This window comes from Heloderma suspectum, chromosome 1, assembly GCF_057233095.1.
Source record: "Heloderma suspectum isolate Gila_16-S chromosome 1, 16-S_ref, whole genome shotgun sequence".
Classification (NCBI taxonomy): Eukaryota; Metazoa; Chordata; class Lepidosauria; order Squamata; family Helodermatidae; genus Heloderma; species Heloderma suspectum.
The window spans coordinates 182,374,476-182,662,833 of record NC_139458.1 but is presented as its reverse complement, the minus strand read 5'-3'; the positions used below and the strand labels follow the sequence as shown (position 1 = coordinate 182,662,833).

At 43.0% G+C, this 288,358-nt stretch overlaps 2 protein-coding genes across 8 annotated transcripts; both read left to right on the top strand.

Annotated features, from left to right (window-relative positions):
• Nucleotides 1-47,488: 47,488 nt before the first annotated feature.
• Nucleotides 47,489-161,990, top strand: COBLL1 (cordon-bleu WH2 repeat protein like 1). Of its 4 annotated transcripts, none has more exons than XM_084811871.1 (15): nucleotides 47,489-47,795; nucleotides 116,725-116,907; nucleotides 123,295-123,496; nucleotides 125,396-125,624; nucleotides 126,704-126,745; nucleotides 128,942-129,039; nucleotides 130,065-130,304; nucleotides 139,883-140,033; nucleotides 140,393-140,458; nucleotides 146,680-146,838; nucleotides 147,808-148,048; nucleotides 149,328-149,413; nucleotides 149,857-151,442; nucleotides 152,708-152,887; nucleotides 158,981-161,990. In XM_084811871.1, exons 2-15 carry the CDS (start codon nucleotides 116,816-116,818, stop codon nucleotides 159,068-159,070), a joined length of 3,462 nt encoding a protein of 1,153 aa, XP_084667997.1. In that variant the 5' UTR covers nucleotides 47,489-47,795; nucleotides 116,725-116,815; the 3' UTR covers nucleotides 159,071-161,990. The 4 variants fall into 4 exon arrangements, with proteins under 4 accessions (XP_084667997.1, XP_084668005.1, XP_084667993.1 ...); XM_084811879.1 differs by lacking the exon at nucleotides 47,489-47,795 and adding an exon at nucleotides 47,866-48,063; XM_084811867.1 differs by lacking the exon at nucleotides 47,489-47,795 and adding an exon at nucleotides 47,866-48,246 and having other exon boundaries at nucleotides 146,680-146,784.
• A 15,534-nt stretch (nucleotides 161,991-177,524) lies between these two features.
• GRB14 (growth factor receptor bound protein 14) lies at nucleotides 177,525-248,088 on the top strand. 4 transcript variants are annotated; one of them, XM_084811831.1, is made up of 14 exons: nucleotides 177,525-177,879; nucleotides 180,521-180,653; nucleotides 207,302-207,458; nucleotides 224,727-224,848; nucleotides 227,228-227,302; nucleotides 229,139-229,276; nucleotides 232,415-232,525; nucleotides 232,744-232,839; nucleotides 235,837-235,914; nucleotides 237,664-237,780; nucleotides 237,864-237,933; nucleotides 238,030-238,117; nucleotides 242,960-243,053; nucleotides 247,364-248,088. In XM_084811831.1, exons 1-14 carry the CDS (start codon nucleotides 177,704-177,706, stop codon nucleotides 247,496-247,498), a joined length of 1,590 nt encoding a protein of 529 aa, XP_084667957.1. In that variant the 5' UTR covers nucleotides 177,525-177,703; the 3' UTR covers nucleotides 247,499-248,088. The 4 variants fall into 4 exon arrangements, with proteins under 4 accessions (XP_084667957.1, XP_084667963.1, XP_084667969.1 ...); XM_084811837.1 differs by lacking the exon at nucleotides 229,139-229,276 and having other exon boundaries at nucleotides 177,616-177,879; XM_084811843.1 differs by lacking the exons at nucleotides 177,525-177,879; nucleotides 180,521-180,653 and adding an exon at nucleotides 197,869-198,111.
• Nucleotides 248,089-288,358: the final 40,270 nt, after the last annotated feature.

Genomic DNA, 288,358 nt, shown 5'->3' with positions numbered 1-288,358 from the left:
GTCTTTCCAGAATCCAGACCAGGGGTGCTACCAGACAAGGCTTTTGTGCCATTGCCCAAAAAAACTGTCTCGTTCACGGAATGTTATGGGGGGACCAGACATTGTCATCTTCATGGTGTAGCCCTCCTGTGTTTTCCTACTACTTCTTCTGTCTGTTTTTTTTCTTACCAGAAAAAAATATGCTAACAAAAAGAAATATAGAATTCCTGCACCATGCCATGCGCAAGGAAGTCTGGGAGCACTCCAAGTCTGGTTCTTCTACTAAAAATACTTGTGATTTTCTTTTATTAGAAAACTATCACAAGAAATTTGATTTAAATTGACTTCTTCCAATTTGAAAGTGTCAGGGTCCTGTCCGACCCAGACCCTGGAGAAACCTCTTCAGAGGAAGATGCTTTGGTGTCTATGGAAAATCCCTCCCCAACTAAAGACTGGGATGAACCTGCAGTAGCCCAAGGCGGCCTGAAGGGGGTTGCCTCATCTAGGCCCCCAAATGCAGGGATGCCTCATCTAGGCCCCCCAACCCAACTCCTCTGACTGTAATACATTGTACATGGGGCTGCCCCTGAAAATGGTCTGGAAGCTTCAACTAGTACAGAATACAGCTGCTAGAATTCTGGGTGGCTTGCCAAGGTGGAGCCATGTTGCATCAGTTCTGAAGGAGCTACATTGGCTGCTTATTTGCTACTGAGCCCAATTCAAGGTGCTGGTGCTTGCCTTTAAAGCCCTAAACAGCTTGGGGTCCAAATACCTGAAGGAGCACCTCCTCCATTATCAACCTGCCTGTGCATTAAGATAATCAGGGGAGGCCATTCTCTGCACTCCTTCCAAAAGAGAAGTACATTTAACAGCTCCAAAAGACAGGACCTTCTCTGTGGTGGCACCACAACTCTGGAGTGCCTTCCCATGGGAGATCTGCCTGGCACCAATGCTGCACTTTTTTCAGCACCAGGTGAAATGCTTTTTATCTGCACAGGCATTTTAAAACAGAGTTTCAATTAAAAATATTTTTAGATTTCAGTTGTATCTTTTTAACTGGTTGAAATAGTTTTGTGCCCCTTGATTTTTTGATGTTTAAATTTTGCATTGTATTGTATTGTATTGTATTGAAGTCATTTTCTGTACATCGCCCTGAAATCCTTTTGGGGGGTGTAGCTGCAGTTTATAATTTTTTCCAAATAGATAAGCCTTGGTCCCCAGTTTTTCCCCTTTGCCTTCTCCCCGGCCCTCAGGAGCGAGGCAACAGACCCAATGGGAAGCACAGAGTTGCCATAGGGCTCTACTCAGGAGAAAGAGTCTACTTGGGTGGAGGGAGAAGATCCAGCTGCAAGCAATGACCCAGCTGAAGTCCAGGAAGAGGAGGGACTGGCAATGAGTACATAAGGCTCTCTTTGTGGGGTTAACAGCTTGCTTTGAGCCATTATCGCCAGCTCATGGACACTAGGCTGCAGTCCTATGCACAATGAATACACTGGGACTTATGCCTGAGAAAATGGGTAGATATGTATTGCATGTAACTTTTATGGTTCAGGTCAGGCCTTGCACCTTTACTGAAAATTGTCCTCATCCCCAACTTTTGGGATGAACCTTTAGAAAATTAGGTAACTTCTAGCTTCTTTTCTTCTTAAAAGCCAACAAAGCAGGAATTGTCTATTGCTGAACTACAGCTGTGTTGTTGTCATTGCCATTGTCATATATAATTGATGTGCCTGGCACTTTGTAGTGTACGATCCCTGCCCTAAAGAGTTTGCCGTCTAAAATTTCTCACAGGGGAGACAATAGAAAAGGGATGGGGAATATGTGGCCCTACAGATGATGTTGGACTGCAAGTCCCATCTTCCCTCACCATTGGCTATGCTGTCTAAGTCTGATAGGCATTGCAGTCCAACAACCTCGGGGGGGGGGCACATGTTGCCCACCCCTGAAATAGAAGGAAGGAAAGAAGATGGAAATAAAGGAAAAGAGATATACACGTAAGAATGTGTATTCAGGCTTTGTTTCAGCCTTTGTCTTTAAGGCCATGGGCATGTTTCCTCGATCTACCATTTCTTTATTTAAAATCATATGATGGGAGCCCTTGTATATTTATTTATATTATTTACAACATTTATGTACTGCTTCCTATCTAAATCAGATTCCGGAGCAGTGAACGTGAGAGGTACAATTGTAAAAAAGATAAAAAATTAAAATACCATATTAAAATTATTAAAAACAGAATGCCAGTAAAGACTGTGGCTGCTCATTTAAGGAATGCTTCCTGTAACAGAACTGTGAGGCACCAGAAACAATACAGTGTTGATGACTGCCTGACTTCCAGGGGCAGGGAGTTCCAAAGAAAAGGGGCCACCACACTAAAGGCTCTTCTCCAGGTAGACTCTAAGGCTGTCATGGGTCCATGTAGAACCACCGAGAGCATGCCCTCTGATGACTTCAGTGACCAGGCAGTTTGGTAAGAGAGAAGGCACTCTCTCAGGTAGCCTGGTCCCAAGTTGTTTAGGGCTTTGTGCACTAGTACCAAAACCTTAAACGTGGCTCAGTTGTGAATGGGCATACATAAAAACATTCTTATTTATAAGACAGCTGCAGGTATGTTGAAAAGTAGGAACTAGCTCAGCATACCAAAACCTTTTTTATAGGCAGACATGAAAAAAACCAAAACACCTTGTCCCATGTTACCATTCCCACAAATGTTACTATTTTAGTCACAGGTATAACTTCTTTGGATGAGACACAACCCTCAAATTTCCTTCTCCTCATGCAAGAGTAGCCTATTTATTTATTGTATTTTGCTTTTTAAAGTTCTCTTTTATTAGCCATTAGTAGAGATTTGGAGAATTAACTCTGTCTGAAACTAACCTACCTAGGGCACAATCCTATGCATGTTTAGACAAAAAACTCCTATGACTCCCAGCATTCCATAGCCAGCATGATTTAAAAATAAGGGAAGTACATGGAAAGGTCAATTCAGAACATAAGAATATGAGAATTACCTTGCTAGATAGTCTTCCGCAATGGCTAGCCAGATGCCCCATGATGCTCCAAGGCATAATGATGCTATGGCAGCCATTTTATTAGATTATTTATTCCTAACCTCTGGTAAGAATATTCCTTGAAATGTGACTCATTTTTTTCCTCTGTAGGGAAAAGGAGGGCCTACTGGCCTCCTTCAGACCACATGATTGTGAAGCAACAACTGGCCAGTTGGCTGGAACCAGGGACAATCTCTATTGGAGCTGGCAGGAGAGGGAAGGAAGAGATTGCACCCTTGCTGTTTCCTGACTTATGAGGTAGGCAGGGTATAACGTTTGACAGAAGATGGAGGAGTGGGAAGTAGCACCGATGGCAGGGAGAAGAAAAGAGAAGAACATGTCTCTGGTGCTGGAGGAAGAAATATTTCATTTGATATGAATGCTCAACACATTTCGGACAGCAATTTTCTCCTTCATCAAGAGCAATAGTCTTCTACAGTTATCCATCCTTTGTTTTTTGGTAAGTGTTAGCAAAACACTCCACATTCATAGACTGACATAGACTGACTGGGTATAAAGGTTGCCCGAGGAGCTAACAGTAGATCTCCAGAAAAAGGATTTGCAGGTAACTTGTGCCTGCAGCCTCTGAGGGACCAAGGTGAAGCAACTCCTGCTTCTTACCACTGAATCTGTATCCTTTTCTGGCCTTAGCCACTGGATTGGTAAGAGAGGTAGAGACTTGAAGTCCACAGAGTAATTATTCCTCAGGAACATGTATTTCTGGACATGAAGAATTTAATGGGCCCATGTGCTAGGTATGCATGTCTAAGTCCAAAGATCCCTTTGCTTTAAAACAACTGGGTTGGGGAAGGGGAAGCGATGGTAGACTGCCAAATCTGAAGTCTTGCTGGGCTTGTTAGGGCTGGTTGGAAAGTGTGGTGAGGCTGCAGTTTCCCACTCTTTTTTGGCCCCTTTTGGCCTTTTAAAACATTTTGCTCCTATTGCTCTTGGTGGGAAGGAAATGAACTACACTACCCCCAGGCCTGGTGCAGTCCCCCTCACCCCATTCTAGGCCAATACACCTCCAGAATGACCCCTTTTTGCCCTCTCTGCCATTGGAGCATCAACAACAGAGGAGAAATGGGGTGGACCTGTCTGCTGCTACTGCTGTGAGGAGGCTTCCAAGGGCAGACTTCCCTCTGCCCACAGAGAAGGGGAGCCACAAAATTCTATGGTCACTGAGATGCCCTCCCAAGGACCATAGAATTGAGTCCTAAAAGGTTTTTTAAAAGTGTTTGTTTTATAACAAGGTATTTAAAAAGTAACCACAAAAAATGTTCTTCAAATACACTGCTTGTGTGCGGGGAAAGACTGGTGCTTCAAATATTGTTCAGATTATTTTGAATAACAGTGGTGCATACACGTTAAAATGGGCTTCTCAGCATTACTGGAAATGAAATGGACACAAAAGCATTTAAGGCGTAGCACACAAAGGATTAGCATATTTCCCCAGGGATTTTTTTTTCTTTTTCTTTTCATAACCTGGGGTATGAGCACTTGGGGGGGCGGGCAATGGAACTCTTTAAGTTACAGCTAAAGTCTAAAAAGCAGGATATCCTAATGAAAGAAAATGACACAGGATGTATTCAAAAGCTGCTGCATTGTCTGTAATGACTTCCAGAGAGACTAATCAGTTAATTTAAAACAGCATCCTTGCAGATCATATGGTGCCTGATGAAAGCCTGGTTTCTGGCTTCCCTGCTCATCACACACCAGTTCACTCTAAACTATAATTTCCACAGACAAGCTGGCAAATAGCTTCAGTTATAATGAGCTAAAGCTTACAGGATGAATGAGATTACAATTCTGGGCTGTGTTTTTTTTAATGGCTTCAGTGGCAAGTTGAATTGGGGAGGATCCAGATGGTCAGCAGGTGTAAAATGTTTTCAGTGTTATTATACATCACACATCTAATCTTGCAACACTTAACATTTAAATACTTAACTTTGACCAGAGACTTATACTGAAGTCACTGTAGGAGTATTTGTGAAGACTTCGCAGGACTCTTGCTTGGCTATGTGTCCACTAAAATTTATAGACTACTACTTCCTGTCATCATTGTGAGCACAATCCCCTCCATCTGCTTTAAGCAATTTATTGCCTGTCAGTACATCCGCCACTATTCTTGCAGCTTTTCATAGTATAATTGGTTGAACAATGTCTTTCTGTGTCTCATTGTGCTTCTTTAATGCCCTTCCTCTTCCCAAAATTATCTAGCCTTCCTGCTGTTGACTTTCCAGAAACATCTGGCTTGCCATTATTGGGATACAGGATGCTGGACTTTAAATGGACCTGTGGTCTGATTTTGGACTACTCTTTGGGATAGTTTAATTCTGCCTTTCCCAGCTTGGTGCCATTGGCCATGCTGGCTGGAAATGATAGGGGTTGCAGTCCAACACATCTGGAAGGACCTGGTTGGGGAAAGCTGGTTTAATCATTACCTTTATGTGGGTGACGTTGAAGGCTAAGGGGCTGTTCACACAACATGCTAACCTACACTCAGTGGTTGAGTGTGGGTTGTTGTTGAACCAGGGGTTGTTGAACCATAGGTTAGCGTGTTGTCTGAACCCAGGACATTTTCTGCAGGGTGGCTTGTTAACCGCTCCAAACAACCCAAGAACAAACCATGGGTTTTCGAGGTAGCTTGTTTGAGAAAAATAAGCCACACTGCATGGTTAACAAGCCACCCTGTGGAAAATGTCCTGGGTCCAGACAACACACTAACCCACAGTTCAACAACAACCCAGACTCAACCACTGAATGTGGGTTAGCATGTTGTGTGAACCCAGTCTAAGTGTGTACGCGTGTGTGAGAGAGCACGGGGCAGACAGTAAGAGAGGTAGAGGTTTCCTACCTTTGTAGGTAAACATAGGTTGGAATGACCCTGTCCCTCCACCAACCCAAAAAGACTGCATATGTGCTTTGCCCTCATACTGTTAGGGAATCCTTGCAGCAGAAATGTGTGTAAATCTCACCCCCTTAACCAGCCAGGGCCCTCAGGGTCTTTTTCAGAGGCTGAACATAATTAGGCAACCATTTACGGAGTGGTAGTGAATCTGGAGCTCATTGCTTGCCACTGTTATCTGGCAGAAAGACTGTAAGTGTAACTGTAACCCCACTCTTACTGTACTCTAAATCACCAGGGGTGCTTGGAGAACTCTTAGCACTCCCAGTCAAAAGGCCTTGTGCAGCTATTCCAACTTCTCTCTTTAACGGATTTTCTGTGGTAAAAAAGAAAGACAAAATAGATGAAGCGGTGGGAAAACACAGGAGGGTTACAAGCAGAAGATGACAACATCTAGATCCTCCCCCCTGGTAGAATTCTGTGAATGAGGTAAGGTGACTGTACAATAAAAGCCTCATCGAAAAGCACTGCAAGTAGACATCAGGCAAGAAGAAAAAGAAGCAGTTCTCCTTAAAGCGGCTTGTTAAGGTGGCAGGGAGACCAAATGTGTAGTGCTATAATCCTAAGAATAGGGCATGGGGAACTGTTATCACCATGCTCACACCTTTTATTTTACAGTTTCTTTTTACAGTTTTACTAGCATTACTTTAAAATCTTCATGGACTGGTGAATTTATGAGCTCTTCCAAAACATGTAAGCATGTGTCTTAGACATGCTGCTAGATCTCCCTAAGTTTCTCCAGCTACATACCAATGCTCTTTGCCCTGGAAAATGCTGGCAATGGCTTTCTCATTTATAATCCATTTCAATCAATTGGTCCTAGAAACATGATTAGCATGTCTGGATTAGATCATCATAACTCCTCCGTTGGCTGGACTGAGTCCCAGGTTTGGGATGTTTGTTCAATTTACTCACCACTATGAGGAGGATGTAAAAAATAATGATTGTGTAATGGCAGAGTGAGGTCATGGCCCTTTAAATAGATGCAAGGATTTATTACAGCAAACTTTTCCAAATTAACGTAGATCTCTGCCAAGCACATTGTAACCAAAGAACGTGGTGGACAAGGGCAGCAAGGGGCACTTGGCAATATGATGTAATGATGGGTTTAGTCACCTGTGATCTCATGTGTTCTGAGCAGCTGCAGTCCACCCAGCTATACATGCAGATCTGATCCACTGAGTCTGCAAAGTCAGCATACAGCAGGGATGGGCAATTTGTGTCCCTCCAGACAGGGTTGCAGCTAGGACTGGATCTTGTAGGATGGCCACTTATGAATAACCAAAAAAGATGAAATGCATCACTAAAAAAAAGAGGGCACCGATTTGCATAAAGTCTGTATATGCTAATTTATATGTATAGATGCAAATATAGACATTGTTATTGTTATTTCAATTTATGAGTTGCCCAATAGCCAAAGCACTCAGGGTGACATACATAATAAAAACAAATACCATAAAACCAGTGATACAGTAGAAAATGCAGCACATCTCACCATACTATGGAATGCTGTGACCAGGTATACCTGCTCAGTCTGTGGTCCAGGTTCTAACTGTTGATTGGCAACTTCAAGGCCCAGCTCTTCCTTCTGATGGCTCTTTATCCTTGGACTGGATAGCCCATGAAATAGAGGGGAGTTTTCTGGCAGACCTTTAAATAGAGGACTCTCTTTAAAGGAGGACACATGGCCACCCCAGGACCTTGAGACCAAAGTCCAGGCCCTCTGCAGACCAGCCCCACCCCAAGTGACCATCCAGAGAGCATGTATGTTCCCAGGTGATGGGAGCAGTGGTGAACAGGCTAGTGGCAAACAGATGCTGTAGCATCTTTTCTTGTTTTTAAACATTTTGAGCTAGGGAGCAGCCAACTGAGAATGTACATTGTTACAGATGCTGATTTTATTATCTTTACTTTAAATATATATTATCCTTTTCTATTAAAAAAAATGGAGCTTATTCCCAAGTAAATGCAGTTAGGATCAGGACAACACAACCAAACTCCATTTTATTCTTGTACTCATGGTCGTGCTATGAATGGAGTTTAAAATATAAAACTGCACATGCTCAGAATATTTCTTTTTTTTTATTAGGGTTGGAAAACAGGTTTTTGTTTTGTTTGCTCGAACGTATCAGGAATATAGAACCAGTTGTGAAGTAGGTAATGGTGGGGAGAGGAATAATGTTTGTTATGTGCTTCACAATGGAAGTACATGGCCGTCTAAAGGGGAGGGCCCCATAAGATTATTAAGTCCAGGATCTAAAATGACCTAGCTGAACCAGATGCTTTGGCCTACAACTCCCATCAGCTCTAGCCAGCTTGGCCAATGGAAAGGGATGATACGAGTTGTAGGCCAAAACATCTGGAGGCCGCAAGTTGCCCACCCCGGGTATAGAGATTCATGAGGTGCTAGCTGAAAAGTTTTAATTTTTATCTTTTTCCTTATGTGAGTTCAATTTAGACAGATAGGATTAAAGCGACATCCGTTTCAAGTTAGCCAAGGGAAAGTTTATTGTGTTAAGGCATAACTGGCAGTATGTTCCATCTGCAAACCATATTATGGCCCCATTTTACAATGACTGTGGGGATAAGGCTTTCAGATCTTATGCTTCTGAAGAAACATCTACATTGGGTTGCCTTTAAAGGGTGAGGAACAGATGGGAGGGGACGTGAGAATTACTTTTTGGAACTAGAAGATGAGGGGAAGAATGAAGTGGAGGGGTCTCCTGTTTCATTTGATCAAATTAATTACTGTTTCTGACCTACCTAATAAATATGTAAAGATGAAATTTATGAGCTTCCTGGCAAACCATTCAATAGTATTTATGTATACTATAAATAAAGGGAGTGGTGATTGTCTGGTGAACCACATTTACAAGACTGCAGTGATGTCAGGGCTGAGCTGCTGTCAGAGGTGAGCTAAGGAGACCTTGTTTCTCAGGCTGTCCTACCCCAAACAGGAAGCCCTTTATAGGTCTTCCTGTCCACAAGGGCCTAATGACCAACCTGGGTAAGAGAGGCCAGTCCAAAGCCTTGGAGTACTTCATTGCCAGGACAGTATTTCAAGCTGCATTTCTGATAGTTCCCAACTGAGGATAGCCACACAGAGAGGAGAAAATTCTCAGTTGTAGTTCTGGTTGCCCTTAACCAGTCTGGTCACCAATTTATGGAAATGGAAATACTTGTTTTTTTAAAGGGTGGATCAAATGTCTAAAATAAATAAAATAAAATAGAAGGTTTCCTTTTTCAAAATATAAGGTTTGCCTTTCTGGATTAGATCGCAATCTAGTCTAGCATTTTGATTACAGCTGTGGCTATGCACAAAACTCTAGAGGTGTACAAAATTATACATGGTGCAGAGAAAGTGGATAGGGAGACATTTTTCTCCCTCACTCAAAACACTAGAACCTGGGGTCATCCTATGGAGCTGATTGGTGGGATATTCAGGACAGATAAAAGGAAGTCCTTCACCCAGCACATAGTTAAACTATGGAATTCGCTACCACAGGGTATAGTGATGGCCACCAGTTTGGATGGCTTTAAAAGGGGGTTGGACAAATTCATGGAGGAAAAGGCTATCGATGGCTATGTGCTACCTCTAGGGGTGGATGAAAGTCCCTTACCTGTCCTCGAAGGATGTTCGCGGTGGGGGGGAGGCGCTTCGCTGCTCCCCCCGTGAAGTTCAGGCTGGGGGGGCGGAGACTTCCCGCCTTGCCCCGGCCGAAATTCAGGCCGGGGGGGAGACTTCCCGCTTTGCCCGGCCGCGAACTCGAAAGTTTTAAAAAAAACAACACGCCCCCTGATAGGCTACGTGACGATTAACGTAGCCTATCACGGCTAGATCTGCAAAGTCAGCCGTGATAGGCTATGTCAATCGTCACGTAGCCTATCACAGGTGACTTAAAAAAAAAAAAGCACGTACGCTAATGGCGGCCCCCATAGGGAGCCGCCATTCGCGTTCCTTATTTGGTTGCTGTAGTCTACGTAAAGATTTACGTAGACTACGGCGAAAATAAGGGCAACGCTATTTGCGTTGCCCTTATTTTCATCATAGTCTACGTAAACCTTTACGTAGACTACAGCGACCAAATAAGGAATGGGAATGGCGGCTCCCTATGGGGGCCGCCATTATCCGTACGCGCTTTTTTTTTAAAGTCACCCGTGATAGGCTACGTGACGATTGACGTAGCCTATCACGGCTGACTTTGCAAATCTAGCCGTGATAGGCTACGTTAATCGTCATGTAGCCTATCAGGGGGCGGTTTTTTTTTCTTCTTTTATTGGAATGGCAGCGGCGGCAGCCGGTCGAAAGACCGGCTGCCGCTCCCGCCCCACACGAACACCCGCCGAACCGCCGGCTGGACCCGCCGCCAGGAGGGACATTCGGCGAAGGTAAGTCCCGTCCCGGGGGGGGCGTGCGGGGGGTGGGGGGGCGGGGGATTTCTCCCCAAAACTTGTTCGGGGGGCCGAACACGTTGGCGCTCGGCCCCCCGAAGTTTCGGGGAGAAATTCTCCGCCATCCCTAGCTACCTCCAGAACTAGAGGCAGTGAGCCTATGTACACCAGTTTCTGGGGAACGTGGGTTGGAGGGTGCTTTTGTGCTCATGTCCTGCTTGTGGGTTTCCCATGGACAGCTGGTTGGCCACTGTGTGAACAGAATGCTGGACTAGATGGACCCTTGGTCTCATCCAGCAGGGCTCTTCTTGTATTCTTAGATGGGCAATGGCAGGGAGTCTTGGGGGGGGGGCAATTTCTACCTGGAACCTATCAGGGGGCTCTACCCCCCCACCAAACTTGCTGCTGTGGTGGCAGCCTCCACACCAAGTATTTTGCATGGAAACAAGGCTCCCAGGGGGCTTCTGAGAGTGAGGTTCTGTTCCTGCACAAGGCACATGCACCTTGCATGCCTTATTTTGTTGAAAAATTGAGGGCTTTTTTTTGCCACTGCCCTACTGATCCTGCTGCAAATTCATCCATCCCTTGCTGTGTGTTCTAAAATCTGGAAATCAGGTATACTGCTGCTAAACATGGAGGTTCCCCTTTGAATTACACTAGTAGTGTTGGTAAGAATCACAAAGTGAAGCAGTAACCATTTTATTGATATTTATTCTTGAAGGAGCTGGCTTCAATAATCTCACTCAACACTCTGAGAGAGGAGTCGTGCTCTGGTGAGTGAGATGAGCCTGAGGTTTCCTCTGAACCTGGAGCGAAAGACGGGACGGGGTGAATCCTGTCCCAGTCCCAAACTTCAGCTGAAGCCTTGGGGTTGTTTGGGTTCTGCACTTGCCAAATGTGAGTGCACAGCCATAACCAGCCTCTTTCTCCAGCTCAGTAGGGATGGGGGAAAAATCTGTGCAGTTTGCATTTTAATGTGAACTTGCCTAATTTCTCACTTTCTAACCAATACGTGAACTGGAACTCAGTGATCCTTCACAATTCACACTCCTCAAAATTTTGCAATGGAGTTCACCAATCCAAAAATGTGTACAGAAATGTATGTATCAGGGGAACATGCATATAAAAATGCATGTTATTAGGAAAATTGCTTGCAAAATGCATGCTTTAGGAGAAATGAATACAAAAATGCACACAAATTTTTCACATGAACCTTAAAAGAAAAATCTCAAAGTTAGGGACAAAAAAAGGTCAGACTGGAAAAATGAGAGCCTGAGAGAATCCAAAATTTACAGATTCATCCATCCTTACCATCCAGAGCTGGAGGAGGAAGATGGGGTCATGTGGATTTGCCTCTGTGCCTAATGGATGCTCTGAGTTTGAGGCATTCATCAGGGACAGAGGCAGAGAAAGCAACATGGCTCCAGCTGTCCCTTGTTTTCTGCCCACCCACTCCCAGCTACCCTTCTACACAACTATTACACACGGAGGAGCCCTGTTCTCTCTTGCACATGGCCACCCGACCTAGTGGGCCCATTCTCATGTCCGTAAAATAACTTTGAAGCAGAGATACAGAAAGCCCAAGATCTGAGTGCAATGGTAACTTACTAATGATGGAGGAATTATATTGGATGAGATGTGCTTACTTGAGATTTCATTCTGTTGACACCCTGTGACTTGAAAGCAATACATTAGCAGGGGATATGTTTCAGAGATTCAGCGTATTAGAGGTTTTGATGTATTATAATTAGGCCTTGAGGGGCTGTATATTTAATTTCTTTAATAGCTTGGTATTGGATTTATGAAGTGTTGAGCCAAATTCATAAATGTGGCCGATGCTGCCTGTCTACCATGGTAGGGGAGGAGCTTCAAAATGATGACCCTTTCACTTTGAATCACCTTGGAATTAACAGCCCCTTGGAAACGGAGACTGCTGCAAGGATAAAAAGTAGCCACCAGGTGGTGCTCTATCCTTAACCACAGCAAGCGAACAACAACTTCAAAGTATGTTCCTTGGTTTATGCTAGAGCTGTGCACAAACGGCCTCTCAAAATTCTCCAGCCTATTTATGGGCAGAGAAATGGGGGGGGGGGGATTTCACCAAATTCCTCCTAGGGGAGGAGAAATTCTCCAACAGTTCTCACAGATAGGGCTCACTACTGGCGGGGGTTGTAGCACAGCTTCTTTCCTTTTTCCTGCGGGTTTTGGGTTTACTGCACTGCTTCTGTAGGTGGCAACAGCATCACCTGTGTTGAGGCTTCCACTTTTCTGAGGCAGAATTTTGAATTTCTTTTGATGTCATTTTTAAGCTTACCTCGCACTGCGAGGCGGCTGAAGGTGGCGTGTGTGTTTTCTCTCTCTATCACACATCTTCCCGTTGCTCTGCAGCCTCCCAGGCCGCCTGCACTTCCTGAACTGAAAAAGCCCCATGGGAGGAATTGCCTCATGACGTCTTCCTCGTGGTGGCTTTAACTGAAGCGCGGGAAGCCAAGGAGGCTACAGGCTGCCACAGAGATTACTGTACAATGACAGACAGGACACTCATGCACACTTCTCAGCCACCTCACAAGCTAGGTAAGCACAAGAAACCCAGACCATGAGAATTTCTCCAAAATTTCTCCTCCTTTGAATTTCTTTTCAAAAGCAATTACTTTTCTATCAAACTGAATTAGAATGGATGAAAAAAATGTGAGAGAAATTTTCAGCACAGCACTAGTTTATAACTCTGTTCATATTGTATGCTCATTTTCATTATTCTAGTGAGGATTTTGGACTTTCCTTTTTTTTGCTTCTTTGCTTCCTTATTAATTTAATAGTGGATTTTTAATGTCTATACATTCATAATGTCTATATAAAGTAATAGTTTATTGCAAGCCTCCTAAACTCTCTGGAATAAGCAGGATATTATATAAAAAAGAAGGTGAAGTGGGAATGTACAGTCAGGGCCAGAAATATTGGAACAAAGATAACTGTTTTGGCAGTTGGCCTCTGCACACCACCACTTTGAAGTTGAAAGGAAACACAGCCAGATGGGAGCGAAGTCAGGACTTTCAGCTGTAATTCAAGGGGTTTGACAAAAGTGGGGCACTAACCATTCAGGAAGTACAGCCAGTGGCATACACACACACACCCATCATTGGTGGCTCATAAGTAATGGAACGAATGGCTGACAAGCAGCTGCATGGCCAGATGTGGCCTGTTTCCTGGGTACCCCATGACCAATCAAGCAGAGAAAAGGCCTGGAGGTGGTTCTGAGTGTTACATTTGCATTTGGTAGCTGCTCACTGGAACCCCCAACATGAGGTCCAAAGAGGTGTCCATGCGAGTGAAGGAGGCCATCATTAGGCTGAGGAAGCAACATAAACCCATCAGAGAGATAGCAAAAACAGTGGGAGTGGCCAACACAATAGTCTGGAACATCCTGAAAAAGAAGGAATTAACTGGCAAGCTCAGCAACAGCCAAAGGCCTGGAAGACCACAGAAGACAACTACAGGGAATGACCACAGAATTCTGATCAGGGTGAAGAGGAACCCTTTCACAACATCTAGCCAGGTCAAGAACGCTCTTGAGGAGGTAGGCATGTAATTGTCAACATCTACAGTCAAGAGACGCCTTTATGAATGTAAATACAGAGGCTTCACAACAACGTGCAAACCACTGGTAATGCTCAAGAACAGAAAGGCTAGATCAGCCTTTGCCAGCAAACACCTAAAAAAGCCTGCCCAGCTCTGGAATAAGATTCTTTGGACTGACGAAACCAAGATTAACCCAGAATGATGGGAAGAGAAAAGTATGGAAAAGGAAAGGAACAGCTCATGATCCAAAGCATACCACATCATCTGTCAAACATGGTGGAGGCAGTGTTATGGCATGGGCATGTATGGCTGCCAATGGAACTGGGTCACTGGTGTTTATTGATGACCTGACTGCTGATAAAAGCAGCAGGATGAATTCTGAAGTGTATAGGGCTTTCTGCTCAGATTTAGCCAAATGCTGCCAAACTGATAGGACGCCGCTTCATATTGCAGATTTAAATGACCCAAAACATACAGCAAAAGCTACCCAAGAGTTTCTCAAGGCAAAGAAGTGGGATGTTCCTCAATGGCCAAGTCAGTCACCTGATCTCAACCCAATAGAGCATTCTTCTCACTTACTGAAGACCAGACTGAAGGCAGAAAGACCCACAAACAAGCAGCAGCTGAAGGTAGCTGCAGTAAAGGCCTGGCAAAGCATCTCGAGGGAGGAAACTCAGCATTTGGTCATGTCCATGGGTTCCAGACTTCAGGCAGCCATTGACTGCAAAGGATTTTCATCCAGTTATTAAAGGCGATCCTTAAGACTGAAATGATGTTGGTTTGTTCCATTGCTTATGAACCACCAACGGTGTGTGTGTGTGTGTGTATGCCACTGGCTCTCCTTCCTGAATGGTTAACGCTCCACTTTTGTCAAACCCCTTGAATTACAGCTGGAAGTCCTGACTTCGCTCCCATCTGGGTGTGGTTCCTTTCAACGTCAATGTGGTGGTGTACAGAGGCCAACTGCCAAAACAGTTATCCTTGTTCCATTATTTCTGGCCCTGACTGTATATGCTCTCAGATCCTGCTTTGGTTTACAGTGGTAATCAGAATTTTTTTATAAATATAAATTCTTATTTTATTTACAATTTTGGGGTGGGGGAGGGAGACCACTGCCTTGAATGCTGCTGCTTACAAACCTGGAGGTGCTGGGGGATCATGCAGCTGAGTTTTGAAACTCCCATGGAGACAGAGATGAAGGGAAATAGATGTGAGAAAGTTTAGGCTGGCCCAAAGCTCCAGACCGTAAAGCTGAAATCCAATACTGGATTCCAAAACCCACTTACTGGGTAAGAACCATTGATGTCAATGGCACTTCTAATTAGATGTGTTTAGGACTGCGCTGTAAAAGCAACACCATCTTACCTGAAATCCTAAGCATGTGTACTCAGAAGTAAGCCTCACAGTATTTGATGGGGCTAATTCCCAGGGTTAAGTATGCCTAGGATTCCACCCCTAGGCTATTTTCAGACAAGGCTAAAAAACAATTCATTGTGTATTGCAAAGTTACAACCTATGTTGACCAGAATGTTCATCTGAATTATGAATGTGTGTCTCTCTCCCATGCTTTTTATTCTGCATTAACTATGATGTACCAGTAGTATATAAGAAAGGCCCAAAGGCGATTTAAGCCCTATTGGGAATGGCCTTCAACTGTCAAGTTCCTCAAGACCACTACTAGAGTTATCTTGCACTAGAACCTCTTCTCAATGTCTGAGCTCAGCTCTACAGCAGCTGAAATAAGAATAAAGACGTGAGCAACTTTGAGCATACGTACAGGGCTGCTGCTGCTTCACCACAAAGAGTTGTTGATTCAGATACTTAGAAAAAGCACTTAGTACAGACCTCCCATATCTGTACCACTTCAGATTCGCAGAGGAGGAAGAGGCCAGTCATATGTTTAAATTAAAAGCTTTGCTTTATGAAGCAGCAACTTGGCTTCCCCTCCCCTCACAGAGGCCGTTCCAAACAACTGTCCTCTGAGCAGGAGAGGGAGAAGAAGTGAACTGTCTCCATCTCTTCAGAAAGGCTCTCAAAACCACCACCACCACCACAACCACCACTCATATAAATCCTCCTTCTCTTATTCCTTGTGTGTCATGTCTTAAATTTAGATTGTAAGCCCAAGGGCACGGACTGTCATACTACTTGTGTTCGTAAGCCGCTCTTGGAACCTCTTTAGCTAAAGCGAGGCATATACATGCTGTAAATCCATAAATCTGTACATATTAAATAAATAAATGAATAAATAAATAAACGGTCCCCCAAGCGAGAGAAGAAAATAAAAGAAAGAAAACATTTTTGCATGTGGACTGCTGGCATGTAAAGAAGAAGGCTATGTCAGAAACGTTTAGAGAAGTTTAGACCTACCGAAGTGTTGAAACAAACATATGATTCCCATGTTGGACTGCTGGAGTGATACAGACCCAGACGATTTTAGTGTAAGAAGTAGGGTCGGTGGTGAATTTGAAGCAGAAAATCCATGGCCTTCCTGGTTGGAGTTTTCCTCTCAACTGGTTCACTGTGAAACTTGCTCATATCCTAAACACATTGACAAAATATCCATACAGTGTTGAGAGGCCAGCAGACATTAAGTAGTCTTTCTGTCCCACTGGCTTTTTTGGTCTCTTTCTATTGTAGCTCCCTTTCCCTTCTCCATCCTAGCACATCTCTCCCTAGAAGAGAGAGTTTAATAACTACATAAATTTGGGCCTGTAAAACCATTAAAGGTCTTGGATCAGTATGCTGAATAAACGGCCCATTTATTAAGACCTTCCAGTGAAGCTCTGATCTGAGTGACACTCATTCAGAGCTTAGTGGGGGCAGGGACTTCTCTGTGGTGGCACCAAAGAGCATCTGCTAGGTGGCAACATTGCTATTGAAACCTTTTGTGCTTCTCCAAGCTTTAAGTGGCATCTAATTTTAAGTGGTTTTGACCTACGATTAATCAGCTGCATGTTTAATCTGCACCTTCTGTTTTATTTTATTGTAAAATATTCTTCTGGCTGTGGTGTTTTTCTTAGTAAATGTACAGTTTAAGCTTCCCTCCACCCAAGCAGTCACTTGTATTCTTAGTTTTGCAGTAAGCTGTTTTTATTTTAATTTTTTTTAATGTGCCTGAAAAAAACTTCCATTATCCCCCGCCACACACACACACACATTTTAGCTACAAATAATGGATGAGATCTGTTGCTCTGTACACAGAGTGGGCAGCTACTAAGAGCTTTAAAAACAGGAAAGTTGCTCAAAATAAAATTCTTACGGCATTAGACTTTTTAAAAAAGTGTCCTTAACTGACCCTAGTGCTTTCAACACTGTTATCAGATAGCTGGATGCATTGCAGGATGACCAGCAGAATAATAAGAATGCAGATCCCCAGTGAACAGGCCACAAATAAAACAATGGACTGATTCTTTCATGATTCTTTTTTAAAAAATATTTATTTATATTGCTACCCTTCAAATAAAAATTTCCCAGGGTGGCCTACACAAAGGTTAACAATCAGCATTATATTGCACGCACACACGCACTACAAGCCTGAACGTCATCTTAAGAGTAGCCAGTTTCAAGAGAAATGGGTGCAGAGAGTTATGTTAAACATTGGTTTCAGAGCACATAAAACTCAATACATGTATCCCAAATCCAGCTCCACCTTTCCCACTCTGAAAGTACTGGAGGAATTCTAGCATGCAGAGATCTAGCAGTTAGTAAGAAGAGAGGCTGTTCCATTCTTGGACAGCATCTCACAAGTGCTCTTCCACCCAAATGTTGCCATCCTCTACCTGTTCCTAAAAATGTTTTAACTCTGGAAGTTCATTCTCCTCCTTGGGGGAAGGGGGGCATGTAATATTCCTCAAGAAACAGCCTGCAAATTCCACAAACAGCAGTTTCTTCATGCATTTTTTCATGACGGAACTCTAGTCTTCCGCTTAGTTGATACTTAGAAACTCTGTCTGAGGTGTGAGTTGAGGAGGGTGCCTTTTAGTTCATCCAATTATCCTAAGAACTGAAGTTTCTGTAGAAGCACCTTATTGTCCTGTCGTCTTCTAACAAAATGTCATCCATCACTGACCGAGGGCTTCCTTCAGTGTCTTAACAGTTTCTCCGCTTGAATTCCCTGGAAAGCATCTGTACTTGGAGACTCTGGGTCATTCTTTGTGTTCCTTGTAGCAGGCCCTGAACTATGTTTTGCCTTGTAGCCTGGCCAGCTGTACTTGTCAGCGTTCCAGCCACCATTCTTGCTGCACATGCTACAGCCACTCTTGGATGGGCACCTTCTTGTTTCCTCTTTCCCATGTTAGTTCCTTTGCCCAAGACATTTTGCTGCCTGAGGCAAAGGACAAGATGGCATGCCCTGCCCTTGCCATGTACAGAAGCCATCTGGATCAGCAGTTGTATCTTTCTTCACACTGGTGATGGGATAGTGTTCTCCACTGCATTGGACACAGCAGAGCATGTGGCATACACAGCTCTTTCTTCCACCGAAGGGGAATGGCTGGGGGGGGGGGCCCTCAGGACGAACATGGCACTGCTGCCCTCAGCATCTGCTGCCTGAAGTAATTGCCTCACTCTGTCTAATGGTAGGGCCGGCCCTGGCAACATCTATGCCACAAAGAGGTATTTCAGTCAACTCCATTCCTCCGTAATTGGCCCAAAAATAACAGTGGGTTATTGTTAGTGGCTGCTAAGCATTTTGGGACCAAAGATTCCAGACTGATCTCTGCTCTGCTGCTCCTAGAATGAAGGTAGTCACTGGAGGCCCAGCTCAGTCATGTTCTGATTGGCCTGAACTTCCCAACAGTTCCTGTCAGAGGAAGCAGGAAGTGGCTGCTGGTACACTGGCCAACAAACGACAATACCTTTCAAACCTTCCTCCGCTAGCCTGCCCAGCACATTGGCCTTTGAATCTGTCTGTGCCGCCGTACCCATGTTGTACTTTCCCTAGGTCTGTTTTGATCTTCCCAGAGTTAGTCCAAGACATTTTGTCTTGATGTGAAGCAGAAGAGGCCGCCTCCCTCGCCCCACATTCCATGTGCAAGAGCTGACCAGACAAACTGGCGTTTAAGTCTTACTTCAGCACTGGCAAGGGGAAATTTCCTCCAGCACATGTGAGGGCAGCAGGTTAATTTGGGGGGCCCAGGGCAGCCCCAGTATCTGCTACCTAAGGTGTCTGCATCGCCATGGTAGATGATGGCCATCAAAGGCCATGGTAGGACTGGCCTTTGATCCTCTTGCCTGGACTCAAGGCTAGCATAGATGTATTTCCTCCAAATATCTCACTGGGTCATAATCTGGGAAAGTTCCTGGGCCGCCTCCTCTAAGTCTGCTTACAACTGGCACTGGCTATCCACTTCATCATCTGAACGCAGCATTCTTGGTGCTTGGTAAATGTCAAACATTTGCAAAAGTGGCATTACACTACCTACAAACAGAACCAAGGTTCCTAGTCCATTTGCTAAACCACAGCCACTCCCTTTGTAGGGAGGCCCATCTACCAGCCCCCTTTCTAATGGTCCTCTGCCAGTGGTTAAGGAATTTAAAATTTTAAAATTTTAAATTAAAAAAAATCTAAAATTAGACCATTTCTAATGGTCCTCCGCCAGTGGTTAAGGAATTTAAAATTTTTGTTTAGACATGCCCTTGACCTGTTGGATGGACATTATCATCCTAGTTTTACGTTTTTAGTCCAATTGTTGCTGTTTATCTACGTTCTCACTTTTTATCTGCTCATTAGGGATGTGAGAAAATTTCATTTCTTTTTGCAGATCATGCAGATGTGTCCCCTTCACAATCCTGAATGCAAATGTGAGGAGGAGCACCTTTTTTTTTTAAGAAGTGTTTGCAAATTCCTGAATTTGTGATTGTGCTTGAAAAATGTGTGTCTGTGTGTGTTTAATGCACACTTTGAAATGCACATTTTCCAAAAGTACACATTTTCACACTTTAGTCAATGGAAGAAAAGGGCACACTTTTGAAAAATACCCACATAAATGCACGACTTTCCTGTTTGAATGAGACAAAAATAGGTAAAATCAAAACGGGAGTGAGCCGAAACGAGCTTCAACGTGATTTTTGGAGAATTTAGGTGAGCTCAGAAATAGCTGGTTCTCCCATCCCTACTCCTCATGTTTAAGTTCCAATATATTTGTTTTCAGACTGTATTGTATTGCACTGTATTTGTACTTTTTATTCTTGTGAGCTGCCTTGGGGTCCTAGCGTGAATAAAGGTGGAATATAATTTTTAAAAAATCAGCCAACTAACCCAGCTGATTGTAATTGCTTTCTGCTGTTCTCAGAAAGTTGGTTGAATTCTGTAAGTTCCTTGACCTGTCTTTTAAAATGTTCTCCAAAACATCAGATTTGTGCGTATGTTGGGGAAGGAAGGGGAAGAGAGGTGAAATGCAGGAATTAGCCATCTGTTACATTCTTGAGCATCTAATCAAGCATGTCATGGGAGTGGCATAGTTCTACATTCCAACTAGGAAATGCTTGACAGCTCCCCACCACAGATGCATTTTTTTCTTCTCTTTTTTGTAGTCTCTGTTTTCTCGGAGCTGTCACTAACTGCTTGACAGACCATCTTCCCTGCAGGACTCTAGGCAAACGTTGCTGATTACTCCCTTAGTAAAACTGAACACAGTAAATGTTTGAGTGCAGCTGATGCAGATTTTCTTCTCCAAATCCCATTGATATGTTTTGGGGACCTACTGATTACTCATCCCTCTTGTTGGTTAAAACTACTGTGAGGCAATGATGGCTGTATATTTGAATCCTGTTCTAATCACTTGGTCTCTGTTTGACTCGGCTAGTATATTTTGCTCAGCCTAAAGCCATCCCGGGATTATACTCCAACGACTTTTCAAAAACATACATAAAATACTTCATTTTGCAAAATGCAGCTAATTGAGTGACAGGTGTTTAATAATAGGCAACAACACAGTGTATTTCACTAGTTGTTGTTGTTGTTGTTCAGTCGTTCAGTCGTGTCCGACTCTTCGTGACCCCATGGACCATAGCACGCCAGGCCTTCCTGTCCTGCGCTCTCTCCCGGAGCGTGCTCAAGTTCATATTCATTGCATCCGTGATGCTATCTAGCCATCTCATCCTCTGCCGTCCCCTTCTCCTTTGGCCTTCAGTCTTTCCCAGCATCAGGGTCTTTTCCAGGGAGTTTTCTCTTCGCATTAGGTGGCCAAAATATTGGAGCTTCAGCTTCATTATCTGTCCTTCCAATGAGCACTCAGGGTTGATTTCCTTTAGGATGGACTGATTTGACCTCCTTGCAGTCCAGGGGACTCGTAAGAGTCTTCTCCAGCACCACAGTTCGAAAGCATCAATTCTTCGGCGCTCAGCCTTCCTTATAGTCCAGCTCTCACAGCCATACATTACTACTGGGAAAACCATAGCTTTGATTTCACTAGTACCTCCTTTTTAATTGTGTGTCCTGATAACACATTAAGGCTGCAGTGCTATGCACACTTGCCTGGGAGTAACTCCTGTTGAACTCAATGGGGCTTACTTCTGAGTAGGTAAGACACTTATAAGATTGCACTGTAAATAATGTAACCAGATGCATATGATTTATCACACTATGGATAGTATACAATGTTAGCCCTATGTAGAGGAGACCCATTGAATAGGACTTTAGTCATGACTATCTTAAGTCTCATTCATTTCAATGGATCTACTCTATGTAGGACTAATATTGGATACTACCCATAGAACATAATTGGTGGTGTGGTGGAATAAATATACTCACACTGTATAGCCTGTTTTGACTGTTGAAACCACATAAATTTGCTCAGCACTAATTCACAGTGCAGACAGGATGTTGAAACTTAGGGGGCAACCCTATGGCTGCTAGTCAGTGGCTAGATGGCCATAGGATGGGTCATTTCCCTGAGAACCGACCTCCACCCCCTCCCATGCTGCCTCGTAAGAAGCGCGGATTGGTCCTGCGCTCCATGCTCATAAGAGCAGTGCAGAGCAGTGAAAACAGGGCATTCCTTGGGCCAGGCTGGGGCAGGGAGGGCGGAAGTGCCTTTCTGACATTTCCTATGCGTCCCCCCCCCCCCCGCCACTCCAATGTCCCACAGCGAGACAGCTGAAATTGGCTGTCCAGCCACGAATACAGGGCGGCTTGAAGAATAGAGGGGACGATCCCCTCTGCGCTGCTCCTACCCTGCATTGGATAGGTGGTCGCCTCCGAGTTCAGAGGCGGCCGCCTATCCTGATAGGATTGCACCCTTAGAATATGTTACTTTACCCAAGACCACCTACTGAGTTCGTGGCTGATGTGAGATTTGAACTGGGGACTTCTCAATACAGAATACTAATCAGGGCCAGCCCTACCATTAGGTAGAGTGAGGTAACTACTGCAGGCAGCTGATTTGGGGTGTCATGAAAGGGCAGCAATTGGTTACTAATTATCTTCATTATTGTTATTATGAGGAGGAGGACTTGTGGAATTTTGTGGCCTTGGGGGCTATGAACCTTGATTTGAGTAGGGAGCACCATTTGCTACTCTGCCTCAGACAGCAAGATCTCTTGGGCCGCCCCTGACAATATTACACCAGCTCTCTTATGTCTATTGTTTTTTTTTAATCTCCTGCTATGTTGTGTAGCCAACTGGAAACTCATTCCAATAAAATGCATTATTTATTTAATGATGGCGGTCCAGTTCACACAGCTACCACGTATGCAGGTATAGTTTCATTTCAAGGGTTGTAGCCTGCTCTTCCTTCCCAAAGAAAGTCCAAAGCAGCTAACAGCAACCTACCCCAAATATATGAAATAATATCACAATGACCGAATAAAGCAATATGAAAAAATGATCTAACAAAAATGCTACAATAGTCAGTAAACATAATACAAAATCCATAAACATTAGTGGTTGGATCCAGATTTAGTCACTGAAATAAATGACTTAAGTCCCACTGATTTCTGTAACTATGACTAAATCTGGATCCAATCCAATATCAATGAGTTCCTATAATACAAACATCTCAATAAAAAAGTATCTGGATTGCAGAGACCTTTAATAGGTGTCTGCCTGCTTAATATGGTAAAGATACTGCAAGATACCATGAACCTCTACACCAGCAACTCCTCCAGTAGTGGCTGCAACTTGATAGCATGAACCAACTTTAAAAGGACTGTTGTGATAACAGCACTTTGTTGCATCTGCACATACAATGATTATCTGTAGGGCCAAGCCACATGAAACTGCCCATATATGAGGCTGGCATCAAGGGTAAGCATAGTCAGGCACCTGCCAAGGGCTCACACCCCAGCAGGGGCCTACTCTGGGTGTGCGCCTCCTCTTCACCATGGCAACCTGCTGCTTCACCTGCTTCTTGCTCTGGCCCAGGCGATGGGAGGTGGTGAGAAGGAGGAGCTGTAGGTGCCACGGCCTCCTTGCTCCCTGGCTCTCTGCTTGTCAAGTGAGCAAGCAGTAGCAATGATGAGAAGGAAGATGAGCAAGACCAGCTGGTGACAATGGTGGTGAGGAAGTAGACTCACCAAGGGAGGGGCCCCATTGGGGGTGTCTCGTCCAAGGACCCTCAAAAACCTGGAGTTGCCACTGCCTACATGTGATCTGCAGGTTTGCACAGCTGAACTGGGGATAGGAGCCAAGTGCCTCTGTAACCCGCACATACCATTTCTGCCATCTGTGTGAAGTGGCCCTAAAATAAATGCTTCCCCGTTTCTGAGATAATACATGTATGTTCTGAAAGAAAACACCTAAATTGCATACGTTCGCTGGATTTAACTGGAACTGTGTAGTACTTTACAGAGAACAGTCCTCTGTTTGATGAGATGACGAGAGTGGGAGATGAGGAGGGAAGTAAGGACCAGTCCAGCTGAAAGACCACTCCCAGGAAGGCTCCTCCTTTCAGCTATCACCATCAGCAGCCTTTCCATCAGGCTGTAACAGAGAGGGATGAGAGGGAAAGCTGGGCCTTTTCACCAGCCCTGCTGAAAGGCTACTTGTTTCCTCTTCCCTCCCCATCCCCTTTTCCTTGTGTGTTGCGTTGTTTCAGATTGTAAGCCTGTGGACAGGGACTGCCTTATTTAACTGATAGCATGTAAGCTACTTCAGGAGCCTTTTTGGCTGAGGAGCAGGATAAAAATACTATAAATAAATAAATAAAATATTTGAAGGTGTCCTCTATTTGAAGGGCTGTCCAGTTTAAATCAATCAATCAACCTTTATTTACAGTCAAGAGATGTTTAGTACAACAAATTAAATTTACACATATTAATAAAATACATATAAGTAAGATAGAGAGAAACAAAATCAGTAAAGAACTGAATAGTAAATTTGTCTCCACAAGGAGTATAATCAAACAAGCATAAGTGGTCTAGTGAAGATAACCAGGTTGTCCAGTTTAAAGACATAAGAAGGGAGAGCAGGGATCTTGAAGTTGCCCATCAACAGTTAATACCTTGACACCAGACTGAACAGGTACACTGGTCATCTGGTCACAGTCTTCTCATGAAGGTGAGAAGTATTGTATTTCTGTTTAAATTATAGTAGGCATTCTAAATATGCATGTATACATACCAATTTTCACATGCAAATTTTATGGAAATCTGTGTCCTCTTTTGCGTGCGCTCTCTCTCTGGTGATTCTTAAGTGGCCACCTGAACAGGAGCATGCTTTCACTAAAGTGAAGTCCCCTTCTAAAGCATATTTTGATGTTCCACACCATATGAGTTTTACCTGGGCATATTATAACTGCTTTCCCTTTCATCTTCTGAATGTATCTTCTGTCCCCACTGACCAGAATGTGGTGAAATTGATTTTCCACATCCTGTAAAATTGTAGTTTTAATGATGCTCTGGCCATGACATATCTGCACAGAGAAGCAACTGTGTTATCTCTAATGTAGTAATTTAATGGAAATGGTTTCAAATGGTTATTTCAGAGAAGGGCAGTTTGGGACGGGAATAGCTTTGGGTTATTTTCTGTAACTTCATTTGAAATGAGTTATAGCAGTTTGGTCATTTAGGATACCACAGTTTCAGTATCTATCTGGCTTCTGTCTTTGCTGCAGGCTTCAAGTTTCGAAAGAGGCAGCAGCCTAACCACTTAGCAAATCTGATTCATTGTGCCTTTGTTCTCCTTCCTGTGCTTGAAGCTGGCTGCAAATTAGGCTTCTTGAGAAGTGCCTCAGACAGATGATCAAAGCATCTATCAGTTAATGCCTTATGGGGAATACTTGGTACTCTAGTGAGTCCCTGTGAGTCTAGGCATGGGTGGAGTAGCTGCCAAATTCGTTGCTCTGTCTGCAGGTTTTTTTGTTGTTGTCATCATTTTTGTCACCGGCACCTGAAGCATAGGATGGGTGCTTCTGTGAAGTTATTTATAAAGCCACACAAATGAACTCAAACAAAAGCAGCAGAGGTGTGGAAAGGCAGCAGCTGTGGTAGGATGAGAAAGAGGTGTGTGAAGCACAATGTAACTTTGTTGTAACATCCCAGCCAGCAGACATTCTGTTCTGGCCTGGGAAGGGCATGTCTGCAGTACTGCCACTCAGCTTTGTAGGAAGTATGTAACCATTCCATGCAAATGGTTGTTAGAAATCCAGAATAGCCATTAACCCGTGGAGGCTGGTGGCTCTGATTTCAGTGGGACTGTGAATCCACTCTGGGTTTCAGTCAGAACTCTAAAGGGGCTGTCCAACGCGCTGAAGCCACCAAATGGGTTCAGCACCTTGGATAGCTCCTTTAGAGTTTTGGCTGGTTCTGACTGAAACCCAGAGTGGATTCACAGCCCCACTGAAATTGGAGCCACCAGCTTCCATCGTTATTCACTTAACAATGTCCTACATACAACTGACAGCCAATCAGACTCTTTCCTAAGAGAAGCAGCAGGAACATCCAGAGTATAGAGGAAGGGACTAAACATCACACCCTTGTCTCTGTTGGAGCTTTAAGAACTGCACCAGAATGAGAGAGTGAAGCATGGGAGAGATCAGTGGCGGCAGGTTGTAAGAAACCTGGTCACTGTTTCCTGCATTTGGCACTTTGCGGGGAAGTGATTATTGGTTGTGTTTGCAAATGTCTCAGTGCAGGGCATCATTAAAAGAGGCCCACCTGGGCATGGGACCTGGATCTTTTTTGAGCTGTGCCCCAGATCTTTTGAGCTGTCCTAATTGCCTTTTTTTTTTTTACATTTTCCCATTGACTTGCATTGGAAAACAGAAACGGCCATAACTTTTTTATTTTGTATGATAAATACATGAAATTTGGAGACCTGGTAGCCCCTATAGAGATGACTGAATCTGCCAAATGTCAGACAAGTCTAGTGGCTTTTGTGCTAGCCACAGGTAAAATTTGCTTTTTTCAAGAAAATGTGTCAAAGCAAAGAGCTATAATGTTTATGATCTTCCACACAAGTGCATGGAATTTGGGGGCCTAGTAGCCCCTATGGAGCTGAATGAACATGCCAAATGTCAGACAGTTAGGTCCAGTGGCTTTTGTGCTAGCCATGCATAATGTTTCCTTTTCTCAAAGACTAAAACAAAAAGTAAAAATTGCAAAGTCACACAGGGGATAAGAGATCCTAATCAGATGGTATTTAAGGTGACCATTAGGAGGACACTATCCTCAATCTCTGGTGTAGGGTTTTTTTTGAGGTGCAAAAAACCTCTGTCCCCCTGCTTTTCTGCCCTAACATGCCCACTGTTGGGAGCTTGCTTGCAATGAAATTTTGAAGAGGGAGAAGGAAGGGAAGAAAGAGCTTCATGTGAAATACTGGTATTTCACACAGCACCTGCTTTTACTGCCCCAAAGTGGAAAGTTTGGCTTCTGCAGAAGTTTAGTAGCTTCAGTACAGCAAAGGATCCAGTCAGCCTCCACAAACTTCTTTCTCCCCCTCCACTTAAATTTCTCCAAAATAGCTGTAGGACTCAAATTATTTCAAAAGGAGGGTTAGGACTATGTGGCATCATGACTGAGGAACTGCTGAGGCTTTTGAATAGGTTCCACAGTTTAAAAAAAGCTAGAAAACGCCCTCCACCGCCTCACCTTATAAAGTTAATTTAAATATGTGCAATCCTTACAAACCCTCCACAGCATCCTAAATTCCTCTGAAGTACTACCTCTCTGAAAGGAGCCACTTGGCTTAGGGAATTCTCTCTCCCCCCCCCCCGCATTTCCAATCACCATTCTTCTTTTCTTCTTCCTTCCCCTATCTTGTTCTTTCTTTATTCCACCAAGAACATATCCTGGGGAATTCTTAAAGAGAATTCTCTTCAGTGGGCAAGAGAAGTTCTGAACAGTATTTGACTTTATACAAACAAAGGGTTTTTTTTCCCCCCTCTCCTTCTCACTCAAGTCTTTGAGAAAAGTGGGTTCACATGGTTGCAGAGAAACAAATCTGGGGCTGTTTGGTTTGTCATTTGCCATTCTCCAGCAATAGGAAGGGCTGTGGCTCAGTGGCAGAGCACATGCTTGGCATGCAGAAGGTCCCAGGTTCAATCCCCAGCATCTCCAGGTAGGGCTAGGAAAGAATCTGGCCTGAAACCTTGGAAAGCCACTGCTGCCAGTCAGTGTCGACAATACTGGGCTAGATGGACCAAGGATCTGACTCAGTACAAGGCAGCTTCCTATGTTCCTATGAACAGAAAGCTTTAATAAAAATAGGAGTTTTTGGTTTGTTTTTTAAGTGGAGGGGAGATAAATACTGCTCATTTATACACTCTTATGTATGCCCCTTAATATTCTGCATGTTTACTCAGAAATAAGTCCTGAGTTGTGAGGATGGTATTGCAGGCTTAATACAGTGCCTACCCAATTCCATCTAATGAACTGACTACCCTTTCAGCTCAGTCCTATGCATGTTTTGTGATGTGTGTTTTTTTTCCATTTTGCATGAACTCGAGCTTCAGTGGTGAGGGAAAGGTGCTTAGTACATGCTCTGAGTTTCTCCATAAATTAGCTCTAGTTTTAAAAACAGACCCATTAGCTGAAACCTGGTTAAGTCTTGGCACAAATGAAGTTATGGTGAGGAAGATACAATGAGAGCTTGTGCATAACAAGGAGGAAGTAGAGAGGAGTTGCACAAAATAAGACATCTGTTTTGATGAAGAGTTGCTGGAGGATGGTAGGATGAGGAGGGATGGTTGCATGGAAGGGAATAGAATTGGTAGGGGGAGAATGTAAGTGCTCAGTGGTGAAAGAAAAGCATTCTGTTTATGTTCAGAGGCACTCTGTATTTAAGAACATAAGAGCTGTGCTGCATCAGACCAAGGTCCATCTAGTCCAGCATTCTGTTCACACAGTGGCCAACCCACAAGCAGGACATGAGTGCAATAGCACCTTCCCACCCATGTTCCCCTGCTGCTAATATTGGTGAAATGTAAATACATTCTAGTCATTCTAAATTTGCCTGCATGTATATCCTTCAGAAACTTTGCAGGTTTCTTGCCTGGGGGACACCTCTAATGACCTGTGCATTTTCATACAAATTTACCCAAAAACTATTGGGGAAGGGGTGAATAGAAGGGAAAGCAAATCACCCCCTCCCCCAAATTGGAAAACTCCCCTCCCACATGAACTGCTGCACCTATCCTTCTGAAACTTTGCTGGTTTCTTATTTAGGGACACCTCTAGGCAGTCTGTAATTTTCAGAACAATGGTCCACAAGGAAAATAGGGAGATAACTATGTCCTCTTTTGGAGACCTCAAAATGTCAAGGCTACCCTTGCACAAAAACCCTTGTGGCTACCATTCTGAAATTTGGCAGACACGATCTCCTCTGATGGGGCAATGAATCCTGAAATGTGTATCTAATTCTTCCAAGGAATTAAAACATTATTGGAAGTTCCCTTTAAAAGAAAATCAAAATATAAACCCTGCACCTATTTTTCTGACATTGGGTAGGTGTAATCCCCTTCTAGGGGACTACTATGCCTGAAATGATTATCCAGTTCTGACCAAGAGAAAAAAAGTTAGTTTTTTAAAAAAATATTCCAGTGGTAGTCAACAGGAAGCATAAAGACTCATTTTTCCAAACCTTGACTCAGGTTTGGTGCTGAGCTGAAGTAGACAGACTACAAATTGGCCCAAGCAGAAGCAGGATGTTTTCCAAAATGCTGAATTGGGGTCTGTTGAAGTGGGGTGGGGGTTCAGTGCATACTTCTTATGTATGTATGTAATCTATACACACACACACAAGCACACCACATGCACACACACACATTTGTGTTATGGGCCTGTGCCCTGGATCTTTTAAGAACCCAGCAATGCCCCTGCCTCAATGCATTGGAAAGGTCTGGCATATTTGTCTTTGGCTTATGCATTACTGGTTCATATAAACTGATATAATTCTTAATGGCTGATACTGCCTATTTTGTAATTAACTTAAATTGTTATGTTAGTATTGGTGCAATGCATTTTTGGTTTGTTGTGGTAACGATGCATCATTGTAATAGATATATGATATGCATTCTTGTTTCCATATTGCTGTTCCTGTGTTGTGAGCTGCTTTGGGCACATTGTGTAGGAAAGCAGCATACAAATTAAAAGTGACGATGATGAAGCTAAGACCAGTGGCATCATAAGTATGGCGAAATGGGGGCCAAAAACCAGCACAGAGTGCATTGCCCACAGGGTAGCATCCAATTGTCCCCCAGCGCTAGCACTATTGACATTATGCTAGCATAAACCAGCATTTGTGCAACATCACTAGCTCTTGCTAGGGCAATGGGGAAATGGTCCCATGACACCTCCCCCTTTGGGTGGCCCTGGTTCCATTTCAGGTACCTGTCAGTGCAGTGCTTTTGTTTTCTAGGACTATTGATTCTGATGTAGTCCTTGCCCTTTCATTCTTTCTGCACATTTCTATTAACAACCATGGGTGGACTTCTGTAATGGAAAGGACTTCAGACACAAAATGGCTCAAGATATTGATGTACATTTTGTGAGAAGATCAAGGCATTGGATAATACTGAGCTCAAAATGGTCCCACAATTCATCACCCATTCAATTGTGTGTGTGTGTGTGAGGGGGGGGGGGCATTTTGGTGATAATTTGCAGGGGATGGGCAAAAAAATATTAATTTGCAGGGGATGGGGCTTACCTGGAAAAGCAGCAGCAGTGACATTTTGTTTTTCTTAAACAGAGTTTTCCCACCATTGCAAGTGATGTCAAAGCAACCTGGAAGCATCCATGAGCCTTACAAGGAATGTATGGCTGTGAGAGCTGGACTATAAGGAAGGCTGAGTGCCGAAGAATTGATGCTTTTGAACTGTGGTGCTGGAGAAGACTCTTACGAGTCCCCTGGACTGCAAGGAGGTCCCATCAGTCCATCATAAAGGAAATCAACCCTGAGTGCTCATTGGAAGGACAGATACTGAAGCTGAAGCTCCAATATTTTCGCCACCTAATGCGAAGAGAAAACTCCCTGGAAAAGACCCTGATGCTGGGAAAGACTGAAGGCAAAAGGAGAAGGGGACGGCAGAGGATGAGATGGCTAGATAGCATCACTGATGCAATGAATATGAACTTGAGCACGCTCCGGGAGAGAGCGCAGGACAGGAAGGCCTGGCGTGCTATGGTCCATGGGGTCACGAAGAGTCGGACACGACTGAACGACTGAACAACAACAACTCTTCTAGGAGCATTGTTGAGGGAAAAGAAAACTGTGTTTAAGCAAGGGAAAAAAGCAGGTGCACCATCGCTTTTCTAAGTAAGTCTCTGCCCCTTGGAAATTTATAGAATTTGTCCTGCTCCCCTGAAAAATACTAGATTTCCCCCCTCCGCCCTTTCATCCACCACCCAGTCACCCTGATTTTCACTGAAAATGCTATGTGAGGAACCTTTGGCTCAATGCTAGCATCAGCTGCATCTTTCATGCATTCACTGGTTGTGAATGGAAATGAGAAAATCACAGCTTCAAACATTTGGTCAGCTTTCCCAGGTTCCACTGACACACTCAACTAATGTCTGGTGCTGGGAGGCACAGAGGTTGAGTTGTGTTTTGGCAACATCAAAAGACACACCGTATTGATATATGAATATTAGCGAGTCAAGAGATGGAAAGTTGTTCTCAGGGTAGATTAGAGGTAGGCAACCGATGTGGTCCACGTGTTTGGGATTATAACTCCCATCAGCCCCAGCCAGTATATGCGGGGGCCAGGGATTGGGGTAGATCAACCAAACACATTCCACCAATGGCAGATGCTTCACAACTGCATCTCATCACAGCCATCTACCAGGCTTCTCGTGTGTGGGCACAATCACAGGTACTTCCACTGGCATGGGGTTGCCATCAAAGTAACAGATGCAACCACCCTGGATTAGTGTTTCACAGATTTCTGATGTGACTTATTTACTGTGGATGTAAAACAGCCTGTTCTAGAAACTGTTCTTGTCAGAAGAATTAACTGCAATGAGCAATGTCTGTGGTCATGTACATGTCAACATCACTGATAAAATTGTGGTATGGAGTGCGCTTGTTTTAAAAAAATGAATAGAATGTGTTGTTTTACATTTAATACAGCTGTTCAGGCTGGCATAACATTAGGACTGTTCACTTTATTTCTGTTTTTGGCAGTTTCCACAGCAAATGCTTCAAAATCCATCCATCACTCAAGTGGCCATTTTGGAAAATGACCGTCAGCATGGCCAAATTCACACAGGCCCCCACATCCTGTTTTGATCATCTTGAAAAACAAGTATGCCTTTGAACCAAATGTCATGCCTCTGCTTGTTATGTGAGCAATTCTGGTCAAATCTGACACTTAGCAGCTATATAATTGTACTTATGTATTTATTTACTACATTTGTATCCCCGCTTTCCTCCAAAAAGCTCACTATGGCATACATTCTCTCTCTCTCTTGCCCCAGGTTATATCTTCACAGGTGAGAGAGAGAGAGAGAGAGAGAGAGAGAGAGAGAGAGAGAGACTGGCCCAGTGTCATCCAGTGAGCTTCATAGCTGAGTGGAGATTTTAAACTGGGTCCTCCATAGTCCAGCAGTCTGAGCAGGGCTTCCCCAGCCTGGTGCCCTCAAAATGGGTTGGACTGCAATTCCCATCATTTCCAGACAGCAGGGCCACTGGCTTTTTCTGCAGGCTTTGCCTCTTTCCCCTCCAGCCCTGTCAAGAGATCCCCACTCTTATCTCTGATCACTGATTGGAGATAGGAGATGGAATTTCCCTGCTGAACTCTGAAGGAAGATAGCCTTCCTTCTAGATCAGAGATAAGAGGGGATTCAAAGGCATTTGAACTTGAAATACCCTATTCTTTAAAGACCTTTAAAATATAAAGTTAGTTAAATAGCAAGGTATTTCAACTAGTCCTGTAAGGAGAAGGTGTGGGAACTGACTTGTATTTTACAAAGTCTGTTTCTGTGGACTACTTTTGAGTAGATATGCAGAGAATTGACCCCGAGACCCTTCCCAGTTGGAATTTGGCCATTGGGCCAAAAAGCTTCCCCACTACGCAAAGGGAGTTAAGAAGGGTTGGTCAGACTCACCGGGTGCCTTGTCTCTGAGGTCACTACCACCCCTCTACACATTCTGCCAGCCAAAAGCTGTTGTAGGAGTATTTCCCCATATATTTAAAAATAAGGAAGGCAAGAAGTAAGATGCTATTTTAACTGATGCAAATGGAAGCAGAGGTGTGATGAGCAGTGGCTAGATTTTTGGATAAGACAGAGTTGCTCAAGTGTTGATAGTGCAATATCAATGGGAAGGAACAGAAGGGTTCAATAGTTCTTGTTGCATTTCTGTTTGCTTAGACTAGGAATGAGAAACAAAAAAAAGTAACTAAGGGCACAATTCTATGCATGTTTAGAGAAAGGGAAAAGTCCTACAACTCCCAGCATTCCCCAGCCAGACTTTTTCTGTCTAAACATGCATAGGATTGTGCCCTAAGATTACAGCGATCAGGGACTTACTCATAGGTACACAGACCTTTTCTGTGGGGCTGCCATTTTCTGTTTACTCACTTTTTATGAAGAATCTGAATGACATCGATGTAAAGCTGATGGAGTCCAGCAGTTTCAATTTGTTCTCCTGTGTTTTTTCAAATCTAATTGTTTTTTGTGGGGGGAAGGGGGACCGCAATAAAACACAATTACAACCAAGGCTGGCCTCAGGTATGGTCAGGCACTTACCGAGGGCCCTCAACTCATCAGGGGCCCACTGACAAGAGCCCCCTAGAGCTGCTGCTCCTCGTCACCATGGCAACCTGCTTGTTCACCTGCCTCTCTCTCTGGCCCAGACAATGGAGAAGGAAGGTGGTAGATGCCACTGCCTGCTTGCTCACTGGCTGTCTGCCTGTCAAGTGAGCAAGTGGTAGCAAAGAGGAGGAGGGGCAATAGCAGCTGGTAACCACAGTGGTGGAGAGAAACTCACATGGAGGAAGGGGACACCATTGATTGGTGTTTCGCCCAAGGGCCCTCCAAAATCTGGAGGTGGCACTAACTGAGACTCTAGCCTGCCCAATATGCACAGGCAAAGGGCTGCTAAGACTTTTCAGGGCTCCTGTGTATAAAATGTTAATAAAAACTTAACATTTGTAGAACCTGCCTGTTTTTTTTGTTGTTTTTTTTGCTTTTTGTTTATTGGGGCTGAGGGTTTAATGATGAGTATCCTCTTATTTGCCCCTTATTGCCAGTTTCTGTTCTTGGATGGGGATGAAGACAGACTTTATGGTGTAATCCTAAACCTGCCTACTCAGACGTAAATCCTATTGATTTCGATAGAACTTATTCCCAGGTAAATATGTATACTATAGATCTACAACCTTAAGTACTGATTTTCCTCCCTTTTTTTCCTCCACATTTTTGTAGCAAACTAGCACGTTTTGCTATATAAAAAAGAAAAGAGGAAATCAGTAATGGAAAGCTCTCCCCACAGGGAGCTGACACTAGCAATAAAAGGCAATCAAGAGAAGCTATTGCAGAGGCAAATCAGAGGATATTAATCTATAATCTGGCAAGGAAGCAATAAAATAGACTGAGGATGCAATCCTATATTCACTTACCTAGGAGTAAGGCCCACTGAACTCTATGGGACTTACTTTTATAGGCATATATAGGATTGCACTGTCAGCCTGCAAGCAGGAAGCTTTTAATTAACACAGGAAGGGACCTTTGATGAATGGGGCTAACACATGAGTAAACATTATAGAAGGAGCTTGGCTACAGTGAAGGGCATTGCTGAATACTATAGCCTAGTAGAGTTTAGTATAACATGGCTTCTGTGGGCACCAGCGCATTCCCAGACACCTTTCTTGGTGCCCACTGAGGTGGCCTACCTCTCCCACTTTAAAAAAAATCAGCAAAGTTTCTTACTGGAAGCTAGGATTGCCTCCAAGCAAAGTGATCCCATCTTCTTTTCCCATGAATGCCTCTGGGCCACACATGGGGTTCAGAGACATTCTTATGAAATCAAGATGGCAGGCGAGGTGGCTGCAGGCTGATGCTTTTGTCTGCAGCACACCCATTTTGTGGTGGTGCCCTGGACAGTTTCTCAAATTGCCAAATGTACCCACAGGCCCCAAAAGGTTGCTGACTCTTGCTGTAGCTCTATATTAAGTGCTGCATGGAGTCTTCCTTTCAATTCTGCTTCTAGCTGATTGTGCAAAAGCTGCCTCACACCAAACACCGCTAAAGGGTTTTGAGTAGGAAGCCAAGTTTGCTTCCACTGTAGTACAGCTAGTATAGAATAAAATGGTGAGGAACTTAAAAGCTTGCAACAAAATAAGAACTGTAGGCTGCTGTTTTTCTTTATAGCCTCCTTCATACATTACTTGCGTGAAGAGGCATAGTGTGTAGAAAGCCTCTGGCAACATGCAGCTCACCCAACCCTGAGATCTACACATGTGGGATTCTCCAGGTCCAGGGAACCCTCTGTGAGCCTAAATGATGGTTAAGGCCCCTTATCTTTTGGCACTGGTTCTTGGGGAGACTGTTGTTGCAAAAGGCTAAGGGCATGCATTATTTAGGAACAGCAGGAAAATCTCCAGTTCCATTGATCACTTCTCTTGCATGGGGTGGGGGAGTTTTGAGGATAACTTGTGTTAAGAAAAGAAGGATAAAAATGCAAAGATTGCTCAGAGATTTTCAGAATTATTTGGAAAGTTATCGTTTTACTCTTTGTGAATAGCTTGTGCATAAATTATTCTTCAAGAACCAAGTCAGGCTTTTGTACAATATAGGGCATAGCACAATGTTGTGCTGTGTTTATATCTTCTTTAGTTGCACTCTCAGAGGCAATGCAGTCAATCATTTACCCCAAAGTACTTATCTACGGCATGTATCTTGGCCCACTGTACTTAGTTAATGTATTTGTTGGCACCTTTATATTTCATTGTGGTGAGCAGTACAGAATACTTGTGGTTTATCAAATTCGACTCTTTGTTAGCATAACTTGCAAGTACCAGGGACGGCTTGCTGCAATTTATATATGAATCAAGTATTAATCAGATCCTAGAAGAGTTGCCAGGTTAGGCTTGTGTAGCGAAACCAGCAACAAGTCCCATGGTCCCTTAAAGACAAACTCTGTGTGTGCGCGCCATTCATTTCTACATTCTGTGTGTCTTAAACTTTAGTACAATGGACTTTTGAATATCATTGTGCAAGGTGGGTGCGGATTATGAAAGAGATGGGCGTTTTCCTTGTTAGATTCATGTTATGACTCATGCAGCTAATTAGGGTGAAAATAGAGGTGTCTTATTCTATTAACAAAGTATAGATGGACAGCATTACAATTTTGCTATTCCATCACAATGATGAAAGAAACGCAGAACAATTAACTGTGCTCTTCTAGGATATTCCTCTCCCAAACAGAGTTATGTTATTTTGTCAAGTGGTTTATGTAGCATTCCATTCAGTCATTGCCTTCTATCACATTTCTCTCCCAGTATCTCTTTCAACGAACATGCAGAGACAGGTATGTGCCACAGGGAAGTATTGCTATGAGCCAATAGTTGTTTTTGGTGGAGTACTTTCTTCATTTTAATCATTCATCCATGTGTAATCTACCCATTTAATTAAGCCTTGAAAGTACTTCATGGTGGTGGTGTGCTTCTGCTTATTACTTTGTGTACTCTTACTCAAGGAGCACTTTGGAAAGGAAAGGGGGATGATGATGAACACTGCTCCCCAGGCAACTCACCTCTGTGTACTGAGCCATTCCTTTGCAGTGACAGCCACGCCATGAGGTTCTCTTACACCCCATTTTAGTAGCTGTGCCATGGTGTGGCATTTTCATGTAGCAAACCACTGCAAACAGCTCAGTGTGTGGAGACAGCTGCTGCCATAGAGAGCAATTGAAACTAGCTTCTGTGCGATGGCTGTCTCCCCGTATTAGTCCCGTGTTTTAGCTATTTACAGGATTATGTATTACAGCCAAATATTGTTTCCTTGCATGGGGAGGGATTGAAATTCCACTGAAATCACTGGTAAGCACAGGCTAATCTTTCCATGGGCTCAGTGCTGGCTCCAGGCTTTGGAGGGCCCTTGGACAACATACCCTCAGCGGGCCTCCTCTGTTGGTGAGTTTACCTTCTCACCACCATTGTCCCTGACTGCTATTGCTCTTCATCCTCATTCTCATCATTGTTACCGCTTGCTTGCTTGACAGGCAGAGAGTCAGTGTGCAAGTAGGCAGCGGCATCTACTGCTCCTTGTCAGAGCAAGAGGCAAATGAACAATCAGATTGCAGTGGTGAAGAGGAGGAGCAAGTCCGGAGGAGTTAGGAGTTAGCAAGTCTTGTTAGTGGGCCACTGCTGGGGTGTGGGTCTTCAGCAGGTGCCAGCCATGCCCAACTTTGATGCCAGCCTTGCATGAGCATATCATCCCCATGCAGAGTTCTACACACACACACACACCCCTATAAAATTTAGATGTGCTCATCAGCTTCCCCACACAGTGAGTTACTATGTCACTGGCAGTAATCCCTGGGAACATGGAACAGGGGCATAGCTAGTGGTAGGGTGATGCACATAATCTAGAAAGTTCATCAGAATCAAAGATTTTGACTGGGAATGTGAAGTGGGCAGGGTAATAACATTTTCTGTGCCCCCCCCCCCCCCGGTGGCAGAGCAGCATGTGCAACTGCTTCAACCTTCAAGTAAGGGCACAATCCTATGCATGTTTAGACAGAGAAAAGGCCTACAATTCCCAGCATTGCTGGCTGGGGAATGCTGGGAATTGTAGGCCTTTTCTCTGTTTAAACATGCATAGGATTGCACCCTAAATGTGTTTAGGCCTGAGGTGTTAATGTAATGTCTTTCCCTTTACTTCTTACTGTTTGTCAACACCAAACAAAAACTCATTACCTGAGAAAGAATGTATAGATTAGAGACATGTCTGTGTTTTGACTGTTACCTTGTTAGGACGTGGTCAGGATCAGTGTAATGATTTCCATAATGATTAATGGAGGTTTTCTTACCCATAAAATTATAATTGCTACCATTACAGATTACCAGTAGGTCTAAGAATGGGTTAAATAAAATATTTTTAGAGACATTACCAGAAGCACTTACTTAAGAAACATTTTAAAAGTTTGGGTACTCATAGGTGAGTGATTTATAAATTAGTATATGCCCCGAGGTCACCAACTACAAATAATTGTTTCTTTAACTGTTCTGTATGTGCTTCAAAAGTGTAACATGGGTAGCAAAATGTAGCAACCACTTACTCTGTTTTGAAAGATGAGACTTCGTGGAGATCTCAGCTCTGTCAGCAAGGTTATGCTGAAGTTTCTGTGGTGAATAATTGGCATGAACCTGAGCACAAATAAAACATTTGCATAAACTCACCTCAGTTATTTTCAGATAGGGAAGTAAATGACTGATTTAAAATGTTTGAGGAAAATAACAACAAACGGCTTCCCACTGGGCTACACAATGCCTACACCTATTAGGCAATGCCTGTTGCTACACACAAGCATTGCTCCCTTTTTTCCTGTAACTATTCCTACTCAAATGTCACACCCAATCCCAGGAACAGCTTTTACTTCATGCAAATTACTCCTCAAAAAACTCACTGGTGGTTATTATCCTTCCTCAAAGTTGCCTGGGGCAGTGCTCACTGTCCTTGCCTTTATACCAAGGATGGGAAAACTGTGGCCCTCCAAATGTTGTTGGACAACAAGTCCACCCCACCCCATCAATGGCCATGCTGACTGTTTTCTCCTAGTTAATCTTTCACAGTCATTTATCCATTACCAGCTTCTCTGACCTGTCACAGGTGTTATATTTATCAGGGCAGATTCACACATGAATATTCATCAGCCAGGATCGGTATCATACCACTTGAGGAGTTGCAGCTGTGAACTATCTCTGTCTCTGCTGCTTGGCTTGTTATGGCTGCTGTGCACACAGACATTATGACTTGATATTGTCATCACTGCATCATGAACACAATCACCCATCTGTATGACTACATGTAAACCCCCTTCATATGTGATGTGTTGGGGGTAAAATTTGTAGAAAGGGCTTGCAGGGCTGCACCTCTAGCCCTCATGATGTCTGGCAGATCCTCCCAACCTCACCCTCACCGTTACTGTGGATGTCTGAGATGGAGAAACCTACACGTGTACTGTATGGTGTGTATGCTTCCCCAAGTCCTGGAGGCAACCATCATTTAGGAGTAATGGTTCTTTGGTCACACAAAGAAAACAAAATTGTATTTTCGTACTTTGGGAGAAGGGGCAGCAATAATCCCAGAACTGCTGTGCTGCTCTTAAAAAGTATTATAATGGCAAGGGTTGTAAACTGGGTGGGAGCATTTTCTCAAATGACTTGTGCAATTTTATTTTGCACACACATTTCTGGGATGAACACAGGTGTGGTATCCTGTCTTTCTGTAATGGCAATTCTGGATAGTCAGGAAGTCCTTCCCTCACATCTCTGCTATGTTAACTGCAGGGTTTTGGTGTGGGCCCCTCCATGGTTCCTGTTCATCCAGCGGTACAGGTGCTGACTTACATCTTCAGCATTTCTGCCTGTTCTCCCATTGAGGGCTTAGGATTTCATTCAGACAGAGCATTCCCCTCCTGATCTAAACAGGGACAAATCAGCCAAAGTGGAGATTAAAGGCCTTTAACATCTGTAATGAATGAACTTTGAGCAAAAGTAGAGAATGCCATTCCCTGACTTTCCTGGATGCAATTAATACCCAAAGAAGGATGTACAACATTTTCTATGCACTTTAATTAGTACAATTAATTCTTCCATCCATGACCATGAGGCAAAATCATAAACAAATAAATGCTGGTGCCGTGTTGCCCTTAATGTTGCTACAGCCATTGTAGTAACCGGTATTAATAAATGACTCGGTAGGTGGTAGGACTTTCTACCCTGAGTCAGCTTGCAATAGTAGTGTTTTTATGGGAAAAAAAGCAGTCTCTTTGCAAAGATGAGCAAGGGAGGGCATGTGTGCTCTTTTGAAAATCCTGTGACTTATTGCCATTATAGAGATCATGGGATAAACTTTCATAACAGCAGAGATGTTAACAGTGTCCTTCAGACATTTGTTTTAAATTAAAACAAATGTGGATAAAAGGTGTGCCTCGTTACCATACAATGCAAAACATTGTCTTTTTAAATAAGTACCTCTTCATCACTATTGATTAAGGGTTGCACCCCATGTTAGTCCAACTTAAGTCCCATTAATTTCAATGGGTGTACTCTAAGTAGGACCAACTTTGGCTACAACCCTAAGTCCTGAAAGAATTATGTAGCCCTGGAACCAACAACTTAAGGTGTATCCAGACAAGGCTTTTATTCTGCAATCACACCATCCCATTCACAGAATTTTATGGGGAGTCCAAGACATTGTTGACTTTAATTTGTAGGCATCCCATGTTTTCTCACCATTTCTTCCTCCTCCTTTTTTTAACCAGAAAAAGTCTGTTAAGGAAGAAAAGACAGAACAGTTGCACAAGGCCTTATGATTGTTGGTGATAGGAGCCCTCCATCTAGAAGCATCCCAAATGACCAACCAGTATTGCGAACAGAGGTGCCCTTTAGGGGGCGGCTGAGTTTCATCGCCTGCAATTTAGACTGCAGGCTATTATTCCTAAGGCCCACTTGCATATCTGACTATTATGAGGTATAAAAAGTAACTGCTTGCAACAAATGCTGTATAACACACTGGCCACTTGTTTTGTTTTTGCTATGTAATCTTGAATAAACCCAAGATTGGGCCTTTGAAACTCACTGTGGACTTTGCCCCCTTTACTGAAATTGAAAAAGATGTCTTTACCAGGATCTCCAATTGCACATTTTCTGGATAAATGCTGAATTCTAGGGTTTTCTGAGCAAACAACGGGCAGTTCAGTTAAAATAAAAATGCTTAATGGGCAATCAATTGGCATGGATTACTAAGCCTTTAATATGGCATGAAACAACAAAGAGACCAAAACAAAACTGAGTTAATTCAGCTGCCAACAAAAGTCATGAATGATCAGAGGAGTCAATTGAGAAGCCAGCACCAGGCTAAAGGTGACCTATGTAGAACCATATTTTGAACAGAAAATATCTCAGTCCATTTTCTAATTTGCATGTGTATGTATACACACACATGCACACACAGAATGAGAAATGCAAAATACTTCATGAGTGGTATAGGAAATACCTCTGCTCTGCACCTGAAATCTGCTGTAGTAAAGAGAGCATGGCAATTCGGCTCTTCCTTATGAGGAGCCCATGGGCGTTTTCTAGCATGAGGCCCAAGACATTAAAAATAAAATCCTGTATCTCTCATTTAAACATAAAACTTAAAATGGCTAACACTGGGAGTTCTTCACACTTTCAAACTCGTATGTGAACCACAGTTCAGTTATTCTTTGAAATCTGAATTTCTTCAAATTTTGTGATGGAGTTTTCCAATCAAAACATGCATATACGAATGTGTGTATAAGGGGAAAGTGTGCCCCACCAAAAAACAGGGGATAGATTACTCAAAATAATGTTTAAAATGCAAGCCCAGCCCAACTTAACTTGAAGCCTGAGTCAAGCTGCTGAAGCTGCCCTGCCTTTCCTTCCTGGCTGCAGGAAGCTTGCCTGAAGTCTCACGAGACATGGCTGAAATCTCGCAAGACATCGGGCAAGCTCCCCACACCTGGGAAGAAAGGTGATGGCAGGGGGTCATTGTGCTACTCTTGCTCATCTGCCAGCTGAGCAAGAGCTTCACCTTGCCTAATGGAAGGATCAGCCCTGTTAACATGCACGCTGTTAGAGAAAACTGATTACAAAAATGTGTACGTTCGGCAAAATTGTGTACAAAAATTCATGCATTTTAGGAGAAATGCACACAAAAACGAGTATGAATTTCATGCAAAATATAAAGTCCACAAACTGATGTGGAAACAGGATGAACTGAAGACTGGAAGAAACTGAAACCAAAATGGACAGATTCATCCATCCCTAGCACAGCTCAACACCGGATCTCTTCCTCTTGCTGCCCTGCATTTACAAATTGGTCATATGTGCTCTACTCCCCACTAAACAACATGAGAGAGCTCAGTGCACTTTAGGAACGTTTTAACATATAGAAATGCTGCAGTCCAGAAGTCTTCAAGTGCATGGGGGTTTGGAAAGAAAGTGCTGCGTAAACAGAAAGAGCTTTCACTTATAGCTGACAATGATACTTTCCTGGTTGCAGCTACGGCCTATGGGTATTTTGAATTTCCTTGCAGCTGGGAATATGGGCACTGCTCCATTATCATGTGATAAAGGAATAAAGCCAATGTGTCCTCTGCTGCTGTGAATTTAAAGTAGCAGGACAGGTACACTCATGATACTGGAAGTTTCCCTACTGGCTCCTCCTCTGTACTTATAGTTTATGCTTATTCCAGTGCTTAACCTAGCACTGAGAGAGAAGAGCCCAAACACCTGAGAGCAGCCTGTAGCACAATTCCACTTTTGATTTCAATACAGCCAGTGTTCAACAATACAGCCAAAACAACGGAGTCTTGTGGCACCTCAAAAACCAACACCTTTATTTTGGCCTAAGTATTTGTGGACTGCAGATGAAGTGGACTGCAGTCCACAAAAGCATATACCATAATAAATGTGTTAGTTCTTAAGGTTCCTCAAGATTGTTGTTCTTGCTGCACCAGGCTAACATGGCTACTCCCTCTGGAAATTATTATAATATAGCCAGTATTCACTCCTACCCTTCCCACTGAGTATTTCCAGGATTATAGATTTATAGCAGAGGCGCAGAACCTCAGCCCGGTTCTGGCCCTCCAGGTTTCCCCAGATGGGCACTCCCTTTCCCCTGGCTTTCCCCTGTATCCCCCTTTCATCCAGGTTTTCCCCATTCTAAAAGGCTAAAACACCTCTCCTAAGGCTTAGTTACTGGCAGTAACAGCTTTAAGCTAAGGCTGGTATTTTTTTGGTATTTTGTCCCTGCCGCTTTGCCTTTGGCCTCACCCATCAATGGAATGCAGCCCGAGTGGTTCTCCAAAATGGAATTTGGCCCTTGGGCTACAAGCCGTTCAACACCCTTGATTTATAGAGACTGCTTCCTTCTAAGGAGATCAGGCAACAAAGCACTGATGGGAATCCATCTTGTTCACCAGCAGTTTTGTCTTGGGTCTGGGAACTAGGACAGCTTAGCTAGGTGTGTCCAGAGGCAACATGTGATTGGGATGTAGATACCCAGCACCTGTGAGTATGCAGAAAGCAAAATGGGGAGCATCCATACTGGGTAATCTCAAACAAAATAAAAAATTATATAAGGGGAAAAATACTGCATAATCTCTTAATTGAGAGCTCCAGAGGAAATGTAACAATTTAAAATGGGAACGCTTAATGACACGTAGTTTTTCCTTATGCCAGCATTACCTTGAGTTATTCTGCGCAGTGGAAGATTCCAGTGTGTGCGTTTGTTACTGAAAGAGCAGGCAGGAAAATCAACAAAAGATATAAAAACCATTGTTTGCCAATTTCCTTTTATTATGCAACTCACATGTGGTTCACACTGTAAACGTAACTTGAACAAAGACTTATCCATGTATGTAACGTGCTGTGCTTTTGACGTGGGACTGAGCACTATTAAGATCTCTTGCAAGGAGTAATGTAAACACTTAGACAATCAGTCATTTAAATTTAGGATATCCTTGCTGGGCCAAGATGTGCATTGCATACACTAAATACAAGTCCAATGTAAAGACCAATTTGGTCATCTGTGTTTGAAAAATGAACAGCAGTCATGTGTTTTGATGGTGAATGGATATCAGTCGAGGAGAATTTTTGCAAGGCAGACCTGTGTATTTGGAAATTTTAACAACAAAAATCTTTTGTTTCACCCATGACTAGGGACGTTTGGATTGTGTAAAGTCCATTCTGTCTGTGTTTCATGGATTGTCAAGTTCCTTTCGTTCTGCAGTCTGCCTGTCAACAGAATCAGATTTTTTTTAGTTCCTCAGATTTGCACAAAATGCACATTTGCACAAATCTGCATCTGCAAAAATGTGCAAACTCCCCCCAAATGCACAAAATCCTCCCAAATGTGCATTTTCATGTTTTAGCCTATGGGGAAATGCACATTTCTGGCCATTTTTAAAATTTTGTGGCGTATTTTCCCATGCCAAAATTTGCACAAAATTGGGAAAGTTAGAAAAACTGTCCATAAGTCAGCAGAATCTGCCCAACAGAGGAAAAGCTGGTCCGTGGTGCAATCTACTAGCCAGATTCATCAAAATCCAAATTCATTTCATTCAATTGGGGATTTCTCCTAGTGCCTACCCATGACCCATCACAGGCACTGGGATAAAAGTTTGGCAACCCTACAATAATCTTGTGAGGCAGATTAGGCAAAGAGTGATTGGTCCAAGGCCACCCAGTGAGTTTCATGACGAAGCAAGGACCTGAACCCAGATGTCTTCTGTCCATTACTCCATGTTGGCCTGGTGTTAGAAGTACATTAGCTATTTTAAAGTAGGTCCTCTGAAATTATGAGACTACTATTTGTGTCTTGCTGCCGAAGGTTTCATGTGTGTGCACTTGGGGGAGGGGGTTGAGAGAGTGTGCGCGCTGCAATAACAACATTTTAAAAAATTAAAAGTGAGGGGAAAGGAGTGGAAGTCTCAAAAATTAAAGCAGAGTTTTGGAAGTGAAAACACACACACCAAACAGTAACAATTGTTGTTGTTCACTCATTAAGTCGTGTCCGACTCTTCATGACCCCATGGACTATAGCATGCCAGGCCTTCCTGTCCTCCGCTCTCTCCCGGAGCGTGCTCAAGTTCATATTCATTGCATCGGTGATGCTGTCTAGCCATCTCATTCTCTGCCGTCCCCTTCTCCTTTTGCCTTCAGTCTTTCCCAGCATCAGGGTCTTTTCCAGGGAGTTTTCACATTAGGTGGCCAAAATATTGGAGCTTCAGCTTCAGTATCTGTCCTTCCAATGAGCAGTCTGCGTTGATTTCCTGTAGGATTGACTGATTTGACCTCCTTGCAGTCCAGGGGACTCGTAAGAGTCTTCTCCAGCACCACAGTTTGAAAGCATCAATTATTCTGCGCTCAGCCTTCCTTATAGTCCAGCTCTCACAGCCATACGTTACTACTGGGAAAACCATAGCTTTGATTATATGGACCTTTGCCAGCAAGGTGATGTCTCTGCTTCTTACTATGCTGTCTAGGTTTGCCATAGCTTTCCTCCCAAGGAGCAAGCATCTTTTAATTTCATGGCTATAGTCACCGTCTGTGGTGCTCTTGGAGCCCAAGAAAATAAAATCTGTCACTGCTACCATTTCTTCCCCTTCTATATGCCAGGAAGTGATGGGGCCAGATGCCATGATCTTAGTTTTTTTAATGTTGAGTTTCAAACCAGCTTTTGCACTCTCCACTTTCACCCTCAACAAGAGGCTCTTGAGATCCTCTTCGCTTTCTGCCATTAGGGTGGCATCATCTGCATATCTGAGGTTGTTGATAATTCTCCCAGCAATCTTAATTCCGACCTGTGATTCATCCAGCCCTGCGTTTCTCATGATGTACTCTGCATATAAGTTAAATAAGCAGGGCAACAATATGCAGTCTTGTCGTACTCCTTTCCCAATTTGGAACCAATCGGTTGTTCCATATCCGGTTCTTACTGTTGCTTCTTGACCCTCGTACAGGTTTCTCAGGAGACAGGTAAGGTGGTCTGGTACTCCCATCTCTTTCAGAATTTGCCACAGTTTGTTGTGATCCACACAATCAAAGGCTTTAGCGTAGTCAATGGAGCAGAAATCGACGTTTTTCTGGAATTCTCTTGCTTTCTCCATGATGCAGCGAATGTTGGCGATTTGATCTCTAGTTCCGCTGCCTCTTCGAAACCCAGCGTGTACTTCCAGTAGTTCTCGGTTCACATACTGCTGAAGCCTAGCTTGTAGGATTTTGAGCATCACCTTGCTGGCATGTGAAATGAGCGCAACTGTACGGTAGTTTGAGCACTCTTTGGCATTGCCCTTCTTTGGAACTGAAATGTAAACTGACCTTTTCCAGTCTTGTGGCCACTGTTGAGTGTTCCAAATTTGTTGGCATATTGAATGCAGCACTTTAACAGCATCATCTTTTAGGATTTTAAATAGCTCAGCTGGAATACTGTCATCTCCACTAGCTTTGTTGTTACTAATGCTTCCTAAGGCCCACTTGACTTCACTCTCTAGGATGTCCGGCTCAAGTTCAGTGACCACACTATCATGGCTATCAGGGACATTCAGATCTTTCCTGTATAGTTCTTCTGTGTATTCTTGCCACCTCTTCTTAATCTCATCTGCTTCTGTTAGGTCCCTGCCTTCTTTGTCCTTTATCATGCCCATGTTTGCACAAAACATTCCCTTGATATCTCTGATTTTCTTGAAGAGATTTCTAGTCTTTCTCATTCTATTGTTTTCCTTGATTTCTTTGCATTGTTCATTTAAGAAGGCCTTCTTGTCTCTCCTTGCTATTCTCTGGAACTCTGCATTCAGTTGGATATATCTTCTCCTTTCTCCCTTCCTTTTCACTTCCCTTCTTTCCTCAGCTACTTGTAAAGCCTCATCAGACAGCCACTTTGCTTTCTTGCATTTCTTTTTCTTTGGGATGGATTTCGTTGCTGCCTCCTGAACAATGTTACAGACCTCCGTCCATAGTTCCTCAGGCACTCTGTCTATCAGGTCTAATCCCTTAAATCTATTCGTCACCTCCACTGTATATTCATAAGGGATATGATTGAGGTCATACCTGAATGGTTTAGTGGTTTTCCCTACGTTCTTCAATTTCAGCCGAAATTTTGCAACAAGAAGCTCATGATCTGAGCCACAGTCAGCTCCAGGTCTTGTTTTTACTGGCTGTATAGAGCTTCTCCATCTTTGGCTGCAAAGTACATAATCAATCTGATAAACAGTAACAATAACAGCCATCATTTAGACAGTGGCTCAACACTAGGCCCTACTATATAGCAAAGAGAGAAATTTCGAGGGTGTGTGTGTGTGTTACCCCTGTTAATCCTTTGGTGCAAAAAGAACAAGGAGCCCTGTGGAGTCCTCAGTGATATCAAAGTTATTGTGGCATACATTTTTGTGGACTTGAGCCTGCTTCATCAGAAGCAATCTGATCAAGTTGTCCATAAAAATTAATGCCACAATAGATCTGTCAGGCCTTAAGGTGCCACAAGGCTCCTCTTTGGACTTCTGAGTTTAAACGAACGAGCCCCGCCTCCAGGATTTCAGCCTAGTAAACAAGGCCATTTAGGCTGCAGTCCTATACATACTTATCTGGGGGTCCTCGGGGTCACTGAAACCAGAGACCATCATATCACCCAGCAGAGCCCCATTTGAACGTCTCCATAGGGCCGTTCTCCATATTGACTTAAGACTCTGACTATACAGATATCCAGATTACAACATCCAGTCAGCCTTTCCCCCCTACATCCCCCCCGCCCGCCAACCTGCTGTTTGTACCATCTTGCCTGATGAAGAGAACTAGAGATCTGAAAAGCTTGCCCATTTTTTTTTTGGTGATCTTTGAGATGGCCTAAGAAAGCTATTACACTAATATGGATTTTGGATTTTATTTTTTTTAATCTTATGGCCAACATGGCTGCCTTTGTTTTTTGTATTACCTGGTAGTAAGTCCCATCGAACACAATAGGTCTTACTTCAGAGTAGATATAGGTAGGGTCGCACTGGAAGAAAGGGAAATGGGCACAAAAGAAAAGGGCAACGTACTTCCAGACGGGGTAGCCATGCGAAGTCTGTTGCAGCAAAAAACAACAACAGAGGATTCCTTCAGCAGGACCTTCAAGACCAACACATGGCACGCTAAGCGTTCATGGACTAGAGTCGTCGGCTTCATCAGACCGATGTAGCATCGTCACCAGAGAAAAGGGAAAAGCAGGAGAGGAGAGAAACAACGACGACGCGCCTCTGCGTCCCGAGGTGGCCTTGGAGAGTGCAGGACGAAACGTGGCAGCAGGATTAACCCTTTCCGATGCCCGAAGCTCTCCCTCCAGGCTTTTTCCTCGCCGCCGCCACCTGTAAGGCTCTCTCGCCCGCCTGGCTTTCAGACCCTAGCGGCGGGAATGGGAGACAGCCGCTTGGCGGCGTCGGTAGCAGTAACGCAGCTGCTCCGGCAGTTTGCTGGGCGAAAGGAGGGGGGAGAACAAATTCCAGCGCCGAGGCGAGGTGGAGGAAGCGGGACAGATTCCTCCTGCCGGGGGAAACTGGGAAAAGGCTGGCAAGCCTGCCGCTCCCTCCGCCCCCCAGGTGTAGTGCGAGTCTTGGGGGGCTGGTAGGCGGGGAGCCGCTGGGCCGGGAGAAGCGGCGGCGGCAGGAGCAGCAGAACTGGCCGTGCGTACTGTGGAGAAACAGGCAGGCTCTGTTTCCCTCTGGCGTTGGCGGCCAGGAAGGCTCCGCGCTGCCAGTTTCTTTCTCTCTGGCGAAGTTTTCCAAGGTGTGGTTCCGAAGCAGCCTCCCATCCCGCTGGCGCTCCGTGCCCTCCTCCCCACCCGCCGGCTCCCGCTGAGTCCAGGGGAGGGAGGTGGGTGAGCGTATAGCACGAGTAGGCGCGGGCAGCCGGAGCCGAGGAGCGCCCCACGACTGCGCGGCTCGGGCGTGCGGAGGAGGGAGAATGCGGTGCCTGCCTCGCGGGGCGCGCGGGCGGCGGGCGGCGGGCGGCGGCGGCGTGTAAGCCCTCCGCCGCCACCGGGAGCTCCACACAGGTGAGGGAGGAAGAGGGCGGGCGGGCGGCCGCCTGGCGGCTGCGGCCGAGGCGGCTTCCTTCACGCCACAGGGTCAGCTCGGAGCCCGCCCCCCGCGGCAGTTTCCACCTGGAGCTTCCAGCCGCCTCAAAGAGGAATGGACGGGCAGACTTGCACGATAGCGACCCGCCTGCCTCTCCCCGGGTAAGCGCCGCCGTCTTTTTTCCTCCCCCTCTCGCTACACCTCCCCCCCCCCTGTGTATTTAAACGCATGTGTGAGCCAGGCCTCATACCCCGCTCACTAACTCAAAGTTTGCAAGCCTCCGCAGGCGCAAATTGATCAAGCGAGTTGGCCGAGTCACAAGTTGCCGCTGTCTCTCTCTCTTTCTCTCTCTCTCTCTCTCTCCCGCCCCCCCCTCGTCGCTCGCTATCCACTCCTTCCCTCCTATTTTTTTTCCCTTCAAGAATTTTTAGTTTATTACCTGCATTGGTAATAAATGTCGAGAGTTTTATGGAGAGCAGAGTTGGGGCGGGGGGAGCGTTTGACTTTTACACAGATGTCACGTAGCTGCTGGAGTGACTGGTCCGAAGAGCTGCTGTTCTCGGGGGGGGGGGGGGCAGGAGGAGGAATCCCTTAGTATTTCGTGGCGCGTTCTGATTTTGTCCCACTGTTCTCGGTGTTCTAAATGGGGATTTCAGTTTAGCTAAGCAAACACGCTTAGAATCGCACTGTAAGACGCGTGTATAACATTATTATTATTAATATTAAGAGGATATCGGTTAAACAGTAGGTAATATCCTACTGTTTAACTTGGGGCTGGGAGTTAAGACCATCTGAAGTCAGTGGAGCATCTACTTCCGAGTAAACATGTATAGAATTGGGCGGTACAGGTCACTGAAAGGTATAAAACGTGAAGCCTGAATGCACATACGTTGGTTTGGAAGTAAGCCCAACTGGGTTCAGCGGCGCCTACTCCTTAGTAGGTATGTATAGGATTTTTTTAGTCAAGTTCTGTAAGTCCTGAAATAATGGGTATCTGTTCTGGTGTAAAATGTTATTCCCCCCACTGGGAAAAGGAACAATGTCTTTTAAAAGTGAGGAGGGGAAGCCCACCTTTCAAAGTAAATACAATCTGGTAACACTTGCAGTGGAGGAGGGGAGGCATGTGGATTGAATGTGCTGGTGAGTATCGCACCTTACAAGGTGTCTTGTTCAACTTCAGTAAAATAATATACCATGGCTCTGGAAAGGGAGGTCAGGTTGGCTCAGCTTGATAAAGGGTGATGTGTTGTGCTGGAGTATTTGAAAGACAACACCTAGGGATGCTTAGGATTCTGCGCAGGGGCTGAAAATCGTCTTGGCTGTATTGCAAACAATGGTGTGTGTCTCTTGGTCCTAGTGTGTGTGTGTGTGTGTGTGAGAGAGAGAGAGAGAGAGAGATAGAGAGAGAGATGTGATAATAGTACACAAAGTAGTTAAGGGGAAATATGACTTTCTGTCTCAACAGGAAAGTATGCTGGATGTTAGTGGGAACAGAAGTTCTTCTAATGAAAATGGCATAATTATAATAAAATACATTTTTTTTGTTTATGCAAACATTCCAGTAGTGCCAGGCAGTGCATATGAAAAATACATCAATATATATTTTATCTTTCTCTTATCATTCTTTGGTTACTGAAAGCAAAAAGAGACAAACTGCTAAATTAAAATTTAAACATTGCCTCTGTGCCATAAGAGAAGTTGTGGTTAAACAGGCTTCCAAGGAAAGTGAGCCCCATAACTTTGGAGTGCCATCTTACATGCCCTTGATCTTCCAACACACACATGTGATACCTCCAGGAAAATAGGCTCTGGGACCATGGAAGTGCATATCTAAAAATAATAAAATGCAGAGATTGGAGATCAAATCCCTTTAGCTGTAAGCCTTTCTCGATGGTTTATGTGTGTGCGCATGCATGCGTGCAAAAAAATGTACAGTTATTACACATTTACATGGGCTCCAATAATCTTTCCTCCAGATAGCCCTTTGGTTGCAAATTTCAACTGGGCTACATTTCTCAGTTTAACTTGCAATATTTTACCACCAGGGACACACGTTTCTCACTTCCATTCCCCTGACTATTGCAAAAGTGAGTACTTTGTAGTATGTGGTTCCACAAGCATCATAGGATCTTATTGGATTGTATATGTGACACCACACTATTGTGCATTCCATTTTGAAAACATCTCTCAGATTGTTTAACTTCTCTAGAGGGCGAGTGTTCACTTGCTGTACTGAAGTGTGGAAAAATGATGTTTTAACAGCAAAATCTTATGCATGCTTACTCAGAAGTAATTTCTGCTGTGTTCAGTAGCATGGCATACTCCAAAGTAAGTGTGTATAGGATTACAACTTTAAAAAATGGTTGCCACTCAGGCGTCTTGCGCTCATATCTGGTCTTGCTGCTTCTAAGTGTCTCTGAAGTCCAGTAAGAGGTCAAGGATAAGCCCATTTACCTCTGAAGTTCCTGAATGACAGGGTCTCATCATCATGCTAAGCTACAGAGACACCTGAAAGCAGTTACACTTCTTGCTGCTTCTGAGTGCCTCCAAAGCCCAGTGTGAAATAAGAGATGAGTCCCTGTGTATCTCTCTTTGTGCATTCACCAGATTAAAAGATACAGTTACCAGCTGTGATCAGGTGAGCACATGTGTGGATCTCTGGTCCTACAAAGTCATTAGGCTTCTATTCTCTCTCTCCATTAAATCTCCCTGTATTTTTTTAAAAAGACAAATGCAAGTCTATCCATTCCACCTTGCAACAAGGTACTTTCCTTTCTTATTATGCAGGAATGTGATGTACCACTATTGGCACCTGATTTGGGGGTATGCTGCAGAGGCTGAAGCGGTTGAGGCATGCGTCATTGGCCTGGAGAAGTCCTGTGTCTCCAGTCTCTTTCACTTCCTCTTCAGGAGCTATAACTGAAGGGTTAACAAGTGCACTGATTATACTAAGCATTTGTGTACACAAAATAAAGAACAGGTAGTTCAGCACATGACAGCCAGACAATCTGGAAACATTGTATGACATACTCAGGTGTTGGCCTTGTTACTCAGAGTTCTGAACCCAGGAAACCAGAGACAATGTAGCCAGGCTAAGCAGCTCCACATCCCTTTCCCCTATGCATTGTACTGGTCATTAAGCCATTTTGTACAGGTATAAACAACGAACGTGTCTGAGATAGAGTATACTGTTCTAGAAATAATCTAACCAGTCTTTTGTGTGGTGTTTGTGTGTAAGTATAGTGGGAGCACAAAAGAAGTTGTACTTGCAGATTTCATTTTCTTGTAGATTATGATAGGATTTTTTTTTTTAAACAACAGGCCAGAACCTGTTTGTTCATATCATTGTACGTTAATATGTTTTGGTAACAGGCAGGAAATCTGTCAGGACACTGAGTCTATTTAAAAAGTTTATTTATGTAGAAGAAATATTTCTCAGTAGTCTGGATTAGCTGAAGTATTGCAGGATAATTCTTGTAATGTATGAGAGCCAGGAAGAGAAGATGGGAAGAGAAAAAAATGAGTCTGCTTCTTGTCAGTTGTTCATGCCAAAGCACGGTAAGTAGACAAACTGTAATAGAAGGAGAACAAATTAGACTGGCTACCCAGCTCATTTTATGGAAAAATGGAGTAGAAGTGTTTGAAATAAAACAAATAAACAAACCAGGGCAGAATAAAGGTTACTTGGCTTGTAGCTGACTTTTCTGTGCAAGACATAATCCCTGAGGTATAAGCTTAAGAATCCTATGAAAAACCAGGGTTTACCGCTTGATTTCCTGCCATTCCCAGGAACAAGTTTCATACAAAGGAGGGGGACTTACACATATCTAAATTTAGGTTTACGGCACCAGGCATCTTCAGCTATTGGGTGGTACAGAAATGCAATAAAACAAACAAATAAACAAATTTCACTAAATAATCCATGAACTACCTACATGTTATATGTATACCCTATTCTTCCTCCAAGGAGCTCAGAGTGGCCTTTCATATGGTTCACAGGAGGTCTACCATCCAGGCACTGTTTAGGGCCATTAGACTGCGCTTCAGTGTAGGTATATCCTTGGAGTGCAATCCTATTTAATTTATCTGAGGGTTCAGTCCTATACATGTAGGACTGGTTGGGGAATGCTAGGAGTTGTAGAACCTTTTTCTGTCTAAACATGCATAGGATTGTGCTCTTCAGAGCAATTTACCAAAAATAATAAAATACAAAAAATCAATATATAACAACATATTTATTAAAACTATACGGATCTACTAAAAGTGTCCATCCAAAAGACCACCAAAAACACAGGGATGGACAACAACAAATATGTTTACTTGGAAGTTAAGTCTGACTTTGTTTAATAAAACTTACTCCCTGGTAAGTGTAAATAGGATTGTACTATCACAGGTGTTTGATGAACAATGCCAACTCATCACTGCCTCTCCTCGTACAACCTCAGCATAGACATAGACGTAGAGTCATAGGGTTGAAAGGGGCCTGTCAGGAGCTCCCTGGCGGCCTCTTTCAGTAGACTCCAATAGCCAACTCAAGACACAGATGAAAGGATTCTTTTCAAAGCTTTAATCCTGTTACAACTTAATGACTCTTTCAGATGCTAATCACCAACGACTAAAGCAAGGAACAGCAGAGTGGCCTAAGCTTCGAATAGGCAGTTGATCCCTGTTTGAAAGAGAGTCACTTGAAGACCCAGAACTTATGGGCTAGGGAGAGATCCTTCCTCTTTCCCTTGGGTCCATGGGAGGTGGCCGTTGCTTGCGCGCCAAACGGGTGCTACACCTCTTTTCCACGCCCTCCATCGCTCGTCGCTCTCTGCGTCTGCGTCGAGCATCCAGCAAGCCTCGTTCCCGCACTTTCTCATTGCTAGGATCACTATCTAACTCAGGACTGCCGGCAGGAGGAATCTCTGCCAGCTGCTGTGCCTGTGAGGGATGAGCTGGCTCCTCTCCCACGGATTGCTGTTCCTCCTCAGAATCAGAACTGCTCTGGGGCTCTATGGGCTCAGTTTCCACCCTGACAGGGCCTACAAGACCATCAAGTCCAACCCTCCTCAATACAGGAAGCCTGATTCCCAGGCAGTCTCCCATCCAAGTACTAACCAGGGCTGAACCTGCTTAACTTCCGAGATCAGGCAAGATCAGGTGCATCCAGCCCTTTGCTTGCCATCACCTCTAGTTGTTGTTCAGTTGTTAAGTCGTGTCCGACTCTTCATGACCCCATGGACCATAGCATGCCAGGCCTTCCTGTCCTCCGCTCTCTCCCGGAGTGTGCTCAAGTTATGTGTATATTTATGCTTGTGCAGAGCCAGAAGCCTTGGGTCTGCATGGGATAGTCATCTCCATGGGAGAATTCCACGGCTCTAGAGTAGCTGCCAAGTTTGTCACTCTTTGTGCTCCTATTACACAGGCCACATGAATAGAACCAAAGTCAAGGCTTTGCTTCAGGGAAGGGCTGTTATTCAGCAGAAGAGCACCTGCGTTGCAGGCAGGAGGCCCCATGTTCAATTCCCAGCATCACCAGTTAGGGCTGGAAAAGATTCCTATCTGAAACCCTGGAGAGCTGCTGTTAGTAAGCTAGATGGTCCAATGGTCTGACTCAATATAAAGTAGCTTCATATGTAGTGTACAAACAGTACACTACATGGATACTGATGTGGGAAAGGGTGCATAGGAATTAGTGCTACACTTCTGCATGGCACAGCTCACGCTTGACCCATGTCAGTGATTGTCAGGTGCCTGGACTGGGTAGGACACAATGTGAACTGAAGCTTCCTCTAGTTATGAGTGTCCTTTAGGTACAGTACGCTCAGTCCCCTAGTGCTTTTAGGGATGTGCCCTTAGGGAGGCTTGCATTCGGAGTCAGAAAACCTTCACTGAGTGTACCTGTTGGCTTTTACTGATGAACAACATGGTTTTTAAGAATGGTGATGTTTTCTTCCCTTTAATGATGTTGAAAGGAAACTATTTGTTAACTTCAGTGAACATGTGGCCCTCAGCTCAGTTTGTGTGTGTGTGTGTGTATGTGTTTGGCTGTCATAGCGACTGTAAAAAATATTGTGCATATAGAAAAAGGAGAGACCATCAGTATGTAAGATCAAATGATTCAGCACTGTCTTCTTGTTAAATCATAGATGACTAATGTATGTGTTTTTCTGGTCTCATGTCAACCTACTGGTATTTATTTTAGCCCTAGTTTGTGCTAGATTAGTAGCCACTAATCTTTTAAAAAATGTGTTTTTTGAATTTAGGAATTTAGCTAGTAAACATGATCCACTGAAACATTTTATTACAGCACAGCAGTTCCCATGCCTCCCTATCTGACTGAAGGTATTGGAAAGATTGTGTAATCCCCCAAACGGACAGTGTTTGTAACAGTAATTTCCTCTGAATGAATTAGTAAATAACACAGTAAAGGCAGTCATTCCCATGCTCTGATGTTCAGATGGTTTTAAAATAGATGTGGCTTTTAAGCCCCACACTAGCTGAAAGCAATTGACTTTAAATAAAATATGGATGTGCTTTTTTTTTTTTTACTGCAAGACATTAAAAAGCAGATGCTCTGATTGTAAACATTCACTGAGGCAGACATTATGAAGATCATACGGCCGACAAAAGCAGCAGCCCATCATCTTCTCCTTTTTTGTCCACCCTAGCATCTGGTGAACCAAAATTCATGACATTATGGGTTGTATCCAGTGTAAGTCCTATTTAGAGTAGGCCCCTTGAAATGAATCAGACTTAAGCTAGACTGAAGTTGGATACAACCTGATTTCATGGCATTACAATTTTCTTCATTTCATTAGCTGCTGGGTTTGGGGCTCTGGTGAAAGTTGGAGTGTGCTGAAATCATATTACGCAGTTTAGTTTATTGGACATTACTGGAGAGAGAGAGGGGGAAGAAACACAGGAGTGCTACTCTACTGGTAGCTACCTGATCTCCATTACATTTGGATTCACTGTTATGTTGCTGAAGCAGCCTTCCCACACAGCTAATCTAGTTTTATGTTTCATAGCAGTCCGTACACCCCACCATGAGGCTGCAGCAATGCCTAGGATTGGGCTTGGAAGTGTGAGAATTTAGAGAATAATTCTGTGTTACCCTTGACATTTCTCTGTTCATAACAGTCAAAAATACAATAGGATTTTATTTTAAAGGAGAGTATTCTTTGCACTTTAGTTAATAGTTAATGTTTGCATGCCAATAACCCATGGAGCTGTAACCATCTCTTATATTTCAAACAAAGTTCTGAGCACATTTCACAGGGTCATGTCTTGAGAGGTCACTCTTTGCATATAGCCTTATCTGGTGACAGTGAATAATATTGTAGCAGTGATCACAAATAATATGGTAGAGGTGATCATATATACAAAGCAGAATAAAAAGATCGGGAAAGCATACTCAGTGATGTGTAAGACCTCTTTCTCTTTTTGCAAGAGATGTTGGGATAAGAGCAATAATATTGTCAATACGGTTGGCATCTCTATAGCAGCCTCCCCTCACCTGGTGCCCTCCAGATGTTTTGTACTGGAATTCTCAACATTCCCAGTCTGTGCGGCCATGTTAGGTGGGAATTATGAGAGTTGCAGGCCAATACATCTGGGGGGAACCAGGTTTGGAAGGCTGCTTTAAAGGGAATGGGAGAGGTTGGGCAGAAGATCACATGACCTCACATAAGGCACTCCCATTGGAGTCTAGCCAGAGACCAAACCTGACCTCTTTTAGAAGACGGACCTGTTTGAGCTAGCTTTTGAGGCACAGGCTTATGCCAGTGTAAAATGTGAAATCTGTAATGGATTTCTGTGTGTGTCAGAATTTAATTCTGTTTTGCTAAGCTTTGGGGGTTTGTTGTGTTTGGTTGTGTTACTCACCCTGAGCTTTTCAGATAGGACAGGCTATAAACAAACTTAACCCTGGCTTAACCCTGAACACAAAAGCCAATCCCAATAAAAAGGTGTTAGGAGGCTACTGAAATTTACTTGAGCTTTGGCCTGTCCTCATGGGGAAGGATGCAGCTGTAAGGCACCCACTAGGAATATTTCTCTAGGTGTCCTTTCTATGTAAATGTTGCTCAGAGATTGGTCCCTGCTTTGAAAAGCTTATGCAAAAAGAAATAATTGGGGTGTATAACATTGAGAGCCAGTGTAGTAGTTAAAGTGTTCGACACAGGATGCTTGGGTTCAAATCCTCAATAAGCTATGAAGCTCACTGGGTGACTTCACTGGCTGGGTTTGCATGACACAATAAGCCACGATGGTTTGTTTTTCTGAATTAGCCATGATAGTTTATCATGTCATCTGTGACAGGTTGTCCCCAACCACAGTGGTTTATTTAGCCAAAATAATCCAGCCTGATAAGCCATGGTCTGCAGTGAGGTTTATTTTAACCAACATGGCTTATCGTGTTGTCTGGCACTCCAGAGTGGTTTAAACAGATAGCTTACAGAGTTGCATGGCAAAAGCAGTCAAAACCACTGCCGCTGCTCTGCTCCTGTTGGGTGATGTCTGTTTCCTAGATCTGCCTAGCAACAGATTGCACTCCCTGCCCATCTGTGCCCTCACCCTTCCCTTGGTAGTGCTCTCTGCAAACTTCCAAAGTGTCAAACCCTCATGTTGCCCACGGAGAGGCAGAGCCATGCAGGATTTAAATTCTGCCTTGGGTGCCTTCCCATGATGGAAAGCTGTATATGAAATTTTGTCCTGCAAACTTCCAAGGGTTTAGATCTTCCACCCCCTTATCTGCTGGATATAAGAGAAGGTTTGGAAATCCTGCTTGGGAAGCATGGTGGCGGTACGAGGAATGGTGGGATATGACTTCCACCACAAAGGAAGCTGGGATACCATCCTGGCAGAGCGGGAGAACTATAGAGGAAGGAAGGGTGGTGGTGGGGGGGATAAATCATGCTGCATAGCGTAATTGTCCGATCATGTGAGGATTACAGTAGCTTATTTTCAAAATAAGCTACTGTGAGTAGTTTATAAACCACGGGGTCACGAAGAGTCGGACACGACTGAACGACTGAACGACTGAACAACAACAACAACAACAAATGATGGGTGAACTATCTCCTTTCCTAACCCACTCCACAAGGTTGTCAGGAGGAGAAACTATTAGTGGGAGAATCTTGTACACCACCCTGAACTTTTTGAAGGAAGGGCAGAATAAAAAAGTAGTAGTAATAATTATAGAAAGGAATACAGAACTATATGGAACAAATATTGTGAATGGAGTTGAACATGGAGACAGAGAGTGTGTAAGTAGGTCCTCTCTACTTCAGCTAAATGTCTATTAGAATTTTTTGTCTTAAAACGACTTCTGGATCATCCCAGGAAAGGCTGGCCTAGCTGTTGCTGCACCTTAATCTCATAATTTACCTATCTGCCTGCAGAGAGGTGAGACAACATAATAGTGCAAAATAAAAACCTCCACTTAACCTGAGAACACACATTACCATAACATTTAAGTTCACTGCTAGCAGTCTCCCCATATTTCAAGATTAAACCCTTTCCTGACTCCTTAAAAATTGTTAACCACAGCAGTCTGTTAAAATTGAAAACTGCACATTGTAATGTGCACATATCTGCTATAAAACTATGGATAGTATCCAAAGTTAGTTCTACTTAGAGTAGACCCATTGAAATGAATGAGTCTTAGGTTAGTCACAACTACCTTGATTCATTTCAATGGCACAAAATATAGTGTTATGTTTTCTTCTCTTCAATTATTATGGAGGGTGCTGAGATGATTGCATGTAGCAATGCAGAAAATATCTCTGGTAGTACCTCTTATTGGTTCTAAAACTATGCTAGCACTAAGTAGCCTTATAACACAGTATTGTGCTTTTACTCCTGCTGTATCCTGGTCTGGTTCCTAGTAAAACTTCCCAGAAATCATCGTCGCATGTTTGAAATATCTTCGGTGCTGCTCGTACAGCCTTTCACCACTGGAGAGTGTTGCTGTGGAAAGCAGATCAAGGGAGCTTTAGGGGGTTGGGGAATGTGACTACTAGAGCGAAGAAGAAAAATGTGTGGGAGGATAATGTGCAGCACGGATGGAGAAACAGGATGGGCAATTCAGAACTTTGCCCAAGATGAATGCTATCCTCTAGAAGTCTGTTGGAGATACGTTTGAAGAAAAAAGATCTAGAACCAAAGGATATAACTGAATACTTCATTGTAGCCTTCCCCAAGCTGGTGTCCTCCAGATGTGTCATACTATAACTCCCGTCATTCCCAGCCAACATGGCCAGACCATATTGTTATGTAATAAAATAATACCTTCAGTGCCTTCTAAAGCAAACCTCCCACCCCCACCACTCTTTGCTGGTTCTGATGCCTTTTATACTTGAAACACTTTTAACTCCCAGTGTGGTTCTTTTGTTTTTAAGTGTGAATACAGTTATGGAATAGAATCAGTAAAGAGCAGCTGTTCTTGAAGATAAAGCAAGAATACCACTATTAGAGAAGGCACCCTTCATGCATCTATATACAATAAAGCAGTTAGTAATATGCAAATCATCTTCAAAGTTATTTTGAAAGTGATCACAAAGATAAATGGTAGGCACAGAAAAGCTTCCTGGGGTAGGGATAATTCAACAAGATCCAGTAGAAAATTCATTGCCCACCCAATGTACAGCTAATTCCTACTCCACAGAGATATACACTCAGCATAGCTATGTCTGGCGTTCTGTTTTCTTTACTGTGCTTTGGCTAGCTTACCAAATTGCAGACTTGGTTTTCCTGCCGAGAAATTCCTTCTTGGTTTAGATATTGCTGCTGTTGCATACACTCTGACAAAAGTAACTGAGGATTATTGCTATTTGATGATGAAGCTATACATTGATGAAGAGAAACCCAAGTATTATTGATTTCTGGCTTCCTGCAGGGTTCTGTAACTCTCATAGAGTTTTACTATAATGGAGAGAAAATCTCTCTGGCTGTACAGCAGGCAGCAGTGGAGACATGAGGAAGAATAATGGTTTTGTTGAGCTGACTCTCAGAGGTTCTAAAGTTGAATCCATCCCATTTAAGGTATACTGCCACAGTCAGTGTCAAATCAATGCTCGCTGTGAATGGTAGGCTGGTGATTTTCCTCATGCAGTGTGCTGAAGTCTCAAAAGTTGGATATTTGTAGCATAAATTTGTATGTTGAAGATTTATGACTTTCTCGCACATATGAATATGCCTGCCTTAAAAACAACAACTGCAGTAAAACATTAGAATGCATTCCCAGTAGGAGACTAAGGGCTTTTCTGCATGAGGCATATATCCTGTAGGGCTGAGCACCGCTTCAGCCCGAAGCCCAAACTCAAAGCTGAAGTGGGCCGCTTTGTGCTGCTTCTGAGGTGGGGTGGAGGGGGCATGAAGCAGCACGAAGCGGGTTGGGTCGTTCTGAGGCGCTTCGGAGCGATCTGGAAGCCCAACCATGCCACTGCTGCCCAGCTGCCTAGCCCCCAGCTCCTTACTTGGGTCCTCAGGACACGCGCTGGGCGCCCTCTTCTTCCAGGGGGTTGCCATTTTTAAAATGACGACTTCCTGTATTTCTGGAAATAGATCCTGCATAAATGGCAGCTGTCAAGCCGTGAAGTATGCACCATTAATGTAGCGTACTTAATGGCCACCATTTTTGCAGGATATAGTTCAAGAATACAGAGAGTTGCTATGTCCTGAGGGCCCAGGTAGGGATCTGGCAGCAGCGGTGGTGGCCTCCCTGGAAGAAGATGGCTGACAGCGCGTGTCCTGAGGGCCCAGGTAAGGAGCTGGGGTCTGGTGCAGTGGGGCATCCGAAGCGGGATTTGGACATCAGAATCCTGCTTCAGTTTCAGAGGCTGAAGCAGATCAGGTCAGACCCACCTTGGAAGCCTCAAAGCTGCCTCCAAGTCCTGTCGGGGTCCCTGCACAGCCCTCATATCCTGTGCTCATCACTCCCTACTCACAGTTGTTTACATGTTCTCTAGATGATATTGCAACCCTCCAGTTTTGCTTCCGTGTCTAACCAGCACTTTTGGAGAGGCTTTTTTTTTTTTTTAGAGCAGGGAAAATACGGCATTTAATTGTGAAAATGAAAGAAAGCATGCTATCCTCTTGTGTATTTGCACTATTCCTCTACACCACAGTACTACCTAGCAGTTATGTAGCGAAAAAGCAGGAAAGGAAATGCTCATGTAGTGCTTGGATCTAAATTCTACAATAAAACAGAAAGTAGGTGCAATGGATTAACAGCCTCGTGTAGAAAAGCACACAGGTTAAAGTATTTGGTGTAAAGTAATTTTATGTTATGCTTATAGGAACAGCTATATGCCAGCTGTTTTTACAGAAATGCTACTATATGTGCGCTCTCTCTCTCTCTCTCTCTGTGGGTGATCTGAAGCATCTTCAGAGATTAAGAGAAGGATCATTAATTGTTTGGGAGGTGTTGCCCCAGGGAGCCTGAATGTGTGTCAGCTGCTGAGTGTGATGAAAAATTGTTTGCAAAAGGACTCTCATGAGCCTTTTTTACTCAGAACTATGAGAAAACAGTTCTTCAGCAAATTCTTAAGTTGTGCAAAAGACTGCTGAGTAATATCTGCATTATCTCTCCCCCTCCCCAGCATAAATTAAAATAGAGCAGACAATTGTGAATAATGTTAAGCGTATTTGGCTCTTGTGTGTAGGTACCAGAGAGGGATATGTGGTATCATGAAGGTGGGTGAAATCTGGCAGAAGGTGAGGCTTTTGACAGGAGCCCTGCATGGGTTGCTTACATCTGCATCCCACAGCAGTATAAATCCAGCACCAGTCTTGGATGCTATAGTATTGCCTGGAATGTGCCCCTTGCTGTAGTAGCATTTTTCACACCCTTCTCTTCCCCCTTCCCACTGTGAATGGCACCCTCAATGTCAATGTTATTTATGCTACTATTTTCCATATATTATGCTCAAGGCAGTTCTACAATAATCACAAAAAAAATTAGAAACAATTACATAGGAGCATAGGAATCTGCTTTATATACTGAGTCAGACTATTGGTCCATTTGGCCCAGCAGTATTGTCTGCCCTGACTGGCAGCGGCTCTCCAGTTCTTTCCCCACCCCTATCTGGAGATGCCAGGATTGAACCAGCACCTTCTGCATGCAAAGCAGGTGCTCCACTGCTGAGCTATGGCCTCTCCCTGGTCTGTATAAAATGTAATTCGTGATTAATGCAATTAAGCAATGAATAACTATCAAAGTTTTGGATGATAATAAATTAAACAAAAGCATATCAAAGCATAATTAAGGATGAGACCAATTGTGTAGTAAGTAAATTCATAACAGCACCATTTCCAAATTATTCAAAGCATAAAAACACACACAGTAATACCTTTGAATGGGCCCAGAAATGCCCAATTAATACAATACAAATTGATTACAATAAAATCAATAACCATTAGCAAATCCATAAGCCTGAAAAATGCACGATGAATAGCTAGGTAGATAATATAAGCCATATGGCAGGGATATAGGGGGAAACCTTTTGAAGCAGTGCTGTGGATGTAAAGAGAGAGAATAATCTTTGCCCACTGCAATCCTCAGAATATAATTACTTTACTTTAGCATGGGAAATGTGGCACAATCTTATTTTAAAAGACTTCTTTGAACAGCCCCCAGAACAGTCTGAACAATGCTTGTTCTGTGTTAGACCAAGAGCAGTCATGCCATGACATTCCTTAAAATACCAGTGATTAAATAATTTCTGCTCCAGCCTGATGATTTAACCAAATTCTGTCTTGAGTAAATTAGAAACGTGAACAGTTACTTTAAGATGAAGGTCAATTTTGTTTGTGTACTTATGAGATAGACTTTGAGACTCTTTTCCTTTCTTTCTGGTAACCTCTTAAGAACACTTACAATAGTAACAAGAGGCCACTGAAAGCTCTGAATCCCACCCAGCCATTTGAGACCTTTATTTTGTCTTCTAAACACAAGCAGATTTGACTTTGGAATCCCCCCCCCCCAGTAAAATGAAATATTAGCTCACTGCATAGAATAAGGCATAGTAAGCTGAGCCTAGTTCACACATGCATGGCCATTACCTGATGATCTGAATGCATGAAATAGCTTCTGCAGATCATCATGACAGTCAGTGGTTCGACATCAGATCACCTCTAACACATTTTTCAGTGGGAGCAGTTCACAGATTCAGCTGTGAGTCACTGAGTGATGCAAGATGAGCCATGTATATGCATGTGTTGAATTACCACATAGACCTTGCCAAAAAGAAATTGAATGATGAGCATGGAAGTGGATCCCAAAGCTTCCTTTTATATATGGTGTTAATTTATATGTTTTTGTTGCTTAGTTTTAATAAGTATATTATTTCTGTGTGTATGTATACTTACTGGAGTATTTAAAGCTATATGAAAACTGTTACCAGCCTGGTTCACATATAACGACAACCCAGTGTATGGGTTGAGTACGGGTTGTTGAATCCTGAGTTGTTGTTACATGTGAATCCAGAACTATGGGTTAATTATGGGTTGTTAACCACAAACAACCCAGGAAGAGAACCCATGGTTTGTTGTTGGATAGTGAGTTAGGAGGTCTAACTATGAGTTGTTGTTGTTACATTTGAACCCAGAACCATGGATTGTTCATGGCTTGTTTCACCAGGCTACAGAGATAGTAGGCAAAAGTGGTAAAAACAAAACAAAATCTGGCCACTCTATATGCCGGTACTACAGTGCTACAAAGGCATTTGAGATAAAGCGGGGAGCAGGCAAAGGAAGAAGGAATCAAACAACTCAGGAATTGAAAAAACAACCTGAACTTTGTGTGATTGGCTGGCAGATAAATGATAGGTAAGGCAACAATCCATATTCTGGGTTATTGTTACGTGCAAACTAGGAACCTGACTCTTTCCCTTTCTAACTCAGTTATTAAAATCAAAATTGCTTCCCTAACACAACCTCCCTCTCTAAATTAAATGGAGAGAAATAAATATAAGACCCAAACTATTTCTTAATAGCTCCATAGAGATCTCTGAAATCAGGGTTGCAGATGTTCTCTTACCTTGATATGGATAGCTAAACTGCTGTAAAACGGAGAGAGAATGGGTGGGCTGCTGATGGAGCAATGCAAATACCTGTTTCATTTCTCTCTTATTTCTTTAGGCAGTAGATACTTGGTAATTTCAGGGAGATGGGCAGCAGACTAGGCCATTTGAAGCAATAGAGGTTCTTTCCTTGGTTCTTTCATCTGTTTGGATGACAAAGTCCTCTCAGGAGAAGAGAGAAGAAGCGGCCAGTGTGGCATGAAAGTGGAAACAGGGATGTTAAATTTAGGATAAAAATGAACTTTAATATTATTAGAGCAATGTTAAAGCAACTTGGTGTAAATAAGAATGTATTTGCTCAACCAGGCACTGGAAAAAACCAATGTGCAGTTTTGTACAATGGATATAGATGGCCAGTTTTCTTGGGGAAGGCATCCTTGCTACAAATCTGATTGACTCACTACAGTTGCCTGCATTCTTTTGAAAACAGCATAGCAATGAGGTGGAACACAGGTATGTTACCAATTATGTGGCTTCTCCGTAGTGTTGGAGCACAAGTCAGTTTGAACCATGTTAAGGCATAAAGTTTTTTAAGATCTCAGAGCTACTTCACACGTTACAATATAGCACATGGATATTTGCCATGACATGTATGTATGCTGGGAAATCATGGCCATAATATTTAGTTGTTCACACAAAATATTTTACTTGCACACACAAAAATATTGCGTGAGAGAACCTAATTATTCAGGCTTTGTGGGGAACACTTAAACAATCTCCCTTAGTTCATAATTATATAGAATGGCCTTCCCCAACCTAGTGCCTTCCAGATGTTTTGGACTACAGCTCCCAGCCTGGCTGGCTGGTGCATGCTGGGAGTTGTAGTTGAACACATCTGGAGGACACCAGTTTGGGGAACATTGATACAGACATTAATGAAAAGCAACCATTCTTAAAATGCTGGGTTATGTGGTAAATTACATATAGCATAATACATCTAATCTGACAGTGCCCAGCAGTTTATCAAAACACTGTACATATTTTAGATGTGGTCTGCATTAATTGTTGAATGTATTCCTTATAAAGTACTGATTGTGTTGCCTTAGGAATCACTGTGAGAGTCCCATCAGTATTTATAGTATGTACCACTGTTTCTTGAATTCTTTTTTCATTGCACCATTTAACCATGACAACAGGTTTCATTTGTAAGAGCAACTTCAAAAATCTTTCTCTCTTAATCCCGATATAATCCAAAATATAAAATGAGATCAAGGGCTCTGGAAAAGAACCTTCAGTCAATTTTATTAGGAAGTGGGTGGAAGTCATTTATAGTAAGTGCCTGATATGAATCCACTTGGCCAGGCCTATATTAGGGAACTGTTTTTGTCAGTGATGATGGACTGTATTTACTTTTTCCTTAGAATTCAGTGTGGGGTGGGGAGTGGTATGGATATTGTATGGGGCAAAGTAAATGTGCTGTTACCCAATGGTCAGTATGCTTGCAGTATGTGGCATTATGGTGGAAAGGAACTGTCTTACGAAGCAGAACCCTTTCTCTTCCACAGAGATATGGGACAGCATAGCAGAAGTGCACCTAGTTGTCAAAGTGAAGTGAGAGCATGGACTCTGGACCCAGAGTTGGACAAGGGCACAATGACATGAGGAAATGGTTCTAGTACCAAGCCTCCAAAACCACAACATGTGGTACCATATCATAATCTCATTATATTCCATAGGATCCTAGCCATAACTTATCTAAATTAAGACATGGGTTAAGAAACTGTTATTTTCAATATATATGGTTAATTGGGAGAAGATCAGGGTGTGGTGACCCTCCTTCTGCCTAGATTATCAGCATAGGCATTAGTGTTCACGTTTATCCATCTGATAATTTAGGAGTCATGCTCACTCCAGACTGGTCCCCTCCCTGCTTTATTTGATCCACAGGAGAAGATGCCTGGAAGACTCCACCCGCTGCATTGAAGCTTTTATTTTTGTAAACATTATTCTCAATAAATTAGCTTCATTGGTCTAACAGTATGTAACTCTATGTGCATGTTTTAATAAAGCCACTCTTTTTTTCTTTTTTGCCCCCTAAGTGATAACAGTGTATTGATAAGTCAGGGATGTTAGTGAGGTTGTGCTGGGGTGTCTGCACTTCCTTCAACACTTGGTGACTTCTATTGTTGGGGGCAAATTTTGCCACCCACACCAGTGGTGTCTCTGAGAACAGCATTATTATTCTATAATAAGAAAGCCAGTGTGGTGTAGTAGTTAGAATGTTGGACTGGGACTTGGGAGATTCAGGTTCTAGTCCCCACTCAGCTATGAAGCACACTAAGTGACTTTGGGCCAGTCACTGAATCTCAGCCTGGCCTACCTCTCAGGGTTGCTGTATGGATAAAATGGTGAGAAGGAGGATTATGTAAGCTGCCCTGGGTTTCTTGCGAGAGGGAAAAGGCATTTATAAACATTTGCATGCCTCAAAAACCTGTCAGTTTGTAAACTGACGGGTTGCTGTGCATGAATGGGCATGCTGCCTGCAATGCGCCCACCTGCTTCGCTTTACAGCGCAACCCACGACCAGCTCCTTCATAGGTTGTGTAGCAGGACGTGTGAACCTAGACGTGGGTTAACTGCTGGGTTGTCTAGCCCCTAAACAGCCCAGTGGTCTGGGTTCGCATGTCTTTCAGCACAACTTACCAAGGAGCTGTAAAATGGAAGAAATGAATGCGCTGCAAGCAGCACTTCCGCTCTGTCCCACTTGTTCCTGACAACTCGCTGGTTTTAAAACTGCTGTTATGTGCGAACCAGGTCAAAGTCACTTTCCTCTCCATTGCCTTTACAGTGGTGTTCATTGCACACAACAGAATGCCTCATATATGATAATACATGGATATCATCTATGTGTAGGAAAAAGCATGTACACTGTCTCACATGGCACATGTTTCAGGTACATGCATGATGTTCCATTACATGGGCTAAAGTATGCTAAGGCACACTCTTTTTCCAACATAGACATTCTATCCCTTTTGGAAAATATCACATGGTCTTTGTGAAACCAGTTAAAAGGTTACTACTTGCTTGTGACCCTGTTAAGCAAACCAAAAATTAAACAAGCATGGGCAATAATTTGCCATTTCAAGTTCGGCTATTGGCATCTTATCAGAAATGTGAAGGGAAGCTCGCAACAGGCTCTGACTGTAGCGTAGGTAGAGAGTGAACGTTGTTCCCTGAGTTTGTCAGCCCACTGAATTTTACACATTCTCTGTTTAAATTCAGATCATTTGTAAATGATTTACCAACACAGAGTTGCACCAGACAATTAAAAGGAGAGGAATGCCTGAGCACTTCCCCACTGCTTAGCATAATTCTTGCATGTTCACCAGATTATTTGCAAAAGCCACCCAAGATGTTTACTGCATAGGTAGGCAGGCAGAACAGATCTGATATACCATCTCTGGTATGGTGCAAATTGTGCCTTTGCTTAGCGGTATTGTGTAATAACGGAAGCATGTGTGTTCTGTTTTCTTTAGCATTAGGTAGGTTAACATTTGTAGCCTTAGGAACATATGCAATGTCTCTGCTAATAAAGTTTTGGTTAACCTTTTAAGTTAGTGTTTTTTAATTGTTCCCAGGATACCCTGGGAATCCACAGTGAGAAGACCAGTAATGGTTGACACATTTCCATGAAAGATAGCTTGCACGCTACCACTGCCACTCCTAATACAAAGCTGGAGGGCAATATTGGGTTTGCACCCAATATTGGGTAGAGCCAATCCAATACTGAGCTGAGTATTTGTACCCTTGTAGTGCAGCTATGCCTTTTGCATCTGCAGAAACAGTTCTTTCTGTTGTGAACTCCTCTTTGACTCGTATGTCAACCTTTTCAACTTTTACATGTTGCTTTTTTCTTGTCCTGTTAGGACCAATCCTACCCTTAAATGTACCCTACTACTCATTACTGTTTTAAGGAAATTACATTGCAGAATTAATTAAAGACCCCGAGACTAGATTTAGTTTGCAGTCCTGTACCAGCCTACATGAGAGTAAGCCCTATTGAAATCAATGGGTATTATTTCTGAGTAGACATGTATAGGATTGGACTCTTATTGTTCTTTTTCTTCTGCTCTCTGTTTATCTGCATGGTTAATTTTTTATGAAACTGAGATACTTATCAGAATGTTAAGAAATCCTTCTCTTCCCGCATAGTTGTGCAAGCATTCAAAATGGGATCCTGCCTTTCCAGCCCTTACTAGTAGAGATGTTCTACAGTGTCTATGAAAAAATGTTGTGAATCTCAAGAATACAGCAAGCTTGAGAAACAGGGCTATTTTTCTTGGCATATAAAGGAACACACCTAAAAATTACCTGGCATAAGCAAACATTCTGGACACTGCTCTCTATATTTATAGGAGTGTGGTCCTTGGTTTTAATTCTTTTCCATCCTCCAAACAGCCAGCTCTTCTTTCTGTAGTTCCTTACATTGAAAAGCAGCCAAAAAAGCACAGACGGTGGTGGTAGAAGATTCTTAGCTTGCCAAAACACAACCCAGAGCAAATTTGTTTATGGCATAGCTGTAACCTTTGGAAATCATGTGTTTTAATGAAACAGTTGAAGCATCACCCTCTGCAGTATTGCAGGCTGGTAATAGACTGGCTTTGTACAGTATGTGGGCAGGGTTTGAAAAGTTTACCCAACACCTACAGGCTGGTTTCTCTTATGAAAGTGCACTTGTGTTGTGACAGCTCTGAAGCTTCTCCCCCCACCCCAATCCCCATTTCTCATTACACAAGTAGTCATTGTCCTGATGCAGTGACAAAAATTCTGCTTGCTTTCAGGAGGTAAGAGGCTGCGATTTTGCAGTATAGTGCTGTCATTTCAGAGTGAATGCTACAAAAGCCGAATCTTAAAAAGCAAGCAAAAAACAAACAGAACACAAATGGACCCACCTTGCAGGATCATATTTGAGAAAGCAGAATAGATTACCCATTTCAACAAAGGAACTTTGCACTGATGAATCTATGGAGCAATTTTAAAATCATTGATGCAAAGTATCATAAAACTATTAGGTTTATATTGTGAAATATTGAGGCTGCAATTCTATACACACTTACTAGGGATTAAGTAAGCCCCACACTTGGACTTACTTCTGAGTAAATATTCATAGGATTGTGTTGAAAGTCAGTTTTGCAATCATTGTGGTTTAATTTTTCTCTTATTAGTATTCAATCATGATATTGTTCTTTGGTGCTGTTGACAAAATGATATAGGTAAACCAGTTTTGAAAAGTTCCATGTCACAGTTGAGTAAAAATTACTGAACTTGTGCATCAGTGACAACTATGGAATATTGCTATAGTTTAACACAGGGGTAGACAACATGGTACCCACAGGCACCAGTATACCTCCAGACACCTTTCTTGGTGCCTGCCAAGGTGTCCTATCTCTCTTACTTAAAAAATAAAACTGAGATGGCTTCAGAGCATGTGGGCCACCAGCTATACTGACCAAGAAGTTTCTCAAATTGCCAGATGTGCCCATGGGACCCAAAACATTGCCTGCCTCTGGTTTAGCAGAAAACTCTGGTGGTCAGTTTCAGAAGTCCTGCTGGGCTGATTGCCATGCCACTGGCGTAATCATAGTTACTGGTAACTGTGGTACTCTTAAGATCTGCTCTGGGCACCAATCTTGCTGTGTATTGATAAACTGCTGTGCAATGACGCATGTAAATAGTTCATTATCATCTGCAGTATATATGAGCTACTATTTGGCTTTGTGTTTGTAGCATGGGAGTTGTTAGACACAGGAATAGCAGATAACTTTTAGAAGTGAAGTTCTGGGTGAGCAGAGCCAGTGAGAGGAGATGATTGGGGGGATGGGGTGAGTGTGTGTGTGGTTGGCTCCTTCACTGCATTTTAATAAAAAGCTTTTATTATGGAAAAGTGATCCCTTTTAATTTTATGGAATAGTATTGATAGCTTTACATGTAATTAAACTAATACTTTACATTAGGTTGGGAATACACACACACACACACACACACAAGATAGAATGACTAACAACAATACACACACGCATTTTTAATTTCCATAGTATTCTTAGGCAGCTTTTCAAGAGAAATGTGCTCTATTTTATTTAATAAAAATAAATGTACAGTTTTTATGTTCATCCTTATGTTGCTTATCCTTACAGTATCTATGCTGAGAGAGGATGGTTTACTCAGCACCACCTGATGGTGACCTTTATGCTGAGCACGTGGTTAAACTGTACACATTGTCCCAAAGCTCTATAAGCTCTTTGGCCTACAGACCATAGCGTTTTATTTTTTAATATTTGTGTTTCATTTCAGTTATCTTTGTACTTATCTTTGTGTATTTTCTATACATATATGTTTCTTCCTCATTCAATTGTGGGATTGGTTTCTTATCTGGCAAAGGTGTGGTGGCGGTATAACAGGATTATGAAGTCACCGGAGTTGGATAAAGTCAGAAACAATACCCCCACCCCACCCCCCAAGAAATCAGGATAATAAATTATTGAGATGTCTGTGGTTAATACTTATATGTAATCCGCCTTCCACAATTCTAATAGAGGAAGTGGCAGCCAGGATAGTGGTTGAGAAGAGGGATAGTGCAAGATATTTGCCAAAATAGTTTTGAGAAATATTTGTTTAATGGGACTGAACACTTCATGTGTGGGGGTGGGGGGTGGGAAGGGGGCAACACAGGACGGGCAGCAGATTACAAGGTGTGGAACATGCCAGCTCGGCAGATCTTGTGATAATTAGATGATATGGACATAACCTTAATTTAGAAGTCAATACGTGTGTGAGAGAGAAGAGTACATTCCACATAAGTAAAACTGGAATTAGCTTGGCAACAAACTCTCCCAAAAATAAAATCCTTGCAAAGTTGGAGGGCGCAGATTGGAGGGGATTTGTGGAAACTGTGATACACAAAGCTTGCATACTAATTACATAGCTGCATTTGCAGAGGGAAAACAGGATGCTAGTTGCATTGCAAAAATATTACAGTATAAATGAAAGGATATGCTTCTATTTATAGAAGGAAGTGTTAGACTTCTTTTAGTCAACTACATTGCACTGAGTAATAGTAGTTACTTATCAAGGACATGCTGCAAGTGTGGCTTGCTGAATCTATCCAATATATGTGATTGCCGAAAGAAGAAAAAAGAAGACACATACTGAATGATGAATTACTTATGTAATTCCTTAAAGTTATAAATGACAAGATCTGACTCATGCATGCACAGAATTTTACAATATACTAGTTTCTAAAGCCATATAAGTCTTCCTTGATTTTTTTAAAAAGATCAATGTGTTTCCTTTTAAAATCTTATTAACAGGCTTTCTGTTAAAATACTCAAAAGTGGTTTACAGCTATTAAAAACCACATTTAAAAGTATCAGTAGTAAAAAACAAACAAACCACAGCAATATTGTGAACAACATATAGCATCATTTTGCACAGAAAGAGAGAGAGAAACAATCCATAATCTTGTGTATTTGTCGAGCAGAAACACTTTCCCTTCAAAAAAATCAAACAAATTGTCTGTTAGTTATTTGGCTTTTAAAGCTACATATGGTTCTGGTCCATAGTATCTGTAAATGGAGTGTGCCTGGAGAATACTGTAATGTGGGGTGCTCAAGTTAGCAGCTACCTGAATTTGTCATGGTGTGTGTGGGGAGTACAAGGGCCAAACTAGACAAGATGATGGAGATCTGTGATTCACTCTTCTATCTATTCTTAATTTTTGGGAAAACCAGTGTAGGGTGGAGTGTGACTTGGACTGGAACTATGGCACTGGAGGAATGGCGGTTAAACTCTTTCTCCTTCCATCATTTTCCTAATGAATAATGCCTTCTCCCTGCTATAGGGAAAACGTGGTACATGTACATTTTACCTAATGAGGCAAATAGGAATTTTGGGAGGGTTAATTTTCATTAGAAATTGGTAAAGGGAGACAGTATGACTCTGTACACCATTTGCTGGGGAACATGGGAGGGAGAATGCTGTTGCACTCATATCTTGCTTGTGGCTTTCCGCGGACTGCTGGTTGGCCACTGTGTGAACAGAATGCTGGACTAGATGGACCCTTGGTCTGATCCAGCATGGCCTTTCTTATGTTCTTAAATGTTAGTCCTACTTAGAGTAAACCCATTGAAATAAATGGGACCTACATTAGTCATGATTAACTTAAATCCCATTCATTTCAATGCGTCCACTCTAAGTAGGACTACTGTTGGATTTAACTCTCTGTAGCTATTCCTCACAAGTTCAATGAAGCTGCAAGAAGCAAGGTGGTTACTAGCAGAGCAGTGTAGGAAGAGCAAGAGATGATAGTGAAATACATGCTTTGTATGCAGGAGGCCGCATGCTCAATCCCTGGCATCTCTGGTTAAAAAAGATCAAGTAGCACAGGACTGGGGAATTTCTGCCCCTCCAAATGGTGTTGGGAGTCCAACAACATCCGGAGAGCCACCAGTTCCCCATCCCTAAGGAAGCAACCCAGGACTGTGGAGAGCCAGTGCCTGTTAGAACAGACAATACTGGATTAGATAGGTAAATAATCTGATGGGTAAAAGGCAGATTCCTGTGTTCCTGCTGTGGCAACTGCATAATTTTTTCTCTTCATGTTAGAACAGATTTAGGCTGCCATATCTGCCAGTACCAACTGCTGGAGCAAACAGAGATCTTTTCTATTAATTCTGCTCCTGCTAGAGTCCACCAGGCTCTATCCGTAACCTGCCTCTGGCTGCTTTCCCTGGCTTCCTTTTGATGTTGGCAACCTTTATTCTACCACCATAGGACTCTGCCATCTCGTTCTGTTGCATCTGTAGGTCCAGCCTTGGCTTTTGTACATCATGTGATTGGAACTATTGTAGTGGTGATGTGGAGAATTATCCTGACATGATATGCATGGACACATCTTGCCTGATGAATCCTGCTTTGCCATTTAAACCCCTCAGGCATTTATCTTGCCACTGGTCTCTTCTGGTGCAACCAGGGATGCTGTGCTGCCTGGAAACTGCCATCTAGGTGGTGGCGCTGTCATGGGGATCTGGGCTTTCTAATACATGCGGGAGGCATTGCTTGGGGAGCGAGCAGACCACAAGTCAGTGAGAGGACATGCTTTGCTCGCAGAAGGTCCCAGGTTTAGTGTCCACTTAAAAGGATTAGATAACAGGCAGTGGGACAGGCATTTCTCTGACTGAGACCCCAGGTTGCTGCTGCCAGTCAGAGCAGACAATGCTGGGGTAGATGGACAAAGAGTCTGACCTGGTACAAGTCTGCTTCCTTTGTTGCTGTGCACATGTAACACTTTTCTTCAGGGTCTCTAAACGGACTCAGAGCAAAGGCCTTGTGCAGGGATAATTAACATATATCATTTTAATTTCTTAATTAAAAACAACAACAATAATAATAATGCACATGTAATAGTTTTACATGCATAAAAATACACTTACCACCAAAACAATAAAGTAGAGCACAGCCCTCCCAAAGTTCTGTATTTATATTTTTGTTGTGGACTCAAACTAAATAAAACTTCTCTCTGAAGCTTGATTTTTCTGCTGGCTGAAGAAAGAAAACAGTTTCCACTCAGTTTCCACTCCAGCGTCGCAGCAATCTTCTCAAGGTGGATCACTCCAATAACACAGGAACAAACTTTGCAAACTGCCCTTTATATAATATAAAGGAATATAAACAAACAAGGAATTCAAACAAGTGTTTGTAAAAATAAAAATAAATCATGACTCTTTAAAAATGTTTTAAAGGAACCCTCACTACTAACCTGTATCAAGGATTCAGGGCCTTACAGAGAGAGGAAAGCAAGCTTCTTCCTAACTGGGATGAGGTAACTGCCCATCTCGGTGGTCACTCCCCATCTCACTCCCTTACTCCAGCATGTGTAGGAATATTCCCCCTCCAAAATTCTTGAAGGGAAAATATAACAGTGGGTTACGCGCGCACATGGGAACTAGCCACTTCATTCTGCCAAAATGCACCTTTGTTTTGGATCTCAGGACCCCCTGTTCTGCACTGGGGCAGTTCATTTGTCTGGGAGCAAGGTGGGGGGTGGGCAGCACCATACTGCCCTCTGTGGTGTTCTCTGTCTTCATCCTGCAGTTCAGCTAGGCAGGAGGCAGAGGGTGCCGATGAGAAGTTGTAGAAGCAGGAGGGATACTTAGTTGCCACTTGCCTGGTTGAAGTTCCTCATTTTTGCCTCTACCTTGTCACTGTCTCCTTCTTCCCAATCAAGGGAGGCATGCTGAAGGTCAGAAGGAGCAGCAGCAGGCAGCTACACATCAGTTGTGCACTGCAACAAGTGGTCTGTAGTTTCAGCATGATAGTAAGGCATTTGGTGGAGCTTGTTTAAAGTATAATTTAAGGTAGTTCACTGGAGCCGTACAAAACATTCAGTAAAAATAGCCACATGCAACTGAACCAGGTTGTTAGGAAGGTCTTAATAATGGCAAGATGAAAGAGCCTTGAATAAGTAAAAGACCTAGCTGAAAATTTAATATCTTCATCTCTTAATTTTCAGAATCTAAACTGTATGTGCTACAGGCAAATATGCTGTGGGAAACACCCTGTTGGCATGGACATTCAGTGGACAGAGTTTTCCATTTAAAACATCTGTCTGAGTCAGTTTTACATACTCGGCATTAGGAAGCATTCTTATTCATCTTACGAGCACTTCACATTTACATAATTTGAAGCTGCTTCTTGTCAGACATTTGGTTTGCATTTTTCTGCTGTTCTTCAAAAACATCATCTGCTTTAGAATACAGACTGGGCAGAACAGTAGCATATCATATTAAGCTTCTGGATATTATGGCTTGAATAACCTTACATCACTGTTGCTTTTTAAATGAAACCATATGTCCATTTAAAGTGACATTTAGAATCAGTTTTAAAAAAAATCAGTGGAAATTAACAATAGCTGTAGCACACTTACAAAACTGATTTTTTTTTTTTATTGTACTAACAACTGATAAACTGGGCCAGGAGATAATAGTTGTAAGTACCATAAAAAATCTTTCAGTTTTAGTTATAAGTGTTGGGTGTTCTCCAAAAGAACACAAAGGTTACAACTACTGGATTTGGTCATTATTTCTCTTCTTCTCATCTGTTCTTTCCTGTAACATCTGCCAGCTCTGTCTGAGTCATTGTCCTAGGAACTGGTGCTTGCAGTACTGTTTGCCTTACTATATTCCTTCTTTTTATAATAAAAATTGGGAAAGGACTGGAATTCAGTGGCTAGAACCTTTCATGCAGAAGAACCAGGTTCATTTCATGACATCTGTTACAATAGGATTAGGTAACGTTACTGGCATGAACTATCTTGGAGAGCTGGGCCAGTTAGACAGACCATGCATTAATAATTGTCTGTATTCTATTTTAGAAGAAATGAGTACTTATGTTCAACAGATTTAAGTTGTTTCCCTGTTGCTTCTGCAGACTGTAACAAAACTGAGAGGTGAGAAAATGAAGTCAGTAGTGTGTGCGTGCGTGTGTCTGTGTGCGCGCACACACGTGTGTGTGTGTATGTATGTGTAAGAAAGGATTTGCATTTGCAGAGGGTGGCATGGTGAGAATGTTTAGTTTTGAATTACAGACATTCCAGAGGAGATCAACAAAAATGTGTGCAGCTATTTAGTGAATGTTGTGTATAATTTAAACTCTTAACTCAAGGAGAAGGAGAACCAAGGCAGTGAGAGACAGAGGGAATTGCCCAAGATCCCAAGATCGCAAACCATCGCAAACCATTTAACTTGAGAGTGTAGGGAATAGCAACTGTTTATCCCCATGTTTTTGCTCAGGTTTTGTGTTGCTTTAGTGGTGTTTTGCCGTTTTACATCTATACCAGGAGTTCACTGGTAGAAACTGTGGGAACAATTATTATTTTTAGTCTTTAAAACATCCTAGATTCTTCCTCTCATGGGAAACCTTTTGCAAAGTGAATAGACTTACAAGGAAATTCTATGTGTTTCTCCCACACAGAGCATTAATGCCTACTGGAAATTCCAAATAGTTGTCAAGGGAATATGACATACAATTACTACCATTTCCTTTATGTTGTCCAATGCCCCAGTTAGGAAAAATAGTTTTACAGGTCTTAGAGAAATAAGAAACATTTCATTGAGAAAATCTTTAGGGATGGAATTTACAGAACAGAAGAATGGTTTGGTGAACAGTAAGAAAAAAAGGCTTTATACATTTATAGTTGTCATGCAGGACTTTTATATAGTTGTAATTCAGGGAGCTCTATTTTTAGAGCAGTTAGTATCATTTGTATTTTTAGTAGAATTGTATAATGTCATAAGATTGCCTGTCTGCCATCTGGGATGGACTTTCAAAGTGGCAACTAGCCACTGGCAACTTTGAGAGGTATCTCTCCGTCAAAAGCCAGTGTGGTGTAGTGGCAAGAGTGTTGGACTGGGAGCTGGGAGATCCGGGTTCTAGTCCCCACTCGGCCACGGAAGCTCACTGAGTGACTTTGGGCCAGTCACAGACTCTCAGCCCAACCCACCTCACAGGGTTGTTGTTGTGAGGATAAAATGGAGAGGAGGAGGATAATGTAAGCCGCCTTGGGTTCCTTGCAAGAGGGAAAAAGGCGGGGTATAAATGCAATAAAATAAATAAAGAAATAAAGAAATTGCCATGTGAACCTTCAGGTTTTGTCTGCACTGCATTTTTTTGGGCAATCTAAATGGGAGGAGTATGAGCATGACAAAATAAACCCAACAGTACTCTGGCATATGTAGTCCTGTGTTAACAGCACTTCTGAGTATTTCCACTGTAATGACACATCTGTCGTATAGATAGTGCAAACAAGCATAGGTTGGGAACAGGACAAAAAGCAGATATCTCAGTGAAGACTTACACACAAGTGCAACTGTTATTGATTTCAGAATTAAGTATTAAATTGTCTAATATACTGTAATTGAGGCTTTGGAGGCCAGAAGGCTTTGTCCCCCTTTGGTTTTGAAAACAGTTCCTAGGATAATGCACAAAGAGATGTGTTTTTGTAACTTTTCTGTACCATTGTTTTTCTGGGATCATTCCTCAGAATTCAGGAATACATGTTAATTTGATTGCTTTCTGTCCCTATTTATACTCAGAGGTGTCTCAGAAGATCCACTTTTATCTAGGATATATGCAGATGTACATAGACAACTGTAATTCAGAGGTACCAAGTAACCATTCGTAATAGCATTCCAAGTAATCCTTTTTGTTCTGATTTTGTAGTTTTTATCTGATCTTGTGCAATTGAAAGTATTCTATTTTAAAGAAAGATGTTTCTGTTCTCGAAACAATAAACAGAGAGCAGATGTACAGTTAAGTAACTAAGTGACCCAGCAAACATTAGTTCCCATAATTGTTTGTGTGCCTCCATGCGATGGATATCAACATTTGCGTACTGTCCAGTATTTCATTTGGGCACGACACAAGTAAAACTGTGTGGTTGGATATTTAGTTTTATAGTCGCCCGGGGATATGAGAAGGAGTTTTGCTGGTTCTGTCATCTTTTTGAATATGAATGCTTTTTATGGACTTTCCATAAAGTGGAAAAAAACCTAATTGTTTTTAGGTGGAGAAAAACCTAATTGTTTGTTAAAACAGCTTACATTATAAACTAAAACATAATGATAAAATTTTATTCAGATGTAGGCAAGAACAAGTACTTAGTAAAACCCAAAACAAAGTGGAGCTATGCAGAGAATAGCATAATGGGAAGAGATTCTGTGACATATGTATCTTCTCTTCTCTTTGCTTTATTTCTTAGAGAGCCAGTGTGGTGTAGTGGCAAGAGTGTTGGACTGGGAGTCGGGAGAGCCGGGTTCTAGTCCCCACTCGGCCATGGAAGCTCACTGGGTGACTTCGGGCCAGTCACAGACTCTCAGCCCAACCCACCTCACAGGGTTGCTGTTGTGAGGATAAAATGGAGAAGAGGAGGAGGATTATGTACGCCGTCTTGGGTTCCTTAAGGAGGAAAAAAGGCGGGATATAAATGAAAGGAATGAATGGATGGATGAATTTCTTAGAGGGGAAAAAATTATGGGAACAATTATGTAGACAACTGCACTCATCTTGGAAGCAGTGATAAACAGCCACTTCAGACAGCCCTTGGACTTATCTGGTCTATAGACCAGGGATTGATTGATAATGTGGGTGTTCCTGGATGGTAACCTTCAGTCCCCTATACTTGAATTCTCAGCATTTAATATTTTCTGCCTCCAGGAAAAAAAAAGTGAACCTCTGATGGAAGATAATCCAGTAATCCCCATATGCATATTAACTCCCTCTCTCCCAACATCTGAGCAACAAGAGGAGAGTAAACAATATAAGCAGCTGAAAAGTTCTGTTTTTCCAAGAGGAATTTCCTGTGGGCTGAAGAAAAGGCTCCTATATTGCAGAAGACCAGCATATTATGCAGTTGCTATACTTATCATTTTAGTCTGGGATGCCAGAGAGCTGATTTGTACATTACATTTGGTTGCATTTTGTGTGTGTTTAATCGTCAACTTGTTTGAGCAGAAGTGTCGCATCAGAGTGTCACCTAGTACTGTAGCAGCAGTTCCACTATTGAACTATTAACTAAAAGTGAAACTTGATTTCTATCTCTCCCTTTCGCTTGGTAGATACTCTCTAGAGGGCAAGGAGACAGGAAAAGTAGAGGACTCAGCATTGCCCCCGGTGCTCTGAACGTTTTGTTTATTAAAATGAAAATAATAAAGTAATGCAAGCATTAGTGGCATGAATAAGTCCCTGTCTCCTCTGTGCAATCCCTTTGACTGGTCTCTTTATGTAAAATAAACATAACCCATGTCAGATAGTTCAGCTAGATAAGAATAATCAGCTGCTGCCTTTTCAAAGCAGACTATGGCACTGAATACTTTGTGTCCTCTCTTCTCACTTGTGAGTTTCCCTCTGCCATCTCTACCTGGTTTTGGTGGGACACCACTAAACCCCGCTTTGAGAAGCCTGATTAAATACAAGGTTTTCAAAACGGGGTTAGGAGCATTTCAATATTCATTTTAACCTAGGTTGATGATGGGCACACATCACACTGAACTTGTATAGAAGGGGATTTTTTTACAGGCAAATATGAAGGACAGAATGAGGGGAAGGGGACATGTATGCACCTAGAAATTCTGTTAAGTGTACCAGTTCTTAGTGGCGATCCTTGTAATTTTTTCTTTTGTTTTTTCTGATGTGTGTTTACAGTATTATAAAAAGAAATATTTTGGAAATGCATATAGCCTAATTCCCTAAATTATTGTTCTCCTTGAAAATAATATTTTATTTAGTATATGTGGACATGGAATTAGATCTGATACAGCATCCTTGAAGTTAGCTGGTTGACTTCAATTGGATTTGAATCAGGGCATTAAAATCCTGGCACCAGTGAACAGAAACTCCTGCTATTAATTTACCAGTTCATCTTTACCTCCTTAAGATGTTATTTCCAAAAGACCTCAATTAGTAGCTGGCTGTGCCATCTAGTCACAGAGTAATCCTATAGGGTTGGCGTGCCTGTGTGTGTTTTGCCCAAGTTAGGCAGCCATTTTTAACAACTTTTATTTGAGAGACTGAAGTATAGTTGTGAGTTGGCAGCCAGTACAATTAGCAGTGAGCTTTGGAATTTTTTGTTTGACAAAATAAATTCTCCTTCTCAGAACTATTGCCCCCTGGGGTAGGAAAAACTAGAAATAGTTCATAGCTTAGTTTGTGCCCTGACACATTTTAGCTCAATTACGTCATTTTATGAAGCTTTAACAGTTTAAGTAATACATTAAAACAAGAGTGGTGTGTGTGTGTTTTGGAAGCAGTTGAATTCCTCTGTAATTTTTGAAACATTTTGGCAAGACAAAGCAGATGAGGAGTAAAACGCACACACCCCTAAGTTGAAGGAATGCTATTACGTTTTCAGGTGTTTCTTTAAAGAGTTATAAGTAATTTCCTGGGATTTTGGACAAGTTCCTTGAGGTATTTTTATTTTTAAAATGTTTTTCTGCTTAACCAATTAGAAACAATCTTATAAACATTCATTTTAAAGTGATTGTGCTTATTAAACCTTTCTTCAATGTCAGTTGAAGGCACTGCAGTCCAGGCTCAATGCTGTTTTTAGGGCATTAACCATTGTGGCCATTTATGGACTGTGGCTTACGAAGAGGGAAGGAAGTTTAGCTGAGAATTGGAGAGGATGGTACAGGCAAAGGATGATCCTCTTCATTTTACCAAAGCCCCTTACAGGCAGTGCTGTCTGTGCCTTGCCGAGCTGTTGCTGCCATGTAGGGGGAGAGAGGTATAATGAGGCTTGGTTCTGCCACCCACCATGAAGGTCTCATACTGTACACAAGGAGCTGGCCTGGCTTGGTCCAGGGTTTGTTGTGCATAATGAATTCCAGTCTGTGGAATTAATTGAGCCTCCTTTCTACTTCTTGGGCTTCCCCACCTCTTTAGGGTTTCCCTGGAAGTGTGTATATAATTAATTATAAGAGTTGCAGAGGTAGGAAAAGCCACAGCTGGTGAAATACTCCTATCATGGCACTGCAGAGAAGGAAGAAATAATGCCTGTTGGGCATTATCCTTTTATATCTCTCTTAAAACTACAGAAGTATTCTCCAAAGAGTGGCCATGGCAAACCTGGGCCAGAGTTATACACGTCTTGATTATGTCCAGATTAGATTATTGTGACATGTTATGTGTGGGGTTCCCTTTGAAAAGTGTCTTGAGCTTTATAAACAGAATCCACTAGGTAGCAGTGTAGCTAGATCCTTGTTCTGAAGTTACTTGTTTCCTTTTACGTAAATCAAAGTGTGCTTAGTTTCATTCGTGCAGATCTGCATACTTCAAATGAATGGCAAGATGTTTGTATGAAGTCTTAATTTTTCTGGTACTATGTGTTCCAAAGAGCCACTCGTGTATTAATTTTAGTGGTTAAGACGCTGAACTGCAGACCGGAAGGTTGGCAGGACAGCAGTTCGAGACCCGAGCGCTGCGTGACGGAGTGAGCTCCCGTCTTCAGTCCCAGCTTCTGTCAACTTAGCAGTTCGAAAGCAAGAAATTGCAAGTAGATAAATAGGTACCACTTCAGCAGGAAAGGTAACAGCGTTCCGTGCACCTCGGTGTTCAGTCATGCTGGCCACATGAGCACAGAAGCGTCTTCGGACAGCGCTGGCTCTTCAGCTTAGAAATGGAGATGAGCACCACACCCTAGAGTTGGACATGACATGACTGCTTGGGGACACCTTTTTTTTTTTTTAAATAAGAACAAAAATAACTACCTTTAATTTGGTCTAAAATTGCTTTTAAACCAGCAGTTGATATATTCCTCAAGAATCTGATACATTATGTGGGTTCAGATTATGATTTTTGGTCTCCTAGTGCCTCAATAGTGTGAACCTGGATTATCTGAAGAGTCTAACCTATGATCAGCTCCATGGTCACCGTATATGGTGCAGTGGATAGACCAAAACTGAGGAGGTCTGGGTTCAACTTAGTTACAGTCATGAAGTTCACTGGGGTGGCCTTGAACCAGTCACATGCTCTTAAGCATAACCAGCTCACATAACCTGTGTGCAAATATGCATGTAACCAAATACAGGCCTGAAGTATAACAGAATCATCATTATGTTTTCTGGATTTGTGGGGGAAATTCTTGAGGCTTCTGAAGGTGATCTGCTCCCCTTCTGGTGAATACCAGGAATGTTGGTCATGAGAAATGGGAGTAAGGAAGTTGTACTCACCGGAGTTAGCCTTTTAAATGTTTATGTTTAATTTGTCCCTTTGCCATGCCACTAGGAGGCCACACTAGATGAAAGAAACAGTGTCGTACCCATACCCATGGCAGTATAATGGGGCAAAGAAAAGGTGGCCCAGTTTGAAAGTTATCTGTCATCACTGAAGGACATTAGCTAAATGTAAATGCAGCAGATTACTTTGGAATTCCCAAAACCAGCAGGCATTTGTGTAATGAGAAAGACTTCATTCAACATCTACAATTACCATGCCATCATTTATATCAACTCCTTTTGTAATAAGTAATAATTGTTAAAATAACAATTGCTTCACCAAAGTTTCTAGAAGATCAGAGGTCTGTTTTTAGGGTCTGTATGGCTTGAGTTTAATTGTTAGTATTTTGAAAAATACAGTGCTCTGTCTCATTTCATTATTCTTTATTCATAGTTTTATACAATTAAAACTGTATTAGTACTGTATGAGCACTTCAGTGGCTCAGGCTGTCAGCTGTCCTTTTATATTAATGTCTGTCTGTAGCATGCCAGTGAATCAAATACTGATATATTGGCCTTGTCCTTCCCTGGCTACTCATCTGCTGTGCTGCCCCAACTACCTCCTCTGGCTGGGAAACAAAACATCCTCAGCTGGATTCCTGAGACAGGAGGAGGTTGCATTGCTTCTGTCTCAGGCACCTGTCCGTGGGGCGGCGTTTCCTTCCTCAGCCAAGAGAAGAAGAATGCAGTAGTAATATTGGGCAGGCAAACTTCCAACTCAAAAGAAGATTTAGGAGCCATAACAGCAATTTGTTGTTAGATATGAGATAAGGAGCTTGACATAAAGGAAATGGAAAATTAATTTATATTGCAGGAAGACTCACTTAATTTAGGTATTAGGATACACGTCCTGATATAAAATCAGTGAATCAATGGAAATGTTGTGGCATAATGGGCTGAAATCCTTAAATAATTCCAGTGTGTATTTGGGGAGGAAGAATTGGTAGCAGATAGTGCCGCCAATCTCTGAGTGGGCATGGCTCTAGTTGAAGTTGTTGCCTTCTAAAACATTGCTTTTGGAGGGGGACTCCCATAAGAATTTATAAAGCGTGCAAGCATCATAATGTTAGTAGAACTGGCATCCTCAATTCCTTAAGGAGTGTCCTCTCCAACAATTGCTTTGAAGGGCTGATTTTACACACACAGGATTTTCTCTTGCTTGTCTAATCAGAGGATCCAGGCTTGGAGCCAACCCTCTTCTAAGACCTAGACTTTCTCAATCTCCTAACAATGGTTAGCCATGTTCTCTTCTCTCCTTTCATGTGTAAATACCCTCTCTGTTCCCTTTTCAGAGCTAACCATGGTGCAGTACCACATCTGTACTGATGTTAATGCTAACTCTGTTTTGAAACTAGCTATGCATTATCATTATCGCTGCTGCACCATGGCTAGCTTCAAAAAGAAGGATGGATTCATGCAGAAGTGGGAAGAAGTAGCCCATGGCCATGACACACTCCCAATTTCCTGGCCATGGTTTATACAGTGGCAAGAAAAAATCTGGGAGCCCCTTAGGATTGTCATATATTTCCAACTTAAAATGTTATTAGACCTTGATCTAACCCCATAATCCTAGATAAAGAACAATAGATAACCTGATTAAACAAATGGCACACAAACATGATGCTTTTTCAACATTTATTTTATCCACAACTGCTTCAACGTTCATTAGCCATGTATGAAAAAGTATGTGAACCTTTTGATTCAGTACCTGGTGGCACCCCCCTTGAGCAGCAATGACAAGCATTTCTCGTAACTGCTGGTCAGTCTCTCACATCGGTTTTGAGGAATTTTGGCCCATTCCTCCTTACAGAACTGCTTCAACTCAGTGACATTTGAGGGCTTCCTTGCATGAACAGCTTTGCTTCATGTTCTGCCACAATATTTCAGTGGGGTTTCGGTCCAGACTTTGACTCGACCATTCTAAAACACGGAATTTCTTTTTCCACAGCCATTCTTTTGTAGATCTGCTTGTATGTTTAGGATCAATGTCTTGTTGCATGACCCACTTTTGGTTCAGCTTCAGCTCATGGGCTGACATTCTCCCCTAGAATCTTCTGATACACTGCAAAATTAATGGTGGTATCAATGATGGCTAGCTGTCCATGTCCTGAGGCAGCAAAGCAGGCCCAAACCATCACGTTCATACCACCATGCTTGATGGTTGGGATGAGGTTCTTCTGTTCGAACTCAGTATTTGTTTTTTGCCAAACATAATGTTTCTCATTGAGGCAAAAAAGTTCTACCTTTGACTCGTCTGTCCAGAGAACATTTGGACTGGCAACAATGTTCTTTTTAGAGAGCAGTGGTTTCCTTGTGGCTATCCTTGCATGAACACCATTCTTGTTCAGTGTTTTTCTAATCAAGTCATGAACAGTCACTTTAGCCAAGGCGAGAGTGGCCTGCAGATCCTTGGATGTTACTCTGGGGTTCTTTCCTACTTCCTGGATGATGTACCGGTTTGTTCTTGGAGAGATTTTAGTAGGACAACCACTCCTGGGTAGAGTGACTGTGGTCTTGAACCTTCCCCATTTCTACACTATCTGTCTGACAGTGGATTTGTGGAGCCCCAAATCCTTAGAAATGTGTTTCTAACTCTTTCTAGACTGATGAGCAGCAATACCTGTTTTTCTTAGGTCCTCAGAGATCTCTTGATCATGGCATGACATGTCTCCACACAACCATATGGTGAAGACCAAACTCAGAAAGTTTCTGATCTTTTTATAGGGTGAGACCTCCAAAACTCACCCCTGAAGATATACCTAATTACTTAAACATCTGATTCTAATTAATCCCTTTCACTGACCTAATGCAACCAGCGGTTCTCTTACTTTTGCTCATACCCTGACTCTTAAGTACTCATTGTTTGCCTAATTTATATGTTGTTTTATTTCACAAGAAATAAAATGCATATTAATATAAATATCCAATAGGTTTATATTAATCAATTCTGTTAATGTATTATTTTATTAATGGAATTGGTTTATATAAACCTATTGGATATTTTGAAAAGGACTGGGTTTGATTCACGAAGGCTATCATGGTAAAACTATGGAATTTCTGTAGTTATCATTAGGGTTCACAAACTTTTTCTCACCACTGTAAGAACTAGAACTTTACATCTCCACTGGGCCTAATTACCCATATTCTGTCCCTCCTGAATTTTTATAAATTTATAAATTCTTTATAATGTGCTTACCAGGTATATAGGACTTTGCAAAGTACCCTGCACTCTTTTTCTTTTCATTCACATATTATGGGGAATAGAATCAGAGGAACTTGCCTAAAGCTAGCCAAGACTGGGTTGGATTTACCAGGGGTTAACATTTTGGTTCCCATAAATAAATGAATGGTTATATGGGGAGTTAGTTTTGATTGGCTTGAATAGGCATGAACATTGGAGGGGTGGGGAGAGGAAAAGTCATTGTGATGCAAGCAAGTAGTGCCTATCCTACCACCCTGTTGTTCTGATAAATTGCAGGATTACAATCAGTGCCGTGAAACTTTGTTCATTTATCATCACTGTAGTTCAACCCCATGTTAATAGAAAATAAAACTTCCATCATTCATACTACAATTCAGCATGACTTCTCTAGCATCACAGACATGCAGCTTTATGAGATTGCTAGGATGATAGTTGTTTGGGTGGTTCTGGCCTGGTGCTGTGTATAGCACCAGCTGAAGTTAGATGATGAACTTGGTTGATATCTCTGAAGAGATACATATCTCACCAATCTGTCTTCTTCCTGCCTTGCCTCCTGCTATCACTAACCCTGATAGTGGGGCTAGGAGCATTTCCTATATTGAGGACAGAGATCCTCAGGTAGTCTGTATACATATTACCCCATAACATTTCCCCCAGGACTTCCATAATATTTTTTTTTAGCCCATACCTCCAGGAAGGAGCATGCATCATCTTACCCAGGATAACAGATTCCTTCAGTGGAATGTTAAGAATGTGTTTTTATGATGGGAGTGAGGATGAATGTATGAGATGGGAGTGAAGGATCACTGCTGTTTTACAGTATTAATTTTAATAGAACAAAAACAAGAAACAAAGAATTACACACATTACAAAGAACGACTGTCTTCAGAGGATTCCAGAGTCCAGCCCCTTTCAGAAGCTTCAGAGAGCACCATGCAGATCACATGGAGAGCCCTCCTTCACATAACAAATAAAATGTATTCTGTGGTATTCTTGACTCCTGGGTACCAGGATCCTGTGTAAGGTTGCTAGTTCTTGGTCACAAAATTTCTAGCATCTAGGGCTGAGTGTCTCTGAGCATGCACAGTCTGTCTCTTTTGTGAGATGACTGCTTCCTTGATGGTTGAGAGACTGGAGAATTAGGTGCCGTGCACCTCATCCTAAACCTGTCCATCTAGGGTGATAGTGGCCACGCTGTTCCATTCTTCCTAGAAAGTGGCCTAAGATGAGATGGTGGGTAGTCACTTGACAGAGGAGGAGAAACAGGTCCTGTTCTCAGCTGGCTGAGCTGTACAGCAGCTGGGAGGCTAAAAATGGGACTCTGATGTGCTCATGAAGCTGCAAGTGAAAGGAGCAGATTCATACATACATTCCGTAGTGAAGTTCTGAGTGGAAGGTCTGGGCACTCAGGCGTGTCTTGTGTGCATCGAAACATGGAGTTTTGAATTGAGGCAAGTATATGGAGGGTGCAGTCCTATGGGGATAGTCGACCACCTCCGAACTCAGAGGCAGCCAACTAGCCAATTCAGGACAGGCAGAGCACAGAGGGGATCCTCTCCTCCGTGCTCTGGCCACCCTGTACTTGCAGCTAGACAGTTCCCTCAGCTTGCACAAATAACTAAGGGGATACTTGGCGAATGGAATTTACTGTCTTTATGTAACAGTAAATCTGTATTGCAGTGTTTTCAGACCATTACCAGAGAAGTGAATAGAGTAATTACATACTTAAGGAATAAAGGAATATTGGATTGGGCATTTGCTTAGGCTCTTAATCTAGCTAGTAATTAACTACCAGCAAATCCCAAACTAAAAAATGTAATTACTGTTATTCTTAACGGTGGAAATATATGGAGCATAGAAAGCTGCCTTATACTGAATCAGGCCATTGGTACATATGAAGTAAGCATTGTTTAATTCTGAACTAAGGTGTAGCGCTGGTCTGATTTGGTGTGCACTGGCCTGTTTCACACGTGATGCTAACACCTTTATTTAAACCGTAGTTTGTTGGCCTACCCAGGGTTTGTCTGGCAGGTGATCGAACAAACCATGCCTTTTTTCCTCAGTCCCTCGATTGTTTGTTTTCCTCTTCCGTCACCTGCTCCCTCTGTGTATTCCAAATGCCTTTGTGGCACTGCAATACTTGCATATAAATAGGCTGGTTTTTTGTTGGGTTTTTGGGTTTTTTTTTACCGCATTTGTCCACTGCCTCTGTAGCCTGGTGAAACAATCCATAAAGAACCCACAAATCTGGGTTCCCATGTAACAGCAACCCATGGTTTAACAAACACACAGATCACAACTTAACAACAAACGATGGATTCTCTTCGTGGGTTGTTTGTGGTTAACAACTCATAGTTAACCCATAGTTCTGGGTTCTCATGTAACGACAACCCACGATATAACAACCCATGGTTAATTAAGTCATGGTTTGTTGTTACATGAGAACCAGGTCGATTACTTGGAGCGGCTCTCTAAGGATTTGGAGAGGGGTCTTTAATCACATTTCAGTTAGTGAAGTGAGGCCTAGAGAGAGGATAGGAGTGGATCCTCTGCCCCAAGGTTTGCAGGAAAATACTGTTTTTTTGAAACTGGAGCCCTAACTTCCCTCCAAAACAGAAAACAAAAACAGGACAAATATCTTGGATGTGCATGCACACTTGAAAGGCCCAACAGGAGTTGACTGCAAAGTGCAGGTGGAAGACTCAGAAATGTTGAATGTGTTGGGACTGGATCCTGGAAACAGGGGGAGGCTGAGTGGAAAGTGAGCAGATCAAGCTTCCTGTTCAGCCAACTGTAGGAACCATAGCCCATGAAAATATTACTGGAGAACAATTTTTGCAGTACTTAAAGACTGAAGGCAAAAGGAGAAGGAGACGGCAGAGGATGAGATGGCTAGATAGCATCACCGATGCAATGAATATGAACTTGAGCACACTCCGGGAGAGAGTGCAGGACAGGAAGGCCTGGCGTGCTATGGTCCATGGGGTCACGAAGAGTCGGACACGACTTAACGACTGAACAACAACAATTTTTATTTAATCATATAAGAAGTTACATAAACAATCACCCAATGTACACATCATTCACAAACAACAACAAAAAGATCAAAGAAAGCAACAAATATGGACAAATACTATCACTAAATTTATCATTCCGAAAATGGCAAAGGCACTCCATCTTTCAGTAAGCCTACCTTCAAACTTTTGTTCATCTCTAGCCCTTATAGATACAATAGATTAATTTCATTGTTACTGCCCCATTCCAGATCCCAAAAAACAAAGCAGACAGAGGAGGGGCAATACCCTTTTTCCAAAATGAAGCTATTGAGATAGTTTGCCACTGTTAAAAGATGAATTAATCAATCAATTCCACATCCACCTTTTATTTGAGGACATTTTAAAAGAGTTTGTTAAATTACAAACAAAAATAGAAGGTGCGTGTAAAATACAGGCATAAGAAAACAGAGTATGCATATCCACATTTCTTGAACATCTACAAAGAGTGAACATATATAGAGTTAAACAAAGTTCAGAATATTGGGAAGGGTGTGGTTCAAATGGAGAAACAAAATGATGGCCAAGCATTAGAAAAACTGAAGAATGTCATCCCCATGATCCAGAACTTGTTGTACCAGTAGCTCAGTGAGTCTTAATAACAGGCACTGGTACTGACTGAAACACTTCCTGGGTGGGTGCCCCCCTGGAGCTGAGGGGGGCTGGGTGAACCCTACTGAGCTTGTTCTACTGCCTCCTTTCATTGCTATGTCTATTGTTCTCCACCATCTGGATTACCTCACCCTCTCCATTGTTGCCTTGCCTTTCTGGGTTCTTTCCCTGTTCAGATGAAAATGCCTCTGCCAAGATTTATCTAATAGAATCATAGAATAGTAGGGTTGGAAGGGGCCTACAAGCCATCGAGTCCAACCCCCTGCTCAATGCAGGAATCCAAGTCAGAGCATCCCTGACAGATGGCTGTCCAGCCTCGTCTTGAACGCCTCCAGTGTGGGAGAGCCCACCACCTCCCTAGGTAATTGGTTCCATTGTCATATTGCTCTGACAGTCAGGAAGTTTTTCCTGATGTTCAGCCAGAATCTGGCTTCCTGTCACATGTCCTGAACTCTGGGATGATCAAGAAGAGATCCTGGCCTTCCTCTCTGTGACAACCTTTCAAATACTTGAAGAGCGCTATCATATCTCCCCTCAGTCTTCTCTTCTCAAGGCTAAATATGCCCAGCCCTTTCAGTCTCTCTTCATAGGGCTGTGTTTCCAGTCCCCTGATCATCTTTGTTGCCCTCCTCTGAACCCTCTCCAGTTTGTCTGCATCCTTCTTAAAGTGTGGTGCCCAGAATTGGACACAGTACTCCAGATGAGGCCTAACCAGTGCTGAGTAGAACTAGTACTTCCCAGGATTTGGAAGCTATGTTTCTATTAATGCAGGCCAAAATGGCATTTGCCTTTTTTGCAGCCACATCACACTGTTGGCTCATATTCAACTTGTGATCGACAACAATTCCAAGATCCTTCTCGCTTGTCGTGTTGTTGAGCCACGTATCCCCCATCTTGTAACTGTGCATTTGGTTTCTCTTTCCTAGGTGCAGAACTTGGCATTTATCTCTATTAAATGTCATTCTGTTGTTTTCTGCCCAGCGCTCCAGTCTATCCAGATCACTTTGAATTTTGTTTCCGTCTTCCAAAGTATTAGCTATCCCGCCCAATTTTGTGTCATCTGCAGATTTGATCAGCATTCCCTGCACCTCCTCCTCCAAGTCATTCATAAAAATGTTGAAGAGCACTGGGCCCAGGACTGAGCCCTGTGGCACCCCACTCGTTACCTCTCCCCAGTTTGAGATGGTCCCATTGATAAGCACTCTTTGAGTCCGATTCTGTAGCCAACTGTGGATCCACCAGATCATTGTTTCATCTAGCCCACTTTGATCTAGTTTGCTCATCAGGATATCATGGGGCACTTTGTCAAAAGCTTTGCTGAAGTCGAGGTATATGATGTCTACAGCATTCCCATGGTCCACAAGGGAGGTTACTTGATCAAAAAATGAGATCAGATTTGTCTGGCAGGACTTGTTCTTGACAAATCCACGTTGGCTTCGAGTAATCACGGCATTGTTTTCAAGGTGCTTCCAGATGGATTGCTTTATCATCTGCTCCAGAATTTTCCCAGGGATTGATGTCAGACTGACTGGTCTGTAGTTCCCAGGTTCCTCCTTTTTACCCTTTTTGAAGATAGGGACCACATTAGCCCTCCTCCAGTCATCTGGCACTTCCCCCATCCTCCATGATTTCTCAAAGAGAATAGACAGCAGTTCTGAGAGTTCTTCTGCCACTTCCTTTATTACTCTAGGATGCAGTACATCTTCTTGCTCTAAACATGTCTTCCTCCTCTTAAGTTCCTCTACTTGGCTCTTCATTGCTTTATTCCTCAATCTAAGCCACTACTCATTCATTTCAGGCTCTTCATCTTTCTGTCCTTGACTCTTGCCTCTCTTTCCTGTCTTGTGCTCTAGTGTGTCTGTGCTCATCTGTTTTTGGATTCCGTTGTCCTCTACTCCCATTCCTGCTTTCCAGTATTTCCCTTCATGAGCTTAGAACAGTGTCACTCTTTATGGCCATCAAGCCAGCTCTTTCAAATCCTCTTTGACTAGGCTTCTACTCAGGCTTCCAACTATGTAAGGACTAATAGAAAAGTTCACTGGCTGACACGGTAAGGTGAAAAGGTAAAGGTGTCCCCAACCAGTCATGTCGTGTCCGACTCTAGGGTGTGGTGCTCATCTCCATTTCTAAGCTGAAGAGCCAGCGCTGTCCGAAGATGCTTCCGTGGTCATGCGGCCAGCATGACTGAACACTGAGGTGCATGGAACGCTGTTACCTTTCCCACTGAAGTGGTACCTATTTATCTACTTGCAATTTCTTACTTTTGAACTGCTAGGTTGGCAGGAGCTGGGACTGAAGACGGGAGCTCACTCCGTCATGCGGCACTTGGGTCTCGAACTGCTGTCCTGCTGACCTTCCAGTCTGCAGTTCAGCGTCTTAATCACTAAGCCACCACGGCCCCTAGGCTGGCATGGTACATTGTTGATATGGAACTGTACTGTCTCAGTTTTTCATGGAGGGGTGACCCTTCCTTGAACTTATTCCTATAGTTTATGCAAATCATGGCACTTCTGTGAGATTGTTCCCCCCCCCCCCCCGGGTGAGATTTTCTTCATTTCCTCACTTTCAAATGAACAAACCCCCAAAATGGAAACTATGGCTGGAGGTGGTACAGAAATTTACTACTTCATCTAGCAATTATTTGAGTTGATTCTGAGTTTCATTTGAATGTATGGAGTTGTATTATAATGCCAGGCCATTAGTCCATCTAATATTCCCATCCCTGTTACCTTTTAGATCCATTTAATTAGAGGTACCTAAAGGTGAACTTAGGGGGACTGCTGCTTCTTTGGTGCTTTATGCTTCCAGTTAACCCTGGCATCTCCCCCCACCCCTGCTTCTCAATACACCTTTATTCATGCAGCTGCTTATTGTATCTAGACTGTACTTGTTGGTTCCAAGAAAAGATATCTGACAGCAGCAGCAGTACACTGATCTCACAGATTCCTTTGACTTGCAGGGTCAACGGAATGTTACAAACACACAACTATAAACAGCAGTCTGAAAACATTATACAGCCCAGCCCAGCAATTCTGATAAAACTAATTGAAAACAATAGCAGCAGTTAAACAATAATTAAAAACTCAGCCCAGTGCATTAGTTAAAAGGAGACTAAAACAGAAAGGTTTCCACAACCCATCTAAAAGCCAATAAAGATGGTGCTGGATGTATATCCCTTGGAAGAGAGTTCCATAAAAATGGAGCCATTACTGAAAAAGCCCTGTCTCTAGTGCTGTTATCGAACTTTTTATCTGTACACTTAAGTTAGTCACAACTAACAAGTAATTTCAATGGGTCTACTCTAAATAGGACTATAATTGGATACTACCCTATGATCAGAAATTTCCATATCGGGCACAGGTATTTCCAGTCTTTAAACTCCCAAAGTTTTAAACTTTAAAGCATAATCTGTTGGTTTGTTTTGCTTTTCTTCTTATATCTGAGCTACCAGAAGATCTTAAAGCTTCTTAATGTAATTTCTTGAATTAGCTGAAGCAGATATGTCAGGATTAGTGACGATACAAATCTGTAAACGTGCTATCTAGGTTGTTTTGGTCTGGCAGTGGAATTTATAAATAGGAAGGCTTAATGATGTAATTAGCTGAAGAGGAATAGAGGAGTTGAGATGTACAACCTGTCTTTAAGGGGGGGAAATCCACAAGGTTTAAACGAGGCAGTAGTGGTGAAGAAGAACAAATATGTGTTACATTTGTGGTAAGGTAAATGCATTGTGATAACTAAATTACTAGTGGTAAAAAGCCCTATGCATTAGTAAGATTGATTATAACGAAAATGTTGATGTTTTAAACAATGTGCTGATATTGATAATGAAGACAGATTTATTATATCCTAGTAACTGGAAAGATTTGGTTCACAGCAGACTTTATGTAGCACCTGGTCAGAAACAGTAGCTGTGGGGTGGATTTTATTCTTTGCTTTGTTATGTCTTAATGCTATCTTGTTATCATACTGCAGAGAGTTCATGTTTACATGACAAAAGAAAATTGTTATTCAAAATGTTGGCTGCCTTTTGCATAATCTTGTAACATTTGAAGCTCTGCTAAAAAGACAAAATCTTAGTCATTCTTTATGGGCTATGGATATTTAAAGATCTTATTGCAAACTTCTCAGACCTGGGCTGCAGTCCATGATTTACCAGTGGGTGAACCATATAGACTCATAACTGTGTGCTGGATTATAGCCGTGAACTACAAGTAAATTTTGTCTTCTAATATTCCCCTCATGTTAGATTTAAATTAATTTAACTTTTTGAGAGAGCTTTTAAGGATGTTGCTGATTGATATTTGTTTGTGATATTTCTTAGTTTTTCAGAGAGAGAGAGAGAGATCAAACCTGACACATTTCAGCCTCATTATTGCACATATAAACAAACATTTTAAGAAGTTGGGAACCTTACAGAACAATCCTATACAGGTTTGGTCAGAAGTACATTCCACTAATTCAGTGGTAGCTTTTCTCAGGTTATATATATGTGCATACGATTGCAGACTTGGAATAGCATGAGAATGTTAGTTGTTTTATATTCTGCCTACCCATAAAGAACAAATATTGAGCAACAGTGAATGTAGCTGATGATTGTTGATTTGGAAATACTTTAGAGATGAAGGTTTAGTAAAATAGTTTCACTACTTAGTTTCCATCTTCTGTGTGTGACCACGTGTGTGTGCGTGCACGTGGTTTCACATTAAACATTAGTTTGTATTCATACATGTTGAGACGTTACACTTCTAAAAATATATAAACAAAGAATATAAATGATCCACTAAACTGAGATACCTTACTAATGACTGTTATTTTCCCCTTTCTAAATATACTTGTTCTGCATTTCAACTATAGTAATTTTAAAGCATTGCAAACTGTCATAATTTATCAAGAATATCACTATAATACCAGAAGAGGACTTTGCCAGAGAAACTCCCAAGTCTCAACAATTTTAACAAAGACTGATTCTTAAAATAACTTGGGTGTAGAGTTCTATACAATTAAGCTACTTTTGTATCATGTGTGTGTCTTTGTTTCAAAGTCAATATATTCCCTCAGGAATAGTTAGTACTCAGTATAATGTCAGTGTATGTTTCAAACCACTCCCTTCTCCTGATGAAAAGGCCAAAAAAAAAAAAAAAAAAAGGAATAGAGAGAGACAGAGGAAAGTTAAAATATAATATGAACTGAAGTTGCTAATTTTGTACAGTAATTATTATCCCAAGCTTCACAATTATTTTCAATTTTAATTTGGATATAAATACATTGCTAAAACTTGAGATCTAATAAAAATAGAATTCTATTGAATTATTTTTGTATGTATCTGTTTTAAAAGATATGGTAAAAAAGGACAAAGTGGGTATCTCTTTTGACTTCTGTACTACTACATGTGAAGTTGGATTGTAATATTAAACACTTTGAGGGTTTTTTTGAATGTTTGTGTCAATCGTTCTCTACATTTAGTTGCACCAGTTCAAAGATTTGGAAGTCCAATAGTTTTACCCTTGATGAATAGATGATTGGCAGTGGAAGGGAAGAGGATTCTTGACCTATATTTAACTCCCCAACAGATTTTTTTTTTTAAAAAAAGAACTAAATAATTTAATCTCATTTGGTTTTATCATTCCTTCTAACACTGAATTTGGGTTGTGCAACACCTATCAGTTTGGAAGTGAAATGAGGCCACCTGAAAATAAAGTAATGGTTTCTCTATACTTGAGAAACTTCCCAGGTATTCGAAAGTATATTAGTTTGTAAGGGGCAATCCTATGCATGTTTAGACAGAAAAAAGTCCTACAACTCCCAGCATTCCTGGGAGTTGTAGGATGTTTTTTTCTGCATAAGCATGCATAGGATTGCACCCTAAATGTAATTAAAACACCATGAAACAGCCCAACAAAGATCTGTGCTCAGCGCCTTCCAGGACCTATGAAATCTTGAGGGCAGCTGAGCCATGATGTATAGTAGTTGAAGGGAAAAATGGGATGGGACTGAGGAATTGTCCTGCTCATTTTATAGTACCCCGAGGAAGGAATTAGCATTAGGAGGATGTACATTGTGAGGTTTAAAAAAACACCCCTTCCTGTGTTACACAGGGAGGTTCCGGGAGGGAAGAAAGGAAAAAAGGCACCTTTCCCCCTTTCTAACTCTCCATAACCCTCTCATTCTCCTCATATAGAAATAAAACACTCAAGCATGTGTCTGGCAGCCAGCCCTAAATCTTAACCCTTTAGCATAGCATTATATAGTATAGTGGAAGGGATGGGGGGAAGGTTTTAGTATGGTGGGAAAGGAAAACGTTTCCTTTTCCCCATCCTCCCTCAATCTCCAAAACCCAAACAGCGCTACAAAAGTCCTGTTCTCTGATGGCTGGAGCCATGAACAGAGCACTTTTGTTAGGGATTGGGGACACATGGTAGCATTTCATTGCAGGTCCCCACTTGCTTTCATTGTAATTTAGAACTTAAAATGCTTGAGACCTTAATTTAAATCTAGTCTAGATGTATATTTTGTATATTTTCTTCTGGATTTTAATTGTATTATGTTACAATTTTAGATGTTTTCATCTTCTGTATATCGCTTTGAACACTGTGGTTGAAATAGCAACTGATAACCAGTATTAATAAATACCCACTTCGAAGTCAAACTCTTCTTCTAAAATCTCCTGCATCATTTGGGGATATGTTTAGCCTTTTTGTATATTATATATCTCATTAAAATATTTCCATTTTGGCTGAAAATTTATGAACTGTGTTTGACACAGCAGAATTCTCTTTGGCATGCAGTAGGGAATTTAGCAGGGTGCTAAACTACATTTTATGGTGGTATCCTACTCCACCATCTTAAGGTCCAGTATTTTAAATCTCTTCTTTGCCTTGAGACACATTTTAGGAGCTGCTGGGAAAGTCTCTCCTCTGATGGGGATAGGCTTCTAACACCTGCATAGCTTCCAGCTGCTTTTGGGGGTGAGGGTTTGTCAGATTAAAGAATGACTCCCCCCACTTTTTTTTTTTTTTTTTGCCTGCCTCCTTTAAACAGGAATTCAGCAAAGAGCAGGAGTCGTAGTTCCTAGTCAGAAGCAGGGAATAAATGCTGACAGCTTCTATATGCATATACTGTTAAAGGGGAAACTTTGTTCCTCTCCAGCAAGAAAGTGGAATAGAATTTGGGAAAGGATTATGTCCCTTTCACAGGCATTTCCAAGGGCTATTCTGCAAGTATAGTAGCAATGAGGAGTAGAACAACTGGGAGAACAGCACAGTAACAACAACTTCAAAAACTGCTTGCAGAGTTTTGTTTAAATAGGGACTTTGAACTGTGCTCCCCTCTCACCCGCTCCATGTACTAACAGGAAGGTAGAAGTGATCTTTGTATTCTATGCTTGGAGCTGACTTTAGAGCCATACTCTAGAACTGCTGCTGGTGAAGCACCTACTCTCAGAGAATACCTGAGGTAAGACTAGTTATGCAGGCTTACCTGGAGCCTGCAGCTAAGGGCATTAAAAATATAGGTGTAGCGTTTATGTGTGTGTGTGTTGTCAGCTTCTGCTTCTTCATTATGTATTTCGCTCCCTTACTTTCCAGACTGTAATTTATAAAACGTAAAATGGTACATTTTATAAATTTTGAAAGATTGACACCGTCTGCCTTCCTGAGACCAGTAACCAGATTTGAAAAATACCAAATTTTGTATAGATTTGTGGCCCAAAGCTGTAATCTTACGCCACACTTACTTGGAAGGAAGCTCCATTAAACACAGTGGGATTTACTTGCCAGTAAAAAAGTATAGTATTAGGCTGCATGTGTGTGGTGTTTGTATTCTTTGCCTGTCATTAGTTTTATTTTATTATTTCCTTGTTTGCATATTGTCTGTTTATTTCTTATGTAATGTTTTAAGATGTTTCCTCTGCCCTGCATCTTGTGTTCCTTCTAGTTTCTCTAACATGAATACTGGTGGGGGGTGGGAATTTATTTTGTTCTAAACTTTGTTAGATATATTAACGTGGCTTTAATTTATAAATAAAAATCCATATAGCAAAACGTTTTGGACACTGTATTGCCATACTTTAAGTAAGTCCCAGGATGTTAACATTTGCTTATTTTCAGGGTATTCTTTATTTTTGAACAAAAATTCTTTATTCCAGAGCCTGTTGGCTTTGTACGAAATAATGGATGTTTCCTACTAGATAACCATCAAAAGTGATAAATGCTATAACCCAATTTATAGAAGCGATCAGGTTGAATTAGAACATATTCCAGATGAATGGATGGGTATATGTTGCCTTACTATTAATTATGGAATCCATAGAACAAATGCTGCAACTCAACAACACTCATTTGCTATGTTTTTAAAAAATTATTAGGCAACATTAGTTAATCTTTGGATGATGTAAGTTACGGTGGGCAAAACATATATTGGGATTTACCGGTACATCTCTAGGTGACTTTTAGTAGATTGGCAAGGGTTTTTGACTCCCAGTTGTTTAATGATGACAAGAATAAAAAGTGCCCCCCCCCAAAAAAAATTAGGCTGCTGAAATGATGAAAGCTTCAGAGGGCAGGGGTGGTGGGACTGAACCAGCAGTGGATTTTTATGTGAAAGGGCTGTGACCTCAGTTCTGGTGCTGAAGGCAAATTCCTGAACTCAACTTGTGCTCAAAGGTGCCCATTTCTTAATGTATATCTGCCCCACCCCCAGCCACTATTTTGCATCTGGCTCTGATTAGTAGACTTTGGGATCTAGTAGATCCTGCAAGCTGAGTGGATCTATTTTAGTAGATCTAGTATTCTAGTAGATCCTGCAAGCTTGCCAGCCTGAAGTTTGTCTGCATTCCTTTCCTGCTTCTACGTGTTAAGGAGTGGGAGATAACTCTTGGTAATTTATGCCAAATCAGATGCTCAGACGCAATTCTAAATCATGTCTATGGCCTAGTTTCTACTTGGGTGGTAAACCTGTGTATCTAAGCTATGCTACTTCAAATTTCAGGTGGTGACTCTCATGGTGACTCACATGACTGAATGTTTGATGCAAAATAATGCCCTGCACTCAGAAAACTAACCTATCATGAAGAGAAGTGTTCTAGGTTATCCTTCTCTGTGTTGTGTAGTTTTTAATGGGCACTATACTCTCTATTGAGAAATATTTTCATTACATTAAAAAATATATATATATTACTATACAGGTGGTGCCTCTCATGGTGACTCACATGACTGAATGTTTGATGCAAAATAATGCCCTGCACTCAGAAAACTAACCTATCATGAAGAGAAGTGTTCTAGGTTATCCTTCTCTGTGTCATATAGTTTTTAATGGGCACTATACTCTCTACTGAGAAATATTTTCATTACATTAAAAAAATATATATATTACAATACAGGTGGTGACTCTCATGGTGACTCACATGACTGAATGTTTGATGCAAAATGCCCTGCACTCAGAAAACTAACCTATCATGAAGAGAAGTGTTCTAGGTTATCCTTCTCTGTGTCATGTAGTTTTTAATGGGCACTATACTCTCTATTGAGAAATATTTTCATTACATTAAAAAATATATATATTACACAGCTTATGGGGGATTTAATTTAGAATAACGTAGTATATAAACTAAGTCAAATCCATATCCATAAATACGAATATCCATATCCAATTTAAAGTGGTATCAAGATGGTGTTTAACAACATCCCATAACATTTAATTGAGGAACCAGCAATTCACAAAGTGTTGCCCAAAACATTGTGGCAAAACAGGCTGATATATTCACTGTTGTTGTGGCTAAGATACACAGATATTGGGTGACAATACTTGCGCATATTTAAAAAAAAAAACTTAAGAGTTTATATATTTCCCATTGACAGGCTTGTTGAGTGTTATGAACAAAGAGGTAGTTGTTGCTTTTTGTATGAAGGAGCATTAAGACCTTGGTTTATGATCCTAGCCTTGAAAAGGCTAACAAGCCAGGTTTAGACGATATGCTAAACAAACCATTTCTGGGTTGTTTGGCTTCTCACTCTAGCAGGAGGAGCCAAGAAGAGTAAATGCGCTGAGTCCTGCGTTATCGTTCCAGGTCGACATGGCCAATGTATCAGATTTCCTCCATGAGGTGTCCATCTTCCTACACTTAAGGATGTATGGGATACTGGCTTCCCTTAAGCACTAAGAGTCACATGAGGCCTTCTTATTGCTCTAGACTCTGGAATCTGTCTCCTGTTGGAGAACCAGGAATTTCTTCTCCCATGACAACTAGGCAGGGATGCCAGAAGACTGGTGAAGATAATGCAGCAAGTGGAAGAGCTGATAGATTCTCAGCTGTAAAAAAATAAAATGAAAGTGACATTAGTCCCCTTTCCCCATTGTCCGTCCAAAATGTAGATACTAGTGCAGTTTGGGCAATCCTGCAGACAAGTTGCTTGACTGTTAGTAATATCCCGCCAAGAAGGCTGTTGGGGCAAGAGCAGAGCTGTTTGCACTCTTTCCAGTGTGTTGAGCAATAATTTCGCAACAGAGATGGGCACTGTATTTTGTTGTGTTCCTAGTCATGTCTCTTAAGTTCCTATAATCCAAAATCATGCTTAAAGTAATACAACATTCTCTGTCCACTTCTTATGTTATAGGAACTCCTGATTAATTCCAACTGAGTGTAGACTAATTTCAGCATTTTGAGTCAATGTTATGGCAGTGGACAGAGCAATCTCTCTGTTCCTTTATTTGGGGAGGGGCATTCCATTTAACAGCTCATAAGGTTCTCTTTGCTGAAGTTCAGGTTTTATATGAAATAGCAGCAACAAGCGTTAAACTGGCTTTGTCGAAACAATCTGTTCAGTTTTCTGTATATTAGTCAACTGTGAAAACTTTGTGCACGGTTTTCTAACTGCAGAAAGAAGAGACAAGAATGATAATAACTGGATTATGTTTTTGGAAACTACTAAGCTACAAACTCAGTTCCATAAGACAGAAAGAAAATGGCTGTTTCATTACTGTGATGGACATGGAACTCTCATTGCTGTGCATCAGGCAGCTGCTTTTTAACTTTCTGCCTTGTTGTGAATAGGTTGCCTGATTCATTTGGTGAAAGCAGACTTTGATTTTTGCACATCACCACTCAAAACACATTGAAAGGATTTGCCGTGGCATGCATAATTTCAGATTCTGCTCATGTGGATGAGACTGATGGCATGTTTGCAAACAGTGGGGTGCCATTTCAGGCAGAACTGTGTGTGTGTCTTTCTAAAGCAGCTTCCATAAGCTGAGTAGTTGTGTATTCCTGTCCTCTGTCAATTTTGTAAAGGTGACCTTTATATGTTACAGCACTGATCTAGAAGCTGCTTTTCCGTGGCTTTACCATGCTGCTCTAAAGTTTAAAGTGTAAACTCTAAAGTGCTCAGCATGCTGCCCATTCCTCATTATCTGCTCATAGCACTCTCTCAGGCTGAACCCATGTTTCCAGGACCACAGCTTTCCTTCTTTCTTGTGCTTCTTGCTGCCTTGTATACCTGGATAGGGTGCACACACATCCCATGAAGAACCCATCCCGGCACTTAGGTAACGTGTTTGGGGCTGCCCAACAAAACTGGGAGTTCAGCTGCCTAGCTAGGAGTGCTTGAGGGCCATTCTGCATGCATTGGTGCAGCTACAGATAATTGTGGACTCACGCTCTCAGACCTACAGAGTAAGGCTGTGTCTTGCAGCAGGAGCAAGCAGTGTAACTGTTAAGGACTGTTGGCTTTTACCTTAGTGGGGTACCCTTCCAGAAGCCAAGCTGAGAGTGTTGTACTAGGGCAGCCTTCCCCAGCCTGGCACTCCAGATGGATTGGACTAGGGAGGTAGTGGGCTCTCCCACACTGGAGGCATTCAAAATAAGGCTGGACAGCTATCTATCAGGGATGCTCTGACTTGGATTCCTGCACTGTGCAGGGGGTTGGACTCGATGGTCTTATAGGCCCCTTCCAACCCCACTATTCTATGATTCTGTGACTACAGCTCCTATCATCCCTGCCAGCATAGCCAGTGGTCGGTGTGATGGGAGCTGTAGTCTAACACATCTGGAGGGCATCAGGTTGATACAAAGATTTCCATGGGATCCTGTGCCAGGTGCATCCAACACTTACCTAGTATTCCTCCCTTGCCTCCTCTTTCCCATGTTTCTTCTTTGGGTTAGTCAGGATCCAAGGAGAGGCATCGCTTCAGCGCCTTCCATTCCAATTTATTTATTTATTACATTTTTATACCACCCATAGCCGAAGCTCTGTGGGCAGTTTACAAAAGTTAAAACATTAAAATACAATATACAAAGTTTAAAAGCCATTTACAGAAAAGCATATGGACAATATATACAAACAACATATAACTAAAAACAACTTTGAACTAAAAACAATTTAACAAAAAATAAAAATCCAACAATAAAACAACTCAGCTTAAAACAACACAGCTTAAAAACAGTGTACAAGAGTCAGCAAAAGGAACAAGAGTTCTAAAAAGGGAAGGCCTGCCAGAATAATAGTCTTTAATGCCTGCTTAAAAACCTTCAAAGAGGTCAGCAGGTGCATTTCAACCAGCAGGTCATTCCACAACTGAGGGGCGGGAAAGGAGAGGTCCTTTTGCGTGTGGCTGCCAATCTTGCATTAGGTAGCCACAGCAGAGAGCCCTCAGAGGACCTTAGGTGGCGGACTGGGACGTCGGGGAGAAGGTGCTCTCTAAGGTACTTTGGACCTAGACCATGTAAGGCTTTAAAGGTAAGAACCAGCACTTTTTGCTCAGAAAAAAAATCTATTTTTGTAATTACATTCTGCAATTACAATACCCTAGCACAAATGTGCCCACATGGACCCATGGGAACATTTGAGAAATTGCTGTGGGCACCACCACAAAATGGCTCCTGAGGAGGATGTGGGTAGTCACATAATGCTTTCTGTGAAGCAGAAAGGAAGGAGCCTGGGGGAAGGAGGACCAGCCAGCAGCTGCACCGGGTGGATCCTGAGCCTGCTTCTGCCCCCGCCCACAGGTACTTAAGGCAGGGCTGCCAGAGGCAGTGCCTTGGCGTCGCGCCAAATGCGACGCTAAGTGCGCACTTAGTGTCGCACTTGGAGTCGCGTAGGATCTGAAGACCTACCCACCTGCCTCTCCAGAGACACCAGCAGCCACAATACCAGCAGCAAATAGCAGCAGCAGAGGGCAGCAGCTTTAAAGATAAGGGGAAAGGGGCAAACGTGGACTTTATCTGCTCCTTCTTAGCTGCTGTTCTCTTTTATCTCTTTTATCTTTTATATTCTTTTAAACTGTTGAGCATTTTATATCCTAACATTTTAGTATGTGCCTGGGAGGACTATTGGGCAACTCAGGGGATCGTGGAGGTGCCACCATAACTGTGGTCACGGGCAGGGGGAGGTATGGCGTTGGGGGATTAACAGGCCAGCTGAGGAGAAGAGGGGCTAGACGCCTTACAGCTGTCCCCTCTTCTGGTTCTTCCCCCAACCTGATGGTTCCTGGCAGCCTTACCAGTCTGCCCTCGGGTCTGGTGGTGCTGCTGCTGAATGCCAGGTCGGTCCAAAATAAAATCTCCCTCATCCATGATTTGATTGTGGATGAGGGGACTGATCTGGCATGTATTACTGAGACCTGGGTGGGGGAACTGGGAGGGGTCACTCTCTCCCAGCTGTGCCCTCCTGGGTACTCGGTGCAGCACCAACACCGACTTGAGGGTCGGGGAGGGGGGGTTGCCATGGTCTATAGGAATTCAATCTCCCTCTCCAGGCTTCCTGCTCATTCGAGTGCAGATCTTGAGTGTTTGTACCTTGTGTTGGGTACCCGGGACAGATTAGGGATTCTGTTGGTGTACCGCCCACCCCGCTGCCCATCAGACTCCCTGCCTGAGCTGACGGAGGTGGTCTCGGACTTGGTGTTGAGGACCCCTAGGATGATGGTCCTGGGGGATCTCAACTTCCATGCCGAGGCCGCTGTATCCGGGGCGGCTCGGGACTTCATGGCCGCCATGACAACCATGGGGCTGTCCCAACATGTCATCGGCCCAATGCATATAAAAGGACACACGCTTGATCTGGTTTTCTCGACTGGGCAGGAGGATGGTGATCTGAAAGTGGAGGAATTAACATCTGTCCCTTTGTCATGGTCAGATCACTTCCTGCTGAGGTTTAGACTTCTGGCAGCCTTTCCCCTCTGCAAGGGTGGGGGACCTATTAAAATGGTCCGCCCCCGGAGATTAATGGATTCCGATGGATTCCAGAGGGCTCTGGGGGATTTTCCTGCTGGTATGGCTGGTGCTCCTGTCAAAGCCCAGGTCGCTCTGTGGAATGCAGAGATGACTCGGGCGGTTGACACGATTGCACCCAAGCGCCCTCTCCCTCTGAGCAGAGCCCGGCCAGCTCCTTGGTATACACCTGAGCTGAGGGCAATGAAGCAAGAGGGGAGACGGCTAGAACGCAGGTGGAGGAAAACTCGTGCTGAGTCTGACCGAACACAGGTAAGAGCCCACTATCGAGCCTACTCTGTGGCGGTGAGGGTGGCAAAGAGGCAGTTCTTTTCCACCAGCATTGCATCTTCTCAGTGTCATCCAGCGGAGCTTTTCCAAGTGGTTCGCGGCCTGTTACTTTCTGGGTCAGGGAGAGAGACGGTGGAACCCTCGGTAGCACGCTGTGACAAGTTTGCACAGCACTTTGAGGATAAAGTCGCTCAGATGCGTCATGAATTGGACACCACCATTAATGCAGTTCCATTGGTAGAGGAGTTCAGAGCACCGTCTGGTCCAGTTTTATTGGATGAGTTTCAGTTACTGAGGCCTGAGGATGTGGACAAGGTGCTTGGCCAAGTCCGATCGACCACTTGTGTGCTTGACCCTTGCCCTTCATGGCTTATTAAATCAAACAAGGAGGGGTTGTCCGGCTGGGTCCAGGAGGTTGTAAATTCCTCCTTGAGAGAGGGAGTGGTGCCTGCCGCTTTAAAAGAGGCAGTAATTAGACCACTCCTGAAAAAGCCTAACCTGGACCCAGAGGATGTTAACAATTATAGGCCAGTGGCCAACATCCCCTTCCTGGGCAAGGTGCTTGAGCGGGTGGTTGTAGGACAGCTCCAGGCACTGTTGAATGAAACGGATTATCTAGATCCATTTCAATCGGGCTGGTTTTGGAACGGAAACTGCCTTGGTCGCCCTGTGGGATGACCTCTGCCGGGAGAGGGACAGGGGGAGTGCGACCCTGTTGATTCTCCTGGACCTCTCAGCGGCTTTCGGTATGGTATCATGGTATCCTTCTGGATAGGCTGTCTGTGTTGGGAGTTGGAGGCACTGCACTACAGTGGTTCCGCTCCTACTTGGATGGCCGACTCCAGAAGGTGGTGCTGGGGGATTATTGCTCTGTGCCATGGCAATTGTGCCATGGGGTTCCACAGGGCTCTGTTTTATCCCCCATGCTGTTTAACATCTACATGAAACCGCTGGGGGAGGTTATCCGGAGGTGTGGGCTGAGGTGCCATCAATATGCGGATGACACCCAGCTCTACCTCTCTTTTTCATCAAAACCAGGTGAGGCAGTGGCTGTTCTGAACCAGTGCCTGGGCACGGTAATGGACTGGATGAGGGCCAATAAACTGAAACTCAATCCAGACAAGACGGAGGTACTGTTGGTGGGTGGTTTGTCTGCCCAGTTAAGTGATGTTCAGCCTGTTCTGGAGGGGGTTGCACTCCCCCTAAAGGATCATGTTCGTAGTTTGGGGGTGCTCTTGGATCCAGAACTGTCACTTGAGGCACAGGTGAACTCAGTGGCACGGAGCACTTTTTATCAGCTTAGGCTGGTATACCAACTACGCCCTTATCTGGACAGAGATAGCCTAGCTACAGTTATCCATGCTCTGATAACTTCTCATCTGGATTACTGCAATGCGTTATACGTGGGGCTGCCTTTGAAAACGGTCTGGAAACTTCAGCTGGTCCAAAATAGGGCAGCAAGATTGTTAACAGGGACTAGCCTGCGAGCTCATATCACGCCAGTACTTTTCCAGCTGCACTGGCTGCCAGTCCATTTCCGGGCCCGATTCAAAGTGCTGGTATTAACATTCAAAGCCCTTAACGGCTTGGGGCCAGGTTACCTGAAGGATCGCCTCCTCCCATATGTGCCTGCCCGGACCTTAAGATCATCGTCAGCGGCCCTTCTCCGTGAGCCCCTGCCAAAGGAAGTGAGGCGGGTGGCTACTAGGAGGAGGGCTTTTTCTGCTGTGGCACCCCGGCTCTGGAATGAGCTCCCTAGTGAGGTTTGCCTGGCGCCTACATTGTACTCCTTTCGGCGCCAGGTGAAGACCTTTTTATTTTCCCAGGCATTTTAGCTTTCTAAATTTTTATCTTTGCTGTTTTAAATCTGTATTTTAAACTCCTCCACTGCTGCTAGATTTTATTGTGGTTGTATTGTTATATTGTGGTTTTAATGTTCTATATATTTTAAATTGTTTTACTGTGTGTTTGGTTTTAATTTTTGTGAACCGCCCAGAGAGCTTCGGCTATTGGGTGGTATAGAAATGAAACAAAATTAAAAAAATTAAAAAATTAAAAAAAATTAAATTAAATTCTGTGGGAGGCTGGCTAGTCAAAAGTGAGCTAAAGAGGTGTGGGGGAGAGAAATAGTGAGGCTAAAGGCTGGGATGGAAAGAAACAGCAAGGTAAAGAGGTGGAGAGAGAAATAGCAAATCTACAGGCTGGGAGGGAAGGCAAACACCAAGGCAAAGGGGGTAGAGGGGAGAGAAAGAGCAAGGCTAGAGGCTAGGAGCTAGGAGAAACAGTGAGCTAAAGAGATGAAGCGAGAGAAATAGCGATGCTAGAGGCTGGGTGGCAGGTGGAAATAGCAAGGCAAAGTGGTAGAGGGGACAGAAAGAAGACTGCCCTAACGTTTTCCAAGGTTTTAATTAAACAATTTTTGTTGAAGGGGCAGGGAGTGCAGAGCTTTGGAGGAACCACTGGAGGTCCTTGTAGGCGCCACATTGGGGACACCTGCCCTAGCATTTCCACCTCACTCCCTGTTTGGCAAATCATAGCTCCCTGCCTCTGTCTTCTCTCATTCTGTCACTATCAATAGGAATAGTCTGTTTTGCTAATCTAGGATATGTTGCCTGAATTAGGTACTTATTACAAGGTGAGAGTACAGTATGGTGTCTGTCAGGGAAGTTTCAGATAAGATCAAATGGTCTTTATACTGCTTGGAAGAATACACATGTAATTTCATTTTCATTTTTCATTTATTACATTCTATACCGCCCCATAGCTGATCCTCTCTTTGGGTTTACAAAGATTTTTAAAAATAGATTATATACAGTATATTTTTTTTTAAAAAAACAACATTTCCATACAAACTTATAAACAGACAGCACACACACAGGCACACTCATATTTAAACAATGTTAAATAACAATAAGATAAATCCAGTACCTCATTAAATGTTATTACATCCCACCAGTTTGCATTGTTTCATGTTTTACTTCTTAGTGAGCCTGGGGAAAGCAACTCCTATTTCCCACAGAGACAGGTGCTCTATTTAATTGCCTTACGAGCCTGGGGGCCTGCAAATGTTGCCTTTGTGTTAAGAAACTTTTGTTTGACAGCTTCCTGCATTCCCAGCTAAGTGCTGTCTGAACTCAGTATTATTGCGGCAGGGAAAGGCAGATAACCCTTTCTCCTATTGAGTAGGATCACTTGGGTGAGCTAGCAGGACAGAGTGTCTGTCCCACACTGGCCCCCTGCCATTCACTTCCATCTGCCTTGTTGATCTGAGGGGGCACAGTGTATCCTGAAACAGCCAGTGTGTCTACAGCACAGGAAGCAAAATTGCTGAAACAGCGATGTATAGTCCATATACCCTTATCTATAGTCACCTGGATCCATTCTTTGTGGGGGCATGCCGGTGTCTTCTCTGACCTTTCTCATCTCTTCAGCCTTCCACCTCATCTGATTCCATAATCTTCCCAGCTCCCTTGGCTGACTGGCTTCTGTGAAGGGGCCAACGCTGCCGCCTCATTGCAAAGCTTCCTACATGTGTTGCCATGTTATTCCCTTCAACCAAGGCTCGTTAATTCATTATCCCCCAATACTGATAAAACATAAATGTATGCATGAAGTCATGACATTTTTAATTGTCATTATAACATTTCTGTTTTACCTGATAAGGGGTAAAACTTCTGTTTTACATGAAAGAAAGATTGCTTCTAAGCCTCAGCCCACTTTAGAACTTCATTTAAAAGAAAATGTACAACCCTCTGTCTTTACTTACTCTGGATAATGCTGCTGATCCAACAAAGCAAGATCTAACGAACTGGTTTAATTGATTTTTAAAAATGGCAAAGAAATTCCTGAATGCTGCTAGAGAGCTCCCCTGGCATCGCAATCTACTTTTACCCCTTCCTTCCCTTTTCTGCTCAAAGGTATACTTAGGGCCAAATCAGACTTGATGTGGTAGCTGCATAGGACCCCATTCCAGATTGATTCCATCCATGGTGCAGGGAGGGTTTCTTTAGTCCTTTGGAAGGGGGTCCCATGCAGCTACTGCCTCACTGTGTTCTTGTCAAAAATCACTCCCAGAGTTGGCATTTTCCCCTGAAGCTGCTCTGCCTTTAACAAGAGGAGAATCTCAATCGGAATTCAAATATGTTGCATCTTATTCAACCCCTAGGCTGGAATCCTGTGCAAATACATGTACCCGAGATTATGCCCCACTGAACACAGTGGGACTTAATTCTGAGTAAGTGTGCATAGAATTGTGCTGTTAATTTGCATTTCTCACCATTTTCAACCGTCAGTAGATTTTCCCAGCTTCTCAATCGGTAGCCCGCATCTCCATCTTGGTTAGTGCATGCTTCTTGTAAGGAAGGGGATAGACATACCTTACCAGCAATCTGGCCAAGGGAAGTTGGTTTCCCCAGAGGAAGTCACATGTCCACCACATTTAGTCTTCACAAAGGAATGCACAAGGGCCTTTAATTTCATAATCCCAGCACTATGAGTGTGGAATACAAATGTGATAAATGAAATGAAATGATTACATGCATTAATCACCCAGCTTCTTTATATTAACCAAGGCCTATAGGAGAATATTTTATTTCTTTGGTGTTTGTTTTTTTAAAACTCCTTTTCAGAATAGATCATCCTCCCAAGGCAATTTACAATAGTCAGTAAAACAACACAGTAAGATCAGACATAATCAACATTAAAATACTAAAACATGATAAGATCACACTGAAAATTATGGTGGTGGCAGCAGGAGCAGCACAAAAATAAATACAAATCGGATGAAACAATCACATAAAAATAAATAAATAAATACAACCTTAAAATAGTGGCAGGAGACAAAACAGTTACAGCACCACAAATAATCTAAAAGCTAACTAGAATAAAGGCCAACAAAGGGGGGGGGGCAAATGCACTTCCCTAGGAAGGGTGAACCGGAGATGTGGGGCCGCCACAGAATAGGCCCTGTCCCTGGTACTTGCCAGCCCAACAGGTCTTGCTTTCCAGGTAAACTGGAGGAAAACATGTCTAGATGGCAATTCCGGGCTAAGCTTATTGTACTTTCAATTATCAAAAGAAATAAAAATTTAAAGAGGAACAACCATTTGTATGGATGCTTCCATCTGTCTGGTTTAGTGTAGGGTCTATTCTTCGTACCTGGTAATGCTGATTATGTTCTGAAATGTCCATCCACATTTTAAGTGGATTCATGTGCGTGCCTAATGTGAATAAACCGCTATGTGACCTGGAGGCCAACTGCAAATATGCACACACATCCATTGGCATCGGGTAACAATAATACATTTATGAAAAACCAGGTGAGAGGTCTTGGTAGTGTCTTATCATTGATGCAGTCAGACTTGTGTGACCTGGAAGTCACCTGCAAAATGTTGCAGTATGGAGTGCTCCTGTTCAAGGTGCCAGCCAGTCACCATGCCTTTTTCCAGGATACCTCATTCTACCCCATCCCCAGCATTGTGTTGTTCTTGGTGTTTCCCCCCTAAAGATTTTATACTTCTGCAAACCTTGGATTTTCCCTGAGCCTGTTGATGCCTCCCTCTTGTGATGTTTGGGAATGGTGGTGTTTTGGCTACATAAGAAATAGCGCTAGGAGAATGAGTTTGCTATTAGTATGTAGGATTACTGGTTTACATTCATGAAGAATTGCAAAAGTAAGTTCATGTGTCTTTAAAAATAGCAGAAGGTTTTGAATTAAATAACCAAGATGCTACAACCAAAGCTTCTGTGTTAGGAACTCACTTCAGCAATGGAATAAGACAACAAAGACTTGCACAGTTACTGTACAGTCTGACACACTTTCCTGAGATGCCATAACGACCCTGGCTGAAAGCATAAATATCTGTAGCAGATTTGGCTTTAACCTGCTGCTCAGAGTATGTTTTTTTGGCCTTTTAAAGTAAGAAAATGTCATTTGGACTTGGAGCTGGCTGAAAAGCTTTTCTGTTTCCAGGACTGCTGCTGTCCAAAGGTCAGATTATCAGATCTACAAAAGGGGTCCGTGCCAATTGCTTGGAGGGAAACGAAGAGCAACTAGGAGAGCTGGCTTCTGGTTTCAATGGGGTACAAAAAAAGCAAACATTTTTTCCAGAATTCTGTCAAACTCCCTCCTTAATTGTCATGGTTATATGCTCAGTTACTTGATTTATTCCTATACGGATGGGACCAATCACTCTTCCCTTCAAAGGGATAAAGGCTGTTTAAGGGGAATACTTAATACAAGCCTTCAGGATGAGAGAGAAATCTTTTCCGTGTAGTGGCTAGAAGTTAAAGGACATGCATCATGCCATAGTAGATGGAATGTGTTGACCATTTTTAGGAGTCCTTTACTTGACACAACAAAGGGCCAGAGCATGATTGATAGAGACATTTATCTTTACTAATGACACCAAGCTCAGGAATTATAAGCCACTAGGTAGAGATTATCAATACCCCTGTGACGTAGGTTAGGCTGAGAGCCAGTGTGGTGCAGTGGTTACAGTGTTGGACTGGGACTCAGGAAATCCTGGTTCTAGTCCTCACTTGGGCCATTAAGCTCACTGGGTGACTTTGGGCCAGTTACTGATTCTCAGCCTAACCTGCCTCACAGGGTTGTGAGGATAAAATAGAGAGGTGTAGGACCATGTAAGCCGTCTTGGGTTCCTTGCAAGTGGGGGAAAAGGGTGGGATATAAATGTAATAAGAAATAATCATTTGTGGGTTATATCCAACAGTGCCTTGTATCCAATAGTGTATAAGGCAATGCACCTGCTTTTCACCAGTTTCTCCCTGACCTACTGCAGCTCTCCATGTCATGCTCCATACTGATCCAGAGGGTCCCCCAACAGCCAGGAACAACTTTTCAGGAGGCATGGAGGGACTGCAATGGGCAGGGGCAACAGCAAACATCAAATGCCTTGCCTTGCACAAGTCAAACTGCTTTCCATAGTGCTAAACCACCATTGGACACAACTCAGTGCAATTAATGTTATTGACCAGTCTTCTATTACCTTTTGTCAATGAGTGTATTGCCAATCATTCAAGTTTATTGACTGCTGCTCAAGGCCTATAAGACGGTCTACTCTCCTGTGCCTTATCACAACCTGAAATAGGGTTATAAGAGCAGCCCAAAGCAGCCTGTTGGGCTTACTGTTCCTTTGCCAAGTTAGAAAAAGAAAGGACATTTGCAAATATGTTCTTGTTTACTTTCTCAGAGGCTATGCTGTGGAACAGGTTTTCAGACTATCTTTTAGAAGCATTGCAAACAATTTTTGTTAGGTTTAGCTTTTACTCCTAGGTTTAGAGAAATAGCATTTGTGTTTGATTTTAGTTCTGTCTCACATGGTTGCACTAACCTATAGTTGCCAATCTCAATTTTTTGGGTAAAGGAAAGAAAGCAACAATCAGGCCAATAAAAAGAAGGAAAAATCCTGATAAAAATAATGGCTTTTATTTGTTTTGTTTTTTTAATGTTAAGGAAAATATTTGTACAGGTTATAGAACTGTGTACTCATTTAATGAGGCTTAAAGCTTATTTCCGGAGAATACCATGGTACTATGTTGAGAACTTTGTTCTGTATCAAAAGATCCAAATTCCACACTCAAAAACTGATGTACATTGGAGTTTCTGTTTGTGTGCATCCATGTGTGTGCATGCATACTTGTAAAAAGAAGTCATTAACTGTTCAGTATAGATTTTATTTTTTACATGGAGTAGACTGGAATGGCACAGGGCAAATGAACGGAAGATATGCCAGAGAGTTTGCGTGTAGGTGACCAATTATGGCATGGGCAGGGAATAGTGAAAAAGGAGACTATGGTATGGATAAATGTGAACTGCAACAACATATTGCAGTGTGGAGAGTTCTTGTTCAGTGGTGTCTTCTGGGATACTGCCTTCCTCCTTCCACCCACTTTTGTATTCTCTCCTCAACTGTCACCATTCTGTGGCCACTGAGATTATTGAGTCCTCATTGGGCTGTTGTTGGGATCTCCCCCCTTTAAGTTCTTTTAAAATGTTTTTTGTACATCTGCAATTATGGTTCCCCCAAACCTACAGGGCTTGTGCTGTTTTGGCTATATAAGCAGTAGGACTCATGCATAAACTTCAGAAATAAAGGGGATTATGAAAGAGCTGCATGTATGCATTGCTCTAATTCTGCAACACCTGTTTCATTTGCAGAAACTGGGTTGGCCGGACTAGAATTTATGTAATGTTTGCTGCTCAAAGCACATTAGGTTATCTTTTAGGTTTTACTGGCAAAGCATTAAATATTATGGCTCCATGTCTGTCAGCACTCACCACCTGAGTTTGCTATTAGTGGGAGTAGTGGCTAAATGGAACCTCCATGTTCACAGGCAGCTGTTGGGGGCAAGGAGGCAATAGTGGAGAGGTCTACTGCCTTCATACTCTGCTTGGGGGCATCCCAGAAGAAACTCGTTGGTCACTGTAGGAAAGACAATGCTGGTCTGATCTGGCAGGGCTTTTCTTATATGCTCCTTGCTAATGGAAATCTTGCTATAGTTTTAAGATTACAAAACCCATGATCTATAGTGGCCACTGGTGAACATTCAAGGACTAGATTACACTGACAATTTCGAATGCAGTAAATGGCCTGTTGTTTTCATAATATGACTTATTATTTTTAAATATAAAAAACATAATAAAGATGGAAAAAATGACTTCAGGATGCTATGGATTGCTTGCTGAATTTCTCATGTGCCATTCACTCACTTTCCCACACTCTTTTAAAATGACATTTCTAAATATAAACTCTGAAGTTTCACATAACTTAGTATTCTGTTTGTGGTTTGAAAACCATCTTTTCAGACCGCCATGAATAGCCCTAGTATAATCAAGATGGTCTTTGTGTTACATGGCAATTATGCAATCTATGAAGGTCACAGCTCTGACCATCAGACCAGCTTCTAGGTTGTTGATTGACAACACAGTTGAAAAATATTATCACCATCCACCCATCTGTCCAATCTCACTTTCTCTTGTTCCATTTCAGTCTTTCTTTCTTTCTTTCATCTGTCTGTCTGTCTGTCTGTCTATACTTCCCAATAGGCAAAGCTCTCTGGGCAGTTCACAAAAATTAAAACCACAGAGTGCAGCATAAAACAATATAAAATATGAAAGCTTAAAACCACAATATAACCGTACAACCAGAATAAAACCTAGCAGCAATGCAGAGATTTAAAATACAGATTTAAACCACCAGAGCTAAAAGATTAGGAAGCTAAAACGCTAAAATACTGGGAGAATAAAAAGGTCTTCACCTGGCACCAGAAGGAGTACAACGTAGGCGCCAGACGAACCTCTCTAGGGAGCTCATTCCACAGCTGGGGTGCCACAGCAGAAAAGGCCCTCTTCCTGGTAGCCACCCACCCCACTTCCTTTGGCAAGGGCTCCTGGAGAAGGACTCCTGAGGATGATCTTAGGATCTAGGCAGGCACAGTTCCCCATCCATTCTCTCCCTCCCATCCAGTTTCAGTAAGGAGCTAAATATTATCAACATTTATCATTCTATAAATTATGCATAGCACCATATTTCTTCCATTTTCCTTTTTCTTTCTTCAACTTGAAATTTCTAGCACTGTGATTCAGGAAAAAAAATAGACTCCTCTATGAAAATCACTCTGATCCCTTCTGGAGCCTATTTTTATTTCTTTGTTTACAGGCATTTTGTACCACTTTACCGGGAGTACTTATTGATAGGGAAGAGATTCAGTAGGGACTTGTCCATTCCCATTTTGGTGACCCTGTCAGAGTTGGCCAGTGTGTCCAGTGTTTAGGATCTAGAATCCTCTCCATTCCCACCCCACCCCAAATACAGCCCCTCTCAGTGGAGCCTGGACAACCAGTGACAGGGATGCATACACTGCAGAGAGGGGTTGGGGCAGTTCTTAATGGCTCCCATTGAATTCTGTGGGGCTATGATCCAGGATACAGCTGAATGAGAATAAAACTTGACCCACACAAAGGTTTAACTCTCCCCACAGTACTGTCCTTGAATGCATCCTTTTACTTTGGGTTTTATTGTTTCAACTTTAATATTATTTGTGATCCACCCAAGGAGTGGCGCTCCAACTGCAAGACCCTCCTGTCTTTGTGGTAGACCCTGTGTGGAGGGGCAGAGGAGGTTGCTAAGGTCCAGGAGGAAAGAATGACCTGTCTCAGTCTCATACAGTGAGGCTCTGGGCCAGAATCAGCTGAAGTCTTTCAAGAGCCACAGTTTGGGTGTGAAAGCTGTATAAGGCCATTCCTGACTTGGATGTCAATTTGGACAGGCAGTGCAACCCACCTGCTTGGGCAAAGAAGTACGCTGGTCTTTGGCTGGTCGCTCCTTCTTTTGTATGCGAGCCTTGATTGGCAGGGATGCTTTTTTCTCTGGTGAAGCTGTTTGCAGTCTTCTCCTCGATGAAACTTGTATATTTTAGTCATGTTTGGTTTAGTTTGACTTTTGCTATGTGCTCTTCTTTCATGACAGTATTGGCAGAATTGCCACCAATATAGTGAGAATGGAAAGGTGCCCCTGCTCTCGCTCTCTCTCTCCCCCCCCGCCCCCGTGTCTAAAACTGTATGAATTTTCTTATGATCCAAACACATTTATCACACAATCATCACATTTATCACAGTCAGTGAGTTTTGAAGTGTATGACGGTTACTGTTTTTAAAGGGAATTTAAAGGAGTTACAGAATAATTCTAAGCACCAAAACAGACATTACTTGGGGGAAGCAATCCTGTGGCCCCAACACAGAGTCTGGGAGGCCATAGGATAATTCGAATTCCTGGATCTGAGGTCAGAGACAGCGCTCCGATCACAAATCCAAAAATCTGCACTCCCCTCCTCTTCGCAGCCAGCACGGAGAGAACCGTGCTGGCTGCCTCTCTGAGGTCACAAAAGGGGTGTGCTGGTGGATGGGTAGGGGACTGGGGAAGCTGGGATGCACCATATCCCAGGCCTCCCCAGCTTCCTTCCCTCCCACTCCACAGAGCCCCAGCTAGACAAGTGAAAATACAGAGTAGGAGGCACACCAGAGGTGACGCTCACCTCTTCTGCTCCTCCCAGTCTGCACAGGATACCTGTAAGCCTCCAAGTATTGGAGGCTTATGGGCATCGCCATAGGACTGTGCCTGAAGGGTGTGTCTAGCAGCTATGTTTCATTTTTACTCAGGAGCAGGTGCAGGCCCCCCAATCCAGATCTTAAAAGCCCCCTTATCCCCCATGCTAGAGTTCCAATCCAGATTGGGGCCCCTGCACATACCCTAGAGTAAAAATGGGGGGCAAAGCTGCTAGGCAGACATTTAAAATAATGTCTGTTTTGGCCCTAAAAGTGTGTCTGAGGAGGGGTCATGAAGCAGATCTGCCATCTCATCCACAGCTGATATGGCAGCTTGCACTGGCCAGGGCCGATGGGAGGGGGTGGAGTTTTCTCCCCCCGCCCTGCCTGTAGAAGAACAGGGCTTTCTGAGTTTTCCCTCCTGTTGCTTGCAGTCCTCATAGGGGAAGGGGCTCTGACCCACCCATGGAATGCCCCCGTTCAGGGCTTCCCTTGTTCTACCACTGGTGTAAATGGGGCAGGACTCCCACCCGCCAGTAGAGCTTCTCACTGCAGGCATAGGCTGGTGGAGGGTTACATCCTAATCCCCTCCGCTATCAAGAGTGGGAGTGGGAGTTCAGATTGCTTTCTTAATTACCCAGCTCAAGGTACTACAGATATAAAATCTTTTAGTACTTTCGGAAACAGACAGATAAGACTCATGACATCCTGCTGTCATTTAATGGTCACGTGGTCATTCCTGCTATGTGGATCACCCTGTTTGATTTCAAGGCTAAATTGCTTCATTCTTGTGTTTTCAGAGGTTGTTGCTGTTGTTTGTTACAAATGTTTGTGTGACCTTTGCTTGTTCTAACATTGTACTAAATGTTTGAGGTAGCATGAAAAGTAAATTTATTGCAGGCTCTTAAAATTCGAGGGTATATCTAGTCACAATTTTATACCATAGGTGGCACTACCAGTGGTGGCTGGTAGCCCCGATTTCAGTGGGGCTGTGAATCTGCTCTGGGTTTCAGTCGGAGCCAGTCAGAACTCTAAAGGAGCTATCCAAGGTGCTGAACCCATTTGGGGGCTAGGGTTCAGCACCTTGGATAGCTCCTTTAGAGTTCTGGCTGGTTCTGATTGAAATCCAGAGCAGATTCACAGCCCCACTGAAATCAGAACCACCAACCTCCCCTGGTCACTAGTAATCCCAGCGTGTAAAACCAGATTTTCATAGTACTCCCATCATCTGAAGGTGAGCCTTCTTGCCATCAGAAATATATTTCTTTTTAGTGACTATTAGTGTACCGAATTCAATTAGTGTTCCTGAAGATAAGGGTTTATTGTTGGGTTTTTTAAAAACACACACACACACACAAGAGGGCACGACACAGGTGGAGTATTGTAGAGCACCTGCTTTGCATGCAGAAGGTGCCAAGTGCAATCCCCGGTATCTCCAGGGAGAGCTAGGAAACACTGGCGAGCCAGTGCCAGTCGGTGTACGCAATACTGAATTACGTGGGCCAACAGTCTGACTTGGTATACAGCTATAGGTCTGTGCTGAAATGTCATGCTTTGTTTTTCTTGTTGAAACTTGGGTTTTGTACATGTGAAGATCATTTTGCCAATTACAGTGCAGTTTACACATGCATATTCATCACTTGGTAACTGCACTGCTAACTGATTATTTAGATATGTGAAGCATCTCTCACAGCTCAGGGACAGATATCACCTTGCATTGCCTCAGATCCGATGCTCCTCCATGGGGGGGAGTTTGTACATTCAGCTGTAAGTCATCAAATGAAGCAATATTGAACGGTGCACATTCATGCACGAATCATCCCTATATTGTATATTTTACCCCCACTTCACCCCTAGTGTTAATGTCAAAACTTATGTCCATTTTAATTGAAACCCAAACTGAAATGTGAGAGCCTGATATAGTACATTTTGAAATGTTTTAATTAATTTTAAGATTCAAGTTATTTCAAATGGTGGCCTTTGGGAATTTGCAGAATTATGAGCATTGTTCTGTTGGGCACAATAGTTTTAGTCTTGGGTACTATAAGATTTTATTCTGCAATGAACACTACCTCTTCAGACAGATTAAACACACACATGCCTAGAACTGTGATTAATTCCTTGCATGATATGGCTGGATTAGTATACAATGCATGACTCGGCATGTCTCTATGCATGCCTTTTGAAATGCATGTTCATTTCCAAGTTGTTAGACATTTCTAAAGAACATATTACAGTCTGGATAATTTCCCCTCTTCTGCAACTACATTCCATTTATCATTCCAAACTGTAATAGATGTGCTAGCTGGGGTGAAACTTTGCATTTTCACAGTGACAAAGTATTTGATTGCTAGGAAAATGTGCTAATTGTTACATCTAATTTCTTTGTTGTAATTTAAAAATATGTGCTGTAGAACTGATTTAAATAGTTTTGTGGATTAATACCCTTGTATTCTATCTACGTGACAAGTAAGATTTGTGTGACACATCTTGCCAATCTTATGAAAAATTAGTTGGCATTTTACCATCCTTATTTAAATTTTATGAAAAGCAGACACTAAAAGGCAGAAATTTTAAAACATTACTCTTTAGAGAGAGTTAAATATTCTGGGTTATATCCAATAGTGTCCATCTGCCAATGGAACAGCATCTATAAGCAGAATGGATCCTCCCTCTCTCCTGCAGTCCCCTGTGCCCCTCAGAATCTTCTCCAGAGGTTTGGGGGACTCTGGAGCAGATTTTGGGGGCAAGATGAAGCTGCAGAGGGAAGAGGGGAAAGCAAAAGTTTTGCTGCATGCAATGTTGGATGGTGGTGGTGGTGGTGATTTCCATACTGCTGCTTTTAGACAGTAGGAAGTTTGCAGTGGGATGTTAAAACATCACACTGGTAACACTCAAAAGGACTAGTATCTGTTCCATCTTATTACAGCTCCGTAAATTCAGATGGTAGACTCCCAAATACAATACATAAAGGTTTGGAAAACTCTGTTTAGACAATGTTAAATTGTAGCATTGTAAAGAAAAGGCAATTGTGTGTAGCCAGGAAAAAAGATCAAGTGATAAACAGCGGAAAAAATTATTTCAGTGTAGTTTTTCAGAAAAACTTTTCCTTGGGTTCTTTGCATAACAACCCTTGTACTGTTTGATCTTTTGTCCTCTTGCACTGACAGTTCAGTCTGGTAAGAGGGTTTTCCCTGAGCTTTGATTAACAAGTTCAGGAATTGCACAGCTTCCAAGGCTCAAGAACTGCACAGTTCCCTGGAGCTTAAAAAAGAAAGAAAGCTTTACATGGCTTTTGCACACTTCTAGTTCCCAGGACTGATTGTTGATTTTATTTTTCCTTAATATTTTGTTTTGGAATTTTTGGTCTCTTTCAGACGGAAAGCCAAGCCCAAAGCTCCCCTTCCTCCATCTGAGACAAAGATCACTGACACTTCTTTTGATGATTCAGAACTAACCAACTTCACTATGGAACAAAAAGAGAATATAATTGACAGAGACATCAAACTGTCTGTAGTTCTCCCAGGGGATGTGATCAAGTCTACTACTGTTAATGGCAGGTATGTTGAAGAAAGAAATCATGTTGTTTTGCAGTTGAACTTCAAACCTAGATTTCGAAAGAGAAATGTTGTCTTCATTCATTCATTCATTCATTCATTTATATGACAATTTCTACCCCACCCTTTTAATTCATATGCACCCCTCAGGATGGCTTACAACACAATGGGGGCAGGCAGAATGGATGGAAACTCTGGATAAAAATATTGGGCAGGATCCAGTACTGCCACTGTGTTCCTACTCATTATGTGCTGCTAGTGGGACCCACCACTCATGCAATGCAAAGCTAGCAGCTGAAAAAGCAACCTTGGAAACAAGCGGAAATGCTTGTTTCTGGATCAGGACATGCCAATGGAGCTTCCTTCTGCAAGCTCCACTGATTTGCCCCATTCCATCTGCTGGTGTGCAGGCAGACTTGGATACTGCCTATTATTTGCCCAGAAGGGCAAAAGCCTGCCTGAATAAAGTAGTCTTTAATAGTCAGCAGAAGATGGTTAAAAATGGGGCCATCCAAATTTCATTGGACAAGGTATTCCACAGTTTGGATGTGGCCTCTCGGAAAAGCCCTAATTCCATCAGGTGAGGCTGTGGATGTGCTAGATCAGTGACTGGCTGTGACAGTGGGCTGGATGAGGGCTAATTAACTGAAGCTCAGTCCAGACAAGATTGAGATGCTGTTAGTTGGTGGTTGTTCTGACTGGATAAATGGTGTTCATCCTGTTCTGGATGGGGTTGAATTCCTCTTAGAGGAGCAGATTTGTAGCTTGCAGGGTGTCCTGGAGCCATCTCTATCACTTGAGACTCAGGTGGCCTAAGCAGCACGGAGTGCCTTCTACTGTCTTCAGGTGGTGGCCCACCTACATCTCTGTCTGGACAGAGATAACCTGGCTTCATTAGTCTATGCTTTGGTAACATCTAAGTTAGATTATTGCAATGTGCTCTACATGGGGCTGCCCTTGAAGACTATTCAGAAGCTGCAATTTGTGCAACTTGTGGTAGCCAGATTAATAACAGGGATCAGAAGGTCTGAGCATGTAACACCAATTCTAGCCTGCTTGCACCAGCTGCCTGTATGTTTCCAAGCTCAATTCAAGGTGCTGGTTTTAACCCATAAAGCCTTACATGGCTCAGGACTGCAGTACGTGACAGACTGCCTCTCCCGACCTAAACCTACCTGGACATTACTGTCAGGGTGGAAACTGAGCCCATAGAGCCCCAGAGCAGTTCTGATTCTGAGGAAGAGCAACAACCCGTGGGAGAGGAGCTCACTCATCGCTCACAGGCGCAGCGGCAGGGAGAGATTCCTCCTGCCTGCATTCCCAAGAGAGATGGTGACCCTGGCAGTGAAAGAGCAGGGGAGGGGGTGTTGGTGGATGTTCGGCTCCGACGCAGGGAGAGGCGCCAAATGGAGGGCGCCGAGAGGAGGCACTTTGCCTGCTTGGCACTACAACAACGGTCGCATCCCGAGGACCCATGGGCAAGAGGGGGGACCTCTCCATAGCCCATAAGTTCAGAGTTTTCCTGCTCTACTCCTTCAAACGGGGACCAAATGCTTTACCTGGAGCTTAGGCTACTCTGCTAACTACCCCAGTGCAGTTCCTTGCTTAGTCGCTGGAAATTAGCATCTGAAAGAGTCATTAAGTTGTAAAAGAATAAAGCCTTGGAAAGAATCCCTTTTGTCTGTGTCTTGAGTTGGCTATTGGAGGGGACTTTAAGAGGCAGCTAGGGCGCTCCTGACAATTACATTCAACATCTCAGACCCACTCTTTGAGGGAGGTGAGGAGGGTGGCAACAAGGGAAAGGGTCTGGTGAACTTCTGATGATGGAATGCTCTCTCCAGTGAGATCCGCCTGGTGGCAACATTATCATCTTTCCAATGCCAGGTTAAGACCTTCCTCTACTTCCAGGTATTTGACAGCATTTATGTCAGTTTTTTTGATCAAGTCCAGTATCTTACTGTAACTGTTTTTTCAGCTGTCATGAATTGTTTATAAATTTTGTATGTTAAAGATTTTGTATCACATTTTTATTACCTTGCATTTGCGGCTTGTAATTTTTGTGAACAGCCTAGAGAGCTTTGTCTATTGGGATGTATAGAGATGATGATGATGGTGGTGGTGGTGGTGGTCACAGTCAATCATCCTTCCACAATAGGCCTCTCCACCAGATCCTAAGCCCTTTCCACCCAGTCTTAATCAGAGGGCAGGCTGGTACAGGAGGATGTGGTTCATTATGAAATGTGATTCAACTTTCCATGGTGGAAATCCATATTCGTGTACCTTGTGATTCAGAGGGGCACATATGCATGTTCTTCATGCACGCATGGTTTTGTTATCTTGAGTGCGCGCTCTCTCTCTCTCTCTATATATATATATGTCAAAATGAAACTGTTCCCATAGTCACAGGTCAGCCAGAACTGTGCAAAAGTCCCCAAAGAGTCCAGATCCTCTTAACAATCTTCCAAAACACGGTCTAATTTGAAAAATTGAAGCCCCCTTAAAAGGAAAACCTTGATGCACGCAGATCTGACAAGTCCTCTTGTATCTTTACCTACTCACAACCTCAGAACATCTGTGCAAACATGATTGGCAGGTAGCCAGATGGAAGATTGCTTTCGATACAATTTACAGATAACTTTCTCTGCAGTAGGGCTGTGCATCGCTTCGGTGCCGAATCTGAATACCGAATCTGAAGTGGATCAGGCTGCTTCGGGGGTGCCTCATTGAGATCCAAAGTGGATCAGAACAGCCCCAGGCAGTCTGAAGTGAGGCGGGTCACTGCTGAAGCACCTTGCTCCGCCTCGGAGATTTGGAGCTATTCTGAAGCCTTCTGAAGCCCAGACAGCCTGCCTCTAAAATGCATCTATTTGCAAAAGATCAGAGAGGGTATGAGGAGAAGGATGGAGGAGAAAGAGGGGAGGAGGAGGGTGAGCTTTGTTTGAGTTTTGACAAATGGCAACTCTAGTTGCCAAATTAGAGCTGAACATACCCACAGTCTCCAATCAGTAACAATGGTGGTGGTGGTGGTGGTGGTGGTGGTAGGGAATGCTGTACATATTGGAGATCAGCCTGCATTTGTTTTGTTGTTTGAGAGAAAGCAGGTAAGAGTTGGTTACAGAGAGGTGGTTATAGTTGGTTATTTGGCCAGATCTGTGTGATGTGTGTGTGAATGTGTTGTACTGCAGATTTATCGTTCTTTCCCACCCAGTCCTTCTCGGTTCCTCTATTCCCTTTCTTTCTTCTCTAGATTCTTTATTTAAAAAACCAGAAACATTTAAAAAGTACTTTAGTTTCCTCCTTTCCTTGCCTTGTTCTTTGCCCCTCCCCGCCCTTCTCAATTCAACAATTTCTTAGTAGTTTTTCCTTTCTTTCTAGATCCTTTATAAGAAAAACTATGTATATAAAAGTACTTCCCTTTCCTTGATCTTGGCTTCCCTCCTCCCACCCCCTGTCCCCTTCTTAATTCCTGTATTCCTTCCCTTCCCATTGTTTAACTCTATATCTTTTCCTTAAAAAAAAAAATGTAAACCCCATTTTTTGCTTGTAGGTAGTTCTGTATTTGCTTTTCTTTTGTGTGTGCGTGTGTGCGTGCTTGTGTTGTGGTCAAGCAAACAATGTGTGGTAAAGCACTACATACAAGTCCACATTTCAAAATAGAGTGGGCAAAGCACTGCACACATAACATCTATTATTTAAATAATACTACGCTGTGTGGCAAAGCGAGCCCAATACAAGGCATCGTTGGGGTCTTGGCAAGGTAGAGGTGGTCAAGGTGCTGCTGGGACCCTTCTGTGCAACCAGTGAAAAGTTATAGCTCTTTGCTTTGAGAGTTTGTGTTGAAAAAAGCACATTTTACCTTCACCTAGCACAAAAACTACTCTGCCAGCCTGCCTGCTGGCCTGTTTTCCCAGGTAATGTGGATTTCATTCAGCACAGTCCTACTCTGCAATAAGTACTGAAATAAAATTTGCTCCTGACTACAAGATTGGGGACTTTAATGTTTTCAGACTTGCATTTTAGACTGCTGGCATTTTTAATTGGATATTTACTTGAAATGAAAGTCAGGTCAATCAGTTGAAAGAAAAAAATAATAATCTGAATTCTAGCTTTGGGTGGGGGAGAATTAATTTTTGTTTGGATATTTTTGCAAGTTAACTTTTTTTACAGAAAATTTCGAGCACTAATCAATTTGGTAGCATCATAGGTCTTAACGTTTTAAAATAAAATGGAGCCAGTGTACGTATCATTTAAGTTGAAAATGGTAAGACTTACAAGAAATGATGCATAGTTTGCAGTGGTTAAGGTACTACTTTGTTTCCACTAGACAGACTTTAAAACCACAAAGAAGCCACATATATATTTTGCTAGTTTTCAGTTACGTCTGGGTTCTCTCTGTTTTTCAGTCACCAAGAATTAGATTTGTGTCCTAACATTTTAAGTAAGTAGGCATTAAACAGTACCTAGCTACTTAATGGGCTACTTTTTCATTCTTCCTGAAGCTTTTTAGTAGGCAAATCATTCATTTTATTAAGTGTGCTTTGCTGTTCTGTATACCCATGTCCAAAAATAAGGTGTTCCGGTAACGGATTGTTGTTTGAGTAAAATATTTCAGGAAGACCAGTTTTGCTATTTACTTAGTGTAGAAGCAGCCTCACTGTGCAAAGCCAAATGAGCCACAAATTCCCAAGCCTTCAGTGATGAAGTGATGAGGTCTGCTAGCCACCATGTGGCTACCAGACACAGCAGCTGCCCCCTCACCCCAAAGAGTAGGTTTGGGGAAGAAGAAGCATGGGATGTACTTTTTAAAGCAATCCTTATGCTATTTGGTAGGCTTTTTTCAGTTAAATGATTTGTTGAGTCTCACATGCAACAAGGCCCTTTTTATAATTCAGGGAGACGTTGTGTAAGCTGTTCAAGTTAGGAGGTGGAAAAAATTCATCATAATCTCTGTTATTCATTATCAGGGTTGACCTAATGGCAACTTTAAAACTACTGAGTAAAGCTTCTGCGCTGAATGTTACTGTACAGAAGATTAAGCTGAGTAGGAGTTTTGTTGGTTTTTATACATTCACTGAGACATTCTACGGAGTTTATCTTGTGCAGGTGTTCAGATACCTCTGTGCAACAGCATTTTCTGATAGCACTGCAGATGGCTTTCTCCTAGAGGTATGCTTGCTTTTGGGAGGAAATCATTATCTTGATTAAACAAATATCTGAACAGATTAAAAGGAGAAAACTATGCATTTCTTATGGGAAAAAGAATGCACTTCTAATAGAAGAGCTTTGATTTGCTGTGCCCTCTTATGTATGTTTTATTAGGTTTCATGTCTGAGAAGGGCTGTAGCTCAGTGGGTAAAGCACCTGCTTTGCATGCACAAGGTACCAGGTTCACTCTCTGGCATCTCCAGGTAGGGCTGGAGAAACCCCTGCCTGAAATCCTGGAGTGCCTGGGCAAGATGGGCCAATGGTCTGACTCAGTATAAGCCAGCTTGCTATTTTCTTAAGAGTTGGAATGAAAACTGAAATAACTTTCAATTAACTTTTAGTTAACCCAGTTTGGGGCTAGTTACTTTTGTGTGAAACAAGAAGACTTAAAGCAGCATATAAGCTCAGTTAATATGAGTAGAGATTGCAAAGCAGCAGTGCTTCAAGGACAATGCTCTTCATTGATCCTAAATTTAAGAATGTGTTAAATTTTGTGAATAAGAAAAAGTTTGTAATCAAGGCTGCCAGCTATATCTGTAACACTGCGAAATACTTATGTTTTGTAAATGGCTTTGAATAATTTTAATAAAGAGAAGAATCAGACATATACATATATTTCTATATACATAAATACAGGAATATAGTGAAGAGGTGATACATTCATATCTTTTGTTCATGTGAATTTCAAAGAGCTAATTTCATTTGGTAGGACCTTTTCGATGGAAGTTTGACTGTGGGAGAGAAATGACCCCTGACAAATATTTTATTACTCAGTTATATTGTAGGTTTATTGCAACAATTTCCTTTTTTTCTCTCTAAAAACTTAATTTCCCTCTTGGTTTGAAAGATAAAGGGGAAAAAGGGTATCAATTGTCATGTAACTCTTTAATAACAGGTATGGACAGTGTTTTTAAAATTGCAGTGTTCCAAGTGTCATTCTCCAAAGTCACTAGAACATCCAAAAACAGACAGGTGTGAGTAGGGGGAGGGGGTGTTCAAGGATTGCTGAGTCCCAATGAAATAAATTAGTCTCCAAAGTGCCTACCTTCTGTGGATTGTACTTTATGTGATATTTGTCTGCTGATCTGTATGATAACAAAGCAATGGTGCTGTCAATGGTCAGAAAAACAGGTTTTGCTTAATGACCATGGGGGAATTATAGCCAGTTTCACTTTTTTCTTCCAGCAAACCAATGATGGACTTACTGGTATACCTTTGTGCACAATACCGTTTAAATCCTTCAAGCCATACTATAGACCTGATGTCAGCAGAGAGAAAACTGATCAAATTCAAACCAAATATGCCCATTGGGATGCTTGAAGTCGATGAAGTGATTTTAAAGCCAAAACAGATGGATAAGAAGAAGCCCATTCCTGTCATCCCAGAGGTGAGAAGAGTTTGCAAAATGCTACCATTCGTTTTTCTCTTTTTACCTCCAGTTTGTTTGTTTATTTGTTTGTTTAAGCTTTTAACAGGCTGTATTTCAAAGACTCTGGAGGTAGCTTAATTTTAAATTTGTTCATAAAATTTCATTTTGAAACTTATCAGGAATTAAATTAATGCTGGCAGTGTGCCAGCACCAATCACATTCTGCCAGCAAGAATAACCAGTAGCACTACGATAAGATGGTGCTTCATGGCACAGCCCCCAAAACTAGCTCAGACTAACGCTTCTGGAATGAGACAAGTCAGTGGAGCTCGCTTCCATGAGCTCCACTGACTTGTTCCATTCCAGAAGCACCAGTCTGAGCTAGTTTCCAGGTTGTGCTGTGAAGCACTAACATCCTGTTGCTGTAGCTGTCATTCCCACTAGAGCAAGGGCAATGTTGGATACTGCCCAAAGATAGACTTGTCAAAGGTTCTGCCTTGGGTGGTGCATACACTGTTAGCCCCCAGGATTCAGAGACAGATTGCTGCATTAGACACATGCATACATGATGAAATTGCTTGCTTGGATCCTTGTTGACAGGGAAAGGAGGATAGCTGTTTGTTCCATGGGCTCCTAACTGCTTTGATATGCTTTAAGGAGGGATTCTGGCAGGTTTTACCTTAAGCGAAAGCAAAATGTCCTTGCTTTCATACTCAGCTCTATCTTTTCCTCTCTCTGAGTTTGAAAAAGTAATAAGAGGAGAGAAAATGTTGACAGCTGAAGCTAAAACAACACTGTGCCAATGTAGTCCATAACTGCTATTCCTTGGGATAGAGTATGTTTGAATGCAGCAGGCCTGTGTTCATATATCTCTTAGATCATGGCACCTGTGCGTGCCTGCAGGGAGATCCAATGGTGCCTGCAAAGCTCTCTATTCCCTTCCCCTGTCTAAAATTTATTTTTAATAAAATACTTTTTAAAAAGTTAGGGCACCAGGTTCTCCTTCCTGTTCCTGAACTTGCGCTGATCAGCTGTTCAGTGGGCCAGAGGAGAAAAGCGATTTCCTGGCCCCACCCCATCTTCTTCCAGCCCCAAAGACTTTGCTTGCTCTCCCTCTCTCTCTCTCTCTCTCAATCAGTCAATCAATCAATCAATCAGTCAGTCAGTCAGTCAGTCAGTCAATCTCCACTCCCAGCCTATTTCTCTCCAGCCAACCCCTGTCATCACTCTTTCTGTCCCTTCCTTATCCCTAGCCTTCTTTCTCTCCCTGGCCCCTAGCCTTGCTCTTTCTCTCCCACTCACCCCTTTATTTTGCTGTTTTTCCCCACTCCCAGCTTCTAGCCTCACTCTTTCTCTCCCATCTACCCCTTTGCCTTGCTATTACCCCCTCCTTTCCAACTTCTAGCCTCACTATTTCTCCCTCCCCACTTCTTTTGATTGGCCAGGCCCCCACTCCCCACCATTATGTGATTAGCCACATCCTCCTTGGAACTACTTTTGTGGTGATGCCCATAGCATTTTCTCAAATTCCCAAATATGCCCACAGATCCAAAAAGGTGGGGACCCCTGCCTTAGATAGTTATGAAGTTTATGGAGCAATTCTATGCATGTTTAGGCAGAAAAACGTCATACAACTCCCAGCATTCCCCAGCCAGCACTGCAGGACATTTTTCTGCCTAAACATGCATAGGATTGTGCCCTTAATAGAGTGGCCTTAGACAAGTCTTCATTTCACATTGAGAAGAGCTGTAAGAATATGTGATATAATATAAATAAGAATTCTGTAGTATTAGTGTACCGTAAGTTCTTAGTAGTGATGAAGTCTGTGTAGCCACACTGTGTAGTAGGTTGAGCCTTTAAAAAACAAACAAAGCAAAGGCTGTAACTTTGCTAAAGGATGGATTTTCTCTTGTTTCAGCAAACTGTGAGGGTAGTAGTAAACTACAAGAAGACCCAGAAGACTATTGTCAGAGTTAGCCCTCATACACCACTTCAAGAACTCATGCTCATGATCTGTAGCAAATGTGATTTCGATCCTTTACACACCATGTTGCTGAAAACTTACCAATCTCGGGAAACCCTTGACTTGACAAAATCTCTTAATGACCTTGGACTCAGAGAGTTATATGCAATGGATGTCAGCAGAGGTAAGGTTTATGCATTTGTATTTCACCAAAGCAGTTGCTGGAGGGAATGCTGTAGATATGTTTGGAAATATAGTTTTAGTTTAATTTTATGTATAATTCCCCCCCTTCATTTCTATTTTTATATATTGTTACTGAAAATGAAAAACTGTAATCAATTACTGATTTTTTTTAAAAAAACACACACATGTTAATAGCAGAAAGTATATATAAAGCACATTTTCTATTAATATTGCTTGCCTGTTTCATAATTTCATTTCACATAACTTCCTAGTCGTACCTTTTGAGTACACATTTTTCGAATCTGAAATCAACATATCTGGTGAACTGATTCATTGCCCCTAAATTCCAGCTTCCATATATTGACTTGATTTTGTTTACTTAGGCCACAGCTAGGCAACCTGTGCCCCTCCAGATGTTGTTGGACCATCTCCCATCAACCCTAGGCAGCATGGTCAGTGGTCAGGGATGATGGGAGTTGTAATCCAACAGCATCTGGAGGGACACAGGTTGCCCACTCTTGTCTTAGAGCGTACATTTAGATCCAGTGCCATATTCTAAAATATATTGAACATACAAACTATATTTATACTAAACACAATTGTTCTCCACTAATTATTTGACTTGTGCAGCAACAAAAACCTTTACAAATATCATTTTGTTGTGGCCTGCAAAAGGTACAGGGAGGGAGATTTGTGGAATTTTGAGAATTCTCACATTTGTTCTTTTTTAAAAGGTTTATGGCTAACGAGTCCTCCATTTCTGATGAAGCATTGTGTATGACAGCTTGACCTTCTATATCATTATTTTTTTGATGAATTTCATTTATTTTAATATTATACATTTGTTGGGGCTTCTGCAGGAAAATCTAGCCTATAGTGTACTATTTGGCCATCCTTGTTTAAATTACAATGTGTTCTTTCTTTCTGGATGAGATTTGATAGAAGGGATCATTTCACACTCTTCTGCATTTTGAGAATTTGCCTGGGTAGCCTTCAGCTCCTCTGCTGAAACTCTGATAAAGAACGTATTCAGAAAGCGCGGCCAATTGTAATTAAATTTCCATTTCTCTATCTCTCTAGCCACCACGCCACCTGCTGAATTCAACTTGTCATCTTTACAAGGTGAGTTGTGCTGATCTCAGAGAATGAATACACACAGCAAATGATGGAGCATTGTCATGCACAAGCATTCTCATTTAGTGATATCAGAGCAAACAAGAATCTTCTAATATGAGGGATGTTACCTAGATTGCCATGAGAAGAATAGGTAACACAGATTTGTGTATAATACACGAGTGCTCCTAATGTAGGGCATCTTCTGAATAGTTACATGAGTACTGATAAGCACCAGAGGATTTTTTTTAAAAATAGGATTGTATCCAGTTGTGTTCCCTCTGCTGACAGAAGGCTCAATGATCTACTGGAGGCTTCCATTAGCAGAAGTTGGGGAGGCGATTTTTGCTGATTTCCCCCTTCTATCTACAGCTCCCTTGCCCTCCCAAAATCTGCTCCAGAAGATTGGAGGACCCTTTAGAAAAGTTTGGGAAGTAGCATCAGGCACTGCAGGAGAAAGGGGGAATTTGTGGAACTTGCCTTCCCCTCTTTCTATGCGTGGAAGCCTCTTCTGGATCAAAGGACCTTCTATCAGTCCAGGAACACAACTGGATACAACCCAAAGGGGGTTAGAGCCTGATCAGTCTTACACAAGTTAATATTATCTTGGTGTTTCTTTAAACCATTTGTTTAAATTAGGTAATATTCTTCTAACGTGGTAGTAAGGGTAAGGATAGTAGATTCAGAGTCCTGGGTTGCACATAATATTACCCCATCATTTATTTAACCCATGGTTGGTTGCCCTACCCAGGTTTTATCTGGCAGACGATCAAACCAACTGTGGTCCCTGGGTTGTTTGTTTCCTCCTCCTTCACCTGCTCCCTCCAGGTATCCCAAATGCCTTTGTAGCACCCTAGTGCTGTCATGTAGAGGATGTATATGTGTGTGTTTTACTGCTTCTGTAACCTGGTGAAAAAACACATGAGCAACCCCCATAACAACAACAACCCATGGATTAAGCAACCCAGAGTTCACAACCTAACAACAAAACATGATTTCTTTTTCTAGGATGTTCATGGTTAACAAACCATGACAACCCAGAAGTCAACATCCCATACCATGGATTAACGTTATGTGCAAACCAGACCAGTATTATGTTCACTTCAGTATGTCTGCAAGACCTTAGCCTGATTACTAATCTACATAAGATGGTGTATCAAGAATATAATGGACTTTTTAAAAACAACAACAACAACAACTAACCAATACCATATTTGGGCTGGGAAGCCATTTCTCCTCAGTTAGCTTACTTAACAGTGCAATCCTATGCATGTCTTCAGGTAAATTGATACAGGATTGCAGCATCACTATATTATTTATTATTTTATGAGTTGCCTGCTCAGAAGCACTCAGACTGAATGCAATACCACTCCAAACTAAACAATATATCAATCCAATAATCAATGTAAAAAAAATAGATAAGTTTTCTTAGGAGTTACAGGGTTTTGTTTTGTATTGTTTGCCTTTTTAATTGCTTGGGAAAAGATACCTGGATTACATCTTGCTTTGGTACAGATAATGACCTTTATAATATTTTGTTAAAAATAGAAATTGTATTTTTGAAATTGTAAGTGTAGAAAATGTATGAAAACAAATATACTGTGCAGTACTTAGCCAGTTCACATGTCCCAACTACCCATGGTTTGCTGGCTCCTGCCCATCCTGTCCCACTGAGCTAAACAACCCAGGGACACTTCATCCCTTGGTTGTTTAGAGGGATGTCCGAACCTGGAATTATGGATTGTGGTCAGAGGAACAACCCACACTTACAGTCTGTGGTTTGTTCTTGGGTTACAGCTCTGACTTGTCCCTCCCACAACAAGGCACAGTTCTGGGTTTGGATATTATGCTAAACAACTCAGGGAAAGAGTGTCCCTGGGTTGTTTAGCTCAGCAGAAGTGGGCAGGAGCCAGCACTCTCACTCACTCTTCCTCATACCCAGGGTTTAAACAACCCAAGGGTAGTTGTGACATGAACTGGGTCATTGTTTACCTTGCAGAATAAAATTTGTTCTGATTGTTACCATTCTTGTAGGGAAAACATTTAAAGGGGAGAACATGGTATTATTACCAAACCAGTTCATATAAAATTGAGCATTATGCTATATTTCAAAGAAATACTCTCTAATAGAAATAGATATGAAGGGAAGAAAATAATTAGTGCAATCTGGAATCTGTGGCATCAAGGAATTTATTTTATTTTCAGACCCTTGTCAAAACTCACAAAATTCTGACATTTTGAAGGAGAAAGAAAATAAAAGTTTCTTTGGCTTTTTTCAGCGAAGCAAGAAGAAACGAGAACAAGTAAGAAAAATATAATATTTGTAACCAACGTTGGGTAGAAAACAAAATGTCATTGTTGACAGACCCTTGCAGTTGGCCTGTGCAGTTGATACGGGAGGCAGCTTAATGTTTTTCTTGCCTATTGAAGTCAACTGGACTAGCCAGAAATCGGAGTGCAGCCTAACTGCCCCATGACATATTTCAGTTTCTGTCATGATGACAGCTGGGTGTCCCCCTTTTGTTTTTTTACTGATTGGCAGTAATCTGAGCCACTGGGGAACCAATTTCTAGAAGGTAGATGTGTTCGTCTTGTTGCAACAAAAACAACCAATAGTCTTATCACACCTTAAAGACTAAAAATGTATTCTGGAATAAGCTTTCATGGAGTTCATCAGACATTTCCCATGGGTGTTTTTGCCTCCAGGAGATATTTCCTTAGATTATTAGAAGCATAGTCCCATGCAGGTTTGCTCAGAAATAAGTCCCACTGAACTCAGTGGGCTTTAATTCCCAGATAATTGTATGTGTAGGATTGCAACCTAAGGATACTATCATCCCACATGGTCAAGGGGCCCTATTCACTCTTTGATCTGCTTGCTCATTATCCTTGGATGTTACTGTTATAGTTACATTTGTGCAGGCTTGACACTTCCCACTCCCCACCCCCACCTGCGCGTTGATTTACTGTGGCCCCATCATATTTAGTGCTTCTGGCATGGGAACTACTTGGCCATAATGAGATACCATGCAATTGCATTAACTGTCTGAATAAAAGAACCTGTGTTCTCATGGCCAGCTAATGATCAAGCAGGAACAATCTTTCTATAGGGCCCACTCAAATGGTTCAGTTATACCTGCATTATACGTGCAGTTTATGGTGATGATTTAATCTTCCTAGAAGGAAGCAACTTCTTTACTGCTAGTGATAAATATGAATGAAGCCTTATAATAAAAGTTGGGAATCCCTTGTTTAAAGAAGTAGTTTGGCTAAAATCTATTCAGAACATTATTTTTAAAATTGATTTTCCTCCCCCATTCCGCGTAAGACGGCCAGTGCTCCTGCAACTCCGTTAATGAGTAAGCCGAGGCCAGCTTTCGTCATGAGATCCAATATGATTCCGAAACAGTATGACTCAAATACCCTGCCATCTGAGATGCCAAAGAAGCGACGAGCACCCTTGCCTCCAATGCCTGCTTCTCAAAGCGTGCCCCAGGATCTTGCACGAACCCAGGACAGACCTGCAAGTTGTGTGGTGAAATCTAGCAGTGTGGATGAAACTGATAAGGTTGGTTGCTATTGTCTCCTCCTTCCTCTGACTCTGAGAATAATATTAGAGTAAACGCTTCAGCAAGAGCATTCACTGATGGTACGTGCTGAACAAACTGCAATCTTGCACAATTTGGGGCCTAATTTATATGCTGCCTGGCATTGGCATTGACTCAAAACCAGATCCCTATGGCCAGATTCCATGTTACATGCAAAAACACCAACTGATCATATGGATGTTCAAAGGTCATATGGACACTTCCTATGCCAGTAACTTGCAGTCCTGATGAATGTCCTGGTGTAGGAATTACACTCATAATCTGGATGACCTACCCACCAGATGAGCACTTTGCCTGTGTGATGTGCGGGAGCTACTTGTTGCCGCTGCACTGGTGATGGTGATTTCAGCAATGCTTCCTTGGAAATAGTTCAGTTGAAATAGGTGGGACTTCCAAATAACTATGCTTATAATGCAATCCTATGCATGTCTACAGGGAAGTAAGTCCTGTGGAGTTCAGTGGGACTGACTGCTAGGTAAGTGTGTATGGGATTGCAGCTTTAGGGAAAGGTATATAATACACAAGTTCTCCCCCCTCCCCCCATTTATTGGGTAGCCAATTATCAGCAAAGATATTCTTTCAACTTTGAGTTTGGAAATTAAAACACAATTTTAAGTGAAAGTCAGATTTTGTCAAGTAATATTAAATCCTGAAATGTCTTCTACTAAGATAATCTGAAGCAAGTTTAGAAACCGTGCATTTAAGTGCTGCTGCTCCTATTATTCTTTTAAAAATGCTTCTTTTAAAACATGTTAGTACCAAATTGGAATTGGAATCTGCTGAGAGTCTTTATACTTGCATTAAATATGAGGAAATTATGGTTTGCACTAGCATGTTCAGTAACTGGGGAAGGATCTGACATTTAGTGTCACTTCAAAATTGCCTTTCTTAGCCTTTTATTTAAAAAATGCAGTTAAACATGTTTCTGAGAAAAGATTTCCTAAACAGTTCAAATCTTTGCATTATTAGGAACATGTTAAAGCCTTGAGAAAATCAAATTTTACTTACTGGAAGAACATGGATGTTTAAAACTAATGTTTTTATCTTAATAATATTTCCTGCTTCTGTAATAATGCATTTAATGAAGTTGCAAAGCAGATTGCCAGGTCAAACCTATCTATAAAAATCCCAATATGTGCTGAACTTATTCCAGTATAGTTTGGGGGGAAATTAATGTAGTGGGTAATATCTTGGTAAAGCACAGATTGTCAGCTGTGAATTTCAATTAAAGTTCAAAGCTAAATGTGTCAGTGTAAATTGGAGCACTGCATATTTGTGTTTCAGACATCGCTTTGAATCTGGAATGAAAGGCGTCTTATTCTGATATGTTAGGCTATACGAGCATGCTAGAAAGATGAAGTATAGAACTGAATGGTGAAAAAACAGGCACAAGAGATGAATCGGATATAAGGCCCTTCAGTGAATATTATTTTTGCTTACATCAAGCATAACACAGTAATTTATTTTTAATTAATTTGTAACCACCAGAGTGCGCTGTTTAATAGAGGTTTGGGATTTTGTGTTTTGTTGAGAAGATCCTCTAATTTCGAGAAAAAATATTGGTCATCTCAGTGTCCTCCCAAAATAGAAACAAATGTAACTTCTGCTTTTTATTTCTGTGAGTAATTGTGTAAAGGTTTGCAAATCGACCCCCCCCCCCCCCTGAGTTCAGGGAACCTAAACCCATTGAAATTAGCAAGCGTAAGTATAGCGGAACCTCTGTGTTGGATCATGGTGTTGGTGTAATGGGAGAGTAAAATCATTTGGAAGAGAAAAGCTTAGATCCAAACATCCCTTGAGCAAGTGGAAAGGCACTTCTGCTTGCACAAGGGAGGGCCCCCCATTTTTTTACATTTCTGCCTTCCTGCTCCACATGTCATGCTGTTCCAGGGCCCCCTTGCCCCAAACTCTCAGCAGCAGATTTTCAGGTGTGTTTGTACACAGATATGTGTGCATGCTGAGGGCCGTATTCGGAAGGTGGGGGGGAAAAAAGCTTGTTCCATGAGTAGTACTCTTCCCATGGAAGTTAGGATCCAAGCCGTTAACCTTTTGCTTCTTTAAAAGGTTTCATCATACAGCTTATTATTGTACTGGAAGATTTTATGATTAGTTTATTGTGCTATGATTTTGAAAGTGTCTTGGTATCTTTCCTGTTTTCTAGTTTGCTGTTAATAATATGTTCTATGGACATGTACAAACAGATAGAGGGTGTGGGAGCAAAACTGATGGCAGAATCACTGCTGATTTCATCTGTCAGAGGCACTGCAAGAATGGGAAAAACCAGGTTTGCTCTGAGAGAGGGAAAAACAATCCCACATTAATTTCTGTTGTTTTTTTTTTAACATTGCTAGGCATCCCAGGCTTTCATATTCACTTTCAGTCTATACTTAAGGGGTGGGCAACCTCAGGTCCAGGGGCCAAATCCACCCCTCCAAGGATCCCAGTTTTGCCCACTGTGGTTTCCCAGATGGCCACGCTCTGTTCTATTGGCCGCACCCCCTTTCCCCTACTACCGATAAGAAACATGCTTTATTTGTCTCTCTTTTTCTACTGGATAACACTTTCTGATATTACATATATTTTCATCCACTTTGGGATGAAAAGCAGGACAGCAGCTGACAGAAAAAAACAGAAGGTACAGATGTTAATGGGAAACTGTACTGTATGGTAAACATAAAAGTACTGAGAATCCCATGATCATCACAATCACACCACTGAAATCAATTCATTAAAAAGTGATGAGGACAAAATCTAGTCAACTACGCTATTCTGAAGTTTGATTCCCTCCCTTCAGTAGAACTCAGATGTGCTCATAGGAACGGAGGGAAGGAGGGAGAGGGGATTGGTTCTTGTTGACCTGCTTGCTCATGCACCCCGTCCCTTTTTCTCTCTCCTCAGATATTTAGGAGGAATGGGTCACCTTTGTACCAAAGCAATAAGCTCCGTAGTATTTAACTATGCCTTGCTCATTGCCATCTGCAAGACAATAGCCACCAAAGCCTCATATCTACTCTCTGCCTCAATGGTTTATTTACTTACTACATTTCTAATCCACCCAATAACTAATGTTCTCTGGGTCGATTTCAAACAGTTAAAAAACTAAAATGCTATAGAACAATAAAAAATATAAAATACAATACATGTATTTAAAAGAATAAAATACAATATGATGCAAAACAATAAACAGCTCAGGAATCAATAAAACAGCCATAAAAATCTAGAACTAGGTCTCTAAAATGCCTGGGAGAAAAGAAAGATCTTTGCCTGGCACCAAAAAGATAACAATGTAGGCGCCAGGTGAACTGCGAACCTCTTTGGGCCATTCATTCCACAAGTGGGATGCTACCACTGAAAAGGCTCTCTCTCTTGTAGCTACCCGTCTAGCTTCCTTTGGCTGGGGCACCTGAAGGCGGGCCTCTGAAGATGATCTATGGATCCAAACATGTGGGAAAAGATGTTCCTTTAGATACTCCGGTTCGAAACCATTTAGGACCTTAAAGGTCAACACCAAGATTTTGAATTTAGCTTGGAAACAGACTGGAAGCCAGTGCAGCTGCCAAAGCCCTGGCATTGCATGATCATGTGTGAGAGCCAGTGTGGTGTAGTGGCGAGAGTGTTGGACTGGGAGCTGGGAGATCCGGGTTCTAGTCCCCACTCAGCCATGGAAGCTCACTGGGTGACTTTGGGCCAGTCACACACTCTCAGCCCAACCTACCTCACAGGGTTGTTGTTGTGAGGATAAAATGGAGAGGAGGAGGAGAATGTAAGCCGCCTTGGGTTCCTTGCAAGAGGAAAAAAGGCGGGATATAAATGCAATAATAAATAAAAAATAAAATCATATTGGCCAGTCAGAATTGAAAGGAAATGCTGCATAATGCTTGTAGACCTGACTACTGGGCAAGACAAGATTTAGACATCATATAATTCAGATAATTGGAGCAACACCAATAAGCTACACCAGGAGTGGGGAACCTCAAACTCAGGGGGCCAAATCTGACCCTCCTTGGGTCCCAGTCCAGCCTTACAGAGTTCCCCAGGTTGACTCTGCCCTCTTCCCCTGATGCCACCCCCTTTTCTCCAACCACCAGTCATCAGCTTTTGCACACTTTTTCCTCATTCTAAAAGGTAGAAATGCCTCTGCTAAAGCTTAATTACTGGTAATAAGATCTTTAAGCTAAAATATGCTGACATTTTAGCCCCACCCCTTTTGCCCTGCCCAACACTGGAATGTTTCACAAGAGCTTCTCCAAAATTGAATTTGATCCTTGGTGCCAGGATTCCTGATCCCTCAAGGACACACACTCAGGCAATCTGACACCGGACACCCAAATCAGTGAGCCTTCTTTATTGGAAATCCCATGGCCAAAGCTGAATGGTTACACTCTTTTGAAATTATATAGCTGATGATCAGTAGCTATAGGCTGTAAGTAATTCCGAAACAGTCAAAAGCTAAACGCTGCCACCATGACTGAGATCCTCATCAAAGTGGTTGCCCTTTTGCCATCTCCACAGCTCTGAACACAAGGGAAGGGATTCGGGATTCCTGGCACATCCAACCCAGGCAATCCATACACAGGGTTCCAAAACATGGACAAGCAACAGGAATGAATCCTGGAATGATCCGTCCCAGCCAATCAAAGGGGTAGATTCTAGAAAGGTCTAAACAAAACCACACCCACAGAGAGATAGTCCAACTTTGAATCTTTCATTGGAAACTCCAGGCTACCTGGTCGAGGCCTGTCAAATCCAAGGGTAAACCCACAGAAGAAAGAGTTCCATGCCATAGCTTGCGTCCTGGTAACTCCACTCTGCATGAGTCCAGGCAGAGAAAAGTCCAAGAGTCAAGATCAAACCCAGCCTGATGGCACTCTGGGTTAGTGACAGTGAAGACAGACAATCCACAGCAAACAAGAGTTCAAAGTCTAAGGAAAGCATCATGGTACTTTTCACGGCAAGTCCTTAGCAATCCAAAGTTCCAATTTGAAAGAGTGTCCGTGGACAGAGTACCTCCAGGCTCAGATGACTGTGAATCCAAATAGAGAGATTTCAGGCAATGAAGACGAGGTGTTCCTTGCCTTTGCATCAGCTTAAAAGGGGAAAGTGTGACTGTAAGACCCCTCCTCCAGACCCCTTGACAGACAAGGGCTTTTGGCCTCTCAGCAAGGCCCCTGTCTAAACAGGGCGCCACTGCTCAGCCCTCCAGCACTGACGCTTCAGCCTGGGCAACGCTTCTGCAAACCCCACCCCACCTCTGTCAGGTTCTCGCAGACAGCTTCCGGCCTCCCTGCCTGCCAAGGCCAGACCAGCGGGTGGACAGGGAGTCAGGTGGCTCCCCCTGGCTCTGCCCTGAGAACACCGACAGATTCTGATTCCAGAGGCTGAATACACCCAAGCCCTTCCGGACTACTTCTGATCAAATCCTGGCTATAAACTATAAGGCCCACTGCAGTGCTGATGCTGGGCCCTGACATGCTGGCTGAAAGAGGCTCCTCACCCCTGATATACTTGATATGGGATAGTCTTGTAGTCTATCCTTTAAGTTGTAGTCTTAAAAATCCTACATTTTGATACAAAAACTGTTTTAGGGCTGAGAAACCTACAAATATCTTACTTATACAGAATTCCTACATCCTTGTTTTTTGGACTTTAGTTGCTTCAAAAGGTTTTGACAGTGTGTTCTGTCATTGAAAAGTCTCCTAATAATCTGTTGCTAGAGCCATAGTTTGAGAAAAGTGGACTAAAACTCTCTTGCTGCATTGCCCTTATCATAGATTAAACTGGAACATCCTTGTCCTAACTGAACAATTTGCTCAGTTTTGATAAAGTGAGGCATTTATCCATGCCAAAGTGGTAATGTCAGACAATAGCAAGAAAAGCCAGCTAAAAAGGAACACTGTCTCTGCTGTTTCACTTATTGTAGTCTGGTTTCTCACCATTTTAAATGGAATATATAAGACTCCAGTTACCCTCTTTTAGTTTCCCCATTTTACATGACTGAGCAGTAACAGGAAACAAAAGGTACAGTTGCTTTCTGACATTGAGAGTTGCTGACATTTTGACTGTTCTAAATTTCAGAGCCACATAGATGTCTTAGTACTTTTTTCTAGGTAACACACAGCCCTAGTTTTCACAAACAGCAAATGGGGAGGTAACTCGGTCTGGACTGTATCATTTCAAATTGAAGGTCCGGGGACTTAGAATCATAGAATCATAGAATAGTAGGGTTGGAAGGGGCCTACAAGGCCATCGAGTCCAACCCCCTGCTTAATGCAGGAATCCAAGTCAGAGCATCCCTGACAGATGGCTGTCCAGCCTCGTCTTGAATGCCTCCAGCGTGGGAGAGCCCACCACCTCCCTAGGGAATTGGTTCCATTGTCGTATTGCTCTTACAGTCAGGAGGTTTTTCCTGATGTTCAGCCGGAATCTGGCTTCCTGTAACTTGAGCCCATTATTCCATGTCCTGCACTCTGGGATGATCGAGAAGAGATCCTGGCCTTCCTCTCTGTGAAAACCTTTAAAGTACTTGAAGAGCGCTATCATATCTCCCCTTAGTCTTCTCTTCTCAAGGCTAAACATGCCCAGTTCCTCCAGTCTCTCTTCATAGGGCGTTGTTTCCAGTCCCCTAATCATCTTTGTTGTCCTCCTCTGAACCCTCTCCAGTTTGTCTGCATCCTTCTTAAAGTGTGGTGCCCAGAACTGGACACAGTACTCCAGATGAAGCCTAACCAGTGCTGAGTAGAGGGGAACTAGTACTTCCCGGGATTTGGAATCTATGCTGCTATTAATGCAGCCCAAAATAGCATTTGACTTTTTTGCAGCCACATCACATTGTTGGCTCATATTCAGCTTGTGATCGACAACAATTCCAAGATCCTTCTCGCTTGTCGTGTTGCTGAGCCACATATCCCCCATCTTGTAACTGTGCATTTGGTTTCTTTTTCCTAGGTGCAGAACTTGGCATTTGTCCCTATTAAATGTCATTCTGTTGTTTTCTGCCCAGTGCTCCAGTCTATCCAGATCACTTTGAATTTTGTTTCGTACATTCACAACATTTGTCTGGGATTGTCAACATTCACATTCACTTATTTGATGAATTGCTGTTTCATTTCTCTCCATTTCCCTTTCTCTCTCTCTCATTCATAATATATGCTCTTCCTACACAGCGCACATAGGGAACTACATTTTGGAGAGAAGGGCTCTACCCTAGTCTTCTCACTGACATAGTACTTTTCTATATACAGGGGATTGTTTTCTTTGTTTTATATGGAGGAGCATTCTCTTCAGAGACGGGTTTACAGCCTCACCTGCTAGGTCAGAGATAACTGAATTTAGTTACACAAGGACCTTGTTGCATGGCACTGGAAACTGGGGATTGTTTTTCCCATGTATGACACTGGTTGTGGCTCATTCAACTTTAACATTTAATGTTGTTTCATAACATACAAGGATAGTGGTTCATCAGAATGACAACTAGGACTTTGTTGCCTCTACTAATATCAGGTTCCAGTCACTATGGTTGCTGGGTCTTTATATTTTCCATTCACTTTTAACAATTGAACAGTAACTATTTTGTCATGTGTCCAAAATGTGAATGTTGACAATCCCAGACAGATGTTGTGAATGTACGAAATCAAAGAGGCATACAGGTAAATGTAGATAGTCACCTAAATACGGTATCAGCGTCCACTTATGTATGTCTGGGGAAAATATTGTGTTGTGGGGGACAATAGATGTATATTTGAGTAGTCACAAATTTAATCTTGGATTGTCAGTATTCACATGTGAATGTTGACATTGACTGAATTTTGAATACTGAAAACCACAATATTACATCATAGCTTTTCTGATGTTTTGCCATCATTCTGTGGCAGTTGCTTTTTTCTGCTCCTCAAATTAACTTTACAGTTAAAGAAGCAGGATTTTTTTTATCAACCCCCCCCCCCAAACCCCGGAGCAGATTAGAGTAGTTTGATGTTGCTGTCAGTGCAGTTATATCCATCTATGGAACAGACCCCTTTGGCGTGTGGTAGGGTGTCTTATGCTGGAGAGATTTAAGGAGAGGCTGCATGGCCATCTGTCAGAGAAGCTGTAGCTGCATCTGTATTGCATTGCATGAGGGACTGGACCTCCGAGGTCCCTTCCAACCCTGTGATTCTCTTATACGGCTTACTACATCAGGGGTCCACAAATGCAAACTTGGCTTACTAACCAGCCATTATTTGTGGTCACCAACAATCCCTTCTCGTGTCCTCTGGCATGGGCAGAGGGCTTGGGAAAAAGGCAGGGTATGGAGAAGATAAGAAACAGCAGAAGTCCCTTCCACTGATTGGAACAGACTCCTGCTGATTCTTACCTGCTCAAAAACCTAAGTGGAAATAAAACCTCAGGGGTTTGCATCTGTGTGGTGCCAGGTGTTCTGCTCACTAGAGGGCTGAAGACACTTGCCCCTGGTGATCTGGCAAGTGGATTTGTGTATATCTATACTACATGCAGTACATAATGATTACAAATAACTTTTTCAGGCATCATTCACAAAATTCATGTACTTGCATGTTTGTCAAAGTGTGTGTGTGTGTGTGTGTGTGTGAGAGAGAGAGAGAGAGAGTGAGAGAGTGAGAGTGAGAGAGAGAGAGAGATTAAGGGCTTTTTGTTGGGACCAGAGGCATTCTGGGGGAATTAAGATGGTGGCTGCTGCAGCTGCCTCATCTAACACTTCTCTTCAGAGTGCCTTATTTATTTGTTTGTTTATTTTAAAGGAGGCTGGCAGCAGCAGTGGGTCCTGGCATTTGCCTCACCACGCCAAGTACTGACACATGGCCTGGAAACTATGGTTTATTCAAAACTGAAAGTGGATGCTTTCAGTCTCCTCCCTTCTTGTGTGGCAAAAGAGAGGCAGTAAGTGAGCCTCTGGCTCGCCATGGATCACTCTCATAACGATAAACCATAGTTTAGCGCAGGGATAGAGAACTGCTGGCCTGCGGGCCAATTTGACCTGCTAACTTGGCCCATCCAGCCTGCAAGGCCTCAGCTGAGGTCTTTCCACCAAGTCCTACCCCTTCAGGGCCCAGTTCAGATGTAACTCAAAAACAGGAGGTGGAGAACTGAAATTGTGACTGGAGATAGCAGCAGGGATTCCCTTGGTGTGCTTCTTGTTTTACCTGCCCAGCATCCAATGGGAGAAGGAGGCCAAGCTGGGGCCCTGACCAAAACACCAGTGGAGGTGTTCCAGCTGGCATGTCAGCGTGTGTATAGCCCTGCTCTCTGATGTCATCAGGACCACAGAGAGGTCATCCAGCCCCCTTACTCAGTTTCAGTTCCCCATCCCTGATGGAGGGTTACCTCTAATCTGGGCTTCTGACTCAGTTGTGGGAAATGTTAAGTGTTTTGTTATGCAGCTGCTGGTGCTGCTGAATTGTTTTCTTCATTATATTCAAATTGTACATATAATTTTTTTGCTTTTGTCAGTTATTAATATCGTTTTTTCTGTGTTCTTGAATGTTCCTGTTTTGCTTTTCTTCCCACCCTCCCCTCTTCCCAGGGACTTTCAGAAATGGGAATCGTGAGAACAGGTTCTCTCCAGCTCAGTGGCACATCATCAGTTAATTCTTCTTTGAGGAGGGCAAAGCGCAAAGCACCAACACCACCTCCCAGAAAATCCCAAGGCCAAAGTGACAACAGCATTGAGACAGGTAATCTTTATAAAATGTGTGGTCTTTTTAGGTTATATTATTTCAGAATCTTACACCTTAATCTTGAGGCAATTTTGCCCCATTGGTGAATAATACCCTGTAAATAAAATTTTAAAATGTACAGTCTGAGCAGACTTACTAAAAAAATGTGTTCAGAAAAAAAGTAAGTGCTAGAGGATGGTGCCACGGCAAAAAAGGGGAAACAGACTGTTTTGTGGCAGTTCATCTTTGGCACGATATATTTGGGGTTTGTTTGGGGGGGGGTTGCCTTACCCTTAAAAGTATTTGTACTTGTTTATGCATGTTGTTTGAATTTGGAATCAAGGCTAAATATTTCCTAAACTACACCAACATTTCAGGATCAGAATCAGTTCAAACTGAAGGCACTGTCAAAGGAAGATACTCAGAAGTATCATCTCCAACAGGTACTTTTCATTGTAGTGTTTAGTGAAAAAGAGGCCAGGCTGCTAGATTTGCCACAAAATTCCATTCTTATTTTAAAATGTTCCAAAATTGCTGCGCCCTTTCTTGGCTCCATTCTTCACAAACCCCTTGCCACATTATAATTTTAAATCAACATAAATCCAATTTCTTCTGTTTTAAATGGCCGCGGATTGAATTGCATATCACAGTAACACACAGTAAACTGAGTGCTTAATTCTTCCCCCTCTCTACCACTCCAAGCCTGTCTTCTGGAGAAGTCTTTTTATACTGAACATTTTTAAGCTGTAAAGTTAAAAGTGTAGGGCTTCATCTGGCATACATTTAAAAAGGTAAAGGTAAAGGTGTCCCCAACCAGTCGTGTCCGACTCTAGGGTGTGGTGCTCATCCCCGTTTCTAAGCCGAAGAGCCAGCGCTGTCCGAAGACGCTTCTGTGGTCATGTGGCCGGCATGACTGAACACCAGGTGCACGGAACGCTGTTACATTTAGGGACAAATAAACATTACCTGAAATGTCGTTGAATCTCCTGCTTCAGATATCCCGTGTCTTTTTTTAAAAACCAGAAGCAACCATGGGTGACCCTTATCTGGATTGGGACCCTGGGGAAGAGAGTTTAAAGCATTCTGTGCTATCTCCCCCCCCCCCCCACACACACACTACCAAGCTGCTCTTTGCTGTAAATAGCGGTATTGAGGGAAACTAGCAGTGTGGGGCCCCTTCATGGATCACTGCCTTGTTGTGGCGAAGGGGCTTGTGTAACTCAGTGAAGCCATAAGCTATGCCGTGCAGGGCCACCCAAGATGGACAGGTCATGGCAGAGAGTTCTGACAAAATGTGGTCCACTGGAGAAGGAAATGGCAACCCACTCCAGTATTCCTGCCAAGAAAACCCCATGGAACGTATCACAAGCCTAAAAGATATAACGCCAGAAGATGAGCCCCTCAGGTCGGAAGGTGTCCAATATACTACTGGGGAAGAGTAGAGGGTATTTCCAAGTAGTGCCAGAAAGAGTGAAGCGGCTGGGCCAAAGCCGAAAGGACACTCAGCTGTGGATGTGTCTGGTGGTGAAAAGGAAATCTGATGCTGTAAAGAACAATATTGTTTAGGAACCTGGAATGTAAGATCAATGAATCAAAGTAAGCTGGAGGTGGTCAAACATGAGGTGGCAAGATTGAACATCGACATCTTGGGAATCAGTGAACTAAAATGGACAAATATGGGCGAATTTAATTCAGGTGACCATTATATCTACTACTGTGGGCAAGAATCCCTTAGAAGAAATAGAGTAGCACTCATAAATAAAATAAAAGGGTGGGAAAAGCAGTACTGGGGTACAACCTCAAAAACGATAGAATGATTTCAGTACAAATCCAAGGCAAACCATTCAACATCACAGTAATTCAAGTCTATGCCCCAACCACTGAGGCCGAAAAAGCTGAGGTTGATCGGTTTTATGAAGACCTACAACACTTTCTAGAACACCAAAAAAAGATGTCCTTTTCATCATAGGGGATTGGAATGCTAAAGTAGGAAGTCAAGAAATCACCGGGATAACAGGCAAGCATGGCCTTGCTGTACAAAATGAAGCAGGACAAAGGCTAATCGAGTTTTGCCAAGAGAACACGCTGATCATAGCAAACACTCTTTTCCAACAGCACAAGAGGCGACTCTACACATGGGCATCACCAGATACTCAAGATCGAAATCAGATTGATTATGTCCTTTGCAGCCAAAGATGGAGAAGCTCTATACAGTCAGTAAAAGCAAGACCTGGAGCTGACTGTGGCTCAGATCATGAGCTTCTTATTGCAAAATTTCGGCTTATATTGAAGAACATAGGGAAAACCACTAAACCATTCAGGTATGACCTAAATCATATCCCTTATGAATATACAGTGGAGGTGAGGAATAGATTTAAGGGATTAGACCTGATAGACAGAGTGCCTGAGGAACTATGGACAGAGATCCGTAACATTGTTCAGGAGGCAGCAACGAAATCCATCCCAAAGAAAAAGAAATGCAAGAAAGCAAAGTGGCTGTCTGATGAAGCTTTACAAGTAGCTGAGGAAAGCAGGGAAGCGAAAAGCAAGGGAGAAAGGGGAAGATTTATCCAACTGAATGCAGAGTTCCAGAGAACAGCAAGGGCAAACAAGAAGGCCTTCTTAAATGAACAATGCAAAGAAATCGAGGAAAACAATAGAATGGGAAAGACTAGAGATATTTTCAAGAAAATCGGAGATATCAAGGGAATGTTTTGTGCAAAGTTGGGCATGATAAAAGACAAAGAAGGCAGGGACCTAACAGAAGCAGATGAGATTAAGAAGAGGTGGCAAGAATACACAGAAAACTATACAGGAAAGCTCTTAATGTCCATGATAGCCATGATAGTGCGGTCACTGAACTTGAGCTGGACATCCTAGAGAGTGAAGTTAAGTGGGCCTTAGGAAGCATTGGTAACAACAAAGCTAGCGGAGATGACAGTATTCCAGCTGAGCTATTTAAAATCCTAAAAGATGATTCTGTTAAAGTGCTGCACTCAATATGCCAACAAATTTGGAACACTCAACATTGGCCACAAGACTGGAAGAGGTCAGTTTACATTCCAATTCCAAAGAAGGGCAATGCCAAAGAGTGCTCAGACTACCATACAATTGCGCTCATTTCACATGCCAGCAAGGTTATGCTCAAAATCCTACAAGCTAGGCTTCAGCAGTATGTGAACCGAGAACTACCAGAAGTACAAGCTAGGTTTCAAAGAGGCAGCGGAACTAGAGATCAAATCGCCAACATTCGCTGGATCATGGAGAGAGCAAGAGAATTCCAGAAAATCGTCGATTTCTGCTCCATTGACTACACTAAAGCCTTTGATTGTGTGGATCACAACAAACTGTGGCAAATTCTTAAAGAGATGGGAGTACCAGACCACCTTACCTGTCTCCTGAGAAACCTGTATGAGGGTCAAGAAGCAGCAGTAAGAACCGGACATGGAACAACCGATTGGTTCCAAATTGGGAAAGGAGTACGACAAGGCTGTATATTGTCGCCCTGCTTATTTAACTTATATGCAGAGTACATCATGAGAAACGCCAGGTTGGATGAATCACAGGTCAGAATTAAGATTGCTGGGTGAATTATCAACAACCTCAGATACGCAGACGATACCACCGTATTGGCAGAAAGCAAAGAGGATCTAAAGAGCCTGTTGTTGAGGGTGAAAGTGGAGAGTGCAAAAGCTGGTTTGAAACTCAACATTAAAAAAACGAAGATCATGGCATCTGGCCCCATCACTTCCTGGCATATAGAAGAGGAAGAAATGGAAGCAGTGACAGATTTTATTTTCTTGGGCTCCAAGATCACCGCAGATGGTGACTGTAGCAATGAAATTAAAAGACGCTTGCTCCTTGGGAGGAAAGCTATGGCAAACCTAGACAACATAGTAAGAAGCAGAGACATCATCTTGCTGACAAAGGTTCGTATAATCAAAGCTATGTTTTTCCCAGTAGCAACATATGGCTGTGAGAGCTGGACTGGAAGGAAGGCTGAGCACCAAAGAATTGATGCTTTCGAACTGTGGTGCTGGAGAAGACTCTTACGAGTCCCCTGGACTGGAAGGAGGTCAAATCAGTCCATCCTAAAGGAAATCAACCGTGACTGCTCATTGGAAGGACAGATACTGAACCTGAAGTTCAAATATTTTGGCCACCTAATGCGAAGAGAAAACTCACTGGATCTCAATCTGGGAAAGATTGAAGGCAAAAGGAGAAGGGGATGGCAGAGGATGAGATGGCTAGATAGCATCACCAATGCAATGACTATGAACTTGAGCACACTCCGGGAGAGAGCGGAGGACAGAAAGGCACTATGTTCCATGGGATCACAAAGAGTCGGACACGACTTAACGATTGAAAAACAAAGCAGTGTGGGGTGTTTTTAGGGAGAGAATTTTCAGTGAAAAAAATGGCTTTGGGGAAAAGGTTAACCCCCTTGCTCTGCACCATGGATATGTTTCTGTCAGTTTAGTTCCCCATCAGTAAGACTAGAATTATAATGGCCCTACTTCATTGTGTTTCTTTTTATGAGACTTCTGTGAATCTAACAGAGCACCTTGTCAATTAAAAAAGCTATATGAGGAATTATGACTATTAACATCCACACACTAATCCATTTCCTGTTGTTCAGCTTCATCATAGTGCTTACCACAGATTCTGTGCTTTTGCTTTGTACATCTTTTATCTCCGTTTCCTTTTTTGTCTCTTCATTCCTCCTTGTCTGCATGTCTTCTTCTGCCTAGCATCTTCTTCCTTCCATCTCCCCTTGTTTTTGTTGTCTGTCCCTGTATCGCCCCTGCAGTGGGTGTTGAACTCTTAGAAGTGCCAAGATAGTGATAAATCAGATTCAGTGGTTTACTTACAAGGAGTACTTTATAGAGTAACTTACAGCACACAGGCGTACCCAATGGTTGGATCAGGCAGCTTCTCTGAACCCCGAGCCACTGGGTACAACGGGTCTTATACTCTACAGGTTAGCAATAAGCAGCGTTGCAGCAGCACGCACCCCTAGCATTCATTCTCAGCATCAACTAACAGCACTTGGTTCTCAAGCACAGCCACCCGCAGCTTTAAGGTAAACAAACTCTGCTTCTCAGGGACATCAGAGATAAAGACTCTCATCATTAGCAAGGAATGCACCAGGAAGGCTGTTATCGGCCTTTTGACTCGTCTGCACATGCTCGGAGGCTTACTAGCAAGGGAACTGCACCAATAATGAACTTAAGCAAGCATTATGGATCTCTAGGCCCCTCTAACACTACAAATGACTTGGCTACGCTCCTGGGGCCAATACAGTCCTGTCCTCCCCTTTTACTCCACTTCTCCTTCCTTTTCTTTCCTTCCTTCCATCCCATTTTTGTCCTGTCTTCCCAAATCAGCTACACATTTTTTTTAAAAAACTCATGTTTTCTGCTGCTTGGATGATGCCTGTAGGAGAGAAGGGAACGCTAAAGTGCAACTCAAGTTTCCATTGAAGTCTGGGTGGCGCTGGTGGTGGTGGAGGAGGAAGAACAATCACCGCTGAGAGTCACTTGTCATAGAAATGGATACTAAAGAATAGGAAAGTGTTTAAATGCTGAAAAGAAAAAGAGCAGATGGATGATTGCTGAAGCAAAAGCAGTCTGTGAGGGTTCCCTTCTTTGCAAACATGAACAGAAGAAGCAACATGGAACTGCTTTGCCTGTAGCTCCCCCTAAAGCCACAACTAGTCTCTGCAACTCAGCCAATTGGGTTTTTATTTAATGCTATCCCTTCGCTCTGCAGTGTGGAAAAAGGCAAAGTGTTTTCTCTTCCCTTTCCCACCAACCACATTCCAATTTAAAGGTGCCTGTGGTAACTGTGAGTAGTAAGATTTTTGCATGGATGCCAAATTAAAACATAGGCGTGACTCCAGTTCACAAGTATGTGGGGGTGTCACCCAATTAAAGAAATCTTTGCCTGCAATCCTGTATCGAAGTAAGCTCCTGTAACTCAATGAGCCTTATTGTAGACATCCTATAGATAGCACATGTGATTGATTAATCACATACATTTTACTTAATTAAACAATTAAATCTGCCTCTATTTGCTTATGAGTAAAACAATAGTTTCGAAGGGGGAAAAAGTATTCTTCCTTTGTTTTTTAGATGAGGCATATGCATCTTTCTTCAGGCACAATTTTGAAGAGACTAGCAGGCATGATTTTCCCTTCTGTGTGAGAGGGAAGAAAGCGTGCCTCTTCTAAGATGGTGCCTGCCACCTGTGGTTTTTTTAAGCACTTGTGTTAAAAGTTTTTTTGTTGTTTTTTAAATGCTACCTGGTTAATTGGGGACACTACTGTAATTGTCCAAAAGGTTTTAATTTGGTTAATTGACTAAATGCTACAGCCCTACTAACATGACATAACATAAATGCAGTCTCCTTTGATATCACTAACTACCTTGGGCAGCCTTCCCTAAACTGGTTCTCTCTAGATGTATTGGACTACAACTCCTATCATTCCCAGCCAGCATGCTCATGAGAGTTGCCTTCCTAACACAGATTGAGGGCACTATCTTTGGGAAGGCTGTGCTAGGGTATTGCTGCTTTTTACTTTTCCCTTCTGATACTTCCTTTGTTTTAATGATTTGATTAATGCAAGTTAATTCATTGTATTGTTTCCTAACCTGCTTCTTAGGCAATGTAGTTGATCTAACCAGGACCACAGTGCCATCAGGTGCCTCATGCTGCTTTGAGCCAACCAATCATCATCAAAATAATGTCCAGCAAGTCTCAGATGAAGGTAGTCTTTTGGTTAACGCTGATACTCCAGATGAATCTGAACTTTCTCTTAAATGTAGGTGGCTGTCATGTTTTGTCTTTAGGATTAATTTACTTAGATATAAGTTACAACAGTAGTTTGTCTGGGGGTAATAAAAGCTTTTGTATATATTTTCTAGAGGAATCTAGGATTTTCCATTCTGTTCAGTTTCAAGTATCATGGATGGCCATGAGAATGGGTCCGGCTTACATAATTCCATTTAACTCAATATTTCTTTTTGCTGACGTTTCAAGGATTCTGTTGTTGTATTTGTTTTGTAATAATCTCTGCTTAAAATACAGCAGGTCAGTTTTATGCTGAACTTGCATGGTAATGTTGGTTTATTAGGAGAGCCCAGAGAAAGCTGGGGAAAAAACCTTACTTTTTCCCAGAGTCCCCCACCCCCCAAGATCATATCACTAGATCATATTTTTATATTCCCCCATGAGCTTCACTAAATCTATTATAAGCTGGAATATTATAAAAATAATAATGCAGTGACAACTGTTGATGAGTTGGGAAGGGGCATAGCTCAGTGACAGAGCACATGCTTTGCATGCAGAAAGACCTGGGTTCAATCCCTGGCATCTCCAGGTAAGGCTAGAGAAGTCAGTGAGGACAATAAGAGCCTAGAGACCAACAGCCTGAATCTGTATAAGGCAGCATCCTATGTTCCATGAGTTCATTCTCTCTTGTGGTTAATTAAATGAAAAGCCATTATGGAACAGGTCTTTCCAAGTGTTTTTGCAAGCTGTCTTTCTCTGTTCATATAAGTCTTCACAGACACTGACTTTTATGCCATAAAAACAAAGCCTCCCACCCTGTTTTGCATTCTGCCTCGCTGATGTACACTGACATTTATCAGAATTTTAAACTACAAGTTTGAGGGTTCCCCCCATCCCCATGAACTCCAGTAAGCAAGCTTTGCTTTTGTTTTTTTATAGTATACTTTCATATAGTTGTCCTCTCTTAATATTGCATCTTGTGCTTTTCCTGGGAGCGTAGCTGACATAGGCTCTGAATATAGCCTAGAGGAGATAGATGAGAAAGAAGAAATGCATGATGACAGTGCAGACACCTCTCTCACAACACAAGAGGTTTCCACCTCTTTCAGTGCTCCTGAAGTTCCACTAGATATTCAGAAAAATGAGAATGCTGCACTGGCTTCAGATCCTGCCCTTGGTGCTGGAGATAATGCACAAGACTCAAATGAAGAAAAAAATGAAAATATGAGTGCAGATGACAAGTAAGTGCATTAGACTTAGTATTATAGATAACTGGGCGGCAGTGGTGGTGGACTCCAGTAATTTATCCCAGCTAATTACATCATCTTACAGTGCAGTAGATACTGGAAAGGGAGCCATAGATGGTTGAGCCCGTGTTTGTGGTTGCAAGGGTGCCCTGCACCCTGCTGTGCTATCTCTATACTCTTAAATACCCCATCTGCTAGAAGGGGTTGAGAACTGCTGTAAAGAGCAAAGTGTTCAGTGTATATTCAAGGTCTCATAGCAATATTCATTGTTGAGTTCCGAAGAGCTCAACAAATTTAACATCCTCTAGTTCTAGTTTTTATTTAATTGCTGCATTTATATACTGTCTTTCTTCTAAGGCAAACAAGGCAGCTTGCCATTTTAAAATACTAAAACAAATAAGTGTCACAAAATACAGAAAAACAGAGTTATCTCAGGCAGACAGGTGGTGCCTTCAGGAGTTGATGGCACAAGCTCTCTGGCCTGCGCTTCTTCCTTTCTGCCTTGCTTTAGGTCACAAAGAAGAGAAACTGGTTCTCAGGATTCAAGATTAAATTTATTATAAAAAGCCCAATGCGTTTCGACCCTGCGTTTCGACCCCGCCCCAATTCTTCAGGTGGTTAAGAAAAAAGCCTGCAGAATTTTTTCAGCAAAAGATTGTCTCCTGTGTCAATCTACTGGCAATTAGCTCAGACCATTTATGGTCTCCTCAGGAGCTAATTAAAGAAATTTTAAGGGAGACTCCAGGGCAGAACTGCCAAATTACAACTTATCAAGTTGTTCAGTTCTATCACCTGTGCCCAGAATTGAAATAACAGGTTTCTATCCAACTACAGGTGTTAATTAGTTTACCAATGCCATGATGTTTGTGTTTTCATTTACATTACTTTGTGAATGTTCATTGTACTTACGTTACATACATTTAATCTTCATTGTAATTATCAGTCTGTATTTTTTGCATTTCATTTCCCTTTGACTTCACCCCTTACATTTTTTATCTCTACACACACACACACACACACACACCAACCAACGTAGGATAACTATAGTCTGTGGAAGCTTGTGCCATAATTAATTTCTTAGACTTTTAGTTGCCCTAAGACTGTTTCTTCAGGAGCTGATGGCATGAGCTCTTTGGCCTGGGTTTTTTCACTTCCTGTTTTTAGCGTGTAGGCTGCATTATGTGTTGTCTGTCTGATTCTGAAGAACTGTGGTGTGTCTTTCATCTGTTTACTGATAGAGGTCTATCTAATGCTACTGAATTATGTTTTGCAGAGCTCAGCATAGTCAGATATTCAGTCAGAAAGTTATACCTGACAATGGCAAGCCACTTGGAGCATTGCAGCCAAATGCAAACAATGGTGAGTTTCGCTTTCTTTAGAGTAAATTGTAGTGCCACTATTGCAGCGTGTCTTTAAAGTCATAGGATGATCCCTGCAATGTTTTCGATGTCTGAAAACTTATAGTGTTTTCATGTAAGGGAATTTTCGACCAATGATTCTAGGAATGCCAAGTAAGCTTATTGGTATTGACGGGTCCTTGTGATTGTACTTTCCTGTCTAGAAAAACTTGTATATGAGACTATATGTGTACTTGGAATATTTTAAAAATGCTCATGATTATGTCTCCCAGCCACGTACACATAGACTGTGAAAGCTACGCACCAAATGGCTGTACAATAAGTTGATATATACCACAGGAAAGATTAGCCCTATTTAATACTATTTTAAATGAAAAAGAGTGATTCAGGGTTCAAACAACTGTTTGATTCTAACTTCAGAATTATATTTGCCTTTTTAAAAAGGTCACAGTGATGCAACATTTCTTCTAACAATGACAGAAGAGAGAAAACTCAATGCAGTAGAAGTGAGAGAAAGTAACAAGCTTGAACCACTGAACTACCAAGTCTATCAAGATGACACCCCTCATGATCAGGAGCACAGTCGACAAGGACTTCTAGGGGTGCATGAACAACAACAGGGTCAGTCCATTGTTGAGACAGTAAAGACTCAGGATGTTGCAATCCAGACAATCCCGTCAGATAATAATTTAGGCCAGATTGCATTACATGAGAGTGCTGCTCCTGGGGGTTCCAAGCTGATCACCCACAAAAATTCAGCTCACATGCAGAGATCAGTTCTGGAGAATCAACCCTTGGGGTTCTTGAACAGGGTACATGAGACAGTAGGAACCATGACAGAACGTAGCCATCAGAGTCAACAATCAGCACACGAAGGACTGAGTCCTAATGGCGACCAAAACTATGCATTTGCAAATGATAAGCACGACCTACCACAGAGAGTTGTCAAAAGTCCAGTTAGTTCTTCCACAAAAGGTTACCCACTTTATCGGCAAGACTCAAAGCCTAAACCTAAGCCTTCCAATGAGATTACAAGAGACTATATACCCAAAGTTGGAATGACTACTTATAAAATAGTGCCTCCAAAGTCTCTGGAAATAGTGAAGAATTGGGAATTGGACACAGTGGAGAGGCAAGAAGCAGCCTGTTTGCACATGTCTCCTAAGAATGAGAATTCCCAAGAATTTGGCACACAAACAGAAATTGTTAATATCTCAAAAAGCCTGAATCAAACAGGACCTGGTTTTAGACATGAAGTTATGTTGCTGAGGAACAATCCACTGGCTAAAACGTACAGTGTTATTGATAATGCCACAGTCTCTTTCTCTAATGCCAGAACCAAGAAAATGGAAGTGGAACATTCCAAACCTAATCCAGACCATGTAATACCTCCCTTGGTGCTAAGCACAGAAAACAAAAGTTATTCACCTCCTGCAACGCAAGAAAAATCAAGTCTCTTAAGTCCTACCACAAAGCCAAGCAATTTTTATTTGCAGATGCAAAGGAGAGCTTCTGGGCATTATGTAACATCAGCAATTGCAAGAAGTAGTTCTGTTGGTAGCCCTACTCAAAACGAAGCTAAGAGTACAGAGACAGAGAAAAAGTTGGCATCACCAGATCAAACTTCTTTTCCATTTCCTAGAACAGTTAATGTTCCTTCTCAGTTAGTAGAAGAAAAGACTGAAAATGGCCATAATGAGGAAAGAACAGAAGTCACAACTCCCCCTGTAAAAGTGTCTACATCTCTGAATTCACCCCCATCCCAGCCTCCTCCATTTAATCTGAAAACTCTAAGGACTTTTGTTTTGCCACAGCCATATTCAAGTTCCAGGCCCTCACCTTTTGCTCTTGCTGTATCATCAGCAGTTAAGAGATCACAGTCATTCAGTAAAACATGTACCAGTTCAACTAGGCCATTAAGAGAGCAAACCTCTCTTGACCTTTCCTTATCAATGTCTAACACTGAGATAAAGGACCATTCTCCTTTACAGAGCCCAACAGGACAGCCACAACAGAGCATGACAGACAAGGTAAAACTTACAATACCATTGTTTATTTCTTTAAAACTGTCTGACCCCTATACTGTCCCTTCTTAGTGGTAATTTTGGGCAAGTCATGTATCCCGGATTACTTGCAAAATAAAATAGTAAAGTACAACTTCCAGAAGAGTAGCCATCTTAGTCTGTTGCAGTAAAAACATATATATCAGTATTTGCTGTAGTCAAATGACCCTTTCAGATTAAAATACAGAACACAAGTAATGGAACAACAATAACCAAACAGTACAATTTATCCAGTTTAGCCAATATAGTCAATCTGTTGTGTTCTTATGCACAAAGTGATTAGAAAAAAAGTTAGCCATCTGTTCAGTAATGTATGGGATCTTATCTAATAGACCATGCATAACCAGTCTTTTGGCTGGACACCCTGGTAAACTAGTCAAAAAAGAGGATAAATTATATTATCTGAGATCAGAATACAAGTTACAGTATAAAAGTACATGTTCTAGAATTTCAGATACACTTGCCTTGCATGGACACAATCTATATTGAAATGGAATTCTCAGACTTGCCTTATACATGTCTACTTAAAAGTAAGTGCCACATAGTTCAGTGGGAGCTACTGCTAATTAAGTGGGCATAAGATTTCAGTGCAATCCTATAGATGTCTACTCAGAAATAAGTTCCATTGAATTCAGTGGGACATGCTCCCATGTAAGTGTGCATAGGATTACAGCCTTAGTCTTGCAAATATAAGTGCTCTACAGGCTTGTGTATTCTTAAGAGAAATCAGTAAGTGGTGAAGTATCATAATCATGTGGAATTCTGTGAGCCAAGGGAACAAGTTCTGTTAACCAGAGAATATAGACGGTGTCAGTAAAAACAACAAAAGTTATTGTGGCACCTCAAAGACTCATGGATTTATTATGGCATGATGAAGTGGGTTCTGGTCCATAATTGGGTTAGTTTTTAAGGTGACACAAGACTGTTAGAAATAGACAGTTGTTCACTAAAAGCATGCATAGAATGATGGTGTAGCACCAAGGGCCAAAACAGACATTACTGTAAATATGTGTCTAGCAGCTATGTTCAGTTTGGATCAGGGGCCCTGATCACGATTGGGACCCTAGTGTGGGGGGCTTTTGAGACCTGGTTTGGGGCCATTGCACCTGTTCTAGAGTAAAACTGAAAAGAAAACATAGCTGTTAGACACACATTTAAAGTGATGTGTGGTTTGGCCCCAAGAAAGGCAATATGACCTCACTTGGGCTATTTTTTTTTTTTTTATCCAACAGAAAAATAATTGTGTAAGCCATGAGCAAAACAAGCAGGTGCCGTCTTTATCTGGCCACCCAACAACTGCAGCCTGTGAGAGAAGCATTGCTGTAACACTCCAGCGCCCTGACCCAGAACAGATCCACCAGACCTTGCTGGCTGCTATCCGCTCTGGAGAAGCTGCTGCCAAATTGAGAAGGGTAAGCCTCCCCCCCCCCCCCGCATGCACACACTCATCATTAAATCAATAACAATGGATTTACAGTGCTTATTTCAAAATCACCACAGCAATCAGCACGGGCATCAATCACGATGAGAGAAAGAGAGAGTCTCGTGAGTGTGTGATTTCTGAATAGTGCCAATAGGAGATCTGTGAGCTGAATGCAAACTCTGCTGACCTTGATTCAGCTGAAGGAAAGACAACATAAAACATAAATTTTTAAGTACACGTTTGGCATATAATGTATGGAGTAAGTAACACCTCCATTAACAGCTGTTAGGAAGAGGCTGAAGAGACCAAGTCCCTGTTTACCTCTCTCCAGTGTTTGAAAATTCCTTGTTGGTGCTCAGCTTCCTCATCTCAAATCTCAAAAGGTTTTTTAATCAGTTACTGTGGTTCATGCACTAGTAACCTCATGATGCACTTTATGTGGGGCTGCCCTTGCTCCTGGTTCGGAAGCTGCAGCTAGTGCAGAATGCAACCGCTAGGGTGCTCAGTGAAACACCCAGCCATGTTTGCCTGTGTTAAAAGAACTGGAGTGGCTGCTTATTAGCTACCGAGCCATGTTCAAGGTTATGTTATTGATATACAAAACCCTAAACAACTTGGGATCAGGATACCTAGCAGACCACTTTCCCATTATATATACCAGCCAACTTTTGAGATCTTCAGAGGAGGCCTTGCTGGTTGTTCCATGACCAACAGAATGTCACCACATAATATCTCGAAGAGGGGCCTTCTCAGTGACAGCACCCAACCTCTGGAACACCCACCCCCCAACCTCTGGAACACCCACCCCCCATACAGTTCAGGAGGCAGAAAATGTGGTATGTTTTAAGCACCTCCTGAAAATGCACTTGTAATTAATTGGAATTCATAATGTGCTGTCCCATCTTACTATTCCTTATATTGCTTTGTGTCATTATTGTAGTTGAAATTGTTTTTAGTAGTTATTTAAATGTATTTTTTAAAAATAGTTATATGTAAACCACTTAGAGATTTTGTTATATCGAGTGATATAGAAATATAAGAAAGAAAGAAAGTCATGGTAACAAAGGGTATCTTAAGGTTTTCCAGACCAAACTGTGTGTGTGCCTGTATATATAGATATTTATCTCCTTCCTTCTCTCCTTTCCTTCTTTCTGTGCTCTGCAAACATTAACCAACAGTCAGATTACTGTCTGTTTCTGCTGTCTCCATGACTCCTTCCATACTTTTCTGTATATTTTTATTTATTTATTTATTTATTTATTTATTTCTATACCGCCCAATAGCCGAAGCTCTCTGGGCGGTTCACAAAAACTAAAACCAAACAACACACAATAAAACAATTTAAAATATATAGAACATTAAAACCACAATATAACAATACAACCACAATAAAACCTAGCAGCAATACAGGAGTTTAAAATACAGATTTAAAACAGCAAAGATAAAAATTTAGAAAGCTAAAGTATAGTCAGCATAACTTCTCCCACTTCTGTTTATCCATGCCTCTTCCTCCTCCCATCCTCCTTCATTTCCTTTCCCAATATCTATGTCTTTAACTATGGCCTTTCATAAACCATCCTGGCCTTGTACCTGCACATCCACCCTTCCATTACTCTCCCATATCCCTTCCATACTGCTGATGGGTCAATCCCCGTTTGCTTCCCCAGTCCCATTTTATCTATTTTAGGCTTCTAGCTCAGTGTACTGACATTCCTGCCCCAAGTTATACCTTCTTCAGCCTCCACCTGTTGAAACTGAAAAAACCCTCAGGACATCTGCCTCCACATGGTCAATAGTCCTCACTGACACAAAGTTTCAGCCCTTTTACTCTCAGGGTTAAAGAGACTCCCAATATGCCTAATTGGTTCCCTTTACCTAATTTAGGAGAAGTAACCAGGAAATAGATTTTCTGATGGTAGTGCAATAAGACAAAGTAACACATGGGATTTTGTAGTTAAAAACAAACAAATGAAATTTATAAAATACAAAAAGATTGTATGTATATATAAAATCAATAAATCAGTCAGTCAATACTTGGCCCTAACCTACCTCCTCTACCCTTCTAAATCCTGTTTCCAAACCCCCACTAACCAGATGTAGACTCTTCAATCCCTAGGGCACTATCTAACTAACTAACCCTCAGTTCTCTCCTTTTAAAACCTCAGAATCCTCAGAGCATCCAAACCCCAGCCACCTTTCACTCACTCTCTAACACTCTATTAACCCTATCTTACCTGGGTCACATTTAACAATGCAAGCACATACATTAATATAACAGGCATATTTTACAGTGCCCTTATAAAACTCAACTGGTTAGTAAGGCAGAGAGATTCTGGCTCTCCATCTCGGCTATGCCGGCTCAAGAGATCTGAGTTGATGTCCTCAAGCTCACTGGTCTCCTTCCAAATGTCATTTGGAAGAAGAAAAATGGCCCTAATTTGGTTGAGTCTTATGCAAGCGTGAAAGGTTTGTAGGGACATCATGTGCTGAAGAAGAGAAAAAGAATCCTCAAGGAAGTGCTGATATTTTGTGTGTGTGCGCAAGTTCAAGTGAGGGAGAGAGCCAGTTAGCTAAGCAAATTGCACAAAACCCAAAAGCATTTAAATATTTTTCATTCTAGTCTTGGTCAGTAATCACGGCTCAGGCAGGGCTGTTCAACCCCCCACCTCGGGGCTGTTTGTTTAAAAGGAGCCCTTCCCCTACCCTTAGTCAGTCAGTCACATGGACTGGCCAAGGGCTTACAACGAGACTCTTCCTAAACTTTAGCTCCATTGGGTTGGGGGAACTCTGGGTGTTTTGTCAGACAAGCTTAGGGGTTGCACAGCTTCCTTGCACCCAAGACTTGGGAGTTTCCCTGATCCGAGTCCTTTGGGCTAGGTCAGGATTTTCACAGTTCTCTTCAGCTATGAAAAACCTACCTTTGTGGTTTTTTGCGTGCTTCCTTCTGATGTCCAGGGCTGCTGCTGCTGCTGTTATATTTATTTATATCCCGCCTTTCCCCCAATACTGGGATTCAGTGCAGCTTTACATTAAACACTTATACAGATAAAACATAGAAATATACACAAGTTAAAAATATAATTAAATCATCAATAATATTAAAATTGTATAAAATATAAAAATTTTAAAAGACAACAAGAAATGTAAACCACAGTATTCATCCATCATATTCTCACAGGTCCAGACTAGGTATCCCCAAAGGCCTGCAGGAACAAAAAAGTTTTTGCCTGCCTGCAAAAACATACCAAGGAGGGTGCCACTCCTGCCTCTCTGGGAAGGGAGTTCCCGAGCCTTGGGGCATCCACTGAAAAGGCCCTCTCCTGTGTTCCCACCAGACGAGCCTGTGATGGTGGCGGGACCACGAGAAGGGCCTTTCCTGAAGATCTCGGGGCAGGAGCAGGCTCATAGGGGAGAATACAGTCTTTCAGACAACCTGGACCCAAGTTGTATAGGGCTTTATAGGTCATGACCAGCACTTTGAATTGTGCCCAGAAACAGACTGGGAGCCAGTGAAGCTGTTTTAACAGGGGTGTTGTATGCTCCCTGTAGCCAGCCCCAGTCAACAGTCTGGCAGCAGCTCTTTGAACCAGATGAAGTTTCTGAAAACTTTTCAGAAGCAGCCCCACATAGAGCGCGTTATAGTAATCCAAACGGGATGTAACTAAGGCATGTGTCACTGTGGCCAAGTCAGACATTTCAAGGAACGGGCACAGCTGGAGCACTAGCTTTAACTGTGCAAATGCACTCCTGGCCACCGCTGAAACCTGGGCATCCAGGCTCAGGGCTGGATCCAGAAGTACGCCCAAGCTGCGAACCTGTGTCTTCAGGGGGAGTGTAACCCCATCTAGCACAAGCTGGGTCCCTATTCCCTGATCTACCTTTGGACTGACAGGGAGCACCTCTGTCTTGTCTGGATTAAGCTTCAATTTGTTTGCCCTCATCCAGTCCATTACTGCTGACAGACACTGATTTAGCACCGCAACAGCTTCCTTGGAATTAGATGGAAAGGAAAAGTAGAGCTGGGTGTCAACAGTGTACTAGTGACACTGAACCCCAAAACTCCAGACAACCTCTCTCAGTGGTTTCATGTATATGTTAGAAAGCATGGGGGACAAAGCAGAACCAGCCAATGGCCAGGGAGTCGAACAGGAGTCCCCCAGCACCAGCTTCTGGGTCCATCCCTCCAGGAAGGAATGGAGCCACTGTAAGTCCCATCCCAGTGAGGCGGCCCAGAAGGATACCATGGTTGATAGTATCGAAAGCCGCTGCGAGGTCTAGCAGAACCAACAGGGACACACTCCCCCTGTCTAGTTCCTGGCATAGGTTTTCTGCCAAGGCGACCAAAGCTGTTTCCGTCCCATAACTGGGTCTGAAGCCAGATTGAAATGGGTCTAGATAATGTGTCTCATCCAGGAATCCCTGGAGTTGGGAGGCCACCACGCGCTCCGATATCTTGCCCAGAAATGGAATATTGGAGACTCACTGATAATTATCCAATATGGTGGGGTTCAGGGAGGGCTTTTTTAATAGAGGACTCACCACTGCCTCCTTCAGGCAGGCTGGAACTCTGCCTTGATTAAGGGAAGCATTAACCTATAGGTGAAATGTGAAGAATCACCTCCCAAATGCACGAGGAACCTGGTAAAATAGAAGTGCATGTTGAAAATGATGAAAGTGAGAATGGAACAAGTAATGTAGGCAGTACTGACATACCTAGATCCATTTTGTTTTGTATAGAAGGCGTTTCAAGTTTTATATAGAAGGCGTTTCAGTTCTATTCAATTTAGGAAAACAGATTTTTTTTAATGTAGCATGACGATGACTGCACTTATTCACTTTCTAACAATATGAGGAAGTGAAGCTGGAGTGAAGAAAAGTGTGGCATCAAAGTTATTTTTAAGCCTCTTGTGAAGATGAAGTCAGACAGTGTCTATAAAATGTTGCTTCAACTTTTAAAATAAGGCATATTACATGGGGGAGAATTAAACACTAACGGCAGCGGAGCAGAAGTTTACCAGATTCATTTGTGTGTGAAGAGCAAGGGAAAGGACATTTAACTCCTATTTGAATGGTGAAGTTGGGCTAATGCCGCTTTGTGCTATTAAATTGGGTAAAAGGTCAGTCAGGTGCTCTTGGCACCCGACAAGCATTCAAGAAGCAAGGCAAAAATTGCTACTACAGTCAGCCAAGCATTTTTTTTTTCTTTAATAACTTGTTAGGGTGCAGAGCCAGACTCTGTGGCCTTTTGTGCTGCAGTTTTATTCCCGTTGAATAAAGCCTGCAGTAATTGCTAACCAAATGGGTCAAATGAGGTTGGGGTTTGAAACCATTTCTCTCCCCAGAATATTTCCATCATATATGACTAAACCCTGTTAGTTTTCTTGGGATCACATCTTAACCCACTGCTTCTTTAAAAATAAAAATGCATACCTAATGCATAGGCCCAGTGTATCGTCCACAACATGCATGGGCAGACTTATTTTATTTGTGGAATTTAATAAAATCTCTCAGCAATTTTAAAATCTCTTCAGGCTTGCAGGATCTGCTTTCTTTTATTAGAACCCTCAGGTCCACTACACTGAGGCAAGTATAAAAATGGTTTTGGGAAAGGACAGCATGAAGTACAAAATGGTAGCTCAGGGTAAAATCCAACGTAAGTCCTACTTAGAGTAGACCCATTGAAATTAATGGCATTTAGTTTGTAATGATTAACTATTCATTTTAATGGGTCTACTTTAAGTAGGGCTTCTGTTGGATTTTACCCAAAAGGTGTAGAGCCCAATTACCTTCTGTCCCCCTCCCCTCCACAGTGAGCCATACAAATACACCTGTACTGTATTTACAGGTACAAAACATACATCTGAGTAACTACAGATGAGGAATTCAAATTTAGAAAACGGGGTGTTTTTTGACATTGTTAAATAATTGGGAGTCAGAACCACTGCAAATAATTGGCTGTCTAGCCGCAAATGCAGAGCAGGGGAAGTGCGGAGGGAACGATCCCCTCCGTGCTTTTCCTGCCCTGCATTGGATAGGCATTCGCCTATTGGATTGCGCCTGAATATATTCTTCTCTCTTTCAGGTTGGACCTCCATCAAATACTGTTGCCATCAATGGAAGATCCAGTCTGAGTTCTTCGGTGTCCGTAGAAGCAAGATACAGTAATCACTAGGACTTCATATCAAATACTTTGCACTTTAATCACCGCATAGACCTACTGCATCAATTTACTTCATGGTTAACTGCATTATTACTGAAGACTATGCATAAATGCAGGGTTGTATTGATATATATTGTCAAATGAAGCATAGAAACTTCATGGGATGCCTCAAAGAATTCTTAGACTTTATAATTTATAGCAATTTTTTGCCTTTTCTCTTTAAAGCTGAAAATGCTGCTTCAGAACCTATAACATGGCACAGAAGAGTTTCATTGTTTTGCTGCCATGATAATCATATATGTTGATTTTCCACTTAATCCATAATAAATTATGTGTAGCAACATGCTGTACAATGCTAATGTATGACATTCTTAATCTTTCTAACTGCCTCATAATTATGTTCAAATGTATTTTATGAGTTTTAGGTATAGTTCTGCCACCTGTTGCCTTGATTTTTACATTGGAAATTAATTACTGCACTTAGCAGAGCATTCTCTAGAATTGGAATTGGTCTAGTTTTCATTTACTAAAAATATAGGGTGAGATCCATCCAAAGTTACACATTTCTAAATCCCATTGATTGATTGCCTTCTTATTGAAATCAGCAGGACTTAAAAGCGCTTAACTTTGGCTGGATCATGCCTGTTTGAGATTAGCCTTCGTTAGTGTGTATCTTCTAGCACCAAAATGAAGAAATAAAACAGGAAGTCTCTGGTAACTAGGTTGGTAACAGAGATATGTGTGTTTTCTTAGATACGTTATTTTTGTAGTCTTAGAGCACACCACAAAATGCCTTACTGCCACAACATGTTAACAACAGCAGAACTGGTGAAATCACAGCTGTTTTCCAAAAGCAGCAGCTGAATAGCACATCAGGAGTGCCCTGGCAGCTTTTGTTCCGGGTAAATATCTGAGAGCAGATGCACACAACCTAACATTACCTTACCTAGATTTCAGTGTGGATTTTACTGTCCTATGCTGAACTCCAGTAGTTTGCCCATCACCGTCCTGCTGCAAGTTTGACATCTGAACAAAAATTGTAGAGGGATGTATTGGCTAGGGCAGAGACAAATGGTATATAGGATCTACAGCTCAAGCATCTGGGAATGTGTTAGCTCTCAAGTAGCATTTAAGAGTTAAGACAGCTCTGGGCTTCAGTGAAGATTCCAGAATCTTATTTGGAAGTTGACATAAACTCAAGAAGAGTAAGGAAAGTGAGCTGTTGATCAGGTACAGCTTGAGGTATCCTCAAGAGAGAGCAGCATTAGCATGGAATAAGCCAAAATTAATTGAATCAGACTGCGAATATATAAAGGAATTAAAGTAGCTGAATGCAGAATTCTGTGCATAGGATTTTCTCTAATATTCATAAAAGCAGTATCTTATTTTGTTTTGTTGTCACATAACTTTTAAAATATTTCTTTGAAATCCAGGAAATTAAAGGCAGGGGATTAAAAAACCCTCGAACATCACTTTTTGTAAGTAGGTAAAGAGGTGGTGATGATTTCTACATTATAAAACCTGTTTTAATGACACTTCAAGCGATACGATGTCAATGAAGTAATTTTACCAGTGTATAAAATTCTGTTGCTGTAGAATTTAATAATTGCTACTGAAATAGGCATGTAAGATTGAGCAGCACTGAAGAGACAGCAAAATCTGTAGAAACAGCTGTGACCCCTCTTTGTTCATGTTTTCCTGTCAAATTAACATTGCATTTGTATGACAAAACCTATTTGTGATCCTAGCTCTGATCAAACAACTGAACTGTAGATATATGATGCAAATACTGGGATATTTGCAATGTTCTTAAATGATTCATGTTTTTGTTAAATAAAAGTAATTGTATTTAGATTTATTCTTAATAATGATTGCATTAGCATTGAAACGTTCTTGTCAGTTTCCCCCCTCCACAAAATCAAATAACTACTTTTTTGTAAGATGTGGGTTACTTTTCAACAATGTTATTCTCCAAATACTCTGCACAGTGATTTGCATCAAGATAGGTTGATCCATGTAGGGGAATGGTGAACATGTGGTTAATTCAGTGCTGAGAGAATAAATGGTAAATATTGCAATCAGAAAAAGACCTTTCTCCACTTGAGACCTTGGAGAGTCACTGACAGTCAGAGTAGACGATAGTCTCAGCTGGTATAAGGCAGATTCCTGTGGTTAGGTGCCTCAACTGTGGTCTTGAAGTAAGACGTCTTTTTAATGAAAAGTGCTGGTGGTGCTGGTGGTGGTGAAGTGCTGAATTCTCAGCATGAGCTGTAGTAACTCATGCACTTACAAACCCAAGCTCTAATTACATCATATACACTACTGTCTGTCCCCATGCATGTTTACTCAGAAGTAAATCCCACTGAGTTTAGTAGGCTTACCCACGTACATAAGTGTGTGTGTGTGTGTGTGTATCCCTACCAAACATGTATATCTATAGTGGAGGTGGGCAACTTGTGGTCCTCCAGATGTTGTTGGCTGCAACTCCCAGCAGCCCTACCCAGCAGAGCCAATGGATGATAGGAGTTACAGTCTGACAACAACTGGAGAACCGCACGTTTCCTGATATATAGAATTGTGCTATGAAGCAACTCGTCTCATGCAAGTGTACATAGAATTGCAGCTATAAACTCTTTGGCAGCTAGTCATTGTACATGTGACTTTTTAAATCTCAGTTTTCTGTCAAGTAATGGCACTTTGCCAAATACTTGTAAAGTTCTCACCACACGATTATAGTTCAATTTCCATGGGTGGAGATACTCAGTTGCTTGACCTTTTGTGGCATGATTCCCATGGTGTTAATTTTTGAGTGGAGAAAAAATCTCATGCTCTGCAGTTGCTTACCTTGCTGCTGCTGCTTCGTCATATTCTTTTGCTTACATGTTTATGTGCACTAATAAAATGAAAAACTGGTCTTGATATTGCATAATGCAAATAGAAATGATATTTTTTTAAAAGATGGATGGGTCCAAAATATTATAATGTGCTAAAGTGTTCTTAATCAGGGGATATGAAGAACATTGGAAGGAGAAACGTTGGCAATGACTCTCCAGGGTCTCAGTCAGAAGTCTCTCCCATAACCTGCTACTTTAGATTCCTTAACTGGCCTGGAGATGCATGCCAGGGATTGAACTTGAGATCTTCTGTGGAAATCATACATCTTACTACTGTGCTATGGCCCCTCTCAGGTGATGTTGAAAATGGCACTGACAAGGTTAGCACCATGCAGGCACATGGCTGTCGACAGACCAGCAGTGTGCCACATGTTATCAGCCCATGCCTGTGACTATGAAATCATGAACTACTCAGCCCGAGAAGGCCTCCACATGGATACTGAAGGTCCCAGAATCATAAAACTGGAGGCCTCCACAACCAAACTAGAGACTATCCTAGACGGTTCAATCCAGGGGTGGACGGACCGATACACCAACAAAATCCCAGTCACTGGCACCCCACACAAAATTCATACATGCAAAACCAGAGGTTGCCTGCACTTCACTAGGTGATACCTGTGCTAAGCTAAGCTGTCATGATAGAGTATATCTGGCATCTCATCTGTGGTTGATGGTCTACTGCAGGGATGAGCAGAAAGCAGATCTCTAGATGCTTTGGCCATCCTGGCAGAGGCTTCTGGGAGTTGGCTCAAACATCTGGAGATCTACCTTCTGCCTACCGCTGCTCTACTGAATAGCCAGCTGGGACAAGTTAGGCCAATATTGACCCACTCGCCATGTCTATCCACGTATGGATGAAATCCTGGTATGTGTACAATAAATTGAAGAGAGCTGTTTTGTTAACAGTTTATTTGCTGTTTTACTTTAACAAGCTATTTTTCCTTTCCATTGGCACTGGCCCATGGTAGTTTGTTTTTCATTATATTCAACATACACTGGGATACTTTTACTAAAGGTACAAAAGTACTTCAAAATTTCAAAATCTGTTGAATGTTCATGATTAATAGCATCAGATTATTTGTCTGCCTCCAGTGTTGATATGCCATTTTAAAATATTCTTATTGTGGTTCATAAACCAGTTCATATACAATTTTATCTCCCCGCCCCCAATAAAATGGTAAAACTTCTATGGAAAACAATGTATGACAAATTCAGAGCAAACAACAGTTAAAAAAATACTTCCTGTAAATCCTCAAAGGAATTAAAAAAATATTTTCACCTGTCTCTGGAAAGACATGTGAATGGCAATTAACCTCTTGGAGCTGAGTATTCCAAAGCCACAACCAAAAAGGCCCCACTCTAGGTGAAAACCAATCTTGGTTCTTGAAAAGATGGTGCCAGTAGCAAAGCCTCGTCGGCTATCTTTAAAGCCCCAGGTGGGTTCATACGGAAGAAGGTCGTGCTGCCTGAGACTACTACGTGGGCATCTAATAACAGAAGAACATTATAAATATACAATTTTGCCGTTAAGCCATGGATGTGTAATAAGCTGAGAACAGCACATTAAAAATTCTCTCAGTTGTCTGAGCTAAAATACAAAAATAGTACAGGATTCTGCTTCTACATTTTGACACAATTAGGGAAAGAGGCACAGCAGGGAGAAGAAGCCTTGTATTTCCTAAGAACTAAATTTGGATTTCCCTTTCATATTTGAATCTCACCATTGAATGAAATGCTAAACAATGAGGGCATATTCAAAGGATGCTGAATCACTGTAAAGTGTGAAGTTCCCCCAGATGGTTTACAGTTTCTAATCACAGATGTCCTGTCTAATTGCTTTCATCCATTAATGAAATGTTGCTGGCTATGAGTCTGGGAATGGACATGAGTGTTGCCACTGTCAATGAAGATATAATACTCTATACTGTCCCAGAACATCAGCTGGAAATATTTACCCATGAGTTTCATGAAGGCAGACTAGTTTGCAAAATCCCGTGCTATGATAAGTTAAAGCTTTGTGTCCTTTTCACACATGGCTGTGCCGTAAGAGGGGGCATTTGCTGAAGCCCAGAGACTGAATGGGAGGGTGCGTCATGCAAGGAACCCTCCGCTCTCACTTTCTATGGAGTGCACAGGAACTTACGAAACTGCCTGCTGTCAGGTCAGACTACGTGGGTATCGGTCCCAATATTGTCTTTTCCAGCCTTTCCCAAGCCTGGTGCCCTCCAGATGTTTTGGATTTCAGCTCCCATCAGCTTCAGCCAGCATGGTCTACTCAGAAGGAAGTCCTAAAGAGTTGAGCTAAGTGTGCATAAGGTTGCAGCCTTATTTGCTGCACTTTTGCAAATAAATGCATAAAACATATACCTCATCAAACTGTTTTATGCTTGCACATATCTCTGTGAATCATTTGTAGCATGTGTAGAGACTGAAAACGGGGAAAACACAACTTTGTTAGTTATTCTCCTTGTTGGTGATTTTTAGATACACCCTTGGAGACTAGGCAAGTGCACATAAGCATTTGAACCTGCCAGGTCATTGCTCCATCAAGTCCAAAATTGTCTGCTCCCGTCAGAATTTCTGGCAGAGCAATTTCCCATAAATTTTTATCTGATACTTTAAATGGCAATACCAAGAACTGAATCTGGGATCTTCTGCATGCAAATCCTATGTACTACCACTATGCTATTGCTATTGCTATTGCCATTGCTACTAGGGATGAGAGAACCAGGGATGTTCAAGCTTGCCCCAGTTCTCTGAACTTCACGTTGAAGATTGGTTCGGCTCACTTACATTTTCATTTCTGATCTGCTTTTCAGTTTGTTTGAATAGGAAAAGTACACATTTTGAACAGAAAAAGTGCTATTTACATACAGTACACAGTTGGAAGACTGTGTCCAGTTCAGGTCACCACACCTAAAAAAAGATATTGTAGAGCTGGAAAAAGTGCAGAAAAGGGCAACTAAGGATGCATGTTTAGACAGCATGGCTGGCTGGGGCATGCTGGGAGTTGTAGGCCTTTTCTCTGTCTAAACATGCACAGGATTGTGCCCCAAAATGATCAAGGGGCTGGAGCATCTCCCCTATGAGAGAAGGTTGCAACAGCCGGGATTGTTTCACTTGGAAAAAAGGATAAGGGGAGACATGACAGAGGTCTACAAAACTATGCCTGGTGTGGAGAATGTGGATAGGGAGATATTTTTCTCCCTTTCTCAAAATGCTAGAATCCGGGGTCATCCTATGAAGCTGGTTGGTGGGAGATTCAGGTCAGATAAAAGGAAGTACTTCTTCACACAGCACATAGTTAAACTATGGAATTCGCTACCATGGGATATAGTGATGGCCCCCAGTTTGGAAGGCTTTAAAAGGGGATTAGTCAAATTCATGGAGGATAAAGCTATCAGTGGCTACTCATCATGATGGCTGTATGCTACCTCCAGAACCAGAGGCAGTGAGCACCAGTTGCTAGGGGACATGGGTGGGAGAGTGCTGTTGCACTCATATCCTGCTTGTGGGTTCCCGTTCAACAGCTGGTTGGCCACTGTGTAAACAGAATGCTGCACTAGATGGACCCTTGGTCTGATCCAGCAGGGCTCTTCTTATGTTCTTACATGCATTTTTCAAAAGTGGATTTTTCAAAAGTGTGCATTTTTCCACCATTGACTAAAGCATGAACATGTGTTTTTTTTTAAATGCACATTTCAAAGTGCACATATCTGGAATGTGAATGTAAGTTCAGGAATGTCCAAATGTGGTTTTTTTTTTTTAAATGTGCTCCCGTTCATCTTCAGGGTTGCAAATGGGGCAAGTTCAGTTGATTTGTAGACTGAAACTAAATTCTCGTATGTCCCTGTTTGCTAATCCCATCTCAGATCTGTCCCATCTACTTCACAAACACTTGCCTGCTTACATTGTTTTCACCTTGCACCAATTGTCTCCAGTGCAAATCTTTTCCCGATTGCTAAGGAATTTGGCACATTTTCCAAATGCTCCTGCTTATGAGCAAGAGCCCAGCACACATATGAAAGCACAGAATGAGAACTGAGTGGTTTGCTCTGTTGCAGAGTAATATTCCAAATCTGATGGGTCATGTGGATATAAAGGGTATGTGTATATCTTCCAGAGGTGTTGTTTTCAGATTTTTTTCAAGACTGAAAAATCTAGCAGAATGGGTTCGTGTTCATGGTTGCATTTATTTTGGTGTTGTTATTCAGAGATCTTCCTGTGTGGGTGGCTGAATGTGGGAACATTGGATTTTCCACTGTGACAGCCAGTGCAGGCAAAATGTTATATGAAAAACTGTACTGCTATTGTGGTGTGCAAAGCACAATCCTCTGGACTTTTTTTTTTAAATCTTCATCAACTCTTGCTGTACCTTTGTGCTCTAGCTGCTTACTTTCCAATATGAGACACATATCCACTACAGTTTAATTAAGAACTTTTACTATAATAAGCCAATTGGAACAGATGTAAAATAAGCTTTAAAAAACATTTTAATCCACTGACTGGCCTGTCCATGCCTTCAAATTTGGGAAGTAGTTGAGCAGTTCCCTACTGATAAAAGAGCAGATGCATATGAGAGTCAGTGGCTTTTGTGTCTATTGTGACTTTAAATCATTGCTTTTTAGGCTGAACCACAGTAGTGTATGATTTTTCAAAATGCCAAATAGAATTTGCTTTTTGCACAGATCACCATCTTTGTCGTTTCATCCAGTAAAATCTAATTAGTGATACACACACGCGCGTGCAGACACCCCCCCCCTCATTTTTCAGACTCTGCAGAGCCCAAATTCAGAACGGTGTAGTTCATAAGAAGGTGATATATTGATAATTTGAGACTCAGCCTGAACAGTCAGGTAAACAAGTTTTTAAAGTGTACTGTATAATAACCAATTAAAATAAAAACAGATATAGCATAGCAAATGGGAAAGCTTTGACACTCTCCTGGCTTAACACCGACCACCAAAAGTCAGCTATAATAATAGGATTATAATGAGCTGCCTTACAGCAGCAGGGACCATAGCTCAGTGGTACAGTATATGCTCTGCATTCAGAATGTCCCCGGTTCAATTTCTCACATGTCCAGTTAAAGGCTTTCAGGCATCAGATGATGGGGGAAGTGGGGAGACACTCTGTCTGAGACCCTGAAATACTGTTGCCAGTCAGAGCAGAGTCGGTACTGGGTTAGATGATATGGTGGGATCAACCCTTCACTAGAGTATCCCACCAATATGTGGCCACCAAATCTTTTCATAGGGACTTCTTTTGCACAGAAATCTACACACCGCCCCCTTTTTGCTCCCGTCTGCTCTAACCAGGCAACCTTTGACAGCTCCTTTGACAGCTGTCAAACTCAGCCACAGTTACTGTGAATAGGAGAGAAAGGGGGGGGGGCTTGTACATCTCAATGAAGAAGACATGCTGGGGATTCAGGCAAGTGCGGATTTGAAGCCAGACACCCCCAAACGTTGGGTCAAATACTTAAAACCCTGTGGGTCATCCTGCTTGGGGGTGATCTAGATCGCTTTCCCTCACCTGTCAACTGTCAAAGGCCTGGCAAATCAGCCTATTTGACAGCTGAAACATACAAGATACCCAGACAAGACATGCATATATTTTTTTGACAGTTGGAGTTGCACAGCTCTGCAACTCTGAAAAATTGATCCAAAATAGTAATTAAAAAATACGGCGCATTTGCGCACATTCCCAGGGCTGGACGAAAAAAATTATTTGGCCCCATTTTTGCACAAATGTTGGCCTGAAAGAATAATTTTTACAAAAGTGTTAGTGAATGAGTGACAGCCCCTCCAAAGTGCTGCTTGGGCACCATTGTACCCTTGTTCACAGATGAGATCACTTGGCAAGGGCAGCAGGAGTTTCTGCTGCTCTTGCTGAATGGGTCACTCAGCGATGCCTTGCAACCTCTAAAACAAGTTATGGGTAGTTAGGGTGGCTTATTGCCCTTGAACAAGCCACCCTACAAGAATAATTCTGGGTTTGCACCACATGACAACCTATTGTAGCTTTCACCCACGATAGGTGCAAACCCGGTCGCTGGAAACTTCTCCTCCAAGACATTTTAAACTGCCTGAAGCTTCTCTTCCTAAGCCACCATAACCAAGGCAACCTCAACTTAAGGCTCCATATACAGGAACAAAGCCAGGCCATCATTAATAATAATAATAATAATAATAATAATAACAACAACAACAAAACAACAACAACAAATAACCACTCTACTACACAAGGAGAATGGTCAGTTCTTCTGTAGAAGAAGGGAGCAGCCATAGAAACAACTGGAGAGCCATGAAGTTCATTGGGTGACCCTGGGGTAGTCACCCTCTCTCAGCCTAACCTACCTCACAGGGCTTTTATTAGATAACATGGGGGAGAGCCATGTGCACAGGTTTGAGATCCTTGTAGCATGGCTGGATCTAAATGTACTAAGTGTCTAAACATGCACTAAACTATGCATGTTTAGACAGAAAAAAGTCCTACAACTCCCTGCATCCCTCAATGAGCCATGCTGGCTGGAGGATGTTGGGAGTTGTAGGACTTTTTTTTCTGTCTAAACATGCATAGGATTGTGCCTACATTAACAACTTCTGAGCTGATTCAGCAGAGCTCTCTCTCTGATGACCACTGTGGTGGGAGTCACTGCAGTCCAGGAATGTCTTTGCCTGCCTTCTTCTCTCTTTCCCATTTACAGCAAAGGTGCTGTTTAGAAAGACAGTTGGAAATAGGATGCCCCATTTTGGGTTGCCTTCTTTTGTTACAGGCCACACGTGATTATGTCTCAAGAGAACCTCTCTCGCTCTCCTGGGTTATAGGGAGATACTTTTTTAAAAACCACAACAACTACATTTATTTATTTCATTTCATTTCTATACCACCCAATAGCCGAAGCTCTCTGGGTGGTTCACAAAAATTAAAACCACAAAGTGCAGCATAAAACAATATAAAATATGAAAGCTTAAAACCACAATATAACAGTACAACCACAATAAAACCTTGCAGCAATGCAGAGGTTTAAAATACAGATTTAAAACACCAGAGATAAAAGATTAGGAAGCTAAAATGCTAAAATACTGGGAGAATAAAAAGGTCTTCACCTGGTGCCGGAAGGAGTACAACATAGGCATCAGGCGAACCTCTCTAGGGAGCTCATTCCATGGTTGGTGTGCAGCAGAAAAGGCCCTCTTCCTGGTAGCCACCCACCTCACTTCCTTTGGCATGGGCTCCTGGAGAAGGACTGCTGAGGGATGATCTTAGGGTCTGGGCAGGCACATATGTGAGGAGACGATCCTTCAGGTAACCTGGCCCCAAGCCATTAAGAGCTTTGAATGTTAATACCTGCAATGTGATCTTTTTGGCCAGTCCCTGTTAGCAATCTTGCTGCCCTGTTTACAATCTTTTTCTTTGTAATCTAACCTGGCATATATCCAAGAGCAGGCCTTTTAAATGTTCTGCAAGTCCTGTTCCCTTGCTCCCTAAAACCTGAAATGCCCTCCCAGCTTGCAGACTGCCACATGGCTACCAGACAATTATCACGCTGGAAGTAAGAGTTTTCACACAGCGGGGAAAACTCCCCACTGCAATGACAGCTATGCTCTCATCCACCCCCATCCCTCAATTTCCCTCAGGAATTGACACAGAAAATCTCAGCGGCATCAAGTGATTCCATGTCCTCGATGACATAGTATCGATGGTGCATCAATGTGGGACTCGCTCACGCTCAGCCTCCTTTCCACACGCTGACATTTGGCACTTAAGTTATAAGAATTGCAACGTTTGTGCATTTGGATGGCTTGCAGCAGAGATCCTCTGTATGTTTCCTTGGAAGTTAAGTCCCTCAGGATTTAAAAAGGCTTTCTTCCATGTAAGTGTACATAGGATTTATATCCTCAGTGTCAGGAGGACCCTAGCGGCCTCTTTCAGTAGACCCCAATAGCCAACTCAAGACACAGAGGAAAGGATTCTTTTCAAGGCTTTAATCCTTTTACAACTTAATGACTCTTTCAGATCTAATCATCAGCGACTAAGGAAGGAACAGCAGAGCAGCCTATGTGCGGAGTAGGCAGTTGATCCCCGTTTGAGGGAGAGTCACGTGAAGACCCTGAACTTATGGGCTAAGGAGAGATCCTCCCTCTTTCCCTTGGGTCCATGGGAAGTGGCCATTGCTTGCACGCCAAACAGGTGCTACGTCTCCTTTCCGCACCCTCCATCGCTCCCTGTGTCTGCTTTGCGCATCTAGCAAGCCTCGTTCCCGCACTTTCTCACTGGTAGGATCACTATCTATCTCAGGAATGCCGGCAGGAAGAATCTCTGCCAGCTGCTGTGCCTGTGAGGGACGAGCTGGCTCCTCCCCCATGGCTTGCTGATCCTCCTCAGAATCAGAACTGCTCTGAGGTTCTATCGGCTCAGTTTCCACCCCTGACACTCAGTTACAAACCAACTTTTTATAGACTTCAATTTACAGAGCAATTATGTGCATGTTTACTCAGAAGTATGTCCCACCATGCTTGATGGGGCTTACTCCAAGGTAAACATCCATAGGATTGCAGCCTTACAAAACAATCCTATGCCTGTTACTCAGAAGTTCAAAGGGACTTGCTCCCCGGTAAGCATATATCAGTTTGCAGCCTTACAATGCAATCCAATGCAATTTAGCTTCACTGAATTCAGTGACGCTTACTCCCAGATAAATGGGTATAGGATTGCAGCCTTAATGTCATATGGAACATCTTGCAGGCTGCAATCCTAAACACACTTGCTCAAAGTAAGCTTCAATTAACATGTTGGGACTTACTTCTGAGTATACAGCATAGGACTGTGCTGTCAATGGGAAGGATGCTTATGACTGCTTTATTTGCCATAACTGTTGCTAAAATCCTACTAACCACTAAAGTCCATAGTTCCAGGAACAAAACACCAAGAAAGATTTTAAATTAGCTGATCTGGAATATGACCTGGATTTAATTCCCTCTGCCATACATTCATATCAATTTTTATATCAAAGGCCTATGCAACCTTCTCATCTTGTTGCTGTAAAGCTAGATGTTTTTACTTTTGCTTGCTGAAATGTAGCGATGGCCACCAATTTGGATGGCTTTAAAAGGGGATTAGAAAAATTCCTGGAGGAGAAGGCTATCAATGGCTACTAATCTTGATGGCTATGTGCTACTTCCAGTACCAGAAGCAGTGAGCCTAGGTACAGCAGTTGCTGGGGAACATGGTGGGAGGGTGCCGTTGTGCTCATATCCTGCTTGTGGGTTCCTGGTCGACAGCTGGTTGGCCACTGTGTGAACAGAATGCTGGACTAGATGGAGCCTTGGCCTGATCCAGCATGGCTCTTATGTTCTTAAGTGTTTGCAGGATGCTGGATGTTGTATCAAGTAGACATCTGTCTGATGAAGAGAGGTTGTTTTATCTGGTCTTGTAAAAGCTATTATCCCATATATTGGTTGTGAAATGACTGGTTGAGAAATTGGGATATTTCCTGGAAAACTATTGAACTTAGAACTTCCTATGAATAGGATTAATTAAAACTGTTATGAAAGATGCTTCTCAACTGTTGAAAACTATATTTTGATTTAAAGATGAGTTGGTCTACATCAGCAAACATTTGGGGAATAATTCACTGTCTTCTTCCACAATGAATGAATGACTTTAATTAAAACCAGCCAAGTTTTATCTGAACCATCATCAAGAGCATGTGCACCAACATCGATGGCTGTCCTTTCATAAAGGCAAAAGCCTGGAGGCTGTGGGTTGTAGGGTGGCTATGTGTTCTCTTTTAAAGTGGATGGCCCTCTATGTGAAGGGCTGCCACAGGAATATTTTGAAAGCATCCTCTGTTTGGAGGGCTGTCCAGTCCAAGTCCAAGGATAAAGAACCATCAGAAGGGAGAGCTGGGCCTTCAAGTTGCCCATCAACAGCATCCAAATAGTGGACTGAGCACAGCACGTAGGTCATTTGTTCAGTCTTCCACGCTATGGTGAAACGTGCTGTATTTCTATTTAGATTATAATAATTATTTCTAGTTGCATTTATGCATATAAATTAGCATATGCAAATTCTTATGCAAATCAGTGTCCCCTTTACTGGTGATTCACAAGTGGCCAACCTAGTAAGCTGGGCAGCCCAAGGCCTGTTTGGCTACTCCTGGAGTTGGATCCAGAATCTCCTTTCTGTAGACAGAAGGGTTCCATGCACAGAAGGTGCTCCACCTGATTTTCAGGAATTGACCCTGCACCCCATAGCTCTTCCCATTCAGCAGGGTCCCCTAACCCTCTGGTGCACTTACAGGGGGTTGGAGGGGCTGCTACAGAGTGGAGGAAGGGAAGAGGGTGTTTGGAAATCCACTTTCATCAGGCCAGTTGTTTGTGCCTAAATCTGCATCTTTTAGATTTTGAGAAATGAGTTTTGTATAGGTTTTAATTATGGCAGTATTCAAATTAAAGCTATACAAAACATACAAAGCCTGCCTACAAAACTAGATCAAATAAATAATTTCTGGTCTTATTTGGAATTTCCTTAAAAAAAAAAAACCTGGCAAAGTGAGTAATGATTATTGGATACATACAAAACGACACTACAGTACAGCATAAAGACAATCTGAGTAGGTTACATAAAAAGAATCACATTCTGTGCACATCATGCAGCATGAAAGGGGAAGCCTCAAGGATGAATCCTTTGGTCTCTTGATTGTTCTGTTTTTAGCAACTTCTCCGCCACAGGCATTCCACTTCCTATCACACAAACGCCACTGATGGCTTCACATTAAAGCTTTTGTTCTGTGCCTGGAACAATTATCAACCCACACTCCTCCACCCCCACCCCCACCTGCCCACCACACATTTTAGAGACTAGGCTTTTAGATTCCCCCCCCCCTTTTATATATCTGGTGTTGTTTGTTATTTTAAAAACATAAGAAGAGCCCTGCTGGATCAGACCAAGGGTCCATCTAGTCCAGCCTTCTGTTCACACAGTGGCCAACCAGCTGTCAACTGGGAACCCACAAGCAGGGCATGAGCGCAACAGCACCCTCCCATCCATGTTCCCCAACATAGGCATACGGCCCCTGACACAGGAGGTAGCACATAGCCATCAAGCCTAGTAGCCATCGATAGACTTCTCTATGGATTTGTCTAATCTCCTTTTAAAGCCATCCAAATTGGTGGCCATCTCTACATCTTGTGGAGGTGAATCCCATACTTTTAACTATGCGCTGTGTGAAGAAGTACACCCTTTAATCTGTCCTGAATCTCCCAACAATCAGCTTAATGGGATGACCCCAGGTTCTAGTATTATGAGGGAGTGAGAAAACAAATCTCCCTAACCACTTAACTTACACCATGCATAGTTTCTACGCCTCTATCGTATCTGCTTTTGCTCACCATTTTTCCAACAGGCCCAGATGTTGTAACCTTTCCTCATAGGGAAGTTGCTCCAGCCCCTTGATTTTTTTGGTTGCCCTTTTCTACACCTTTTCCAGCTTGATAATTTTGCACTGTATTTTATTCTTTTAACCACTCCTAGCCCACCCAGGCAATATTTATTACTGAGTGGGTTAAAAATATAACAAAGGAACAAACTCCTTTTCCCCACCCACCTCCTCCATTTCTGCTGTTTCAAAAACTAGTAATAATAATAAACCATGGGAATTAAAGTTCACTGGGAACATTACGAGCTGCTTTTTTCTAAGTTTCTTTAGCCTCTGTGGAGGAATGCCCTCTGTGGTACATGCAAGTTTTCAAATATATAATTATCCTTCATTGATTATCCAGAGATGTTGCGAATAAGTCCAAAAAATAGGAAGCCAACGAATATTATGGTATAGCACAACATGGGCTCTGTACTGCATAGTAACACTGAACACAACAATTGCACACTCCAGCCAGGGAATTCATATGCAAATACAAATTTTGGGGCACATAGCCAATGCAGTGGCAGATGCACATCTAGATGTGCATGTGCCTCGGTGTCATGGTGCTCATCTGAACCCTGATTTGGCTTTTAAAAAAAATGTTTAATGCATGTGAGATGTGCATCCCCATCTGGGGCCATCAGTTGCTACTTGGTGGACTAGAGCTGGATCAGGGATTGTTTTTAAGAATAGTTGTCCCAATTGGTGGGGCCTACTAGATTGGTGTCACCATAGCTTATTTCCCCTCCCCATGCGTAATTACCATAAATACCCTGCAGCGCAGCTTGCTGCGTCATGTGAAGCTGGCCAGGGTAGTTTGTTGCGGTGGGTAATCCCCTGACTGTGACTTGTTGTCCTCCATGATCGTGTGAACCTGGCCTATGTGTGCACAGTTGAGCCCTGATGCACAAAGAGAGTGTTCCTGTCTATTCCCTGCAGTGAGCTTCCCCATGCCCTGAAATGATGAAGACTGTTCAACCAATGCAGTCACTGAAAGCAATAAATGCTGCACGTGCGTGCTTATTGCACATGGAGAACTGCCGCAGACATTGCACTGGCGGATGGAATCCGTGCTTGCAGGAGTTTTATGCATGCAGAGATCTGGAGAGATCACAAGCCGGTGCATGTGAGGTACACTCAGGGGTTTCTCTGTGTGTGAGGAATATCCAATACACGTTTATAGCAAATTTATCATCAATTTTTTAATGGCATTTGTCAATTTTTTGTCCCCTGCTTATGCATTTGATGGACAATGAGTGGCAATGCTGGAGAACCAATTCAGCTTCAGTAGCCTATTGCTTACCCAAACGAGGTGAAATTGAACCATTCCTTGCTGTTTCTGCATAGCACAATCCAGTTTGGTCTGAGACACAGGCCTAAGAAACCCCACTGAGCCTCTGGAGAAGCCTTTCCCAACATCGTGCCCTCGATGTTTTGGACTTCAGTTCTCATCAGCCTCATCCAGCACAACCAATGGCCCACAATGCTGGGAACTGTAGTCCAAAACACCAGGTTGGGGAAAGCTGCTCTGAAGGATTACTTGTGCCAGCTGCAAATGTTACTGCAGGATGGGAATACTTCTACCCAAATTTGGACTTGCCTGCAGGGCCATCTCCAGTGGTGAGCACTGTAGGGCACCTGCCAAGGCTCACACCCCTGTGGGGGGCCCGTTGGTTCTCTTCCTCCTCCATGCTGTGGAGACTGAGAAAGAGCTGCAGCCTCCACTCAGCTGGCTCCCCTCTTCTTTGGGGTAGACTGAGCCCAGAGAGAGTGGGCAGGCAACTGGGCAGCACCGGCAGTGGCAAGGGGGAAAAGGGGGGCCACTCAGAGAGAGCACCTTTCTCCTCCCCTCCCCCCAACCCCCCTGGAGTGGCCACTGCCTTTATTAAATTCTGTTCATTAAATTCTTCAGTGGAGGCTGTGCTTCAGATTCCCCCCATCTTCTGAGGTGAAGTGGATGACCAAGGGCATGATCTTATGCTTGTTTAGACAGAAAAAGGTCCTATAACTCCCAGCATGCCCCACCCAGCATGACTCACTGGGGCATGCTGGGAGTTGTAGGCCTTTCCCCCCCCTGTCTAAACACGCATAGGATTGTGCCCTAAAGAAATGGGTCTTCTTTGTGCAGATTCGAGGCTCTGGGCTTTTCTCCCCAGGCCCCTTTGACAGACTCCATCGCTGGTATCTTCCAGATGGCAGCTGTTCTGTTCAAGCTTTCAACAACATTTCAATCTGGTGATTTTCTGCTGCAACACACACTGCAGAGTGACTCCACTCTGTGGCTTTAACTGGTTTGATTGGTTTATACTCTGATGGTTTTAAATAATATCATAAGCCACCTTGAGGCCCAACTGTTCCTCAAAAGGTGGCGTTACAATCTATTTTAAATAAACACTGAAGGAAGAAATAAGCATGGAAGGAAGAACAACTCAATGTGGATTGTCATCAGTGTAGCTCGGGGCCTCAGGACCAATTGCCAAATCCAGCCCTCCGGGGGTCCCAATTTGACCCTCTGGGGTTCTCTAGAAGGCCATGCCTCCCTCACCTGGCCCCAAACCCTTTCCCACAGCCACCAATCACTGGGTGATTTTCTGCCTTTGTGGAGTCCCCTGCTCCCAATTCTAGAAGGCTGAAATGCCTCCCTAATGCTTAGGTACTGGCAGGAAGAGCTTTAACCTACAATAAACTGGTATTTTTTGTTTTCTGCCCCCGCCTTTTGCCTTCAGCCCGCCCACCACTGGAGTGCAGCCCCCAAGAGCTTCTCCAAAATAGAATTAGGCTCTCAGGCTGAAAGAGGTTCTGCACCCATGATGGAGGTTTTACAGTCTCCTTTTAGTTTGATTCAAGGAAAAGTCCATTTCAGTTTCACATGTAAAAAAAAGCCCAGAAATCGCAAAACAAACAATTCTAACAAGAAATAAAAACTGACTTGTGTTGCTTGGGAAAATGGCTTGAGACCCGGCGCGGCTAACAATTCTATCTTTAGCACGTTTAGTTGTAAGTAAATCTCAGGAGTTCAATGGGACTCTCCCATAAAAGTCTAGGATTACAGCCTGAAGCTAGAATCCTAACCTCACTCACCAGTGAAGAAGCCCCTGGAAAGGCTCACCAGCCGAGTTATATGCACACTTACTTATATTCATTTCTTACATTTCTATATCACCCAAGAGCCAAAGCTCTTTGGGTGATTTACAAAGATTAAAAACCTTAAAAATGCAGTATTATGCATAATATAAAAACAGTTTATGCCACTCTCTAACAAAACGTTCTCAGGGTGGGTCACACAACCCCCCCCCCAGCATGAAAACCAACACCAAAGATCAAAACAACTTAGAGAAAAGGATGAGTGAAGTCTCATTAAAATCACTGGGATTTACTTCTGTGTAGAGACAACACTGGTGGGAATCTGCAGGGCAATCCTAGGCATGTTTACTCAGAGGTAAACCCCCAGCTCACACAACACGACAACCCACACTCAGGGTTAACCATGAACAACTCACAGTTCACAAGGCAGCAACAAACCACGAGTTCTCTTCGTGGGTTGTTTGTGGTTAACAAACCATGGTTTGTCAGCGCAGCTGGGTTCACACAACCCATGGTTCAAAGACAACCTGTACTCTACCTTCAGCGTGGGTCATTATGTCGTGCCAAGCCAGCCACTGGGTAGTATCCAACGTTATTCCCACTTAAGAGTAGACCTATTGAAATGAATGAGACATAGGTTAGTCACGACTAACCTAAGTTCCCTTCGTTTCAGTGGGTCTACTCTCTAGTCGGAATAACGTTGGATACCACCCGTGGGGTTCAACGGGGGCTTACTCCCAGGTAAGCGCGCACAGAATCGCAGTCAACCTCCATGTTGCGAGTTCCGGTGTTCAGTGCCGGCTCGGGAAAGACGCGTTCGGCAGCAGGCACCGGCTGGGAGGGAAGATGCGACCTTTTCTAGGCAGCGCCCCCGTCTCGCTGCTGAAGATCCCAGACCCTCGCCCGCCCGGGCTCCCCGAAGACTGGGCGGCGCCCTGGTGTCGCCGGGCGCCGCCGGCCCCTTCCCGAAGCTCGCCTGGGTGGCGCCCTCCCGGGGGGGATGCCTGGAACTACCTCGCCGTGTTTCCCCTCCGCGCAGCTCCTCCCCTTCTCGCTGCACGCTGCACGTGGGGCCGGCCGAGCCGGGCGAAGGGAAGGTGTGTCCGGCGCCGCCCGCCGCCCGCCGCCTCTCGCTCCCTCTCCGCCGCGGCAGAGCAGCCCGGCTCTCCGGCCCCGTGACCGCCGGTAGCCGCGGCGAGGCTGCGGTCCTTTAGATCCGCAGCCAGTCGCGGGTGTGAAATGATGGCCACTTCTCTCCCAGGGTTGCAGAGCGGCGAGGGGAGCGTTGCGGCGGAGCGCCGGCGAGGACTGCCCCCGAGGGGCGAGGGGGGCAGCGGCGTGGGCGAGCTCGCCTTCCCCCCCTGGATGGCTCCCGCGGCCCCGCTCCGCTCGGCCCCGCTCCGAAGAGAAGACAGGTACGTCTGGCCTTCCAAAGGAGTGGCGATTTCTCTCTCTTAAGTTGAGGGGGAGGGTGCGGGGAGAGCGGCTTGTAGGTAGCCACGGTAGAGAAATGAAACCTCCATATTCAGGGGCAGTATACCTCTGCGGATGGGAGCCCTGGGACAAACAACAGAGGCTGTTACCTTTAGAGCAGCCTTCCCCAACCTCCACTTGTTTGGGACTTTAGCTCCCATCAGCCCCAGCCAGCATGGCCAAAGGTCAGGAATGCTGAAAGTTGTAGTCCCAAACATCTGGAGTCCACCAGGGTGGGGAAGGCTGCATTAGAGGCAGAATATCGCAGCTGTACTCAGCCTGATGCCCTCTATATGTGTTGGACTGCAGCTTCCCAGTGGCCATACTGGCTGGGAATTATGGGCATTGCAGTCCAACACATCTGGAGAGTGATCGGTTGTGCCTGATCAAGCAGGCCAGTTCTTGCGAGAAGCCACTGTCTGGCGAGCAGGTAAAACTTCATTTGCCCCAGTAAGCTGTATGGAACCAAGGCTGCAAAGGGAATAAACCATGGCGTTCTACATGGTTTGGAACAGGTGGTCTCTACCTGGTCCAGATATGCCCAGGCTGTCTCCTACACTGCCCCCATGTGAAGTAGCTGATGGATGTTAAAGACTTTGGGGCTTTTGAGCAATTGGGAAAATTAGAATTAAACAGAATTAACTAGAATTTTAAACGCACACGCCAGCACGGAATTGCGGAAAATGTTTCAGAGTTCTGTGAAATATGTATAATACACAATTGAATTTGACTTTGCAAAATTGGGTGGAAGGTATTTGGCAGAACTGTGGGGTGGGGGGGAATTCTTGAAATTGTCACTTGGTATGGTTTGAAAAGTTGTTATTGCAATGTTGTTTTTTGCGGGGGGGGGGGGTTGGTATGCATTCTTTTATCCAAACAACATTTTACACATGTGGGGTGGGAAGTGTTACTGCTGGCGCTTGTCTGAGGAATAGGGACTATTAACTTGTGATGGTTTTGAGGTTCCATTTACCATAACAAAAGAACTTTCTGAGAAAGAACAATAGACAGGAGTTGTAAATGACAACAATAATTCTTCAAGTGAATTGAGGTTTCATTGTTTCATGATCACTGTTACTATGTGCAGTGAGAGTGGTACTTGTAGTAGTTTAGCAGACATACATTTGGACTGTTAAAAGTACCTGCCATATTCAGAAATGTTTCTATACTGGGACATGGATGTTATAAATCTGTTCTTTAAAAACAATCTTGAAAATGTATATTCATGTTAAATGTTAGATTATTAATATCTACAGGTTGGATGCGGACTTACTCATGCTTAGAGTAGACGCATTGAAATCAATGCAACTGACCTTAGCCAAAACTAACTTCCACTATTGATTTGAATGGGTCTACTCTAAGCATGACTAAGACTGCATCCAACCTAACGTGTGGAAAGACAGCTCGAATATTTCTTCATAAATGTTACAGATCTCCTTATATGAAATTAAGCACTTCAGGGAATGCAAGCAGTTTCTTTTGATGTTATGAAAGTTTCCTTATGGGACATAAACATTGTAAACATAGGGGCTAGCAAGTAAAGAGCAGCAGGCAAGTTAAATAATAACCATAAAGCCAAGTGAAGTCAGTATTTATGGTGTTGATACTAATGTGTAATGAGTAAAGCTGTGTGTGTAGCCTACATTTCTTTCTCTAAAAGCTTTAATACAAAAAGATCTTAAGCAATGCATTGGAGATTGCCCCCAACTGCTTTTTAGATATTCAGCCTTACCGTACCATTTGAATGGTGCCCAAATTTGCTGGCCTTTAGAGGAGTCCCAGATCTGCCACCTGAGTTAGCTGTTTTATTTTGACTCATGTTAGGGCTGGCCCTCAAATCTGTGCATATTAACTTGGAAGTAAGTCCCGCTGAATATAAATGGAATTGCAGTGCATGCTTGTGATCCTATCTATATGTGCTTATTTGGGAGTATGCCCCACTGAAGATGAGGGAGCTCACTTCGGAGTAAGCCTTCATGAGATCAAGCAGTATGGCTGTGATCCTGATAAGTAATTTATGTGAAAGTAAGGTCCATTGATTTCAGCCAAACTTCTTGCTATGTGATGTCTCGCTATATGATTAAGACTGTGATTTGAAACTTAATTGGAAATAAATTTCATCAAAATCAGAGGACATCACTGGAAATTGCTCCATGATATACATATGTTCAGGATTAGAGTCCCACCCTTAAACCTGCACATTTGTTTTTACTGTGAACTGGCTAATTAATATACTAATCTTTCCCCATAATGTAATGATTGTGGCCAGTAATCTAACACTGTTACAACTATTTTTGTTGTTTTTAATAGAAAGTTATTTCACATTGCATGTGAGATATTATATTGGATCAGGTTCTGTGAGTGATTGTGCAACCTTTGAAACTACACAGAACTCTTCATCAGAATGGACAGCAACTGCCTAGTTACTAGTTTATGAGTTACTACCCTTCAAATCTGCCTACTGAAATTTGTGTATCTCTCATTGCATTTTATTTCACTCATATTTTTAGTTTCTTGTAACTTTTGACTTGAATTTTTATCATTATTTATATATGAACTGTATATTATCTTTCTTCAATGTAGGAGAAAAAAGACAGAACTTGACATTCTAGAAATCCCATCAATACCAAATCCTTTCCCAGAGCTTTGCTGCTCTCAGTTTACATCTGTTTTGTCAGCCAGCCTGTTGCCTAAGGCAAATCCCAGGATAAAACAGGTAAGCCTCTCCCAATCCTAACAAACTTTGAAATAAAATAATATTTTCTCCCTCAAATCCTTGAGTAAAATGCTCCAGGATATAAAAAGGACTACATTCAAATCTTGTGTGATTTTTGTTTGTGCTTTGTTTTTTTGAGTTAGCACATTGATGTTTTCCTTGTTTGTTCACTGTAGCAATTGGATGTTTCAGGCATCATCATCATAGTAACAATAATGACAACAGCAGTAATCTAGTGAATGTTCTGTTTGAATGTGCTGGTTGTGAGTTTTTTTAAAAAATTTGACGTCAGGCTTGCTTGCTTCCTTCTCCTGTGCACATCTCATTTTTTTTGGCCATAGTGTTTCCCATGCTTTGAACAGTCTCCCCCTTTCTCATACCATCTTCTCTAAAACCTTAATCATACACTCCTTCAGAAAAGATTTCCTCAGACCACGTGTCTTCATCCTTCTGATGAAAAAGCAGAAGGAGGTGAGCATCCAAAGTAGGCCACAAAGAAGAGAAACAGGTTCTCAGGATGCAAAAATAATTTATTAACAAGAAGCCCGATGCGTTTCGGCTTTGTTTTGAGGCCTTCTTCTGGGGGCTGTAACATTAGTGATAATCAAAATTACAAATGAGACAACACATAATACTAAAGCACCTTTTCAAAATTAATAAAACATATTGCCACAAGGGCCTATGCATATATAATATTGTTTTAAAACCATGTAAAACCTGCCATAATGCTAGGAAATAACATATAAATTCTTACTTACTGGAGAAAGATGTCTGCAGAGTCTCTCACAGCAAAAAGACTGTCTCCTGTATGAATCTACTGGCGATTAAAAATGGGCCAGGAGTATAAGACAGAATTTGAAAAATATCTTTTCCAGTTGCCTGTAGATTAATACCGGAGACAGTCTTTTTGCTGTGAGAGACTCTGCAGACATCTTTCTCTAGTAAGTAAGAATTTATATGTTATTTCTTAGGATTATGGCAGGTTTTACATGGTTTTAAAACCATGTTATATATGCGTAGGTCCTTGTGGCAATATGTTTTATTAATTTTGAAAAGGTGCTTTAGTATTATGTGTTGTCTCATTTGTAATTTTGATTATCACTAATGTTACAGCTCCCTGAAGAAGGCGTCAAAATAAGGGACAGGTCGAAATGCATCGGGCTTCTTGTTAATAAATTATTTTTGCATCCCGAGAACCTGTTCCTCTTCTTTGTGACCTTCCTCTTCTGATGGACGCATGAAGCTGCTGTACTGAGTAGGGCCATTGGTTCACCCAGCTTGGTCCTGTTTAGATTGACTGGCAGCAGCTCTCCAGGGTTTCAGGCAGGCAGATAAGTTTCCAATCCTACCTGAAGAAGTTGGGGATTGAACCTGCATACAAAGCATGGGTTTTGCTGCTGAACCATGGCCCTCCCCTCTGCTTCCAACCCTGGCCAACTAGATGCCTCCGGAAGCCCACCAGCAGGACTTGAAGGCAACAGCCCTCTTCAACTGTTGTTCTCCAACAACTGCTGTTCAGTGGCATACTGGCTCTGACCCTGGGGGTTTCATATAGCCATTGATAGACCATCCTCTGTGAATTTGTCTGCTCACCTTTCAAAACTATCTAGGCTAGCAACTATGGTAGCAAAGTCCTTAAATGAATTATGTGTTTTGAAAAAGGCCTTTTTTTAAAATGTACACTGCCTTGGGATCACCTTTGGTGATGCAGGAGTGGTACAGAAAATATAAAAATAAATACAATAAATACTGTATTTTGCCTTTCCTGCCAATCAGGTTTCTTATATGAGCCCAAATTCTAGTTATGAGAGAGGGAGAAAAACTCATACTTTCTTCATACCGTGCACCATTTTATAATCCTTTGTTATGTCTTTTCCTTTGACATCCTTTTTTCTAAATTGATCTAGCCTCTCATCATAGCAAAGGTCCTATAACCTCCAATCATTTTGGCTGTCCTTTCCTCTTTCTCTTCCAGCTCTATATTATCTTTTTTGGAATGGGGTGACCAGAACCATACACGGTATTGCAAATCTGGCTGTATCATAGATTTGTGAAAGGCTTTATATTACTGGACTAATACCCCCTTGCATGGAACTTGCCTTTTTCACAGCTGCTGCTCGCTGACTCAATGTTTTCACTGACTATTCACCTCAGCCCCAAGATCTCTTGTCTAATTAGTCAGCCCCAGTCCATCAGCTCAGACATCATCAGCTAAATTTGGTGTGTGTATGTGTTTTGTCTGAGTAGGCATCGCTTTACACTACTTAAATTGAACCTCATTTGCGAACTTATTGCCCATTCATTCATTTTGGAGAGACCCTTCTAGTGTTCTTTCCAATCCCTTTTTGTATTCACCACCCTGAACAACTTGGTGTTGTCAGCAATCTTGGTACCTCACCATTCACCCTAACTCTAGGTTATCTATGAAGAACTCAAAAAGCACCTGTTTCAATACATCCCTCTATTGTGAGAGGTGTCCGTTTATTTCTACTCTCTGCTTCCTGTTTTTTAATCCAGGGGTGTTGAACCTCAGGTCTGCAGGCCAGAACCGGCCCACCTGGGGTCATCGTCTGGCCCTCCATGGTGTCCCAGATGGCCACACCCCTTTCCTCCTACTGCCAGTTGTTTGGTGGTTTCCTGGCTTTTGTTATGTATGTATGTATGTATTTTAATACATTTATATCCCACCTTTCTTCCACTGTGGAACTCAAGGTGTGGGAACATGTGGTTCCCAGGTGGTCTCCCTTCTAAGCACTGACCAGACCCAGACCTGCTTAGCTTCAGCAAGGTGGCTGCCTCATGTGTTTTCTCCCCATTCTAAAAACTTGAAATGGCTTTGTTATTGGTAGCACGAGGTTTAAGTTAAAATACACCAGCATTTTTGGCTCCACCCCTTTTGCCTTTGGCCCCGCCTACCACTGGAACGCGGCCCGCCGAGAGCTTTTCTGAATTTGAATCTGGCCCTTGGGCTGAAAGAGGTTTGACACTTTAACCAGTTACCAATGCTTAGTTTGCTCAGGAGCCTTTAGAGAAGGCCATTGTGAAAATCCTTTTGGAAGTCCAGGTATGTAACATCTACTGGATCTACACCAGCCATGTGCTTGTTGATACTTCCTGAGGTCGGATGGGACTTCAACTACTCTCACATCAACTTGGTAACCCTAGTTTGGGTCATGATAAAGAGGTAACATTCCAAGTTACCATAAATCTGGGTTGGGAAACTTGTGACCTTCCAGAAACCTTCAGCCTACAGCTCCCATCAGCTCTAGCCAGCACAGCCTATGGTGAGGGATTATGGGAATTGTAGGCCAAAGCATCTGCCACAAGTTGCCCTCCCCTCTGTTGAATGATTGTGCTTTGGAATGGTTGATAATGGAACCAATCAGAGGGGAGGTGACTCTGGACCTAGATCCTAGTGATACCCTGGAACAGATTTGAGGTGTAAGCGTTGTTGAAACCAATTGGGAACAGTGGAGACAGTGCTATCATGTACAAAATATGTAGATGGAAAGTTGCCAATAAAATCCAGCAAGGTTACATTTGATTTTTGAAAGAAAATAACTTCAAAAGAAGAAGAAGAGGGGATTAGTTAAAAGGAAGCTGAATCAAATTGATCAAGAGGTCGAATGTTGCCAAGAGACTCTTGAATATGAAGTGTGATATGGTAGAAAAGAGAAGAAAGAGCAAAATTTGGTATTGGAGGGCATGAAAAAAAAAATGACATCCAGTGTACAATTGCTGATTTGATATAAAGACAATTGTCTTTATAAAGTATCTATAGGTTGTATCCAGTGGTAGTCTAACTTAAGGACTAACACTGGATACTGCCCTTTATCTACAGTGCAATCCTGAGTGTGTTTACTCATTGTGTTTAATGGGGTTTAGTAGAATTACAGGATATTAACTGAGAAGTAAATCCCACTGAATTAAGTGGAACTTACTCTTTAGGAAGTGTGTGTAGGATTGCAGTAGATAGGATATGCTTGGAATCTCAGACTCGGTTCATATCTTATAATAAAGCTCAGTGCAAGAAGCTTCTGTGGATGTACTGACATGGCGCTCTGTGATGTGTGAACTGAGGCCTCCACAGATGCAAATATATGACTCTGCTTTATGCAGTCACAACACTGGACAAATCTATCCTGCTGTGAACAGACCAATGGCAGCTGAGAAGCTGCGTGGTTCATACACTGCAGTCGTGCAAATGACTGCACCCCTGGGGCCCATGTGTTGCAGCATATAGTCTCTGGTGTGATAAGGCCCACTCAGACACAACGTCCCCTTCTAGAGTCTGTGTGGGTCTCAGGCTGGCACACACCATCCTCTTGCATGGAATTTGACCCCCAAGTGGGCGGTTTGGAGCATAGGGAGCATGTGACTGCTCCTTATCTTGCCACTTACATAGGTTTCAGCAGCGTGAATAAGAAGATCGGACAGTCCCGCAGCCACACGTCGTGTATGAACACCAGTTGCTTGCTTTTACCATTGACCCTAAAAGTGCAACACAAGCAGCTGTTTGTTGGATAACCTTTCGATGGAATTGTGGGTTTTTGCCGACTTAGAAAAGCAGCATATCAATATTTGAAAAGTTTCCATTTTCAGTGGACCATCAGTTACAGTGGGGCAGAACAAAACAAAAATAAATCTGCGGGTAAATAGAAGGAAAATGTGCAGTGGAGTGATGAATCTTGTTTTGGTCAAAGATAAGCTAGAAACAATTTCCCTACAATAATAGTTCAAGGTAAATAACTGGATTGGATGTGCCAAAAGAAAACTCAAGGGTATTTAAAGCACAGGAACATTTTATTCTTTTGAAACTTCTTTCAGTATGTTTATCTTCAGACTGTGTAGATAATGTGACCACTTTAGACCAAATCAATCTGTTTCTGTTAGGAAAACTGTTGACTGAACCTCAGCACAACTTTTTATTGATGGAAAATTTATTGAGAGAACATGTAACACAAGAGAAGTTTTGAGGCAGACTGTGGCTTTTCTCTGAAGCAGAGGTGGATGACTTGTGGCCCACCAGACATTTTGGCCTACAACTCTCATCAGCCCTCACCATTGGCTGTGCTAGCTAAGGCTGATGGGAATTGTAGGCCAAAACATCTGGAGGGCCACAAGTTACCCATCCCTCCTCTCAAGCCATTCTGAGTGAATTCTGGAACGAATGCGAAGTATTTGTCTTGTCATAGGAAGTACAGAACTGTCTGATGATTTGTAGTTCTGTAGTGACTATCTCACTGATTTATAGATTTATTTACAACATTTATATACTGCTCCACATCTAAGCAGATTACAGAATAGTGAACAATAAGAGATAAGATAATAAAGCACCATATTAAAATAAAATTGGTTATTTTTAAAAACAGAATACCAGTAAAACCATGGCTGGTCGATCAAGGAAGTCTTCCTGAAATAAAGTTGTTTTCAGGAGGCACTGAAAACAACATAATGTTGGTGCTTGCCTGATCTCCTGAGGCAGGGAGTTCCATAGAAGGGAACCACCATGCTGAAGGCTCTTCTCTGGGTGGACTCCAATTGGGCCATAGGTCCATGTGGAACCACCAGGAGCTTGCCTTCTGATGACCGCAGTGACTAGGCAGATTGATAAGGGAGAAGGCACTCCCTCAGGTATCCTGGTCCAAAATTGTTACTCATCTAGCATCTTTCATTTCTGCAATAGCACGTGATCTCGAAATGGCTCACCTTTCCATGGAAAGCACTGCGGAACAGTTAGAACAAATGGGACTTGCAACAAAATGCTTTGGTGTGGAGTGCTTCTGTTCAGGCTGCCAGCCAGCAATGATGTAGTGGTAAATTTTGAAGTGCAGGTGCTCAACCATGACAGCCCCCATAGCCACACTCCCAACGACAGGTGTGCAGGCAGCTGTGTTGATCCACATCAACAAACCAGTTCTAGCAGTTTTAATATCCACCAGGAGAAGGTCTTTTGTAAAGCTAGTGGGTCTAAATTGCCCATTCAAGACCAGGCCACCCGAAAATACTTTGTATTACATCACAGAAACTTATATTTCATTGATGGGGAAATTCCTCCCCCCTCCCCTCTGCCAGCTACTGTGGGGGTTGCCGCTCAGGGGGAACAGAGAAGTGTGAAGGGGGTGGCAGGTGATGTCAGGATCCCTGCTAACCAAAACCTGCCGGTGCTGTGTCCCTGTGAGCCCTGGCTCCACTAGGTCACTGCCAACCAGTCAGCTATGCTTTCTTTCAGGATACGCTATTCTAGGGTACGTAACCTTTTGGGGCCTTGGGCACATCTGGCAATTTGAGAAGTTGTCCTGGGCACCACCACAGACTGGCTGCCATGGAAGGTGTGGCAAAGGACAAGTACCCTGCCCAAAAGACTGAGTCAAAGGCAGAGGCGGGGTCTGCACCCCAAGACACTACACAATTCCTTTGAACTCAGTTTTCAGCACAAACAGAAACCTATTCCAGTAAGTAAATGTGTTAATAAAAAAAATGTGTGTGTGTGTGTGTGGGGGGTAGGGGATCTTGGCAGGCACCAAGAAAGGTGTCCAGGGGAGCACTAGCATTCACAGGCATGAAATTTCCTCCCCTGCTCTGTTCTTTCCCTCTTGCCTTGGGTTTCCATTTGTACCCCTGCAACCATCTGCCAGCATTCTGTGGCCATAGAGAATGCTCAGTCTCCCTTGGATTGTTTGGGTTCTCCCATTTGGTCTTTTTTAACACTTCTGTGAATCTTGGGGTTCTCCCAAGCCTGCTGATGCCTCCCTCTTGCGAGTGGATGGTGCCACTTTGGCTACATGATCCGTGTTTGGAGAACGAGCTCGCGATTAGTATTCAGGCTGTGCGGTACCAATGTGGAAACTCTGCAGGATGGGATGATCCATGTGGTTCCTTTCACTGCTACCAAATGAAAGAGCTTGGCTGGCTGCTGCTTACCACCTAGGCCAGAGGGTGCATTATTCTGGATTTATGGAATGGTGTATTGGCGATAAACAAAAACTCCTCTCTCTGGGCTCACTATTGCTTTTAATTAGAAAAGCATAGAGACACGATTTCATTGTCTCAGTGAGCAATTGTTTTAATACCGATGGCCTGTGGAGGTTGAAATTTCCAGTGGCTGCTCTTTATATGAGTGAGAGAGATGTTCTCCCTCCTCCCTTTGGCTGCCTTTCACACCTGATTCCCTCTCTTCAGTGTTGCCTGAATAGATTACGTCTGTGTACTTATTTCAAAGAAAATGGATAAATATTTCCCTATTTTCCTAATAAGGAAAGTACTTTGTTTAATTGTTCAGTCCTGCAAGTGTTAGGCGAGCCTGAGAATTTTACAGGTTGTGAAATAAAAACAGAAAATGTGGGGGAAATTTATTGAAATACAGGCATGATCCTGATAGAATTACATATTTTTCACTGGCAGACCATGTTGAAAGGTTGATGAGGAGCAACAAGGGCCGGCTCTACCATTAGGCAGAGTTGGGTGGCTGCCTCAGGTAGCTGGTTTTGAGTGTTGTGAAAGGGCAGCAAATTGTTAGCTAATGTAACTGATGTTAGTTATCATTGCGTTTTTACTGCCAGGAAGGGGGAGAGGCACTCGTGAGATTTTCTGCCTCAGCTACTAAAATAACTTTGCTGGCCTTGGGTATTATGTACCTTGACTTGGGTGAAACATTGCTGCTCTCCTTTGATAATGAAGATGTAGAACTTCTAGCATATATTGGGGAAAACATTCCTTTTAAAGAAAACTATTTATGTAGTTAGTTAGTTCTATGCCACCTAGTAGCCAAAGCTCTCTGGGTGGTTCACAAAACAAAACCATAAAATACAGTGGTGTAATAAAACCTAATACAAAAAAAAATTACAGTTTTTGAAACAGAACAGAACTAGAGTGAAAAAACAAAAGCCAGCAGTAGTATAAGGATTTTAAAACACATAAAGACCTGGCTTGCATGTAACAACTACCCATGGGTTGTTTAAACCATGGGTAGTCATGACTGCATGGGAGCAAGCGAGCATTCTGCCTCCTGATCCTTGCCTGCTTCTGCTATGCAAAACAACCCAGGAACATTCCAGGGTTGTTTACTGTGACATGTGAACCTGGCACTCTGGGTTGTTGAGGAAGAAACAACCCAGAATTTTAACCCTTGGTTTGTTGTTGGGTTAAAAATCTGGGTTTTTCCCTCAATAACCCAGAGTGCCAGATTTGGTCGTCATGGCAAAGAACCCAGGAATGGGCCATTCCTGGACAACAGAAATGGCAAACACCCCAGGAATATTTTGCAAAGTGGAAGCAGGCAAGTGGTTGCGAGACACCATGCTTGCTCGCTCCCACATGGAACAACTCATGGCTAGTTATTATGTCTGAACCAGGCCTAACACATTAAAAACAACAACTGAAAGAGTAACAAGCCCGGGAAAATATAATGGTCTTCAGATGGCAACAAAAAGACCGCAATGTAGGTGCCCGGTGGGGAGGGCATACCGTTACTGAGGTGCCACCACTGAAAAGGCCCTCTCCTTTTCACTCCTTGTACTTCATATTTGCAAATATTTATGTAATATAGCTAGAGAACCTTGAAAAACACTGGCTAATTTGACACATCTTTGTTTTTATTGCATTGCCTTAGAATCTGCTTATGACAACAGCCTCCCCAGATCGAAAACGTGCAGTTGGGACGGAAAGACAGGGGTGAATACCAATAACTGATATTAAACAGGCCACAACTTTATTCAAGAAACATGGCATGCAGACATCAGAGAGCTTTGGCTATTGGGCGGTATAGAAATGTAATAAATCATCATCAGCTAAGACTAGGAAACTGGCATAGGTAGTCATCCACAGTGTTCCCATGGCACCATCGAAGTCAAGCATGAGCTACATCTGGTGCAGCCTTCCATGTCTGGTACCCTCCATCTATGGTGAAATACAGGTTCCATAATTCCCAGCCAGCATGGCCATTGGGTTGTAATCCATTTACCCTTGTGGGCAGAGGTAGGTATGAAGTAAGTTCCTCATATGAGCAACCTGAGTATCTCTTGGTAGTACCATATCTTCACAACCTTAGATGGCAACCCCATTCTTGAGCTGCTTCAGCCTTGTAAGTACCCCACTATACCCCCACCCCCAATCTCAAATGAGATGGACTTCCTGGGCACCTCCCCACTTCCACCATATCAGTGGCATTTTCCATGTCCACACTGGTTGCGATGGTCCACAAAGTTGTGATGAAAGAGAATACTTATCGAAACAAGATACAACCAAACCATATAATCTGGAAAAGCAAAACAACAACAGTCTCAGCCCAAATGCCAGTCAGGGCAAGCATTAAACATTCCTTCCATAAAGAACAACCATTCAAAGCCCAGTATAGTCCTCTGTCCAAGTGGGTGGATGGGTTGGCCTGCCTGCCACTTTTATAGGCCTTTGTCCCATCTCTTGCTTCAAGCCTTGCAAGACTTAGGGGCCAAAATCCCAGGTCCCATGAGACCGTGTAATTTAAGCCCAAATCCTTGCAAGCTAAGGCTGAAGTGGGCACCATCTTCCCCTCACCCCTGGCAGGCTCTCGCCCTCAACTCACTGCAGGCATCTATAGAAAGGGGTGGAAGGTGTGTATTTTTTTATTTTATTTTTTAGAAAATTAGTTTTGGCTGTTTCCCTCTAAAACATGTCTATATTTGGCATATAAGATGGGACCTATCTCTCACAGCAGTTGTGTGTATGTATAAGGGCAAAGAACATGGTTGCCTCATCTCTATTTTTTATCCGTAGGCATCTTTGTGAATATCAAATGATAGCATTGGGCTTTGTAGGCCATCTGGTCCACTCCCCTGCTTGATGTGGGACATTCAGAGCTGTAGCGCCCCCAACAGGTGGGTGTCCAGCCTCTACTTGAAGACCTCCAGTGAGGGAGAGCCCACCACCCCTCTAGCAAAATGGTTCCATGGCTGAACTGCTCTTACCATCAAGACGTTATCCTAACGTTCAAACAAAATCTACCCCCTGTAAGTTAAGCCCATTAGATCTAGTCCTAAATAGAATTCAGAAAGACCTTGATAGAATGGAATACTGGGCTGAAACGAACAAAATTAAATTCTACGGAGACAAATGCAAAGTTTTAAAAGCTGTTGGGAAGCCTCAAAACTATCATAAACTCCCGTGCCTGCATTTCAGGAAAACGTCTCTTGCATCATGCAGTTTGGATCTATGATTACTTTTCATCTCTCATAACAGAATCTTTTCCAGCCCTTTGCAAGGTGTATTTGTGGCAACAGCTGCTCCAGAGCCCAGAGCATCCAGCTGCCTTTGAATTTACAGTGCTTGGTGGGGTTGCACAGTTCGTTCAGTATGGGTACGAGACCTTAACCGCTTCGGGCTTTTTTCTCCAAGAAATTGTAATCGTATGGAGCAAGAGAGAAAGCTGTACCTGCAGGCCCCACCATCGATAGAGTGATGGTGGGGGAATCACTGAAGAGGGGGGGTTGTTCCATGCATGCAATTGATTTAGATCCCTGTGCTGCCAGAATTGTAATCATGGAGTGTGTGGGGAGTACAGACAGACAGAGCCGGCTCCCCTCTTTGGGCAAGGCTGGTGGGGACGCAGTGGCAGGGGCAGGACCATCAAATGCAGCCCCGCATTGTTCCTTCACGCATTTACAATCACATGGAGAAAGGAGCACTCGTTCCATTTCTTTGTTCTTTCTAAATAAAGAACATTATATTCTCAGTATGTATTCTGCATGCTGAATACATGCTTTGTATTTAGCTTGTATAAATACATGCTTTGGTTTAGCTTGAGATAATGTGGCTGAACTATAGACAACCCCACTTCCATATCTGTAGTTATATAGTATATGTTCTTCATTAATTCTGATAGTCTGACCCTGAGTTATTTTTTTCTAATAGAAGGATGCTACCAGACTACTCTTATCAGCAGTTGGTTGTGACAGCGGGCTGGCCTAACTGAAGCAGTCTCTTAAGAGCGGCAAATTCCAGAGATTGTACCCTTCAGCATTTCATGAAAGATAAGAACATAGGAGCTGTGCTAGATCAAACTAAAGGCCTATCTAGTCAGGCATTCTGTTCCCGCAGTGGCCAACCAGATGCCTATGGGAAAATGCAGAAGCAGGACATGAGTGCAGTAGCACCTTCCTACTCATATTCCTTGGAAACTGGCATATGGAGACATACTGCCTTTGGTACTGGAGGTTATACAGAATGGCCCAAAAGTAGGTATGCAGTATAGTTTGCATTTTGTTACGTTTATTACATTTACATTTACTGTATAGCTACTTAAGGGCCTCACTCCCCTCACTCTCTACACTTAACTGATTTAACTGTCACTCCCTGTCACTCACTCTTCCCAACTGTCATTCTGACTCCACCCACACATCTTCTACTCACACATTCTCTCCCCCTCCCATCAACATTCTAAACAACTGTCTATCTACTTTTGGGCCACGTGGTATATAGCCATCCTGACTAGTCATTGGTAGCATTATCCTCCATGAATTTGTATCATCCCCCTTTAAAGCCGTCAAAGTTGGTGGCTACTACTACATCTTGTAATAGCAAATTTCATAGTTTATGCACTTTGTGAAGAGGTACTTCCCTTTATCTGTCCTGAATCTCCCACTATTTAGCTTAACTGGAGGACCCAGGGCTCTAGTATCCACTTTCTCCACTTCATGCATAATTTTCTACACTTCTATCATGTCCCCTGTCACTGGCCATTTTTTTTCCCCTAAAGATCCCCAAACACATAACCTTCCCTCATAGGGGAGTTGCTCCAGCCCTTTGTTCATTTGGTTGCCCTTTTCTGCATCTTTTCCAACTCTGCAATATTTGTTTTGAGATGCAGTGACCAGAACTGTACACAGTATTCCATAGATTTGTGGTTGCACCATAAATTTGTATCGGGGCAGTATGATCTTGGCAGTTTTATTTTTCCTTCCTTTCCAAATTATGCCTCACGCAGAATTGGCTTTTTCACAGGAGCTGCACACTGGGTCAACATTTTCATCAAGCTGTCCACCACGACCCCAAGAACCCTTTCTTAGCTCAAACCCCATCAGCATGTATGTGAAGTTAGAATGTTTTGCCCCAATGTGCCTTACTTTATACTTGCTTATGCTCAACTGCATTTACCATTTTAATGACTATTTCCCCAGTTTGGAGAGATCCTTTTGGAGCTCTTTGTAATCCCTGTTTGTTTTAAACACCCTAAATAATTTGGTGTTGTCAGCAAACTCAGCCACCTCACCCCTTAACCCAAACTCCAGATTATTTATGAACAAATTAAAAAGCACCAGTCCCCATACAGATCCTTCTGGGACCCCACTGTTTACATTCCTCCATTGCGAAAACTGACCATTCCTACTTTTTTGCTTTCTATTCTTTGACCAGTTACCTGTCTATAAGAGAACTTCTCATCTTATCCCATGATGGCTAAGTTTGCTCAGGAGTCTTTGGTTAGGGACTTTGTCAATGAAAACAGGGGCACTCCTTTGCATGAGTGAATGAATGATGCCAGGGCCAGAGCAGGGTTGGATAGTCTGGAGCATAATCTGGTGAACAGCAGAAGGGGGCGGGGGAACATACACACACACACGAATCCAGATACAAAGTGCATGCAACAGATGGCTCCAGAAGGCAAAAGCTACAGACTACAAATCACACACTGTATTAAAGGACAATGGACCCACTTTACAGCTAGGAAACTGAGTATAGCAGTAAACAACTATCCCCAAATCAGTTAACTAGGACAAGTGGGATGGACCTGCAACAAAATGTTGCAGTGTGGAGTGCTCCTATTCATTGTGCCAATCATGCCTTCTGTCAGGATACTAAATTCCATTCCCCCACCTTGTGCCCATCCCCCCCCCATCAAACACTGAGCATGCTCAGTCCTCACTGGGCTGTTTGGGGTTGTGTGTGTTTTGCCCATTTAGGGTATTCCCTAGATATTTTTTGTACTCCTGCAAACCTTGAGGTTCCCTCAGGCTTTCTCATACTTCCCTCTTGTGCATGGATTGTGCCACTTTGGCAGTATGATCCACACTTAGGGAACGAATTTGCTATTAGTATATAGCAGGGCTGAGCAACTTGTAGCCCTCCGGATGTTTTGGCCTAAAACTCCCATCAGCCCAAGCCAGCATAGCCAATGCTGAGACACCATGGGAGTTGTAGGATAAAACATCTGGAGGGTACAAGTTGTCCACCCCTGGTATACAGGATAAAAAAGGAAGAGTGCTTTCTATTACCACTGAACAACTGGCACCTCCCACACACTTAGGATTAAAAAGCAGTGTACATTTGAAAATACGCAGAGTGCCTTTCAATTCTATCACTGCAAACTGAAGGCTCCTGCCTTCCCACTCACTGAAAATTCAGAGGTATAGGAATGGATATTCTTGCAGACAAATATACATGTCAACCCAAAGGTTGCCTCCAAGAACAAGGGATTTTAGTACAGGGACTGAACCCACAGCCCTTTCTCTTTAATAATAATAATAATTAAAAGATCCACTCCTGTTTCCCCTTCCCGTCCCTTCATTTTAGAAGCCCAATTTATAAATTAAAGATGTCTTTTAAAAAAAAATCACTATCACAAATAGAAGAATACACTTCTATTTTATTTTTTAAACATTTATCTGTGAGTGATGTAGTCAAGTGACTGTAAGGCAGTAGCCATAGGGGTGAATAAAGAAGCGTTTCCTTTGCCCATCTCTCTTTCACTTGTTTCCATGCCCTAAACCCTAGAAAGAGTGGCTTGACCTGAGGCTAAGAGAATCCTCCACTTCTAGGTGGTGCTGCAAGCCTGGGAATGAGGCTGTCTCTTTGTTCCAAAACCCTTTAATTGTAAGTGTTTTGAACATGAGGCAAGGGCTCAAAGAGCAAAACAAAGTTCCAGAATTGGAGGGGAATTACCTTAAGGCTATCACGGAATGCAAAGGGAGAACTTTCTGAGGTAAAGGGTCTGTCTCTGGATATTGCGAGAAAGGAGGTTCTGCTTTTTTGTGTGTTTCAGGGCTGGGTCCAGATTTGAGGAGACCCTCAGCAAACTAGCATCGAGTGCGCTCCATCCTACATCAGTGGGTCTTGGGAAGCGGGGGGCTTATGAGGCAACAGTGGTGTCACTGGGCAGTAGCATTAGTGCGGTCAACACTGGGTGAACTGGAGCTGCCGTTTTAATCTCCCACAATGCCCCCGGGGGTGTTGTGATAAATTAAAACAGCAGCCCTCACTGGAGACTGGAGCAACGCTACAGGAGAGGCAGTTGAGAAATGAAAATGGTGGCTGTCCAGCACAAGAAGTTTAGGACAGGTGTTGACGCAGCGGCAGGCCCTGCTGGGGTCATGGTGGTGCCCAAGAGTGCCGCATGATGTTGGGCCTGATGTGTTGGCTCTTTTTAATCCAGCAGGCCAGTGCTATGCAGAGTTAGGTTTGCGTGAACCTACTGAGATCCATAGGAATTATTTCTGAGTAAGCATGCTGAGCACTGGGCTGAAAGCTGGTTGAGGAGATCTAACATTAAGTGTACTGAATCCCTCCAAGAGAGGAAAGAAAGTTCCATTCATTCTAGTACCTCCAGCAGAGGAGAGGCTGTATTGTGGAAATTTCCAAAACGAAGTGGTCGCGGCTTGTATACCTAAAGCCTGAAGATAAGTAAAGTTGATAAAGCAACTGAGTACTAAGTCTAATGCTGAAGTGATTATATTGTTAGTATGGCTTTGTTTCTGCTGCTGGACAGTAGTAATTTTTGCCAAGGCTGAGCATCTCTTTACTTCGGCAACAAACTGAATATTGCTGTCCTGTATCTAGTTTTATGGCTTTATTAGATGCCTCCGATTTAAAGGTAACTGGACAAGGAGCAAAGGCTTGATCCCAGCCTAGATCTCCTTAAGACTTTTGCTGGGCTTGCAGGGAATTCCCCATCTTTGACAAACAAGGGCAGTAGGGTTTGAAACTGCATGAAAAATTAGTCTGAACAAATAATTTCACCATAATAACTGTGATCCAGAGCCATATGTATACTCCAGCACACAACCAGAGCTGTTGCATAGGAACTATTTGCTCAGTGGAGGGAGAACATCTGTTTACCTAATTGAAATGAACAGGGAAGCGTTTGTGAGAAGACTTTATAGGTTACCTATATATTTTATTTTTAACACTATCCCGTCCGCACTCCATTCCAGTTGAGATGTCACTGTGGTCATAAAGAAGTAAATAAAGCATCAGATTACAGCATGATGTATGTAGATTTTCTGGGAAATAGTAATTTTGATGAGGTTTCCCAGGAACCTGACAAACAAATCGTAATGTGCTTACATATAATCTACTAGCCAACGATCTATCCTTAGTTATTGGTTGAGCAGCTGTGATAGAATTAAAGCCAGGAAATCAAGAGCTTGCAGAGCTCTGGTTTCAGTTTATTGAACTGGGATACACATACACACGTATGTCGTTAGCAGAGCTACTGTGATGTCATGGAAAGTTCATGAACATGTTGACTGCTTAGGGATAGAGCAGTTAGCTAGAGCATGGGCCCCCAACCCCCGGGCCGTGGACTGGTACTGGTCCGTGGCCTGTTAGCAACCGGGCCACAGTAGGGGTGTGCGAAACTCCCTTACCTTGGGTCCACGGGGGGGGATCCATCCCTCCCCCCCTGGAATCCTTGCTGGCCGTGGCCAGCTCCACTCCGCGACAAGTCCATGGAGCTGTCGGCCGGCAGACTTCTGGCCACTGGGATGCAAATGGCGTCTGCATAGCAGATGCCATTTGCGTCCCTGTTCTTCAAGTAATACGCTACGTAAATCTTTACGTAGCCTGTTACTGCAAGGAATAGGGACGCAAATGGCATCCTCTATGCGGACGCCGTTTGAGTCCCAGCGGCCAGAAGTCGACCAGTGAACCCCCCCCCCCGGTCCATGGAAAAATTGCCTTCCACAAGACCGGTCCCTGGTGCCAAAAAGGCTGGGGACCGCTGAGCTAGAGGATATAAGAGGCTGTGTGCTTTTGGTGGAAATAGTGCAGAAAGTTAAGGAATGCTGAATTTCCATCGTTTCCTCTGCTTCTACAAAGGCAATTGTGCAACCTTCTGTTGACTGCTATTATTAGGCAAAAACTGAACAGAGTTTCATTTGGGAGAATGTCTCATCTTGGTGCTTTCTTTGTTACCTAGAGGGAAACGTATTGAATGAAGGCTGTGTTGCAATTCAATGTCCAGCTAAGCTAATGCTTTTGTCTGGTTTCTGAAAACTTAAGGACCTAATTCTACTAATGGGTTTCAACAAAAAAGGGATAAACTCCATAATATTAGCCAGACATGCTCTGGCATGTTAATGCTCCTGTATTAAGAAGTGAGTTATTAGTCATATTGCCATTTTTCTTCTGTAACAGATTAGGATTTAATTCTTTAATTTTGCTAACTAATGTGACCTGGAGTCAGTTTTTCCCCTCTTGTCTATTGTTCATGTCATTGGCTGCATTCCAGCTATTTCAAGAAAATAAGATAGCAGTTTTGGCATGGATTATTGGCCTTGTACGCTAAGGGAGCTCTGAACTATCCAAGAAGGTGCTGTATTCATTAAAAATAATGCTTGTACATTTTCATGGAATGTGCAATAGGTGGCAGGTTGTTTATTGCCAAGGCTGGGAAATAGAAATATTAGGCCTTGGTATCAAAGGAGCTTTAATACCTTCTGTTGACATCAAGAAATTACCCTGGATTGGGGTCTGAGAGGGCTACTTCCAACAATGGGGTCAGAAAGTAACTTGACAATTGAAATGTAGGAAGATAATTGGCTTTACTGGCCCAGTCTAGGGCCAAGTGAGCAATGCTTTAAAGTCTCCCCTTTATTTTTGAATATATCCTGGTTTGATCTAAAGGAAGGTTTAGATTGCACATCTGGCTTAGATTTTCAGTTCCAGTCCATGCTGTTTCTTAGAGCTGCACAATAGTTTGCATATAAGGTGCATGTGTCTTTCATTTCACACTAGAAGTATGTGATTTGCCCAAAGTGGGGAAAGTAATATGTAACTCCCTGCTTGATAGGCGAAGGTGCTGTTGGAGAGAGAATTTTGAGACATTTAAACACTTGTTTAAACCTAGTTCTTTAAATATAATAAACAGAAGTATCAGAACGTGTTTCCAAGGACAGAGGAGGAGGCCTCCCCACGCATTCTCATTGGCCTGCCATTGGTTCATTCTGTCTGGGAGCCATCCTTAATTGGCTTTCTGAAGGAGTAGATTCATATAAACAGCATGCCTTTTATTGCTTTCCAAGTCATCTCTTTGCAACGGCTCTCATTAAGGTGTGGAGGTCTGCAAAACGAATCCTCTAAGGAATTATCTTTATTTTACAAGTAGCATGGACAAGAGCTTTTGAGCTGATTTCTGTGACTAACAGAAATGAGCTTGTATGGACGAAGGGTAACCCTGCCTGTGATTACTCCAATAGTGCTGCAAAAACGGGTAGGTAACTTTTCAGGGCATGGGGTAAGTGAGGGTCCGGGGAGATGTAATGAAGGTGTACATGGCTAGGATGGCTATGTTTGGGGAACACAGAGCACCCAGATACAGAATATTAACAGTTCCTTGGTTGTGAATGGAACACTGTGTGTAAATTGCTGTGTGTTCTTTTAAAAGTATATAAAAGGGGGCGAAGGCTCACCCTTTCCTGGTGTGTTATACATGTTCTCCCATCAAAATGATACAGTCCATAAGTCACCCTAGGTGGGAGCTTTTTGAAGGGCAAGGGATAAATCTCTTAAAATACATAATTAAAAGAAATACATATCCAAGTATATTTTTTGTACTTGGATACCTGTACAAGAAGTCACTCTTGCTGTTTTAAATGTGTGGACGTTTGATAAGATGGTCATTGTAAATGAAGCAGTATAAGTCCTTGTATAGCATTACAGATTTTTAAAAAAAAGCAGTGCACTCCTATGCATGTCTACTCAGAAATCCTATTGTGGTCAGCGGGGCTTACAGCTAGGAAAGTGTGCATAGGATTACATCCTAGGTCAGGCTTGTGGCAAGCCTTTGTCCATGAAACACTGAAATGTGCAGATGGTTTCTATGTTAAAATTAGAAAATAGTTGCATCTGATGCTGTTGGCTCAGGACTTGGATTAACTTCCTGTGGTGTCCATGTTTATGTATTTGCATTTGGGAGAATAGTTATGAGGTTTTACAGTTAGTATTTTGATTGAGTTTATATAAGCCAGATTTTATTTTCTGCATGTAACTTTGATGGATTTTGTTCTTTTATTGCTCAAAACGGTAAAATTGACCCACTCCAATGAATTGTATTGCTGCTATAATACTATACTTTATAATCTAAGTTATGCATGTATGAATATCATATTTTTTAAAGTTGAACAGAAATAAACCAGCCAAAACATTAAACAGGGTGGTGTTTATTATATTTTTGTGTGTATAAAATGCCTCTAGATCCAAAACTGAAGCCTGAGTGATCTCATATTGTGATCTGTTCCATCGTGTAGGGCACGCTTCCCCCACCATGGTGACCTCGAGGTGTTTTGGCCTTCAGCTCCCATTATGCCCAGCCAAGATGGCTAATGGTCAGGAATGCTGGGAGTTGTAGTGTAAAACATCTAGAGGGCACCAGGGTGGGAGAGGCTGGTGTACAGTTTCCATCCCTCCACCCCCAATATAAGAGCTGGGCCTTCAACAGCTTGCATAAATTCGAGAGGTGTGGCTTCAGCCATTACCACACTTCTGTGCTGGAAAAAGCCACATTTGCTGAATTTCTGCCTTTCATTAAGCTGGTAAAGGCCAAGTGTTTCTGTCTGGACCATTTTTAAAAAGTAGCAGCCCTTCTAGATGTTGATAAAAACTTAAGAGGAGCCATGCTGGATCAGGCCAAGTACCCATCTAGTCCAGCATTCTGTTCTCACAGTGGCCAACCAGATGCCTCAATGGGAAGCCCACAAGCAGAACATGAGTGTAATAGCACCAGTTCCCCAGCAACTGGTATTCAGAGGCAATAGTGCCTCTGGTACTGGAGTTCATGTCCTGCCATCATGACTAGTAGCCATTGATAGCCTTATCCTGCGTGAAGTCAAAATCATGATTGTTCACAAAACCTTGTGGTTTGTTTCTTTTTAAAAAGTTATTTCTAGGGTAGCATTCAGTCTTCATTAACGATGAGATATCTTGAATAAAGTTGCATTAAATAACTACTTCAGTCGGTTGGAAGAAAACGATTCAAGCTCTTGTAAAATGATTCAAGGCCTTGTCCTAATACATTGTTTCCAGGAGTCCTGTGCAGTGCTGAGGACTTCGAAACACAGATTGTTAGTATCATTGCTGTCTCCATCCTGGGGCTGACAGGGTTGGCCATTTGCTAGGGCCCCCAAGATCAGCGGAGGCCTCACTGCGCTAGCCACTTTCACTTTGCACAGAGTATCCAAGAATATCAGATGCAGCTTAAGGGCATTCTCAGGTCGCATGTTCCAACCTCTTCCAGATTAAGAGGTTCACTGAGAATGCCATGTCCAAAGCCTCAAAAATCCTGGAGCCCAGCACTGGTTGGTAAAATATCACTGTCATACACAAATGACTTTTCTTGGTAAAATAGGTTGTGGCACGATGCAATTTGTGCTTTTTGTAATGCTACCATCAGGGCCAGTGTCAAGGGTAGGCATGGTTGGGCCCTTGCTGGGGGCTCACACTCCAGCAGGGGCACACTGACAACGGCTCCCTGGAGTTACTGCTCCTGCTGTTCACCATGGCAACCTGCGTGTTCACCTGCCTCTCTCTCTCTGGCCCAGACAGTGGAGGCGGTGAGAAGGATGCCACTGCCTACTTGCTCACTGGTTCGCTAACTTCCGTGCAAGTATGTAGCAGCCATGATGAGAAAGAGAATGAGGAGCAATAGCAGCTACTGATGATGGTGGTGAAAAGGTAGATTCATTGAGTGAGGGGGCCCATTGAGGGCCCTCAAAAAACCTGGTTCTGGCATTGTGTACCACGAAATCCCGTTCACTATAATCTCATCACAGAGGAGCTTGTAGATGATGAGACATTTTCTAGCAGCTGGCCTGTGACAGGCAAGAGGAGCTGAACCACTGGAAGCGGGCAGAAAGAAAGAAAACATCAGGAGCACAACAAGCCACCACTCCAGAGATGATTGTACGGCTATCCTGTATTCGTGCCGCTCATCTGTTCATCTACATTGTACATCTACTCTGAATGTTGGACTGGGGTGAGATAGAATTTTGTGGTATATATATTGCATTACAGTGATTAGGGCTGATTTGCACTGAATATATGTGTGCAAAATATCGTTCGATATATATGCCTGAAAGTAATTTTTGATTGACTCAAGTTGCCCTAGGACAGCCCTCCCCAATCGGGTGTCCTCCAGATGTTTTGGACTTCAAATCCCATCAGGCCCAGCCAGTATGGCCAGTGGTCAGGGATGATGGCAGTTGTCCAAAACATCTGGAGGGCACCAGGCTGGGGAGGGCTGTCCTAGGATCATTTGCAATCCTTCTCAGATCCCTGTAGTAGGCTCAGGTTAGCCCCTTACATGCCAGTTAGCATGATTTCACTTATCTTGGGTTATTTGATTTGCGAATCCCCCCTCCCCCGTATCATGCCCTTTTTCTGAATTAGGCACCTCTTTATCCAAAAACACAACAGCGTGTCGTTATTTTGATATTTTACTCTCCGTATTGCCAAGGCAACACGTTAGGTGACCTTCACAGAGCTTTATGAGGTGTTTATTATGGGAAGCTGCACCAACAGCTATCTTGTACAGGAGTGATTGTGTGAAAGGAGCAGCACCAGCTGCGGAAATGCCCACTTCTTTGAAATTCTTAAGAGCATTTATATCATAACCAAGCAAATTGACAGGATTAGCAGCTTCCAGTGCTCATAATACTCTTCTCTTGGCAAACGTCTCTGCGTTGGAAGTGGGAAGAAGATTTCTTTGCCCTAGTCTTTTCTCTCAAATAAATTAGGCTTCCTGTAGGTCAAAAAATGACCTTCAGACTGCTATCTTGCCTTGATGTATGTTGGATGGCCTGCTGAACAATTCTTTCTGCTAGCAGTAAATCTTTACTCTGTGGACATTTTGATTCTTTGGGGATGCATATTGAAGAGGATGTAGCATGGAAACTGCACATGAGGAATTGCTTACTGACTGTTGCTAGTAAAATGGACACGGTTTTTGAAGGGAGTATTGATAAACCATGTGTAAATGTGAATTCTGAATTTTTCTGTAATATTCTATGAACTTAAACTTCATAGATAGATATGTGAGCTCTTGGCTTCTTTTGTCCATGTAAATTCTGCACTGCTTTTGAATCTTCTCTACCATACCACCCCCCACCCCCTTTAAATATGACAAGTGTTAAATAAAATGCTTTTAGAGACACGCCTCTTTAAAATACTTAAAAGATGGGGTGGGAGGAGATTCTGCTTTGAAGTGTTTTAAAGAGGCACATGTGAAATAATATATGAATGTGAGTTTGACAACTGAGATGTACTGCTGGTGCCTAGGTATAGATAGAAGCATATTGTAGCATGGCTCTTAAAACTTTGCATTGCATGGTGTAATACCAATGTGCTGAAGCAGAATGGAATGTGTGGGAACATACAGTCAGGGCCAGAAATATTGGAACAAGGATAACTGTTTTGGCAGTTGGCCTCTGTACACCACCACATTGAAGTTGAAAGGAAACACACCCAGATGGGAGCGAAGTCAGGACTTCCAGCTGTAATTCAAGGGGTTTGACAAAAGTGGGGCACTCACCATTCAGGAAGTACAGCCAGTGGCATACACCCCCCCCCCATCGTTGGTGGCTCATAAGTAATGGAATGAATGGCTGATAAGCAGCTGCATGGCCAGATGTGGCCTGTTTCCTGGATACCCCATGACCAATCAAGCAGAGAAAAGGCCTGGAGGTGGTTCTGAGTGTTACATTTGCATTTGGTAGCTGTTCACTGGAACCCCCAACATGAGGTCCAAAGAGGTGTCCATGCGAGTGAAGGAGGCCATCATTAGGCTGAGGAAACAACATAAACCCATTAGAGAGATAGTGAAAACATCGGGAGTGGCCAAGACAACAGTTTGGAACATCCTGAAAAAGAAGGAATTAACTGGCAAGCTCAGCAACAGCAAAAGGCCTGGAAGACCACGGAAGACAACTAAAGTGGATGACCACAGAATTCTGCTCATGGTGAAGAGGAACCCTTTCACAACATCTAGCCAGGTCAAGAATGCTCTTGCGGAGGTAGGCATGTCATTATCAACATCTACAGTCAAGAGACAGCTTTATGAATGTAAATACAGAGGTTTCACAACAAGGTGCAAACCACCGGTAATGCTCAAGAACAGACAGGTCAGATTAGCCTTTGCCACCAAACACCTAAAAAAGCCTGCCCAGTTCTGGAATAAGTTCTTGGACTGATGAAACCAAGATTAACTTGTGCCAGAATGATGGGAAGAGAAAAGTATGGAGAAGGAAAGGAACAGCTCATGATCCAAACCATACCACATCATCTGTCAAACATGGTGGAGGCAGTGTTATGGCATGGGCATGTATGGCTGCCAATGGAACTGGGTCACTGGTATTTATTGATGACCTGACTGCTGATAAAAGCAGCAGGATGAATTCTGAAGTGTATAGGGCTATACTTTCTGCTCAGATTCAGCCAAATGCTGCCAAACTGATAGGATGCCGCTTCATATTGCAGATGGATAATGACCCAAAACATACAGCAAAAGCTACCCAAGAGTTTCTCAAGACAAAGAAGTGGGATGTTCTTCAATGGCCAAGTCAGTCACCTGATCTCAACCCAATAGAGCATGCTTTCACTTACTGAAGACCAGACTGAAGGCAGAAAGACCCACAAACAAGCAGCAGCTGAAGGCAGCGGCAGTGAAGGCCTGGCAAAGCATCTCGAGGGAGGAAACTCAGCATTTGGTCATGTCCATGGGTTCGAGACTTCAGGCAGTCATTGACTGCAAAGGATTTCCATCCAGGTATTAAAGGCGATCCTGAAGTTTGACATGATGTTGGTTTGTTCCCTTATGAGCCACCAACAATGGGTGTGTGTGTATGCCACTGGCTCTCCTTCCTGAATGGTTAGTGCCCCACTTTTGTCAAACCCCTTGAATTACAGCTGAAAGTCCTGACTTTGCTCCCATCTGGGTGTGTTTCCTTTCAACTTCAATGTGGTGGTGTACAGAGGCCAACTGCCAAAACAGTTATCCTTGTTCCAATATTTTTGGTCCTGACTGTATGTTGTACCTCTCCTTGCAGTATACAACCTTTTGTGCTCTTTCCTCAGACACACCCCTTCATCATGACAGGCATTTTGCTAATATCAAAACAAAGTTTTAAAAAGTTTGCAAACTGAACAGGCCCTCAAATGTTCATATAACAAGGATTTCAGTTCTATTCAGAATTGCATTGTTGTTAAGTCGTGTCCGACTCTTCTTGACCCCATGGATCATAGCATGCCAGGCCTTCCTGTCTCCTGGAGTGTGCTCAACTTCATATTCATTGCATCGGTGATGCTATCTAGCCATCTCATCCTCTGCCATCCCCTTCTCCTTTTGCCTTCAATCTTTCCCAGCATCAGGCTCTTTTCCAGGGAGTTTTCTCTTTGCATTAGGTGGCCAAAATATTTCAGCTTCAGCTTCAGTATCTGTCCTTCCAATGAGCAGTCAGGGTTGATTTCCTTTAGGATGGACTGATTTGACCTCCTTGCAGTCCAGGGGACTCGTAAGAGTCTTCTCCAGCACCACAGTTCGAAGGCATCAATTCTTCGGCGCTCAGCCTTCCTTATAGTCTTGCTCTCACAGCCATACGTTACTACTGGGAAAACCATAGCTTTGATTATACGGACCTTTGTCGGCAAGGTGATGTCTCTCCTTCTTACTATGCTGTCTAGGTTTGCCATAGCTTTCCTCCCAAGGAGCAAGTGTCTTTTAATTTCATGGCTACAGTCACCGTCTGTGGTGATTTTGGAGCCCAAGAAAATAAAATCTGTCACTGCTTCCATTTCTTCCCCTTCTATATGCCAGGAAGTGATGGGGCCAGATGCCATGATCTGAGCTTTTTTAATGTTGAGTTTCAAACCAGCTTTTGCACTCTCGTCTTTCACCCTCAACAAGAGGCTCTTGAGATCCTCTTCGCTTTCTGCCATTAGGGTGGTATCGTCTGCATATCTGAGGTTGTTGATAATTCTCCTAGCAATCTTAATTCCGACCTGTGCTTCATCCAGCCTGACGTTTCTCATGATGTACTCTGCATATAAGTTAAATAAGGAGGGCAATAATATACAGCCTTGTCGTACTCCTTTCCCAATTTGGAACCAATCGGTTGTTCCATGTCCGGTTCTTACTGTGGCTTCTTGACCCTCGTACAGGTTTCTCAGCAGACAGGTAAGGTGGTCTGGTACTCCCATCTCTTTAAGAATTTGCCACAGTTTGCTGTGATCCACACAATCAAAGGCTTTAGCGTAGTCAATGGAGCAGAAATCAACGTTTTTCTGGAATTCTCTTGCTGTCTCCATGATCCAGCGAATGTTGGTGATTTGATCTCTAGTTCCTCTGCCTCTTCGAAACCCAGCTTGTGCTTCTGGTAGTTCTCGATTTGCATACAGCTGAAGCCTAGCTTGTAGGATTTTGAGCATCACCTTGCTGCCATGTGAAATGAGCGCAATTGTATGGTAGTTTGAACACTCTTTGGCATGGCCTTTCTTTGGAACTGGAATGTAGACTGACCTTTTTCAGTCTTGTGGCCACTGTTGAGTGTTCCAAATTTGTTGGCATATTGAGTGCAGCACTTTCACAGCATCATCTTTTAGGATTTTAAATAGCTGAGCTGGAATACTGTCATTTCCGCTAGCTTTGTTGTTAGTAATGCTTCCTGAGGCCCACTTGACTTCACTCTCTAAGATGTCCAGCTCAAGTTCAGTGACCGCACTATCATGGCTATCAGGGACATTAAGATCTTCCATGTATAATTCTTCTGTGTATTCTTTCCACCTCTTCTTACTCTCATCTGCTTCTGTTAGGTCTCTGCCTTCTTTGTCCTTTATCATGCCCGTCTTTGCACAAAACGTTTCCTTGATATCTCCGATTTTCTTGAAAAGATCTCTAGTCTTTCCCATTCTGTTGTTTTCCTTGATTTCTTTGCATTGTTCATTTAAGAAGGCCTTCTTGTCTCTCCTTGCTATTCTCTGGAACTCTGCATTCAGTTGGATATATCTTCCCCTTTCTCCCTTGCTTTTCGCTTCCCTTCTTTCCTCAGCTACTTGTAAAGCCTCATCAGATAGCCACTTGGCTTTCTTGCATTTCTTTTTCTTTGGGATGGATTTAGTTGCTGCTCCCTGAACAGTGTTACGGATCTCTGTCCATAGTTCCTCAGGCACTCTGTCTATCAGGTCTAATCCCTTAAATCTATTCCTCACCTCCACTGTATGTTCATAAGGGATATGATTTAGGTCATACCTGAATGGTTTAGTGTTTTTCCCTACGTTCTTCAATTTAAGCCAAAATTTTGCAATAAGAAGCTCATGATCTGAGTCACAGTCAGCTCCAGGTCTTGTTTTTACTGACTGTATAGAGCTTCTCCATCTTTGGCTGCAAATGACATAATCTATTTTCGATATTGACCATCTGGTGATGTCCATGTGTAGACCTCTCTATTACATCATATGAATCTGCCTTGTACCATTGGACCATCCAGCTTGGGATGATCTAGTCTAGGTATGAGGAACATGTGGCCCCCAGATGTTGCTGGACTGCAACTCCCATCATCCCTCACCATTGGCTATACTGGCTAGGGCTGATGGCAGTTGCAGACAACATCTGGAAGGCCACACATTAGCTAACCCTGATCTAAGCTGACTGGGAGCAGCTCTCTGTGCTGTCAGCAGAGATCTTCCAAGCACCTAGTATCTGGCCTTGAACTGGAGATGCCAGGGCTTGAACCTGGGACCTTCTGCATGCAAAGCAAGTGATCTACTACTGAGCTGTCCCCGCTCCCCCAGTAGGTCACCTCTCTTCATGCCTCTGGTCCCAAATGCAAAATTTTAGAGATGCTTTGTTTCCATGTATTTATGTACCAGTTGGATTTATCCCCACAAATGTTGTCTTTTGATCAGGGGTGGGGAACCTCTTTCAGCCTGAAGGCCAAATTCAATTTCAGAGAAGCTCTTGGGGGCCACATCCTAGTGGTTGGTGGTGGGCAGGGCTGAAGGTAAAGGAGGTATGGCCAAAGGCAAAAGGGGTGGGACCAATACCAGCGCATTGTAGCTTAAGGCTGCTACTGCCAGTAACTCAGCCTTAGGAGAGGCATTTCCACCTTTCAGAATGGGGGAAAAAACTGCATTAAAACTGGGAAATTGCTCAGCAACCAGTAATTGGGGGAAAGGGTGTGTGGCTACATGGGAACTCTGGAGGGCTGGATTTGGCCCCTGGGCCTGAGGTGTCCCATCCCTGCTTTAGATGTTATTAAATCTGAGGTAACTATATGGGATATCGCACACACAACAATTTTTGTTATAGATGGGGGTTTCTTTTTTTCAGTCATGAAGCAACATTACCTGCTAGCGAAACCAGTATTTTGACATTTCATGTGTATGTTACGGTGTGTCCTTTTGCCTTTTCACAGGTAATTAAAGTGTACAGTGAGGATGAAACTAGCAGAGCTTTGGAAGTACCAAGTGATATAACAGCCAGAGATCTGTGCCAGTTGCTAGTACTAAAGAACCATTATGTTGATGATCACAGCTGGACGCTATTTGAACATCTTACTTGCTTAGGGTTAGGTAAGTATTACTTGCTTCTGAACAAACAACAGCGACCACTACCCTCATCAAACTAATGGGTTTTGTCAGCTTTATTGCAGAGGGAAGGACCCCCCCCCCCCACTGCCGCAGGCTTCAGTAGTATACAACAGGGCAAGCAACCTCTGGAGGTCTGGGGGCCATTTTCACCGACTGGGCCTCCACCATGGGCCATATTCTATGCGGCATGAACTGCTGCTCATTAGCGCTAATGTGCATTAATGCAAATTGGCACAAATCTCCCCCAAAGTGAAAAGCGATGAAAGATTTGCAAATCTCACCAAAAATCTGCCTTCTCCCGCTTTGGCCTTTGGGGAAAAATGCACATTTTTCTCTGTGCTTTTTTTCTTTCTTCATGTTCTTGTATGACTAAATTTGTGTACAGTTCTCAGAAAGTGCAAAAAAAGATCCACAAGTCTGCAGAATCCATGCGACTAAGAAAGAGCTGGTCCGCTGGGAATCCATTGGTCGGATTCATAGAAATCTGAACTCATTTGAATCTGTTGCGAATTTCTCTGACATCCTCACTCTTGACTGGACCTAATACTAAGATTCATAGAGTTGATCTTGAGACGGAGAAGCCAAAATTGACATTTTGTAGGCATTTATAAACCCCTTCTCTACGTAACGTAAGTAACGCGTTTCAGAGGGACTTTTTTGTTCCTCGCTTTTTCTCTTACACACATCTATGCTCCCTTCGCAGGGAGACCTTGTAGTGCTACTGACTAGTTAATAAGAATACTATTAGTTTAATAGATTTTTCTACGGCTTACCATATTTTAAAAATATCTCTAAGCAGTTTACAAAGAAAGATTAAAATAAAAATATTTAGTGCTGTGTTTTTCCTCTACAGGCATGGGAATCAGGCCAGATTTCTGAAAAATGAAGAGCTCGGTTCACTTGCTCATGCTCTTCTTCAGCCTTCCCAACCTGGTGTCTCCCATCAGCCCCAGCCAGCGTAGACAATGGTCAGGAATACTGAAAGATGTGGCTGAAAACGCCTGGAGGGTACCAGGTTGGGGAAAGCTGCTCTACTTGACATGCATGTTGCTTTGTGCTCCGTGGTGTTGTCTCCTGCCAGCCAGGCAGTTCAGTTGTCTAGAAGGCTGTTCTGAAAAGAAGGCAGTGGTAGAGAGGACAGAGTTTTAAAAATGGCCTAGGTGGAATAGAGGAAGGAGGAAAGGAAGGAGTGAATGGAGCTGTTTCTTAGTATGGTTCTCAATCAAGCTGTGCCTGATATTTCAGAGCGAGGGCTGCCAGAGGCAGGACCTCTGCACGCGCCTTGGCGTCACTCGGCGTCACTTAGCATCGCACTTGGAGACACACGGAGGAGCACATGAAGACCCACACACCGCCTTCCCAGAGATACCAGCAGCCAGTTACTAGCAGCAACTAGCAGCAGCAGAGGGCAGCAGCTTTAAAGACCAGGAAGAAAGGGGCAAATGCAGATCTTATCTGCCCCTTCTTAGCTGTTGCTCTCTCTTTTATATTGTTTTATATTTTAACATTCTAATATGTGCCTGGGAAGCCCTTCGAGCAACTCAGGGGGTCAGGGAGGTGCCACCATAACTGTGGTCACGGGTAGGGGGAGGTATGGCACTGGGGGATTAATAGGCCAGCTGAGGAAAAGAGGGGCTAGACACCTTACAGCTGTCCCCTCTTCTGGTTCTTCCCCTAACCTGATGGTTCCTGGCAGCCCTACCAGCTTGCCCTTGGGTCTGGTGGTGCTGCTGCTGAATGCCAGGCCGGTCCAAAATACAGTCTCCCTCATCCATGGTTTGATTGTGGATGAGGGGGCTGACCTGGTGTGCATTACTGAAACCTGGGTGGGGAACTGGGAGGGGTTACTCTCTCCCAGCTGTGCCCTCCTGGGTACTCAGTGCAGCACCAACACTGACTCGAGGGTCAGGGAGGGGAGGTTGCTGTGGTCTATAGGAATTCAATCCCTCTCTCCAGGCTTCCTGCTCATTCGAGTGCAGATGTTGAGTACTTGTACCTTGTGTTGGGTACCCAGGACAGATTAGGGATTTTGCTGGTATACTGCCTGCCCCGCTGCCCATCAGACTCCCTGCCTGAGCTGACAGAGGTGGTCTCGGACTTGGTGTTGAGGACCCCTTGTTGAGGATGATGGTCCTGGGGGATCTCAACTTCCATGCCGAGGCCGCTGTATCCAGGACTTCATGGTCGCCATGCATTGGCCCAATGCATGTAAAAGGACACAGGCTTGATCTGGTTTTCTTGACTGGGCAGGACGATGGTGATCTGAAAGTGGAGGAATTAACATCTGTTCCTTTGTCATGGTCAGATCACTTCTTGTTGAGGTTTAGACTCTTGGCAGCCTTTCCCCTCCGCAAGGGTGGGGGACCTATTAAAATGGTCCACCCTGGAGGCTAATGGCTTCTGATGGATTCCAGAGGGCTCTGAGGGATTTTCTTGCTGGTATGACTGGTGCTCCTGTCGAAGCCCAGGTCACTCAGTGGAATGCAGAGATGGCTCGGGCGGTTGACACGATCATGCCCAAGCGTCCTCTCCCTCTGAGCAGAGCCCGGCCAGCAACTTGGTATACACTTTAGCTGAGGGCAATGAAGCAAGAGGGGAGATGGCTAGAATGCAGGTGGAGGAAAACCTGTGCCGAGTCTGATCGAACACAGGTTAGAGCTCATTATCGAGCCTACTCTGTGGCAGTGAGGGTGGCAAAGAGACAGTTCTTTTCCACCAGCATTGCATCTTCTCGGTGTCATCCAGCTGAGCTTTCTGAGTGGTTTGCGGTCTGTTACATTCTGGGCCAGGGAGAGAGACTGTGGAACCCTCGGTCGCATGCTGTGACAAGTTTGCATGGCACTTTGAAGATAAAGTTGCTCAGATGCGTCATGAATTGAACACCACGATTAATGCAGTTCCATTAACAGAAGCATTCAGAGCACCGTCTGGTCCAGTTTTATTGGATGAGTTTCAATTATTGAGGCCTGAGGATGCGGACAAGGTGCTTGGGCAAGTTCGATCGACCACTTGTGTGCTTGAACCTTGCTGTTCATGGCTTATTACATCAAACAAGGAGGTGATGTTCGGCTGCTTTAAAAGAGGCGGTAATCAGACCACTCCTGAAAAACCCTAACCTGGATCTGGAGGATGTTAACAATTATAGGCCAGTGGCCAACATCCCCTTCTTGGGCAAGGTGCTTGAGCGGGTGGTTGCAGGACAGCTCCAGGCACTCTTGAATGAAACAGATTATCTAGATCCATTTCAATCGGGCTTCAGGCCTGGTTTTGGAATGGAAACTGCCTTGGTCGCCTTGTGGGATGACCTCTGCCAGGAGAGGGACAGGGGGAGTGCAACCCTGTTGGTTCTCCTGGACCTCTCAGCAGCTTTTGATGCCATCGACCGTGGTATCCTTCTGGATAGGTTGCCTGGGTTGGGAGTTGGAGACGCTGCACTGCAGTAGTTCCACTCCTACTTGGATGGCCGATTCCAGAAGGTGGTGGTGGGGAATTATTGCCCTGCAGGGTTCTATTTTATTCCCCATGCTGTTTAACATCTACATGAAACTGCTGGGGGAGGTTATCCGGAGGTGTGGGCTGAGGTGCCATCAATATGCGGATGACACCCAGCTCTGCCTCTCTTTCTCATCAAACCCAGGTGAGGCAGTGGCTGTTCTGAATCAGTGTCTGGGCACGGTAATGGACTGGATGAGGGCCAATAAACTGAAACTCAGTCCAGACAAGACGGAGGTACTGTTAGTGGGTGGTTCGTCTGCCTGGCTAGGTGAAATTCAACCTTTTCTGGATCACTCCCCCTAAAGGATCACATTTGTAGTTTGGGGGTGCTCTTGGACCCAGAACTGTCACTTGAGGCACAGGTGAACCCAGTGGCATGGAGCCACTTTTTATCAGCTTAGGCTGGTATACCAACTATGCCCTTATCTGGACAGAGATAGCCTAGCTACAGTTATCCATGCTCTGATAACTTCTTGTCTGGATTACTGCAATGTGTTATATGTGGTGCTGCCTTTGAAAATGGTCTGGAAACTTTAGCTGGTCCAAAATACGGCAGCAAGAGTGTTAACGGACTGGCCGGACTGGCCAGCGAGCTCATATTATGCCAGTACTTTTCCAGCTGCACTGGCTGCCAGTCCATTTCCTGGCCCAATTCAAAGTGCTGGTATTAACATTCAAAGCCCTAAACTGCTTGGGGCCAGGTTATCTGAAGGATTGCCTCCTCCTATATGTTCCTGCCCGGACCTTAAGATCATCCTCAGCAGCTCTCCTCCGTGAGCCCATGCCAAAGGAAGTGAAGCAGGTGGCTACTAGGAGGAGGGCCTTTTCTGCTGTGGCACCCTGGCTGTGGAATGAGCTCCCTAGTGAGGTTCGCCTAGCACCTGCATTGTATTGCTTCCGGTGCCAGGTGAAGACCTTTTTATTTTCCTAGGCATTTTAGTTCTTTAGTTCTTTGCTGTTTTAAATCTATATTTTAAATCCCTGCACTGCTGCTAGGTTTTATTCTGGTTGTATTTTACATTGTAGTTTTAATGTTTTTATATTTTGATGTTTATATATTTTATATTGTTTTACTGTGCGCTTTTTGGTTTTAATTTTTGTGACCCTCCCAGAGAGCTTCGGCTGTTGGGTGGTGTAGGAATGAAATAAATAAATAAGACAGAGTTTTAAAAATGGCCTAGGTAGAATAGAGGAAGAAGGAAAGGAAGGAGTGAATGGAGCTGTTTCTTAGTTTCTTAATTGTTCTCAATTAAGCTGTGCCTGATCTCTTGCATCCGTAAGGAAACTAAGATATAAAAAGTAGCCATAAAGTTTGAGTGATATAAAGGTTGCTTTAATGCTCTGTTATCCTGGAACTGCTTGCTTATTTACTTTTTCAGATTTCATTGAAGTGCATGGAAAGCAGTTGCAGCATTGCAGCCACATTGGCACTTGTAGCATCAGCAGTTGTAGCACAATCAGCTGTGTTGTTAGGCTGAATTTGCGTGGCTGCTTTCTCGGTGAATCCAGTTGTCCCCCGATAATCCCAAGCACCCCGTGCATTGTTATTTCTGAGCACCTCAGGGAAATTTCCCCAAGTAGAAAGTGGCTGGGAGGATCTGTCATTGCCTGTGGAGGACTGCTGCTTCTGCTGCACTAGGACATCAAAGCTGGTGTTGGTGCTAAGGACGAGGAGCTGGGCCTGATTGTGACAGGATGTCTTTAGTGGGGCCATTTGCATTGGAGCCTGTAGCATTTGGTATCTGTGTTTTTCTTTTACTTGGTTCTAGAGCTGGGGTTGGCAACTTGTGGTCCTCCTGCTATTGGGGGACTACAACTCCCATCATGCTTCACCATCTTATGCTGGCTAAGGCTGATGGGAGTTGCAGTCTAGCAACATCTGGAGAGTCACAAGTTGCCCACCTCCGTTCTAGAGTTTTGTTAGCTGTGTTGCTGGTCCAAAGGAAGCAGCAGGTTTTTTGGTCCTGTCAGTGTGATACGATTACAGTCACTGTCTCCATTCTGCTGCCACGCACCCCATTTCTGCTCCTATCTGACTCATACAAGGCCTTCCCAAATGCATTGTCACTGTCCTTGCTTGCCACACCACTGATTTGTGATATATGGGCTGTGTGTGGTTCAGAGAGCCTCGTATGCCTTTCTTTCTTTCTTTCTTTCTTTCTTTCTTTCTTTCGTTTCTTTCTTTCGTTTCTTTCTTTCGTTTCTTTCACAGTGAACCATAGGATATGGCTGTACAACTCATCCAAAGTTTGAAAAAAATATTTATCAAGAGTGTATATTAAAAACAACAACCCATAATTTATATATAGTTTTGCTTATCATGACTTTAGGTCGACCCCAGTACAGCCAATCAAAATGTTGCTGCCTGGGCCTTCTTGACTGTTCTGGAGTTACAGGAGTGTTATCCTACTGCATATTTCTGTACTGATAGTAGATGTCTGCTAAATTACATTTTGTTCTACTGAAGGAGACTTGTCAGCATCCTCTTACAGGGTCATAAATTATCCTGGTGCGATTTGATTTAAAGTCCACTAACGCAATAGTGGAATTCAGAGCTACAACTGTTCAACTTCTAAAAGTCTACATCAAACTATGCTAGCTATAAAGCTCTGAAGCTGTGTTGAATTAAGAAACAAGCACGAAAGCCAGGGAACTTTTAAAGCTTGTGCAACATTAGCAATGCTTGTCTAGGCATATGGGAACTACTGCTTATAATTGCTTATGCACAGTGTGATAAGTACAGATTTAGGTGTGTGGTAGGCCTCAAATCTAATATCAGTGTTCAGAGCTTTCATTTATTGCAGACGCTTTCAAAATCTAGTAATCTAGGTTTTGAAAGAACAATTTAGGTTTTGAAAGATTAACAGATTTAGGGTGCAATCCTGTGCGTGTTTAGACAGAAAAAGTCCTTCTTTTGTTAACATGCATAGGATTGCAACTTTATTTATTTATTTATTTATGGAAAAGATGAGTGCATTGCAGTCACCCAAGGGGCACAGAAGGACCACAAAGAAGGACCACAAACCTTTGAGTTCTGGGGGTGCGGGGGCCAGGAGAGGCTTTGCTCATGCCCCTTTTTAGCTGTGCTATGAAATTGGCCATAGTTTGGTTCTACACATGAAAATGAGGTGGTAGAATGCTCAGGGGTTAGAATGGACTGCATCACTTCAGAGAGCTGGTGGGGGAATTGCATTTGAGTGCTCTCCCATGTAAATAATACATATATTTTAAACTCCCTGCAAATTGATAACCAACACATCAGGGAGGCAGGATCTAGTTAAGCCATTTTTCAACTAAATGATGGTTTTCTATTTGCACGTAGTTTTAAGCATAGGGGTGCATTAAAAAAAAGGTGACAGCCCTCCCCACTACAATCTGAAGTGGTGCACGCCATTGTAGCACCTTAGCATGCTATGACCTCTGTCTGTGCATGAAGGCCAGGCCTAAGAAACACCAGGGTCTTTTCATTTGTAGTGACCCCTGTCCCATCCCGTGAAATAGATCACCATCTGAAACCTCCCACCGCCCTTGCCAAGGATAAAAGTTGTTGTTGTTTTTAAAATCTTGTTTATGCAGGATTCTAATTGTTAATCAGCCATTGGAATATGAAAATGTAGGGTGCTAAAAGTAATATTATTTATTTATTAATTACATTTATATCCCGCCTTTTTTCCACCCTAAGGAACCCAAGGTGGTGTACCTAATCCTCCTCCTCCTCTCCATTTTATCCTCACAACAACAACAACCCTGTGAGGTAGGTTGGGCTGAGAGTCTGTGACTGACCCGAAATCACCCAGTGAGCTTCCATGGCCGAGTGGGAACTAGAACCTGGATGTCCTGACTCCCAGTCCAGCACTCTAGCCACTACACCACGCTGCCTCATACTGAGAGATGGCAAGAAACAAACCCAAACTATGAGAACGCTAACCAGAGATTCCAGTGAAGAACTACCTTACAATTCAAAGGTTACAGTGGTACCCCACAGATTTCCTTAAGCTGTATTTCTATACCTAATTGGTCGTTTTTCTTTCTTTTGCAAACTTTTTCACATTAGCTTTCTAAATGGGTTCCCATTACAGATGTGTAGGAAGCTTCTCCTCTTTTGGAAGGGACAGGGATTCTAGCAAACTTTGCCCAGGAAACAGGACTCCCATAACTACAGCTGGCCCAGTGCTCTTCAACATTTTTATTAATGACTTGGAGGAGGAGGTGCAGGGAATGCTGATCAAATTTGCAGATGACACAAAATTGGGAGGGATAGCTAATACTTTGGAAGACAGAAACAAAATTCAAAGTGATCTGGATAGACTGGAGCGCTGGGCAGAAAACAACAGAATGACATTTAATAGGGACAAATGCCAAGTTCTGCACCTAGGAAAAAGAAACCAAATGCACAGTTACAAGATGGGGGATACGTGGCTCAACGACACTACAAGCGAGAAGGATCTTGGAATTGTTGTCGATCACAAGCTGAATATGAGCCAACAATGTGATGTGGCTGCAAAAAAGGCAAATGCTATTTTGGGCTGCATTCATAGAAGCATCGCTTCCAAATCCCGGGAAGTACTAGTTCCCCTCTACTCAGCACTGGTTAGGCCTCATCTGGAGTACCGTGTCCAGTTCTTGGCACCACACTTTAAGAAGGATGCAGACAAACTGGAGAGGGTTCAGAGGAGGGCAACAAAGATGATCAGGGGACTGGAAACAAAGCCCTATGAAGAGAGACTGAAAGAACTGGGCATGTTTAGCCTTGAGAAGAGAAGACTGAGGGGAGATATAGCACTCTTCAAGTACTTGAAAGGTTGTCACAGAGAAGAAGGCCAGGATCTCTTCTTGATCATCCCAGAGTGCAGGACACGGAATAATGGGCTCAAGTTACAGGAAGCCAGTTTCCGGCTGAACATCAGGAAAAACTTCCTGACTATCAGAGCAATACGACAATGGAACCAATGACCTAGGGAGGTGGTGGGCTCTCCCACACTGGAGGCCTTCAAGACGAGGCTGGACAGCCATTTGTCAGGGATGCTCTGACTTGGATTCCTGCATTGAGCGGGGGGTTGGACTCGATGGCCTTGTAGGCCCCTTCCAACCCTACTATTCTATGATTCTATGATAATACTTATAACATCATCCTGGGCCACTGGAATAATCCTAAAGATGCAGATCTCTGACAGTCTCCAGTCTTCTTAGGAACACTTTGGAGCGAGTCATTTTTCCAGAGACAAAGGCCCTTTCTCTCAGGAATTTATATTAGCAAGAAACCAGGACAGTCTGACAACTTCCAGGCAGAGTGGAACAGTACCCTATTTTAAAAGAGGAGCTTCACGCATTACACACCGTGATCACACAAAACTGTATCCTGATGTAGTGGAGGCAAGGCTCATAGGAATGCAGCGCAAGGATGCTGACGTCATGTGCCACCCCCCTTAGACTTCCCTGTTCCCTCTGAGCTTAGCTGCAATCCTCACAGTAGCAGGGGGGAACGGAATTTCCCCAACAACCACTGCTCCTTGTTGTAGGCAAAGCATTTTATGGTGGCCCGGTCCTGAATAGGCAATTAAGACCCTTAGCTTTACAAAAGTCATGCTCCTGGTGGAGATGAAAATTGCTAGAACTGGTTTGTTGATCTGGATCAACACAGCTGCCTGCAATTTTTGGACTCTCTTTGAAGGGATGATGGGGACTCTCATGATGACTACCTGCACTTCCAAAAAAATTACCACTACACCACTGATTGTAATCGAAAGCTCATAATTTTAGTGTAGTAGGCCTACGTTACACTAAAATGCTTTATTTTAAAGCATTTTAGTGCTTTAAAAGCATTTAATGCTTGATTTGCTGAAACCAAATGTCATACACACACACAAGAAGAAATAATTTAATGGAGGAAAATAATATCCATAATGAGTGAAGTTTTATCTCAGTTATATCTTAGGTTTTATATCAGTTCGTACTTTCTATAATTCTTCCCACCAGAAGACCAGAGGTATATTTTTGCTTGGATTGCCTGAGAAAGCTCTTTTGAGAACAAAATCAAGCCCATATTGGAGTCTACGCTCTTATTTTGAGCTGCCAGGCTTCTGAGAATCTTGTTTCTGTGGATAAATAACACTACCAGTAATCTTACTCTTCAGAAAACTGTCTTAGGCAAGTTACAGTTGAATGAAACATATAGCATTTTCTGTCAGCATAGTGTACAGAAGAAAAACTTTATTTTCTTCAAGTAAGTTTGCTTTATTTGCTGAAACCAAATGTCATCATACACACAAAAAGGAATAATTTAATGGAGGAAAATAATATCCAAGTGAGGTTTAGCACAACAAATCCATGATGAATAATGCATCTTAAGTATCCTAATACTATCCTAAGTATCCTATGATCCTAAGGTTTATTTTATGTAATTTACTTATTTATTTATTTGCAGGATTTAAATACTGTTCTATATCTAACAAGATTCCCAAGCGGTGAACAAGAAAAGAAGAAAAAAGAATCAAAATACAGAATTAAAATATTTAAAATCTGATTATGTCAGTGAAACGGTGGCTGTTCAGTCAGGGAAGGCTTGTTTAAATAAAAATGTCTTCAGTAGGGGCTGAAAACAAAACAATGTTGGCACCTGCCTGACATCAACAGGCAGGGAGTTCTACAGAGAGGGAGCCAATATACGGAAGGCTGTATTCCAAGTGGACTCCAAATAAACTTCAGGTTCATGCAGAACCCCTGTGGTTTATAGATTAAGGGTGCAAATCTGGAGACTGTCCAGTGCAGGGTGGCTGGAGCACAGAGGCGATCCTCATCTCTGTTGCTCTGGCCACCTTGCATTTTTGGCTCGAGAGGTTATTTCACCTGTGTGGCTGGAGAGCTTCAGAGTGGAGGAGGAAGGGCTGTGCAGAACATAGGAAGCTGCATAATATGGCTTCTGTGGTCTCCTCCCTGCCCCCGGGACCACCCTCTTTTCCCTGTCTCCATGCTCCATTTCTGGAGAGAGCCATGCCGGCTACAAAGGGGCAGGGGAGGGGGCGGAGACTGCAGTTTCTAGGCTCTGAGGTCAGAGCCCTGGTTCTGACCTTGGATCCCAGAAACCAAAAAATTCTGTGTCCCCCAGACACTGCCTACGGGACATAGGATTTCTCCCCAAGGGTGCAATCCTGTGCATGTTTAGACAGAAACTACTCCTACAACTGCCAACATTCCCCAGCCAGCAATAGTATAAAGCCAGCATAGGATTGGGCTTTTATACTATTAATGCAGGTGTGTTTCTCTTTGCTGGAGGTAGATACGCAGGTGCAGGTCTTCATGGTATCATAGTATTTTGCTGTAATGATGACTCCCTTTACACTGGGGGTGCTTTTCACTCAAGTTCCCTGGAGTGCAGAGGCTCTGTTCGAAAGTGATTGTGTATTTGAGATCTCAACCTCTTGTCCAACTCTGACGTCATGTAACCATTGTTCTGTAATAGTCACTACAGGGCGACAAACAGGGCAGAGAGAAGTCTCCACTTCACTGGACTAGTATTGGATTGTTAAGCACTGCACACTGCTCCAAGCTGGGAGAATTCCACAGGTACCACTACGGGGTTAGTTTCCTTTTGGTGAAAGAGCACTGGAGATCCGCAGCTGGGGAATCCTGGGGGTCGTAGGACTTGTTTCATTCTAAACATGCATTGCACTCTAAAAACCTTACCTTCACACTTTTCCTATGCCAAGTGATCACCTTGACAGGTATAGCAATAGATTTGACATACTTGATTTTTTCAGTTTCCGCTGCTTTCCAAGCTGCCTTATTAACACCGACTAAGAAATAAGTAACTTGTCAGGATCTGTCATCCTAACCCTCCCCAAAAGTCCAAGCAGACCCACATGGAGTCTGTCTCGAAGACCCTTATATAGTGAGCAAGATGGCACAACAGTGTTGATTTCCCATTTTTCTTGTGTGGATCTCATTAAGTAATTTTTTTCCCTCCAGTAGGAAATGGTGGAAAACATACTTGCTTTTTTACTAGTTTAGGAATAAATAATTCAGTTCCTAACTCTTTTACTAACACACAGCAGCTGTTCCAATGGCTTGTAGAAAAAAAGGTCTGAACCTATGAATCATAGTAAATTGAATATGGTGTTTTATTTTCAACAATAATCACACGTCGGCTTTCATAATGAATGTGTGTGTTAAGTGTTTACACACAATGTTAATTATTAGAACATCGCTCTCGTCTCTGGGCATGGGCTTTGTAATACTGTGCCAGCTGCTTTTAAAACACTAATTTGTGCAGCTGTAATGTGCCTAACATCACTCTTTTAAAATTATTCCCATTGTTGATCATTTTAGGTCTAAACACTTTTTGCAGAGAGAGAGAGAGAGAGAGAGAGAGTTCCCTCCTTGCAGAGCAGTCCCAAACCTCTCAGACAGCTGTCTAATGGAGGTTAGGATGGGGCAGATATGCCCCTCCACTGGCAAAGAAGGAGGTCTAGCAGAGGTGGGGCAGATGTTCTGCAGACCTCCCCCTGGTTCGCTCCATGGGCATTGATATATCAGTGCTGGTGTTTCCATGCTCGTAAGCCCTGAAAACGTTCCATTGCTGAGTACAGGTAGCTTCTGAATTTTCAGCTAAGTAGATGAGGACGGTAAGTGAGGATGCATCATATAAATTCTTTCTTTAAATCTACCAGGTTAAATTTGTACAGTACAGCAGGTACTGAAGGTGTTTATATATAAATAATTTCATTATATACATTAGTGACAGCTTTAAAACTGCAGGATGCATATTAAAGCTTGTTTAAGCACAGATGTGTGGGACTTTGAAATGTCCACTGGGGGTCACTGTTGTTTCTCACAGCTACAAACTTTTTAGCAAGTGAGTAATTTCCATAACTTTTTTCTTCTTCTTAGCTCACTGTTTAACTGGCTTTAGCACTTTTCCTTTTCTTTTTTCTTATTTAGAGCTTACAAGTCAAAGCAAAAATGGTAAACTTAAGTTGACTGATCCAGGAGTGGGCATTATCATCCCCTCTAATAGTGACCTTGGGTGATGTGTGCCAACAGAAATGGAGAAATAAAAAAGAGGTACTGGCATGCTCAGGGGAGCCTCAAGGTTTGGAGGAGTATAACATTAAAACAAAACAAAAAAATTAAGTGGACAACCCCCCTCTTCCCCCCCCTCCCCCAACAACAATCAGTACTGAGCATGCTTAGTAGCCGTGGAATATTAAGTGTCACTTGGAAAAGAAAAAAAGGAAATTGAGATGGGTATGTGTAATGCCCTGCTTAAATATCTAACAGCTTATAGTAGGACATGGTTGGGTGGCTGGAATCCTGAATAGGAGCACTTAATTATTTCTAAATTTGCACCTTTACATATAAATTGTGAGGATAAAATGGAGAGGAGGAGGATCTTATACGCTGCCTTGGAAGAAAAGGCAGGATACAAATGTATCAGATAAAATGTATAAATACATTCACTAATGCAGATTTTATGCAAATCTGTGTCCTCTTTTGTCCTCCCTTTTGGTGATGTGTAAGTGGCCACCCTACTTGGCTGACCAGCTTGAGTGTGGAAAGGGGGTATCTATCTCATCTCTTCAAGACTGCCTGACAAAGCTAATGCCACTGAAGACTTGCACAATGCCTGATGTTCCTCAGGGGCTGCAGCAGAGAAGGCCCGCCTTTGGCCAGGGAGGAGAATTGTAGAGATGTTAGTTCTGGATAGTTGTGTTTATTTAGCTTCACCAAATCACCTCAGCTGAACACCAGATCCATGAATGGGTTGGTGCAGATTGGATCATAAAAAATTAAGTCTGTGGTGTTCTATAGTAGCTGAGGTGGTTTGATGACATTTTGAGCACTCACTCAAAATATCAGACTAAGCGAGCACTTTGAAAACCGACTCCCTTCTTTTATTGTAGCTACAGTTTCTGAGCTTCTGAGTATAGCCACTTCCTGGCCAGACCCAGAGGAAGTGTGTGGCTCTTGTATTGGGAAACAAGATGATGCTTCCCCGCTCTCTAAGAATGCCCACCATCTTGTGTAAGTCCCACCAATGGTAATGCCAGGGGTCATGCCATTCATTCATTCACTCACTCCATGAAGCCTACAAACATGCTTTTTAAAAACAGCCCTTTAAAGGTTCTAATATATCTGAAAGGCTGTCATGCAGAAGATGGAGCAGACTTCTCTGTTGCTCAAGAGGGCAGGACTTGAACTAATGGGTGGAAATTGCAGGGGAGCAGACTTTGGCTAAGCATTAGGAGAAATGCCCTAATGCTGAGAGCTGTTCCGCAGTGGAACAGACTGCCTCAGGAAGTGGTGGGATCTCCTTTGCTGGAGATACTTAAAACAGAGGTTGGATGGCCATCTCTCAGGGATGGTGTAGCTGCACCCTGCATTGCAGGACCTGCATTGAGCAGAGGGTTGGGCTAGCTGATCTTCAAGGTCCCTTCCAACTCTATGATTCTATGCTTGACCAGAACCACAAAGGCACAAACAAAAAACAGTGGATTAGAATGACAGCTGAATAGGATTAGACACATGTTGGATGTGAGGGAGGAATATTCCGAACTACAATGTCTGGCAGGCAGTGGAGCAGGATGCCATAATGTCTGGCAGACTGTCCAAATTGCTTCTAAATTTTCCTTCTAGGGAAGTGGGGGAATGGGGGTGCTTTCAAAAGAAGTCTGGATCAGTAGCTCTTGGGAGTTGTTCTGAAGGCAGAATTAGATAAAATAACTTCAATCACAACAACAGCTACCAAGTATTCTATTACAAAGTTAGGGTGTGGAGTAGGCTGTCCTGAAACTTGTATCCACCAAGTTGAACACATCTCGTCAGCCTTGTATTGCGGCCTGCCAGGTTCTTTATAGCATCCCTAGTTTTTATAATCTCTTGCAGGTGGATAAAAATGAGAGTGTTAAAGGGTGGATGCATTTGATTCAATAGGTCAGCCTTCTCCAACCTGGTGCCTTCTAGATGTGTTATAGTTCAATCATTGTTTTGATGGTACGATACTGTACGTCCACCACTTTGAAACTTTGTGGAAAGCAGTACATAAATCCTGATATAATAAAATAGGAGGAGGAAAAGCAAATCTTGTGAAGCAGCGATTCAGAAAAGATAGGACTCACACATCCCATCCAACACACTTTGCTCAAATACATTCACACAAATCGATACCGAACGTGATCCATGAAGACCACTTTGCTCCGAAAGATACCTTTAACTTTCATGGTGCGGAAGGATTGAAAAACCCCACTGAAAACTGAACCATGTCTCAAAATGCGCAACCTCCTTAATTCCCAGCCAACATGGCCAGTGACTAGGAGGTACAGTTAAACACATCTGAGGGCACCAGGGCAATAAGGCTGTGGTAGATCTTTAGTTTTACAGACCCGGTTCAGAGTCTTGTGGTATGAGTTCTTTTTGGTGTTCTGTCATTGTTCCTTGCCTGCCAGGTTTGTAAAATGTTTGACAAGAATTTTGATCTGTTAGATTACCAGAAATGCCCTAATACCTACATACATTTGATGTAGCTTTTGTTTTTCATGGGAGATGAAAATTTGCTCTCTATTTTAGATGGAATAAACAGTATTGTAGAGATAGCTATGATTACAGGATGTTGTTAAATGATGCCTATTCATTTAAATAGCTGTAATCAGTAATGCAGTCCGCTAAAGGGTTAATATATTCTATTGAAGACGATCATGAAACATTAAAAAAAAAAAAAATTCCCACCTTCCCAGCCTGCAAAAGGTGGCATTTTCATAAATGTCACGGTGACATCCATGTAACCACACTTAAATGTCAGAACAGTTTGAAAGCTTTCTTTAAAGTTTGCAAAAGAAGCATTTTTTGAGACATGGTTCAGTTTTCAGTGGAATTTTTCAATCCCTCCACAACCCTAAAAGTTAAAAGTATCTTTTGGAGCAAAGTGGTCTTCATGGATCCGGTTCGGTATCTCTTTGTGTGAATGTATTGGAGCTAAGTGTGTTGGACGGGGTGCGTGTGTACTGTCTTTTCTGAATTGCTGCTTCACAAGTTTTGCTGCTGCTGCTTCTCCTCCTCTTCTTCCGCCTCCTCCTCTAGATTTATATATCGCTTTTCACAAAGTTTCAAGGTGGTGAACATACAGTATTGCAGCATCAAAACAACGATAAGATGTAACACAAAAACTACACAATCATAAAAAATACCCACCCAGAGAATGTTAATTATTGGGTAGACTAGAAATATAATGAATGAATAAATAATAAATAAATACTAATAACTAATAAAACTGTACACGCTGCTGTGCACTACAGACCAAAGCATTTTATCTTTTTTTGATCTTGTCATTGGGGAAGTTTTGCTTGATTTGCCCAGTGAGGAAGGGAGTATTGGTAGTAGATGAATATTACAGACAGAATATCTGACAGCTTGCACTGAGCTAGAACTAAGCTTTGGCTCAGCTGACATGCGCATAGGGACCACCTTCGCTGGCCAAATTCTGGATTTTCTCTTACTGCCTTGGAGGTGTATCTGAATAATTCTGAATGCATGTATGTTGCTCCTTTCGGGCAACAATTGGTAGAGGATCATGTGAGGGTGGTCTAGAGTGTGGCCAAATCTGGGGGAAAGATAACAGCATAAGCTTCCATTCTAAAGTATGTGATCTGTACATAGGGATTTGTACTTTTTCAACATATGTACCAACCTAGTAAATTAAAATGAAGTGTGTGTGTTTGGGTGAGGGTCCCTCAGAAAAATAAAGAATCGATCTCAAATGGCCATTGGCATATAGATCTTAGTAATATGCAGCCTGCTTGCTATGGAGCACAAAACCAGTGTTAGCTCCCTCAGCAGAAGTATGTGGTAGAACTGCTTTGGGAAAAATATACAGTGAAAACCAGCCTCCATTTGGCAAATGTTCACTGTTCAGTCTGTAACATTTAGATACACTCATCATGTGGAGTTCAACCACCATGTTTCAACCCTCCGTGTCCTTTCCAGCAGCCACCAGAAATGTGGAGCAGATGCATGGAGACCTGTTATATGATGCCCAGGCACCATGCACTAAATACTTAGAAACATTATGGGCCAGAAGGGGACTCACTTGGCATGGTATGCAGCAGCTCTGAGATGTATTCATTTGTAGCCTGGTTTTCTTCCAGGGAAGTCATGGTGGTATACATAGGGTTCCTAGGCAGTTTCCTGTCAATGCATGGACCAGCCCCAGACCTGCTTAGCTGCAGCAGTGTTTCTGCATCATGTCTGCTGAACTACCTGAAATTATTTATAGACCACCTTTAAGGAGGTAACCCTCTTACAAGATAACAACCACACAAAGTGGATACAATGATAAAAGAATCTATAAAAATATGTTTCAGTAAAATCCATAAGAAACAAAAATCAATAAAAACAAAGCTTACCAGTAAAAACCAACAGCCTAGACTGAAGGTGGGTCTTCAAAGCTTTCCTGAAGATCTGCAAAGATTGGGTGTGATGAAACCCTGTTGGAAGCTGATTCTGGAGATTCCTTCAAATCATGACCTGGGTACAGATGAGGATAATTCATACATCAGCCCCAAGTCATGCAGATTCCAAAATGGCCTCCCGAGTAGATTTGCTCATTATAACTGTCGTCTTATAATCCTTTCAAAAGTTCCACTGCTGCTGCTGCTGCAGCAGCACTGTTATATTGAATGGCTTATGCAAATTCTTGCATTTGCCAGAGAAGGTGCATTAATTTAAGAGAGTTGCTAGGATTTATTTTTTTCTTTTATTTCACAGAGAGAATATTAGAAGACCATGAAATGGTGGTTGAGGTCCAGTCGAAATGGGGCTTTGATGAAGGCAATAGATTTTACTTTAGGAAAAATTATGCCAAATATGAGTTCTTCAAAAATCCTGAGGTGAGTTCTTCAAAAGCCCTGAGGTTATGTATTAATTAAATTAACTAACCCATCTCATTCTCAATGGTCAGGGTGGATACTCATCATGACGACAACAGTTAAAACCAGGCTAATGGCAAATAATGTTACAAACCCTGCCATTACTTCAGCCTATTCAAAGATACATGTGGGCATAATCCTAGTTAATTCAGCCCAAATTAACTGTTACCTTGTGGCTAACAATATATAACGTTATACGGTGAAAGTGAAAGAACTGGCAAGCAATTTGGAACTTTTGAGTTTCCTTTTCTTGTTGCTATTGGGTCTAGCTCTTTCTGTATCCATATTCTCAAATGGAGTACAGCAGCCTTGTGAATAGGCCTACAAAGCCTTTCCCACCAGCACTTATTTGCCCACTCTCCCCTGTTGCCTCAGCCACTTGCCGCTGCCTTGACAAGGCTCAAGGGCAGTGGTGTAGTGGTAAGTTTTGAAGTGCAGGGACTCATCATGACAATCATCATAGCCACGCCCCCTAGGAGAGTCCAAAAGTGCAGGCAGCTGTGTTGATCCACCTTAACAAACCAGTTCTAGCAGTTTTAATCTCCACCAGGAGCAGGTCTTTTGTAAAGCTAATGGGCTTTAATTGCCTATTCAAGACCAAGCCACCCCAAAATACTTTGCATTACAACAGGGAACAGTATATTGTTCCTGGGAAAATTCCCTTTCTGCCAGCTACTGAGCAGGTTCGCATGATCACAGAGCGAAAATAAGCCAGGGTGGGTTATTTCCCTTCCCATGCATGCCAGTTGAGAACTGTCTAATTAGCATAATTGCCCCCGCCAGGCGCAGGTTGTTGTGATGTCCAAACCTGGTGAGGGTGTACGGGTGGGGTGGTTTACAAACCACCCTGAAACCCATGGTTTGTTCTAGGGTTTCTGGGTGGTTTGTAAACTACCCCACCCACCCACCCTTGCAGGGTTTGGGTGTTGTGACAATCTGCGCCTGGCGAGGGTGATTATGCTGATCAGGCAGTTTGTGACCTGCACCTGCAAGGAGGGAAAATAAGCCACTGTGGCTTATTTCCCCTCCGTGATTGCGCGAGCCCAGTCAGTGTGAGGATTGCAGCTAAGCCCAGAGGGAACAGGGGAGTCTGAGAGGGTTGGCAGATGACATCAGCAACCCTGCTAATCAAAAAGTGCCAGCGCCGCATCCCTGTTTGCCCTGGCTCCACTGCGCCACTGTTCAAGGGCTGTGGTTATGTGGTAGGCGTAAAACTCTCTTGGCGTGCGAACCCCGATTACATGCTTCTCTGCGAACACGTGTCATGAAAGTGACTTGAGTCTTCTTCCCCTTGATGAGTACATCAAAACTCATCAAGGGGAATGCCACAAAATTGTGAGGATGAATCTTGAGGATGCCACAACATAGATTTTGTGATCTATGTACAGATCACAAAATCTTGAGGATGCCACAAAAGTTCCTTTGTTTAGTATTGTATTTATTTGTTTAATCAATGTATAGACCGCTTACCATATCTGAAAATGTCTTGTAGCAGTTTACCAAAAATATATTAAAATCCAAAACCAGTGGAGACCGGTATTAGCAATAACAGTTTAAGGATATAGGAAGTTACCCATGGTCTGACTATCTGTCTGTCTAGCCCAGCATTTTCTACTCTGATTGGCAGAGGCTTCAGGTAGGGATGGGACATCCCCACCACCTGCTACCTGCACCTTTTAAATGGAGAAGCTGAGAATTGAACGTGGAACCTTCTGCATGGAATGCAAGTGCCCTACCACTGAGCTGTGGTCTCTCTTTAAGGGTGCAATCCTATGCATGTTTAGACAGAAAAAAGTCCTACAGTTCCCAGCATCCCCCACCCAGCCATGGTGGCTGGGGAATGCTGGGAGGTGTAGGACTTTTTTTCTGTCTAAACATGCATCGGATTTTACCTTAAGTAGTTCAGAATCTAAACACTTCCTTCAGAGTCAAATTGTTTGCAATTTTTATATGGTGTAAGCCAGGGGTGGGCATGTGGCGCTGGTGCCCTCCCAAAATGGTGTGGGGGAAGAAAAACAGCAAGAGTTTGCTGCTGAAATTGGTGGCAAACCACTGTGGAGGTTCACGAAGGACAAACTTAGCTTCTTTTCAAGTTTTCTTTGCTGTCACGGCAAGTGCGCAGTCCAGGTGGGAAACTGGCCTCTGGATTGCCTGAAGTTGCCGAACCCTTGTGTAAGCAAAGATGTTATAAGGCCTTATTTTCAGGTAAGATGGATGCTGATGAAAGAGGCTTTATAAATGGGGCAGAAAAGGAAATGAAATCTAGGCATTTTAGCTAAATATGGTCTGTATCCAACTAAACTCTGTGGATCCTTCTGTTACTTTGTTTTTACTTAACAGATATTTTTCCCTGAACATCTGGTATCCTTCTCCAATGAGATTAATGGAGCAATGAGCCATGCACAGGCACTGCAGGTAAGACGTTGATGTTAAAACCAGAATATTCACCTAAGAGTATCTGAAAATTTCAAACATTGTCTTTGTGGAAAATGTGATGGGTTACCATGGCCTAATGTTTCATTAGCAACACTCTGAGGTGCTGACTTTGCAGCATTCAAGGCATCAGGGACAGAGAAATGCTCAGAAACTTCATTTAAATTCAAGATGGGGATAGAATTTGGGGGGAAATGTCACTTGGGCCATAATGCAACTGAACATTATGAGCTGACCAAAATCAGCATCCTATTAAGCACTACTGCTGACGTAAATTACATTGTGCTTGCTTAAGCGACCTCTAGCATAATGCCAAGAGTATTTGCTAGTGCAATGGGTTTCCCTGGAAAACGCTATTATTGCGCTAGAGGTTGCTTACGCTAGCACAACGTAAATTGCAGCAGCAGCCGTGTCTAATAGGATTTCGGCCCACGTTTGTAACCAAGATAAATACAAATTTTGGTGACATCATTGCTTTTATTTAACAGCCCAGGGTTATTCCACTCAGTTACAAACACACATAGCAAATTAAAACTTCACACGGTAACAATAACACAAAAGTCAGTTGTAAAATAGAGTTGTTATGGTTTTAGTGAATGTGGGCAGGAACTGTCTGCTGCTTAATGAAGTGAGAGTGTGAGGGAGCAGCGGGTAGAGTCTGAGCCCGACTCCCCTCTGGTCTGGGAGGGAAGGACCTCTCACCTGTCTTTGCCATCAGATGCCATTCTGATGTAATAAAGATAGGCTGCCATCTACAAGAATGTATTTCATTAAAGTTCTGACTGCATTCAGTCTCACAGTCAAATGATGGGCGGTCAGTCGACTTGGAAGTTTGATTATGTTGCGAGAGTCAACCAAATGGAAGTCCAGCCCCAGTTTAGATTATTTATGAGAAACCTTGTGATTGTTGTATGCAGTGCTGGCTCCTTTGAGGCAAGACACCCTCGGTGGGCCCCCTCCCTCAGTGTAAGTCTACCTTCTCACTACCATCAGCACCAGCTACTCTTGCACCTTATCTTTTTTCTCATCACTGCTACCGCTTGCGTGCTTGACAAGTAGTAGGCAGCGGCACCTACGGCTGCTCCTTCTCACCACCCCTGTGATCTGGGCCAGAGCAAGAGGCAGGTGAACAAGCAGGTTGAGAAGTTGACAAGGAGGAGCAAGTCTGGGGGGCTCTTGTCACTGCTTTTCTGTCAGCTGATCAGCCATGGTAGCCTGTGCCGGGTGTGGCGGTTGTTACTGCAGCTAACGCTCAAAGTTAAGCTTGGGTGTGAGCCTTTGGCAGGTGCCGGCCCTGATTGTACACGGACTGTCATGGAGGCAGGTTGACTTCCTGCTGTACTGGTTACATGTGTCATATGAAAAGGACAACACTTGTTGCTATTTCTCCTTTAAAAAATGTTTGAGAGAGACTGAAGTATAAGAATGGGGAATGTGGAGCAGGGTGGATATGGAATAAGTGTAAGTCTACTGTGGGAGGAATACTACTGTTTTAACATAGTCATCATTTATTAATTATTAATTATTTCATTTCTATACCGCCCAATAGCTGAAACTCTCTGGGCGGTTCACAATGCAAAGTCTTTTAAGAGCATAGAAGTGATCAGGTCCTTTCACACAAAGTTAACAATAAAAAAGTCCAGTATGGCATTCTGTTTCAGTCACATTAACAACAGAATTCTCACAGGTGTCTCAGAGGTCAATTCTAGTCTGTCAACCCAATCCAAGCCTCTGCTAGAGCTCCCAGATTTACACAAGGAGTTGCAAGCTAATGGTAAATTCCAATGGAATTCAAAGAGGTGTTCTTTCCCCTTTCAGGTGTTTTTAAGTTCCAGTACGTATCCTGAAATTCACAGTTATTTACATGCTAAAGAGCAAGGGAAAAAAACGTGGAAAAAGATGTACTTTTTGCTGCGAAGATCTGGTCTGTATTTTTCCACTAAGGGGATGTCAAAGGTGAGATTGGCCTGTGTAAAACATGTGGTGGTAGAGATCAGTATGCATTCAATTTCATCTGCAAGAGGGATAGTTTTGTCCCCTATAGCCTGTAGTGATTTAAAATCACCACTCCCCCAACTCAATTTTGTTGTTGTTCCATGAAAGAGGATGAGTCAACCCTTATGGGACAGCCATGGAATGGGCTAGAATTTCTTGTTAAAATTAGAATAAATGAAAGCCATTCTTTAGCTTATAAAACTGTAATTGTATACTAAATTAAACTGAATGCATAAGTGTAAACTGAATTTTTAATATGTAGTTTAAAATAGATTAATGTTGCTCCTGAAATGTGCTGTTTCTTCTTTCAAAAAAAGAACCCTGGTGATTGGGGAGGGGCCGTGGCTCAGTGTCAGAGCACCTGCTTTGCATGCAGAAGGCCCCAGGTTCGATCCCCGGCATCTCCAGGTAGGGCTGGGAAAGAATCCTGCATGAAACCCTAGAGAGACACTGCCAGTCAGTGTTGATAATACCAGGCTAGATGGATGAATGGCCTCATTCAGCATAAGGCAGCTTCCTGTGTTCCTGTGATTAAGACCCCAGTCCTGTGGTCCTGGAGGGAGGCATCCCAGGAGCCATAGGATTTGGCAGACCTCACTGTCCACCTCTGGAGAAGGAGCTCTGTCAGAAGAGGTCCGTCCTTAGAACTTTTCCTGTTGGAGCACAGAAACCTCTGCCACCCTTGCTGCTTGGCCATCAGTGCTCTGACTTCGATAGCGGCAAAAAGGAGTCATTCTGGGGCTCTCTCAGGGTGGATCGGGGAGGCCTAGTGTCTGTCAGATTCAAAGCTCTTCCATTTCCTGGCGGGACTTTTGATTTGGTGGTCCTTTGCTATGGCTGCTGCTTCTCCTGACCCAATAAGGTTGCTCTGTTAGGATTCAAAAGGGAAGTCCAAATCATTTTTGTTTTCCTGAAAATATATTGGTAATGGCAGGGGTGGACAGAAACTAGATCTCCAGATGTTTTGAACTTCAACTCTCATCATTCCTGGTCATTGGCCATGTTGGCAGGGGCTGGATCTAACCCTAACCAGAGGCTTAACCCTTTCCATTATGTGCTGCTGAAAACTCTCCTCGTCGACACGGTATACTCAGAGACATTTTTCAAGCTGGCCTGGTGGCCCACTCAGTGTGTTTGGCTAAGCTAGGCTTTACCGTGGCACTGGTACCTGCCCAGGGAGCTGGATCTCTCCAGCCCTAACCCTAACCTGAGGCTTAACCCTAATCCTCACATGTAACTGAAATATCCTCCCATCCGCATGGTATACTAAAAGACAGTAGCCAAGGCATCCTGGTGGCCCACTCAGTCAATCTAGCCAAGCTAGTCATTACTGGGGCTCCAGGTTTTACCCGGTGGGCCAGGTCTCCCCAACTCTAACCTGAGGCTTAATCCTAAATCTCATGTGCAACTGAAACATGCCTCCATTCACACGTCATACCAAAAGACAGTAGGCAAGCTGTCCTGGTGGCCCACTCAGGTGTCTGGCCAAGCCATAGCCCTGCTACCTGCCTGGGGAGCCGGGTCTCCTCAATCCTAACCTGAGGTTTAACCTTAATCCTAACGTGCAAAACATCCCTCCATCCTCATGGTGTGCTAAAAGACAGTAGGGAGGTTGTCCTGGTAGCCCAAGCAGTCTGTCGGGCCAAGCTAGGCTTTACTGAAACCCCAGATCCTGCCTGGGCAGCTGGGTCTTCCCAACCCTAACCCTAGGCTTAACCCTAACACTCACATGCAGCTGAAACCTGCCCCATCCGTACAGTATACAAAAGGACAGTAGCCAAGCCATCCTTGCCAGCCGTGGGGGTGGTGAGATGTTTCAGTTGCACGCAAGGGCTAGCGTTAAGCCAAGGGTTAGGGTTGGGAAGACCCAACTCCCCAGGCAGGATTTGGGGCATTGGTAAAACCTAGTTTCCGAAAATTCGGTTCTGCTGAAGGCTCTGGGTTGTCAGGGTTCAGTTTCTTTTGCAAAAATTACCTGTGCACATAACATGTGGTACCTTCACAATGAAAGAATATCTGTTACTTCGATATAGTTGAAAGAATAATCACTGTCACGTCCTTACGCAGTCACAGTGTTTTCAGGCAGTTGATTAAATCATGAATATTATGGCTTGCATCTAGAATAGTCCCATCAAAAGGCATGAGCAGAAAGTGACTTGTCTGTCTTCTCCTTTCCCTGAGTCTCCCCCAAAGCTTCTTCTGAGACCCACGGACCCTCCTGAATGGTGTGGGTATTGACATAGAGACAGAGAGATAAGGGGGATCACTGAAATCAAGTGGGGAGCATTCTAGGAGCTTCCTTACCACAGGCCACTCTATTCAGGGGGTGTCTCAACCATCAGAAGATGTTTTGGGGGATGTCTTTTGGGAGTTGCCAGGGGAAGGAGCAGCTTTCTGTCCATCCGTTCTATGGGCACTTTTCTGGATCCAAGCCCATGTATTACCCTTCATCAAGGGTGAAAATCATCAAGATTTTAATTGATTTTGTTCTTGGCTTTAGTGTTGTCATCAATAATGGCATCCATGATGCTAACACTGGTGGCTTTAACTCCACATCCTACATTCTTGGCATGGATTAACTTGTCAGTAGTTTTCACTGCTGTTTCCAAATCGCCAGCCTCGAGTTCTCCAATGTGAGATCCGTAATTGCTACGGAGTTCAGTTTGGCTTCCCCTTGGTGGAAACGAACAGGTGGAAGTCATTTTGTCCAGCGCTCTGTTGCTTCATGGAGCATTTCCTATCCCTCGTCAGTGTGCATCAACATTATATTTGTGTCTTCCCACTTCAGGAAACATTGGTTTCTGGTAAACTGCCACACCCTTCTTAGAGGCATCTTTCTTTCATAATTCTTTTTGGGAAATATATGTTGCACACTATAGACTGGTCATTTCCCTCTTCGGTGTAATGGTCCAGGGTTCTTCAGCCTGGTGCCCTCCAGATGTGCTGGACCACAATTCCCATCATTCCTGTGCATTGGTCAGGCTATAGGGCTGATGGGAGCTGAAGTCGAAACATCTGAAGGGCGCCAGGTTGAGGAAGGCTGGTGTGCTCATTTCAAAAGATGTACATAATTCGTTTTTTTATTGCTCTTCTTTTTAGGAGCCTCGGCACCTGCAGCTTTTCAGTGAATTCAGCAGTAGTGACATATATATGTCTTTAACAGGCAAAAAGATATCTGGAGTACCAGCCACCTTTGGGTTCTGCTTTAAGGTAAATGCTTAGCATTTTGATATAGAATAAAACTTCTTCTTTGTTTTTGGAATAAACTTCCTTTGCTTGGCAAGATTTTTATTTTTTGAAGCAGCAATTTTTAAAGAAAAACGAATTGAGGTTCTCTTTGTGAAATAGGAGAATTAGTGGCCTTTATTTCAACAGGTATTGCCTCCAAGATATGACTTAATGCTAAACAATATGCTGTGGCCTTCTAGCCTCACAAAGCAGGAGGAGCCAGAGACCTGAAGCAACTTTATGCTGACAGTGAACAAAGTAGGACCTGTTGGATGACAGCAATTCGGTTACTTAAGGTAAATGTCTTCTCTCCTGTTAATTGTCTTCACCAGTTATTTCTACAGTTACCGTATGCAAAGTGTCTTGGCCCTCTCTTTAGCCCTGTCTGGGTAAAAATGGTCTTTCCGGTCTCCTGAAGCCCTGTTGTGATGTGAAATGAAATGAAGTGGCCAGAGAAACGAACCACTTGAACACCAGTCCTGCAAAGTGCAGATCAAAATGGGGAAATGGCTAAAGAGCAGATAAATAGGAAAGGGCTAAAGAACAGCTTTCAAATAGGGATTGGCTATGCACAAGTTGTGTAAGGAGGACAGATGACTGGCTTGTGCATGCATCCACAGTTGCTGATTCCAGATCAGCTGCAATGTGGTTCTGACAAAAGCTCCCGGGGTAGAGCATCTGGTCCAGGATGACTTATTCCTTAGGAGTGGCGTTCTGCATGCTGTGATTCTTCAAAAAGAGAAAAAAATGGAAACTGAAAACCAGTGTAATCAATAATAGGGGTTTGATAGGCTATGGGTGGCATGGGGTGTCACATGCACTGAGAGCCAGTGTGGTGTAGTGGCGAGAGTGTTGGACCGGGAGCCAGGAGATCCGGGTTCTAGTCCCCACTCGGCCATGGAAGCTCACTGGGTGACTTTGGGCCAGTCACAGACTCTCAGCCCAACCCACCTCACAGAGTTGTTGTTATGAGGATAAAACAGAGAGGAAGAGGATTATGTAAGCCACCTTGGGTTCCTTGCAAGAGGAAAAAAGGTGGGAGATAAATGCAAGAAATAAATAAAACAGGAAAAGATGGGATAGCCCATCAAACCTTCATTTTCTTTGGTCATACTATGTGTTCTTACCTCAGACTAGATGTGATCTCCTTGGTAATTGATGCTGATTCACTGTTTTCCTTTGTATTCATTTTACCTTTATATCCAGATGGCAAAACTCAGAAGAATTATGGTGGCCGGGGCTGGGGGAATATAATTCTATTACAAAGCGGAAGACTTGTCCAAAGAACGGAAATAAGAATGGGCGTAAACTTTGGCCTACATACGTCTACAATAAAGCAAATCAAGAAGGAATTCAGAGAACTGGTTCAGTTCCTAAGTTGTTCCTCAGTTCATGTAAGGCGTGAAATTTCTGCCGGCTCCCCCCTCAATCTGCAGCCCCCTGTACCGTGTCTCACACCATTCTCCAACCCCTAGGAGAGATGGGGGGGGGGTGTATGGTGCTGCAGAGGGAAGGGTGAGCCAGAAAAGCCCTATTCCATGAACTCTCTTCCATTCATTGAAGGAAAGTAAGAGACCAAGCCTGTTTGGCTGGCTGCTGTAGGAGGTAGATGATTTGGTCTGATCTGGTGCCCCTGTTCTTAAATGATCCAAAATATTTATACATGTAAACCTTCTTCCTCTTCTAAGCAGAACGCTGTGGCCAAATTTGTTGGGCCCCAGCACGTGCATTCTTCAGCTAACCACCCGTAAGCTCATCTCCCAAGGTCTAGATTGACTTTTTAAATACAGAAAACATTGCTCTTTGTTAATGCTTGTCTTAAGATAATAATTGACTGCACAAACCCTGACAGCACAGTGAGGCTTAAAGGAGACACTTGGTTGAAAACCGCATGGACCTGAGCAAACGTAAGCATGCATCTAAACTAGATTCAGGGTCATTGCTGGAGCAGTGGCTTTCCAGCTGAGAGGGGAGGCATTTACAGTTGGCAGCTTTACTCAGATCCTTTCCAGTGTATTTCTTGATGGGACAGGACCAGGAAACAAAAATGTCAGCCTAATGCCACCTTGTTACCGTCTACAGAATACAAGAGCCTGTTGCCCTTTCGTTGTTCATGCTGGTGCTTGAATCAATGGGAAAATGTTCTAGTGAGGTTATTGATTTATCTATTGGCAAGCTGGATGCTTCCTTGGGGACATTCCTTTAGGTACACTGATGCTTGCCGTGTCAACATATGGCCCTGTTTCTTTTCCCATAATCAGCTTGTCAGAGGATGAGCAAGTCTGGGCAGACAGCCTTAATTTTTTCTTCTTTGTTTAAAAATAGAGAGGCTCACTATCTCATAATTTTGAAGATCCCTGTTATTAAAAGGCATTATATTTCTCAGTACTTAAAAAAAAACACCTTCGCTACGCCACGCAGGAAAAGTAGATGACTTCTATAGAGTCCATGAAAGCATGTAACATAGCTGGAATGTTAATTTGGGTTGCTGTTTATTATTATTGCTGTTATTATTAATATATTTATTATGCAAGACATTGGGTGATTGTGATTTAACACTTATAAAGCGCCTCACATTTTCTAAGCACTGTACAGATACTGAAAGGTAAGATAGTCCCTGCTTGCAAGCTCACAATACAATAGGAACAATACAAAAGGAAAAGGAAAGGGGAGGGAAGAGGAAAGCAAACATTAGAGTAGCAGCTCTTTTTCTGGCGTATGTATGGGGCCAGGTTGGTTTTAGTTCTAATAGGTGTTCTGTCTGGCAGAAGGGACAAAGCAAATTCCCTGCACCTACTTCTTTTCTGGCCAGTGTAAGAGACCAGGCTGGTCTTATCCTTGCCATGATGTTCTTTCTGGGAGGCATGGGGTACAGCCTCCAGATGGCTCTGTGGTCCCTGGCTGATGGATGAGCCCCGAATGTGCTTCCCTTCAACTCCCCAGCCCCAGGGCACCTCTGGTACTCTAGGCCATCCTTTCCCAACCAGATATCCTCCAGATGTTGGCCATGCTAGCTGGGGCTAAATGGAATTGTAGTCGAATACATGTGGAGTGCACCAGGTTGGGGGAGGCGTCATAGGCCGTGCTGAAGCTCCTTCCTCTGTGCCGTATATGTCAATAGACCTGCCTACCATGCATGCATGCGTTGGGGGTGTGAGGAAGACTTATAGCAGAGCTGATGTGTGATGAGATCTTTTGTACTTTGTAGTTGGCAGAATTATCTACTGAGTACTTTCGGATTGTGTATCTTCTCTCCAAAGGGTTGTAATACCTGTTTGTTTCTTTGTTCACAGTATGGAATGCAGCTGTACCAGAATTACATGCAGCGCTATCAAGGTAGAAGCGGGTGCCGTTCTCTTAGCGCACCTGTGGTAGGTTCTGTTAAAATGCTTTGACTTTTAAATAAATACTGATACACAAAATCTCGACCACCATAGTAACTTTCAGCCTCCTGAGGCAACTGATTTGGGATGTCATGAAAGGACAGCAAATTGTAGTTTTGTTCATTATTGTTGTGTTTTTTACAGCCAAAGAGAGAGGGAGAGGCACTTGCAGACTTTTCTGCCTCAAGTCCCAGAAGAACTTGAACAGCCTTGGATACTCTGCAGGCTGACTTGGGGGGACAGGGTGTCATTTCCTATGCTGCCTCATGCAGCAAAGTGTCTTGGACTGGCCCTGGCCCTGCTTTCAATGTGAAGTTCATTTTTATACACCTGAAGCATTGTTGACGTTTCTTTCTCCTCCCCCAGCACCCTTATAAATTCATAGTATTGCATCAACACGTTGCAGTAATTTATTCCTGGAACATTCCATGGTTTGGACCCCCCAGCCTCTTGCCCTGGCCTCCAGCAGGTGGGGGAAAGGAGAAGAGGATAGGTGCCTCCTTCTTCCCTCCCCCCGCACCTGCTACAGTGGCAAGGGACAAGCTCTCACCGGCTTTGAGCCCCAACAGGATGCTTGCACCATCCCTACACACATGGTGCAAGCCATCCCTACACAACATCCCTACACAACAACTATTTGGTCCATCTTAGTTGAACTGTGTGGTATTACAATAATAAATGTTAAACCAATTATAAATGTTAAACTAACAACTTTTCATCCTACATGAACCATGTACACTCAAGATCATGCAGAGAAACCTTACCATGAACATGGAGACATCTGTGTCCACTTTGATGTGTGTGCTATTATTTTATCGGCTGCTGTCACCTGAAAAATGACACTGGGTTGTTTTTATGTAGAGCAGGGCACACATGGAAGTTTTTCCATGCAAACCGGTGGCCCTCCAGATGCCATTGGACTATAATTCCCATCATCCCTAACCACTGGCCATGCTGGCTGTAGCCAATGGGAGCTGGAGTCTGACAACATCTGGAGGGTCACTGGTTCCCCATCCTTGTTTTAAGGGCTGGGGATCAGTCCCCATATGTCAGCTATTCTGTAATCAGCTATAGCATCTCTAAGCTTTTCTATAATCAATTGGTTATGTGGCTAAGTATAAGCGATTAGAATCCATTTATAAGCTATTAATTTTTTTGGTATTGCAACAAGAGCAAAAGCAAGGCAAGCTAGCTGCCATCCTCCTCCTCCTCCAAGAATTTGCTTACCACTATTGTGGCTGTTTTCTATCAGTTTTACATTAATTACTGTAAAATGTCCCCTTTAGATAGCCAAGCAGAATTGTTACGGTCTAATGGCAGAGAGCAGATGATAAGCTGTCTTTCATAAGTGAAGTATCTTTTTGCTGATCCTGATAACTGGAGTATCTTTTAGGACATATTCATTATAATAAAAAATAAAAAATCACCATGTACAGGATGCTTTTTCTTATTCTTAATTTCCTTTCCCGCCAGCTAATCAATAGATCCAAAGATGTTTATTGCTCTGAGAGTTGTTCTGAGGGAACTAAATGCTGTTATAAAGAGAAGACCGAGAGTACACTGCAAAATGTTTTCAGCCTTCCTGAACTTGATGCCCTGCAGGTGTGTTGGATTACAATGTCCACCATCCCCAGCCAACATGGAGGATGGGAATTGTACTCAAACACATCTGGAGGGTGCCAGGCCCAGGAAAGCTGGGTTAGATCAATTTAAAAACTGGTATTTTTCCTTCTGTAGAGAAGTGTTTCAGAGAATTCTCTAGTGGCAATGGACTTCACAGGACATAAATCCAGAGTTATTGAAAACCCCACTGAAGCCCTTTCTGTTGCAGTTGAAGAAGGATTAGCATGGCGGGTATGAACTTGTCATTTAAAAACATTACCTAATGTTGTTTTTCTAGACCAAAATACTTAGGAATTTTGTTTCTTCCCATGTAGAAAAAAGGGTGCTTAAGACTTGGAACACACAGTAGTCCCACCACTTTGCAAAACGTTCCTTCAAATATAGGTACGTACGTTTCAGGGCGTCTTGTGGAATGGCATGGCCTTGCCTTATACTGAAATCATTCTAGTAAGATGTTTCCTCTGTTGATTATGTTTTTAGCCATACACAGTTCACAGCCATGGTTTCACCATAAGATCTCTAGAGATGAGGCACACCATCTGATTTTGAGACAAGGACTGGTGGATGGGTAAGATTTTTCCTTCTGTTTTTCTTAAGAAGGCCATGACTCAGCCATTCAGCAATTAATTGCGCCCAAGAGCTGTGATGGGAGAGTGAAATCTGGCATAACTAGAAGATGGAATAGTGTTGGTTGCATTAAAGCAGGCGAGGGCAACCTGGGAGTCTCTGCTTATTTTCATGCGACCTTCGGCCTAATTTAAAAAGTGCTGTGCAGGCAATCAGTTCAGTCCTCTCGCAAGAGTGATGTGCCCTTCTTCCAGCAGCCCACTGGGAAAGGAGAAAGGTGTGTGTGTGGTGGTGGTGGTGGTGGTGGTGAGGGGACAGAGAGAGAAAGAGGGTCGTGGCGGCCCTAATCACTGCTGGTTTCGGCCCCATACACTGCTGGCATGAGGGCCCTGACAGAATGCAGCCCTCAGCAGAAATAAGGTTCCTCAGCACTGCCTTAAAGTCATGTCTAGCTAGTTCTAATTTGGGCAACTGAGTGTATGACACCAGCATGGATTTTGTCATCCACATGGCTCGCTTTCTGGGCTCCCCTCACGGATATTCTGGGGAAAGGTCATTTGCCCAAATTTTATACAAAAGATGGTGTGTGTGTGAAAGGTTCTTTTGTTAACATATAATACCCTATAAAGATTTTGGGAGCAGGTTACTTTAGTGATCACCTCACCCCTTATGTCCTTGCACTTCTGTTGATGCTGCGTGCTCCTGAGGATCGCTTCAAGAGTATTTGTAGTAGACTCTACTATAAGTAGAGTATTTAATGTTATAGCACCTGCCCTCTGGAACACACTCCCCATTGGCATTTGACAGACATCTTCAGTTTTGACATTTAGACACCTGGCTTATGTTCTTTTCTATACCAGGAATTTATTGTGCATTCATCATTCCCTAATCATGGTTGTTTATGGGGGTTTTTAGATGATGTTGTGACCCTCCAGTTTCACTTCTGTTTTTAAACAGCACTTTCGTTGAGTTGTTTTACAGCAGGGAAAATATGGTACTATTTAAAGAAAGCAAAAGAAAACGCTTTTTACACCTGTGTAATAGCGCTATTCCACTATACAACAGTGCCACATAGAGGTTATGTAGTGGGAAAGCAGGAAAGGATATGCTCTTTGTGTAGAGCTCAGATCTCCATTCTGTGATGAAACTGAAAGGAGATATAGCAGATTAACAGCCTTGTGTACAAAAATTTTAAGACCTACCTCTTTATGCATGTCTTCCTGAGTTACACTTTTATTGTTGTGGACTGATCATTTTATTTTTATTGTTAACTGCTTTGATAATATTATTGGAAGGTGGTATACAAATTCCTGCAATAAATTGTGCAGCAAACAAATTGTTGGTGTGATCTCACTAAATGACAAATTCCTGTTAAATTTCACATCATCTGAGGGCTGCTTCTGGGATTCATTCATTCATTCATTCATTCATTTCATTTACTTTAATGCGCTCTATGTGGGGTTACCCTTGAAGACGGTTTGGAAGCTGCAGCTGGTACAGAACGCGGTGGCTCGCCTGATTAAAGGCAGCCGCCGGCTAGATCACATCTCTCCAGTGCTGAAGGAGGTGCACTGGCTACCACTTGTTTTCCGGGCCAAATTCAAGGTGTTGGTTTTGACCTTTAAAACCCTATACGGTTCCGGCCCAGCTTATCTCAAGGAGTGCCTCCAGCAACACCAGATGGGCTGCTCAACAAGATCAGCCTCGGATGGCCTTCTCTCTGTCCCATCAGCCAGGACAGCTAGGCTGGTGAGGACGAGGGAGAGGGCCTTCTCTGTGGTGGCCCCCACTCTGTGGAACTCTGCCATACCTCCTCTTTAATGAGCTTCCGCCATGCATTAAAAACATGGTTGTTCAGGGAGGCATTTGGGGTGGGCTAGGGTAATTTTAGAAATGTGATGTTTTTAATGTTTAATTTTATTGTATAAACTGTTTTTATTGTTGTATATTGCCCAGAGTGGCTGGGTGACCGGCCAGATGGGCGATTAATAAATTCAATAAATTAATAAATAACAATTTATATCCCACCTTTCTTCCATCATGGAACTCAAGGTGGCTACATGTGATTCCCAGGTGGTCTCCCCTCCAAGCACTGACCAGACCCAGACCTTAGCTTCAGCAAGGTGGCTGCCTCCTGTGCTTTCAGACTATGCCCGGGTCTGGTATGCCACACAACAGTGCCTCTGGGGATGTAAATTTCACTGCCATAGTACAAACTGTGACTTGTGCCACAGCAGCTGAAGTGTGCTTAATTGTTAAAGAGGTTCTTATTTGTATTTCTGCTGGAAATCCAATACATAGGGACAGAACTAAACTTATCAGGGAAATGTGGGGATCCCAACTCTGTGTTTCCCTCATAATGTTTATGCAGGGGCTGGTTGGCATTTGCTGGGCTCTGAAACCCAGACGAGTGGAAAACAGCCTTGGGTGCATTTTCAGGGGAGCATTGGCAGATGTAGGACATGTTAAGTGCCCATCCATCTTGCCCACGGATCTTCCCTTGCCATTTCCACCCCACCTGTACATTCCGGTTACCTTGGCAAACATGGGACCATACATTTGCTGAGATAACACACAGTTCTGCCTTCATTTGGATACTCAGTGGATGTTTGGCTCACGTTTAATTCTTAGGCCACTAGATGGTGTGGTAGAATGCTGAGATCTTAAGTTGAGGGCAAATGATACTGCTCGAGTAGTTGTTAGGCAGCTGATTTTTAAAACTTAAAACAATTGTGCCACAAGGTTTAATTTCCCATTCCCCAGTTGGAACAGGGGTTAGGGTTAGGGTTAGGGTTAAAGTAATTTTCCTTCCACAATGCCAACAACAATGCCAGAACACTTTCTGAAAATAGAAAACAATCAGTAAACTCGTCCCATGCTATATACCTCTTATCCCCTGCATCTTCCTTCCTAGATTAATTTTGAACCTTTGCCAGACTTTGGCCTTTTGTCACATGTCTGCCTGGGTATCCTCTTATTTTCAAAAGTGGTGGGGGAGGTCTGCTATTTGAGAGAAGTCCATTAAAGCCCATTTGTGCGCACGGAACTAGTTTCATAGTTCGTTGCTTCTAATTTTCTTCAGCAAATAGATTCAAGTCGCTACTACTAGAACAACATGGCCTAGAGGAAGGCTACGTTTAGACTTAACAAGCGTATTGCAAATTTCAGGTTTTTCCGTATTAGTAACTGTAGGAGTGTTTGGTTGGAGCAGGGGTGTTGAAGACCTGCAGGACAGATCTGGCCTGACTGGTGTCCCAACCCAGCCCTCCAGAGTTCACGGCCCTTGCCCCATCTCCTAGCCCTTGACCTCCAATCATGTGGTAGTTTCCTGGCATTTTCAAAATTTTCTCCCCCATTCTCAGAGGTTGAAATGCCTCTCCCAAGACTTGGTGAATGGCAGGAACAGGTTTACGTTAATATATGCTGATATCTTTGGTATTCTGGCTCTCCTTTTGCCTTAAACCCCGCCCACCACTGGCATGCGGCCCCTGAGAGCTTCTCCAAAACGGAATACGGCCCTTGTACTGAAAGAGGTTTAATACTACCAGGTTAGATAGATTATATATCATGCTCTCTATGTTCTCATGACAAACCTTCTGTACACAAAGCGTATTAAGGCCATACTGAAACGTGTTCTTGAAGGGTGCTTCCCTGCCCTGGAACTCTCTCCCTCATCAGATTTGGCTTCTGCCAGGGCCATTTCCAGGACATTTTGTTGCCTGAGGCAAATGACAAAATGCCACTGCTCTCCCCTAATTCCATACGAAGCTGACACTTGAATCTTACTTCAACAGTGCCAATGGGACAGTGTCCGCCACTTACCTGAGGGCAGCAGGCTAGTTCAGGAGCACAGGGCAAGCCAGTGGGGCGCACACAGTTCTGTCTTCCAACACCTCACTGCTGCTTCCTGCCGCCCAACATCCACCACTTGAGGCAGTTACCTCACTCTGCCTAATGGTAGGGCCAGCCCTGGAGGAAGTTCCAGGAGTGATTTAAAATCTTAGGAATTAGAGGACAAGTATTTTGTGACTATCAATAAAGGTGATATTTAGCTATACATCTAAAATTGCCTTCTCTTCCTTTCTAAAGAAAGGTTTTATTATATTCATCTTCGAGGGTTTTATTTTATAAATATATAGTCCATTTAGAGGCTTTGTGGATATTACCGCTTACATGCTTTATCACATTTTTGTCTCGCCTCTCTTCTGTGATATAATTGCAATCGGCATGCCTGGTTGTCTCTTATCTAGGGACTGACTACACCTAGACGTGCTTAGGCAGGGTCAGCGTAAAGGGTAGGCATGGCTGGGCACCCACCAAGGACCCACATCCCAGCAAGGGTCCTCTGAAAAGAGCTCTGCAGACTTGCTCCTCCTCTTGCCCCTTGCAACCTGCTTCTTCACCTGCTTCTCACTCTGACCCAGGCAACTGCGGAGGTGAGAAGGAGGAGCAGAAGATGCTGCTGCCTACCTGCTCACTGGCTCTCTGCCTGACAAGCGTGCAAGTGGGAGCAATGAGGAGGAGGAGAAGCAAGAGCTGACAATGGTGGGGAGAAGGGAGGGGGCCCATTGTGGGTGTCTTGCCCAAAGGCCCACAAAAACCTGGAGCTTAGGTCCAGCCTCTAGGCCATGCCCTGGGATATAATAATTAGATTAATGCTAACTTCGTTAACTGCGGATAAAATACGGTCTCTTAGCTTTGCACAAATATGTATAATTCTCTCCCCACCACCCCACCGCCCAAATATCAGTGCTCACTGATATAACTTCAGAACTTGCTAGCAAGCCAGTATTGCCACACTTTCAAAATGCTTGATAACTCTTTTTTCCCTTTCTCCCCTTAGAATTTTCTTGGTACGGGGTAGCCAAAGTAACCCCAAAACTTTTGTGCTGTCATTGAGCCATGGATTAAAAATAAAGCACTTCCAAATTGTGCCAGTAAGTATATCCAGTAAGTTGGTGGACTTTTAACACACTGTCAAAGTGTTTATCACAGTGCTGCCAATGCAGAGGTGAGTGTTTTCGTAATTCGTTGTATTTATAAAGGTTGAGACCTCTAGTTATATGAAAGAGGAATTTTCTAAAATAAAAACTAAAAGTCATCTCTCCTGAAAATAAGATTCTTATGAGGTATACTAACCCCTCACTATGGTTTCTACATTAACTTTGGCTCACAGGCCAATATCATTCAGTGGTGTGTGTATGTTGGGGCTAATGCGATTCGAATGGTCAATGTGCATAACAACTGGGCATTGTGCACATTCACCATGCCTCATGGAGAATGCGTATATAATCTGCTCATGAAGAACGAAGTGTGTGCCTTCTCTGGCCATTGCACATAATTCCCAACAGGCCTTGGGGAATGTCCATATCTTGATTTCATTTTGTACATTCCCTGGGCAATATGCACAGTCTCCAACTGCCTTTGAGGCCTGTGCATAGCTTGACAGTGTTTTGTACATTGTCTGGGCAATATGCTTAGTCTCTGAGAAACAGTGGAGAATGTGCATACTTTAGCATCATCTGATCATAATTTTGTAATTGGCCCATGCAATAAGTACAGTTTCCAAGGAATCTTAGAGAATGTGCGGAAATCAGCAACGTAAGAAAGGACTTTTGTACATTGTCCATTCAGTATGCTTTGTCTGCAAGCAATGTTCATAAATAAATTTGTTGTTCACTCATTAAGTCGTGTCCGACTCTTCATGACCCCATGGACCATAGCACGCCAGGCCTTCCTGTCCTCCGCTCTTTCCCGGAGTGTGCTCAAGTTCATATTCATTGCATCGGTGATGCTATCTAGCCATCTCATCCTCTGCCATCCCCTTTTCCTTTTGCCTTCAATCTTTCCCAGCATCAGGGTCTTTCGCAGCAAGTTTTCTCTTCGCATTAGGTGGCCAAAATATTTGAGCTTCAGCTTCAGTATCTGTCCTTCCAATGAGCAGTCAGGGTTGATTTCCTGTAGGATTGACTGATTTGACCTCCTTGCAGTCCAGGGGACTCGTAGGAGTCTTCTCCAGAACCACAGTTCGAAAGCATCAATTCTTCAGTGCTCAGCCTTCCTTCTAGTCCAGCTCTCACAGCCATACATTACTACTGGGAAAACCATAGCTTTGATTATACGGACCTTTGTTGGCAAGGTGATGTCTCTGCTTCTTACTAGGCTGTCTAGGTTGGCCATAGCTTTCCTCCCAAGGAGCAAGTGTCTTTTAATTTCATGGCTACAGTCACCGTCTGCGGTGATCTTGGAGCCCAAGAAAATAAAATCTGTCACTGCTTCCATTTCTTCCCTTTCTATATGCCAGGGAGTGATGGGGCCAGATGCCATGATCTGAGCTTTTTTAATGTTTCAAACCAGCTTTTGCACTCTCCACTTTCACCCTCAACAAGAGGCTCTTTAGATACTCTTCGCTTTCTGCCATTAGGGTGGTATCGTCTGCATATCTGAGGTTGTTGATAATTCTCCCGACAATCTTAATTCTGACCTGTGATTCATGCAACCCGGAGTTGCTCATGATGTACTCTGCATATAAGTTAAATAAGCAGGGTGACAATATACAGCCTTGTCGTACTCCTTTCCCAATTTGGATCCAATCGGTTGTTCCATGTTTGGTTCTTACTGTTGCTTACTCCCATCTCTTTAAGAATTTGCCAGAGTTTGTTGTGATCCACACAATCAAAGACTTTAGCATAGTCAATGAAGCAGAAATAGACATCTTTCTGGAATTCTCTTGCTTTCTCCATGATCCAGCGAATGTTGGTGATTTGATCTCTAGTTCCTCTGCCTCTTCGAAACCCAGCTTGTACTTCTGGTAGTTCTCGGTTCACATACTGCTGAAGCCTAGCTTGTAGATTTTGAGCATAACTTTGCTGGCATGTGAAATGAGCGCATGAGTATATGTCTACTCAGAAGTAAGTCCAATTGAGTTCAGTGGGGCTTACTTCCAGGCCAGTGGGTATGGGATTACAGCCTAATTCTTCACCAAGAAAGGCTGGAATCTGTGGCCTGGACACGTTATTATTAAAATTAAGTACATTTGCATGTTTTGCCTAAGTCTTCCGCTAGACATGGCTGGGAAGAAACTGTCCAGAGCACTGAGGCCCAACCTCATGGACACTAAAAATCTGCCTACCCCTTCTGAGACTTGATCAGGCCCTACTCTTGCAGGGTGTGAATGCTCTGAGTAAGCTTCCCTGCTCTACCAGTCTTCTATCACATATATGCAAGGACTCCCAGAGTTGGATAGGAATACTTCGCTTTGTTTGTTTGTTTTTCCTTCAGGGGGAGGCGTTGTCTTGCCTTCTTGCAAATGCCTTCAGGTGGCTAACAAAAGCAATAAAATGAACCCGGACAACAGGACAAATAACAAAAGCAGAATATGTATTTTATTTTAAAGTAACAATGAACAGATGACTAAAAAGATTTAAAGCAAGGGTGGTAAACCTTTTTTTTGGCCGGGGCGTTAATTCCAATTTGGGAAGTGTCTCGGGGGCCTTGTTCCAGCAGTGGGTGGGCCAAGGACAGATGTCATACTTACTGATTTGGACAGTTTCCCACCAAGCATACCAGACACAGCTCAATTCTAAGCAAGTCTGCTCAGGAGTAAGCCCCAGTGCAACCGCTCTCATGCCTGCAAAAGCTCAGTTCAGTTGGATGCAAGGTGTTTAAAGTCTGATTGCCTTCAAATGCCCTCTTAACTACGATCACTGATTGGAAATAACAGCAGAAGAAGTTTGCAGGCTACATGAGAAGTCCCCATGGTGGGAGGTTCCCCATCCTGCTTTAAAGCAAAGCATTTCTACTCCTGTATTATTTCTCTTAGGGCTACAAACTTTAGTCAGTTAATGAGTTGGATAACTCTGTTAAGAAACTTTCTTATCAACTTTCTAATCAAATAAAAAATCACCCCTATTTAACTGGGTGAATGTTGCTCTGTTGCCTTGGCAGTGTGGCTTCTAAAGATGTGCTGAGAGTGTGCAGCGCATCACAGAAAGAGGGGGGGGCACCCCTGTGTTTCCAAGGCAATATGAGTATGTACCTCCCCATCCCTGTCCTTTGTGATGCCTCCTCTAAAGTACTGGAAAAAGTGGGGTCCAGCTTCATAGCCTGCAAATTATGGGGGCTGGCCTGACTCAGCTGTGCTTTAGCTGTCGGAAATCCAAAGCCAGTCCTGATACCGCAACAGATTTTTTGATCTCATTCAACTCATGAAGTTTTACCAGCTTAATAAAAGCATCCTACCTTGCAAGTTAAAACATTACTGTGCACTATGCATGTCGGGGCAAAAGATCCCAACTCCAAGTGTAGCCTGATGGGATCTGAGCTAGCAGTGACTAACGAGGAAAGAGATCTTGGGGTTGTGGTGGACAGCTCAATGAAGATGTCAACCCAGTGTGCGACCACCATAAAAAAGGCAAAGTCCATGTTAGGCATAATTAGAAAAGGAATTGAGAATAAAACTGCCAATATCATACTGCCCCTATAGAAATCAATGGTGCGGCCACACTTGGAATACTGTGTACAGTTCTGGTCAGCACACCTTAAAAAAAGATATCGTAGAGCTGGAAAAAGGGCAGCAAAGGGCAACTAAAATGATCAAGGGGCTGGAGCATCTCCCCTATGAGAGAAGGTTACAACAGCTGGGATTGTTTAGCTTGGAAAACAGGATGGTAAGGGGAGACATGACAAAAATTATTCATGGTGTGGAGAATGTGGATAGGGAGACATTTTTCTCCCCCTCCCCAAATACTAGAAACCAGGGTCATCCCATGAAGCTGACTGGTGGGAGATTCAGGACAGATAAAAGGAAATACTTCTTCACACAGCGCATAGTTAAACTATGGAATCTGCTACCACAGGATATAGTGATGGCCCCCAGTTTGGATGGCTTTAAAAGGGGTTGGACAAATTCATGGAGGAAAAGGCTATTGATGGCTATGTGCTACCTCCAGTAGCAGAGGCTGTATGCCTATGTATACCAGTTGCTGGGGAACATGGGTAGGAAGGTGCTGTTGCGCTTTTGTCCTGCTTGTGGGTTCCTGGTTGACAGCTGGTTGGCCACTGTGTGAACAGAATGCTGGACTAGATGGTCCCTTGGTCTGATCCAGCAGGGCTCTTCTTATGTTCTTATGCCTGAATTGCACTTTAGCCAAAATGCTAAGATCTACCTAAGACTAAGATGACCTGAAGCAAGAAGTGCAACGAACTCTGGAAATTATTGTTCATGTTGTTTTTTCTGTTGCTGCAGTTGGAAGAAGAAGGCAAACTATTTTATACGTTGGATGGTGGCCACACCAGATTTTCTGATCTCATTCAACTTGTGGAGTTCTACCAGCTCAATAAAAGCATCCTACCTTGCAAGTTAAAACATTACTGTGCCTGAATTGCACTTTAGCCAAATTGCTAAGATCTTACCTAAGACGAGTAGTAAATAAATAAATACAGAATGTTTTCTTTGACAAAACAGTTCTTAAATGAAGGGAGCAGAACAGAAAAAGCAGCGAATGTAAATTTCAGTTTGCAAAGAGGAGCTTGTATTCACCGTAGAAAAACAAAATCCAGTATTTTTGTGTTACAATTGACTAATCAACAGTTGATCTTCCAAAAATGAATTTCAAGCTGAAATTGTGTAACTGTGCAATGCTGCAATCCTAGGGAGTATTTTTCAAAATGCCAATAAATGTCTTTTTCACTAGTTTCCTTTATACCTTTCGAGGTGCTTCTTCACTTTTCTCCTTGCACAATTACTGTAAAACAGAAAACAACAACAACAGAGACAATCATGGTGATGGGATTCTCTGAGGCCAATCTATACTCACTATATCTATACTCACAGTGTAAATATAAAAGCTAAATTTTATTTATTTATTTATTTATTATTAAATTTATTAATCGCCCATCTGGCTGGTCACCCAGCCACTCTGGGCGATGTACAACATACAATAAAAATAGTTTAAAACAATAAAATTGTACAATAAAAACATTTTCTAAAATACCCTAACCCACCCCAAATGCCTGCCTGAACAACAACGTTTTTAATGCATGACGGAGTTCCCCAGGGAGGGAGTTCCACAGAGTGCAAAATTATATTTTGCACTGCAGTTTTTAGTATGGTTTTAAAGTTTACTAGCTAAATCTTTAACAGATTTTTGATATGATGAATTTACATCAATATACCCTATGTAGAGTTTTTCTACACGACGCTGTTAATCGCTTTATCTACTTTCGGTTTTATTGCAGAATTCAGATCCAAGCTCTGCACAAAGAGCTTTTCCTTTCCTGCTTTTCTGCTACATAACCTCTAGGTGGAGCTGTGCTATAGCAGAATAGATCAAATACACAAGAGGAAACAGCAATTTGAGTAATAATACCCCATTTCCCTGTTCTTAAAAAAAACCTGAGAAAGTGCTCTGAAAAAAAAGAAGCAAAACTGGAGGATCACAGTGTCATCTAAAGAGCCCATAAACAACTGTGAGTAAGGAATCATGAGTGTACAATAAATGCCTCATGTAGAAAAGAACTCACAGTGGCACTTCTTGCAATTTCTTTGTCCTCTTTACCCGAGCCAAGATATGCAAATGTCACCCATACATGCAATACACAATTTGTTGTGTTCTGGACCCTGATGTCAGAAATGAGTCAGAGCAAAAATATCATCCATTCACAAGTCAAACATAATTTCATTTCTATACCACCCAAGCTCCTTGGGCAGTTCACAAAATTTAAAACCATAAAGTACAAAACATAAAGCACAATAAAAGTTTAAAGGCTTAAACTCCAGTATAAAACCAAAGTAAAACCAGGAGTAAACATGAAGATCTTTAGCAAATAAAGTAGCTGTATTTGTAACTAGCATCCTAACAATGTTTTAAAACAGCCTTCACCATGTTGGCTGGGCATAATGGGTGTTCCAGTCCAACATAGGAGGGCACCAGGCTGGGCAGTGCTGTTTGTTTTACAGTGCATGTCTACTCAGAAGTAAACGTCATTGAGTTCAAGGGGACTTACTCCCAAGCACATGTGCATAAGATTGCAGCCTCTTAGGGAGCAATCCGCTAGTCAGCGACTAGACGGCCATAGGATATCTTGTTCTCCAGGAACCGACCTTGTAGCCCACACTCCGAGGTCGGTTCTTGGAGAGCTGACTTCCTCCACCTTCCGTGCTGCCTCGGAGGCAGCGCGGAGAAGCCCCATGCTCTGCTCTCAGAAGAGGAGCACAGAGCGGCCAAAACGGGGTGTTCTGGGGGGCGTTCCGGGGTGGGGAGGGTGGAATGCCAGTACGACACATCCAATGTGTTGTCCGGCAGCCTCCTCCCTTGCTCTGCCATCCTGCGGCTAGACAGCCGAAATCGATCCCCTCCGTGCTTCTCCTACCCTGCATTGGATAGGCAGTCACCTCTGAATTAGGAGGCGGCCGCCTACCTGCATAGGATTTCTCCCTTAATTTCTGGGGCACACCAGCAGGGGGTGCTCTTGCACTCATGTTATGCTTGAGAGCTGGCATTTGGCTGGCCATTCTGGGAATGGAATGCTGGACTAGACAGAATGCTGGACTGGTTCAGCATTGTTCTTATGTTCTTCCATTAATAGTGCGACAGGCACTAGTATGGCTTCTTCCTTCAATTCTTTAGATTTCTATGGAGGATTCAGTGCTGTAATTAAAGACACAGCACTGCGGACCATCTGTTTTCTAAAAGAATGGACAGGCTGGACTCTCAATAGAGCTTTTCATGTTAATATAATAGTTGCTTTATTTATTCATTGTTTTTTCCTAAAATGAATTATTCAAATAGGCTTGCAGCAAATGACAGAAAAATGGAAACCACAATAATAATGTCAAAGTACAAATATGCTAAAACAAGATAAAATCAGAAAATTAACATAAAAATGGATGACAGCAGTACAAAAATGTCAGAACATCCTTAAAACTTGCCTTCAAGATTATATCCTGCTGAGAGTGGCATACTAAATAAGTAGCTTTCAACCTTAGGAAAGAGGCTGAGTGAATCTAAGGAAGGTATTCCACAAAGTAGGGGCCACCACTGGATAAAGCCCTGCTCTGAGCTCCAGCCAATTGAATGGAAGGGCAAGAAGGGATACAGCAAAGAAGCCACAAATGACCTTGAAAAATGGGGGGTAAAGGTTGGGAGAACATGTTCCCTCTTCTGTAGTGCCTTGTGGGAAGCTTGTATACTCTCAGGCACTGGAATGCACATAAGGAAAGGGTAGAAATGGAACATGAATTAGGTACAAAGGTTTATGTTCAGTGACAATCACTTAAAGCAATAGGGAAATATTTCTGTCAAGAATCAGTCCCTTTGTTGTAGCCCACAAGATTATTTAATGGATTTATATCCCAACCTTCCATATAAATATTTCCAGGAGGGTTTACAATGGGCTACATCTAACATCACTATTAACCTTTCCCACCCTCTCTTCCCCACTGCAGCCCCCCTTGTGCCCAAAAAATCTCCTCCAGAGGGGGGTGCAGAGGGAGGGGGCATCTGCTGCACTCTACATATGTAACACTGTAGGTTGGGATCTACTGGTAGGTCCATAGGCAATTTGCAGTAGGTCAGCAAGGGCTTCTGAGGGCTTCATCACACCAGGCTTTGATCCTGCGATTTACATGATGCCGTGACCCTGCCGTGACCCTCCTGCACTAAATGTCCTTTGTTCTGTTTTTAAATAGATCACAGATAATGAGCGATCAAATTACCCCGTTGTGTTCCACTTCAGTTTCTCCTGTGAAAAGAGTTAAAGCGGCAAGAAGAGGAGCGAGATCAATGAAAGACAATGGAAGACTCAGATACGGGGAGAAGGGGGGCGGGAGGAAGCTCATGTAAAGGGAATCAGTGGTGATCCTGCATTTAAAATGGAAGCAGAAAGCTCTGTTTTAAATGCAGGATTTTAGGCTAGTGTAGAAATGCCTTGACTCCCAGTTGTCCAACAACAGCAACAACTAAAAAGCCCCCCCTACACACACACTTTTAAATTAGGTTGCAGAAAAAGAATGCTTGGGGGTAAACCTGGAGTGGGTGCTTGTGTAAAAGGTTCTAGTACCAATTACAAATTCCTAGGCTCATAGAAATCCTGTTCCTTAATGCTTCGTATACGTCCGCCTGCTTGAGCCACTTTGCACCTGGCACCAGACGTTGGGCCTCACAGGACTAGTGAAAAACAAAATACGTCCTGCAAGCCTGAAGTCTGTCTACCCCTGATGCAGAGCATCCCCCTGGGTGCACTTGAGTCCACCATTATGGGCTTGGCTTCCCACAATGATGCACATCACATGGTGTCTGAAAAAATGTTCCACAACACTCATGGGAATCTCTGCTGGGAAGTGGCACTTGTAAGAATTGCTCCTTAAATGACCCCAAGACATTGTCATCTTTATTTAATAACACAGAGTTTCACCAAAGTGCTAAACTGCATGCCTGGGTTGCATTTATTTTCAGTTTGATGAATTAAAATATCTGAAGGAGCACCTCTCATATCAACCTGCCAGTGCATTAAGCTCATGAAAGGAGGACCTTCTCCAAACACCTATGGGTGGAATATACATTATGGATGTACAAAACAAGAGGGCCTTCTCTGTGATGGCACCCCGACTTTGGAATGCCTTCCAAGGGAGGTACACCTGGTGCTGACATTGTATTCCTTTCAGGTTAAAACCTTTTTATTTGCCCAGACAAAAGTATTGTTTCTTCTACTGGTTGGCTAGTTTTATTCCTCTCAAAGTTGTTGTTGTTGAATGATTTATTGTATTGTTTTCCAATTTTTATTATGTATAGCTCTGAAATGGATTTTAGGATGAAGGTGTGGTTTATACACTATTCAGATAATTAAATTAAAGCTAACCAGATAATTAAATTAAAGCTAACCACATTTCAAAACACATCAGATATCAGAGTTTTGGACATCCACTGCTAAAGACTTCTATGTGGGTTGCGCACAGATGCTAAAACTGCAAGACCAGTGATGGCATCCGTTGTTTAATGCAAGGAAACACATAAGTTGGGATTTAAAAACAACAACAACCCTACAAAATGCATGCATTTTATAACAGCAAAAATTAAGTTGTTGATTATGAGTTTTGCAATGCAATCAAAAGCCTTTATTCTGCTTTGAGAATCTGTGCTCTTGAATTAAATGTGTGTGGAAAACAGGAGGCTTCAAATGAACAGCTAGCTGTTGAGGAATGCCACACAATTCTTGTTCATCTCTGTTTGCTCATATCAAATCTTTGAGTGTTGTATATTTTTAGAATGCATGAGGAAAGAAGTCTTTATTTTCCAAAGATGGTGTCAGAATTCTGTTTGTTTCTTCAGCTTCCGCCAAAGCTATCTTTTTTCCTTCAGCACTACAATCTCATTCTCTCCCTCCACTCCCCCCACCCCACCCCGCTCCCAAATTCAAGTCCGTGTTGTGAAAGATTTCTCTGAAGCCACCAAGACAAGACATAAGAGATATATTTAAATACGCACGCAAGCTTTCAGAGGTTAAACACTTGATGGTCTATGCATAATCAATGTGTACGGTAGACCAATTATGATAGCTTTAATGAAATGCATGAATATTTAAAACTTAATGGATCTGACTTTGTAGTCGGCCTTACAGCCCTCTTTTAAGACATATGAACCAATAGTAAATGTTGGCCTCCGGAGGGCAGCAGCGTGCTGTAGAATTTCTAGGAAGTGCCATGGTTTTCCTTTTAGCTCCCAGAACCAGCTGTGGCTTCCTGGATCTCTGCATACCTTCCAAAAACCCAGTGCTTTTTCTCCTTATAAATTATTCACTTGTTCTGTACCAATTAGTTCTACCAGTTGCAAGGTTTGTTATCAAGTTAAGCTTCAAGACAGAACCTGAATTCAATGAACGATTAAATATTTATTAACACAGATGATTAAATATGCAGATACTCTGTGAAGCTTGTTCTTGGAACCATTATATTACCTTTTTAATACTAATGATTTGTATAATTAATTTTTTCCCCAGAAAAAAAGTCTGAAAGACTTTATAAAAGCAGAGGGGGTGGGGTGGAGGAAGAGGACGGGACATTAAAAAGGAAGAAAATGAAATGCTACCAAGGCAGGGATCCTAAGCACTGAAACGGCTCATTCTCATTCAATGGCATAAAAGTTATTTAATTACATAAATTAGTTTTGGTGTGTATTAATCAGATGGTTCTTCGATGAGGCACCATTGGGGAAAATGTAAAGCTTTTCATATGATCAATCCCAATTATTCCGCTATGTTAGGCATCTTGACAATAGCTAGGAATGTGCCGTAGAAATACGTCTTGCAGCAAGATACAGAGATCTTTCGTGTGTGGGTACCACTTTAAGTGGGTGTTATTTTCATCTTACTGCTTTAATTTTTACAACAAGGAAAAAGAATAATATGGGGGATAGCAATCTTTAAAAAGTGACCCAAAATATTTTAGTATGTTAAGATTCATGTGACACTGCTTTAAAAGCTTTTGTCATCTTGGCAGCAGCTATACCTTATAGCGTTTGAATGAGTAAAACAGTTAGGGCACAATCCTATGCATGTTTAGATAGAAAAAAAGTCCTCCAACTCCCAGCATTCCCTAGCCAGCCCAGAGTTATAACTATTGTCTAAACATGCATAGGATTGTGCCCTAACTGTTTTACTCTGATTGGACCCTTAAAATACATGCTTGAGGAAATAGAATATTTCTATAGCTGTTAGTGAGGGAGCTACTTTATGTGCTCAAAGGAGTGCCTGTGCCAAATTTCATAGGTTCTATCCTGTCTGTTAGCCATGCAGTCTGAAGGTCTTGGTTTTTTCGGCCATAATTCCTTTAAAAAGAAAAAAAAAAGGAGAGAAATATTGTGTACACCTTTTGGGAATAGAGAGGATAGGAAAAGGAATGCCCCCTCTCTTGTGCACTTAAAAGGTTTGTACCGTATTTTAAGCTTCCATTCACACCTCAGTCGACCTCTCAAGAGGATGCTTTGCAAACAGCTGCTAACAGGCAGTGTCACATATGCATATTTTGATTGATTGTTTTCCATGCCAAAGACTTTGGGATAGATCACAACACCAGCAACAGAACAGGGAACAAGACCCTCAAAGGTGCCTTCCCCTGGGCCTGATTCACTCAAGAAGCCGAACTCCATAATGCCTGCCCAACAGCACAGGGAATATTCCAGGCAAGAAGGCACAGGGGTAGGTAAACGTTTTGGGCCATGGACACCACCGCAAAATGGCTGACATGAGAGGGTGGCTAGTGACAAAGAATAAGTAACCTGCCCCAAAGACTGAGTACAAGGGAGATGTGGGGTCTAAGCCGTAACACACTAAACAACTCCTTTGAACTCACCATTTTCAGCACCAATTTCACAATCAGCCCAAATGCCTGTAAGAAAATGTGTTAATTTAAAAAAGGAGGAAGGGTGGGGCATATTAGTGGCCATGGGCACCACGTTACCTACCCCTGCTTTAAGGAATCACACTTCTCAGGCAGTGAGGTGGAGCCTAGGACAAATAATCTGGATGGTGAGACTTCTAAGGCCTCCATCTTTTGTCATAGCAAGCTGTATTATTTGGTGCTATCCAAGGTACAGAAACTTGGTCTGCCTTGCCTCATGAGGACAAGTCAGAACAGCGGGCTCTACGTTCTGAGCCAAGAAAGCTATTTGCTTCTTGAAATAGAGATTTCTTGGAAAACCACCCTACAGGGATAGATACTTCCCCATCTTCACGCTTGTCAGGGCATTTCCCATACTGAAGTCTGTATTGACATGTACTACATCTTAAGCACCACATTACCCAAGGGCTGGATTAGAACATATGCTGATACCAAATCAGTGTTGCCAAGTCCCAACCTGGAGATTACAAAAAGCTCAGAGGTAGCAAGCGATACAGCAGGAGGACATGCAAAATGCAATGGGGAGAAAACACACACATTTCCGCCTATGCGGTTTAGTAATACTGTCTCTCTGCTAACCTCATCCCTTAGAAACACAGCAGCAGCAGCTGAGGATAGAAAGAAGGCAAAAAAGAGAAATAATTTTTGATAAGTAAATAGACAGCTCCTCACCACCCCCATCCCAGCAATGTGATTTACTACCAAATAACCCTTGGTAATAACTATCCATTTTACTAGTGAAGTAAATGATACACGATCACTAAGTTTGTTACATAACCATCAGCTCCAGGTCTGCTCTTTCACTTGAACTGAGACCAACATACTTTTTTTCAGAATGATAATGTGAAGAAATTAAGCCTTCTTCTAGCAATCGCAGAGAAGCAGTTTCCTTGCCAATATTCTTTCTGGTTTTTATTGTTTGGCTTTATTTTTCTCTCCATGGTTTAAGTGCATGGTAATTTTATAGCCTGAACCTAAGATTTGCCATGGCAGGCAACCTGTGTGTGGCTTCAATACAATGTGTTGGATATTTACACTATTAATGCAGGTAAAATTAATGCAGGTAAAGGTAAAATTATTTACCTTTGCTGGAGGTAGATACGCAGGTGCAGGTCTTCATGGTATCATAGTATTTTGCTGTAATGATGACTCCCTTTACACTGGGGGTGCTTTTCACTCAAGTTCCCTGGAGTGCAGAGGCTCTGTTCGAAAGTGATTGTGTATTTGAGATCTCAGCCTCTTGTCCAACTCTGACGTCATGTAACCATTGTTCTATAATAGTCACTACAGGGCAACAAACAGGGCGGAGAGAAATCTCCACTTCACTGGACTAGTATTGGATTGTTAAGCACTGCACACTGCTCCAAGCTGGGAGAATTCCACAGGTACCACTACGGGGTTAGTTTCCTTTTGGTGAAAGAGCACTGGAGATATTTGTGGGATCTTTATGATTTCGCTTTTGTAACTAAGGGCACATGTTATGCTTAATGCATAGCATGGAGCTACAGCTGTTGTTTTACTTTACTTAATTACAAGCCGTGTGTGTGATTAGGGGTGCAGCATGTATGGAGGGGACGCTTATCCCTTCCTTCCTCAGCTGCACTCTCCCTTGAAAATTGTCCTCCTGTGAAGCTCTGTGGCTTGGTAAAAAAGTTTCCATTAACATCAAGGGAACTTTTTACTATGTCCCATAGCCACATAGGGGGGGATTGGGGGGGGGTCATGGCCAAGGGGGGAAGAGATAGGCCTCCCCTCCTCATGTGCTGCAATTTTGATAACAATCACCCCTCCTGCAGCTGCAGTTAATTAAAGGAAAACAATTGACATAGCTGCACGGTATGCATTAAGCATGGCATGTAGTTTGGACCTAATGCAAGCATTGCTGAGATAGCAAAAGTGCTGATCTTTATCAGGAGCCCCCAAGAAAAAGCATGGACACAGCAGTCCTCCGAGCTGCTTCTAGTGCACGTCAGCTCTAGCTAAAAACGCTAATCCAGGGCTATGCAACGTGGTGCCCATGGGCATCTAATCTAATCCTAATCTAATCTAATCTAATCTAATCTAAACTAGAGCTTGCCTGCTCCTAAATGAATTACATTGCCAAATGTGCCCATGGGCCCAAAATGTTGCCTACCCCGGCCTAATCTCTCTCTCTCTCTGGCTGGAGTCCTGTTTGGGCGTTTAATCCTTCAAGGTTAGAATTGTGTGAGAAGGTGAGTGGGACCCTGGTGACTAACCCTTCCCCTTCTGCTTCAGTCCTGGCCCCACCACCCTCCACATGTTGGAGGAGAATGTCTGAAGCAAGCAGCCTGCTGTCTGCATGAAGCCTGCTGTCTCCGCTATTCAGAACCTTGATCGTGCAGGGTTCTGAACTCTGGAAAGCAGACACAGAACTCCTCCTCCAACTTGGGGAGGGCAGCGGGGCCAGGTGATGGGGGTGTGCCAGAGATTTGATTGAGAGAGTGGGGCCGATAAGTGTGGCCCTACTCTTGGGGTTGAATGTCTGATGAGGGCTGTGGTCTGTCCCAAGTTCAAAACTACTACAAACCAACTGATGGGCATCACCTTCCAAAGGCTGGTGAGATAATCCAGAACATTAAAGAAAACATCAGTTATCAAGAAACGTTAAGAACTCCCCACTTTTTAGATCCTGGACCACCCATTAGTCTTTGGCAATATATTAGTAATAGGTCCCCTGAACAGTAATTGAGAGAGCCAAATGCATAACACTATGTTGGCTTAGCTGCCATGGTACAAAGAGTAGTATCCTATTGTGTCTGTGCAACTGCTTGTGCAATGGGACTTTCCCACTTCTAAAAATAACCCAAAGCAAGCGGAAATGCTCATTTGGAACGGGGCAGGTCAGTGGCGTTCACAGAAGGCAGCCCTGCTGTCCTTTCCCAATCTGGAAATGAGTATTTCTGCTCATTTCTGGGGTTATTTTTAGGAACGCGAAAGCCCCATTGTTCAAGCAGTCAGTCCCGCAAGTGTGATGGAACCAACGGAGCGGCCTCAGTGGATACTGCCCATAATATTGTTTGTGCTGTTGCAGCTGAAGTGCTATGGCCAGGCTTGAATTGTATTAATTACATTTATATCCCACCTTTTTTCCTCCTTATGGGACCGAAGGCGGTGTACATAGTCCTCCTTCTCCTCCATTTTATCCTCACAACAACAACCTTGTGAGGTGGGTTGGGCTGAGAGTCTGTGACTGGCCCAAAGTCACCCAGTGAGCTTCCATGGCTGAGTGGGGACTAGAACCTGGATCTCCCGACTCCCAGTCCAACAAGGCTTGAAGGCCTATGGCCAGGCTTGAAGGCCTAAGGCCAGGCTTGAAGAAACAGAAGGAGGAAGTCTAGAAATGACTGATTGGTGGTGTGTGTGTGTGTTTGTGTGTGTGTGTGACTGAGGGATTCCCCTAAATGTTCTCATTAGCAAAGGGGTCCTTTGCCCCCCACAACACAGTATGTCAGAATTAAATTTTGAGGTGATTGCTTTGGCAATTTGATTTTAAAAAATATAATTTATAAGTTAAAGTGCTCTATTTGAAAAGTCTTCTCATCTAAGAGAAGGGAGAGAGTGGACACCGAATCAGCAACAAAGCCGTAGAAGCATACTGTAAAATTGACGAGAGCTGGGTCGCAGCACCTCACTCTCAAATCCTTACATAAATAAATAGATAGACATACAAATCATGTCCTAAGATGTGCATATGCCCCATGCTCATTTGCCCGATCCACAGAATCTGTTTGCAACAAAAGACAGGTGGATGGATCACATGGATATGGTCGTGAGCACACACAAATTTGAGATAGACCTCTGACCCCCCACATGTAGTTCCCCATTTCTTGGCATCTTTAATTGATCATACCTTCTTCTGACAGAAGAAAACACCATTGTGGCCTCCAATTGGTGACATTCATTTCCTTTTGTAATGTATTTTGAATGTGGTTTGTGAACAGTGCAAAAGGAAGGAAAATGTATTCTATTTCTAAATCCAGTACATTAGCTGGCATTAGTTATGCTGTTGTCCTAAGGCATTTCAATTTTCTCGTGTATTAAATTATGATCCCAGTTCCTTTTACATCTCTCAACCTGCATAGCTCTGTACAGCAAGAAGCCTATGACAAAGAAGAACAAGTCTTCATGGCTTTGTAATATGCCTTTTAGGTAATATTCAGTTCTTAAGTAATGCAATGGCAATCCAAGTCAAAAAGACTGATCGCAGGGCATTTCACCCGTGCATAGAGGAGCAAAGGAGGAAACATGCATGAATGGCTCCTGCTGGTTGGCTGTGCCCAGTGGAGTGGGGCACTTACAAATGTAAATTGGCTTGACATTCTAATCGGGGACTGGCAGTGCAGAAGTCCATATCGAAGTATGAGAAACAGAAAAAAGGCAAAGCAGCATTTTTTGGCCCACCAAGTCCAGGAAATAAATATGCTTTAGTTCTAATTTCTAACATGATATAATAAAGAAGGTGTAGGCACTTCAAGGATTAGAACCGTAAGTATTATAGATAACACATGAGTAATACAGAAACCGCATACATATAAAATATGGAACCCCATTCATTTTTATGTCCACTTTAATGAAAGATGAATGTAAAAATAGAACCAAATATGGATACACATTTTTCACATTTATTTGGTCCAGTCTGCCTGAACTCTGGGAGGGATGATGCCCTGGGGGGAGGGGGTGCAATGCTCACCCAATACATGCTGTTTCGGATGGAAAACTTCAAAGTTACAAGCAGGAGAAGACTGACTAGGTCTTCCTTTGAAACGAAAAGATTTCTCCCTTTTAAAAGTGTCTATTAAAACAGGGACCCTTTGTCCATCCTACTGGACACTGAGTAGATATGCCCTGAGGATGTAGTACAAGGCCTGTAAATCTCCCTGCCATTTGGATGAAAAATACTACACACAGCAGAAACAGGGTGAGTATTCATTGAAATCAATTAAAAATGAGAGCCAAGATAAAATGAAAAGGAATGCAATTAAAATTAAGGTGGAATTAAAACAAATGTGGCTTAGAAAATGAAAAATGACACATTTCCCTTGCACTGCACCCCCCCCCCTCAACTGGCAATAATGCTGCTATTAATGGCAGTCCCACTGCACAAGCAGACGCTTGCTAGTGCAGTGCTGGATTTCGCCAACATCTGTACTGTCCTTAACTGGAATCTTTGCAACAAGCAGTGCTAATGGATGTTGTACTTATATGGCCTTCTCCAGATCTGAAGAACATCAATGAAGTAACATCTGATTGTGGGCCATACCCTGCATATAGAATTGCAGCTTTTAATGATGAGTAAAAACCTTATGGAAATAAACATAGATGAGAAAAAGGAGCTAAAAGGATGAAATCACAATGTTAAGAAACCATGTAAAATTAGTGTATGACAAAAGGAGCAGGAACACATATTTGATAGAAAGACTTCATAGACTTCTGGAATTCTGAGTCCAGAACTCCATTTCAATTTTGTCTGGTGAATTAATCCATGTACTTTTAAAACTGAATAAACAAGGTTTTAAAAATCTTCTTATAAAGTCTCCAAACTGCCACCTTGAATGAACAACAGAAATATCATCCCATTCACTTGACTTCCCTCTGCCAGATCCATCTCAGATTGGATCCTGATGGATAACATTACTTTGTCACATTGCAACCCTTTATAAATAACCAAACACAGTGATATATGGTATATTAACAACTGCAGTTTAAGTGGCTGCGGAAACAGTTAAAAAAAAGAACACATTCCATAATCTAGCTTTGCTATAGATACTGAGTTTTCTGCACATCTTCATTACCAGTTGTTGTTGTTTATTACATTTCTATACTGCCCAATAGCCGGAGCTCTCTGGGCGGTTTACAAAGATTAAAAACATTAAAAATACAATATACAGAGATTAAAAACCATTTACATAAAAACACATGAATAGACAATATACACAAAAGAAACATATATCTAAAACAACTTCAAACAAACAATCTCAAAAACAACCAACTATAACCATAAGACATTCCAGGATTGATTAAACACTTATCATATACTGCCGAATGCCTGGGAGGAGAGAAAGGTCATAACCTGGCGCCGAGAAGATAACAATGTTGGTACCAGGTGGGCCTCATCGGGGAGATCATTCCATAATTTGGGGGCCACCACCGAAAAGGCCCTGTCTCTTGTTGCCGTCTTCCGAGCTTCTCTCAGTGTAGGCAGCAGGAGGAGGGCCTTAGATGTTGAGTGTAGTATATGGGTTGTGTCGTGTTGGGAGAGGCGCTCCATCAGGTATTGTGGTCCCAAGCCATGTAAGGCTTTATAGGTTAAAACTAGCACCTTGAATAGGGCTTGGAAACATACAGGCAGCCAGTGCAAGTGGGCCTGAGTCAGTCTTATATGTTTGGACCTTCTGGTCCCTGTTATCAATCTGGCTGCCACATTTTGCACCAACTGCAGCTTCTGAACTGTCTTCAAAGGCAGCCTCACGTAGAGTGCATTGCAGTAATCTAACTTGGAGATTACCAGAGCATAGACAACTGAAGCCAGGTTATCCCTGTCCAGATAGGGGCATAGCTGGGCCACCAACCGAAGTTGGTAGAAGGCACTCTGTGCCACTGAGGCCACCTGAGCCTCAACTGACAAAGATGGCTCAAGGAGAACCCCCAAGCTACAAACCTGCTCCTTCAGGGGGAGTGCAACCCCATCCAGAACAGGTTGAGCATCCTCCATCCGGTCAGAAGAACCACCCACCCACAGCATCTCAGTGTTGTCTGGATTGAGTTTCCATTTATTAGCCCTCATCCAGTCCATTGTCGCAGCCAGGTACTGATTTAGCACATCTACAGCCTCACCTGAAGAAGATGAAAGGTAGAAATAGAGCTGTGTGTCATCAGCATATTGATGACAATGTACCCCCAAACACCAGATGACTGCATGCAACAATTTCATGTAGATGTTAAATAGCATGCGGGACAGAACTGACCCCTGTGGCACTCCATACTGGAGAATCCATGGGGCTGAGCAATATTCCCCAAGCACCACCGTCTGGAGCTGAGCATCCAAGTAGGAGCGAAACCACTGCAATGCAGTGCCTCCCACCCCCAGCTCAGACAATCGTCCCAGAAGGATATCATGGTTGATGGTATCAAAAGCCGCTGAGAGATCAAGGGGAATTGACAAGGTCACACTCCTCCTGTCTCTCTCCCGACATAGGTCATTGTAAAGGGTGATCAAGGCTGCTTCTGTGCCAAAACCCGGCCTGAACCCCAACTGAAATGGACCTAGATAATTGGTCTCATCCAAGAGTGTCTGGAGCTGGTTGGCAACCACCCACTCAAGAACCTTGCCCAGGAAAGGAACATTTGCCACTGGCCTAAAATTAGTAAGATTTTCTGGGTCCAGGAAGGGTTTCTTTCTCAACACTGCCTCTTTGAGGCGGCCTGGGACCACCCCCTGTCGCAAAGAGGCATTAATTGCCTCCCTGGCCCAGCCAGCCGTTCCTTCCCTGCTAGTTATTATCAGCCAAGAGGGGCAAGGATCCAGTATGGAAGTGATTGCATGAACCTGTCCAAGCACCTTGTCAATGTCCTCAAGCTGTACCAACTGAAACTCATCCAGGAGAACAGGACAAGGCTGTGCTCTGGATACCTCACCAGATACACCTGCTATAACACTGGAGTCTAAGTCCCGGAAGATGCAAGAGATCTTACCCTGGAAATTCCTAGCAAATGCATTACAGCGGGCCTCAGAGGGATCTACAGTGTCCTTAGGGCTGGCATGTAATAGTCCCTGGACGACTCTGAAAAGCTCCGCTGGGCGGCAGGCAGAAGATTCAATAGAGGCAGCAAGATTATTTTTTTTGCCACTCTCACTGCCCCTGAATATACTTTACCATAGGCACATACCAGCATTCGATTACATCCACTAGGAGTTCTTCTCCATCTGTGCTCAAGCCGTCTCCTATTTTGTTTCATCGCTCTCAGCTCTGGGGTGTACCACGGAGCAGTTAGAGCTCTACTCAGGAGTGGGCGCTCAGGAACCATCATGTCAACCACCCAGGTCATTTCTGCATTCCACAGATCAACCAGGGTTTCAACAGGAGAGCCCGCCATATCAGCCGGAAACTTCCGCAGAGTCCTCTGGAAACTATCTGGATCCATTAGCCTCCAGGGATGGACCATCTTAATCTTTAAGAGGGAAAAAGCTGCTGTAAGTCTAAACCTCAGCAGGTAATGATCTGACCATGACAAGGGGACTGATGCAAAGTCCTCCACCTTCAGACCACCATCTCCATGTCCAGTTGCGAAAACCAAGTCTAGAGTATGCCCCGCTACATGCATTGGGCTGATGACATGTTAGGACAGTCCCATGGTTGTCATGGAGGCCATGAAATCTTGAGCTGCCCCAGAAAGGTGCCCTTCAGTTTCCTTGAACTGAAATGCATAAATTTCACCCTTCCATATTGCAAGCGCATTATATTGGGTGGGGTGGTGGTGGACATTTGTCTAGTGAAGTATCTGGTAAGAACCAACAGTCTGGGGGATCGCAACAGCACACCAGGGACCACCGTCAGCTCTTATAGGGAGGCCGATAGGCCGACACCAACAGAGTCCCCAATCTGTCCTGCTGGCCCAGCACAAGGTGCAAACACCCCAGACCAGTAGTCACATGGACAGGGAGCCCGCAAAGGGAGATGGAATTCCTATAGACCACGGCAACCCCCCTCCCACCCAGCCCTCAGATCTTCCCTGATGCTGAACCAAGTATGCAGGTGGGCAGAGCTGGGAGAGACTAACTCCTCCTTGCTCACCCACCCAGGTCTCGGTTATACATGCCAGATCGGCCGCCTCATCGACTATTAAGTCATGGATGAGGGAGGCCTTACTTTGAACTGATCTGGCATTTAAAAGCAGCATCTGGAGACCTGAGGACAGGCTGATAGGGCAACCACCATGCCTGCAGGTGCAGGGAGGGCGAGAACATGGCACAGCCATTAACTGTCTGGACTATGTTCCCCTAACCTGGCTAGCCCTCCTCCCAATGCCATATTTTCCTTGACCTGTAACCACACTAATTGGGGCCCTCTCAAGTGCCCCAACTTGGCCATATATCCTTTCACCCAGGCACATAACAGGATCCTAAGCAAAACAGACACAAAACAAGCAACAACAACAACCAACACCCACACATAGAAGCCGCAAGAACCAACCAACCCAGTGTTAGGGGGGTGGCCCTTGCCCTTGTATCTCCCACGAAGCGTCTCCCCCCAAAGGGGCCATCAGTTCCTTGATGATGCAAAGAAAGATGTATATTTTTTATTTTATGACACATATAGACCATAGAAAATCTAAGATAAGTTTCCATTTTAAATGTTCTTAAAAGGAGGAAAGCCAAACGAAAATAGAGAGGCACCAGGGGAAATGGCCGACATGAAAAGGAGATTTGTTAAATAAATATTGGGTGGTATTAGAGGATGTTAATGCTTTTCATTCCTGATAGTTCTTTTAAAAAATAGTGATATTTAGCATTCTTTAGTAGTGCAGATTGAATGTTCACATTCAGTAAATGATGGGAACAGAGCAGAAGAAATCATGAAGGATGTAGAAAAAGGAAAATCACAAATGTGTGAATGCTTAAATGGTCAGTAATGTCTGTCTGTCTGTCCATCATCTATATAAAATTAGCATGCAACTGAACAGTGATGGATGCTTGTTTCACATATCAGACTGGGAATGTTTTCACTGGGAATGGAAGAGTGTGGCTGCATCTTTGCATGATTAGTCCTTTGTGGTGCCCCTGTGGTTTGGGCTGATTGTAGTCATAGTACTGCTGGCTCAGAAAGATGGGAATGGCTGCAGTGGGGGGACTCTTTGGAGGAATGGTTGCTTCTGCCTCCCCTAGCATCCACTGCCAGAGGCTGGCTGCTTCACCCAGCTTAATGATAGGGCCAGCCCCGATCTGCACTTTCAGTGAGATGCCATCTGGTTCAGATCAGTGCTAGCTGTCAAGGGCTCCTTGGAGGGCTCTCTCAGTCTAATCCAGTAGCCAAGTCCAGACGCAGACAAAGGGATTCTTCTCAAAGCTTATTCTTCTTTTATAACTTACAACTCTACAGGTAGCAACTAGATCTGAGCAGCAGCATCCCTATGCCCTAAGTTGGAACAGTTGGTCCCCGTTTGAAAAGCAATTACTGGCAGACCCCTGAATATAAGGACTAGGGAGAATCCCTCCCCTTTTCCCTTGGATCCTCTGGGCGCAACCGTTCTTTGAGCACCAAATGCAAAAAATCATAAACATACACCAAAAAGAAAAAAAAAAGGAACAAACACCCCGACTGCTGTCACAAGCCGGTATATGCTAATGTCCCACCAGAGAGTTCCGCTGTAATAAAAAAATAGCTAACAGCCTGTTGAACCGAAGTATAAGTCTGAAAACTCTGAATCAAACTGAATGTGGGGCAGAAAGAATCTCTATGGGCGGAATGATGGTAGAAATAACAGTAAGACTTGCCCTCCTGGCTCCCACACGCTGAATGGGGCTTAGCGACGGCCTCTTGGATTCCCCGCCACTGCAGACAAGCAAGGGGGCAGCGTCTGATCGCCGCTAGCTCAAGAAGCCTGGCCCTGACTGGACAAAGTAAATGGAACTTCCTCTTTCATCACACTAGTAGTTTTACTGCAAGCACTGATTAGCATAGAGCCTTATGATAAACGTGTTCAGTTTTTTACAAAAAATTAAAAATGGGACAAAATTGACATTTATATTAAAACAACAGGATGGTCGGGAAATATGAAAAAATGGTACTGTCCCATTTAAAACGGTACGTATGGTCAGCCTAGCCATAGGTAGCTGAAAGAGTAGTCGTTGTCTCTGAATCAACATTGTCTCTGAATCAGAGGAGCTTGCCCAGCGAAGACTGAAGCAGAAAGAAGCAAGCATCTCTACCTTAGTTTGATAAAGCACCACTCACACAGGTGGGAGGTTTTTTTTTTAATATTAGGTTATTTGCCTGTTGGAAATCCCCTATATTTAAATAAAGTTGTTGCTCTTTAGAACTTCAGAAGCACGAGCCCTCTCTCTTTATTTTGGGGGAATGAGTGGAAAGAGTGGCAGGCAGAAGCTGCTTTTATGTGCTTGAATGCACCAGTGTGTTCTTCAACATTTTGGATTGCATTGCTCAAACAATGTAGAAAGTTTTCTGACCCCTTCTGGAAGGTACATATCTGCCCATAGGTAGGAGTCATCATTCCCTAACCTGGTGCCCTCCAGATGTTTTGGGCGATAACTCCCAGAATTCCTGACCATTGGCTGGCTGGAGCTGATGGAAGCTGAAGTCCAAAACATCTGGAGGGCATGAGGTTGGGCAACGCTGGTGTGAGTGCTCCTGAAGAAATCTCATTTGTGATCTGTCTGAAATGTAGGAGGCTGAGTTCATCTCAGTGCTTCCAAATGGTGCCCCTATTGATGATTTGTGTCTGAGAGCTAAGTGAAGAGTCTATCGGTCAATGTAACTCATTTTCAGTCTCAAGCCATCCATCATCGCCACAACCGATCTCTGATATTTAGGATGCAGTGTTGGTAAATTCACTCTCACAAAAGATATGGAGTTAAATATAGTGGGTATTAACCTAAAGGCAATACAAACACTGTATCCCATTTAATGCAAATGGCTTGGGGGACACACGAGACAATCATATAAACAGGATTCTGAAACGATTTATGCTTTGGTGCCCCTTTGATACAAAGAGATCAAGGTATCCCATAGTGCAACTGTGTTACTATGTAGGAACTGTACATCTAAAATTGGCAGAGTTGCTTGATCCTGTTCCCTTGTAAGTCAGTGGTGGTTATGACATTGACTTCCCTGGCAACTGGGTCAAGCCCTAAAATATTTTTTTCTACCTCTCTTTTTACAAGAAACTGGAAAGGAAAACTTCAATGAACTTTGCTGTAGGTATGAAACTAATTGCTGCTACTTTAACAGCCAGGCTGGGTTTCGACTTTCTTCTTTTACAAATGAGCTGTTTAAAATAACCTATTTTTTTGGGTTAATGTTAACCCCATTAATGAATTCCTTCATCTAGCATCCACCTTTCTCTTCTGTATCCAAGAAATCTGTCATTTTTAGCAAGTTGTAATGGAGGGTCTTCAGGAATGGAATATATTGATTATTTGGGAGCCATTTTTTGCTAGGCTTATATTGAAATTTTGTTTTTCATATGTATTTTTTTAAAATGGTCAGACTTACCTGATTTGAAAAGGGCTTATTTTAAATGCACATTCGTTCAGCGTAAACAGAAATTAACAGTAAAGCTATGATACTAAACACTCTTACAAGGAGTAAACCCCAATGAACACAGTGGGGCTTACTTCTGGGTAAACATGTATAATTTCACTGTTAGACATCTATATGCTAACAATCTGTAGCTCAGGGAATTCCCTTCTAATGTTTTCAAAGGAACATTTGTGAAAGCAACTAGCAAAAATGGTAGATTAATTAAATACAGTCACTAATCTCTTAAATATTTGTTTAATATATTCCTTTTCTTATTATTTTGCTCATTATTTTTTTCTTTTAAAAAACCATGCATATCCCAGTATATGTTTATCCTCCCTCCCTCCCTCCCTCCCTCCCTCCCTCCCTCCCTCCCTCCCTCCCTCCCTCCCTTCTTTCTTTCTTTCTTTCTTTCTTCTTTCTTTCTTTCCATATCTTAGGCACTGGAAAAACATCCATTTGCAGGGGTGGGCGACTTGTGGCCCTCCAGATGTTTTGGCCTACAATGCCCATCAGCCTAGCAAGCAGAGCAAGAGAGGTCAAAAGTCATGGGAGTTGTAGGCCAAAACATCTGGAGGGTTACTAGCTGCCCACCCCTGTTAGACGGTGAATTTACCATAATTGAAAAATATGGCTATTGCCATTCACAGTCATGCTAGTAGTTAGCATTTGCTTATATAATAGTTCACATTCTTTCTGTTGAATAGTGGTGAACTAAATACTGAGCATCAATTCACAACTACTAAGAGCAGAATTCTATACATGTCCCACTGATTTCAAAGAAGTGTACTCACAGATGAGTGTGTATAGGATCACCGCTTAAATATAGGTGATACTAGAGAGTCTGAATCAAAAGTTTCTTCAAAATTAGGAATGGAAGATTACAAATCAGTTTGTTTAAAGATCCATAAATGTGGCATTCCATTCCTAAAGCATTTAGTTTCATTTCCTTCAAAATAACAGGGCTCTCCTTCCTCCATCCCCTGCAGAACTGATAACAGTAGAAGGTATCAGGCAGCCTTCCCCAACCTGGTGCCCTCCAGATGTGTTGGACTACAACTTCCATAACTCCCTGCCAGCTTGGCCATGGCCATGCTGGCTGGTAATTATGGGTGTTGAGATCCAACACATCTGGAGGGCACCACATTGGGGAACCCCTGCATAAGGCACCTGGATTTCCAACTGGATGAAAGTGCTATGGGAGGGTGTGTGTGGGGTGGGGTGGGGGCAGGGAGTTCCACACATTCAAGTCCTGATTCAAGTTGTTCTTTGATCAAGTGGATGTTGTTTTTGGCTGTAAGACTGTAGGTTGGTAGAGACATGGCCCTTTTGGTGGTGGTCCCATATTTGTGCAACTCCCTCCCAAGGGATAGACATCTGGTGGTCCCATCTTTATTAGATTGCCAAATGGCCTCAGTATTGTTTTTATGTCCATCTGCTTTGAATTAAGGTGTTGGGCTGGATATTTAACTATTTGAACCGTTACTGTTTTTGTTTTCAAACTGTTCTACCTGGATTGTTGTGCTGAGTTATATATTGTTTTGAGATTGATGTTTTTAGCTTTGTAATGGCAATGGTTTTAGCTATAAGTTATATTTTTAAATTGCTTCTGTGAGCAGTCTTAGGCAGAGCTTTGGCCCTGAAGGGCGGCATATATGGATTTGAAATCAAGAAATAAAACTTCTTGGCAGTCTAAAAAAAGATTCCTTTGCTGTTACAAAAAGTACAGCATATTCAAGAAAAGGTTAAAGTTTATTCTAAAAATTCTAATCGACTTAGGTTTGTGTGCGTGTGTATTTAAACTATACAAAATTGTTTGTTGCTAGGAGCCAATGTCCTCTGTATTTTAAAACTAATGCAGTTACCTTTTCTCATCTTGGCACCAGCGCTGCAAGGGATGGTGGATGCTTCCTTATACATTATGTATCAAGGCATATTCTGTTAAGGATCTGGGAATTCCCTCTATGGCATATTTAGAAAGTATTATTGGCATTCCGTCCCATGGTGTTACCAGTGAATGACATGTCAGTGCCTTGATGCCTGATGTTAATTATTCACAATCTGCCATTTCCATTGTACCAAGATAGCTTCTATCCATGCTGACACAAAAAGATTTAGCAAATAACATTACCAGACTCTGGAGAGAGGGGGAGAGAGAGAAATGGGAAATGACCCAACTTTTGCAAAAGTTGAATAAGAAAAAGAAACGGTGGGGACTTGCTGGCAAGGGAAAGTTGTTATCTCTCAGAATTTGACGATGTCTTAGGCGGACAAAGGAACATCGTAGCCCGGTAATGGCTGTTGATTTTGACATACTGCCATAAACGAACAGATGTTATGCTCACTCCCATTAATTAAAATAGTAAATGATGGCATTTAGGGGCAGGCTAGAGGAGCTTGTCAGATTCTGGATTTAATGGGGGGTAAGGATGGTTTCCCCATGCAACGACAGAAAGCCTGGAGACAATAGGAGGGCAGAGTAAATAACATTAGGGATCTGCAGTGGTGAATACAATTAAGTGGTTTATGACAAGCGTTTTAAGATTTGGATGAATGGCTGATCTCTTTGGCAAATAAAAGTTCTGTACATTTTATATACAGATGCAGATCATAAAGGCCAGCCTTGCCCTATAAGTCAGGTCAGGTAGGAGTGGGGATGTAGCCTTCCTTGCTTTATGTTACAGATACAGGGATGGCCCTACCACAGGGCAGAGTGAGGTGGCTGCCTTAAGCATCAGATGCTGGAAGGCAGGGAGCAACGACTAGGTGTTGGAGAACAGGTTTCTGTGGGCTATACAGCCCGCCTGTCCCCCGCAAAGCTAGTCTGCTGCTCTCAGATGTGGCGGAGGGTGTTGTCGCATTGCTAGTGCTGAAGTGAGATTAAACTGCCAGCCTGGTCAACTTCCAGATGTGGAATTGGGGAGGGGTGTGTGCCATCTTGTCTTTTGATTCAGGCAGCCAAATTGCTTGGGCTGACCCTGTTCAGTTAACTCAGGTTCAGATGTCATGGATTCGTGCGTATTTTAGGGTCAAAGGGAAGAGACTTGCAAAGGCACCCACACTCTAGAAAGCATGGGAATATCAGGTTGAGGCATGCCATGCTAGCAGTCAGCACATTCTGCAGCAGGGGTCAGCAATGCACGAGAGCGGCCACCTGTAGTGCTCCTGCAGTGCAGCAGGGCAGCAGTGTGAGGCCCTCCTGGTGGCGATGGGAGTGGGCACAAACTCTGCCGCCTGTGGCAGGGGATTCGCCTGGCCTCGTGGTAGGGCTGGCCTTGCAGGCAGGACTCTTTCCTAGCCCTACCGGGTGATGGCAGGGATTGAACCTGGGATCTGTTGCATGCAAAGGCAGTGTTCTGCCACTGGCCCTTTCCCACTCAACTTTGACCTGCGTGGGAAAGTTCCTTATGCAATGTAAAGTATGTTTTATTACAAGAAAATTGTGTGCCCACTGTAACTGCATAAACGAAGGCAGGCAATATTTGGGCGGGAACACTTTAATTAGCTTCTAGGGTTTTGTCATTTCTCTTATTATTTTATCTTCGTTCATTATTCTCTGGTCAGTCTTGGTGGATGTTCAGCATTTTTGTCATAAAATAATGTGCTGGGTTTTTTTGTCAAACAAGAAGCCAGCTCGAAACCATCACACCAGAGTGCTGAGCCTGTCTGCCCAGTCTGTCAACAGGATGAAAGCGAATCTCAAGCTTTTTTTGTTTTTAAATTATAAGGATAACATGTTCACTTGTCTAATAATAAAGATGGTTAGCAACTTTAAAATTTAATAATCAATTACTGAAAGTAGTTCTCTATTAAACCACAAGAGAGCCATTAAATCTCAAAAGATGGAACATGCTGTATGTAGCAGTAGCAAAATTTTCTATTTTTAAATATCATTAGGGAATATCTGATTGTTTCATTTCACTGCATTTCTTTTACCTCTTTCCTCATGCAGACTCTCATTTTTAGCAGGAAGGCATCACATGATCTTATAAATAATAAAAGAAACCCCTTGCAAGACTTGATCCAGTGTGTGAAATATATGCCAAGAATATAATTTGTTTCAGTCTAGCGTATTTTGACTGAATAATCAGCCAAATGACTAATTAGTATTAAAATCTGATTGATGCTATGAGGCATGAGGGTGCGGGGGACTTCTCAGTCCCCTTTTCACCTTAGGAACCCTGAGTTCAAATCCTATTGATATCCCAGGTAGTGAGCTAAATTTGGACATCTGAACATTTTTTTCTCATGCTACTGCTGTTTAACAGTGTGTGTTAGATATCTCTATCTCTCTATCTAATTTCTATTAATCTATATAATTTTGTGTATGTTCTGTGTGCGGATATAATTTTGAGTGATTGGGATTGTTAAAGATGGCTTGTGCCATTTCTTTCTGAGGAAATGGTGCCTATATTTTTGTCCTTCTTTAGGTGTGTATTGTATGTGGGTGGCTGGGTGGGTCTAAAGTAAAAATAGTGACTTATCTCTGTTCATTCTTGTGAAGATGAATTATCTAGATAAATTATATTAGTAATTGTTGATACTTGAGGGGGAAAAGGGGTAGGGGCAAAGGTGTTTATTATAACATATGCCTGTTAAAGAAGAAGTAATTGCATAATAAAATATTATTACATTAAAAAACCAAGCCAAACCCATGAACACTTACAATGTCTTTAGCCAACTGTTGTTATATATTTGGGTCAGAAGTGATTACAGCTAATGAATTTCAGAAATTTGTTCCATGATCAGATCAAATGCTACTGTTTCTTGGTACAATTTCTATGTGGATTGCTTTTTAGGCTGCAAATTAAAATATATGCATGTTGCAATTTCTAGGATGCTTTTTGTGTTCAGTGTGCCTGTGATACCTTCCCATTTATTGGCGGGGAATAGATCCAAATAAATTAATTGAGAGAGTCACTTTTAATGGAGACCTTAAATTTGAAGAAAAAAGGGTTATTCATACTCCTCATCGTTGTATGCATTCAATTCTACTGCAAAGTAACACATTTTATTTTATCAACAGCATTGAATATTGCTTTTAAAATGTAACTTTCCAAGGTCATTTTAAGCAGACACAGGAAAGGGAAAGATGTGTGTGACAGGCAAAGCTCCGCCTTGCCAGATGCTCCAAAGGAAGCAACACCCCAAACCAAATTCAGAATGGATCTGTCACCAATCAGAAATGGGGGAAATGTATAAGTTATGCACTTTAGTTATGCTGCAATTGTCATATATAATGTTCCTGAGTGATACTGACCAAGGTGTGCAAAACAAATCATGTGTGTATTGATGACACAAGAACTCTGAATTAGTGCTACTAAGGAAGAAGGAAAAGGAGTATTGAGCTGAGGTATTAAGTGTTGTGTTCTATCTAAGAGGCAAGCCAGAAGGCCCAGTACAAACAGGCTGTGTGGTAGAACCAGAAGAAACGGTTTCATTTTGGCAGCAGAAGCCTGAATGGATGGTTAAGCCTGCATTTTGCCCTCAGGGCAGGGGCCAAAGCAAACCTGGGCCTACATGGACCAGTAACCAGTAACAATTCTCAGTTAAGTTGCACTCATTTCTTTTCCTCCAATCCAGGGGGTTTTTTGCTCTGGGTTTTCCCAGTAAGTTAATAATAATCAATAGTTGAGGTTTTAGATGAAGTCTTGTGCATGCTGTTGTGCTCACATATATTCTAGCAAGAGGATATGATTATTCATTTATGGAGTTACATGCATGGCATTTTATAGAAGGCAGGTCTCTGCCCCAAGGTGCTTACAATCTCAATTCCAGGGCATTTAGAGCTGCTTATCATATGGAACCGAGTTGTACAATCTTAGCCTTGGGGTGTGTGTGTGTGCAGAATAAGAAATAAAAAGAGAACTTCCATCATGTGTTTCAGTGAAAATGGAGCAGCTGCTGCCATTTATATCCTTTAAACTGTCTTATATATTAATTACAGTAGAAATGAATATTCATAGCAAATGTTCAATTTTATTAATTTCAGAGATCTATGTGAAATTTTTTATTTGCTACTGCCGTTTGATAAAAATGTCCATAGGAGTTGGCCACAAATCTCTGCTTCAAGGATCCTTACTAGACTCTGTACACTGCAGTCTGTGCAGATAAGGAAATGGCTGCATCGGCCCAGGGGGATGTCTCCACCACCAATTTACAACATCTGCTTCTCTTGGGGGCTGTTTCTACCAGCAATTTACTCCAAGCTGTCTGTCTGTGGAAGGTGGTAGGGACACATGACGTCATAGCCATCCAGCAGCCATCCCGGAGCTTATCAGGGAAAAACCAGATTTTCTGAGACTGCTTAAAGTCCGATTCTTTTCCTTAAGTTGGTTTTAATTTGTGAACTGCCCAGAGAGCTTCGGTTATTGGGTGGAATAGAAATGAAATAATAAACAAACAAACAAACAAATAAATAAAATTCTCCCTGGTATAGTTGCTGTGTGCCCCAACCCCCGCATTGACCGCAGGTATGCTAGTCCTGCCCAGGGGTGTGCCTTTCACCATGACCCCAGTCAAGGGGTGTTTCCTGTCTCCCGCCTCTGTGTTTCCCAGCACAAACCAAGTAGAGTCTACTCAGAAGTAACACCCATTGTGCTCAATGAGGCTTGTCTGCCAAATGAGCACATAGGAAGTAATTATTTCCCCCCTCTGTTACAAAGAAAGGAGGGGGAGAATCTGGAGCAGGGGAACGCCTCTCTCATTGGTAAAGCAGCCCCTGCCACTCAGATTTTGTTCACTTCAAACTGCCCACCCTACCAGGAAATATGTTGTGTGAATCAACTTAAAATGGGGTGATGCACACTCTCATGGAGTCCTGCCCAGACCAAAATCGGCTCCTAGAAAAATGTGGGTAAGCCACTCCTCCTTTCTCCTTCTGTTGTCGTGGAGACATGGCCCAGGACAGTCATTAGAAGAGGGATAATTTGACCATTACTTTCTTTAGCAAGGCAACCTGCATATAGGGGTCTCTGAAGTTGACCTGACCTCTACTCCTTTCTGCCTTTGGACCTAAAGTAGGAAGCCCGATGCGTTTCAGCCTTTTTCTTATTTTTAGGCCTTCTTCAGGGAGCTGTAATAAAATTTTACAATAGGACAACAGACATAATTAAACCATTACTGAAATACCAATTGCCACAGGGGCTGAAATACAAATATTACTGTACAAGCCCCTGCAGCAATTTGTATTTCAGTGATGTTTTAATTATGTGTGTTGTCCTATTTGTAAATGTTATTACCATTAACGTTACAGCTCCCTGAAGAAGGCCTAAAAATAAGAAAAAGGCCAAAATGCATTGGGCTTCCTACAATAAATTTATTTTTGCATCCTGAGAACCTGTTTCTCTGTGGTTAACAAACCTAGAGATGTGCGAACCCACCCCGTCCAGGTTCTCCGGGTGCCTGCCCAACCCCTGCCCCCTCTTGCTGGTCCCCAGACTGCTCACACTCACCCTGGTGGCCTTGTTGAGCTCCGCGGTTGCCATTTGTGTGTATCTCAAAAATGCACACATTTGCATATGTGCAAAAATGTGCATTTGCAGAATGCACATTTTCGCTCGTACACAAATGTGCGCATTTTTGCAATTGCCATTTGATCTTACAAAAAATGGCAACTGCAGAGCTTGACAAGGCCGCCATGGTGAGTGCAGGCTGCTTGCTGGGCAGTGGCCCGGCAAACGGGGCTTGGGGGTGTGGGCAGGGATGGTTCTGCCGGATTCCTGGATGGAATCAGGCACCCACACTATCCTTAAACAAGCCACCCCAAAACCCCACAACAGACCATGGTCACTTGGTGGTCTGTTAAACACCCCAACAAGCCACCATCACCAGGTTCAGATAACAGGGAAAGTTGCAGTGAGGATATTCAAGTGAACCAGGTTGGCACGTGATTGGCACATGCAGGGTGGTTAACAAGCCACTGTGGCTTATTAACCACCCTCGTGTCATGCAAACTGGCCCTCTTTCTGTCTTGGCTTGCACAGGCAGTACATGGCACCAGTTTTGTTGGCTCTTCATCCAGCCTTTGATCACTTCCAAAGATGGTTCCTGTTAAACATGAGTGGCTGATCAGGGTCTTTTATTGCAATTGCCCTTTTTGGAGGAATAAGGTCTGTGGTAGAGCTGTGCATGGACCCCCCGCTGATCCAACTCGAAGGCCACTTTAGGGCTTCTGAGGTGTGTCCTATTTGGCTCAGGCAGATTCGGGGGGGGGGACTTGCCTCAGCCTACAAAGACAAAGCATGATTCAGACATCTGAATTCCACTTTGACCCCCCCCCAACTTGTCGCCCAGCTCCCAGCTCCTTACCTGGGCCCTTAGGCTTGCTCCATGTGGAGGGGGTGCCATTGCTGCCACCAGGAGAGCTGCTGCTAGCTCCTAGGTCCTCTGGACACATGCCAGCAGCTGTCTTCTTGTTCCAGGGGATGGAGGGAGTCATTTTAAAAATCATGACTCCCTGTATTTCTGGAAATACAGGGTCTCGCCATTTTAAAAATGGCTTCCTCTCTCTGGAACAACAAGACAGCTGCTGGTGCACCTCCATAGGACCCAGCTAAGGAGCTGGGGGCTGGGCGGCGGCAGTAGCAGCATCAGCATGGTGGCTGGGTTTCTGGATCGCACTGAAGCACCGCTTCGGAGCAATCTGATTCACTTCGGGCTGCTTCGTGCCCCCTCCGCCTTGCCTTGGAAGTGGCCTGAAGTGCCCTGCTTCGACTCGGAGCGTGGGATTCATGGCAAAGTGGTGCACAGCCCTAGTCTGTGGACAAATGCATGCAGCCACATCTCTTAATGGCAGCACAGCATGTATGAACAGACACCAGAGAATGTTATCTTTAGGTGGATTCCCCCCGCCCAAAGAGACCACAAGTAAAACTGTTTTGGGATTGTATTAAGCCTGAGGTCTCCAGTATAGTGACCATGGGCACTAGTGTAGCTGTGGGCGCCTCTCTTGGTGACTGCCAGGTTCCCTGCCTCTCCTGGTTTTTATTTCATTTCTTAAGATTTTTTTAAAATTAGTTTTTAAGTGGGAGGTTGGCATGCTGCAAAGTGAAGTGCTGCCCTCCAGTACCATCTTCATTTGAATTCAAAAGCATGTTCTTGTGTTTTGGAACTCTGATCCCATCTCTGCCTTGTACTTAGGTTCTTGGGAAGGTCTTTCAGTGTTACCAGTTCCCTTCTGGGAACTGGGTGTCTGGCCATGCCTACCATGGCAGCCATTTTATGAATGGCCACCCCCCATGGCAGCCATTTTGTGGGAGTGCCCATGGCATTCTATCAAAATTTCAAGTGTGTCCACTGACCCAAAGAGGTTGGGAACCCCAGTAAGCTCTGGTGATTGCGTGGAAACTGAAACGCGGAATCATCTGAGAGGAGTCTGGGCTGGAATGAAAGGCTTTGGCAGGAAAGAGTGTGGCATGGGTTAATACTAATTGAATAAAGTCAGTGAAACACTTTTTGGTGGTCTCTTCTGCTGTTCAGCCTGAAACTGCAGGCAAGAAGAAAAATACAACTTGGGAAAGCCTGCCCCAACTTGATACTCTCAAGATGTGTTGGACTGCAACTCCCATCATTCCCAGTGGAAGTAGGAAGATGGAAGTTCCCCCTCCCAGTGCAGCCCTCAAAATCTGCTCTGCAGGACTGGAAAAAACACTGGAGCAGTTTTTCAGTTGGTGCAGAGAGCTACAGTGGGGAGGAGAGAGGGAGAAAGTCCTGTTGCATTAGCGGACCTCTGTCAGCGTGATGTTGGATTTTGCCCTCTTAGTGCAGCCTGAATAAGTTGGCGGAGGGTTTATCATAGTAGTATTGAATGTGGGATATCTTAAGCTAAAGATGCTGTGAAAGTCACATCAAAACCTTCAGCAGTGGCCACTGTGCAGGCCAATAGGCTTATCAGATGTGAGTGTTTCAGTCTTTCTTACTTGAAGTGAGTACATCAAAGTCTGGGATGCTGGAACATCAGCCATTACATATCATTATTTATTCCTTGCATGGCACAGAAATTACAATAGTATATTAATAATAGAGTGTATTCATAATTCTGGCATTGATGCAGTCCAGCAAAGTAGCTTTGCTGTAGCCCTGCAGTTGTCTTCCTATATGGTAAAATCCATTGCTTTATGTCCTATACTGACCTTTGCTAGTGAGGCACATCTTTTTATTGCCTATAGGCTGGCTAGTCACTGTGATGATGAGTCATGCTCACTTAAACATCCGTGTGGCTGTTGAAGAAGGAAGCAACTGAGAATCCCTTCTTTCTCTTTGCTTTCCTACTACGAGTGGATCTGAGAATAAAAATACATTATCAGGAGCATGATCATCTTGTCTTTCCCTTCCTTTCTCATCAGGATTTGCACTGCTGACGTATTTTTGGCACATTCACGCATGCCGTGTGCTCGCCCTCAGAATCTGGGAATGAAAAATAGTTTAGGTTCCTGGAATTGGTGTCTCTTAATTTCAGAGAAAGAAGTGATCTTGGGTGAGTGGAATCAAAAGCAATTGTCTGCAAGTTTATTTTAATTAGGTCTTAACTTACTAATTTCTCAGAGCCTCTCCAGAAGTAGAATGGCCTGTGCTTGAGGCATCTGACCTCAGCTGGAGGGCTACTCTTGTGCCTTTTCTGACTGGCTCATAGATCATTTTGTGTTGTCTCTTAAGTCTTTCTTGACCTTAAATTTAACTAGAAAAATTGCCCCATTAGACAGCTTGATTAGGGGGGGCAGGGGGGTACATAACATTGTGGTGCACTTAAGGTCTTTCATATGAGATGCAAATCAAGGTCCTGGCCATTTGTGGTCATTAATGTCCTAATGGCACTTTTTGCTGGAGTAAGAATGTTAACATCAGTGACCTGGCCAAATTCCAAGCTTTAGCAATTATATTCTGCCTACCTAAAATTCCACTGCAGTTTCAGCTAAAAACTTAGCTTCTTTGATTCCCAGGCTAAGCTGCTGCATTGGCTACAATCCAGTGCAGTTTGGTATGCCTAAATCCCCCCCTGAAATCAATAGAACTTGAGGGTGCATAACCAGACACGGGGAGTGCCACGGCTGGGTCTGTTTTTTGCTAATTTCGCTGAGTGTTTTACAATTCAAAGGAGAAAACATGATGATGACCAAATGGTATTCCTTGTTGCAAGTGGAATTTTCTTAATATGCTATGATATGTACCTTTCAAGACAAAAGAATACATGAATGTGTAAGCACAGTGATTACCCTTTTTTCACATAGTACTTTTTTGAGGCAGATTAACTCAGCAGCTAGAGATATTTTGATAGTTTGCGGATGAAACAATTTCATGGCGGGAAATGTCTCATCAAAAACAGATTTTTTTCCCCCTGTGGAATGTTCTGTTTTAAGTAACTTTCTACTGAGGAAAATTGGAACAAAAATTATTTAGAACTGACGGTTTGTTGGCAGTAGTTTTACATGTTTTAAATGGTGTATATTGTTCTGAAAAGTGGAGGCTGGTGACTCCAAAATGCTGGTTTTCTACTAACCATGATCAACAAATCGGAAGCCAGCCTTGAGAACACACACGCTTCTTGAAGCAGACCTCCCCCCCCCCCCATAATAGCAATTGGTTGGCAAACTGTGAGTATAAAGAGAATTGTGGTTAGTGTTAACATGGTTAATGTCTGTGCTGGTGAATTTTTTTAACATTGCCTAAGCTGGGGATTGCTCTGGGAGAGCAGGGACTGTGGAGATGGATCATGGGTTCCTGATTGATTAACTGAATGGGTTCCTGATTGGTTAACTGCAGTTATCAGGGAGCCAGTTGTTACTAAGAAGCTCAACCATGATGGCTTGCACACATCTATTTTTTGTAATCTAATATGGCTTTTGTTCAGGGAAAGGCTGCATGAGTAGGGGACTCAGGGCAGCTGAAACCCAAAGGATCCTGATGGTAGTGTGTGAGGCTACCTGCCTGAAATATAATTGAAGATCTTGGCCTGTATGTCCTCTACCTTAATTGGGTTAAGAGGAATTGTCCTTCTGCAGTATGCAAAGCCTAGGAGTGCCAGATGAATGCAGATGCCTTCCTGACCTTCATGTCACCACTCTAGTCAAGCAACCCACGAGGGTAACCTAAACTGGCCAGTCTAAAGCCTTGATGGGAAATATGGTCCAGTCTTGAAGCATCCTCACCTCAAAGAGATCAGCAGGTTAAAGAATCACCTGGCTATCCCCCCAGGGTCTTTGCTACCTCTATGTGATTGTCTCTTGGAAGCATGGCTTTGGTCATGCTTAACCACCCAGCCTAAATTCAATCAAGAAGCCAGGGACCTCTGGAAGCACCTATTCATTCTCCAGAGTCAGACTATTGATTCCTTTGATCAGGTCCATCTTGAGTCTTCCCAAAGTCATTGGCCCATTTGTGCTCTTTGCCTGAACTCTGTCACTGCCCTTGAGACCAGCTGCTCAGTGCTTGATCATGGGACTCTGCATGGACAGACATTGTGCTGCATGGCTCCAAGATCTGCCTGGGCTTTGCCTGGTTTGTGCTGCCCATTCGTTGCGATCCTTCTTCCTAATGCTACCCTCACCTCTGAGGCGGAAGCCACCTTTCCCGGCTCAGAGTTTCTCCTCTTGCTTGTGCCACCCAGCTGCCTAGAACCCCAAGGCAGGGCTCTCACGAAGCACCTGTCGCCGCATTCTGACCACATCCATTTCAGTGGGTTGCCCACCCACGCTGGGAGCTCCGTTGCGTACCGTAAGGGGTGCAGGAGAGGACCTCCACTTCATGTGCATAGGTGCATTCATGGATCTGCAGATATGGGTGTCTTACTGCTTGGATCTACAGGGCAACAGTCTCTTGCAGTGGGGCAATGGGGCTGTAAACGTTGTGGACTTTAAGCTCAGTGGTTACCTTCTGGTGGGCAGGCAGGGAACCTAGGGCATCATGTTCAGGTTTTCCAAGTTCTTGAGCCAGGCACGCTTAGCTACCTTCCCTCCACTTCCTGGTTCCCTTCCATTTTTTTGTTATTTCCCTTTAGGTCAGTGAGGTTTTCCTTTAGAGCCCTCCATCCTAAATTCTGTTTTTGACATGCATTCCTCACCATCTAGAGCTCTGGGATTCCTAATAGCAGATCAGCTGGCCATCAGGCCTCCATTGTCAGACTTGGTTCCACAGGACCGGAAACCACTATGTGTTGCGGTCGGAAGTGATACTCCATTCAGAGCAAAGGCTGACATGATGTGATCCTGAGCCTAGGGTAGCCCGTGGCTGCTGTGAGTGTCCAAGCAACCATGATCAACCAGGAAGTGAGACCCTCTGCTTTCCCCTTCCTCTGAAACACGGAAATATACCTGCTCTGATTTCATTAATTCCACTTTCTCCTGATATTGCTCTAAGTCTATCCATTCCACCCCTCAGACGCCCACCCTAATGTCACTGAAACCTGAGGTCCCTCTGTCCAGCATGGCCAAAGGTCAGGAATTCTGGGAGTTGAAGTCCAAAACATCTGGAGTTCCACTTTCTGCCCACCCTGGCTTAGGCTCCCAAAGGCCACCTTCCCATTTCCTTAGCGCCTTCCCTTTTATTTGGCAAATCATGACTCCTCACCTCCGTCTTTTCTTGTTCTGTCGCTGTTATTAGGAATAGTCTGCTGATCCCATAAGAACATAAGAAGAGCCCTGCTGGATCAGACCAAGGGTACATCTAGTCTAGCATTCTTTTCATACAGTGGCTAACCAGCTGTCGAGCGGAAACCCACAAGCAGGACATGAGTGTAACAGCACCCTCCTGCCCATGCTTCCCAGCAACTGGTGTACATAGGCTCACTGCCTCTGGTACTGGAGGTAGCGCATAGCCGTCAGGACTACTAGCCACTGACAGCCTTTTCCTCCAGGAATTTGTTCAACCCCCTTTTAAAGCCATCCAAACTGGTGGCCTCTGCCAGGGAGTTGGTATACTCATCCATCTTCAATCCTATCGTAAATATTTCTGGTAAAAATGGAACTTGTAAACAGAGGCTAGATCTACACTACTGTTTTATAGCAGTATTGAAATGCACTGATAACTCTTGGGGCACATTACATATTCGATATACTGCTATCAGAATATTTCTTGCTTTTAATTCCACATTATCCAATATACCGAAACAAACGTCATTGTGTGTCCTACGAGGTACAAATAAGGAAGAGGGATATAGTGTTACCATGATGGGATTGTAATGATATGACGCAAGGTATAGATCTGGCCTGACTCTTTGTCTCGAGCGGTTTCTCCCCATTTTGGTTTAGCACAGCACATAATCTACCGTATGTGTGTGCCACGCCTCTGCAAAAGTTCCCATTGACTTGGTGTCCTTTACAGGTACAGATTTGCCTACAAGTGTGAACAAAGACAGAAGGAGCAGGACCAGTGTTACTTTTACCTTAGCATCAGTGAAATATTGGCATTCAAAACAGTGATGCACAGTTTCAGTCTCTCTCCTTTCAGTCTCTCAACAGGTGGTGCCTGTTTTGCTCAAAATATCTTTGCAATTCAAAGGCACCCTAATGAAAAGGCTTTCTGATACAGTGTGGTGGGGAAGCTTTTCTTGGCCCATGGGCTGGATTGTTACCCAGGAAACCTCCCAGGGGCTGCATGCTGCAGTGGGCGTGACCACCTGACTCTCTCACACACCATTACCAGTCATAGGGCAGTGCCTGCCCCCCAGCAGGGCCCACGGCCCTTTCTGTTCTGCGTGTGGCCAGCCCCACTGCTTCCCTTTGCATGCAGCATCCACTGCTTGCAGAACAGAGGTTTAGCACATGTCAGGGCAAGCCCCCAAATGATTGGAAATGTTCATTTCTGGAATGGGGCAGGTCAGCAGAACTCCCTTATTCAAGCTCTGCTGGTCTGCTCCATTACACAAATGAGAGTTTCTGCTCATTTTGGATTGCCCCAGAAATGCTAAGACCTTCTCTACACAAGCAATTTATTGCATGCTTGTGATTGGTCACTCATGGAAGTTTGTGGGTCCTTTACATGATGTCATCAACCTACAGGATGTCTCCCACATTTTCCCCTCTTTATCCCCCCTTTATCCCACTTTCAAAAAGATCGGAGATAAGCTGTAATAAAAGGAAAGGGCATGATAGCAGTGTGTAAAACTAGCGTAGAGCTGTAATTCAGCCACTAGATGGTGTTGTTTCATGGAATGTATAGAACATTACCAAGAAGGGAAGTTTTCAATTCCAAATCACCTGTTTGCCATCTGAAGAGGCTTATTATACATCTGGAAAGACTCCAGAAGAAGACAGCCCCCGTAAGGATGCAGGATTTTTGCTTAATGTAGAGAAGTCCTAAATCTCCATTATGCAATGGTGGGCACCACTTATGGATCAGTGGGGCTGGCCACTCGCAGGTGGTCTCCATTGGGTACTGGTCCTACACACCCCATCCACACAGTTCACACACGCACACGCACACACCATTCACCACACCACCCACAGCATTCACACTCACCCATACCCACACACTTCCCATCCCTCCCCTCACCTGATCCATGCAGATCAGCTGAGGGGAGGGGGGATTTTTCCTGTTGAGGGCTGAGAAAGGCTCCCTTTCTTAGCATCCCGAGCAAGGAAAAGCTCTTATCTCCAATCAGCTGCTGATTAGAGATAAGAGCTTTTCCCTGTCTAGAGACTGGGGATGGGGCCTGGGGAAGAAGCTGGCAGGCCAGATGGGGAACTCCTGCAGGCCGTATATGGCCCCCAGGCAGGAGATTTCCCATGCCTGTGATATGGAATGGATAACTAAGATTCAAAAGTCAACATTTCTGGTAGTGCTGATTTTTAAGCAAAACCCCTTTGTCTTCTCTTTTCTAACTATTCTGAATATATTAATCCACTTTATTCTGTAATTGTGTACTTCTTTTGGAAACATTTTTGGATGTGTTTTAAAAATAATAGGCAAGACGTCTTTTCCAAGTATATCTTGTCCTTTGAAATGCAGGGTCTCCCTCTGCTGGTGGGGAGAATTTACTGCTTCAGTCTAGCAATTTCTTTCTGGCATCTGCTGGTGTTCATTTGTTTTTCTTTTTCTAGGCCAGCAAACTTTGCTTTCTTTTTCACATCCTTCACAGTCTTTTTCTTTGGCTTGACCTCAGAGAAGGGGGGGAAAAGAGCAAGAGAAAGTATTAGCCAAAAATAGACTTTAAAGAGAGAGTTGGGTTAGCCCTGCAAGATTTTTGGAACATCTTTTTAACCTTTCAAAGGGAAGCAAGGTTTCAGAGCTCTCCCTGGTATATCTTGGAGTATAATATTCTGGCCAATAAATGGCTGCAATTAGTATACACATGAAAGGTTAGCCCTTGAAGATCCATAACTCTGCACCCCTAAGGCATCTTTGGGGATTTCAAGAAAATAGTATACTTGATCATGACAACCTTATCTGTGTGTCTAATAATTAAAATTGTGGAAATATTAAATGAAAGAATTCAGTTAACCCGCTTTTCTCCCCACACCCCAGTCCAATATGTCAGCCACTTTAAATCAAGAAAATGACTGGTGTATATTTGCTGCATTTGAGAAAATATTAATAATTTTTGAGGATTTTTAAAAAAAGAAAAATTTGGATCTATTGAACACATAGTTTAGCAAATAATGAAATGCTTCAATTTCAAACTTACATAACTTACGATAGTATTCTTCTTTTGTAACATAAGCTGATCTTAGTAGTATTATTCTATTGTCACATAAGTTAGGTTTGTACACTTCAATATGCTATTAATTTCCATATTTAGTTATTGTGGGTACTTGCTTTAATTGTTCAGTTGCCTTGTCTCGTTCATGGAATTTAGAGGGGTTTCAGGTATCGTTGTCGTCTACTTGCAACCCTCCCAGGTTTTCCCAACACTTCATCCATCTCTTTTTTTCTTTCCATAAAAAATCCATTAAGGAAGAAAAGATAGAATACTTACACAATGGGTATTTCTATATTAACGGAAAATCCTGCAACCCTACTGGAGCATTTTGCTTCCGTTTCTGTGGTGCAATTAGGATTGGCTCTTTTAGACAACAAATGTGACATGGAATTGAAAATGCCCATTCTCAGCAGGCTTACTGGGACTTTCTATACTTTTCAATGAAACATCGCCATCTACTGGCAGAATTATTGCAGTACGCCAGCACTACACACTGAGGAAATGGTGGGATTTTTCTATATTCCAGCTTATCTGTAATCCTTTTTAAGGCGGGATAACTGGGGAAAACCGCGGGAGACGTCCTGAAGATTGATGACATCGTGTAAAGGGCCCACAAACTTCTGTGAGTGGCCAATCATGAGCGCACGATAAATCCCTCTTGTAGAAATGGCCGATATCTTGATTGGTAGTGCTAGGAGCCCTCCATCTGGAAGCACCCTGTATGTGTGTCTTTGTTTAATACATTTATATATCACCCTTCAACCAAATGGTTCCCACCAAAATAAAAAAACAATAAATAACAATAAATAAAATAACTAAATAAAGTACAATCAATATAAAACCACATATCAGCAGACACACAAAGGCCAGAAATAAAACAGGAGGTTCCAGATTAGAATCTAAAATGTACAGAGGAATAAAAAGCTCTTTGCATGGTGATAAAAAAATGCAAAGTGGGTGCCAGATGAGTCTCTCTGGTGAGTGAATTCCATAAAGAAGGTGCCACCACTGAGAAGGCTGTCTCCCTGGTCACCCCCCGCCTCAACTCAGATGTTGGGGCACCTGGAGGTGAGTTTCCATAAATGGTCTGAATACATGTATAGGTTGGTGTGGGGACAGGTGTTTCTTCAAGTACTTAGGTCCCAAGATGTGTAGGACTTTAAAAATACATTACCAATATATTGTTCACACATGTCGACTTTCCACAATGTCTCCTTTTTTTGCTTCTAGGCAGGTCTATTGGCTAGTTTTGTTTTGCAGGAGTGTATGGGTAACCTTGGTAGGGCTGCCAGCTTTTGATTTAAAAAGTACTGCAACCCTGGATAAAGCCAGGAGATGGAGCCAGGAGAAACTGGCAGGTTGATGGTACAGTCAATAGGAATCTAGTGGGTACAGAACAGAGCCAGGACATTATCTGGCTGACATGGAGAGTGCCATGGAAAGTCATGGCCAGAATATGGTGTTCGCCTGTTGTAGCACAATTTAATGTACAGACCAATATAACACTGATTGGTTGGGAAGTCTAGACACTGCTGAAATCTGTGGTACATATGAGGAGTAGAGGTTTTGCTATACCACCGTAGGTCCCAGGGCATGGTCTGAGCACATTAATACAGCATCCTTGCTGTAGCTAAATGGGTCTGAATCTGATCAGTGACTGGATGGGAGACCATGAACTTTTCTATATGAGGCCTGTATTGTTTAAAGTGGTTTAAGGGTTCTTTAGATGATGTTGTGACCCTCCACTTTCATTTCTGTTTTTAAACAGCACCTTTGGTCTTTTTTTTTTTTTTTTTGCAGCAGGGAAAATGCGGTATTTAGAGAAAGAAAATGCTATTTCCACTTGTGTATTTGCACTATTCTGATATACCACCGTGCCACCTAGAGGTTTTGTAGTGGAAAAGCAGGAAAGGAAACGCTCTTCATGTAGTACTCAGATCGCAATTCTGAGATGAAACTAAAAACAGATATAGGGGATTAACAGCCCCATGAAGAAAAACTCCGCTTGGAAACCTCATGTATGCCCCCTTGAGTTCCCAGAAGGAAGATGGTATAAAATGAAATATATAACTGTACTACTAAGCCTTTCTATTTTTTGCATATTCCTGTCTAATCCATTTCTGTCTTTCACACCCACCAAATTTCTTTCTCATAGGAAGTAACAAAGACCCATATTCGGAGTTGAGAAGCCCTTCAAGTTATATATGTGGATGTGGATCCACTCGTATGTTGATCCACTGTTATTGTGCTACACGGCTGGCTGGCTGGCCGCCTTACTTGGAACACAAAACAGTCCTGTGAAATCAATCTGAGACACATGAAAAGGGTTTCTTTGTGTGGTTCAACCTACAGCAAGGGATGAGAGAAAGTTGTGTTGTATATCTGCCATTCTGAGCACACTTTATTCTGTGTTGAAGATTGGTGAATTTATGTCAGAGTTTAGAGCCTTATGTTTAATCTGAAAAAATAGATGCCATACCTAATAAAACTAGGCATGACTGGGCAAAGCAATTTCCCCCTGCATTAATCTTAAACACTAAGAGTTAACAGTTATCAAAGTTTTACTTCACTGGGAATAGTTTGAATGGCTGGTTTTAACAGAATATATTTGTCACGGGTCTTCACATGTTCTCAAACTGGAGGCCATGACCGTTAGTGCAGGCGTCACCAGAAGAATTCTCTATAACTAAGTGTTCTGGAAACCTAGGCTTCAGTCAGCAGTAAGTTCTTAAACCTTTCTGGAGTCAGTCTTTTATCTTTAGCTAGTCTTATATCATATGACACTGTCAAAAGAAGGGCACCTCCAACGTGTGTCTCTTGAAAGTAGACTACACTGAAGGCATCCCTCAGCTAGCTCTGTACCTTAACCAAGATGCTGCTGAGGAAAACACAATAATCAAAAACATGGAGAAAATAAAGCAGCCCTGAGTCAACTTGTGTCCAGACTATTTATTTATTTGTTATGTTTCTGTACCGCCCAGTAACCAAAGCTCTCTGGGCAGTTTCTACGAAACATCACCAAAGTCTTAGCCTACATTGAGAGCATTTCTACACCAGCCTAAAATCCTGCAACTTTACTGGGGCTTTCTGCTTCCATTTTAAATGCAGGATCATGACGGGCTCCCTTTACATACACTTCCCTTCCCCCCACCTTCCCTCCCTTATCTGCGTGTTCTATATGTTTCATTATACAGCCACTAGATGGCACTGTAGTCTAGCTCATCTTATTGAGGGATTTCCTCTTCAGGAGGGAACTCAAATGCTGTAATTTGATAGCTCTCCAATCTTTTTTTTTAAAAAAGCTCTAAATGTCATTTAGAGAGGGAGACATCCTGGAAGTTGACAATGTCATGTAAAGGACCTGCAAACTTCTGTGAGTAACCAGTCTCAATAGCAGGATAAAAGCCCCATGTGGAGAAGCCCTCAGAGGGCCAGGAAGAGATGGAAAAGGATGCTGTGAGTCTCCACTGCTGTTTTTGCCAATCTGTACTCTAATTGACTTGTTTTTTTCATCTGAACCACACAGGAGATCTTGAAGACTGAGCACAGACAGCATACTTATGACACTGAGGTCCTATATAATGGTTTGTTACCCAGCCTGACTGGCAAACCATTTGTCTCTTTCACACTGGTAAGTATTGTTGTGCCCAATTGTTGTGGGCTGTTTTCGTGATGATCATTCTACGCTGGGGAGGGTGTGGGGAGAGATTTTGTGTATTGTGGATGAGCACTTTTTGTATTGCATTGGTTTTAGGTTATGTTTTTATGGTGTGTATTTTTATTTGTATTATTGTTCTGATTATAGTTTTGTTGATTTGGGTTTTTTTCTGTTATATTAATGATGGATTTCTGTATTGGTGTGTGTGTGTAAGTCCCTTCGAGGTCGCTTTTTGCAGTAGGAAGTGACACATAATGTAATAATATCAATAATGATAATAAGTATTAGAAAAATTACATGATTTAGCATTTAAGATCATACACTGACTGTAGTCATACAAAAACATGTTTGGGAGCAGGACCTATTTCTGAGTAAACATGTCAGGCTGCAAATATTGTAGGTTTAGGGAGCAATCCTACGGCCACTAAACACTGTCTAGAGGGCCAGATTATATGCTGTTTTCTGGGAACCGACCTTGGAGTCCGTGCTCTGAGGTTGGTTCCCCTAAAACTGTCCTCCCCCCATGTCTGTGCTGCCTTGGAGGCATCGTGGAGAAGCCCCATCCTCTGTGCTTGGAAGAGAAGCACAGAGCGACTGAAAAGGGGTGTTCTGTGGGGCGTTCCAGGCGGGGACCGCGGAGCTGCGTGTACAATGCATCCAATGTGTCGTACAGCAGCCTCCTCTCCCAGTCAGCCCCCCTGTGACTAGACAGCTGAAAACGGCTGTCTAGTGGAAAATAGCAGGGCAGGAGAGGCGCGGAGGGAACGATCCCCCCCCCCGTGCCTCTCCTGTCTTGCTTTGGTTAGGTGGTCGCCTCCGAGTTCGGAGGCAGCTGCCTATCTTGATAGGATTGCACCCTTATAGTTACAAACAACTTGCAAACAATGAATAGTTATAGCAGGTTAGTAGGGAGCCACTTTGGTTTTTAGTAGGAACTGGAGGTCCCCTGGGCAGAGTCAGGTGCACAATTCTGGCTTAGGGAAATCAAAAATTCAACCAAGTGTTTTTGTTGCTTTTACAATATGGTTTGAGTGGTAATATATTTGTTTTTACAATACGGTTTGACACATACAGTAAAAATAGCTGTGATGAAACAAAATAGTTAAGAACTCATAATAGGAGTGGTATGGTGGGCCTGAGACGTTATGAACCACTGAACTGATTTGAATTGGCAGTGGGAGATTGTCTGATCAGACAAGCTGAGAGTTAGATCAACAAAGAATTAGCTGGAGTCTGTTTTGGAGGTTACATTTTTTCTTGTACAGAACACTCTTTTG

Excerpts from the sequence above, each read along its gene's own strand:
- GRB14 (XM_084811831.1), top strand. The coding sequence starts at position 177,704 with ATGATGGCCACTTCTCTCCCAGGGTTGCAGAGCGGCGAGGGGAGCGTT. Across the intron at positions 177,880-180,520 it reads CCGCTCCGAAGAGAAGACAG|GAGAAAAAAGACAGAACTTG; the intron begins GTACGTCTGGCC and ends TCTTCAATGTAG. Across the intron at positions 224,849-227,227 it reads AGTTCTTCAAAAATCCTGAG|ATATTTTTCCCTGAACATCT; the intron begins GTGAGTTCTTCA and ends TTTACTTAACAG.
- COBLL1 (XM_084811860.1), top strand. The coding sequence starts at position 48,200 with ATGGACGGGCAGACTTGCACGATAGCGACCCGCCTGCCTCTCCCCGG. Across the intron at positions 48,247-116,724 it reads ACCCGCCTGCCTCTCCCCGG|ACGGAAAGCCAAGCCCAAAG; the intron begins GTAAGCGCCGCC and ends GGTCTCTTTCAG. Across the intron at positions 140,459-146,679 it reads AGAAGTATCATCTCCAACAG|GCAATGTAGTTGATCTAACC; the intron begins GTACTTTTCATT and ends CCTGCTTCTTAG.